We start from the raw sequence: 253,994 nt of genomic DNA, 5'->3' as shown, positions 1-253,994 counted from the left end.
ACTAAGGTATTGTACTTCATGAAATATTGCTATATAACAGCGTATACAGCTTCGCATACGTTACGTATTATTCTTCTTAATGCTTGTTTCAACATTACAGTCAACAGTTCAGAATCTTTATGGCATTGCAATGTCGATGTCAACCGCTCATGTGGTGAAAGTGTTCTTCTCAAACATGTGGCCCATCGCATTATGTGAGGAAAAATGGTTACTTGTGAAGTAAATTAGTACATATTATAAAACTACCGTCGCTTGAGGAGCAACTGTCTTGACAACTCAGACTGTTATTTCTGTCTGACACTTTATTAGTAATTATTTTGCAAGATATCTTGTGCGCACAGGCCGGAGAAGAACTTCTTCTCTTACGTATTATTTGTACATAAGAGCCGGCAGGGCCGGCCGAGCGATTCTAGGCGCTACAGTCTGGAGCCAGCGACCGCTACGGTCGCAGGTTCGAATCCTGCCTCGGGCATGGATGCGTGTGATGTCCTTAGGTTAGTTAGGTTTAAGTAGTTCTAAGTTCTGGGGAACTGATGACCTCAGAAGTTAAGTCCCATAGTGCTCAGAGCCATTTGAACCATTTTTTACATATCAATTTTGAAAGTTTTGACGCAGTCATCCAGCCATAGCTGGCGAACGACAAAGACTTGGTAGTAAATTTGGGTCTTGAACTGAAACGTTCCTAGGTCGATAGATCAGCGGGATAACAGAAGATCGAAACAATGCGGCGAGGACGAACGAGATTTGATGAGAGTTAATGCGTGCACAGACATTTGAATATAATCTTGTAGAGATGCTTTAAGTGTTCCAGGACTTGGGTTCGCATCTCTCTTCTGAAGAGCAGAATTAGAGAAAAGAGAAGTTGTCACATTCATCAGGAAATGGCATACATTCAAGGATATATTAGATAATAAATTTTGCTTAGAGCAGCCTTTTTAGATATTTGTTTATCGGCCTTTCAGCATGTTTACCATACATTTGGCTCCATCAGTTGAAGTTATACGTGTGCATGTATTTTTTAGTTAGATACAAACAGCTTTTAACACATTTATAAACTGATGATTCTCATTATATAATTAACAATATAGTGTACCTCATTACATATCAATGCAATCATCCAGATGATTCCAAAAGGTACATAGGCAGTAGTTACAGAACAATTACTATATTCTTGGGAAAGGTAGAAGATGAAGATAATTGGCGGAGTAGCTGCGAAAATTTTAAAAGCTGTGCTAATAGTAACAATTACCCCAACAGCAACAATCATAACAACAATAACCATGGCAATAATGCTAATCACCAGCATGATAATAATAACTCACACCACTACAACAATAACAGTTATAGTGCAAACAATGATAGAAATAGCACAGGCCAGTATTAGACCGAGTAACGTACTCACAGTAACAATATTTGAAGATGAAATGGCAGTCGACAAGGAGGTCGCAGAGTATAAGACCTGACGGTGTACTAGAGTTAGTGTCTATGGGTCTATATGGCCCCCTGTCAAAGACCTCAGGTAATTTCGCCTACATATTAGTAGTGCTGGAAGCCTTTTCGAAGTTCATTAAGTTATATCCGATAAGAAACGTAACAGCTAAAGTGGTTTGTAACAAACATGCAAATGATTACTTTGTGCATATCGGCAAACTAAAATCAATTTTGTCTGATAACGGGACATAGTTTACTTCCAAATTAGGGAATGAAGGTATGAAAAACAATAGGGTTGAAGTGATGCATACACACATATCGACCTATTGTCCCACAGGAAATCCGGAGGAACGATACATGTATGATCTGGGGCGAATTTGTTAAACGTATTGTCACCAGATGATAGGGCATGGGGCAAATACATAAACGATTTTGAAAAGATTATGAAACTACAGGATTCATTCTGAAGGAAATCCTGTTAGACCACAAGTCTAAGAGTTTGGTGGAAAAGATAACTGATTTCCCTCTACGAGTTAGTATTAACATTGAGGTGAAGAAAGAACGTTTACACGAGCTTATGAAAAAGAAAGCCGAGGCGCTAATACGGCGTTATGACGCGTAAACGCGGTTTGCTAAATTTGCAATTGGCGACCTCGTTCTCGTTAAAGTGAATGAGATATCAAGTGCGATATATAATGAGATTTTAAAATATAAATTCATTTACAATGGACCATTCAAGATTGTCAGTATATCTCACACTAATGCTTAGTGTTTAGCTTTTCCTAATTCTGGCAAGCTGTTAAGTGTATGTAACATTTCCGACTTGAAGTTGTCTCAATTAAGAACTAATTAATCTGAGAAAAATTTCCAGTAGAAAACTTAATTATTATTGTTATTTTAAAAATTTATTCCAAATTTATTTCTTGGACCAGACGGTCGTCAACGAATTTGGAGAAATCAGTGAACAAAGTGAGCACCATACCCTCTTAAGTTATGGAAGGAAATTGGTATTTCAAATTCAATGTATTGTGAGCTGCGCCACTGAACTTCCCCATAAGATGGTAGTGGTCCCTACGTGGTGTTTCCGCTTTTCTATCTAATGTCAGCCCACAAATATTACAGTCAACCGCATTATTGTACATATCTTCATTCTCCTCTGATTTGGGCATGGGATTTTGTCGCTGTGAAGCTTATCAACCTCCCATGAAACTTTTTCGAGCTCAGTGAGCAGTCAGATTTCAGGATTATTCCCGACATAAGATTTTTAGCGGTTAAGACTTGAATGATAGGACGATAAAATTTGGTACACCGCTGCATATGGTATGTGTTTTTCTGTAAAGGTAGTATGTAAGGCTGTAGGGTCACCTTCACAGTGGGTAACAGCAGCGAGGAGGCATTCAAAGTCAGCTTACACCATAAAAGGGCATCACTCCCCATGATAAGCATTTTTACACTTTATTAGTTCGTTTTCCAAAATGACATATACCAGGTCCTTGGAAGCACAATCTATTAGAAGCCTTGCCAATAACTTGTCTAAGGAAAAATTATTCAGGCACATGAAGCAGATTGCTTTGTATGACAATATATTGATAGTTGATCCAAATATAATGATTATTGTGTTTCTCCTTATCTTCCTCATGGGAGAATAAGAGCATGTTTACACGCATCTTATGCTCACCAACAAATTTTGAGAAATGGAGGGGGAAACCGACTATATGCTCGTTCAACCCATCTGATTTACGTTTCTCCAGGCGATAAACATGAACCAATACAAGCCTGATCGAATTTATTTTAGACATTGATGCATGCCTTCTTATTAGCTATATCTTTAGGTATCTCTGTATACCTTGTCCCTCCATTTACCAGATCATAGACATGTGTATGGATGTCCAGGTGTAGCATTCAGCTAACTTCCATCTCGGAAAATTAGGCCAGTGGCTGCTCTCAAGAAGGATTCACGACACCACTCAGTGATTGGTATGCTCCATGTTCTCACACCATTGTACCCCCAAAGACAATGAAGACTTGTCTCTGCAATGCGAGAGGCAACTTTTGGGGGAGAGGGTTGCAGGTGTTCAATGCACAGCATCATATCGGATTTAATGTTGTGGTACCACAGATCACTAACAACCTTCTGGAGCTCCACTTCTATAACAGGAAGGCATGCTCTTAGAAACTGAACAACACCCTCCTGCCGGATTCTCGGTTCTACTGAACGAGATTCGCTCCTCAAAAGTGTCTGCAATCACCGAATAGTCTAACTGCAGTATGGGATCACTGATCTGACGTTCTTCGCTAAAAGGATGGGAGAGGGAACTATTGGTAGCCACAGAATCATCGTTATTACTAATGCTACTACAACTAGATGATGAAGCTGCTTGCAGAGAGATGTTGAGATGTATGTGCCATACCTCATGAGACCGGCAAGGAGAAGAAGGTGGAGGAGGAGGCGCAGGAGATGTTGCGGTATCAGCCGAGTGCGACCAGCTTGGCTGCTGCTGCTGTCCTAACTCGCTTGCTGGAGAGAGGGTGGCCCATGGATGCCAGAGTGAAGCTGGTGTGGGAGGTGGTGGGGGCGGCGGCCACGGCCCACGGCAGCGGCCGCAGCGGTGGCTTCTCGCGTGCTGACATGTGATGCCCTTGCCAGTGAGGCAAAGCAGGTTTGCCACTCCCAGCACGCGAGCCATGACGTATAGTATGGACAGTGGTGCTGTAGAGAAAGAATAACAAATACAATCAGTGCAATGTTCCAGACATCGCCAGTTGCTACAAAGAAAGAAAAAAGCACTGCTTACTTGTAAGCAGAGTTAGTATGTAGTACCTGCTTCACTCTGACTCCTTGGCATCTCTCTCAGGTCATCCGACATCTCGTCATGTCAATGAAGGTTTCTCTCAATCTCCTCCACCCATGGTGCCATTTCGTTCTCACCTGAATTGGGAATAGCTATCTGCCCATATCACTGATATAATCTAAAACCACATATTGAATTTTTAATAATAAAAATGTAGACACAGGCGAAAAAGTACGAGAAAAAAATATTTTTCTGTTTTAGAATATGCACTTACAGGAGAACTGCGGTGGCTCCTGCTTATCCCCAACACATGACCCTCCCTGTTCCACTTCTTCTACCTGGGAATCTTCTGCAACAACAAGGAATATACACCATACTACATACATGATGAAATTATTGTCAACAGAGGGAAGTCCACTGGACCTGACGGGATACCAATTCGATTCTACACAGAGTAAGCGAAAGAACTTGCCCCCCTTCTAACAGCCATGTACCGCAAGTCTCTAGAGGAACAGAAGGTTCCAAATGATTGGAAAAGAGCACAGGTAGTCCAAGTCTTCAAGAAGGGTCGTCGAGCAGATGCGCAAAACTATAGACCTATATCTCTGACGTCGATCTGTTGTAGAATTTTAGAACATGTGTTTTGCTCGAGTATCATGTCGTTTTTGGAGACTCAGAATCTACTATGTAGGAATCAACATGGATTCCGGAAACAGCGATCGTGTGAAACCCAACTCGCTTTATTTGTTCATGAGACCCAGAAAATATTAGATACAGGCTCCCAGGTAGATGCTATTTTTCTTGACTTCCGGAAGGCGTTCGATACAGTTCCGCACTGTTGCCTGATAAACAAAGTAAGAGCCTACGGAATATCAGACCAGCTGTGTGGCTGGATTGAAGAGTGTTTAGCAAACAGAACACAGCATGTTGTTATCAACGGAGAGACGTCTACAGACATTAAAGTAACCTCTGGCGTGCCACAGGGGAGTGTTATGGGACCATTGCTTTTCACAATATATATAAATGACCTAGTAGATAGTGTCGGAAGTTCCATGCGGCTTTTCGCGGATGATGCTGTAGTATACAGAGAAGTTGCAGCATTAGAAAATTGTAGCGAAATGCAGGAAGATCTGCAGCAGATAGGCACTTGGTGCAGGGAGTGGCAACTGACCCTTAACATAGACAAATGTAATGTATTGCGAATACATAGAAAGAAGGATCCTTTATTGTATGATTATATGATAGCGGAACAAACACTGGTAGCAGTTACTTCTGTAAAGTATCTGGGAGTATGCGTGCGGAACGATTTGAAGTGGAATGATCATATAAAATTAATTGTTGGTAAGGCGGGTACCAGGTTGAGATTCATTGGGAGAGTCCTTAGAAAATGTAGTCCATCAACAAAGGAGGTGGCTTACAAAACACTCGTTCGACCTATACTTGAGTATTGCTCATCAGTGTGGGATCCGTACCAGATCGGGTTGACGGAGGAGATAGAGAAGATCCAAAGAAGAGCGGCGCGTTTCGTCACAGGGTTATTTGGTAACCGTGATAGCGTTACGGAGATGTTTAACAAACTCAAGTGGCGGACTCTGCAAGAGAGGCGCTCTGCATCGCGGTGTAGCTTGCTCGCCAGGTTTCGAGAGGGTGCGTTTCTGGATGAGGTATCGAATATATTGCTTCCCCCTACTTATACCTCCCGAGGAGATCACGAATGTAAAATTAGAGAGATTAGAGCGCGCACAGAGGCTTTCAGACAGTCGTTCTTCCCGCGAACCATACGCGACTGGAACAGGAAAGGGAGGTAATGACAGTGGCACGTAAAGTGCCCTCCGCCAAACACCGTTGGGTGGCTTGCGGAGTATAAATGTAGATGTAGATGTAGATACTACGCACACACGTTGGCCATATACTGAAACAGTAAGACGACATGTGTTTAATACTACGAAATTCTTAGTGCAAAATGTACAGTTATTGATTTTGATTTTCGAAATCATGTACAACAGCAACATCTCACTGGCTAACCTCTAAATAACACCAGAATATTATGTAAATGAAGGAAAATATGTGTACTACTTATGATGCTGTTGCTGCTGCTGCTGCCGATGCATCACAACATTCATTTCATCCACAATTTGGCGGATGTATGCCGAAACAGTAAGACTAGATGTATTTAATACTACAAGATTCTTTGTGGAAGAAAAAGTTATAGTTCCTGATTTGAATATTAATTTAGCAGGTAATGCCCATTGCCTCGGGCGCTTGCCACCAATGGCATTACAGTTGCTACTTGATGCTGCACTCACACAAGCGTGAGACACTGGTAAGCAATAGCAGGACGAGGCTGGGGTGGAGGAGAAGGATTTATATAGACTCAACCTCTGACCATTAATTTGGCAGGAATCAATCAGACTGCAGTATTCAGGGATACCTAGGTCGACAGGTTTGAACAGGTTGGTTCATGCATGTACAAATAGGATGTAACCACTTGAGAGAGAATGGAGGTGTTTATGCAACCACTTGAGAGAGAGCAGAGGTAGTTTTCTAGGTGACATATATCAAAAGGACACCGACTTCTGCTCTGGGGTCGCTAGACTGTGCAGCTAATGATGCTCAAGGTGCTCCTTGGGTTAGTGACTAATGAATTACTGTTCAGTATGTGTTCTCAAATGTCTCTGCATACAAGACCCTCAATATAAAGCGATGATGTGATCATAGTCAGTAGTTCCCACCGATATCGCTTGGGGACACAGGGCTCGCTAGGTAATTGTCTACGGGCCTGGGCACGTGGCTTCCGGACACTGTGAGATTCCAGCAAAGTGCAGTAAGGGAGTTATTTTTTTGTAGCACCATGCATTTACTCAGACCTGTTAGTGGATGTGTGTTTTGTAGAGTCTATTTGCAGCATACATGTTAGGCTGGTTCTTTTTGCGGTATATTATTCCCACCATCAATCTGTAGCACTGCAGTCAGAACAGGACATCATGTGTGATGTTTGTAGTAGCGGAAACTGAGTGCTTCCTACAATCTCTTACCTGTTGGCTAATGGTTCCTGTCACCTGATGGTTTGATCAATGATTACCAGTTCTGGTCAGTGCACCTCTCTCCCAAATGTGTGCATGATAATACTGTGAATGGCTGATGGTGTGGTGGCCGACAGTGGTCACAGGACCTGAGTGGGCATAGTGTGGCCTCTTGGATACCAGCATGTGATGCAGCCCAGGGGAGAAGTGACGTGCGGGCACGCAATGTACCAGTTGGCAGGTATGCCCTGTGCTCAATACAAAGACATCCTCGAAAGACTGTTAATGGAGATATCAGTGTGGTGAGTTATGTTGACATTGTCTTTATGACAGTATTCCTTGCATGATCAGAAAAAAGTGAGTTATTTGATTATTTCTTTTCGATGCATTTTACAAGACCTCCACCTTCCCAAACAACACAGAATGATTTGAATTTCCTGTCGTGAGTTTATTCCTCTCCAGCGCAGACTGAGTCATTTCTCGCCAATTTCTAGAGGGGGAAGGGTGGCTGTGGGATTTACCAGAGGGTGAGGGGCTAATTAATTTATCGATTTAATTAATTAGTCAGTTAATTTTATATCAAAGGTGTGCTTGTATCAGCAAGGGGATTTCCCAGGAGAGTGGGGGAGGGAGACGAGGAGGAGGGGTGGGGAGTTTCTTGTAAGGACCGATTATCCAGAGGGGGTCATAAATCAACCCCCAGGGGGTCATAAACCACTTAGCAGAACAATAGGTTAAGGAGATGGGGAGGGGTCATAGAAAAATCAAGCTTTCCCCTGATTATATGCAACCTGCACTATCAAAAAGCACCAGAACATAATTTGCCTCCCTACTCCTGCTATAAAATTCGCCATTACATCGACTCCCTAATGCCCTTCAGGCTATCCATCACATATATAAAGCAGAAAAGTACCTTCAATTGATCCACAACACACTTTTCTGGTTACAGAGGCTGGACAAAGAGATGTCATTCTGTTGGGTGCCAGGACATGTGTACATTCAGGATAATGAAAAGGGGATGAAGCAGCTAAAAATAACTTCTTGGAAAATAAATAATCTCTGAAGTTGCTGCCTCCATACATGCTTTTACATTGCTGCTGCAGTATAGCACCATGCGTCTATGGGAGAAGGAGTCGTTATGAATGCGGAACAACGAGCTGCAGTGGGTGAAACCAACGACACAGCAGTAGCATTCCTTCTTCTGACCACAGTAATGAGATACAGTGCTCTTTATGCAGGTAGGGCGCTGTCATGTGACACATGGATCCCTCCTCCAGCACAAGAATCCTTCAATAAGCAGTGCCTGTGGTGATCAGGTAATTGTACACAGATTGTGTTTTGTACCAAGCTGTGAAGGCCGCAGCCAACTTACCAACTGACCTGCCCTCTATTTTAGGAGATGGCAAATCGCATTTGGTCCATGTTTTAAGACCCTATGTGATGTCCAGCCTGATTAGTACTTAAATAGAAGATTTTAATAGGTTTCCAGGTCGATTGCTTCTTCTATTACTTTACTACTGATCAACCAGGCATAGTTCTGTATTACATTATTTTAGATTTTGTGTAGTTACAGTTTGTGTATTTAAATCTGTGCTTGCCAGTGAAATTAACTGTAACCCAGAAGAGTTCCTATTCATTAACAATTATAGACACAGTCATAGGAGCATTATATTGTAAACAATGGCGACTTCATGGGGCGGAGCTTCACCACAGAGTGCCCTCCAGGAGTAAAAGGAATGAAAGGGGAGTTATTTGCAAACAATTACATTGTTTCTATTATAAATATTTACAGTTGTATTGAAACGCTGTGTCCTGCATGCTGCTAGCGGTTGTGTCTCGTGTGAGTGGGCACACAGGCCATTGTTCACTGTGCATGCACTCGTGCCTCCCAAACTGGTTCATGATAGCCACATGTCATCCCTTAGCTGCACTATCAGCCCTTCATACCATGATCCTGCGGCTATCTTGCACACTGGTCCTTCTTGGTGAGCCCTCACTATAACGTTACTTATACCCCAAGTGTCCCAATCAGGTTAAATCTGTCAGACCATCCATGCTGACTGTACCAGAGAATTTTAGGCTGACTATGAAATTAATTTGATTGCCTACAGATCACCATTGTATCTGAGAATTTTAGCAGACACGCACAGCGAGGGGCGGCCACATGCATTATATTCTCCTAATGGCCCTGTCAAGTTAAGTCTGTGAGCCCAATCAAAGTGATTGCAGCTGAGAACTTTAAGCACACGCTCGTGACAGGAGGCAGCAACATTCCTTACTCAACAGCAACAGCAACTCAACAGCAACATTCCTTACTTAACTGCCAAGTTAAGTCTGTAAGACTGTCCTCACTGACTGCAGACATGTCAGAATTAATTGATGACCAAACTCCTATTTGTACAATTGCTGATGTTGAATGCATGTTTGCACTGAACCTCCATCTTCCACACCACCCTTGGTGACTATATAACACTGCGATTCGCAAGCGGATCCCCATCACTGCTCACTGGACTTTCAAGGTGAAGCATTCTTGTAGTTGTGAAATCTCTGGAGAGGATAAAATTGTAGCAGTCGTAGACACACTCATCTCCTCATCTCAATGCTGCTGCTGACATTTCAAGTAAGTAGCGAAAATTCTGTGTGTGCTTTGAGCATGTCTGTGTGTATATATATATATATATATATATATATATGTGTGTGTGTGTGTGTGTGTGTGTGTGTGTGTGTGTGTGTGTGTGGGTGGGTGGGTGTGTGGGAGTGTGGGTGTGTGGTTTTGTATAGGCAGCTAACTCTAAATATAGATAAATGTAAATTAATGCAGATGAATAGGAAAAAGAATCCCGTAATGTTTGAATACTCCATTAGTAGTGTAGCGCTTGACACAGTCACTTTGATTAAATATTTGGGCGTAACATTGCAGAGCGATATGAAGTGGAACAAGCATGTAATGGCAGTTGTGGGGAAGGCGGATAGTCGTCTTTGGTTCATTGGTAGAATTTTGGGAAGATGTGGTTCATCTGTAAAGGAGACTTGTTACTGATGGGTTTTATCATAACACGAGTGTTACGGAAATGCTTCAGGAACTCGGGTGGGAGTCTCTAGAGGAAAGGAGGCGTTCTTTTCGTGAATCGCTACTGAGGAACTTTAGAGAACCAGCATTTGAGGCTGACTGCAGTACAATTTTACTGCCGCCAACTTATATTTCGCGGAAAGACCGCAAAGATAAGATAGGGCTCGTACAGAGGCATATAGGCGGTCATTTTTCCCTCGTTCTGTTTGGGAGTGGAGCAGGGAGAGAAGATGTTAGTTGTGGTACGAGGTACCCTCCGCCACGCACCGTATGGTGGATTACGGAGTATGTATGTAGATGTGGGTGTAGGCATGATCTAACGATTTATGTAACACATGACTATGACGTATACATACAACTATCCCCACTTATGGACGATGTTACTCTGCCCTTCTTAGTCGGGCAGATGGTGCCTCCAGAGGCATATAATGCATACGTGAAATTTGTTTGCTTCTCAGGAATGTTGTCTGGGATGGGCAATGAACCAGCTCACAGGGTTTGTGGTCTGATGTTTAGCGTATCAGTCACCTTGTTTTAGCATGTGACCTATTGCCTAGTAGGCACAGAGTCCACCATGGACCATGATAACTTGTTCCATGCATTATGGCATTGATTCATATAAGGCGAATGGCGTCATGTGGTATAGCCACCCATGCTGCATTCACCTTGTTCCAAAGTTAATTTGTGATGGTTGGTATTGGGTCACAGCATTGCACCTGCCGCTTCACCATATCCCACACATTTTCGATTGGTGACAAATCTGCTGATATGGTGGGTCAGGGCAAAAGGCTGACATCCTGTGACATCAAGAAGGCATGTGCTCATGCATCATTAAGTTGTCATCTATTGTCTTGCTGAAAAATGGCACCTGGGCTGTTGTGCAGAAAGGGTATGGCTAAGGATCGCAGGATGTCATTCATGTAGTTTATACTGGTCATGGTGTCCTTGACATGCATCAAGTGTGATTTGTGGTTGTACCCAATAGCACTCCACACCATAAGGACTTGAGTTGGCACTGTACACCTTGTGTGAATGCAGTCACTGTGATGCCACTCCCGCTATCTGCAGCGAACCAAAATGTTGCCATCATTTTCAAACAAATAGAACAAGGTTTCGTCCAAAAGCACTATCTGATGTCGTTCCTGTCCCCAGTGACATCGTTCCATACACCATTGCCATCTTGCATGTTTCTGCACAGGTAGGTGGAGAAGTGCGTAACGTGCATGTAACCTATGCTGTAATAAAAGAGGATAGCATGTTACACATGATATTGTACAATGTGTTCCACTGTTCCACTGATGTGCCAGAAATGAGGAGGATGCAGACCTGTCCTGAAATGCCTTTTGGATGAGGTGTCGATCTTCTCAGGGGATGGTCTTGGTGGTGCGACCTGACCCATCTCCCTTTGTTCTCCGGCCTTCCGGTTAACCATTCTGCACATACCCATTGCACTGCAAAAACACTTCATTCTACTCGAGCAGCAATTTCCTGCGTGGATGCACCACATTATCTCACACCAATAATGTTATCTCTTTCAAACTCACTGATTTGATGGTACGATTAGTGCATAAATCTGCAAGGCATCCTGCAGGTCTGTTCAAGTCACACTGATCCATTAGCTTCGGTTTATAGCGACAACAAGAGCCAAAGGCACATTTTACTGGTAGGCCGTGTGGCACAGCGATATCGATGTTGAACATGAATCAGCAGGCCAACATACACTCTTGGAAATTGAAATAAGAACACCGTGAATTCATTGTCCCAGGAAGGGGAAACTTTATTGACACATTCCTGGAGTCAGATACATCACATGATCACACTGACAGAACCACAGGCACATAGACACAGGCAACAGAGCATGCACAATGTCGGCACTAGTACAGTGTATATCCACCTTTCGCAGCAATGCAGGCTGCTATTCTCCCATGGAGACGATCGTAGAGATGCTGGATGTAGTCCTGTGGAACGGCTTGCCATGCCATTTCCACCTGGCGCCTCAGTTGGACCAGCGTTCGTGCTGGACGTGCAGACCGCGTGAGACGACGCTTCATCCAGTCCCAAACATGCTCAATGGGGGACAGATCCGGAGATCTTGCTGGCCAGGGTAGTTGACTTACACCTTCTAGAGCACGTTGGGTGGCACGGGATACATGCGGACGTGTATTGTCCTGTTGGAACAGCAAGTTCCCTTGCTGGTCTAGGAATGGTAGAACGATGGGTTCGATGACGGTTTGGATGTACTGTGCGCTATTCAGTGTCCCCTCGACGATCACCAGTGGTGTACGGCCAGTGTAGGAGATCGCACCCCACACCATGATGCCGGGTGTTGGCCCTGTGTGCCTCGGTCGTATGCAGTCCTGATTGTGGCGCTCACCTGCACGGCGCCAAAGACGCATACGACCATCATTGGCACCAAGGCAGAAGCGACCCTCATCGCTGAAGACGACACGTTTCCATTCGTCCCTCCATTCACGCCTGTCGCGACACCACTGGAGGCGGGCTGCACGATGTTGGGGCGTGAGCGGAAGACGGCCTAACGGTGTGCGGGACCGTAGCCCACCATCATGGAGACGGTTGCGAACGGTCCTCGCCGATACCCCAGGAGCAACAGTGTCCCTAATTTTCTGGGAAGTGACGGTGCGGTCCCCTACGGCACTGCGTAGGATCCTACGGTCTTGGCGTGCATCCGTGCGTCGCTGCTGTCCGGTCCCAGGTCGACGGGCACGTGCCCCTTCCGCCGACCACTGGCGACAACATCGATGTACTGTGGAGACCTCACGCCCCACGTGTTGAGCAATTCGGCGGTACGTCCACCCGGCCTCCCGCATGCCCACTATACGCCCTCGCTCAAAGTCCGTCAACTGCACATACGGTTCACGTCCACGCTGTCGCGGAATGCTACCAGTGTTAAAGACTGCGATTGAGCTCCGTATGCCACGGCAAACTGGCTGACACTGACGGCGGCGGTGCACAAATGCTGCGCAGCTAGCGCCATTCGACGGCCAACACCGCGGATCCTGGTGTGTCCGCTGTGCTTGTGTGTGATCATTACTTGTACAGCCCTCTCGCAGTGTCCGGAGCAAGTATGGTGGGTCTGACACACCGGTGTCAATGTGTTCTTTTTTCCATTTCCAGGAGTGTAGTTCAAACGCTAATCACTTCTGCAGAATACACTAGTGTACAGGTCCTGTGAATATGAGCGTCTAGTCATTCAAGGTGTTCGGTTTTTCCTGAACATAAAAGAGAGAGAGAGAATAAGTTCGTAGTGTTTTTGCTTTGCGTTTTAGTATTTCGATTGCTATGGGTTTATTTCCCCCCATGAACCATGGACCTTGCCGTTGGTGGGGAGGTTTGCGTGCCTCAGCGATACAGATAGCTGTGCCGTAGGTGCAACCACAACAGAGGGGTATCTGTTGAGAGACCAGACAAACGTGTGGTTCCTGAAGCAGGGCAGCAGCCTTTTCAGTAGTTGCAGGGGCAACAGTCTGGGTGATTGACTGATCTGGCCTTGTAACACTAACCAAAACGGCCTTGCTGTTGTGGTACTGCAAACGGTTGAAAGCAAGGGGAAACTACAGCCATAATTTTTCCCAAGGGCATGCAACTTTACTGTATGGTTAAATGATGATGGCGTCCTCTTGGGTAAAATATTCCGGAGGTAAAATAGTCCCCCATTCGGATCTCTAGGCAGGGACTACTCAAGAGGACGTCGTTATCAGGAGAAAGAAAACGCGTTCTACGTATCGGAGTGTGGAATGTTAGATCCCTTAACTGGGCAGGTAGGTTAGAAAATTTAAAAATGGAAATGGATAGGTTAAAGTTAGATATAGTTGGAATTAGTGAAGTTCGGTGGCAGGAGGAACAAGACTTTTGGTCAGGCGAATATAGGGTTACAAATACAAAATCAAATAGGTGTAATGCAGGAGTCGGTTTAATAATGAATAAAAAAATGGGAGTGCGGGTAAGCTACTACAAACAGCATGTTGTTGTTGTTGTTGTTGTGGTCTTCAGTCCTGAGACTGGTTTGATGCAGCTCTCCATGCTACTCTATCCTGTGCAAGCTTCTTCATCTCCCAGTACCTACTGCAACCTACATCCTTCTGAATCTGCTTAGTGTATTCATCTCTTGGTCTCCCCCTACGATTTTTACCCTCCACGCTGCCCTCCAGTACTAAATTGGTGATCCCTTGATGCCTCAGAACATGTCCTACCAACCGATCCCTTCTTCTGGTCAAGTTGTGCCACAAACTTCTCTTCTCCCCAATCCTATTCAATACTTCCTCATTAGTTATATGATCTACCCATCTAATCTTCAGCATTCTTCTGTAGCACCACATTTCGAAAGCTTCTATTCTCTTCTTGTCCAAACTATTTACCGTCCATGTTTCACTTCCATACATGGCTACACTCCATACAAATACTTTCAGAAACGACTTCCTGACACTTAAATCTATACTCGATGTTAACAAATTTTTCTTCTTCAGAAACGCTTTCCTTGCCATTGCCAGTCTACTTTTTATATCCTCTCTACTTCGACCATCATCAGTTATTTTGCTCCCCAAATAGCAAAACTCCTTTACTACTTTAAGTGTCTCATTTCCTAATCTAATACCCTCAACATCACCCGACTTAATTCGACTACATTCCATTATTCTCGTTTTGTTTTTGTTGATGTTCATCTTATATCCTCCCTTCAAGACACCATCCATTCCGTTCAACTGCTCTTCCAAGTCCTTTGCTGTCTCTGACACAATTACAATGTCATCGGCGAACCTCAAAGTTTTTATTTCTTCCCCATGGATTTTAATACCTACCCCGAATTTTTCTTTTGTTTCCTTTACTGCTTGCTCAATATACAGATTGAATAACATCGGGGAGAGGCTACAACTCTGTCTCACTCCCTTCCCAACCACTGCTTCCCTTTCATGTCCCTCGACTCTTATAACTGCCATCTGGTTTCTGTACAAATTGTAAATAGCCTTTTGCTCTCTGTATTTTACCCCTGCCACCTTCCGACTTTGAAAGAGAGTATTCCAGTCAAAATTGTCAAAAGCTTTCTCTAAGTCCACAAATGCTAGAAATGTAGGTTTGCCTTTCCTTAATCTATTTTCTAAGATAAGTCGTAGGGTCAGTATTGCCTCACGTGTTCCAACATTTCTGCGGAATCCGAACTGATCTTCGCCGAGGTCGGCTTCTACCAATTTTTCCATTCGTCTGTAAAGAATTCGTGTTAGTATTTTGCAGCTGTGACTTATTAAACTGATAGTTCGGTAATTTTCATATCTGTCAACACCTGCTTTCTTTGGGATTGGAATTATTATATTCTTCTTGAAGTCTGAGAGTATTTCGCCTGTCTTGTACATCTTGTTCACCAGATGGTAGAGTTTTGTTAGGACTGGCTCTCCCAAGGCCGTCAGTAGTTCCAATGGAATGTTGTCTACTCCGGGGCCCTTGTTTCGACTCAGGGCTTTCAGTGCTCTGTCAAACTCTTCACGCAGTATCGTATCTCCCATTTCATCTTCATCTACATCCTCTGCCATTTCCATAATATTGTCCTCAAGTGCATCGCCCTTGTATAGACCCTCTATATACTCCTTCCACCTTTCTGCTTTCCCTTCTTTGCTTAGAACTGGGTTTCCATCTGAGCTCTTGATGTTCATATAAGTGGTTCTCTTATCTCCAAAAGTCTCTTTAATTTTCCTGTAGGCAGTATCTACCTTACCCCTAGTGAGATACGCCTCTACGTCCTTACATTTGTCCTCTAGCCATCCCTGCTTAGCCATTTTGCACTTCCTGTCGATCTCATTTTTGAGACGTTTGTATTCCTTTTTGCCTGCTTCATTTACTGCATTTTATATTTTCTCCTTTCATCAATTAAATTCAATATTTCTTCTGTTACCCAAGTATTTCTAGTAGCCCTCGTCTTTTTACCTTCTTGATCCTCTGCTGCCTTCACTACTTCATCCCTCAAAGCTACCCATTCTTCTTCTACTGTATTTCTTTCCCCCATTCCTGTCAATTGTTCCCTTATGCTCTCCCTGAAACTCTGTAGAACCTCTGGTTCTTTCAGTTTATCCAGGTCCCATCTCCTTAAGTTCCCACCTTTTTGCAGTTTCTTCAGTTTTAATCTACAGGTCCTAACCAACAGATTGTGGTCAGAGTCCACATCTGCCCCTGGAAAAGTCTTACAATTTAAAACCTGGTTCCTAAATCTCTGTCTTACCATTATATAATCTATCTGATACCTTTTAGTGTCTCCAGAGTTCTTCGATGTATACAACCTTCTATCATGATTCTTAAACCAAGTGTAGCTATGATTAAGTTGTGCTCTGTGCAAAATTCTACCAGGCAGCTTCCTCTTTTATTTCTTAGCCCCAATCCATAATCACCTACTACGTTTCCTTCTCTCCCTTTTCCTACACTCGAATTCCAGTCACCAATGACTATTAAATTTTCGTCACCCTTCACTGTCTGAATAATTTCTTTTATTTCATCATACATTTCTTCAATTTCTTCGTCATCTGCAGAGCTAGTTGGCATATAAACTTGTACTATTGTAGTAGGTGTGGGCTTCGTATCTATCTTGGCTACAATAATGCGTTCACTATGCTGTTTGTAGTAGCTTACCCGCATTCCTATTTTCCTATTCATTATTAAACCTACTCCTGCATTACCCCTATTTGACTTTGTGTTTATAACCCTGTAGTCACCTGACCAGAAGTCTTGTTCCTCCTGCCACCAAACTTCACTAATTCCCACTATATCTAACTTTAACCTATCCATTTCCCTTTTTAAATTTTCTAATCTACCTGTCCCATTAAGGGATCTGACATTCCACACTCCGATCCGTAGAACGCCAGTTTTCTTTCTCCTGATAATGACATCCTCTTGAGTAGTCCCCGCCCGGAGATCCGAATGGGGGACTATTTTACCTCCGGAATATTTTACCCAAGAGGACGCCATCATCATTTAATCATACAGTAAAGCTGCATGCCCTCGGGAAAAATTACGGCCGTAGTTTCCCCTTGCTTTCAGCTGTTCGCAGTACCAGCACAGCAAGGCCGTTTTGGTTATTGTTACAAGGCCAGATCAGTCAATCATCCAGACTGTTGCCCTTGCAACTACTGAAAAGGCTGCTGCCCCTCTTCAGGAACCACACGTTTGTCTGGCCTCTCAACAGATACCCCTCCGTTGTGGTTGTACCTACGGTACGGCTATCTGTATCGCTGAGGCACGCAAGCCTCCCCACCAACGGCAAGGTCCATGGTTCAAACAGCATAGTGAACGCATTATTGTGGCGAAGATAGACACAAAGCCCACGCCTACTACAGTTGTACAAGTTTATATGCCAACTAGCTCTGCAGATGACGAAGAAATTGAAGAAATGTATGATGAGATAAAAGAAATTATTCAGGTAGTGAAGGGAGACGAAAATTTAATAGTCATGGGTGACTGGAATTCGACAGTAGAAAAAGGGAGAGAAGTAAACATAGTAGGTGAATATAGATTGGGGCTAAGAAATGAAAGAGGAAGCCGGAGGAATTTTGCACAGAGCACAACTTAATCATTGCTAACACTTGGTTCATGAATCATAAAAGAAGGTTGTATACATAGAAGAATCCTGGAGATACTAGGATGTATCAGATAGATATATAATGGTAAGACAGAGGTTTAGGAACGAGGTTTTAAACTGTAGGACATTTCCAGGGGCAGATGTGGACTCTGACCACAATCTATTGGTTATGAACTGTAGATTAAAACTGAAGAAATTGCAAAAAGGTGGGAATTTAAGGAGATGGGACCTGGATAAACTGACTAAACCAGAGGTTGTACAGAGTTTGAGGGAGAGCATAAGGAAACAATTGACAGGAATGGGGGAAAGAAATACAGTAGAAGAAGAATGGGTAACTTTGAGGGATGAAGTAGTGAAGGCAGCAGAGGATCAAGTAGGTAAAAAGACGAGGGCTACTAGAAATACTTGGGTAACAGAAGAAATATTGAATTTAATTGATGAAAGGAGAAAATATAAAAATACAGTCAATGAAGCAGGCAAAAAGGAGTACAAACGTCTCAAAAATGAGATCAACAGGAAGTGCAAAATGGCTAAGCAGTGATGGCTAGAGGTCAAATGTAAGGATGTAGAGGCTTATCTCACCAGGGGTAAGATAGATACTGCCTACAGGAAAATTAAAGAGACCTTTGGAGATAAGAGAACCACTTGTATGAATATCAAGAGCTCAAATGGAAACCCAGTTCTAAGCAAAGAAGGGAAAGCAGAAAGATGGAAGGAGTATATAGAGGGTCTATACAAGGTCGATGTACTTGAGGAGAATATTATAGAAATGGAAGAGGATGTAGATGAAGATGAAATGGGAGATGTGATACTGCGTGAAGAGTTTGACAGAGCACTGAAAGACCTGAGTCGAAGCAAGGCCTCGGGAGTAGACAACATTCCATTAGAACTACGGACAGCCTTGGGAGAGCCAGTCCTGACAAAACTCTACCATCTGGTGAGCAAGATATATGAGACAGGCGAAATTCCCTCAGACTTCAAGAAGAATATAATAATCCCAATCCCTAAGAAAGCAGGTGTTGACAGATGCGAAAATTACCGAACTATCAGTTTAATAAGTCACGGGTGCAAAATACTAATGCGAATTCTTTATAGACGAATGGGGAAGATCGGTTCGGATTCCGTAGAAATATTGGAACACGTGAGGCAATACTGACCCTACGACTAATCTTAGAAGCTAGATTAAGAAAAGGCAAACATACTTTTCTAACATTTGCATACTTAGAGAAAGCTTTTGACAATGTTGACTGGAATACTCTCTTTCAAATTCTGAAGGTGGCAAGGGTAAAATACAGGGAGCGAAAGGCTATTTACAATTTGTACAGAAACCAGATGGCAGTTATAAGAGTCGAGGGACATGAAAGGGAAGCAGTGGTTGCGAAGGGAGTGAGACAGCGTTGTAGCCTCTCCCCGATGTTATTCAACCTGTATATTGAGCAAGCAGTGAAGGAAACAAAAGAAAAATTCGGAGTAGGTACTAAAATCCATGGAGAAGAAATAAAAACTTTGAGGTTCGCCGATGACATTGTAATTCTGTCAGAGACAGCAAAGGACTTGGAAGAGCAGTTGAACGGAATGGATAGTGTCTTGAAAGGGGGATATAAGATTAACATCAACAAAAGCAAAACGAGGATAATGGAATGTATTCGAATTAAGTCGGGTGATGCTGAGGGAATTAGATTAGGAAATGAGACACTTTAAGTAGTAAAGAAGTTTGGGAGGGAGGGATGACTCATGCCGAAGCGTGCAGAGAAACACAGGGAAGTGTGCCATTGGCTTTATTACATCGAAGGTATACAGCAGGCCTTGCACTAAACTAGGTGATGGAGCCATGCACTATGCGTGGGTCAGCGCCAACGTCGGAATCCGCAGCGTCGGCGTCCTGATGTCCGTCCTTGTGGCTGTAGAGATTCTACTCATGCAACAGCTAGGTGCCACGGTGTGCGTTAGCTGTGCCCGTGGCCCGGAAAACAGCTGACTTCTACTTCAAGCACAACCAGTGGACCCCATGTAGAGCGCCAAACGGAAGCCGACAACGGCCGTCGTTGTAGTGAGCTTTAGCAGCTCCAGTCGTCCATCCATCAGCTCGTTTAGTGCCCGCAGACTGCTCTGCACCAGGGAGGCCGCGAGTTCGCACCCAGGCCCCACCCCAGCAGATAGCAGCTTGTAGTCTGCTAAACGATGCCACCCAGAGAGCAGAGGCTAGCAGCCCTCTCGCTCCTCACACTAGTGTAGCTCCAAGGTGCGACGTGCCCTGCCTCAGCAATGACATGTCTATGCAGCAGAGGTTGGAGCTAGCTTCATCAGGCTGGTTGGCTGCTGATATCCATCACCAAAACTCGTCGTGGTTGGCCTGCAACTTAAGCAACAAAGACATAACTGCTTGATTTGACCTTCAGGTTCCCTTATTCATACATTTTCCCCTACACCTCTGATGTAATTCCCCTGGAGGGTACAAGTGAAGTGCTCTTTGCTAATCACGTTTCCTCAGTCCACCTCAGCCCCTACACTAGGCACTGTTGTAACTACAACGTATCGATTCTTCACAGCACATCAGTGACCTGTGCTACCCTGATTATTGCACGTTTGTATATAGTGCCCATTGGTCTGTGCCTTCTAGTCTTCAAGCAGTGTCTTAAACCTGTACCACAGAATCGTTTGCAAAATTTCAGCATCACCCACGCCTGCCATCCAATGTGCCAATCGGTCTTACTACTGCCTCCCAGACATAGCTGCGCGAGATTTACAATAATTTCCCAAATCCATACCTGTACTTATTTGTGGTGCCTCAATATATATATATATATATATATATATATATATATATATATATATATATATATATATAGTGACGAGCAACAGGATGATGTTCGTGATAACGACTAGCATTACTGACACATCCACCTCACACTCACCCCTCTCAAAGATTCAGTCCATTCAGCCATTCAGATCGGTGGCGCTCCACTGCTGCTTTAGTGACTGAGGGCAGGCAATCCCACCAGTACCCATCAGGTTCCCCATGGCTGCAAGCAGGCGCTAGAACAGCAGTGGAGTGCCATTCAACAGAATGGATGTCGAAGTCTCTGTGCAGACACATTTTTAAAGCGTTCAACAGAGATATAGTGTTGCCAATCTGGGGGCTCTTAGAGGGAGCTTTTGCCATTTTATTCACGCATATGTCGATGTTGCATCCCCCCATGATCACGCCACAGGAGGGTGTGAAACAGGGGAGCTGAAAAAGCATAAACAGTTTTTGCTGCTTCAAATCATTTTCAGATTTCTTCAAATGCTTTTAAAATGCCCTAGTGTCTCCACCCACTATATCAGAACAAAAAGTGTGGGTCACATTATGCCAATTGGAGGTGCAGCCTCACAATGTCACAATGTCCCTAGAGGAGAGTTGAAATTCCTGGGATGGGGGACGGGGGGGGGGCAGCAGTGTCGAACATTCTCAAGGACGTAATCTTGTTCCTTAATGGCATTGTAAAATGTCATTTTCGGCAGAGAGATATGTGGGAGTCAATGCCCCAACAGTGGTTTCACTGAAGCTCTTTATGCCACCCATGTGGTCTTTTGGTGTCAATTCTGAGCGGCAGTATGTCCTAAATGTTGTCCTCCGCCACCCATAAGAAAACCACATGATTTTAACGCTGGGCATCGCTTATGTGACCTCCATCGCAGAGGCGTTAACGGAAGGGGTGAAATGTAGGTAAGAGGGCGTGTGACGATTTTTCCATCGTGTGACACATCTACGGTGGCGTCAGGCAACATTGTAGCGAAGTGTTGGTGCTAATGTCGCATCATTAACCCATGTTACACCTCATACGAACTTTGGAGCGTTGGCATCCTTGTAGGTAAAGATTGGGTAGACAGTGACTCTTGCTCTCTGTCAGAGACCAGCAAAGGAATGCCGCGGTGTGTCACTCTGCGAAGTTTGACTACATGACTAAGAAAGTTCAGCAGATGAAGGATTCACGTGCTGTGTTTAACCTAACTGACAAGAAGTTTGATGACGACGAGCCCCTTCTTATGAGCACAATTAAAGAGTCCTGTGTGTCGTTCATCGCCTCAGTGCTCAGATGGCAGCCACTGCACACGCTGGACACTTGTTACGATTACTACACACATAAAAAAGTTTTGAACCATCTCCGTTCCGAGCGTTCCGGAATCTGTACTGAAAATTGGAATAGAGATCAACATAAACATTATTTCCGCCCGTTTTACTGCTCATGAAAGCCACACATTGCATGTTGTACCACCATACAGCGAGAACTTCAGAGGTGGTGGTCCAGACTGATGTACACACTGGTATCTCTAATACCCAGTAGCACGTCTTCTTGCATTGATGCATGCCTGTATTCGTGGTGACATACTATCCAAAAGTTCATCAAGGCACTGTTAGTCCAGATTGCCCCACTCCTCAACGGCGATTCGGCGTAGATCCCTCAGAGTGGTTGGTGGGTTACGTCTTCCATAAACAGCCCTTTTCAATCTATCCCACGCATGTTCGATAGGGTTCATGTCTGGAGAAGATGCTGGCCATCCTAGTCGAGCGATGTTGTTATCCTGAAGGAAGTCATTCACAAGATGTCCACGATGGGGGCGCATGGCATTCACTCGCCGTTACGGCGCCTTCCATGACCTCCAGCGGCGTACGTCGGCCCCACATAATGCCACCTCAAAACAGCAGGTAACCTCCACCTTGCTGCACTCGCTGGCCTGGGTGTCTAAGGCTTTCAGCCTGACCAGGTTGCCTCCAAACACGTCTCCGACGATTGTCTGGTTGAAGGCATATGCGACGCTCATCAGTGAAGAAAACGTGATGCTAATTCTGAGCGGTCCATTGCGCATGTTGTTGGGCCCATCTGTATGATGTCGTGGTTGCAAAGATGGACTTTGCCATGGACGTCAGGAGAGAAGTTTCGCGTCATGCAGCCTATTGCGCACAGTTTGATTCGTAAGACCACGTGCTGTGGCTGCACGAAAAGCATTATTCAACATGGCGGCGTTGCTGTCAAGGTTCCTCCGAGCCATAAACCGTAGGTAGCGGTCACCCACTGCAGTAGTAGCCCGTGGGCGGCCTGAGAGAGGCATGACATCGACAATTCCTGTCTCTCTGTATCATGTCCGAACAACATTGCTTTGGTTCACTCTGAGACACATGGACACTTCCCTTGTTGAGATCCCTTCCTGGCACAAAGTAAAAATGCGGACGCGATCGAACCGCGGTATTTCTGTCTGTCTAGGCATGGTTGAACTACAGACAACACGAGCCGTGTACCTCCTTCCTGGTGGAATGACTGGAATTAATCGGCTGTTGCACCCCCTCCATCTAATAGGCGCTGCTCATGCATAGTTGTTTACAGCCTTGGGTGGGTTTAGTGATATCTCCGAACAGTCAAAGGGACTGTGTCTGTGATACAATATCCACAGTCAACGTCTATCTTCAGGAGTTCTGGGAACTGGGGTCATACAAAACTTTTTTTGATGTGTGTATTATGCTGGTGACAAACACACATAAGTATATCGACTTCTGGATCCAATGTTTTCCTAGATAACATTTACGAGGGGCATCGTCTATTGCTTGACATAGGCTCACAGTAACATATTTTAATCGGCCAAATGACAGACAGTTCATCTTGATCCTAACACAGACTGGACTTTCATCATTGATGACGGGTTTTCCAACTGAAGAAGGCTGAGAACTTTGCCTAGTCACGCCAACTGATACTCTGTGGCATTCTGTAATAGCTCTCTATACCACATGACACAGCGCTATATACACCAGAAGATGCAACTTAAAATTTGCAAAAGCGATTGTGTGATTCTCAAACCGACTTCAATAACCACAGCTATTACAGAATATTGTACTTTTCATTCTGTTTTAAAAGTTTTAACACTTGTGTGTAAACACCTGTGTTATACCGTAAGAGAGGCCAATCAATTATGTATAATTACTTTAGCTGTGGGTACCCTAGTTTTAAAATTATCTGTAAGCATTCCAGGTACAGGGAAGAAGCAAAGGTTTATTTAGAAGAATTTCCACAAAAATGTTAGCCACAATGAAACAAAAGATAGGATGTATGTTCAATAAGTGAAACAAAATGGATGCTAGTCCTTCAGTAGTGGAATAAAATAACTGATGGGTCATACATCATGGAGCCACTTAGACTTCCAGAATCAGAAAGTAATTAAATAAGTTCCGTGATACTTGAAAGGTCACACACTCTTTAGTGAACACAATCTTGAAGCCTTCAGAGCTTTACATTAAAAACAGTGAATTTTTTGTAGTCAGATGCTCTTTAACTGACAGAGGCTTCAAGTCCCAATAATTTTAGATTAAAAAGGGAAAATTAGTATCTCAATGCAGGTTTAAAATCAAGATCCAAATCCAAGCTTTAGTCAAGAAGAATATACACTTCACAATTCTTATGGTGCAGTTCGCTGAAGAATTATTGAGAGCCAACGGTAATGATGTATAAAGTCGGACTAAGATAGATATCTCCATCAAGTCAGCTAGAAGAACAACAGTATGAAGCATTACTTGAAAAAGTCATGTCTTTTTAAACATAAAAAAATTCAAAGTGATTTTCTTTCATTAATGTGCGCTCTTTTCAAAAGGAAATGTTTCTCGTAGTATTTGAAAAATACACTCCTGGAAATTGAAATAAGAACACCGTGAATTCATTGTCCCAGGAAGGGGAAACTTTATTGACACATTCCTGGGGTCAGATACATCACATGATCACACTGACAGAACCACAGGCACATAGACACAGGCAACAGAGCACGCACAATGTCGGCACTAGTACAGTGTATATCCACCTTTCGCAGCAATGCAGGCTGCTATTCTCCCATGGAGACGATCGTAGAGATGCTGGATGTAGTCCTGTGGAACGGCTTGCCATGCCATTTCCACCTGGCGCCTCAGTTGGACCAGCGTTCGTGCTGGACGTGCAGACCGCGTGAGACGACGCTTCATCCAGTCCCAAACATGCTCAATGGGGGACAGATCCGGAGATCTTGCTGGCCAGGGTAGTTGACTTACACCTTCTAGAGCACGTTGGGTGGCACGGGATACATGCGGACGTGCATTGTCCTGTTGGAACAGCAAGTTCCCTTGCCGGTCTAGGAATGGTAGAACGATGGGTTCGATGACGGTTTGGATGTACCGTGCACTATTCAGTGTCCCCTCGACGATCACCAGTGGTGTATGGCCAGTGTAGGAGATCGCTCCCCACGCCATGATGCCGGGTGTTGGCCCTGTGTGCCTCGGTCGTATGCAGTCCTGAATGTGGCGCTCACCTGCACGGCGCCAAACACGCATACGACCATCATTGGCACCAAGGCAGAAGCGACTCTCATCGCTGAAGACGACACGTCTCCATTCGTCCCTCCATTCACGCCTGTCGCGACACCACTGGAGGCGGGCTGCACGATGTTGGGGCGTAAGCGGAAGACGGCCTAACGGTGTGCGGGACCGTAGCCCAGCTTCATGGAGACGGTTGCGAATGGTCCTCGCCGATACCCCAGGAGCAACAGTGTCCCTAATTTGCTGGGAAGTGGCGGTGCGGTCCCCTACGGCACTGCGTAGGATCCTACGGTCTTGGCGTGCATCCGTGCGTCGCTGCGGTCCGGTCCCAGGTCGACGGGCACGTGCACCTTCCGCCGACCACTGGCGACAACATCGATGTACTGTGGAGACCTCACGCCCCACGTGTTGAGCAATTCGGCGGTACGTCCACCCGGCCTCCCGCATGCCCACTATACGCCCTCGCTCAAAGTCCGTCAACTGCACATACGGTTCACGTCCACGCTGTCGCGGCATGCTACCAGTGTTAAAGACTGCGATGGAGCTCCGTATGCCACGGCAAACTGGCTGACACTGACGGCGGCGGTGCACAAATGCTGCGCAGCTAGCGCCATTCGACGGCCAACACCGCGGTTCCTGGTGTGTCCGCTGTGCCGTGTGTGTGATCATTGCTTGTACAGCCCTCTCGCAGTGTCCGGAGCAAGTATGGTGGGTCTGACACACCGGTGTCAATGTGTTCTTTTTTCCATTTCCAGGAGTGTATATGAAAACATGTATGAACTGTGAATTCAGATCCACTGTGTCTGAGAAATCAGCCTGTGGCCGAAAGAAATTTACGGAATTGTATGTTCAAGTATATATATCAAAATGAAAGCGAGGAGCGAGGCTCCTCTCAGCAAATTGTACTCTTTCTCTTGTCTCCATCGAACTGAGCAGACGCATTTTATGTAAGTCTCCCTCTGCCGTATATGTCGAAAATGGGTTATATTTATGTTTCATTCAGAAGGAAATGTACTCCCCACAATTATTAACTGGTACATGATTATGATTTTTGTAATATTTGTTTCAGGTAAGAGACCTGGAACTGAGAGCTCAGCAGATCATGGTAAAGAGACGTAATGCGACCGAATCCGAGTTCAGCGACTGATTTCATTTTGCTATGTGCAAATTGCGTCCCTGAGATTGTTTGTGGACCATTTAACAGTGACTTACGATCATTTTGAGCAAGCAAAAATTACATATGATCTACCCGTTGTCTCCGATCTGTTAATCTGCTGCTCTTGTTTCTGTCAGATACAGGCCCCACAGAAGGACTGGTGGTATTAAATCACCATGGCTCGTAAATGGTAAAAAATTCAGGAGCAATTTTATTTTGAGATCATTGCATTCTTTTTAGATGCATATGAGATACATTAGGAAGAATGCCCGCCACAATCAACATCGACCGTTGTTCCATTACTCAATGAAAAAGAAACAATATTCATTTGCTACCTTGATTTTTACAAATTCTGTCACTTTTTTAAATATTGGGGCAAAATAACGCAACAAGTTCAATCATGCCAAGGCTCAATGAGCATGTCGTATATCACTTAAGAGTCCCAGCTGAGGAGGCAGAACGGATAAGTGCTGGTCTGTTTTTGGCATGTGACACGACGGATGCATGAAGAGGTGTAGTTTGCCAACGACCTCTACCATCGCCGTGTACACTGCCTGGTGACTTTGTCGGAGTGCTGTTGACGCCATCTGCTGATCTGGCCATGAAGTTTCAGGGTTGCGAATTTCCATGTTGTCTGCACTGTAGGAGCTCTAGTTGCTACAACATGCACTCCAAATAAGTTTTGTGTATTGCTGTCGGCGTCTGATGTCTAGAACATCATGCAGAGGACATCACTTTGAATTTACTCATCAGAGGCCTCAACTATGCGGTTCAAGTTTTGGCAGTGCAGTGGAGCAAGCTACTAACACACTTCCATTGGGAGATGATATCAGCTGGGAGAAAAAATGGTTCAAATGGCTCTGAACACTATGGGACTTAACTTCTAAGGTCATCAATCCCCTAGAACTTAGAACGACTTAAACCTAACTAACCTAAGGACATCACACACATCCATGCTCGAGGCAGGATTTGAACCTGCGACCGTAGCGGTCGCGCGGTTCCAGACTGTAGCACCTAGAACCGCCCGGCCACCTCAGCCGGCTCAGCTGGGAGACTTGCAGGGTGGTCAACAAGACGAGACCACCCAAAACGAAGATTTTCAGTTACGAGAGAGCAACACTCAAGATGCTCCAGGAAGACAACAGTATCATGGTTTTGCCACAGACAAAGGAAACTGCTCATCTTTATGCAGCTGACTGGTTATGACGAGAGAGTTTGTCAACTTTTGATGAACCCAGCATAAACACTTTTGGAATGTGGGCTTATGGACAAAGTGGACAAGAAGACCAGAGCGCTCTTGAGGACAAGAGGCGTGTCTGACAAGAACATCAAACGATTCCAATTTAGAGCTCCAGATCCACCCAGACTGTACAGAATGCCAAAAGTACACAAAGAAGGTGTGTCACTATGCCCAGTTATCAGCGATATTGGTGGATCAGTGTATACAGCAGCTAAATATTTGAAGAAACTAATGTGTCCATACATTGGAAAGTGTATTCATCACATCTACAACTCGGAGGACTTCTTGCAATGTCTCAAGTAACTGCATACCATGGAATCTGAAATACTGATCAGATTTACTTAATGTGGTCTCCATGTTTACCAAGGTACCATGAAAGACTCACTGAAACTGATTTCCGAGATATTTGACGATGTCTTTCTGTAGTTGTTCTGGCATAGACTGACTTCAACATATTTTCTGAATGGCGACATTATTACGAGCAGTCAACAGGAGTGACTGTAGGCAACTGCCTGTCTCCAGTACTTGCCAGTATTTTCATGGGGAAATCTGATGAAGAAGCATTAGAGACAGCTAGATACATACCCAAATGGCATGTGGATGATACATTTGTGATCTGGTCTCATGGTTGGGAGAGACTCAATGAGTTTCTGTGACATTTCAGCTCACGCCACCCATATGTCAAGTTCACCATGAAACTGGAGAAGCATATCAGCTGCCATTTCTAGATGTACCTGTCAAAAGGAGAGCAGATGGTTTGTGTAATACAAACATATGTACAGTGATTTATACATGTAAGCTACCAGCTCCCATTACCAATCGCAGAAGAATGAAGTTCTTATGAGCACAGGGCATTCACATTGTTAGACCAAGATAGTTGGAAACCAGAAATAGAGCATCTACGATCTGTCTTCTGCAAAAATGGATACACTGTCAAATAGATTCAGTAGACCTTCCAACCAGCCACTCTGCAATACAGTGGAGAAGAAGAGCACGACGTAGGCAAGGTTACTGCTAACCTATCCTATGTGGTATACATTTCTGCCAAGATCAGTAGGATTCTCAAGAAACATAACATCAAATGTGTGTTCTGTCCACCTACCAAAATAGGGGGACTACTGGGAACTATGAAAGATGACCTTGGTCTACACAAACCAGGAATTTACAACAAAGCATGCCAATGTGGCATTTTATACATTGGCCAAACGACTATAACAGTGAAACTATCATGCAAACTAAAACTGTTTGCTGGACTGAGACTCGAATTTGGAACCTTTGCCTTTCATGGGCAAGTGCACGACCAACTGCTATCTAAGCACGACTCACGACCCATCCTCACAGCTTTACTTTCGCCAGTACCTCATCTCCTTCCTTCAAATTTCACAGAAGCTCTTGCGCAAACTTGCAACCTGTGGAGACGGGTTGTGAATCATGCTTGGGTAGTTCAGTCAGTAGAGGTCGAATCTCCCAGTTTTGATATGCCAGGAAGTTTTATATCAGCGCACATTCTGCTGCAGAATGAAAATTTAATTCTGCAACTAGAATAGCAGACATCAGATGCCATGAACATCAGAGGTACACTCAAATGAGACAGGAAATTAGCCACTGCCAAGCACTGTCTTGAACTTAACCATGAAACGAACTATGAAGAAATTAGGGTTCTGGCACAGATCTCAAGCTACTGGGATAGTATTATAAGATAGTCAATGGAAATAAAGGTGGTGGGAAACCTCATGAGTCATGATAATCAGTACCAACTAAGGAAAGGCTGAGATCCTGCACTGGAGTTCCTAAAAAAGCAACAATGGCAGCAGCAGAGCTCATGAAAAAGAAGAACTAAGATAGTGGACATGGGGAACTAACCCAGACAGAGAACCTGAAGTATCGTATGAGAACAGAACCCCAGATCGCTGTCAGCCGCGTGTGATGTGACTGAAACCGGAGCGCCAGGTGCATCAACCGGAAGGTATAACATCTCAGGAAGCTTCTACTGGGAACAGGACATTGATGGAATGGTTAGAACAAACCAAGGGTGCGCACTGGACCGAAAACGAAACGCCAGCTCGTAGCCAGGCGCGCCAGACCGAAGACGCAATGTCTGAGGACGCTTATGTGGGAACAGACTGCTGGCAGAATAGCTAGAACCAACTGTGGAGGAGGTTGGAAATAGGTATAAATACTGCATCCATTTCACCGGACTAGCAGTCTCAATGATTCATGTTGTCGAAATATATTGTTTGGAAGACACTTATATCTGACAGAACACCCGACACATCAAGATGTCAAAATAGTAGATGTTATTCCCTTTTTTAAAAGCATATTCCACCCAGCAAATACCAGGTCTTCCCGCAACATCTGAATATTTGCAGTCTCGCATTGTTTAGATTTCCACATCGTCTTAGGTGTCGTATCCCGCATAAACACTTCATGAAATCTTGGTATACGGAATTTTTTGGCGAATTTAAGGCTGTCGGTATCTGTAAGCGGTCTGTTAGGTAGTACAGGTAGGAGCTCTTTCGTTAACGACGGCTTTTATCATCCCATTGTGTCTTTTCACTTCATCAACCCGTTCTTGAGGGTTTTCACTGTTTAACGAGGGGTGCTGCTCCTCTACCTAATGATCCAATAGCCAAATGTCCTGCCAGCACAGGAATTAGGAATAGAATAATTCTGCGTGATGTCTTAGCTAATGGTAAATCCTGAGGTGCTTTAATCAGTCTTCATCTTATTTTTTCTGCTTCAGAGCACTTTTAGATACTGACACTGATGATCTGATTCAATTTTGTAATCATCTTTGAGTGTTCTTCTTCTTAAGGCGGTGATAAGTGGTCATCATAACTTATCTGAAATTTTGTGTTATCACACAATTTAAGTTTGGCATGCATTGCTTTATCAACTGCAAATGTTGCAATACATTGTACTTGACCAATGTATATCTTATGACATGCTTTACGAGAAACAACTCTGGTCTATTCTTTATTTGTAATACTTCACTGTAAAAATTTCAGCTGTTTTTGGTAGATATGATTTCTCAAATTGGTTTTTTAAATTTTGAAATGCATACTAAATCACCTACATTAAACTTCTGTTTGTGTGGATCCACCATTTTAATATGATTGTAAACTTATTTAGTAGTTCATTATTGTAAACACCAACTGATTTCATGTTTATGGTTTACTGTCTAATCATATTTGGAAGAACATTCATCCATTTCTATGATCTATTAAGATTAAAACTCTTCCATATTCGAGTTTTTATCAGTCTGTTCAAACAGTTCACAATACTTCGTTTGATAGGAGTGAATGTCGAACAGTGGTGTAATCCATAATGCTCGAGTATTGTCTTCTAATATCTGTTATAAAACTTGACATTCTGAATCATTCAAGACTTTCAGTAATAGGTATAAACGTATTTGATGTTAGATATTATTAGATTTAATGTTAGGTATTGTAATTTCTATCAAATAGCATTCTGTATCCCAACAACTTTGCATTTTGTCGACATGATGTTGTGTACTGAACTGACACTGAGAGATTAGATGAAATTAGATGAGATTAGTACTTGTTCCATAGACCATGAATATGACACTTTGTAATGATGTGGAATGTGTCAGGTTAATAAAAGGTGTCTGTACAAGATATTACATTACACAAAATATTACATGACACTTAATATTTTTAATTTTTTTGTGGGGGTTGGGGAAATTACCCACTTACTATATCCAAAAATTCATCTAATGAGTAGAAGGAGTTGCCATTAAGAAATTTTTTTAATTTCCTTTTAAATGCTATATGGCTATCTGTCAGACTTTTGATGCTATTAGGTAAGTGACCAAAGACTTTTGTGGCAGCATAATTTACCCCCTTCTGAGGCAAAGTTAGATTTAACCTTGAGTAGTGAAGATCATCCTTTGTCCTAGTGTTGTAGCCATGTACACTGCTATTACTTTTGAATTTGTTTGTATTGTTAATAACAAATTTCATAAGTGAATATATATATATATATTGTGAGGCTACAGTGAATATCTCTAGTTCTTTAAATAAGTGTCTGCAGGATGATCTTGGATGAGCTACAGCAATTATTCTAATTACACGCTTTTTTGCAATGAACACTCTTTTACTCAAAGATGAGTTACCCCAGAATATGATGCCATACGAAAGCAGAGAATGAAAATAGGCGTGGTAAGCTAATTTACTGAGATGTATATAGCCAAAATTTACAATGACCCTCATAGCATAAGTAGCAGATCTTCAGTGTGTTTTTTCCATTTCAGCCCCTCATCAATGCATACACCTAGAAATTTTGAATATTCTACCTTAGCTACCGATTCCTGATCGAAGAATATATTTATTAATGGTGTCATTCCATTTACTGTGTAGAACTGTATGTACTGTGTTTTGTCGAAGTTTAATGAGAGGCCATTTGCGGAGAACCACTTAATGATTTTCTGAAAAACATCTTTTACAATTTCACCAGTTAATTCTTGTCTGTTGGGTGTAATAGCTATACTTGTATCATCAGCAAAAAGTGCCAGCTTTGCATCTTCGTGAATATAGAATGGCATATCATTAATATATATTAAGAACAGCAGAGGACCCAAGACCAAACCTTGTGGCACCCCATTCTTGATTGTTCCCCAGTTTGAGAAATCACCAGTTTTTTGCATATTATGTGAACTGCTTATTTCAACTTTCTTCTCTCTTCCAGTTAGGTATGATTTAAACCATTTGAGCGCTGTCCAATTCATACCACACTACTTGAGCTTATCTACAAGTATTCCATGATTTACACAATCAAAAGCCTTTGAGAGATCAAAAAAAATCCCAATGGGTGACTTCCAGTTACTCAGAGCATGTAATATTTCATTAGTGAAAGTACGAGGGTTGTTTTTTAAGTAAGGGCCGTTTTTATTTTTTAAAAAAGATACAAATACTTTTGTAAAAAAAACTTTTTTTTCTGATCCTACACACTTTTACCTATTTTTCTACATAGTTGCCTTGTTTATTTAAGCACTTGTCATACCGTACAACTAAGTTTTTAATTCCCTCTTCAAAGAATTCGGCCACCTGCTCCGACAGCCAACAGTTCACGGACGCTTTCACTTCATCGTCGTCATTGAAATGCTACCTGCCAAGATGGTGTTTCAGGTACCGGAAAAGGTGAAAATCGCTAGGAGCAAGGTCGGGGCTGTATGGTGCATGGTCCAAAACTTCCCAGCCAAAAGAATCAATCAAATTCCAAGTCTTTTGAGAGGTGTGAGGCCTAGCGTTATCGTGCAGGAGCAAAACTCCTTTTGTCAGCATGCCGCGCCTTTTGTTTTGAATTGCTCTGTAGAGCTTCTTTAGAGTTGCACAGTAGGCATCTGAGTTGATTGTCGTTCCTCGTAGCATAAAGTCCACTAGCAAAACACTGCGCCGGTCCCAGAACACAGTTGCTATAATCTTGCGCTTTGACTGCGTCTGTTTGACTTTGACCTTCACGGGTGAGGTTGTGTGTCGCCATTCCATCATTGTCGCTTGCTTTCGGGAGTGATATGTGATACCCATGTTTCATCTCCAGTGACAATTTGACTCAACATGTCATCCCCTTCTTCCTCGTAACGAATCAAAAAGTCCAATGAAGTGGCAAATCTCTTCCCTTTGTGGTCCTCTGTGAGGAGTCTGGGTACCCACCGAGAACACAGTTTCTTAAAGTTTAGGTTTTCAGACACAATTTTGTACAAAACCGATCTTAAAACTTGTGGAAATTCCAAAGAAAGAGTGGAAATTGTGATTCTTCTGTCCTCACGAATCTTTGTTTCGACTGCAGCCACCAAATCATCAGTGATCACAGAGGTCCGGACTGAGCGTTCTTCGTCATGGACGTTTTGACGGCCATTTTTAAACTCTCTAACCCACTGGCACACTTTACCTTCACTCATTGCATTCAAGCCATAAACTTCTGTTAACTGACGATGAATTTCTCCAGCTGGTAGGCTTCTCGCGGTCAAAAACTTATCACTGACCGTATCTCACACGCGGCGGGCGATTCAATAATCGTAAACATTGTAAAGTAGCACAGCGATGCGTACACGTCAGCTACAGGGCTGCAACTTGCATCAGTGTGAACGGGAAGGATGCCGGCAAGTGGCGCGGTGCCTTGTTGCGGCGTCCCTGCGAACTACGGGACTATACGCGCGAACGGCCCTTACTTAAAAAGCAACCCTCGTATATATAGCATTTTCCGTTGAAAAACCTTTCTGGAAACCAAACTGACATTTTGTCAAAACTATTTTTGCAAAGATGTGAAGCTACTCTACAATAGATTACTTTTTCAAGATTTTTGGATAAGGCAGTCAGAAGAGAGATTGGGCGGTAGTTGTTGACATCAGATGTATCCCCTTTTTTATGCAATAGTTTAACAATGGCATACTTCAGTATATCTGGGAAAATACCCAGCTTCAGAGAGCTATTACATATGTGGCTAAGAATCCCATTTATCTCTTGGGAACAAGCTTTTATTATTCTGCTGGAAATGCCATCAATTCCGTGTGAGCTTTTATTCTTGAGAGAGTTTATTATCTTCCTAATTTCACAAGGAGAGATGGGTGGAATTTCAATTGTATCAAATTGTGTGAGTAAGGCCTCTTCCATTAACTGCCTTGCTTCTTTTAATGAACATTTAGAGCTTATTTTCTCTACAACGGTATATGACTTACATATTTTTTTGTATTTGTTGTGTGGGAGAGTTTTTTCGGTTTCATCATACATTATAGTTAACAAATTGATGAACTATAAAATGGCTGTAGTGTGGATTCTGCTCGAGCATTTACATTCCTGCTGATTTTCTCAGTGCTTTCCTCCTGAGCATTTAAATGTCTGACATTTTTGTTGATTTTTGCCTCCTCAAGAATTTATATCCTGGTCCTTTACTGATGCTTTATTCACAGCATTTACGTCTTTCATACTTTTGGGTATATCTTCTGCGTGGAGTATTTTCAATTTTATTTGAGTGACACAATCCTCACGTCTAGCATATTGCCTTCTATGTGCGATCGAATCTTACATTTAACAGTAGGTCAGTCTTCTTTAAGGTCTGTTAATATAATGATCAGCTTGCTCAGAATTAGTGTTATCCATTGCAATAAAGATTTCAATTTTTGTAGTAGTGCAAAACTATTCTGGACATGTGGTATGTTTTGAAAGGTTACAGGAGATTATAAGTTTATGCCATGACAGCAATCATTCTAACTAGTAAGCCTTCCACTCGACTACCTGGCCCATACATCTGCTAAACTGATTTTGCCCTTTCACTGTGTTTGTTGTTGTTAGCCTACATTTGAGGTTCTCACATTTATCAAAATCAATATAAGCTTGAGTGCTGAAATAATATTAATGAAATGATGATCATATCATTATTTTATCGTTGTTGATGGATGATTAATATATCAACATGGGACTGATCTTCTATAAGAGTTATGACACATGTTTATGGATTATTATAGTAGGACAAACAATACTTGTTAGCTTGATGACAAATAAAATACGAACTGTTGGCAACACAAATACACTCCTGGAAATGGAAAAAAGAACACATTGACACCGGTGTGTCAGACCCACCATACTTGCTCCGGACACTGCGAGAGGGCTGTACAAGCAATGATCACACACACGGCACAGCGGACACACCAGGAACCGCGGTGTTGGCCGTCGAATGGCGCTAGCTGCGCAGCATTTGTGCACCGCCGCCGTCAGTGTCAGCCAGTTTGCCGTGGCGTACGGAGCTCCATCGCAGTCTTTAACACTGGTAGCATGCCGCGACAGCGTGAACGTGAACCGTATGTGCAGTTGACGGACTTTGAGTGAGGGCGTATAGTGGGCATGCGGGAGGCCGGGTGGACGTACCGCCGAATTGCTCAACACGTGGGGCGTGAGGTCTCCACAGTACATCGATGTTGTCGCCAGTGGTCGGCGGAAGGTGCACGTGCCCGTCGACCTGGGACCGGACCGCAGCGACGCACGGATGCACGCCAAGACCGTAGGATCCTACGCAGTGCCGTAGGGGACCGCACCGCCACTTCCCAGCAAATTAGGGACACTGTTGCTCCTGGGGTATCGGCGAGGACCATTCGCAACCGTCTCCATGAAGCTGGACTACGGTCCCGCACACCGTTAGGCCGTATTCCGCTCACGCCCCAACATCGTGCAGCCCGCCTCCAGTGGTGTCGCGACAGGCGTGAATGGAGGGACGAATGGAGACGTGTCGTCTTCAGCGATGAGAGTCGCTTCTGCCTTGGTGCCAATGATGGTCGTATGCGTGTTTGGCGCCGTGCAGGTGAGCGCCACAATCAGGACTGCATACGACCGAGGCACACAGGGCCAACACCCGGCATCATGGTGTGGGGAGCGATCTCCTACACTGGCCGTACACCACTGGTGATCGTCGAGGGGACACTGAATAGTGCACGGTACATCCAAACCGTCATCGAACCCATCGTTCTACCATTCCTAGACCGGCAAGGGAACTTGCTGTTCCAACAGGACAATGCACGTCCGCATGTATCCCGTGCCACCCAACGTGCTCTAGAAGGTGTAAGTCAACTACCCTGGCCAGCAAGATCTCCGGATCTGTCCCCCATTGAGCATGTTTGGGACTGGATGAAGCGTCGTCTCACGCGGTCTGCACGTCCAGCACGAACGCTGGTCCAACTGAGGCGCCAGGTGGAAATGGCATGGCAAGCCGTTCCACAGGACTACATCCAGCATCTCTACGATCGTCTCCATGGGAGAATAGCAGCCTGCATTGCTGCGAAAGGTGGATATACACTGTACTAGTGCCGACATTGTGCATGCTCTGTTGCCTGTGTCTATGTGCCTGTGGTTCTGTCAGTGTGATCATGTGATGTATCTGACCCCAGGAATGTGTCAATAAAGTTTCCCCTTCCTGGGACAATGAATTCACGGTGTTCTTATTTCAATTTCCAGGAGTGTAGATGCAACAAATAGTTAACACCCCAGTGGGCGGCGACTGGTTGGCAAAGACTAAGTTTGTCTGTCTCAAAACATGCATAAGGCAATCTGAAATTATCCAAGACTGTATATACTTTGATGGATTTATCCTACACAGAAGTCATACTAAGTTGGTGCAGCCGAGAACAAGGGTGAGACTGCGACTCTATTTGCCCTACAAGTCTGCAGCAATACTATACTCTTTCCGCGATGGGTAACGCTGTCTTATAGCGGGTGCGAAATATGCAAAGCCACGGGTGCCGTTCTGGTACATAAATCGCAATTACTCTCTAATGAAGCCCTGAAATTTTCCATTCGCTGGTCAAACGCTGAACCAATTTAACTCACTTATGCGGCAGTGTGCACAAGGAGATCAAACATCAAGGTGGCAGACCTGTCACGAATAAGCTTGCTCTTGGCGCATCAAGTTGTCCGAGATGACTGAGGTCTAAACTGTCGTAACAGATAAGTCCTCACCACAGGCTCTCCAGTCAAGACCAGTGCTAGTGAGAAGTCACGCTCTGGAAAAGTGTCCCAAATGCAACCCACTCATAACAAACATCAAGTCCAGAATCCTGTCTAGACTGGACTCTGAATCACACACTTTCCACACTGGAGTCTGAATCGGAAGACGAAGTTTCTCCTCTCCTCACTTTCTTTCAAACCTCAGTAATCTCCACAAACGCACTCCCGCAACCACCCCCACAAGGATTTCATGCCAGTCACAAACTCTGCTAGCTTCATGCCTACTCTCTACCTCATCTGTTCGACCTATCAGCCAGTCCTAATCGAAGTTATCAATATTCTTCTCTTTTCAGTAGAAGCAGTCAGACCCTGGCTCGCAAATTTCTGCACCGAGAAGAAAAGACATTGTGCTCCTGACGTGTGTGTTTTGAGCTTCCATATAGCTCTAAAGTGAACAACACACTTATCACGGAGATCATTATCTGGACAGCCTGAACATTACAACCATTACAACCTGCCTTCGTAAACTAAGAGAAGTGTTTTTGATCATTTTAGAGCCGCCAATTACTTTTCAATCCTTCTAAAATTGTTTTGAAGGCCTTTGGCTTACCAAAAACTCTGCAGGCAGGGTGATGACATCCCCCGACAGCTCCTTCACCAGCCTCCAGTCCACGGTGAATATGGAAACTGGCGAATTTTTATAGTCGCCATCCGTTTTCACAAAAGGCGTTTATGACATTGTCGAAACACGATGGCTGCGCGATCTAGATTTCTTTCACGTCGCTTCCCTTGCTAGAGGTGCCTAACATGTAGGTCCACGCAGGCAGTGTTTTCGCGTCTTCGGCCAAATGCATTATCTGTACACGGGTGCGAGAAATTCTTGGGGCCAGCATTCTATCCCCAGTAAGTGCTTCAGTATGCTCCTTTCCATAATAGCTGCACGTAGTATCCAAGGCCCAAACGTCCACTGCAACATTTATTGATAAATGACCAAACTGCCTGCTTGTTCACAACTCCAGAGTAACACTATTCGAAGGAGAACCCCTGTAAAGGTCCCATATGCATTAACAACATACATGTTCCCATCAGTGCCTGCTCATCTGATAACTTCCTGTCGTCTCATAAAAACGATTTCTTGGGTGCAAAATCAACATTAAAGTGTAGTCTTGAATATGGAAATAGTGAGAGTGATATGCCCTCTCTCACCGCCCCCCCCCCCCCCCCCCACCATGGTTGATTTCCGTATGTGTAGTGTCTCGCTTCAAAACATCATAGTGTGATATGGAACAGGGGAAATTATCAAATAGTATTGAGATATCGCAATGATGACATGAGTATTGGGGGTGACTTTGACAACCAAGACTGTGCACAAAGAAGCTAACTAGACCTCATTCACGTCAGGGCTCACTCGCTCACACAAAGCTGTGTGTTTGTAAGACATGCAGATGAACATTACTTTGTGTAGTATGATTCATGTGGACTCAAGGGTAGTTGCTACACCACAGCCATCAGATAGACAAATACTAAGCGCCTAAAAAGATTTTGCTGCAGTATTTTTTTACTCGCTTATACAATTTCTGAGGTTAGAGACCACTAATGTCCCTAATCATATTACATTTCCGTGGATTCTACACCATTCTCTGCCCCAGTGATTTTACCCCTGCTCAACCATATAACAGGTTTCAGTCATTCCTAATGCACAAACGGACAATAGCTATAACTTAAGAAACACACTCATCCTCAAAATCTAAACAAGTAACATGTGTCATCCGATGTCTGATTTCCTAGGGGAGTGTAATATTTTTTCTTCTACCTACAAGACATTTGAAATTCATTTTCTTCAGCTCAAGTTAACACAAATGTTTGACAAATTATCTACACTTGATCAGTTGTATAAAAAATTTTTAAAGCAATTTCACAAGAAAATATACAGAATTACATGAAAATCTGTATCATGAAACATTCTATCACTCCCTCCACACGGGTCTCCGAGGAGAAAATTTACATTTACAGAGTCACACAGATATACCATGGCACTAAACACACATGGTCTCTGGACTAATGAGTTCGTTTGCGTGGCCATCCTCCACAGCAACCACAGAAATATTTGTTTTGTAAATAAAAAATGCCTTCTTTTGCTGCACTGTATTTTATCTCTCCGAGATGCGTTTCATCTTTTTTCACTTTCAGGCATCATCAGTGGGATTGTTCTTCTCGTTTTTAGTTGGTTTCTACGTTTCCTCTCATCTGCTGGAGGTCGCACTACAGCTCTATTTACGAAACATGAGCATATTTTCATGTTCCGAACTTTTTTTTCCCGCCATTTTCATCTTGTTTGCGCTTATTATTGCTGTGCACTATCAGTCTTTTGTCACTAATTATATGTGTTTAATCTAAAACTGCGTAAATACTTTCAGTTCACTATGTGTCTCATCCTATCTCTGCACTGTCTGAAGCTCTGAGAGCCACACGGTGCACCCGCACAGCCTAAGGTGCTTTGTCACAGTTCGCGCAACATGCTCTTTCCACACAACACTTAGTATTAACTTACTTTCTTTACCCAACGCTCGTCAACCTCCGTCAGAGGTTCGAGTCCTCCCTTGGGCATGGGTGTGTGTGTTGTCGTGAGCGTAAGTTAGTTTAAGCTGGATTAAGTGGTGTGTAAGCCTAGGGACCAATGACCTCAACAGTTCGGTCCCTTAGGAACTTACCACAAATTTTTAGTTTAAGCACTGAGATGCAGCTAGTTTGCGCCAGTGCTTAATGTAGGAGCAACAATGGATGGCTCTGGTTCACCATCTGGACCGTGGCATCATCAGTAAGGCAGCTGGGCTGTTGGCATCATGTCGACCTGGCAGCAATTCGTAGTCTGGAACGCTGTCAGGTGTGACAGACATTACATCTGATGACAGGGAATGAGACACCAGTGTGGTTACATGTCATCCATCATCTCCAACTCTGCTAGTGGCGTCTCTGCCCCTGTCTCATCTGTCGATCCAGTAGCTGAAAGAGTGCACCCTTCCCTTGGGTTAGGTGGTAGAAAGTGATGCATTTGTTTTGCAACTTCTAGTGAGGATTTCCTCTCTTCCACTGTGCCAGTGGGTAACTTGTGATGTCTCCAATGTCGCTGGTGCTCATCTGCATTACAATCTATGACTTCAGGAGCAACTCATCCAGATCGTGGCACCTGATTCTGCACGCCATCCGTAGAGGGAGTATGTCGTCCAGGGAATCTCTCTGAGCCTTGTGGCAGTGGCTTACCTGCTGGTGCTTTGAGGACATGGCATGACGTCAGGGATAAGCCTCCAGTCTGGTGGTTCCATTCACAACCGCTCAGTGGGTGGTTGCTGTCAGCCGACATTTAGCCGGCGCCAGGCCCATCTGCCAGGCTGCCAAGCATGTGATGTGGCGTGAACAGCAGACCAACCTTGTCCAGCGGGCCGCCTCTGTTCACAACTACCCAGGGTAGGCTGGTTTATGACAGCCATGGCGCATGATGCAGCTCCCCCTCTGCTTTCACTTTCGCTGGGCTGCGAAGGTGGCAGGTATACCCTCTGATGTCCCAGTATTCACTCAGCGCTGGCGACTGTCCCTCCATTCAGCAGGTCTATAGGCCATCCACTGCAGGTGTCCTTCAAGCTGCCTCATGGTCTTTGTCGCTGACCGCGGGGTTTGCGTCATGATGCCCTACAAGATGCATCGATAGTTCGTTTAACAGCTCCCAAAATCTGCACGGTCATTGTAGTATATTTCAGTGCCAATGTATCACAACCACCTACATACATAGTTTCTTATGAATAAAACAAAAACCCAGAAATAAGCTCTTTGAATAAATACATTATGAGCACATATATAGTTACATGAGTGATCGTAGTAAGAACGAAATAAGAAATATGAGTTATCGTGTTGACTAAACACGAGAGTGTTAACATTTATACTTGTTTTAAATACACTACTGGCCATTAAAATTGCTACACCAAGAAGAAATGCAGATGATAAACAGGTATTCATTGGACAAATATATTATACTAGAACTGATATGTGATTATATTTTCACGTAATTTGGATGCATAGATCCTGAGAAATCAATACTCAGAACAACACCTCTGGCCGTAATAACGGCCTTGATACGCCTGGGCATCGAGTAAAAACAGGGCTTTGATGGCGTGTACAGGTACAGTTGCCCATGTAGCTTCAACACGATACCACAGTTCATCAAGAGTAGTGACTGGCGAATTGCGACGAGCCAGTTGCTCAGCCACCATTGACCAGACGTTTTAAATTGGTGAGAGATCTGGAGAATGTGCTGGCCAGGGCAGCAGTCGAACATTTTCTGTATCAGAAAGGCCCGTACAGGACCTGCAACGTGCGGTCGTGCATTATCCTGCTGAAATGTAGGGTTTCGCAGGGATCGAATGAAGGGTAGAGCCACGGGTTGTAACACATCTGAAATGTAACGTCCACTGTTCAAAGTGCCGTCAATGCGAACAAGAGGTGACCGAGACGTGTAACCAGTGGCACCCCATACCATCACGCCGGGTGATACGCCAGTATGGCGATGACAAATACACTCTTCCAATGTGCGTTCACCGCGATGTCGCCAAACACGGATGCGCCCATCATGATGCTGTAAACATAACCTGGATTCATAAAAAAAAATGACGTTTTGCCATTCGTGCACCCAGGTTCGTCGTTGAGTACACCATCGCAGGCGCTCCTGTCTGTGATGCAGCGTCAGGGGTAACCGCAGCCATGGTCTCCGAGCTGATAGTCCATGCTGGTGCAAACGTCGTCGAACTGTTCGTGCAGATGGTTGTTGTCTTGCAAACGTCCCCATCTGTTGACCCAGGGATCGAGACGTGGCTGCACGACCCGTTACAGCCACGCGGATAGGATGCCTGTCATCTTGGCTGTTAGTGATACGAGGCCGTTGGGATCCAGCACGGCCTTCGTATTACCATCCTGAACCCACCGATTCCATATTCTGCTAACAGTCATTGGATCTCGGACAACGCGAGCAGCAACGTCGCGATACGATAAACTGCAATCGCGATAGGCTACAATCCGACCTTTATCAAAGTCGGTAACGTGATGGTACGCATTTCTCCTCCTTACACGAGGCGTCGCAACAACGTTTCACCAGGCAACGCCGGTCAACTGCTGTTTGTGTATGAGAAATCAGTTAGAAACTTTCCTCATGTCAGCACGTTGTAGGTGTCGCCACCGGCGCCAGCCTTGCGTGAATGCTCCGAAAAGCTTATCATTTGCATATCACAGCATCTTCTTCCTGTCGGTTAAATTTCGCGTCTGTAGTACGTCATCTTCGTGGTGTAGCAATTTTAATGACCAGTAGTGTATATGATGTGAAGTGTCTCTGGCCCGTATGTGACAGCTGTGTTAGTACTATTTCCGATCATACATATCCCTATGATAAGCCAGCACTGCATCATCTCTTCACCCAACATGCTCTTTCCATAAACATGTAGTATTAACTTACTTTGTTTACCCAATGCCTGTCTACCTTGCGTCTAACTTCTCACTGTCCTTAGATTATGACTGTACTATGTATACTCCTCCTGTTCTTGATACTTCCAGAGGCGTTGTCACCCAATACCAAAGTGGTCTGAAACCACGCTGTCATCTGTCCACATAGATGCTCTGTCTTACGACACCTGCTCCTGTATTTGCACATCTTAAACTTACAAATGTTATTAGTACCCGCTTGCTTGTTGCTTTACATGTTACAGAAACGTCTCCCATTTCCTCCTGTTGGATCACCACTGTAACACAATATAAAAAGGTAAATTAGTTCTCTGTTGTAGGTCGGTTCTCATCCTCACCAATGGTTTCCTTATTACTGCTGCCCTCCTTTTACTGAACCTGAGATATGCCGCACCTCCGCGACTCGAACGGTACATGTCCATGACTCATAGCGTATTTCGCTTACGGCGCTTTGATGGCCCTCGCAAAATACCAAGACCTCGAGAAAGGCTTCATTGCATGACTGCCGACGGCCAAGAATCCCAACAGACTTAGTGTCTCCACGCATCTAATGTGTCGGCAGCTAATACCACTCATAGCATACCCGAAAATCGGGACAAACATGCGCAGTGGCATGGCCGCGATCTCGTCATTGCTAAACAGCGAAAAGGAACGTACACTCGCCTCTTGAGTAGTGCATAAGATATCGTGGAAAAGGGACAGAAATACTCTCACAAGCCATACTAATATTATGGAAGATACTACTACGAGAACTGTACAGCTGAATTAGATGTTCATAATGCCGCCGTTTCTTGACTAACATTCTTATACTCCTTGGAGCGCGAAATGGACAACGACAGTGCGGGCAAAGGCATTATGACCATTTGTCACATAGATAAATGAAGGTTGGACCCTGAGCTCAGTTCAACCAGCGTACAGCCATTATCACGCCATAAAAAGGTGTCTGTTAACACGAGGAGTTTCACTTATGACGAAATTCTATTTGATCCTGGCTTTGACTTTCAAGCAGGCAGTGAACGTTCATCAAAGAACCGCAAACCTGTAAAGTTTGGAAGGTAGGAGAAGAGGTACTGGCAGAAGTAAAGCTCTGAGGACAAGGTGTGTGTCGGGCTTGGGTAGCTCAGTTGGTAGAGCACTAGCCCGCGAATGGTAAAGGTCTCGAGTTCGAGTCTCGGTCCGTCACACAGTTTAAATCTGCCAGAAAGTTTCTGAAATATTGTTAATTAAATGGTGGCCCTGTATTTATTATAGTCAACTGTTGATGGGTGATTAATATGTCCACAAAGGATTGATCTTTTATAAAAGTTATGGCGCACGTATATTGATTAATATAACAGGACAAACAATACATGTTAGCGTGATGACAAATAAAACATGAACTGTTGGCAACACAAATAGAAGGAAAAATAGTTAACACTTGCATAGTGTTGCGACTGGTTGTCAAAGACAAAGGTTTGTCTGACTGAGCATTTAACTCTGACTCGAAACATACATTACACGATCTGAAATTATCTAACTCTTAAAAGACTTTGGTGGATTTATTCTACACCGAAGTCCTATTACGTTAGTGCAGCTGAGAACAAGTGACGAGACTTTGATTCTGTTTGCCCTGCAAGCCGGAGTAGCAATACTCTACGCCTTTTTTGATTGTAGCGCTATCTCAGATGATGGTCGTGGTTCAAGAGTCTGCAGAGCAGTAATGTGCGGCGCCCGTAATTCGCTATCGTGGGCACGAAATATGCAAAGTCGAGGTTGGCGATCTGTTGGACGGATCGCAATTACTCTCTATTGAAGCCCTGAAATCTCAGCAGATTCCAGCGTGTGGCACTCCCACTCGTTGATTATACCGTGACCAATTTGACTCACTTATACGGCAAAGCACGCAAGGAGATCAAATGTCGATGCGGCAAACATGTCACGAATAAGACTTCCCTCGGCACAGTAAGTTGTCCAAGATGACTGATGTCTAAACTGTCGTAACAGCTAAGTCCTCACCACAGGCTCTCAAGTGCGAAGTCACGCACTGGACAAGTGTCCCAAGTGCAACAAAAGTCAAGTCCAGAATTCTATCTAGACTGGAGTCTGAATCAGAAGGCCTCTGCAGACTGGAGTCCGAATCGGAAGATCTAGTTTCCATCGAAACTAGGTAAACTATACAAATACACTCCTACAACGGCCCCCACAAGGTTTCATGCCATCACAAGACTCTACCAGCTCCATGCCTCCCCTATACCTCATCTGTTCACCCATCAGCCACTTCTAATCGAATTTAACAATATTCTTCTCTTTTCAGGACAAGCGGCCAATCCCTGACTAGCAAATTTCTGCACAGAGAAGAAAAAACATTGTGCTCCTGACATGTTTTTTTCCCATGGCGACTTTAATCAGTGTGTTTTGAGTTTCCATGTAGCTCTAAAGTGAACAAGACATTTATAACAGAGATCATTGTCGAGACAGCCTGAACATTACAATGTGTCTGACTAGGAATCTCGGCTAAACTAAGAGAAGTGCTTTTGTGTCCAAACATAAACATTATGTTTCTTCTAACATTGTTTTAAAAGCCTGTGGCTTACCAAAAACTCTGCAGGCAGTGGGATGACACACCCTGACGGCTCCCTCAATAGCGTTCAGTCCATGGTGGGCATGGAAATTCGCGGATTTTTATGGCCGCCATCCTCGTTCACAAAGGGCATTTATGACGCTGTCGAAACACATTGACTGGGCCACCTAGATTTCTCTTGCGCCCCTGCCCCTGCTGTGGCTAAAGATGCCTAATATATAGGCCTAGGTAGGGAGTTTTTCTCCGTCTTCGGGCGAATGCAGTGTCCGTACACCGCTATGAGAAATTCTTGGGACCAGTATTCTGTTCTCGGTAAGTGCTTCAATATGTTCCTTTCCCTAATAGCTGCACGTGGCATCAAAGCCTCAAATGTCCACTGCAACATTTACTGTTAAATGACCAGGCTTGTTCTCAACTCCAGGAAAATACTATTCGTAGGACAGTCACTATAAAGTTCCCACATTTATTAAAAATGTACATGCTCCTACAGTGCTTGCACATACTGATAACAGCTTGGAAAGCTTGTAAGAATGCTGCAGGGGACGCTGTGCTAAGAATTAATTGTTGAGAGAAAATTCAAAATGTTGCTCTGTTTCTTAGCTAATTAGCGCTGAAATTAGCCTAACAGGCTGTAGTGCATGCAAACTGAAGTGACTCACTAGAGATCGTGTCACCAAATTTGTTCTTTATTTGGTTTCCGAAAGTCAGACAAGGGAGCAATACGAGAATTGGACATGGGATGGCAGTAATTATCAAACCAGACCAAAGGCTAAGCAGACTCGTGCGCTACGGTCGTAGGTTCAGATACTGCCTCGGGCATGGATGTGTGTGATGTCCTTAGGTTAGTTACGTTTAAATAGTTCTAAGTTCTAGGGTACTGATGTCCTCAGAAGTTAAGTCCCATAGTGTTCAGAGCCATTTGAACCATTTGGCTGTACTGAAGGGGGGACTGTTGCTGCTGTATGTTGAAAGTTTTTGTGTAACTGTTGTTAATGAATAACATTTGCAGCAGTATCTTTCACTTGAAAACTTCGAAAATTTCCGCGTAAATTCTAGAACCACTCGGCCTTCTACCGTCTCGAACACATGATATTCTAAATATAAGTGTGAGAGAGCCTATCTACTGCGAGTCGCCTGTCTGTGTATGCAGGTCCGAAATGTGTACTAAGAAGACCGTAGACAAAACGGTCGAACGGCACCGACAAGTGTTTGCCGGTCGCGCAATGGAAGCCATAGTGAAAGAACAACGAGTGTATATGTGTTCTGTGCTGTTTTATAACTCTGACTATTGTAGTGGAAAAAAAGAGCAGTTCAAATACTGTTTATGATTGTTCGTTTTTGTTAGCATAGTAATTTACAGGCGGTTTCTGATTGGACAATTCATTAATACATTAAACAAGCTTTATGAATTACACACATAAAGAGCTCAATACACGGAATAAAACAAATCACAGCGTCCATAGATATTCACGCACCAGGGAGACATAGATTCTGAAATACCACACACTCACTAGAATTATGCCTGCAAAAAAGACATACACACACAACAAAAAACTACTTTCACGGTCCAAAAACTTGCAGCAGCAGATCATGGCGCGCCTTCGTCGGTGATTTTATCATATCCGCCTGCATTTTGAAGGTATGTGCTCCACAGTAATTTGAGCTGACTCTATTTTTTCCCTTATGAAGTAGTGTCTTGTATCTATATGTTTGGTTTGACTCTTATAGCCGCTAGTCTTAGACAGGTCAATTCCTACCTTGTTGTCAAATAATAGTTTGGCTCTGAGCACTATGGGACTTAACTTCTGAGGTTGGTTCAAATGTCTCTGAGCACTATGAATCTTAACATCTGAGGTCATCAGTCCCCTATAACTGAAAACTATTTAAACCTAACTAACCTAAGGACAACACACACATCCATGCCCGAGGCAGGATTCGAGCCTGCGACCGTAGCGGACGCGCGGTTCCAGACTGTAGCGTCTAGAACCGCTTGGCCACCCCGGCCGGCACATAATAGTTCGATAGGGTCTTTTTTGGAGCTTGGTTATATTTCATTGCGTAGCCTTTGAAGCCATAGAGCCTCCTGACATGCTAAGGTCAGAGCCATATATTCTTCCTCAGTTGTAGATAAGGCCGCTGTTGGCTTTTTCTTACTCTGCCAAGATATCACTGCTCCTTGGGATTTAAAGAGATATCCAGTTGTTGACTTCCTGTTTTCAGAATCTCCGGCCCAGTCTGCATCACAGTAACCTACTATGTGGCAGTCCTCTGATTTAGAAAACAAAAGTTTCATATCCTTAGTACCTTTTAGACATTTGAAAATTCTTTTGACTGCTTGGCAGTGCGGTGTACCTGGATTATTACAAAAACGGCTAACAATTCTTACCGGAAAGGCTAGGTCCGGCCTTGTTCCTAATTGAATATACATTAAACTACCTATTGCTTCACTGTAGGGTATGTTTTTCATAGCTTCTTGCTCTTGTTCTGTTTTCGGACACATATCATGAGTTAGCATCTGATTACTGTCCAGTGGTGTACATATTGGGTTGCACTCTTTCATATTAAATCTGTTGAAAATTTGTTCAACACAGTGTGTCTTATCCATCCACAAATATCCTTCTTTGCGGTTCCTAGTAATTCGGATGCCTAAACAGTTTGTAACTTCACCAAGATCTTTCGACTTAAATTTTTCTCTAAGTTTGTTTTTAAAAGCATCTCTGTCTTGTGAATTGTTACTAAAAATGAGCATATCACGCACATAAACAGCAACTATTAAAATGTTTGAACCTTGATTTTTATAATAGACACAAGAATCAGCTGTTGACCTTTGGAAGTTGAGATTCAATAGTGTACCGTCTAATTTCAAGTTCCAGCAGCGACCACCTTGCTTCAATCCATATACTGCATTCTTCAGTCTTTTTTCACTAGTACCTTTCACTGTCTTTGTAACTGGATCTACTTCTGGAACTTTCACATAAATCTCTTCATGTAAGTCACCTTGTAAGAAAGCTGTGACAACATCTAAGTGTTCAATGTCAAGATCATATTTAGCAGCCATACCAAATAAATACCTTAATGAGTTATATCTTATGACTGGTGCATACGTTTCATCATAGTCCAGGCCTTGCTTCTGAGCACAACCTTTTATTACTAGCCGTGCTTTATAGCGTACAATGAGACCTTACATATCTTTTTTTTTGTTTTAAATACCCATTTTTGCTGTTAATGGTTTTTTCTGAAGGTGGCCGTCATCGGTAGCTGAGTGGTCAGCGCGACAGAATGTCAATCCTAAGAGCCCGCGTTCGATTCCCAGCTGGGTCGGAGGTTTTCTCCGCTCAGGGACTGGGTGTTGTGTTGTCCTAATCATCATCATTTCATTCCCATCGACGCGCAAGTAGCCGAAGTGGCGTCAAATCGAAAGACTTGCACTGGCGAACGGTCTATCCGACGGGAGGCCCTAGTCACACGACATTTTCATTTTTATCTGAAGATACAGGGTGGCGCACGAAATGTGTTACCAATTGTTTCTTTCACAATTTACGACGCACATTAGATATCCCGCTGGTATCTCTACAGCAGTACCAGCAGAGCTTTGAAAAACAAATGAGTTACGAAATGACGTGGAATTCACGATACTGCCACTAGGAGACTAGTAAGCAGCAATTGGCTGACAATGGAAGACTGACGACACAGCAACGATCGGCAGTTGTGTTACTTTTTCATGAAACGAAAAGCCTTGTTGTGACTCAGAGGCGTTTTCGACAAGAGTTTAACACACGATGGGTCCCTTGCAAGAAGACCATCCACAGGCTGCTACGGTCGCAGGTTCGAATCCTGCCTCGGGCATGGATGTGTGTGATGTCCTTATGTTAGTTAGGTTTAAGTAGTTCTAGGGGACTGATGACCTCAGATGTTAAGTCCCATAGTGCTCAAAGCCATTTGAACCATTTTGAACCATCCACAGGTTGTACGATACATTTGTACAGGAAGGAACAGTATTGGAAGCGAAGCAACCTCGGTCTAAGCCTGTTTGTTCGCCGGAGAATATTGAAGCGGTACAAGTTGCTGTACAGAGAAGTCCCGGGAAATCGTGTAGAAAGGCAGCAGTGCAACTGGGAACATCCAGACGCTCCGTTCAACGCATTCTTAAAAGTGACCTCCATATGTACCCATATAAGATGACCTGGGCACAGAAGCTCACTGAAAAACACAAGCAGCAGAGACTACTGTTTGCTCATTGGTCGGAGGATATGGAAGAAACTCTCAACAACGTTTGGTTTTCAGACGAGGCGCATTTTCATTTAGATGGTGTGGTTAACAAACAAAATGTACGCTTTTGGGCCACTGAAAACCCACAAGTGCTTCATGAACGACAACATTATGCTCCGAGGATTACAGCGTGGGCAGAAATTCCCAGTTACGGCCTTATTGGACCCATTTTCTTTGAAGAAACTGTGAATAGCGAGCCTTATTTGAGCATGCTTCGCAATAGCGTCATTCCACAGCTTCTTGGTACTGCCTTGCCATTCAACACGCAGTGGTTCATGCAAGATGGAGCAAGGCCACATAACCGAGCGAGGTGGCGCAGTGGCTAGCACACTGGACACACAATCGGGAGGACGACGGTTCAATCCCGCGTCCGGCCATCCTGATTTAGGTTTTCTGTGATTTCCCTAAATCGCTCCAGGCAAATGCCGGGATGGTTCCTTTGAAAGGATACGGCCGACTTCCTTCCCTGTCCTTCCCTAATCCGATGAGACCGATGACCTCGCTGTCTGGTCTCCTCCCCCAAACAACCCAACCCAACCCCCAAGGCCACATACTGCAAACACTGTGTTGGAGTTTTTACACGAGCATTTCGACATGCGGATTATTTCACTCAGGTTTCCAGGTCGCTTCAATGACGGACAAAATTGGCCCCCCAATAGCCCAGACCTCAATCCATGTGACTTTTTTTCTTTGGGGATACCTAAAGGAAAAAATTTTCCCGAAACGTCCACGTGATTTAATGGAACTCAGAAGACTTATTCTTCAAGCTTGCAGTGAGATTACGGAAGACATGTGCCGTAGGGTAATCACTAACTTCAGTGTTCGTTTGAAGGAAGTTAGGAAACGGAATAGTGGACATATTATGCATGTGCTGAGTTAGAACAAATCTCCATGGACGGCTCTTCATTGTAGTATATGTTCCTTTCAGATTGCATTGACAATAAAGTTTATATTCAAAAACAAAATGGTAACACATTTCGTGGGCCACCCTGTAAATCAGCCGACTCCTACGTGTGGTTCTCTTTGTGAGATTGTAACTCGTATTGCCTTCAGCCAGTTTTCAGCGTTGTCTGACATCATCGCTTCTTCTACTGTCAAAGTATCGGAGTCAGTTGACTGTTTAGACTGATCAGTTACAAACTCATGCAGTTTTTTTGGCTCTGGAATTCTCGATTACCTTCGTATTTGCTGCGGTTGCTCATTATCATTAACTGTATCGCCTGGACTTGTTTCGTCATTGCTGCTAGTATTCATTGAACTACTAATTGATGTTACACTCTCAAGTTCAGGTTCAATTTCTTCTAATTCAGTTGTAGTTCCTTCATCTTGCTTCTTCTCTGTCAGTGGGAGAAACAGTCGACTTGGTTCCTTTGACTCAGTTTCCTCTTTACACTGTTTCGAAGTATCTTCATTAAAAATCACATCTCTCGTGTTTGTGATTCTCTGACAGTTAAGTTCCAAAAGTCTGTACGCTTTTGAATCTTCGCAGTATCCTACCAAAATACACTCAACACTTTTTTTGTCCATTTTCGTCTGTTGGTTCTTAGAGTGTGAGCACCTGCCTTACTTCCAAATATTCTAAGATGCTTAAGATTCGCCATCTTGTTTGTCCAAGCTTCTTCTGGGGTCTTGTTCTTTAGCACATTACTCGGGGACCTGTTAATTAAGTAAATTGCAGTGGAGACTGCTTCTGCCCAGAATTTTTTTGACAAATTTGCTTCAAAGAGCAGGCATCTTGCTTTTTCTACTATTGTACGGTTGTAACGGTCAGCCACTCCGTTTTGTTCTGGTGTATATGGCGCTGTAGTCTGATGTCGGATTCCTCCCTCTCTGAAAAAAAATTTGTCAGATTATCATTCACATATTCTGGGGCATTATCGGTGCGTAGAGTGCAGATCCTTTTTCCAGTTTGCCTTTCTACTAGATTTTTGCAGTCTCGTATCAGTTGTGCTATTTAGTGTTTATTTCTGAGGAAATATACAAATACTTTCCTGGAATGGTCATTCAATTAGAGTAAGGAAGTATTTAGCTCCTCCAGTTGATCTAGTTTCCATCGGCCCACACAAATCTGAGTGAACTAGCTCCAGAATTTCTGTGGCTCTTGAGATAGATCGTGGAAAAGGAAGTCTCGTTTGTTTTTCCTCTAAGCAAATTGCGCAGGGAGCATTTATTGTTCCCTTATATGATATTCCACTAGCCAGTCCATTACAAAGTGCATCCTTAACTTCAGAATGTAGATGACCTAGTCTATTATGCCACAAGTCTGCACTATTTGCCTGCTATATGGATTTTGCTTCAAAATTTCGATCATATGGTTGGTCTAGTCGGTACAATCCGTTTGCTAATGACGCACTAGCACCCATATTTTTGCATGCGTTGTAAAAACGACAACCTTGTTTGTCAAATAAAACCGAATGACCTTTTTCTACTATTTTACTAACAGACAGTAGATTTGTGCTTAGCTGAGGCACACACAGAATATCCTCTACTTTGATTCTAGCTTTCTTGTTGCCAGTGACAACATCTACAAATGAAGATCCTATACCTTTTACGGGTAAGTTTTCATTACTTGCTATTAAAACTTGCGAGCCTGTCAATGCCTAAACACTACTTTCATTACAAGGATATTTAGACATATGCGCTGATGCACCTGGGTCTACGTACCATTCTGCCCGCGTATCTTTACCTACAGCTGATGTTGTGAGAAACGTCTGTTAGCTAGCTGTCTTGGTCGAAATTTTTTCGTCGTTTTTCTTCTTGTTGCGACAGTTTTTAGCCAGATGCTCGTACTTGTTGCAGTTATAGCACCTGGGACCCATTTTTGAATATTACATCGCTCTTTTCTTGTTGACTCGCAGAGCAGCATCGCTAGTCGATTGTTTATTACAGGCTTCATTCGTTTATTTCTTGCAGTAATTTATTTTTATGGATTCTCCTGTGATCGGCACGTTTGAATTTTCTAAGCTCTTAACCATAGGCTTATATACGTCTGGTAATCCTGCAAGCAGAATACACCCAATCCATTCTTCTTTGACTTCAAAATTCAATCCATTTAATTTTTGTGACGTGGAAATTACCTTTGACACATATTCATCTACTAACGAACAATTCTCCAATCTGGTTGACAGTAATGTTTTTAATAACCCTATCCTTCTGAAGAGACCAGAATCTTCGTAGACTTGCTTTAGCTTGTCCCACGCTTCCTTTGCTCTAGATGTATCTTGCAAGTGAATATACATCGACGGATGGACGGAAAGTATAATTTTGGCTCTTGCTGTACAAACTTTAGTTGCATCCTGTACTTCGCCACTGACGCATCCCCACAATTGTTCGTGTTCTAAATATGTTCGCATAGCGAACGCCAGGTACTGTAGTTTTCTCTTCCCATCAGTTTTTCGATCGTAGGCAATGAATTGGTATTCTTTACTGGTTCCATGATTTTTGCGATTACGTCGTTCCAAATTATCGCGCGCTGCTGTTAATTTTCCCGAGCCGGTGATCTCGTAATTTTTTTAGAATGTTACGCCGATTTATAATCCTGAGACCATAATTTGTTAGCAGAGTAATTTACGGGCGTTTTCTGATTGGAACGATTTATTAATACATTAAACAAGCTACATGAATTACACACATAAAGAGCTCAATACACGGAATAAAACAACACATAGCGTCCGTAGTTGCCCATAACAACACAAAAGATGTTCACATACCAGGGAGACATAGATTCTAAAATCCTACAGTTTTGGTCATGGAGAGGATAAGATGTCTGTTCAGACTCAGACTCAGAATGAGAATGGATTTGGTTTTTAAGGCAACCTTTCCTTATGTGTGAAAGAACTCTGTTTTTAACCTTTGGACGCGCGAGTACTTGATAGTACGTGAGGGCAGGCTTTCTCGGCGAATTTCATATATGAAGTCATCAGGGGTTGTCAACCGAGTAGCGTCGTCGTCTTGTAGCAACGTTTCGGTGGAATGCGAAGATCGCCTGAAGATGATGGAGACGCATTTCATCGAAACGTTGCTACGAGACAACGACGCTACTCGGCTGACAACCCGTGAAGACTTCATTTATTACTTGATAGTGTTTGTTTATGTGGAGAATGAGTTTTGTAAAAGTTTGATGTTTAAATAAACGTCGTGAAGTTAAGCAAAAGAAACTGCGTACGTCTGCTTATTTTTATAAGTAGAAAGAGCCTTGAGGAATTCCTGTTCCCAGCAGATGTACTTCGGAGAAGAAGAGAAAAACAGGTTGCAGCAGCAAGCTAACAAGCAAGGAAAGTCGGCTGACCATCTCAAGTAAGTCTATCATTAGAGAAGTGGGATTTTGCATACATACTTCGCCAGTTGAAGTCGTCCAAAGCGTTAGAACGTGGCGACCTGTGTGAAAGGACAGAAGAAAACAGGAATTTTGAGACGAAAACGGGATAAGAAGATATTAGGTGTTGCCATAGCAACCGAGCATAACAAGACAAAGAACCAGTTCACGGAATTGGAATTTTTTGCCTAAAAATTCAAATGGTGAAAAGTTGTTGTTGTTGTTGTGGTCTTCAGTCCTGATACTGGTTTGACGCAGCTCTCCATGATTCTCTATCCTGTGCAACCTTCTTCATCTCCCAGTACCTACTGCAACCTACATCCTTCTGTATCTGCTTAGTGTATTCATCTCTTGGTCTCCCTCTACGATTTTTACCCTCCACGCTACCCTTCAATACTAAATTGGTGATCCCTCGATGTCTCAGAACATGTCCTACCAACTGATCCCTTCTTCTAGTCAAGTTGTGGCACAAACCCCTCTTCTCCCCAATTCTATTCAATACCTCCTCATTAGTTATGTGATCCACCCATCTAATCTTCAGCATTCTTCTGTAGCACCACATTACAAAAGCTTCTATTCTCTTTTTGTCTAAACTATTTAACATCCACGTTTCACTTACATACATGGCTACACTCCATACAAATACTTTCAGAAACGACTTCATGACATTTAAATCTATACTCTATGTTAACAAATTTTTCTTCTTCAGAAACGCTTTCCTTGCCATTGCCAGTCTACATTTTATATCCTCTCTACTTCGACCATCATCAGTTATTTTGCTTCCCAAATAGCAAAACTCCTTTACTACTTTAAGTATCTCATTTCCTAATATAATTCCCTCAGCATCACCCGACTTAATTCGACTACATTCCATTAGCCTCGTTTTTCTTTTGTCCATTCCGTTCAACTGCTCTTCCAAGTCCTTTGCTGTCGCTGACAGAATTACAATGTCACCGGCGAACCCCAAAGTTTTTATTTCTTCTCCCTGGATTTTAATACCTACTCCGAACTTTTCTTTTGTTTCCTTTCTTGCTTGCTCAATATACAGATTGAATAACATCGGGGATAGGCTACAACCCTGTCTCACTCCCTTCCCAACCACTGCTTCCCTTTTATACTCCTCGACTCTTATAACTGCCATCTGCTTTCTGTACAAATTGTAAATAGCCTTTCGCTCCCTGTACTTTACCCCCGACACCTTCAGAATTTGAAAGAGAGTATTAAATTAGTAAATGCATAAAAGGGAAGACGTAAGAAAGTAATAACGTTAAAAGAACGGAGAGAAGATCTCGACTAAGAAGAAATACGTCGAGAACAATTCGACTGGGCAGATCTGGTGTAGGGAGTATACAGCTCTCACACATCGTGGGTAAGCAGACGCAAAAAACTAGCATCTGATGCCGCCGGCAGCAGTTGCTGTCCACCGGTGCTGACCTGCTTCCACATCTGCTCTCCAACGCCTACGTAGAAACCAACAACCGACACCACCGGCATCAGTTGCTATTCACCGGTGCTGGTTACACATCCACTCGTCGATCCAGCCTAAACTCCATGCCGGGTGAGCGTAAAACAGAACTTTATTGTTTTAGTACAGACTAGTAAGAACTGTTAAGTGAACAATATTACTGTGGTTATTATACTCAGAGTTGAATTTTTTAAATTGATTACTAGGTCTAAAGCTAATAAGAATATGGATAACTTAGAACAAATGGAAAAAAAATTCAAGAACCAGCTATGGCCGTCAAAGTTAGTAAAGATACGCCAGACTGGCCTGAATTAGTATATTTGATTAAAGCCCAGAGGGTAGATTCAGTGGCTTAGAGAAAGGATCTAAATGAAGCTTCTAATGCTCAGAATGAAACTCTAAAGAAAGAAGAACTGGGCTCAGTAAATTCTCAATTAAATTTGCCAAATGCCAAAGTAGAATCGCAAAGCAAAGAATTTGGTAGTTTATGCTAAAACATGGGGGCTTTAAAGTCTGAATTTGACGATTTAAACAATTTGAAATTGGAATTAAAGAATGAAGTAACTAATTCTTTAAACCTCCGTGTAAATCAACTGTTCACTGACTTTAGTCAGAAACAGAATGATCAAATCCAGGATTTGACAAAGAAATTAGAATTTGACATAGAGGAAAAAGGTAATATGATCGAATCTGAAATTAATGACAACTTAGGATCATTTAAAAATGTATGTAATGTTAAATTTGATGCTGTAAAGAAAGAGTTGCTTTCAGAATGAGATTTTCACTTTGCAGCGGAGTGTGCGCTAATATGAAACTTCCTGGCAGATTAAAACTGTTTGCTTGACCGAGACTCGAACTCGGGACCTTTGCCTTTTGTGGGCATCTCTTTTTTTTTTATATATATATAGTGCCGGCGCCATCTGAGCTACCCAAGCACGACTCATGCACCGTCCTCACAGCTTTACTTCTGCCAGTACCTCGTCTCCTACCTTCCAAACTTCACAGAATCTCTTCTGCGAATCTTGCAGGGGGATGTTTCCAGAATGAGATTTTCACGACGCAGTTTCATATAGCGCACACTCCGCTGCAGAGTGAAAATCGCATTCTGGAAACATCCCTCAGACTGTGGCTAAGCCATGTCTCCGCAATATCCGTTCTTCCAGGAGTGCTAGTTCTGCAAGGTTCGCAGAAGAGCTTCTGTGAAGTTTGGAAGGTAAAAGACGAGGTACTGGCAAAAGTAAAGCTGTGAGGACGGGGTGTGAGTCGTGCTTGGGTTGCTCAGATGGTAGAGCACTTGCATGCGAAAGGCAAATGTCCAGAGTTCGAGCCTCGCTCCAGCACACAGTTTTAATCTGCCGGGTAATTTCAAGGGTTTCTTACTTTAAAATATTGCATCGATAAGCAAGATAAGTTGATGCCAATAATCCAATCGCAAATTACAGGCGTTAATACACGAGTAGATAATGTAGAAAAAAACTTCAAAGAAAAACTAGCGAACTCAGGCATTATAAATGTAAGTAGTTTGGAGGAACAGGTGGAGGAAATGATAGATCGAAAAGTTGCCGCGAGAGTACCCTCCGGGAACGTATCGCCTACTGTTTCTTCCGAACTTTCAGATACGCGAAAGGTTATAGATGACTTGTGGAAAGAATTCAAACTTATCCAGGACAAAGTGGAAAAATGGACAACTTCATCGGATGTTGTATTAACTAGTGAAGTAGTTACTGATTGGCAATGGGGAGCGAATTCAGGGTTATCGAGACAATTCCCTAAGTTTAAGCCGGACGGGGATGTACATCCAACTCATTTTTTGAAAAGATTCGATCAAGCTTTGCCAAAGAACAGGGAAGATTCTAAGAAAATTGAATTTGGTGTGGGGTACCTTTTATGGGAAGCCTCAGAATGAGATACTGTAAATATTGAGAGCTTTTCTTCTTGGGAAGACTTCCAGAAGAAATTTAAAGAGAAAGGGAAGTTAATAAGAGATTTGTGGGACCCGAAATATTACAATAATACGTGGGGTATTATGAGAAAATATTTCGACTGGCATTTAACACGGGCGAAGTATTTAGATAAAACGATGGAGGAAGAGGGATTGGCTAGAATTTTAATGAGACGTTTACCCATCTATGCAAGGTTCAAAAAATGGCTCTGAGTACAATGAGACTTAACTTCTGAGGTCATCAGTCCCCTATAATCCCCTATAACATAGAACTACTTAAACCTAACTAACCTAAGGACATCATACACACCCATGACCGAGGCAGGATTCGAACCTGCGACCGTAGCGGCCCGCGGTTCCAGACTGAAGCGCATAGAACCGCTCGTTCACCCCGGCCGGCCGTCAATGCAAGGAAAGACATCTTGTGTAGTGGCTGGAAAACAGTTGAAGAATTGTTATCTTTCGTTGACGCTCTACATGCAATAAATAAAGACCGTAATGAAACTCTACATCAAGGGGAAAATCTGAACTACAAAAGGAATAGTGGTAATAATTTCAAAAAGCATGAAGTCAACCTAGCTAGCCTACACCAGTGCAATAGAAAATTGTAATGACATCTGTCAAAAGAAACATCCACCTTCGAATTTAGGTCCAGTATTTTTGCAGGAATTTGTACCGAGTAATAGTGCAACACAAAGTGGTAACGTAGTATCTCGATTCGGTAACCAATCTGTGATTACTGATAATGAGGAAAACGTGATGCGATCTGGATCCAGGGCCGGGGCTCAGAACGTGGAGATGCACTAGGAGACCTAGTTCATAATAAGTATGTTAATTTCACACACAGAATACCTACTAAAGAATGGTTACTGCTGGAAGACCAAAACCTAGTCATCAACAATCCACAACCTATAATAGCAGGGACCGTGGAGACTTCCGAAGTTAACATTTTTAGAGACTCGGGGAGTCACTCATATCTAGCGCATTCTTTAAGCGATCGCGCGGGGTGCTCAGAACACCCCACTCATCCTTATCGATGGATAGGAGTATAACGTCATGTTGTTTAGTACCTTTCTAGGACGTAATATGAAAGCTTTGAGCAGCAATAGAATCTGCAATGGAAGCGCAAGTTCCAAGAAAACACGTAACAATGCGCCTTGGGGTGTTGTTGGCACCCCGTGGGATTTTTTATGTTGCAGTGCTGCGAGAAAGCGCGCAGTTGTGTTCCGTAGCATCTGCTTGTATTTTGTCGCCCTGTGCAATTAAAACAGCTATGGATCGTTAGGAAATACGTAGAACAAGAAAGAGTGCGGAAGCTTCTGGAAGAGATCTTAACCGAAACGTTTGAAAGAGGAGAAGAGGGAGAGGAGGAAACAGACAGTTGTGAAGTTCTCTCTCATCACAGTAACACGGAAACGGAGAATGAAGACAATCTGGAACTGGAACCGCAAATAAGTGCAGCGGATAATGTAAGCAAGTATGATGTTTTTATTGGAAAGGATAAGGTTGCAAAATGGATGAAAAGTTGTCCTAGTCGCAACGTAAGAACTAGAAGTGTAGACCTAATTATTCATCTCCCTGGTGTGAAAGCTGTCGCAAAATCTGCGAAAACTGCTGTAGACTGTTTTTCGGTATTTATAAAAGACATAATAATTATAACGATTACATCGTGCACAAATATTTACATGCAACACATTCCATCAAATTTCACAAGAGAACGTGATGCCAAACCTACAAATGAGGAAGAAATGAAATCTGTTCTGGGTCTGTTGATATTGGCTGGGCATTACAGGGCGGACACCAAAATCTGGAAGTCTTATGGGACACATATGCTTTTTGATGTGACTGACAATTCGCAATTTTTCACAAACACAACTTTTATTGATGTAAGTTCACAAGGTTGATGACTGAACATAGAAACGAAAGGTAACAATAACGATGCCAGTAAAAGTCTCCTAATTTAGGTAAACAAAAGTTCTCTTCTAATTTGCCACAAAGGTTCGTGGTAACACACACACACACACACACACACACACACAATAGTGACAGTCCAATTCAGAGAAGAAGACGTAATCTTCCACGGTCGCAGTACACGAGGTCGGCATCCGGCGTGAACTGAACTTCGGGGCTGCTTCTAGCCCCTAAATAGCTGTCTCCAGCCAATCAGGTTTTGGCTTAGTGATACTTCCTGCAGGCCGTGGCGCGAGCTCCCCCTGCAGGAAGTAGTGCTCGGAATGTCTGTTTCCATTATCTTGTATGTAAGTAGCCGATGTTTACCATAGTGCTTTTGGTACGCCTTGGGCATAGACAATCTCGTCCTCAGTTGTGTAATATGGGTTGCCGGGCCTCAGGGGCTACCTTGGCTCTGGTATAACAGTTTTGGAATTGCAATATTTCATGCAACAATGAGTTTACGGCGCTTTCGTTTCTTGTCGCATTGTTTGAGATTTGATGATATTCGAGACAGACAACAGTGTAGGGAGCTTGATCACCCTGCTGCATTCAGAGAAGCTTTGAATTATTCATGTCCAACTAAGTCTGAATATATGACAGTGGATGAACAACTGGTTGCATTTAGAGGCAAATGCAGTTTCCGACAGTATATACCAAGCAAATCTGTGAAATATGGTTTGAAAATTTTCACCTTATTTGACGCAAGAACATGATATACTTTGGGGATGAAAATCTATAGTATGAAACAGCCAGACGGTCCGTTTGCACTGTCAAACTCGCCTAACGAGACAATAAATAGACTTGTACGGCCTATCGAAGGTACAGGATGCAATGTGACACTAGACAACTGGTTTTGTACCATACCACTGACTGAAGAGCTTCTGAAAAAGAAACTTACAGTAGTAGGAAATCTTAGAAAGAATAAGAGAGAGTTCCTTTCAGACTTTGTTTGCACGAGAGGTCGTGAACTTAGAAGCAGCCTTTTTGGATTCAGAACTGATATCATCATAGTTTCATATGTGTCAAAGAAGGGCAAGAACGTTATTCTCCTTTCATCTTTGCATCATGACGGTCCCATTGACACTAATACTGCGGAGGAAAAGAAACCAGAAATTATAACAAAGTACAATAAGACCAAAACAGGTGTGGGCACAATAGCTGAAATGTGCGCTAATTATTCAACCTCAAGAAAAACTAGACGCTGGCCACTTGCCCTATCTGTCCAAATGATTGACATTGCTTGCATTAACGTCTTCATCATATGAGGAAATAATAACAATGAGAGGGTTTCCCAAAGAATGTTTTTACATGAAGGTCATTAGTAAATCCCATAGTGTGCAAGAGAGCAGCCACTCACTGCCTGCCTAAATAAGTCAGACAGAAAGCCGCTAAAATGGCGGCAATTGAAGACAGCAACAATGCACCACCTTGTGAACAAAGAATACTTAAGCCCAGGCGCTGCACAGTCTGTCCTCGGAGTGAAGATATAGAAGTTAAATCGCACTGTGCTCGATGTTTGAAAGTTATGTGTGTAAAGCACATGAGAAATGTGTGTGAAAAGTGTCATGATAACGCACCCGTTGCACCCATTGGTAGTGACTGATTTCATAAAATGGTTGTATGAGTTGACTGAACAAATGTTTAATTATATGTATAATGTCTTATACCTGTAATATAGTATGAACAACAACAGCAATAAATAATTAAACAAAATATTGTAAGAAAATGGGAATTATTGCATATGTTTCAAATAACACAATTTAATACTAAAGTAATATTAAATAAAACGATAATGTACCAGGAGATAAAATCCTAAATACCAATTTGTGGAAGAAACATATTCATATCAGTGATATGCTCAACAACAATGTCTTATAGCCACTTTTATTTGGGGTGTTAGCAGCACACCGCGCGACTATTAACGTTACGAAAACTCTCTCGACCGCATAAGGGTTGACTCACTACAGATTAAAAGACACATACCGCTGTTACCAGTAACTGGAGTTTACATAGTTGATATAATAGAAACGAAATGTAAAGTTGTGAAACACGGAACTCAAGTGTACGGTAGCATTGGCAATATTTTATTTCGCCAAACACTGTTAATCGTAGAGAATATAAATAGAGATGTTTCATTTTGTTTAGATTGGTTATTAAAATTTAAACTCATGTTTAACGTTGAGGAAAATCTTCTATGCATCAGAAAAGGGGACAGTTGTTACTGGATACCGTTTGTCACAAACAGGTACGTTTGTAAACAAACAACTGAATGTCAGTGTCTGCGATTAACAGCTACTACACAATTGTCATCAGAGATCGATAGTGTAGGTCACGTATCACATCGAGCTGACATGCAAGACAAAGTAAACGAGTCTATTGACCAGTAAACAAAAACAAAATTTATATAAATTTCTAATAGAATATGAAGTAGTATTTTCCGATCGTCCAGGTAATATCAGCGACTACATATGTAAGTTTAAAATCAAAGATGACACTCCATTCTTCTGCAAGCCGTATCCAGTACCATTCAGTTTGAAAGAAGCAGTTATGGAGGAAATCAACATAATGATTGATAACAATATAATATAACGTAGCTCCAGCGTCATGAGTAGCCCTTTGCTCGTGGTGAAGAAAGCTAGATGGGGTACTATTAATGTTAGACCCGTGAACATTGAATGAGCATATAGAGACAGAAAGAGACAAACCCATTAACACTAACGAATTGTTATCCAAATTTGAGAAAACAAGGTTTTTTTTAGCACGATGGACCTGACTATTGGATATTGGCAAATTAGGTTACATTCAGAATCAAAGAAGTATACAGCATTTTTGTTTGATGGTACATCATACCATTTGAATGTACTGCCATTCGGACTTAATATTTCTGTATCCATATTTATACGTGTGCTGGATAAAGCATTAGGGAGAGATTTATTGAAGGATTTAATAATATATGTAGATGACATCTTAATAATATCACCTTCTTGGAAAGAACGTTGTATGACATTCCGTAAGACCCTGATAAAATTTAAAGAGGAAGGTATTACAGTGAAACCATCTAAATCATATTTTGCACGCCAAGAGCTTAAGTTTTTAGGGCATATGGTAGGGATGCAGGGAATTAGGCCGGACCCTGAACGCATCGAAGCTATTAATGTCCACATCCTAGAAATGTAAGGCAGGTGAAGGGATTTCTAGGAATGGCCAGATACTATCGATGGTACATACAAGGGCAAGTACTGAAAGACCCGAAAATTTTACGTTTATTAAGGGAGTACAGTGGATTTGGGATAAAGAGGTGAATGAAGCGTTTGAAAACGTCAAAAGAGCACTTGTTGAATCGCCCATATTACATCATCCGGTTACAGGTGAACCTTTTAAAAGTTCAACAGATGCATCCGATTATGGTATTGCCGCAAAACTTTTCCAATGAGAGTGGGATTTAAATCATGTAGAACACCGAACCATAGCTTTTGCTAGCCGTAGTCTGAATAAAGATGAGTTAAATTACACAGCTACTGAAAAAGAACTGTTAGCAATTATATGGAGTATCCAAAAATTTCAAAGACTAATATGGGGTTCAGAAATCCACAGTTATACAGACCATCAAGATTTATCTTTTCTAATGAGTAGTCGTTTATTACATAGTAGGTTAATGTGCTGGATGCTTTTCCTACAGGAATATGATATTAGGATACAATACGTAAAATATTATGAGAATATTGTACCAGATGCTTTGTCTAGGTTACCCATAGGCATGGAAGAATTAAAACATATGAAAGGACCTGGCGTTATATTTGCAATTAATTTTATGTCATTAGAACATCCGAACATCAGAATACAATCGATAGTTCAAAGAGTAACGGAAAATAACCATCATGATCCCTATTTTACAGAAATGTTTTCTATGTCTATCCGAAATTCCTTACCTCATAATCAAGTGGGAAAATGGAAAATTATATTTACTAAGATGGTATCTGTTCTTTCGGACATGTCCGAGATAACAGATACCATCGGTGACCAAGCAGTTCGTTAGAATGATATTACAATAAAATGAACACCTTCAGCTGCTTACAGGCGTTGACATATGTCAACGGGGACAGATGAAAATGTGTGCCCCGACCGGGATTCGAACCTGGGATCTCCTGCTTACATGGCAGACGCTCTATACATCGTTTTTTTCGCTATCTGATTTTGTTCGGTTTTGTTCGTTGCATCTGCTCGGGGCGGATTAACTCAGTTTTTTTATTACAGAGGGCAACTAACCCTCTGACCGAACACGCTGAGCTACCGTGCCGGCGATACATCTGAGCCACCGGGGACACAGAGGACAGCGCGACTGCAGGGATTTATCTCGGGCACGCCTCCCGCGTAACCCACATTCTCAACGTACTGTCCCGCACTACATTCGTAGTGCCCCCGCCCATTATACTCATTACTCGCGGCGCGTTGCCGATTCCCGTAAGAGTTCGGGCACTGTTTGTGCATTCGCACAGAAGAAGAAGATGGTCAAGTGGCCGGTGAGCCTTAACTATATATATTTACTAAAATGGTATCTGTTCTTTCGGACACGTACGAAATATATATACATTCCTGGAAATTGAAATAAGAACACCGTGAATTCATTGTCCCAGGAAGGGGAAACTTTATTGACACATTCCTGTGGTCAGATACATCACATGATCACACTGACAGAACCATAGGCACATAGACACAGGCAACAGAGCATGCACAATGTCGGCACTAGTACAGTGTATATCCACCTTTCGCAGCAATGCAGGCTGCTATTCTCCCATGGAGACGATCGTAGAGATGCTGGATGTAGTCCTGTGGAACGGCTTGCCATGCCATTTCCACCTGGCGCCTCAGTTGGACCAGCGTTCGTGCTGGACGTGCAGACCGCGTGAGACGACGCTTCATCCAGTCCCAAACATGCTCAATGGGGGACAGATCCGGAGATCTTGCTGGCCAGGGTAGTTGACTTATACCTTCTAGAGCACGTTGGGTGGCACGGGATACATGCGGACGTGCATTGTCCTGTTGGAACAGCAAGTTCCCTTGCCGGTCTAGGAATGGTAGAACGATGGGTTCGATGACGGTTTGGATGTGCCGTGCACTATTCAGTGTCCCCTCGACGATCACCAGTGGTGTACGGCCAGTGTAGGAGATCGCTCCCCACACCATGATGCCGGGTGTTGGCCCTGTGTGCCTCGGTCGTATGCAGTCCTGATTGTGGCGCTCACCTGCACGGCGCCAAACACGCATACGACCATCATTGGCACCAAGGCAGAAGCGACTCTCATCGCTGAAGACGACACGTCTCCATTCGTCCCTCCATTCACGCCTGTCGCGACACCACTGGAGGCGGGCTGCACGATGTTGGAGCGTGAGCGGAAGACGGCCTAACGGTGTGCGGGACCGTAGCCCAGCTTCATGGAGACGGTTGCGAATGGTCCTCGCCGATACCCCAGGAGCAACAGTGTCCCTAATTTGCTGGGAAGTGGCGGTGCGGTCCCCTACGGCACTGCGTAGGATCCTACGGTCTTGGCGTGCATCCGTGCGTCGCTGCGATCCGGTCCCAGGTCGACGGGCACGTGCACCTTCCGCCGACCACTGGCGACAACATCGATGTACTGTGGAGACCTTACGCCCCACGTGTTGAGCAATTCGGCGGTACGTCCACCCGGCCTCCCGCATGCCCACTATACGCCCTCGCTCAAAGTCCGTCAACTGCACATACGGTTCACGTCCACGCTGTCGCGGCATGCTACCAGTGTTAAAGACTGCGATGGAGCTCCGTATGCCACGGCAAACTGGCTGACACTGACGGCGACGGTGCACAAATGCTGCGCAGCTAGCGCCATTCGACGGCCAACACCGCGGTTCCTGGTGTGTCCGCTGTGCCGTGCGTGTGATCATTGCTTGTTTTTTCATCTGTCCCCGTTGACGTATGTCAACGCCTGTAAGCAGCTAAGGGTTGTTCATTTCATTGGAAAATTATATGTCATAATTTGTTTTGGAAAGATAGCATGACATCGCAATGTTGGCGCTTATGCATTCCTATGGTAATGGAAGATGCACTTGCGTGGTATGTTCATATAGGATATGGACACTTTCGAATAAAAAAAATGTATAGCTCATATGAATAAGTTTTATTATTTTAAGAAGCTAGGGCATAAAGTAGCATCTTTAATTAGAACCTGTGAAATCTGTGAGAAGGTGAAAGAGAATAATACTCATGTTAAGTACAAAATGTATCCGATTATTCCTGAGTCGTTATACGATCTCACAGCAGCAGATTTTTTTGGACCAATTCCAAAAGAAAAGGGATGAATGTCATACATTTTGGTTATCATAGAGTGTTGGTCAAAATATGTTAAACTATACCCAATCAAAACAGCAAATACGCAAACAGTTATACACTGTTTACAATAATACTTTCTGGAGGTAAGTAAACCAAAACGGTTTCTCACTTATGATGGACCACAGTCCACGAGTAACGAATCTAGAGAGTTTCTAGTTTGGGAAGGTAATTGTCAAGTATTAACATCCAACTACAACCCGTCCTCGGATCTATGCGAAAGATTTATGTAAGAAATTGGGAAATTATGCCGTACTTACTTCCATGAAAAACATACTTTATGGGCAATGAAAATTAAAGACTTTCAACTTATTCTAAACGAATTACCACATTTGTCGATAGGGTTATCACCTTTAGAAGTAATAGTCAAACCTTTTGTGGGAGAACCCTTCATTAAATGTTTTAGTTGGCCTGAACAACCAAGTGTCAATTACGAATTGAACCAGAAAATCGTTTCTAAGAATTTAGTTGAGGAGGCCAAAAAAGGGTGAGTAAGCATAATGAGTAAGCTTAGAACCTCAGTAAAACGTCGATGACCTAGTTCTTATAAAGCAACATCTTCATAGCTCTGTCATGAAGAAAGAAACATAGAAGTTTTTCCAAAAATATGAAGGACCATACCGAGTACAAAAGGTAATCCATCCCAAGACATTATTTTTAGTGGATCCTACAACTGGATCAGAAAATGGAAATTACAGTGTGAAAGACGTAAAGTTGTATTTCCCCCAGGGACGTTAACATTCTTAGACAATGGGAGGAGTGACAACCGTTGAGTCCCGACTTGTTTTCGGTGTTTCTTCAGTAATAATTTTCCTGCACCGAATTCTCCCAAATTCTTTAACTATTCTATCATCCCACACTTAGAGGTACTGGAAAAACCATACCAGCGAGAATTTGTATTACGTCATCCAAAACTGCTCCTGGTAAGAGATTTTCTTGTTCCAGTCAGTTAGATGTACCGACTTTGTTCAGCTGCAGCATGAGGCAGAAATTTGTGTACATGTTGTCTCCGATCTCAGTCATTTGGCACAGACTTGCGACAGGGTACATTGTGTGCCCGGTCAGTTTGTATCTCCCTCGGTCATAGGAATACTATTCTCAGACTGAGTGTAATATGGTCAAACCAGCTTTTGTATTTTTTGCTCTACACAAGGTTTCCGTCCTTGCTGAGCTGGCCTTAGGACAAGTGCGTTATTCTTTGACAGATGCACCACCATAGTCGGGCCAGAGTTCACATTTATATTTCCTAACGCATATTTGTCTTAATGAATGGAAGTGTATATTACGTTAGCAGAACATACACTCCTGGAAATGGAAAAAAGAACACATTGACACTGGTGTGTCAGACCCACCATACTTGCTCCGGACACTGCGAGAGGGCTGTACAAGCAATGATCACACGCACGGCACAGCGGACACACCAGGAAGCTGCGCAGCATTTGTGCACCGCCGCCGTCAGTGTCAGCCAGTTTGCCGTGGCATACGGAGCTCCATCGCAGTCTTTAACACTGGTAGCATGCCGCGACAGCGTGGACGTGAACCGTATGTGCAGTTGACGGACTTTGAGCGAGGGCGTATAGTGGGCATGCGGGAGGCCGGGTGGACGTACCGCCGAATTGCTCAACACGTGGGGCGTGAGGTCTCCACAGTACATCGATGTTGTCGCCAGTGGTCGGCGGAAGGTGCACGTGCCCGCCGACCTGGGACCGGACCGCAGCGACGCACGGATGCACGCCAAGACCGTAGGATCCTACGCAGTGCCGTAGGGGACCGCACCGCCACTTCCCAGCAAATTAGGGACACTGTTGCTCCTGGGGTATCGGCGAGGACCATTCGCAACCGTCTCCATGAAGCTGGGCTACGGTCCCGCACACCGTTAGGCCGTCTTCTGCTCACGCCCCAACATCGTGCAGCCCGTCTCCAGTGCTCCAGTGGTGTCGCGACAGGCGTGAATGGAGGGACGAATGGAGACGTGTCGTCTTCAGCGATGAGAGTCGCTTCTGCCTTGGTGCCAATGATGGTCGTATGCGTGTTTGGCGCCGTGCAGGTGAGCGCCACAATCAGGACTGCATACGACCGAGGCACACAGGGCCAACACCCGGCATCATGGTGTGGGGAGCGATCTTCTACACTGGCCGTACACCACTGGTGATCGTCGAGGGGACACTGAATAGTGCACGGTACATCCAAACCGTCATCGAACCCATCGTTCTACCATTCCTAGACCGGCAAGGGAACTTGCTGTTCCAACAGGACAATGCACGTCCGCATGTATCCCGTGCCACCCAACGTGCTCTAGAAGGTGTAAGTCAACTACCCTGGCCAGCAAGATCTCCGGATCTGTCCCCCATTGAGCATGTTTGGGACTGGATGAAGCGTCGTCTCACGCGGTCTGCACGTCCAGCACGAACGCTGGTCCAACTGAGGCGCCAGGTGGAAATGGCATGGCAAGCCGTTCCACAGGACTACATCCAGCATCTCTACGATCGTCTCCATGGGAGAATAGCAGCCTGCATTGCTGCGAAAGGTGGATATACACTGTACTAGTGCCGACATTGTGCATGCTCTGTTGCCTGTGTCTATGTGCCTGTGGTTCTGTCAGTGTGATCATGTGATGTATCTGACCCCAGGAATGTGTCAATAAAGTTTCCCCTTCCTGGGACAATGAATTCACGGTGTTCTTATTTCAATTTCCAGGCGTGTATAATACTGGGTGACTAATTAAATAATGATGATACGATAGCACATAATTTTCTACTTTGTACAAAATATTATATACCTTTTATGAGCTGTGATGTTGATGGGAGGGTTTGTATCAGTTTGAAAGGGGTGGGTATTGTGGATAACAGCATGGTATACGAGTACACATAAATCATGACTAACACAAAACATACACCACACCCTTCAAACAACCCTCGCGAACATGTGTGACTGATTCTTCATCACTTGCTATTTCCATACGGTTGCTAAGATTTCCTTCGGGGACCTCAAGGGTGAAGTTGGGTATGTCCGTTCTGTAGGAGACGATTTAGCACCAAACCTCCTCTGCCTTTTCACTCAAGTACCTGCGAGGTAGGGATCCTGGGGAAGGTGTGTGGGAAGGGTTTCCTGTCTTTGGGGTTATCTTCTTTCTCTTCTTCGATCCTAGCAACCATTTCTATTTATTTCCTTTCTTACTTCTCATTTGGGGACCTATCTATCTTTTCCCTCTTTCCATATCCACATACTTCTATCGCAGAAGTCCTTCCTATTTTCTGTGGTTTCTAATAACCTACATCTTATCTTCTGATAAGAATGCTGAAGAATCAGATTACATGAACCCACGTCTGCATACATACAAAACGAGTGAGATACACAAACAATGAGGTAACAGATTAGAAAGAAGTGAGAACCGCCAAGTGTTGTAGGGGGAAAGATATGTGTACATCAGGAAATATGTAAACATCGTTTTTTTTATTACGACGGTTCTACATCGCTTATTTATATAAAACTATCATATATATCAACTATGAGCTATAATGATTGTATATCAAGCGTACATAAGGAGGTTTGAGTAATGAAAGAGAACATAAACCAAAGAAGTGTAAGATAGTGGGACACGTATAGCCTAAGTAAACATGTTATCTACTGAACAGTATATAGACATGGAACCTGTTAAGAGTACAGAAGTTGACAATTAGAGGAGGACTCCAGGGATTAGATGAAGTATTAAGAAGCAAATGCGAGGTGTAGAATACTTTTCCATTTTTACCAGAAAATATTTAATAATGGTATACATAGGAATGTATACTGGGGGTAATGAACCATGAGGCCTACTCAGAAAGAATAACGGAGGAGTACCTGGCATTTGCTAAATATATAGGGCAGGAGATAGGACGATCTGGGCCCGAAAAATAGGGATGTTTTATAAAGGGGTCTACCTACCAGAATGGAAAGAGGAAGTGCACTCATATGGTCTATCCACAAGTACATTGTAGATACTAATCCTAGCAGGAGGGGACAGTATCGTGACAGACATCACACATTTTATATAAGTTTGAATTCTACGCACAACGAGCATTATTATGTGATATGTAAGTTTACAAGTGTCAAAAGGAACACATTCATGATACCCAGAGTTCCTTCAAACTACATAAAATATTATAAATAATACATACTTAGGAAAGGGAGTATTAAAGATGATAACAAAAAACAGACTTCTCATGTGTCACAAACACCTGTAACTTACGACTGAAAAAAAGTCTCACGTTTCCAAAATTCTAGTCAGGCTTACTGGATCACTAATGAGTACTCAAGTTTAGTTATTAAAGAATCGCTCAGCTAAAGAGTGTGCTAAGAAAAAAGAAAAAGGATTGTTGGTGTTGAAAGAGTATATGGAAACCTATGAAAGAAAGTATAATGTTAAAATGTAAATTGTTATTAGGTATGTTTTTTAATTTACAAGATGATTATGTATAAAATATCGCGTGTTCGATCTGAAGAGGGGACGGGGGGTATGTCGTGCTTCGAGAATTTCCTCGTAAATTCTAGAATCACTTGGCCTTCTACAGTCTCGAACACACGATATTTTAAGTATAAGAGTGAGAGAGCCTATCTACTGCGAGTCGCCTGTCTGTGTGTGCAATTCCGAAGTGTGTAATAAGAAGACCATAGACATGGCGGTCGAACGGCATCGACAAGTGTTTGCCGGTCGCCCCTTGGTTGCCGTAGTGAAAGAACAAGGAGTGTTCATGTATTCTGTGTTGTTTTATAACTTTGACTATTGTAGTGGAAAAAAAGAACAGTTGAAATATTGTTAATCATTGTTCGTTTTGGACATGGGGAGGATAAGACGCGTGTTCAGATTCAGAATGAGAATGGACTTGGGTTTTAAGCCAACCTTTCCTTATGTGTAAATGAACTCTGTTTATAACCTTTCGACACGAGAAGAGACTTACCTGATAGTGTTTGTTTTTGCGGAGAAACGTTTGATGTTCAAATATACATCGTGAAGTTAAGCAAAAGAAACTGCGTACGTCTGCTTATTTTTATAAGTAGAAAGAGTCTTGAGGAATTCCTGTTCCTAGCAGATATACTTCGGAGAAGAAGAGAAAAGGAGGTTGCAGCAGCAAGCTAACCAGCAAGGAAAGTCGGCTGACCATCACAAGTCAGTCTACCATTGAAGAAGGTGGATTTTGCACACATACTTCGCCAGTTGAAGTCGTCCAAAGCGTTAGAGTACAACCACAGTGTAACATAACAGTCGCGACACTAACTGCTGTAAAAGTTGTTACCGTTTGACAGATGGAGCGACACTAGCGCTCCAAGCGGCGAGTAAGGTGAACTTCAGACGCATCGTAAGCATAATGTTCGTTTTGCATCCATTTCCTACGTAACTTTCGAAATATTTGAGTTATTTTCTTGCCTCCACGGGTTTGTGTAGTATCAGAAGGCATATATGTTTCTAAAAATGATTCTAAAATAAGCGAAAGTATGGACAAAAACCATGAATCGAGTGGCAAGCTACAACACATTCGTGAAGAAACACTTGTGACGTTGGATAGAATTGCAGCTTACCACGTTGATATCAAACGAATATAAACACACAGATTCACATGTAAGAAGCACAGACATGCACCTCTACATTCAAAAGCGATCGACAGCACACTTATCGTTCTGTAGGCCTACTGTGTTTATCATTGTCACCTGGTGCCTCAAGTATGACCATCATCTTTATATTATTCTAAGTGAGACAAGCAATTGGCAAATAGTGGGAGAAATATGTTGAAAACATTATAATGAGCTAATTACATTACATTTCCCGCAAAACCAAATATTTGAATAATTTTCAAACAATCTGTCAGTGAACAAGGTGCTAACAAAATAATGTCTTCACATGAAGGAAGCAAGGGAAATTAAGTGACTAACATCAGAAGTGAATGAAATACATACCTACAGTCTTCAACATTCGTTTGTCCTTGTTCACTTGATCCTTATGATACAATTTCTGACCCTGTCTGTAGGCACTTTCCTTGTCCCGTAATAGTTTTGCTCAAAGTCTAGCGATCTGCACATTCTGACACTTCACACTCTTTTGTTAGACATGAATAACTGCACTTAATCTAACCACTTCATCGTCAAAGCAGGTCTGTATTGACGATTCACACGAATCTGGCACCGATACATGGAGAGTTGAACTGGCTGCTTCTGTGTTATACGACTGTCTTACAGCTTTAGATGGGTTGTCGAATCTTTGTGGCAGTTTCCTCTTCATTGTCAGTTGAGGCAGCTTATTTGCGATATCAAAAAGTGTGGGGTACTGCATTCCGCACGAGTTTATTATTGTCTGCGTTCATGATCTGGCTTTGTTCAAAATGTAGCGAACAAAACCTGATATTATTATACAGGTAAACTCGGTCTTTTTTCATAAGGTCTTCTCGTCTGCAATTAACTTGCTATTTTCTGCTCCCAAAACGAAACGTTAATAATTAATATACACGTATCTCTCAGGAACCTTAGGAAACCTAAAAAAAAATTGTACTACAAACGCTTCCACTTGTAAAAACCATTGTAGAAATCAAAATAAACTACCACTATTCGCTTTCATGATCGTGCCGAACTCACAGATTTACTTAATGGCCTCTTGGGGCGCTGCCGACGCGGAAGGCAACAAAATCGAGATGAAGTGTCGCGACTGTTATGTTAGACTGTGGTACAACTATGTCATCTCTGCTTAAGAATTATCATATCTCTGCTTTGGGTATAAAAGAAAAATGCTCTGAGGTATACAGCCATTGCTGGCCGGTGTGGCCGAGGAGCTCTAGGCGCTTCAGTCAGGAACCGCGAGGCCGTTACGGTCGCAGGTTCGAATCCTGCCTCGGGCATGGATGTGTGTGATTTCCTTAGGTGAGTTAGGTTTAAGTAGTTCTAAGTTCTAGGGGACTGACGACCTCAGATGTTGAGTCCCATAGTGCTCAAAGCCATTATACAGCCATTTCAAAACTATCACTTGTGCTGCCACCTCAGACACTGCTGAAAATGAATAATGTTACAAGACATGAGGCCAAATCTGGTAAAAGCAGAATGACGGTATTATTTGTTAATTTATCTGATGACAACGATTGTAGACCATAGGCTCTGAGCTTTGAAGAGCCCTTCATGGCTCTGAACTGCTCCATTCAGCCACTGCTGAAGGCTAACAATGGGTGCAAAACGTTGGTGTTACTACGAAATCTACTCATACACATTCTGGAACAAATTATTCCTGAACATTTCACAGTGCTGCAATTGGAAGCCTTTGCGTCTGATGATTGTACTGAGAAATAGAGTGTTAATTCATATCACTTATTCGATTTGCTTAAAACTAAAAATCTTTTTTGATATTTACAAAAAAAGAAGAAACTTACAGAAGAGCATCGTAATATGAATGCAGTTGACTATAATTTGTTTCCTAAACGACTGATATTTCACACAGCTTCCATATGTTACTTTGAGTGTTTCAGACTGCTGTGCTTATTTATAAGTATGAACATTGTTATAACCGGAGACTGGAACTTTGGCAAAATGCCAAAAAAACCTTTTCCTATCCCTTTGATTATTATTTACTCCTCTGTTATTAAAAATGACAATGACTGTCAGCTTAAAAAGAGGTACCCAAGGTAAGGCTTTTAATTATTGCTTGTATTTAATCAGCTTCTTATCACATTGCACCTCCTTCAAAAATAATAACGAATACCAGGAGTAAAACGTGGTTTAATTATTGTTCTAAGCTGCTGTTTCTTTCCGTTTTCATTGCAAAAGTGTCTTGCAAGATGGTTAGTAACTTCCTGAAAGCAGTGTTTTCTTTACACAGCAAATTCTAAATGTACCTTAATACTTTTGGATCTTACTTTTTTCCAGTGATAGTAAATTCCTCTGTGTAAAAAACGTGAGCAGTCGGTGAAAAGAAATATTTCATTTCTCAAATTATTGGTACAACCAAATACAAAAATGCGCTTTCCAAGGCTACAGGGAAAAGGATTTCTTTGCTTCTAATGGCAATTATAAAATAGTGTCAAAAATCGCAGTTTGCATTCGACTTAAGTAAGGCTTTTATTGAAAACAGAATCCCTTCATGGAAAATATAGAAAACTACATCAAGACAATTTTTGGAGAAGTATACAGACGAGTCTGTGCCCAGTGAGTAAGGTTTGCAAAAATGTTACTTAAGTGACTGTTATGATGAAGTAATGAACATCATTAAAGGTGAAGTAAGAAATTTAAAAAATCTAGATTTCAATCGACAACTTACGATGGTCTGAAGAAATTCGACTTGACAACATATTACTTTTAATCTGACACTGCACCACCAATGAAAATGGTTGGGACAAATTAAAAAATTCTACATTCAAACCTGCTTCACATGAACTGCATAGCACAAGGTTTTTCACAGGTGTCAGGAGAGCGCAAGAGATAAATAGCTTAGTTCTGGATGTTGACAAACTGATTTCTTGTGTTAAGGAAATCTTTGCGAAAGCCCTATCAAGGATTCAAACATTTTTGTAAACAGTGCACCAGATATAGGCACCTCTGCCCCTTCAGCTTATCACAATAAGATGGGGGAAATGAATTTCAGAGACAATTTACTGCGTTTCAGATTTCTGATGTATAACCAAAGTGGAGGATGAAGCATCTTCAGTTGTAACAACAAAGTAAATTCTCAGAGTTTTGGAAGCGAGAAATGATTTAACTTTTCCTGTAGTCAAATTCAGTTTCCTGATACAAGTGATCAGTCATATTCAAGAAACATGGCAGCCTTTGACAAAATCACTTAAAATTTTGGATGATACAGTGCCAGGCCGTGAAAGTGTGCCCAGGAAACGTGGTTCATTAGTTAGCGAAAAGCCAAAATACTGTTTTAGAAAAATACTGATTTTGATAAACTTAGAAGCATTTTAAAATTCTATGTGGTGACAAATCTGTCATCGTAGAAATGGCTTCTATAATAGTTCACTGTATTAAATTTGCTCCTGTTACCACTGGAGATAATGGAAGCTCATTTTCTCAGATGAAAAAAGTGTCATCTGACAAGAGATTTAATATGATTCCAAAAAATTTAGAAAGGATTTGGTTGTCATATGCAATCAATAAAGCAATAAAGCCTTGTCATGTATAGGGTTTCAAGAAACATTTCCATTTTTCTGTCAAGCACAGTTAGCATTTCATTTATACCCTTAAAGCTACTTTACAAATATAATGCAATTAAATACCTAGGAATGACAATTATGAACAACTTAAATTGGAAATAACACACATAAAATATTGTGGGGAAGGCGAACCAAAGACTGTGTTTCGTTTGCAGAACACTTAGAAGATGCAACAGATCTACTAAAGAGATTGTGTACACCACACTTTTCTGTCATCTTTTGGAATACTGCTGTGCAGTGTGGGATCCTTACAAGATAGGATTAATGGAGTAGCTGGCCGAAGTGGCCGTGCAGTTCTAGGCGCTGCAGTCTTGAACCGCGAGACCGCTACGGTCGAAGGTTTGAATCCTGCCTCGGGCATGGATGTGTGTGGTGTCCTTAGGTTAGTTAGGTTTAACTAGTTCTACGTTCTAGGGGACCAATGACCTCAGAAGTTGAGTCCCATAGTGCTCAGAGCCATTTGAACCATTTGATTAATGGAGTACATCACGAAAGTTCAAAGAAGGGCAGCTTGTTTTGTATTATTGACAGGTATGGGAGAGAGTGTCACAGACATGGTGCAGGACTTGGGGTGAACGTGATTAAAACGAAGGCGTCTCTATTTGCGAGGGCTTGTTCTCACGAAATTTCAATCACCAACTTTCTCAACTGAATTCGAAAACTTTTTTTGGCGCCGACCTACGATTATCATAATAAAATAAGGGAAATCAGAACTCGCACAGAGAGATACCTGTGTTCGTTTTCTCCATTCCCTGTTCGAGAGTGGAATAATAGAGAATTATTGTGAAGGTGGTTCGATGAACCTCCCCGCCAGACACTTAAGTGTGATTTGCAGAGTAGCCATGTAGATGTAGATATTGATGTGAACGCTCTGTTAACATAAATATACTGATTGCATGAGTGTGCAGTCTAGTAAATAACTAAGCATAATGTAAGGTTGTTCTGTACTGCCTTTCATTGTCTATTTGAGCTACCTATAATGCAGTTTTGCCTACCTATTTTAATGTCTAATTTCTCGTCTGTGATTATAAGCATTACGATTTGAATGCCCAATGACAAATTGATGGACCTCCTCCTACTTGTGAGGATTGTAAAAAGGAACAATAAAATATATTTTTTTCCATTTCTGCAAAAATTTCCTTACAAAACGCAGAATCATTATAGCTTAGCTAGTATTCTATTTTCGTGTAATTAACTTACTGACTAAGTTGCAATGACTGCATGTCTTCATAAACTTTTACTCCATTACACTGCAATACGTATTTCGAAGAGTAGGTAATAACTGACGTAATGTAAGGAAGTAAAATATATTACAGTTTTGTAAGAAATATTTGTTGTGTCGGCAGATTAGCCAACACAACGTACACTAATTTATAGAGGAGGCCGAAATGCACGCGTCAACTCACGCAGGCTTGCTTCAGGTCTGAAACAGGATACGTAATGAATGCTATAAAGAAAAGTACGTAGCTGCTGGAATACTTAACTTTAATCCATCATTTGTATACAGCATTCTTGATGATACAAGTGAGACTCTCTCTAGAAATGGTTAATGGCGCCTTGCTAGGTCGTAGCCATGGACTTAGCTGAAGGCTATTCTAACTATCTCTCGGCAAATGAGAGAAAGGCTTCGTCAGTGTAGTCGCTAGCAAAGTCGTCCGTACAACTGGGGACGAGTCCTAGTACGTCTCTCTAGACCTGCCGTGTGGTGGCGCTCGGTCTGCAATTACTGACAGTGGCGACACGCGGGTCCGACATGTACTAATGGAGCGCGGCCGATTTAAAGCTACCACCTAGTAAGTGTGGTGTCTGGCGGTGACACCACAATATTATTTTATTATATATACATACCTTTTTGATACAGTTATTAGTAAATTGCTGAACGATAGTCACAGCAATATTTTTCCAACAGCTGTATCTTGTAAGCTTTAAACTGGCCTGTATTACTTTCAGGTATGTTAGAGGAACATCTGTAAATTCAACTTGTATTGAATTTCTGATTATAGAAGTAAATTTCGCATATCTGGGTTTAACGGACATAGTTACATCTGTATCTACATCTGTTCTCTGCAAACCACCATGAAGTGCCTTACAGAAGATATGTCCCACTGTACCAGTCATTAGTGTTTCTTCTTGTTCCATTCACGTTGGAGCTCTTTAAGAATGATTGTCTGAATGCATTTGTGGCTGCAGTAATTATTCTAATCTTATCCTAATGATCCCCATGTGGGCGATACATATAGGGTTGTAGAGTATTTCTAGAGTAATCATTTAAGGCTGGTTCTTGAAACATTTTTAATAAAATTTCTCAGAATAGTTTATTTCTGTCATCAAGAGTCTTCCAGTTCAGTTCTTCAGTATCTCTGTGACACTCTCCCACAGATTAAATAAACCTGTGGCCAGTTGTGTTGCCCTTCTCAGTATACATTCAGTATCCCCTGTTAGTCCTATCTGGTATGGGCCTAACACACTTGACCAGTTGCGTGAGTGACTTGTAAGCAGTCTCCTTTGTAGACTGATTGCGCTTCCCCAGTATTCTACCAATAAACTGAATTCTATCACCTGCTTTACCCATGACTAAACCTATGAGATCATTTCACCCTACAAATTGTTCCACTCAGGTATTTGTAAGAGTTGGCTGATTCCAATTGGCTGACTCACTGATATTATAGTCATAGGATACTACGTTTTTTCGTTTTGTGAAATGCAAAATTTTACATTTCTGAACATTTAGAACAAGCTGCCAGTCTATGCACCTCATTGAAATCTTATCTAACTCTGACTGAATATTCATGCAGCTTCTTTCAGATAATACTTCATTACAGAGAACTGCATCATCTTCAAACTGCCTGATTTTACTATTGATATTGTCTGCAAGGTCATCAAGATACAACATCAACAGCAAGAGTCCATAAACACGTCCCTAGGGCACAGCCAAAGTTACTTCTTTATCTGACAATGACCATTCAAAATAATGTGCTGTGTCCTCCCTGACAAAAAGTCCTCAATACAGTTACAAATTTGACTTGATACCGCATATGATCGTACTTTTGACAGTGAGCATAGGTACAGCACTGAATCAAATGCTTTCTGGAAATCAAGAAATACTGCACCTACCTGGTCGCCATGATCGAAAGCTTTCAGTATGTCATGGGAGACGAAATCATGGTTTGCACTGAGACGGTCACTCTGTCCAAGATACCTCATTGCATTTAAGCTCAAAATATGTTCTAAGATTCTGCAACAAATTGATGTCAAGGATATTGGACGGTAGCTTTCTGGATCACTTCTACTATCCTTCTTGTAGACGGGTGTGATGTGTGCCAATTTCGAAGAACTGGCTCGGTTTTTTGTTCGTGGGATCTGCAATAGATTGTTGTTAGATGAGTGGCTAGCTCAGCCGCATACTCAGAATCTGATAGGTATTCAGTCAGGGCCTGGAGCATTGTTCAGTTGTAAGGATTTCAGCTATTTCTCAACACCACTGACACTAATACTTATTTCATTCATCTTTCAAGTGGTTCACAGATTAAATTGGGGCAATCCTCTTGGGCTTTCCTTTATAAAGGAACATTTGAAAACGGAGTTAAGTATATCATCTTTTGCTTTGCAACCCTCAGTTTCAGTTCTTGCCTCATTCACTAGGGACTGGACACTAACTTTGGTGACACTAACAGCTTTTACATAAGGCTAGAGTTTCTTTGGGTTCTGTGAATGATCACTTGACAGAATTCTTGAAGGCATCATGCATTGCTCTCTCGACAGCCAAACGCGTTTCATTCAGGATTTCTCTATGGATATTGTGTTCGTTTTACACATATTTATCAGTAAGCTCTGTTTCCTTAGAAGTTTTTGTACAGTGACTGTATACCATGGAGGTTCTCTCCCATTATGAACTGTTCTACAGGGTACATATCTATCCAGTACGTGGACAACGATTCCTTTAAACTTGAGCCAGAATTCCTCAACATGCTCCTGCCCTGTGGTGAAAGTTTTAAGTTCCTCATTGAGATATTACACTATTGATTTGTTATCTAGTTTACTGAACAAATATATCTTCCTGCTTTTTTTAGTTGTCCTTTGTACTTTGACAATTATTGTTGCCACAAATATGTCATGGCCACTGATACCAGTTTCGATGTGGACAACATCAAAGACGTCAAGTCTGTTTGCTGCTATGAGAGCCGATATATTTCCATCAGGAGGGGGGTTCCTAACAATCTGTTCCAGTAGTTTTCAGAGGAGGCTTTTGTAAAGTTTCACAGGATGGCTTATCATATCCACCACTGACAAAACTGTAATTTTCCCAGTTGACTGTTGGGTGATTTAAGCCTCCACAGATGATTATAGTATGTTTGGAGAACTTACATACAAGTGAACTGAAGTCTTCTGTAAAGTTTTTGGTTACATTAGGAGATAAGTCTGGTGGAAGGTAAAGGGACTCAATTATCATTGTATGCCCACCCCTGGTACTGAGTTTTGCCAAAGCAATCTCACATGCAGTTTTAATTTCTATCTCTGTGGATTTGAGTTTCTTGTCTACGACAACAAAGGCACCACCTCTGTTTTGCATTTGCCTATTTTTTTATATACACTTAAACTTTCCGCAAAAATCTCACTACTATCAATTTCATGTTCCAACCAGCTTCGTGTACCTTGTATTATGTGATCCTCGCTGCTTTTCATGAGTCCTTCAAACTCTGGCACTCAGCTGTGAATGCTTTGGTAGTTTACCATTAGGATTTTGATACTCTCATCTTTGGGAGGCATTTCTTTGGATCTTATACTGATACTTCTGGGTTTCCTACAGATATGATTGTCTAGATTGACTGGAGGGTCGCCTAATCTAAAAAAATCCATGTGGGCACCCCACACACCGTCACCTACCTGAGTAGCAGCCTGTGATGTGTAGCACACATGTGACCTACGTAGTGGAATCCTACAGTTCTCAAACGTATGTCGCAATTCAGAGAAGTCGCAGCCTACCTCATCACAGAACCTTTGAAGTCTCTGTTTCAGTCCTTCCACTTGACTGAGAACCAAAGGAGCATGATCAGTTCTGGGTACAATGCTGAAAATATGGAGCTTCATTGAAACTCTATGTACAAGGCAGGTCTTGGGTCTTGTCAACCTTCTTGGCCAGTCACTGGAATGACTCACGAATGATCTTGGAGATCAGATGACAGGCATCATTTGTTCCAACATGTGGCACAATCTACGGCTTGTTGCACCCTGTTCCCTCAATGGCTGCCTCAATAGCAACTTCAGCATGTTGAATGAGGCCTCCACGAAACACACTGAGTGCACCTGTGTCCTTCCCTGTCCTTTGCTTCCATTGACCTAAGGGGGACCATCATTCGCCATATGTTTGAACTGTCGACGAGTAATAGACCCCAGCGCTTTTGCGTTCACCTCCTCCTAACATTGGATAAAACAGGTTTCTCCAAAACATACACGCACTTCTGCACTTGTCCAACAATTCAGTCTATGAACTTAAGTTGTATCACATACCCAGAAAAACTGTCACGCAGCAATTTGACATATGGTCACCATTATCTCAGTTTGTCTGTGGAAATCCATACGGCATTGTGCAAATGGCATACATTCATAACAGTTGCATGTTTGAAATATATTTGACATGCGAAGTCTAGAGATGATAACTTTGGGATGGTGTCACCTTGTGCATTGACGACTGATGCAGCGATGGTCCCGATGTCAACACTTTGAAATGATTCACTGTTGTCGTTTGTCAGCTGATTGTCAATATGCCTCAGATTATTGTAAAGCTATTACCACCCCTCATCAGCTAATTCTACCTTCGCAATTCATTCAACTTCAAAATCATTAATACATTTTGGCCCACTAGTGGTTATGTGGCATGTAATGGTGAAGTGCTTTATTCTGAAATGAATTAGGTAGATAGGTCAAGTGCCATCTCTTATATACATTCAACTCCTCCCATATAGTTCTACTCCTACTACAAATAAAAAGAAGCAGTTACATAGGGATGGACGGAGTGGATCTGATTACCCAGCAAGTTTTGAAAGTCTTCTAGGGTTACAGGTAATACTGTTGGGAATCATGGAGGCTGTGCCAGTATCCTGAGGTCCACCATCTTGGATTGATAACCAGGGGTAGGTGAGCTAATTCCTCCATCTTGGATTACCCAGACATCTGTAAATCATGCAAGCTGTCCTTGTATCCCCATTACTAGGACAGTTGCCCATAATGCATTTCTAAATTTTCCCCCATTTTACAAGTAGAGCAATTGGCCTGTGGTGTCAGGAGTGGTCGTCGAGGGTTAGGGGGTGATATAGACCTTGACCTTGGTAGAGGGAGGAAGAGCTGGCAATAATGCAGACACATCTGGGAAGCAAATTCCCCCTACTACCCTGTGGCTAAATTTCAAAGTACCATCACTGTGTTCTGATTATCATGGTTAATAAATTTGCCAATGTCATAATAGTGGTCATTAGCAGCAGTTTTTGGTTTCTTGAAACGTATGAGGAACGACCTTGTTTATGGAATCCCAAAACGAATGCTGTAAATCATAAGTTTAAGAGACCAAAGTGAGCTTGAAATTGTGCGTAAGTTGCATGAAAACGACTCTGGTTGCTGCTGTGTTCACTAAACAACTTTGGCGTCCAACATGACGGTAGTAGAAGCGAGCCCCTTACGACAGAATGTAATTGTTGTATAAAGGTTGTGTTCTTGTGTGCAGCAACAATTTTGTCACAGCTCAAAGTAGAACTACAACAGAAATAATGCTAACAGCACAATGAGTGACAATCGACCATCAGTTATTAAAATCAAATATATACAAATATTGAGTTTTAATGTGATGATGATGTGACGGTGTGGCAATGGTAATTAGAATTGGGTTTCCATCTGAGCTCTTGATATTCACACAAGTGGTTCTCTTTTCTCCAAAGGTCTCTGTAATTTTCCTGTAGGCAGTATCTATCTTACCCCTAGTGATATATGCCTCTACATCCTTACATTTGTCCTCTAGCCATCCCTGCTTATCCATTTTGCACTCGCAGTTGATCTCATTTATGAGACGTTTGTATTCCTTTTTCCCTGCTTCGTTTACTGCATTTTTATATTTTCTCCTTTCATCAATTAAATTGAATATATCTTCTGTTACCCAAGGATTCCTACTAACCCTCGTCTTTTTAGCTACTTGATTCTCTGCTGCCTTCACTATATCATCTCTCAAAACTACCCATTCTTCTTCTACTGTATTTCTGTCCCCCATTCTTGTCAATTGCTCCCTTATCCTCTCCCTGAAACTCTCTACAACCTCTGGTTCTGTCACTTTATCCAGGTCCCATCTCCTAAATTCCCGCCTTTTTGCAGTTTCTTCAGTTTTAATCTACAGTTCATAACCAATAGATTGTGTTCAGAGTCCACATCTGCCCCTGGAAATGTCTTACAGTTTAAAACCTGGTTCCTAACCGTTATATAATCTATATGAAACCTTCAGTATCTCCATGCCTCTTCTATGTTTATAACCTTCTTTCATGATTCTTGAAGCAAATGTTAGCTATGATTAAGTTATGCTCTGTGCAAAATTCTACTAGGCGGTTTCCTCTTGCATTCCTTACCCCCATTGCATATTCATCTACTACGTTTCCTTCCCTTCCTTTTCCTACTATCGAATTCCAGTCACCTATGAATATTAAATTTTCGTCTCCCTGCACTATCTGAATAATTTCTTTTATCTCATCATACATTTCACCAATCTCTTCAGGATCTGCGGAGCTAGTTGGCATATAAACTTGTACTACTGTACTAGGCATGGGCTTTGTATCTATCTTGGCCACAATAATGCGTTCATTGTGCTGTTTGTAGTAGCTTACCTGCATCCCTATTTTTTTATTCATTATTAAACCTACTCCTGCATTACCCATATTGGGTTTTGTATTTATAACCCTGTATTCACCTGACCAAAAGTCTTGTTCCTCCTGCCACCGAACTTCACTAATTCCCACTATATCTAACTTTAACCTCTCCATTTCCCTTTTTAAATTTTCTAACCTACCTGCCCAAATAAGGGATCTGACATTCCACGCTCCCATCCGGAGAACGCCAGTTTTCTTTCTCCTGATAACGATGTCGTCCTGAGTAGTCCCCACCTAGAGATCCAAATGGGGGGGGGCTATTTTAACTCCAGAATATTTTACCCAAGAGGACGACATCATCATTTAACCATACAGTAAAGTTGTATGCTCTCGGGAAAAATTACGGCTATAGTTTCCCCTTGCTTTCAGCCATTTGCAATACCACCACAGCAGTTCTGTTTTGGTTAGTGTTACAAGGCCAGATCAGTCAATCATCCAGACTGTTGCCCCTGTAACTACTGAAAAGGCTGCTGCCCCTCTTCAGCAAACAACTAATTGTGATAGCGAAACTTCGCATCAACGTGCTTACTTAAAATTTCTCTTGACATACTAAATCATTCTCTACACTGATAAGAATGCTGGAAGTCTCAGCAAAATTTTTTAAGCAGATATTCGTAATTTTTTACAGCCACTGCAGCATCGGAGATCACTGGAAAACGAAGATGAGTATTTTCTAGTAACTGTTACACCCAGAAGCGAGCATTCTTACTTCTGCTGTCAGATGTTGCTATTAAAAAATAAATTAAAATGTATCAGCTTTCCAAAAATATAGCTATTTTTACACAGACTGGTCAATATACAGGTTGTAAGCGGTGTAAGCGCAGATGTTTTTATTGGAGGTTTGGGACAGTGTATTGGACAAAATTACATCAGTATTACTACATCTGTGGACTAAGAATTAGGGCTATTACAAGTTGCATACGTTTAGGTTGTGTAGTACCTACACAAACATGTAGCAAGAGGAAGCCATTAATGCTTATTTTCCCCTGGGCAGCAATCAGATGCTGAACTGTGAATTTATGGTTGCAGAAGTTAGTCTACAACGACAGTCATATTCCACTTAGTAACGACTGTATAGAAAACATCAGGTCGTACAGTTTGTGACATGTTTGTGAGAAAATTGTTCGATGCAGAGAAAAAACAACCAAAACACTAATGTGTGTACATTTTAAGGTATTACATATAATAGTACTTACACCTATTACACCCTTTATGAATTTGGGTTTATGAAACGAAGCGAAATGAATATTTTATGTTCCACCTTTTTGCATATTTTTGCGAGAGTACTACATTTTGCATCATTTCCCTTTGGTTCCACAGTTAAGCACCTTTCCTTCCATATTTCTGCGTTTTTAATACATTAAACAGAACTTGTTTCTCTTCTTGAAAGGATTTTAAGATTTTGTTTAAACAAAAGTCAACAATGGTCAATAAGTATTAAAATATAAGTTATGGAAAACATCAGGAATTATTCACACACCCATTGGCGATGTCCAACCTCAGCAACAATAATTAACATCAGTAACAATAGTAACCTGTTGGTGTGAAATCAAATACAGTGTAAACAATGATGCTGCAACAATTGAAACATAAATTCAGTTAGTGCTGGCTTGACTTAATATGGTTCCTATCTATCGATAGTGTACTGTTTTGCTGGCTGTGTTAGGGTCTTACCAAAATGGTAGGAGAAGACGTGTGCACTTTCAGAAGAATTCAACACTCACTTTACTGAAGCTGATGGCATCATTCTGCGATGTGCCATCTGGCAAGTAAATACTGCAATCAATCACAATCATCAAAGCATCAGAATAACCCAGCACATTCAGAACAATAAGCATTTAAAGGACATAAAAACTTCGCAAGTCGAAACCTACTCTGATACTTGTATTTGCTTCAGGATCCAGAAAACAGTAGTCATTGAGTGAGTTTAGTGTGGATCTTGCTATAGCATTCATCCAGTCAGGAATTTCAATCCACAAGGTAAACGTTCCTGCATTAAAATCATTTTTGGAGAAATACACACAAAGGTCAGTACCGGATGAGAGCACTCTGAGAAAAAAATAGAGGCAGCCAATTTATGAGAACAGTTTGGAGAAAACAAGAGAGATGGTAGGCAAACACAAAGTGGGATTCATTTTACATGAAACTTCTAATGAGCTTCAAAGATATATTTTGAATGTGTTAGTTCCTCCATTATTTGGTGAGCGGGTGAATAGGTAAAACACATGCTTTTTAAAAATGTACCAACTCGAGAAGACAAATGACTATACAATAAGGTATTCATTCATCGATTCATGTATGAAACTGTAGTCAGAGGGCTCACAATAGAAAAAATTCGGGTTTTTGATGATTGATCAAGCATGCTATATACTTCTGACATTCCAACAATTGAAGGACATGTACCCTAACCTCAAAAATGTGACACATGTTGCACATAGTCTACTTTGTGTTTGCAAAAGTATCAAGGAGAATATAAGGTGTACACTTTTCTTGTATGTGTCTTAGACTCAATGGACACATCAGCCATCAAGCAGGCCCAACAATTAGTCAACAAAAACGTCCTAGAGTTGGTCTTTTTTACAGTGTACATCTGCTAGTACTATACTGATGTGATTCAGAGTATGGAAGAGGAAAATGTGGAGAAGGTGGAACAGTCGAAGAAGCTGATGAGTGTTAGTGAGTTACATCCTTAATGACTTTGCTGATGACAAATTCGAATTGAATTTGAAGAACAATCCAGATGTATAAACCTTTGCAACTTTGGCCGAACTACCATCATGGAGATTAATAAGATACACTTCACTGGTTTCTGTACATGTCCAGTGGCGTTTGTACATAAGGAACTATTGAACTCAAAGTGCAACCAATTAAGTGTCAAAAACATTGGAATGGTATGTGTAATAGAACCAACTAAATGGGACAATGAAAGTCAGTGTAGCTAGTTTAAACCAAAATTAAGCAATTTCATCAGCATCTTTTTGTATGTGTTTTCAGAATCTTTTCCCCTCTTATCTGACCATAATTTGCACCTGAAAATCTTTTCGCTGATTATTAAGTTTCCCAACTATAAGATTAGCTGTTATTTGTATGTTCAATTGATTTTACACTATTATTTCAGACTTTTTAGGGTTTATTTTCAGTTTGTGATTATACAACACATCAAAAAAAATTTTTAGCATTAAGTTCGAATCCTTCCGAGAATCTGTTAAGACTACTATATCATGAGCAAATCGCATATAATTTATTTGTTTCCCATTAATTTTGATCCCTCTAATTTTGCTTTTCTTTGTTGCTATTTCACTTTCTATGAATGAATTAAATAAAAAGAAAGAGGACAGCATTGTGCACCTAATCAAATCCTAACTTCTTTCTTAGTACTATTAGTATATATTTTGTACTTTGGTTTTTGTATAGACTGAAAATAAGTCTTTTATCTTTGCAATATGTTACGATGTCATTTGGTTTTCCAAAGAGTGTCTTTCACTGCAATTTGTCAAAAGAATGCTCTAGGTGAATTAACGCAGCAGACGTTCTCCTGTTCATTTTTCTAATATAATTTGTAGTGCCATTATGGCTTTCCTGGTTCCTTTTCCTTTCCTAAATGCAGATTCTTCTTGCTGTAAAAGTTGGTTAATTTCACGGTTTAGTCTTTCCTTAACAACATTGAGTACAATTTTTGAAGCATGGCTTTGTAATTTCAGGTTCTATAATTTCAATAACAATTGGCGTTTCCTTTCTTAGGTATGGTAATGGTTTTACTTTGTATTAAGTCCATTGGTACTGTTCCATCCTCAGAGAAGACACACATAAATTTGTACAGTTGTTCTTTCACCATATCTCCAGAATTCTTTAATGATTCAGCAGGGATGTTATGTCTTCCAGTCGGTTTATTTTTGTCTAATTTGTTTGAAGCATAGTTGAATTATGACCTCATAATTTGGGGTCCCATGAATACATTTTCCACTTTTTTCTTTGTGATTAGATAATCTGAATTCCCTCTGACTTCTCCATCAATCAGTTCTTCAATATATGTGTTCACAGCGAGAGTTTATTATCTCCAAAATGGTTTGCTCAGAGAAAGAGACACATAGGTTGATTTATTGGTACTAATAGATCGTTTACATGTGAGTGTGGATCTATTAGCAATGTGTGGGGTCAAAATAGGAAAGACGACTCAAAGCATCATACTGGTGTACTGTGTGCAGCCCTATCAGATCGTTTACTGATGGTACTTGGCTTGACATTGGATGGTCGTAAAGAAATGCAGAAAGACTGTCACAAAATTTTCACTTGGTCTTAATGGGTTTCCAACTGCAACTAAAGTGACACTACAGCAAGTGGTGTGAAAGCTGACATGGCACTGACAGGGTGGATTGCTGTTTCCACACATCCTGTCAAAATTCTGGTGCCACTGTTTCCAAACTGGTGTCAACTGAAATTATTCAGGCAGACATTGGTATTGTCATTCATATTATGATGTAACAGAAACAAAACTCCAGTAAGAAGAAGAGAATGCAAAATGTTGGATTTCGAGATCGATTTTGTGCACAAAGTACATAGTCACATCAAGCATACTTACAGCAGAGCCTACTTGTAGTGATACACGTGAATGGAGATCCATTCATGAACCACTTTTGTATAACGTAAGCAAATCATGAGTACTCTGAAATACAGGGTTATTCTAAATGATGGACCCATTTTCAAAAATTCGTATATATTCAAGTACAAATCCAAAATGAACAAGCTTTATACTAATGAAAAGAAAAAATTTCAGAGTTTTTGGCGTGTGGGCGGTGATAGGTTAAGAAGCGGCTTGTAGAGTTTGCACGGCAATAGTCCCATCATTCCATTTCACTGTCAGTTGTGAGTGAGATGGCGACTGTGGAGCACAAGGTTTCCTACGTGCTTGAGTTCGTGAAAAGTTAGTCGCAAGTTGCAGTGCAGTGGGCATTTCATACCAAATTCGGTATTCGCAAGAGTATTAGCCATTGGTTTAAGCAATTTAAAGAGCTTAGGGTTTTGTGCAAAGGAAAAAGCACAGGCCAACCGCGTGTGTCAGAGGATGATGATGCCCAACTGATTCACGAAAGTTATGTGTGCAGTCCCAGTAAGTCTACCAATAGAGCCAGTCGAGAGAACTTGGAATACTCCAACCAGCTGTACGGAAAGTCCTGAGACGGCGTTTTCAGTACGAGCTCAACCGATTAGAACTTGTGCAGGCTCTCAACTTCAATGAGAAAGAGAAGCGTCTCGTATTTTATGGATATGTGCCAGCAAAGATGGAGGATGACACATTTCTACAGCATGTAATTTTTAGTGACGAACTGACGTTCCACTTTAGTGGAAAAATCAACAGATACAATGTTCACATATGGGGTTTGAAAAATCCACATTCACCGTTGCAAAACGAAAGAGACTCACCAAAAATCAATGTGTTCTATGCCAAATACTGTTCAAAGGTTAATGGACTATTTTTCTCTGTGGAAAGAACTGTAATGGGAATCACGTATCTGGACATGTTGGAAGAATGACTGCTCCCTGAAGTTATGGAAGATTTCCAGGACTTCATTTTCCAACTGGATGGAGCTCCACCCCATTTTCACCGTGATGCATCATGCTTTTTGAACGATTCCCTTCCTCAGCGCTGGATACGTTGCAGGGGACTTGAGGACCTGGCTCTGCACTTCTGGCCACCTAGATCTCCTGACTGCACATCCTGCAACTATTTCTTATGGGGTTATGTCAAGGAAGCTGTTTACATCCCAACTCTGCTAACCACACTAAACGATCTGCAGAATCGGATCACTGCTGCCACGCACTCAGAAATAGCAGATATGGGATGAGTTTGGCTACTGGGCGGTATTTGCTGTGTAGCCAACAGTGGCCCCATGGGACATTTATAACATTTACCAGATTTCTAATTATTAATTATTATTAAAAACTAATCAATTATAAAGATTTACAATTTTTTAAATTCATTAAATTGATACAAAACATTATGAAAAATCTTTGAAACTGCCTCTTTTCGTTGGTATAAAGCTTGTTCATTTTGGATTGGTACTGAATAAATATAAAGTTTTGAAAGTGGGTCCATCATTTAGAATAATGCTGTATAGTGGATGTTCAAAGAAGAATTGCAATGAGTTAATATGTACTCAGAAATCAGAATAATTTATTTACACACAGCCATTTTATTATAGAAACGAGAAAGACATTGATCAAGTAATTTTTTGTAGAATTTTATAGTGTGGTTGTGGAGGGGATATGAGAAAATAAAATAAATTACAAGTAATATATATGTGGGTGTCGATAATGGCTAGAAAAAGCATCCAGGACTGAAAGGAAATTTAATGAAAATATACTAAAAACTATTAAATTTAATATGATGCAGAAAGAAGAACTAAATTAACTGGATACGTAAGTCAACATAAGTTTCATAAAAAACATCTTGGAAGCATAATTTCTGGGGAAAAAAAATCAAGAGACAGTCCCAGAACACGCATATCACAAAATGTTATCACTGTATGTACTGCAGCTACTACAATCAAATGGTGCAGATGGCAAAGGACATACAAAAATCATCAACATGGCATTGCCTTTAGTATCTGCTAATGATGTTTCCCAGTGGTGATCATAGTTTTCTTCTATCTTGCTTTTAATTACAGCTGATTGTATTGTTTGTTCTTCCTTATCTTGAGCCAAATGATATCACCAACTTAGTTATTTAAAACATAGAACAATATGTGGATTCATTAACAATGTGGCACATAATAATCAAGTTATATTAACATGTAATTATTCTACATACTTAATTTCTATATGGCTTATCCTTTGCTCTGAGATCGTCACCTACTGCCTATTTGCTGTTGCCCAGTTATTGTAATATTCCAAGTACTGTTCTCTTCTACAATTGTTTAATATTTATAAGACAAATTAGCTATGGAACATCACACTTGCTGTCACATTATGTCAAAACATTAGAGAATGCATTTCAAAGGGGGGCATTCAGATGCACCTTCAGTGGTCCGTCAAGTCATGCTGAGGTCTCGGGAAGAAAGTTTTGACGGTGTCGTCGTGGAAGTTAACTTATTGTCTACGAACTCACACATGTTGTAGTAGTGGATTTTGTTCTTTTTCCTCTTTTTGTTATTATGCTTCATTTTCGCAGCAAATTGCCAATGTTCCATCATGACTTCTATATTTTCCCATTTACTGTTCTTCTAAAAGCGATGTCGTATATATCTGAGAGTGAAAAATTATTTAGCTTTTACAACAGGAGCCATAGGTTGATCAAGCAGTTTAAATGGAAAGGTCAACATTCTAGAAGGATAAAAATATAGCTGTGTATGATGTTATTAGTTGTGTGAGAATGTAATATCATTGATAAGATAAACAGGCACTATTTTTTCAAACAACTTCCGGGAATTCAGGCAGGTAACACTTTCAGAGACCGCCGATATTTCGGCGGGAGAACACCCCACCATTTTCAAGGCAAACTGCAACGGACAGGCTGAGTGCATGCAAATTGAAAACCTCGGTTCTCTGACTGAAGCAGGATAGATAACACACACACTGAACACTAGTGCCACCAAAGATGACCAAGTCTGAGCTGTCGATAGTGAGACTATGAATTCGCAGGTGAGGTAGTATTGACTGTCCCTCTCTTTTTTGACAAGGGAGAGAGCGGATTCCAAACAGAGTTTAAACAGAAACCTCCATCCCTGTTATTGAGGTTGCTCGCTAATGTAATCTCAACTGCCTCCCTAATAACACTGTCCCAATAGCTGGACGTGCATTCCAATATCTCGGTGTTATTATATAACATGGGGTGACCAGTATCCAACCAATGTTCGGCAATAGCAGATATATTTGGCTGCTGTTATCGTGTGCCGTTTATGCTCAGTACATCGGTCCTCCACGGTGCTGATAGTTTGACCAATATATGCTTTGCCGCAGCTACAAGGAATACGATATAAACCCGCCTTATGCAGTCCAAGATCATCCTTAACGGAACTCAAAAGTGCTCTAATTTTAGATGGACGTCGGAAAACACATTTCACGTCGTATTTCCGTAAAATACGACCGATCTTGCCGGACGTGTTTCCTACATAAGGCAAAAAGGCAGTAGACTTAGGTGTTGACTGAGAATTATCAATCACCCGATGTACAGTTGGTCAATAGCGCAACGCACGTTCAATCTGTCTATCACTATAACAATTTTGACGAAATGTAACTTCAATATGGGACAGCTCAGCTGGCAAAGTCTCAGCATCAGAAACGACATGTGCCCTGTGTACCAAGGTACGAAGTACCCCTTCGCGCTGAGCCAGATGGTGACAACTATAGCCTGTAAGTACAGGTCGGTGTGAGTACGTTTCCTGTAGATTGCATGTCCCAATGATCCATCATCCTTACTCCTAACCAACACTTCAAAAAAGGGAAGGCAACCATCCCCTTCCACCTCCACCGTAAAACGAATGTTCGGATGGATCAAGTTCAGATGTTCTTGAAAGACATTCAAATTCTTCCTACCATGAGGCCAAACAACGAGGGTATCGTCAGTGTATCTAAAGAAACAGGCGGGTTTCAAACGCGCCGCCTCCAATGCACGTTCCTCGAAGTCTTCCATAAACAAATTTGCGATCACAGGAGACAACGCACTACCCATCGGAACTCCATCTGTCTGGTCGTAATACTAGTCATTAAATAAAAAGTAAGTGGATGTCAACACATGCCGAAAGAGACCAGTTAATTCAGCACCAAACCTGGCCTCAATTAACCGCAACGAATCAGACAGAGGAACACGAGTGAAGAGAGAGACCACATCGAAACTCACTAAAATATCAGAGTCATTCAACCTCAGTCCCTCCAAACGACGTAAAAAATCAGCTGAGTTCCTGTTATGGTGTTCACACCGACCTACTTGTAGACTCAACAGAGAAGCAAGATGCTCGGCTACACAAAATGTCGGAGCGCCGATGTTACTCACTATAGGACGGAAAGGAACCCCTTCGTTGTGAACCTTCGGAAGGCCATATAACCTAGGGGGAACAGCACTATAGGTGTTAAGACTCTTGATAGTGTGCTGCGACAAGAAGGCCATATAACCTAGGGGGAACAGCACTATAGGTGTTAAGACTCTTGATAGTGTGCTGCGACAAGCCACTTTTCTTCAGGAGGCTGTTGGTCTTTCTCTAAACACTTTTTGTGGGATCAGCATCGATTCTGCGATACGTCAGAATCGATATCAGCGGTCGCTGAAAGTGTTACCTGGCTGAATTCCCGGAAGTTATTTGAAAGTTGTATACGCCAGGAGAAACTTAGGTCTCGCAGGCACTATTTTTTTCTCTTAGAAATATTGCTTGATATGTTTTTGTGGATGCGTGTTGCTAACAAATAAATGCCACTGTTCGCTTCTCAGTAATTTACCTCTCAAAACTGATCAAGAACATACGTGTGCCCATTAATTAACGTTATCATTCTTAGTTTAGTTCCGAATCTATACTCCAACTTTTTGTGTCACGGATGGTCACTGTTTGGTACTGGGCTAACCAAGGTGACATGACGGGACATGATGTGATGGACAGCTATACCATGCAAACTGCCACAGACAGTGACTATCAGATCAACTCCTCCAACCAATGCCATGTCAGTAGTTGGAAATCCAAGTGTTAGTGACAGGCAAAATAAAATAATAGGCACTGGTGATGACCAAGGAATGCTGTATGGGGAAAAGAGAGCATGGTTTCATTTAGGAAAGGTGAAAAGTGGAACGACAGCAGAAAACGTAATTAACTTTTTGAAGAAAATCCTACCAGGTCATAGCAACTTCCACGTAGAAAAATTGGAATCTAAGGGTGTAAATAGTAGTTTTAAGATTGGTGTAGACTTTCATCTAAAAGACAAGCTAATGGACACTGCTGTATGGCCCAAAAATGTTGTAATTAAGCGTTTTTTGTTCTGGAGACCAACCATTATGCCAATAAAATAGATTATGAAGTTAAAAACAAGGATCAAGGATCACTGTACAAGAGTGTTGCTAGTACTGAAAACAATATGCCTATAATCATTGCAAGTGTAAATGTGCAATGCATAAGAACCAAAATGGATCTCCTATCATTTTTTATAGAAGAAATTAAACCAGATGTTTTATGTATTTGTGAACACTGGCTAGCTGAAGCAGAAGGTGATTTCTATAAATCTGTTGAATACTTAGACATGGACAGTGCTTGGTTTCGAAGAACTGCAACCCACGGTGGGGTCTCTGTGTATGCCAACAGAGATCATAGCATCAAGGAAATTGATTTAAGCAGCTTTTGTGTGGATTTTGATCTTGAATGAGCTGCACTGTTATTAACAAATATTCATTTCGTTGTTGTTGCTGTGTACCATTCACCAGATGGTAACTTTGAGAATTTTATTGAACATATGGAGAACTGTTTGTGTTACCTAACATGCGTAAAGTCAAAAATCGCACTGTGTGGAGATTTTAACATACATATAGGTGATGGAGATGCCAGAGAGATGGTCTTTATGAGATTAATGACCAGTTATGGGTTGTTTATTGCAAATAAGCTGCCAAAAAGGGGTGGTGCATGCTTGGACACCATAATCAGCAACCTCAACATCTGGGATATTAAGCTTAGTGTAGTTGAACCCATGATAGCAGATCACAGTGCACTAGTAATGGAAACCAGTATGAGGAGCAACTCAAACTGCACATGCAAAAGAAGATTTGTTAAAGAAGAGAGACTAAATGATCTCAAAGCAGCTCTGTCTTGTGTAAACTGGCAGCAGAAAATTGCAGAGTTAGTAGGCAGTGATTCTTTCTTATGTCTGTTCCAAACCTTAAAAGCAATATTTGATGACATGTTTCCGGTAAGAACAGTGAAGAATCCTGTGGACAAATCACAAGGCAGGCAGAAATTTATCAATGTGAAACAATGGTACACCCCCGAGCTCAATAAATTGAAGTGTATTGTAACAATGTGCAAGGACCGAATGAAATCAGCTTTAGACATTCCAGCTAAAGAATTACATCACTGCAGCTATCTAAAAGCCAAAAAAGCTTATAGGAAGGCAGTAGAGGAAGCAAAAAAGAAATATAATGATACATACATTAAAGAGGCTCAAAATCCTTGGAAAGCTGCCTGGAATCTTGTAAATGAGAACAGAAAGAAGACAACCTCCTGCTTAAATTCATGTAGCCCTGATGACTTCAATGAATATTTTGTCAGAATAGTGAAAAGACAGTGAGTGAAATGCCACACTCTGACCTAGATCCGACTGCAAACATAAGAAATGCAGACAGTTGCAGTACTCAAAACTGGATGGAAGTACACTCTGAAGACATGATAAAAATTGTGAACTCAAACAAACACTCAGAAAGTGTAGACCTCTATGGCATGTCCTGGATACTGCTAAAAAAAATTATTGCAGAATTAGCTCAGCCACTAGCCATAGCAATAAACAAATGTCCATCTTCTGGTGTCTTCCCAGACTTCCTTAAACTGGCACGCACATTACCAATATATAAGAAGGGGGATCCATGCGAGGTGTCCAGCTTCAGACCAATCTCAGTGGTACCAGTACTAGCCAAAGTTACTGAGTCTGTGATGCACTGCCAGATACTAAATTACTTTGAGGAAAACAACTTATTCCAAAACACACAGCACGGATTCAGCAAAGAGAGATCAACAGTGACAGCCACACTGGACTTATTAAAAACGATTCGACAGAGTTTTGAAGAGAGAGAGAGAGTGTGGCACTGACACTCTGTGACCTCAGCAAAGGCTTTGACTGCATCTCACACACAATACTAATAGCCAAGTTAAGATGCTATGGTGTTGGAGGTGTTGTTCTATCAACACTCCAATCTTATTTGGAAAACCGAAAGCAGGTGGTATCAGTGCATGGAGCAACTTCTCTTGAGCAAAAACTGGAACATGTAGTGCCCCAAGGATCAGTCTTAAGACCTCTCCTATTCCTCATATGTGTCAATGATATGTGATATGAGCTGTAATAGTCAAATGTTGCAATTTGCAGATGACACTACCCTTATTGCCAAAGGACATACAGCTGCAGAAGCTCTTGGTGCATCAAATTTTATGTTTGAAGAAATAAAAGAATGGTTCATAATAAACAAAATGAATATCAATGAAGAAAAAACCCAATATTTGATATGCAGTCTAACCAACATTGAAGACCAAGAAAACATGGAGACTGTCAGACTACTGGGCTTCAAAATTGACAGCAAACTCTCCATGAATGTTCATACTGCATATGTATGCACCAAACTTTCTCGTGTGATATACCTCCTGAGGAAGCTGAAGAGGGTAATAACTGACCAGTTTCTCACAATAGTCTACCATGTACTCTACCACAGCCACATTAGCTATGGACTGTTGTTATGGGGACACTCCTCAGGCAGCAAAGATGTGTTGCTATTACAAAAAAAAAAAAAAACCATCAGGATCATATCCTCTAGCAAAAGACTGGACCACTGTAATCCTATTTTCACCAGGCTAGGCATAATGACTGTTTTTAGCCAGTATGTGTTTTTCTGCCTCATTTATATAAAAGAAAATCAAAGGAATTTTAGCATAAGACAAGAAATACATAATCATGACACTTGCTGTAAGAGGAACATTGAAGTGCCAAGGTGTCGCCTATCAAGTACACAAGACAGCTTTCCAACAGTCGCCCTAAAAATGTACAATCAACTGCCTCTAGAAGTGAAATCCCTGCCACCTGAATTATTTCGGAAAAAAATTGCTCAGGAATTGAAACAACATCCACTATATTCCTTGGAAGAGTTTTTCAACAGTGGTTCTAGTGAACGGACAAAATAATAAATATTGTTATGTTTTTATATAATTTTGCCTAAATTTAATCTTCTTTTTATGTTCTCAGTTAACTGCACATTTAATTTTGTGTTTTACTTAAAGTACATATTTTGTCGATATGAAACTTTATGTGTGTGATCTACATGGTCTTGTAAACATTTTGCTTTATGGTATTTTCATTTGCTGCTGTGAAGTTTTACTTTCCTGTTTAGTTATAGTTCATTTTCTCTATGTTCTATGTGTTTTTGTGCACTGCATAAATATTTTCTTTTATTTGTAATATAAATTTTGTATATAGTGTTGTATAAATGTTAATTGATAAACATTGTATTTGTAACGCAGTCTGTCCAGCCATGGCTGGTAAACGACGAAGATATAGTAATAAAGTAATAAAATGTGAATATGTGCTGATGTGACAATGCCGTGACGTGACTGCTAGTGTGAATTTGTCTTAACTATGCTGCAAAATTCCTGTCAATGGTTGGCCAAAAGTAAATATAAGAACTTCTCCAAGGAAACTTCATCATCTATTTCGAATTACAGTAGTGACTGCTTGCAGTATCAGGTCAGTAACGCTGTATAAAATGCAATGACGATCTATAAAATAAAATAATGTGTAGCGAAACATCGACAAACGCTCCATAGATGGCAAGACTTTCTTTACATTATCTGTTGGAGCGTTTTTTTGTGATCATATGATTTGTATCAACTCATCAAAAGTGTTTATACTCATTCGATAACAATAATAAAATTACTTTGCAAGTTTTCTTGCAATTTTCGTCTAAAGAGTAGCATCACAGAAACCACTAAACGTTGCTGTAAAGTGTATTTATTGCTAGATAATCACTTCCAATCAAGCTACCATCTTCAAGTTACAAACGAAGGTTACATTAGGTCAAAGAAAGCTTCCTTGTCGCGAAGTACATAATTATTATCAATTGCAAGAATTGCCATTTGCTCCTGCATCCATTACTCTATACATATTTTATGAGTCATTAATACACAAACTGATAGTTTACTGTTTGACCAAAATCAAGGGGACTCTATAGACTGACCCAGTTCGATTTTTTAATACCTGTGTCGAGACATCAGTTTACTAAAACAAGGCAACATTACCTAACAAAAAAAGGGAAAATTTGTCTCAAAAAATGACAATTTACGAGCTCTTTTAAGCATAAAACATTTCATACAAAGAAATCATTTACTGTGGCTGAATAAATAGCACTGAAATGTTGTGTTGGAAGAGACTAAGGTTCGAATCTTAGCAGAATTTTTTCACTTCTATTTAAATTCTACATTTTTTCTCAAGTGGAAATTATAATAAACAAATACCGAATCATAATTTTCTAATTAGTTATGGATCACACAATATAAATTAAATTTTGATACAGGCTTACTCCAGAATGAATTTTCACTCTGCAGCAGAATACATGTTGAAATGAAACTTTCTGAAATGAAACTTTCTCACAGATTAAAACCAGATTAATCTGAAAGGAAGTTTCAACAATAATACTGGTGCCTTTCGTATGCTCGTTGTTTCGTGGAAAAATGGAAGTAGTGGGCATTAGCAGTAAACAGAGAAGATACAGAATACCTAGGAAAAATTACATTTCAAGTTGGCCAGCAGGTCTTTCAGTAGATACAGTGCAGCATTTCGAATTTTTACATACCAGGGTCTGCTAGATGACTTCTATAAGGGATGCTTGTCACAATGTATGTTTGCTTTTTCGGTTTACTCACAGTGACTCTCAGAGTTTTACATGACTATGTTACTGTGTTCCTGTAAACACCTTTCATTACTACCAAATGTGCAAATGTACAGATTTTTTGATGAACTACATTTCTTTAAAATATCGTGCACATGACAACAAGACTTTATTGTCCTTGCTGGAAATGTCAATTTCCAGTCTCTGTCTTATTATGACCCAGAACACCATGCTTCGCTTCTGTTTCGCTATTTCTGTAGACTATTGGCAATGATAAATTATGAGAACATATTATTTATTTCGCTGTAGCACTGTTCACTATAAATAAGCGTCCACTGGTAGATATTTTGCTGAACAAATTGCATTGAGAATACTTTAGACTAAAAAAATTGTAGTCTTATAACAGTACACATGCTGACTTACTTTCTAAACTAAGACATTAATGTCTACAGTGAGGTTTTATGTTATGAGATAATGTGAGTTTCAAGAGTAACTTCTTGCATTTGATGTAGAAAACAAATCTTACAACATCTAGATTTGTAGTCAACATTCTTGTTCTGCTTTGAACAAGGTTCAAAGCAGATATGTGCATAAATATCTTTTTCATTCTCTGGGTTGAACATCATATACTATTAGTGGAAATACAGCTAGGGAGATATATTATTGGTCCAGTAATTGTACAGTAGTTCAAAATACGTTTACCACGGTATTTTCCACAATTTAATCTTATTTTCGCCTCATTGCCGGAAGTATAACAACAGAGTTTGCACTCAGCTATTGTCCATTCATACATCACGCGATAGTTAAGCAGAAAGATGGCTGCCGTGCAGTAGCGGTGTTGATCACTCTCTAAAGACGACTATAGAGCCTATAGACAGTATATAGGCTCTCTGAAGAAAATTGGCTATGACATCTAGTGGGAACACTAGGTATACGTGGCGTGAAGTCATGAGCTGCAACACCAGGAAGTTCAGACATTAATGCTGAGCGAAATGTTCATGTTTGGTATGACTATTGATAATAATTATGTATTTGACATGAAGGTAACTTCCTTTAAAATGGATTAATATACATCTGTGGCTTGAGGATAGTCTTTTGATGGAAAGTAGTTGTCTGTGAATAAATTACATGTAACAGTAACTTTTGGTGATTTCTGTAGTGTAGATCAGTAAATACATTGAAGATATCGAGACCAGTTTAGTGGAAAATATCTTTTGTCATTTTTTGGCTTAAAATGAGATGCCCCAACAAACATTTTGTGTTAGTTTGGTTAATTGTACCTCTCGCTTGTGAAGATCTTCATTATCTGGCGAGCCTCAAATGAGAAATAAAGGTGAAGTTTTGTGCAACCAGTTGTGCAATGCACAACAGGAAATCACAAATTTTCCTCCTTCATCTACTGGTAATGGTACATGTCGGCTTTTCAAACATATGACATGTTGCAACCAGTATACCAAAGGCATTCTCTGCAATCCTCCAAAGCCTTATTAGCTGATAAATGAAAATCTTTTGTCCATAACTTAACATTTCATTTCTGAGTCTAGTCCATTGATACCTTTTTAGAGGAGGGGCATCATCCCCCACAGCCACTGATGCCTTAAGTATACATAATGTGTCCTCCTGTAAAGCTGTTTTCAGATGAGAACAGGAGAATACACTCCCATCAGATTCTCGTCCTACTACCTCAAGCCTATGTATGGGAAACTGTAGCTGCTGTCAACCAATGCCAGCAAGATGATGCTGAAAGATCCTTTACATCTGAAAAAGTGGTACTTGATTCTCTTGGGCACTGGATCAGTACATACTTGCCATCAATTGCTCCAATGTACCCTGCAACTTTCCATCTAGTCTCAAATCCCTTCTCTACTTTCTTCCATTCGCTCTCAGTACAAGCTGTCAATAAAAATATAAGTTGTGTGAAGTTTCATATCGCTGTAGATGTATATTACAGTATTGCACCAGTAAATATGTCTTAGTAGTCGATTATTTATAAACTTGCAGACAGTAAAAATTGTATTTGTGAAAGGATTGATGATGAAAAATTTATATAGTGACTTTTTATGAGGTTGATGTTATCTGAGTCATGAACAGTAAAGGGCATTGCTACAGACTTCATCAGCAAGTAACATTCACGCTGTATCAGTTGCATCTATATAGTTTAAATAAAATAAATGCTTTCATAAACGTTTGTGACTCTTGTATGTACACACAAAAAACTGGTCACAGCAGTTAATAAAAATTCCACTGATGTACATAATTTGTTGTCACTGAACTCAAAAAAATGTACATACAATTCTGTGCATCTCATGTTTTAATACAAGTTCCTAGAAACTGCGATAGCAAAAAATCTAAAGCATGTCAAGTGCAGCATAAAATTATCTTTATTCGTCTTATTTACAAACTTGCAAGGAGTCAAAAATTGTGCTTATAGGAGGAATGAGATTATGAAAATCTACATAGTAACTGCAAAAGGAGTAAATATATTGTGATTTATGATCAAGTCAAGTGTATAAAAAATGTCATTATAGGTAGACACATATGAGGCCTATTGATCAAATAACAGCTCAGTTTTAGTTTCATGCAAGATCGGTTCCTTCCATAAACAATGAAACCTGGTGATCTGGAGTTCATAAAGGCATCTGAAACACTGTGACTATATTTAGATAATTGATGCATATTTACAGGATAAATCCTGTTACAGCTCTGGCCAGTGAATCTGCGAAATGTTGAACAGAATGTTTCTGGGGGCTCAACATAAAATTATTTCTGCTATACTAAGGAAATGTAAGTCAAAATACTGATTGTAATTCAGTAAACGTAATGACTGAATAACTGCACAAATGGTTATATTGAAGGATGGGATTCAATTCGTGCTGTGCCACACCCCCATTAAATTACAAATAATATTGAGATATCTGACAACTGCAGTCACTGTAATGTGTGTACTGTATTATAAAGAGCATAATTTCTAATCTACATTTCTAAATCTACAAGACACTGAAGGTACATTAGAAAGCAAGGTTTTTATTTCAACAGTTCTGATTTGTTTCTGTTTTCAGAGTTAGGTGATGTTCTGATAGGTTTTACTGGCACAGTACTTAATTTCATAACCAAACACTGAACTACTGTACAAAAAGGCGTTACTCAATAATAGTGCCAATATGAACACTGTTATGTATATATACGATTTTAATGAGGGTTAAGAGTCCTAAGTAAGCCATAGATAATAGGTGACCAACATTTGAAAGCATAACCGATTGTTCCCAACAGTGATCTCTATACTATGTATATTACAGAAATCACTGGTTCAGAAACAAATGAATGTACCATAGAGAACAGAAAAAGCAGACTACATTATGTATATGTATACTTTTAACATAATCTTATAATGTAGCGAAAAACAGAAATGTAGCACAGAGAACAGAGATCGTACATTACATGAACCCTGAATCTTAAATAAAGAAAGAAAAAAGAATGCACGATTTACCAGAGTCTGAAAATAAATGAAAGTAACAGGACAGACGTGAGACTCGGGGAGGTTCAAGTGGGTACGATCTAAAAACAGAACTGGAGACATAACGAAGAAAGAAAATACTAACAAAAATAGCAGGAAGACATATTACATTACACGAAGAATACGGCAGACTGATCACTGATATCATGTTCTTCAACTGAGGAAGAGGATAGCAATGTTATCCATGAACGAAAAAGCAACCAACCAAACACTGGTATTACCAGTGGTGAAAAGGACAACATGCTGAATTCAGTGCCCTCTTCTTCAGATGAACTATAAAGGTCAACTGAAGAAGAAGATACTAGTATTGCCAACAGTGAAAGAAACAACATACCTAACATTAGAATCAAGTATGTTGTCCTCAACGGCGAGAGTTCAGCAGGGACAAGGGTACTGTCAGGAGTAGCCAAGGGAAGTATGATAGGATTACTGTTGTTCTCTATATACATAAATGATTTGGCGGATGGAGTGGGCAGCATTCCACAGTTGCTTGCCGACGATGCTGTGGTGTAGGGTATGGCTTGGAAGTTGATGGCTTCGACAAAGTTTCTGGTTAGTGTGATGAATCATAGCTAGATCTAAATGTGGGAAAATGTAAGATAATGTGGATGAGTAGGAAAACCTGTAATATTCAGATAGAACATTATTAGTGTTATGTTTGACTCAGTCACGTCATTTAAGTATTTGGGCATAACATTGCAAAGCTATATGATATGGAATGAGCAGGTGAGGACTGCGATAGGGAAGAGTAATGATCGACTTCGGTTTATTGGGAGAATTTTAGGAAGATGTGGTTCATCTGCAAAGGAGACTGCACATAGGACACTGGTGTGACTTACTGCTTGTGTGTTTGGAATTCATACTAGGTAAGATTGAAGGAGGATATTGAAACAGTTCAGAGTTGGACTGCTAAAGTTGTTACAGATAGGTATGAACAACAAATGTTATGGAGATGATTTGGGTAATCAAATAGGAATCCCTGAAGGAAAGGTGATGTTCTTTTCGAAGAACACTATTGAGAAAATTTAGAGCACCAGCATTTGAAAGCTGACTGCCAAATGAGTCTACTGCCACCAATATAAACTGCAGGTGGCGACCAAGAAGATAACATACGAGAAATTAGGGCTCATATGGAGACACATAAACAGTCGTTTTTTCATCGCTCTATTTGTGAGTGATCTGTGTAGGTCAACTGAAGAACATGTCGAAGAAAACAACATACTGTTTTAAGGTTAGTATTCTGTTCTTCTGCAGACCTATAAATTACCTATTGTGAAGAAAACTACAACTCTTACCTTGCTAAGCAGTACTTCAGTTGACTCAGATATTACCTGTTGCAGAAAAAATGAGACCTCTAACATTGGTATCCTTTATTTCAGTTGACATATATATTACCTAATGTGTGGAAAACGACACTTCTAACACTCGTATCTTGTTGTCTATTTCATCTACATAGGTCATCTGAAAAATAGGATACTTGCATTCCCCATGACGAAAGGAACGACGAAACTGGCATTGGTATGGTATTCTTTACACGTGGGGAATACATTGGTAAATTAAAACGTGTACACAAATTCTTTGAAACGGCGACCAATAGGGGTCAACTAAAGAATGGGATACAACACATCAGCTTTGACTAATGATGTCCTATTTTAGTCATAGATATTAGTTTGTTTACTTTCGAGCTGTAGATAATAAATCGGTTATCTTCTGTAGTAAGGTGCCATAATCGTTGATGCAGATATTACCTGTTTCAGAAAAAATGAGGCCTCTAAAATTGGTATCCTCTGTTTCAGTTGACATGCATGTTACCTAATGTGTGGAAAACGACACTTCTAACACTGGTATCTTGTGCTCTATTTCATCTATAAAGGCCAACTGAAAAATAGGATACTTGTATTACCCATGACGAAAGGAACGACGAAACTGGCATTGGTATGGTATTCTTTACACGTGGGGAATACATTGGTAAATTAAAACGTGTACACAAATTCTTTGAAACGGCGACCAATAGGGGTCAACTAAAGAATGGGATACAACACATCAGCTTTGACTAATGATGTCCTATTTTAGTCATAGATATTAGTTTGTTTACTTTCGAGCTGTAGATAATAAATCGGTTATCTTCTGTAGTAAGGTGCCATAATCGTTGATGCAGATATTACCTGTTTCAGAAAAAATGAGGCCTCTAAAATTGGTATCCTCTGTTTCAGTTGACATGCATGTTACCTAATGTGTGGAAAACGACACTTCTAACACTGGTATCTTGTGCTCTATTTCATCTATAAAGGCCAACTGAAAAATAGGATACTTGTATTACCCATGACGAAAGGAACGACGAAACTGGCATTGGTATGGTATTCTTTACACATGGGGAATACATTGGTAAATTAAAACGTGTACACAAATTCTTTGAAATGACAACCAACAGGGGTCAACTGAAGAATGGCATACAACACATCAGCTTTGACCAATGATGTCCTATTTTAGTCATAGATATTAGTTTGTTTATTTTCGAGCTGTAGATAATAAATCGGTTATCGTCTGTAGCAAAGTGTCATATTCGTAAATAAAAAAAATATATGAATGTGTTATTAAGAGATAGATATTGAATACACTTTTGTCACTAGTGGTAATTTTAAATCGTTTGTGTACACATTTTGAATTATACCTTTATCTTATAGTGAGTCATTCGAATTGCTGTTTCCTCTGCAGTTGATTCATATCATGTAGTATGTAGGTCAACTGAAGAATAGCATACTAGTACTAGCGAATCCAAGCAAAGAGACATACATAACAGTTGTACTATGAAGTTCAGCAGAAGCGCAAGATACAAGTTTTACTTTTGTCGCTTTTTTCCCCTTTGCTACTACTAGAACCCTATTCCTCAGTTGAGATTTACAGATCAGCTGAAGAACAGAATACAAATTTTATGTTTGTCATATTTTTTGCCTTCGCTACTACTAGCATCCTATTCTTCAGTTGAGTTGTTTGGGTCAGCTGAAGTACAGGATACAAATTTTACGTTTGTCTCTTTTTTCGCCTTCGCTAGTACTAGTATCCTACTCTTCAATTCACCTATAAAAGTCATATGAACTACAGGATGCATGTTTTACGTTTGTCTCTTTTTTCGCCTTCGCTAGTGCTAGTATCCTACTCTTCAATTCACCTATAAAAGTCATCTGAACTACAGGATGCATGTTTTACGTTTGTCGCTATTTTAGCTTTCGCTAGTACTAGTATCCAATTCTTCAGGTGATCAGCTGAAGTACAGGGTAGAAATCTTACGTTTGTTGCCTTTTTTCGTCTTCGCTAGTACTAGTATCCCATTCTTCAGTTAACCTATATAGGTTAAAAACCGGCATACATAAAATTTGTGTCCTGTACTTCACTTAAACTGTGTAGGTCACCTGAAATACAGGATACAACCTATATATTTCAACAGAGATATTCCATGCCAATCTTACATATGTCGCTTGTTTTTGCTTTCGCTAGCACTAGTATCCTATTCTTCAGTTGACCTCGACGAAAAAGGTCTGTTGGCACACAGTCAACATAGATTAAGAAAACATCGTTCTTGTGAAACACAACTAACTCTTTATTCGCATAAAATGTTGAGTGCTATTGACAAGGGATTTCAGATCGATTCCGTATTTCTGGATTTCCGGAAGGCTTTTGACCTTGTACTGCACAAGCGCCTTGTAGTGAAATTGCGTGCTTACGGAATATTGTCTCAGTTATGTGACTGGATTTGTGATTTCCTGTCAAAGAAGTCACAGTTCGTAGTAATAGACGGAAAGTCATCGAGTAAGACAGAAGTGATTTCTGGCCTTCCCCAAAGTAGTGTTATAGGCCCTTTGCTGTTCTTTATCTGCATAAACGATTTGGGGTACAATCTGAGCAGCTGTCTTAGGTTGTTTGCCGATGACGCTGTCGCTTATCGACTAATAAAGTCATCAGGAGATCAAAACAAATTGCAAAACGATTTAGGAAAGATATCTGAATGGTGCAAAAATTGGCAGTTGACCCTAAATAACGAAAAGTGTGAGGTCATCCACATGAGTGCTGAAAGGAATTCATTAAACTTCGGTTACATGATAAATCAGTCAAATCTAAAGACCCTAAATTCAATTAAATAGCTAGGAATTACAATCACAAACAACTTAAATTGGAAGGCAAACATAGAAAATGTTGTGAGGAAGGCTAACCAAAGGCTGCATTTTTTTAGCAGGACGCTTGGAAAGTGTAACAGATCTCTTAAGGAGACTGACTACACTATGCTTGTCTGTCCTCTTTTAGAATACAGGTGCATGGTATGGGATCCTTACCAGATAGGACTGACAGAATACATTAAAAATTTCAAAGAAGGGCCAGCACGTTTTGTATTATCACGAAATATGGGGGAGAGTGTCACTGAAATGATACAGGATTTGGGCTGGACATTATATAAAGAAAAGCCTTTTTTTGTTGCGACAGAATCTTCTCACGAAATTCCAGTCACCAACTTTCTCCTCTGAATGCGAAAATATTTTGTTGACACCGAGCTACATAGGAAGAAACGAGCACCACGATGAAATAAGGAAATCAGAGCTCATACAGAAAGATATAGGTGTTTGTTCTTTCCGTGTGCTATACGAGATTGGAATAATAGAGAATTGTAAAGGTGGTTCGATTAACCCTTTGCCAGGCACATAAATGTGATTTGCAGAGTATCCATGTAGATGCAGATCTAGATGTAGACCCTAATAGATCAACAGAAAGATAGGACTTTCTACTGTGAAAACAGTGGTAGTGTAACGTTACATTTGAAACATGAATAATGTGGTATATATTCATGACTTGTTTTCTCTCTACTATATTCCTTTGTTTGTCAAGTTTTATCTATATATTTCATGGAGGTACATTGAAATGAATGATGTAGGTTGACGTAGTTAGCGTGTTGAAAATACTTGCTTATATTCTGTTTATCAATACACTTGGAATTATAGCAGTTTCAGGACATGATTTATGTATCATTTGCACAATAAATTGTAATGAGGTGGAAGAAGTCATTTTACATTAACAACAATTTCATACGAATTGCATAGTTACTGCTACATGAGCCAAAAGAGGACATTATAAGTAATGTTGAATCGTTATTGGCTGCTGTAAAAAATTTCCATACTCAACTGTTCACTGCAAATATTTCGAATTTTCATTTCTTACTCTGCTGCTAAGTGGTTATAAAATTTTGTAAATAACTAGTCGTGTCCCAACAGCTGTTACGAGATTGATCCTTACGCATACATGACACCTGGTAACTTCTGTAACCTAACCTTCCAGATCGAAAAAAAGTATTTTAAGAATCAGTGGCGTTGGAATGGTGTAACCACATAATTACTTGCCATTTTTGTATTAATAACAACTTTTTTTATTATTTCATTGGTATCTGCTAAAAAAAAAAAGTGATGAATCGTAGTTCCACTATACTACGAACTGACGATTAGACCTGATCCTGACTTTGAACTGTGTATTTTCGTCAGTCAAATATGTTCCGACTTCACTGTGATATGATCTAGGATTAACGTTTATACAACGCAGATTTCCAGGTTAAGCTTGATCTAAAGTCATTTTCTGTCTTAATCTAAGGTTAAATGCTTTATAAAATCGGCCCTTATAGTATTTCACAATGCTGGAACATGTTTTAAAAAAGTTATACGTTTTTATACACGTTAAATTTTGTTATTGGTCACTCATTGAATGATGCACCATAGGCAAGATTTCAGAGTGAGAACATGTGTAAATTACAGTGGGACTAATACACTGACAATCTAATGAAACAAGAACAATATTCTGCATGCCTCTCTGCAGCTCTGTTTCTTTGGCATTCCAATAATCGTTCACTCTGTTGACATGCACAAAATGCAATAGCAGGCCTTGCTTCTTGTCTCATTGCATACGTTTATGCCCTAGGTAATTTTTTCCCGAGCGTGAATATTAGAAAGTTGTGCGTACGAGTTGAGAGCTGAAAATGTAACAAACAAGAGGCAGTACCAGCGATCAAACAAGAATTGGTTTCAGAGTTCCAGCTTCATTTGTTAACGATACATTGCAGTGGGACTAATACACTGACAATCTAATAAAACAAGAACAATATTCTGCATGCCTCTCTGCAGCTCTGTTTCTTTGGCATTCTAATAATAGCTTCATTTGTTAACGATACATATACAGTAAAAGTGGAACTGAGTAGATTACAGATGCATGCTATTCACTTCGATTCCTCCTCTTATTGATTATTCGAAATATATTAACAAAAAACAAATTATACTAATTGGGCCAAATGTGTCATGTTACTAGAGTAAACACGCATTCAAGAACAGAAAACATTCGAAAGTGTTTTCTGACACTATGTTTATTACATGAGCACTGTAATTTACAGTATTTAAAACAGTTGTTGCATGTACGAGACAGAAATAATGAACAAGAAGCAACTGTCAACAGTAGTCTGCTGATGTATTGTGGTTTTGGGGCAGGCCCCACCCACTCTGGCATCAAAACAGAGTATAGCATAAGTCTATATCACCATATCCCTCCTTTTTTACCGCCATGCTTTTTTATCTTCCATGCTCAGAAGTAAACAAATTATCATCTATGACTTGAATGTGACGTCATTTTTAAAACCAACGAGTTGTAATCCAGAATTCAGTTGATTTCAAAATTAGTTAAAAAATGAATTTATTTTTACTGTTGAAAACTGCGTGAGTGACAATATTATATCACTGTCTTTCACTATTGAAAACTGCAAGAGGGACAAATGTTATATCACTCTCCTTCAAATGAGACATAAGGGTATCATAAATAGCATCCAGCGCCTCACATAAGAACACTGATACAGTATGAAATTTTTAACATTGTTATTGGTTGAAGTCCAGCAACTGTGCGTTAGTTTTGGAGGGTAGCCAACAATTCACAAATATGACGTCATTTTGGCGTCACACGAATTTGTGGAAGATCGCAGAAACTGCTATCAGCTATCTTTAACATTCGATGATGGGTGCTGGGGAAACACCATATTGCACCCTGTAATTTCGTATCATAACTTCCATGTTACGAAAGTACGCTGTTTCAAGGTAATGGCATATTGAAGATTTATAAAAGCACATCAAATTTGCTATGGGTTGTTACACACAAACGTCACATAATGACATATCGGCTGTTAACGCGATGTTAGCATCAGTATAAATGGTGGAACACCATTGCTGAATTATGGTGTAGTGATTATAAGGGTTGGTTACAAACTGCATGGTACCGATGAAGGTGAGTCGCATTCTGCTATATTCGACTTTTTTTCTTGCTTTCATGTTAAATTTTGGAGCTTCGTTATTAAGCTGACAGAAGTATGTTCCTTCTATAATATTCCATGTTCCTTACTGAGTGCACTCTCTCTCTCTCTCTCTCTCTCTACCTCTCTCTTTTTCTCTCTCTTGGGTGTCAGTTGCCATCGTTAATAATGTGAAAATTAAGTATGAAACACGGAAAAGCGAATAAATACACACGTGTTGATGATCTAATAAAGGTAACTACCATCCAGAATAAAAAGGTAACTTAGTCTCAGCCATTTATAAAGTGCATAAAAGAAAGTCTATGAGTTATTCATTCTATGACACTTCTTTTCCAAACAGATGTCTTCAATTAAAATACATCTTTAACCATCAATATTACGCTTTTCGTAATTACAACATTTTTTTCCCATAGGGACGCGTTTTCGAAAGATGCTTAATGTGGTGGCGTTTTCGAACGGCATTTATTCAAGGGAGATAAGATAAATGAGGTGACGTGTTGCCCATGCTTTCTAAACACAGATCAACCTTTGCAAGTAGTTTTCAGAGTTCCTAAAAATAAGCATCTATTGTTAACCTTTTTTTTAATAAATCAAAATCAGTGAGTACTCTTATTTTGAGGTTGATGAATATTACACTACGTTTACATGCACATTAGTGTTTCCACACGTCAAAGCTGAAAACGCTACTTACGTGACTTTCAAGTTGGCGACAAGTGAAATTATTCATGAGGGAGTTTAGGAGTTTTCAGCCAAAGACCTTATAGTGAAGTTGGTGAACATTAATCGAACACACAAATTTGGATAGGGAAATGGGCAAAAAAAAAAAAGGTTAAAATGTGTGTGAAATCTTATGGGACTTAACTGCTAAGATCATGAGTCCCTAAGCTTACACACAACTTAACCTAAATTATTCTAAGGACAAACACACACACCCATGCCCGAGGTAGGACTCAAACCTCCGCTGGGACCAGGTGCACAAACCATGACTGCAGCACTTTAGACTGCTTGGCCAGGGAAATGGGCATCTTGTAGGACTCACTTGGGAACATCCAATACAGCAATAAGGGACTTACCTCCTGAGAATGAGGTTTCTTTCGAAAATCGTTTTCGAATGAGAAAAATCAATTTCGGAATCGTTTGAACAGTACTTCAGGCTCTGCAAGATGCTGCATGAGCTCATATTAAATTAGAAGTAATATTGAAATATCTGGCAGCTGCAGTCACTACAAAGTACTTATTGTATTGTGAAGAGCATTATTTGTAAATTTTTATGTTATCTGCAATACACTGAAGGTATGTTGGAAAGGAAATTTTGTTTCACCAGTTCTGCTGTTTTTATTTTCAGAGTTAGTCGATGTTCTGATAAGTCACGAGTGCTGTAAATATACATTTGTTTTACTGGTAGGTTCCTTAGTTTTGTAACCAAACATTGTACTATTGTACAGAACAGTTATTACTCATAATACGAACACTGTTATACCTATATAGGATTTTAATGAGAGTCAAGAGAAGTTTGAAATCTCTAAGCCCTAAATAAACTTCCATTTCACAGTTGTATTTAGTCTCAAAGACAAAAGGGCAGAATTATTATCGTTATACTAAAAGAAAACAAATATCTTTACAGTAATGACTGCTCTGCAGTAATTCGAACCTCAGCGAGTTCATGCTCTCACTTTCAATACTTTATAATCTATGTCGTCACCTCAAGTGATGGTGTGTTAATCTAGCACAAATAATTGATTATGAGGAGACGGCTGAATGCTAGAATGATATCCCTAAGCATTGTTTCCAAACATTTTGACACTTTAGAAAGTATTTATATACTTAGTTGATATACGAGGGTTGGAACTTAATTAGTGGCAACTATTTATTTACAACCGATACAAAAGAGTTACATGTTTACACCTGTTACTGTCCTCCGAAGTAGTCACCAGTGTTGTGTAGAACCCGTTGCCAGCAATGTGGAAGACGTAGTATATGGTTAGGAGAGACTGTTCTGCTGATGGTGCGAATGGAGCGGTCTACTGCCTGTCGAATCTCACCCAATGAGGCATTTATGAAAGTTATTTGGAGTACAAATAAACACATTTACTTCACTTCCTTATACCCTAAACCTACTTAACTTTTCACACACCCCTCTCCTTCCATATTTTTCTTTTTATACGTAAGCTTTACATCGTCCACAGTGCAACAAATTTGAATACAGCTTATTGTTGCAGCTGTTTCTCAGCTTACAACCGCTTCTTATAGTTTTTGTAGTCAGCATGCCTTGTGGTATGAAGAATTCCGTATTGTCCATACTTCCAACAATCACTGAAGTAGTAGCCATGTACCTAATGTATTTCATCATTCTATAGTTTAAATGCACCAAAAGCAAGCGAAACGATAAGTAAACAATGGCCTCACCATAACTTTTATCAAAGATCATTGCTTAAAGCTTCCCTACTACATTCTCAAAAATTTGATCAAAGGGCTTTGACACCATGGAAGTAAATGTCCATGTTTGACACAGACATACAGACATCCGTGGGCTTCTATAAGTATTTATCGTTGCCCTTGAACACTACACTGCTGCTGTCATACAGGCATGTACTTAAGTTATGTCCATACAATGCCTCTTTCATCGTGCACAATCGCAAATGTGCGGGAATAAAAGGGCATGTACAAAAATTTGGGGAAAGAACGCATTTACACATTGGCGTTCTCATATACACAAGTTTCCTCGTTGTGTAAGCAATCTCCTTCTTTGCTTGGGAACTTGTGTTGTGTTTACTGTGATGAAAGGGTGGCTGAAAAAGAAAACGCAAAAGTGACTGCATGCAAAGAAGTATATAAACAACAGGGGTACAAGAAATACAAAGCGATAACTGTGTTTTGTCTGTAAATTTCAGAAGGTCACAACATATTTCTAGATTTTCTGCTTGGGAAACTGCAGCAATAAAGCTAGCAATAAAATTTTGTTAGCTAGTAATTGGCCACTTATATACTCGTTCGAGTTATTATTCCTCATTTCAGAAGAAAGCATTTCAATACTATCAAATTTGCAACTTGCAATTTGGAATAACTGTAATTTATTATTTGATTACTTAAGAGAAGAACAACTTCTTAGCCAAGATCGCTATAAAAACTTTATTGTAGATAAAAAGTTTTGCTAAAGCTAAGTTACCATCTTCAGTTCTACACAAAGGTTATAGCGAACGTCTTGTGACAGCTACACAGAAAATATTTTCTCTGAATTTCCAGGTATGTAAAACATGAAATGAGTGATGCATTCACAGGTCAAAGTTAATATCACTACATACACCAGAATTTGCCAAATCGTTGTTCCCATAACATAGCATCTCATGCGTATCAGGATGCCAAATGACTCAACATGTGTAAACTAATATTATATTTTATACCTATTTTCACTGTAGGAAATTATTAAGCTTGTAATTATTAGCACATTTTGTTCCTATACAATATTACAATTTGTGTCTATTACCCCCTTTAATTACTATTCTCATGCACAATTACGACTCCTACCATATCTATACTCCTTCCATATCCATACAGTTCCATTCTATACTGGATCACTAGTACACGAACAAATAAATAAAAATAAAAGCTATTATTCCTAAAATTGAAGAATACTTTAGGGAGGTTCTTAGTCGGTTTTTGAAGGTTAATTTACTTTTAGTGCATCATGTGTATTTAATTATGAAATTTGATATGTAGATGAGCGTCATTGGATTCTACAAATTTGGGAATTTCGTAGATGCCAGAATCCACTACAACACAGATTGCGTTTCCCATTTTAGTATTTTTTATCATCTCCGTGCTTCATTTCTATTTTTAGTAGTTTGTGAAGAGCTACTCATGGCCCACCACTTCTTTTGTTCAGATGTCAGGCTCCTTAGCTGTTGTTGTTGTGCTTTAAAGTCGCTATAGCATGAATATATGTCCTCAGTTTTCATATACAGTTTTCATGGTTGTTCGTCTCAGTTTTACAACTTAAAAATTACAGTATCTCATTGTTTACAGAAATCTATTCAGAGACTTTTTATCTAATATGTGGCGCTCAGGGCAACACATATCGAATTTTTATTCAAATAGTCTTCAGAATTGGCATTACACGCAACTTTTTTCTTTTTCTCTAATCATGTAAATATGTACTTCCTTTAGAGTCAGCAGACACTATTGCACATAAGTTGCTTTGCAGCATAACCTCAACACATGGACACATATGGATCCTAGCTGCCCCTCATATGTTAAAAAAGAATGGGTAGCAATGCACGTTACACACTGCCTCCAATTCTGAGAAATTACACATGCGCAAACGTGCATTTGTAGTTGTGCTATTGGAAATTTATTTCATATGCAAAGTTGAAAAATTTATGTTCATAAGCAAAATTGAACACAAAAAGGGCATTATATGGATGCACCATTAGGCTTGTATTTATCGTAGGCCATGTATGACGTCAAAATGACGTCATGTTTCCATGAAGTCTTGTGAACTCTATGTTACACTGTTTTTGGGGACACAGTAGATGTACTGGAGAGATGACATGGAATCAAGGCTTGCCGAATCTCAGAGTATTACTTGCAATTTCACGTAAGTTGAGACTGCATCCCTCATATGTGTCTCTGACCATTGAATACTGCTTAATACATGACTCAACATGATCTTGAAATTTGTTTCTGAGATTCGAAAACGGTTTATGAACGTTCGAATGTTAATTCTTTCATGAGAGTATTTATAGCCCCCGTTTCATTCCTGTGCAATATCTATTTTCGTATACATTTGTGTTTATTTTCTTTGTAGTTAGCTCGTCACTCAGTTCTGTAGCCACAGACCTGCCCAGAGACTGACAATGCCACATTGCAAACTGTGTAACTACAATATGTAGAATTTGCAGCATTATGTGTGATTGATTCATTGGCCCATCTGTAAACATTTTCCATGCAATTTTGTCATCTCTTTGTACTCATTGTATTCCTGTATTACACATCACACAGTTTGAACATGTTGCAGGAATGTATATGGTTTATACTAGGCACATGTATTAATCATTAAATATAAATATGTCACACTGAGTTGAAAAGGAGTAGTAGTATGTGTGACCAAGGACATAGGAAAGGTTTTGTCAAAGGCGGGGGGGGGGGGGGCGATTTGTTAAAGAGGACCTTAAAAAGACTAATATTTTTTATTTACTGTGAAAATTTCCATAAAGAACAATAAACCATTTCATTCAACGATGATTCGGAGTCTTCACCAAGCAGAGACATGATTTCGTTACTTAATTGTGCTGTATTTTGGTAAACCACTAAGATGCACTAATGTTCCAGTCTCCCTTCACCCTTAAAGGTCATTTTACAATGTTCTTCTTTCAGTCTGGATTTTAGCTAAGGAAGTGATCAGGAACAAACGAACGTTAATTTTTCGGGATACTTTGATTATTACCTGGAGGACTTTTGGAGTAGAGAGATGTCTGTTCAACAGAGAACCCAGAACAATTTTTGGTGACGAAAATTCAAAGGATCTGAAATAATTCAACCTTGCACTCTTTCAAATTTCCTTGCTTAAATGTGTATCTGTTACTTATTGCAGTGCAGAAAGATCATTTTCTTCGTTAAAGAACGTCCTTGCAGACAAAAGCAAGAGCCTAAATGAAAAGAATCTGGATTATTCGTTTATCTTATGGCTTTCAGTACCGAGAGTTCCAAAGAGACGTTTGGCTCACCTTCGATACAACTCTTTTCATTTAAGCAGAAAGGCTGCATCTTTAAGGGAACTTGAATCTGTCAGCAAAGAAAGGAGTTAGCTGTGGACTATAATAAGAGACCACTCCCGGAAATTGCTTAAATCGAAAATAGGGAACCACTAAAATCATTTTCAAAGTTGCTGAAGAATGGATTCGAACCACCTCTACTCTTAAAACCAGGGATTGCTACCTCATCACCTCAGTGCACAGAGCAGGATCTAGAAAACCTGGTTGTTGTACATTGTTTTAAAATAAAATGCATCACTACAAAAGATTGAGTTCTGAAATAGTGCTTTTCCTTTACTTGTGCTTGTGTGGTGCATTAATGCATGTACATTTTAAGTTTTAAATCAGCACTCAATTGCTGGCTTCAGTTACTATGGTTTTACAGGAGTGTAAACTGATTTTGGACGAAATGGGGGGAAGGGAGAGGGAATTCAGGGCACAGTCAGCTCAGACGAATTCAAGCAGTTCACTGAAAAAAATCTTCTTGAATCGAATGAACTATAAAATGTGCTGTCATCATATACCTCTTCCATTCTTCACAAACTCCTCTCCATCATTCCGTAACAGAAATGGTTTTGATAAATGAGTACCGACTGGGTGATCAGATTGAGGGTATTTTGCCATTGAGCTACTACTGATAGAATGTTTAGCAAATTTTTTTAAAGAAATGCAACCATCGACGTTTGGGTGATATTTTTGTTGATTAATGAAATTTTTGGGCGACACAGGCAAATCAAAGTGTTATTTTTTATGGACTGAATTTACTTTAATGTTATTTTTAGTGCTAGACTGATCAACCAGAACATTATGACCACCGACCAGCTATCGATATAAACCCGTCCAGGCGATAGCAGCGTCACCTGGCGAGGAATAACTGCTAGTCTAACACACGCACATTGCATAAAGTATCAGTGAGCATGCTGTCCATGCCTAGAATGGGGAAGCTGCACAATTTATCTGAGTTTGACTGAGGGCAGACTGTGATGGCCAGAGGCTTGGCATGAGCATTTCGGAAACTGTACAACTTGTTGGGTGTTCAAGAAGTGCTGTGGTGAGTCTCTTTGGCACATGGGGAAATCATATTCAGATGTTGTGGGGTTGGGTGGTCATCCCTCATCCCTCATTACAGATGTCAGACGTCGTAGGCTAGGCAGATTGCCAAAACAGGACAGGTGGTGAACAGTCGCTGGATTAACATCAGACTTTAATGCTGGATAGAGTAAAAGTGTGTCTGAACACACAATGCACTGAACACTCCTTGTGATGGGCCTCCACAGCTGACAACAAATGCATGTGACTATGTTACCACCGTGACATCAGCAGTTACGACTGAAATGGGCACGTGACAATCGCCCCTGGACGTTGGCACAGTGGCAGAGCATTGTGTGGTCTGATGTGTTCTGCATTGTGCTGATGGGAGAATATGAATCCGCCATCTTCCAGGGGAACAACTCCTTAACACCTGTATGGTGGGACAGGGACAAGCTGCTGGCGGCTTCATTATGGACTGAGGAACATTCATGTGGGCATGCATGGGTCCAGTGGAGCTGTGCAAGGCGCCATGACAACCAAGGAGTATAGTACACTGATTGCAGACCACATACACCCCTTCATGACCAACATATTTCCTAATGGTAGTGGCATTTTTCAGCAAAATAATGCACTATGTCACAAGGCCAGGAGTGTCATGGAGTGGCTCAAGGAACACAGCAGCGGGTTCCAATTGATCTGCTGGCTTCCCAACTCGCCAGACCTGAACCCGATCAAACACATCTGGGATGTGATTGAAATGCTGTCAGAGCTCATCGCCCCTCTCCCCAGAATTTAAGGAAATTAGGTAACTTGTGTGTGCAGATATGGTGCCTACTCCCTCCAGTGACCTACCAAAGCCGTTTTGCTTCTATGCCATGATGTATCACAACTGTTACCTGTGCCAAAGATCGACATACTGGCTCTTAGGAAGGTGATCATAATGTTCTGGTTGATCATTGTATACACTGTTGCACTGCCGTATGAAATACTGAAATATTACAACTTCGAAGTACTGCCAGTCCCCAAATAACGACGCCCATGCTAACAAGCAGCTATAGATCAGTAATTAGGCCATCATAGTAGTGCATGTATACTTTTATAGTACCATAACGGAATAAGAATCAGTTTTCCTCTACTTTCTTGTCACAAACTTATCCATAACTAGAAGCTTTAACATAACAACACGCAACACAAAAACAATAAAAGGCAGCACTTGCATTAAATTTAACTGCAAGTGAGACCGGAACTGCTTATCAAAACAACAACTCAGCCTAGGAAAGGCGAAAAACGTACAGTAGTTGGTCTTGATTGAAACAGGATTGGGGAAATAGCCGATAGTGCTACGGAAACCTAGATACAGTCAACCCTTGAGATATCAGATCTCTATGAAAACCAAAATTCATTCGATATATCGATGTTCCGCTATAACCAGATTTCCGCAAAAAAATAGTTTAGAACACACGATTTTTTTATTACTGTGCTGTGATTTTTTTATGTGTGTATGTGATGTAGACCTATGTTTAGTTTTGGTATTATAAAAAAGCAATCAAGATAGATTGTTATGCATATTGCTTTATTTCTTCTGAAATAGTAATCAATTTATAAGTTTAAAATGAAGTACTTTCAGCATAAAAATTAAATTCGGTAAAAGAATACGCCATATGAACATAAAAATTTCCAGAAATCATTGGCTTTAAAAGTAATCTGTCATTTTTGGTTGGTTTAAACTTATGATCAACTTTGAGTCAATTTCATTATCTATGATTATGATGGCTGAGAACACATTATCGTTTACCTCCTCGAAATTCTCCTTGTACGCTCGGATTGTCTCAAGAGCCGCTCTGGCATGCCTGGCTGTCACTGATGGCGGTTCTTCAACCTTACCTTCCTCCACTTCCCCTTCCTCCTCGGCACTGTTGCCACCTTTCTGGTTTGCTGTCTTGACAGAGTCAACAATCTCGGCTTCTGTTAGTGATCCTGCTACTGTGACATCGTTGTCCACATACATGAAATCTTTAAAACGAACGTGTTGTTCAAGAGAATCGCCACTTTCGTTCATTCGGATTCGTGGGTACTAAGGGAGGGTGGGAGGGGGGGGGAAATCTCCTGTAAGTAATATATAAAATAAACAAAATTTCCATAAACCAGTGCCGAATCAAACTAAGATCTTACATGCTTAAATATTAAATCCACCAGATGCTCGTTTTTCTTTGTTGTAGAAGATCTACATGTTTGGAAACAACTGACGATCGTTTGCTGTTTCATGTTTCTCTATACTTTAGCCATAATTCTCATAGCATCTAAAATGTTGATAGTTGTAAGGCTGTCATAGTCAATATTGCGAATGTCATATGGACTGCTTCATACCTGTAGTTTTGTTTGACATCTTGATTATTCAGTGATCAAAGGGTGGCAATTTTGGACATAGAATTACGTGGTAAAAAATGTACTGTCACGGCTTTTAATGGAGAGATAATATTGTGTGCACTGCAATTGTTCACAAACCTGTCACGGATTTTAAGGGAAGAATAGCATTGTGCCAAAAGCAACACAAGTTTTCAATTTTTGAGCGTCATTTTCTTTGTTCGCAGTGCTCTCCATAGGGAACGACTCACACCCAGAAAAACGTAGCTGTTTCTTAGGTTTTTCAGTGATAAGTGGCTTGAGTTTTTCTGTGCCTGTCATATTTGCTTCCGTGACATTTTTCTACTCGGAAAGTCAATGTTTTGTCTAGAAGACAAATGTAAAAAGGCCTGGTTCGTCCTTGTTAAAAGCATCATCCAGGTTGTAAACTTGAAGGTTCCTCTGTAATTCTAACTTCCCCTCGACACAAAAAATGTTGTTATCAACACTGGTATTTTCCCCACTCATGGTTCGAAAAATAATAGTCACAGCCACTGTTCAAAAAACAGTACCATTTCTTGTCCTGAAATTTTCTAACCACCTTTACTCATATGAAACGTATCGTAACCCAAAGCTGCTGCAAAACAATCTGCATTCTCTTTCAAAAAGTTAGCTGATGTTCACATTATCGTTCGTCTGTTGTCAGAACCACTGTACTAAACAAAGTCTGGAAACTGACCCTCTCATTGTCGTTTCCGATCTGTTCTAACCACTACAGCTATGTCTCACTATTTTTCCTACCTGATTTCACTTCGTAAGTTAATTTTTGCTTCGCAGTGATTGTTAGAGATTTCTTCTTAGAGTGCATGGCTGACTTTTACAGCTCACACAGCCCAAAATCGCACCTGCACAAAGGGTGTGGGAATTGCTATGCGGTGCAGATCTCACTGATGCATCGACACAGGGAGCGAAAGGACTGGAATTCTCCTATTTGCGCCCGAGAGAGAGAGAGAGAGAGAGAGAGAGAAGTGATTTCGATGTGAAGAGTTTTTGTCCACTGAACTTCGATATACAGAGGGGTACAAAAAATTGTATCCTGTGTTTAAAAGTCCATAACTGGCAAAGTAGTTGTCTCATTTTTGCTGAAAGTGTAGCTTAAAGTCCAACTTAAAGACATCACTGTAGGTGTTCAAAATGGTCACCATTAACACCCACACCCAAACGATGCTGCTGAACTGCAGCACGAGCTACTGACTGCAACGTGTTCAGTTGGATATTTGAACATGAATGTACGATGGATTCTCGCAGTTCATCCAATGTGCGTGGCTTTTGTCAATAAACGAGGTCCTTTAGTGTTCCCACTGGTAAAAGTCCAGAGGAGTTAGGTCTGGAGAACGTCGTGGATACTCCACAGTACCTCTATGGCCTGGTAGATTTTCGTCGAGATACGTCCTAACACAATTTTGGTAGTGGGCTGGGGCACCATCTTGTTGACAGTAAACTCTTCCATCTCCATACAAGTCTCGGACGGCAGGTAAAATGGATGTCTGAAGCTTCTGAAGGTACACCTCACAGGTAACTTTGCCGTCAAAGAAGAATGGCCCAATCAAGCCCCGGTAAGACAACCCACACCACACATTTACTCCTGGCAAATTCACGGCTTTGTCTACATGGACGTTCGGATTTTCGACGGCCCAGTAGATGCAATTGTGGCGATTTACTGTACCATTGAGTTTGAACTGTGCCTCACCAGACCACACAATCATCTCTGCAAACTCTTCATCATTGCGCAACATGTTAGTAAACCACTTGCAGTACTCCATTCTACGATCTGGGTCGTCCTCGTTCATTGCGTGTAGCAATCGTGGGATGTAGCACTTCCACTTTGCTGTCTTCAAGATTCGCCGAACACTTGAGCGATTCACTCCAGTTTCACGGGCACATTGTCTCACAGACTTCTGTGGTGAGCGAGTGAATTGTTGTAATACACGAGGGGAGTTATCTGGACTTGTTACTTTTACAGGTCGTCCAGATCGTTGTTTGTGTACATCTTCAACACAGCCTTTCGCTTCAAATTTGTCTCGAATGCGACGAATCGTTAAATGTGTCGGTGGCTCTGTTTGATACTCATTTCGCCATTGCGGTTGAACCTCATTAATGTTTTCGTACTTAAAATATCACTCCAAAACTGACATCCTTTCATCGAATATAAGCCTTGCGCCAGTCATCTGACAAAACAAAACAACGCAATACAACGCTTGTGTGACGATTGCTGGAACTACAAACTATTACACTACGAAAGGTGAGACAACTCCGTCGGTTAGTTTGTCAGTTGTAGACTTTAAACAGTGGATACATTTTTTTGGAACCCTCTGTATAGAAGTAAAATCTGTGCTTCTCGAGCTTTTCAGAAACTTCGATATAACGGCGGGTTTTCTTCGAAAAATCAGGGTTTTGTGCTTCCAAGGGTAGGGCATGAAGAAAAAATTTGACATAGACATATCTTCGATATATTGAGGATTGACACATCGAGGTTTGACTGTTGTTTAAATGAACCGTCGGCCTTGTTGACCGTCGACAGCGCATGTCCACTTTTCATTGTATGATTGAATATCAACGTATCTTTCAGTTTCACGAAATGGCGACCAGGTCATGTGTAATTTCATTTGGATGATATGTGGGTCTGCACCCCTTCCACTTCATTTGGCTACTTCCAGAATAAAAATGCTGAGAAAACATTTTAACAAATATAAGTGAGGTACGCTTGACAGTGTTAAACATTAGGCATAAATGTACTGTAAAAATAGTGGTCAAATTACACTGCAATTTTACAAGATTATATTTTTATTAAATATTTTAAATTCTTGTGTCGTATAGAAGCCGTTTTGTCCAGCCACATTTCCATAATGTTTCTGGAGAGATTCAGAGATACACGGCGTGCTATAGTTGGTAACATATTAAATAATTTTGTCCTTATGTATGTGAATGGCAGCTCACGGTGTCACTGCAGAATACCAAGAGTTGCGGCGACTCTTGTTGCGTATGTGACCCTGGCTTTAGTTTCGTGATAGATAACTGGAATATGTCGTGGGCATATAGTCTTTAACTTTGTATCAGTGTTAGTTTGACGTTAGATGATTGGAACGTCTCATAGACGTTGAGGAAGGATTTGGTGCTGTTTATTACGTGCGTAGGAGCATATCTTAATTCTGTGGTGTTGCAAGCAATTGTTGCACCATTACAACTGTTTGCTGATATTTGACGGGTTGATAAATAATGTAGTGAAATATACAGCACAAAATGAACGAAAAACTTTTTAGAGATTTTTTTAAAAAAATGAAACAAAAGTGAAAGAACGTAAAATAATGAGGAAAATCCTAGGACCAAGAACTAAAGATGGTGTGAATTATTCACAACCCAATGCAGAAATATATAAAAATATCTCCAAAATTAGAAAGAATGGACTCAAACAGGTTATCGCACAATATACATACATTTTTAAAGAACAAAACTACAAGACCGAACTGGTACAAACAGACGGAAAAAGACCTGAGAGAATTAGGGTCTCCAAATCTACAAGACAGAAATGAAATCAGAAAAATCACAAACACACGGGGTTTTGAGGAAGAAGAGAGAAAAAGTAACCGACTACGTGGTCTACACAATGAAAGCTAGCCCATTCCTTGATTATGAATGAATACTGGATGAAAAGGAAGGCCAACAAATGTTGATTACGCATAGTCCTAAGTGATACATCCGCGAAGAAGAAGAAACAAAAGCAATCGAACGATATCGATTGTCAGTATTAACACTACTTGTACTTGAGTGCTTTGACAAGTAATAATGTTTTCGTTGGTCTGTTGACATATAGCTGAAAGTGTTGAGGGGAGTGTACTTTGAAAAGAAGGTTTACGTTTCATGTAACTGATGGAGCGGTCCAGTTGAATGTATCATGGCTGCTACATAACAGTAGAAATGAATCGAGCCCTTATCCAAGCACTTGGTTTGGATTATTGAATTTTAGTAGTGTACAGTTAGTTGCCAGCAGAAATTCGTTTTTATCGTTATGTTTACCACGGCCCCTCGAAATATATGTGGTAGATACCACTATAGCCGACTTAGCAGTTTGATTCGTGGATGTAAGAAGGACAATTCCTTTTTAGGATGTTGTAATGTAGTTGGATTCCAAAATCACGTTCATCATTCGAGTATTCAGACGTTTACTGCACAAAAACATTTGTCTTTATTGCATACACGTTCTCATCGATGCATTAGAATTTTGAGTAGCCTTAATACTTACAGGTGTTTTCACAAGACATCTGTCGACAATGAAAAACCGAATAAACCGTTCCCAAAGGTTCTATACATACAGAATCCATTCTCTTGGTTAATGAATAAATTAGATTTTGGTATTTTGAAAAATACCTGGGATCCACAGTTCAATGAATCGGAATTTAAACGTGGAGCAAAACAGGTAGGCACTCTTCAGTGAAATGTAATTTTAGTAGTAACAACGTCTTATAATTGAAGTGTCCGCTGCTGAAATCTGTACATGTTACAAAAGGCGGTGTCAACTATATCCCAACTGATTTGTCAAGATTTGAGGGATGGACTGGCTGGTCTTCTAACAAGGAAAGCAACAACCAAACTAATCCACGACATTGAAACATCATGGAGCGATGAGCAAAGGCGTCTTATTGGGATAGAACCAGAAGATATTCAGGTTGCTGTTCCACGGAGAGTTAACTTTCAGACCATAGTGGGTGAGAGGAAATTACGTTGACTTTATATATTTGTTTAAAATAAGAACTTAATCCCAAAAATAATAGTGTATTTGCCTTTAACTAAAGTGAAGTAATTTCTGTTGTTGTTGTGGTCTTCAGTCCTGTGACTGGTTTGATGCAGCTCTCCATACTAATCTATCCTGTGCAAGATCCTTCATCTTCCAGTACCTACTGCAACCTACATCCTTCTGAATCTGCTTAGTGTATTCATCTCTTGGTCTCCCTCTACGATTTTTACCCTCCACACTGCCCTCCAATGGTAAATTTGTGATCCCTTGATTCCTCAGGACATGTCCTACCAACTGATCCCTTCTTCTAGTCCATTTGTGCCACAAACTTCTCTTCTCCCCAGTCCTATTCAATACCTCCTCATTAGTTATGTGATCTACCTACCTAATCTTCAACATTCTTCTGTAGCACCATATTTCGAAAGCTTCTATTCTCTTCTTGTCCAAACTATTTATTGTCCATGTTTCACTTTCATACATGGCTACACTCCATACAAATACTTTCTGAAACGACTTCCTGACACTTAAATCTATACTTGATGTTAACAAATTTCTCTTCTTCAGAAACGCTTTCCTTGCCATTGCCAGTCTAAATTTTATATCCTCTCTACTTCGACCATCATCAGTTATTTTGCTCCCCAAATAGCACAACTCCTTTACTACTTTAAGTGTCTCATTTCCTAATCTAATTCCCTCAGCATCACACGATTTAATTCGACTACATTCCATTATCCTCATTTTGCTTTTGTTGATGTTCATCTTATACCCTCCTTTCAAGACACTGTCCATTCCGTTCAACTGCTCTTCTAAGTCCTTTGCTGTCTCTGACAGAATTACAATGTCATCGGCGAACCTCAACGCTTTTACTTCTTCTCCATGGACTTTAATACCTACTCTGAATTTTTCTTTTGTTTCCTTTACTGCTTGCTCAATATACAGATTGAATAACATCGGGAAGAGGCTGCAACACTGTCTCACTCCCTTCCCAACCACTGCTTCCCTTTCATGCTCCTCGACTCTTATAACTGCCATCTGGTTTCTGTACAAATTGTAAATAGCCTTTCGCTCCCTGTATTTTACCCTTGCCACCTTCAGAATTTGAAAGAGAGTATTCCAGTCAACATTGTCAAAAGCTTTCTCTAAGTCTACAAATGCTAGAAACGTAGGTTTGCCTTTCCTTACTCTTTCTTCTAAGATAAGTCGTAAGGTCAGTATTGCCTCACGTGTTCCAACATTTCTATGGAATCCAAACTGATCTTCCCCGAGGTCGGCTTCTACCAGTTTTTCCATTTGTCTGTAAATAATTCGCGTTAGTGTTTTGCAGCTGGGACTTATTAAACTGATAGTTCGGTAATTTTCAGCACCTGCTTTCTTTGGGATTGGAATTATTATATTCTTCTTGAAGTCTGAGGGTATTTCGCCTGTCTCGTACATCTTGCTCACCAGATGGTAGAGTTTCGTCAGGACTGGCTCTCCCAAGGCCATCAATAGTTCTAATGGAATGTTGTCTACTCCCATGGCCTTGTCTCGACTCAGATCTTTCAGTGCTCTGTCAAACTCTTCATGCAGTATCATATCTCCCATTTCATCTTCATCTACATCCTCTTCCATTTCCATAATATTGTCCTCAAGTACATCGCCCTTGTATAGACCCTCTATATACTCCTTCCACCTTTCTGCTTTCCCCTCTTTGCTTAGAACTGGTTTTCCATCTGAGCTCTTGATATTCATACAAGTGGCTCTCTTTCCTCCAAAGGTCTCTTTAATTTTCCTGTAGGCTGTATCTATCTTACCCCTAGTGAGATAAGCCTCTATTTCCTTACATTTTTTCTCTAGCCATGCTTGCCTAGCCATTTTGCACTTCCTGTCGATCTCATTTTTGAGACGTTTGTATTCCTTTTTGCCTGCTTCACTTACTGCATTTTTATATTTTCTCCTTTCGTCAATTAAATTCAATATTTCTTCTGCCACCCAAAGATTTCTACTAGCCCTTGTCTTTTTACCTACTTGATCGTATGCTGCCTTCACTACTTCATCCCTCAAAGCTACCCATTCTTCTTCTACTGTATTTCTTTCCCCCATTCTTGTCAATTGGTCCCTTATGCTCTCCCTGAAACTCTGTACAACCTCTGGTTTAGTCAGTTTATCCAGGTCCCATCTCCTTAAATTCCCACCTTTTTGCAGTTTCTTCAGTTTTAATCTACTGTTCATAACCAACAGATTGTGGTCAGAGCCCACATCTGCCCCTGGAAATGTCCTACAATTTAAAACCTGGTTCCTAAATCTCTGTCTTACCATTATATAATCTATCTGATACCTTTTAGTAATTTCTATTAGTCTGATAACTAGGCTGACAAATGACAATGTGTAAATATATTACAGTAGTAGTGGAATGTCCACATGTTTATATCAATACTAACAGGAGATGAAAATACCTGCCTTTTTGCTTTCCTTTTTTTGAGTCCAGCATTCATAATTGTTGCACTCTTGGTCAGCGGTCTGATTTGATGCAGCTCGCCATGCTATCTACGCTGTGCAAGATGCGTCTCCACTTAACTAATTCAACCTAATGCCACTTGAACCTTCTTACTGGAGCCCAGTTCAAATTTTACCCCCTGCATTATAAAACTTGCTGTTCTTCAGTGTCTCAGGATGTGTCCCAGCAATTCATTGATATACCGTAAAGTTCTTTTCTCATATATTTGATTCAGTAGGTCTACATTTTCATTTGTTATTTGATATAGGCCTATCCTAATCTCAGCATTCTTCTGTGACTCCAGATTTTGAAAGTTTCTGGATAAGGATAAATATTCTGTAAGAGTCATTGGTTTGGACCAGTGACTTAGTAAACATGTGATAAATGCCTAAAGCAAATGGCGATTATAAAGTGATATTGTTGACAATTTTTTCTAATGGAGGATGTCAAATCGAACACCTTTCAGCCGTCTAATTTCCGAACTGTTATTGTATTTGGCTGCCAGTTTTGGTGATTTATTATGCTATCTTCAGGCACCCGGACTGACATGTAGGAAGATTCCAACCTTGGTTCCAGTCAAAATAGGGGCCAGCATTCTAATACTGGTATTTGTAAATTTCTGCTTGATACAGTGATCACTTCAGCCATCATTAGCTTCAAATGGGTTAAGCCACAGACCAGTCTGGCACCACAGTCAGGTTTTTCTAGTTACAAATTCAATGGCTTCACCAGCCAACAATCAAGCTGCTACATTCCAACCTAACCTAGAGTTCATGTGAAGCTACAGTTCCCCCTGTCACCACAATCAGATGTTTTTGCTTCACATTTGTTGGCTTCAGTAACTAACAACAGAACTATGAGTATATGAAGCAAAAGGTGATGTCACAGTAGTCATTGATCAAATCTAAAGACTTGTATCAAATATTCATCGTGACCCAGGCTTCTCCTTGTCTATACAGTCTATTGTTCATGTGTCACATATGTTCATGGCTACACTCGAGACCTCGCTCTTAAAATTTGCATTATTTGTTACTGTTGCAAGTCTGCATTTAGACACACTACTTTCACCATTGTCAATTACGTCACTCCAAAAATGACTTTACTATCTCATTCCCTAATTTAATTCGACTATGTCCCTAGTTTTGTTTTACTTCTGTTGACTTTCATCTTAGAACCTCTGTCAAAGACATTGCCCATGCCATTCAGCTGATTTCCGCAAATTAGGTGTATCTAACAGAATTAAATTGTCCTCAGCAAACTTTAAGCTTCTTATTCTCACATATGTAAATTTATTTTCGAGATTTCCCTTTAGTGCTTGCTCAATGTACAGGTTGAATAACATAGGGGATAGGCTGTAGTTTGATTTCATTATCTTCTCTATTATTGTCTCCCCTTCACATCCTTCTGCTAACATACTCTGCAGCTTGGTTTCTGTGCAAGCTATAGATAACTTTTGACTCCATATCTTTTATCCCTGCTGCTTTCAGATTTTCAACGAATGTTTCCTAGTTGAGTTCTACATATTCTTTGTTGTTTACTCCGTAGAAGTGAGCCCATCTTTAGCACATTCAAATCCACCAATCCTGTAGATATACTTACAGTGTGATTGTTGGTTGTTTAAGGTCGCAGTTCTGCAGATCCATTTTAAGTCTGAAGTGATCTTAATAAATAACAAACAATTTTTGAGTAACATTTGTTATTGTTAAAGTCAATATTGTGAACATGTTATTTACTAAAATTGAAAAATCAGAATCACTGGCTTAACTAACCCAACATTTCCTGAAACTGCACACACAACTGTCACTTTGCAGCAGAGGCTGCTGCTTTAATTTTGTGACATCATTTCTATGTCATCAAATAAGCCCTAAACTGAGTCATAAGACACGTCATGAATCTGACATAAGTTTATAGTTTTAAGTTATGCTGATGGCCAATTATGTGGGTAATTTCAGTGCTTCCAAATGTAGTAGTGCCTTACAAACTGCCACTTCTGTTTGCAAATGTGTGTTTTATAATATTAGTCTTAGCCTCCTTCCCCTCCGCCTCGATGTGTCCATCTTGTCCACCCCCCACCCCCACCCCCACCCTTTCTCACTTCGAGCATTTATTATTGTTAGTGCAAATAAAATCTTGATTGACAACTGAAGTCATTTAAAATGAATGGGTTAATTGGTTAGTATCATTGGTATATAAAGTATGACAACTGCTGGATCTGTGAGGATAGTAGCTTCAATGACAGTACTTTGTATAGTTTTAATCTGCAAACACACAGGATTACAAAGTTTCATGTGATTCATATTCCGTAGTAGTATTCTAAACATAAGCCGATAAGCCATAAATACAGCTTTCATGTAGGCCTAGTCTATTAAACAAGACAAAATAGCACATTTTCATGTGTACAAGTTTTGCGTAAAATTTTACATAAGGAAAAAGAATATAAATGAGAGTAACAATTTCTGTAATGATTTAAATTACCTGCTATCAAAGTTAAAACTGACTGAAAGAGAGAATGAATACACACTTTTTCACAGTGCGGCACTTTCTTTTGTGCAACCGGTTTTAGTAGAAAACCTGTACCTTGTTGCTTAAAAAACTGAATACAACATTTCTCTATTATGTATTATGTGTATATTTATGCATTATATATATTTAAAAAAATATGGAGCCTGTGACTGTCAAATGTTTATTAGGGTATTGTGTAAAAATTTGAAATAAATTGGTTGACTCTTAGAGATTTTTGCAAACAATGTTTTCTCTGTATATAAAACTAGCCTTTTCCCTACCGCTTCTCCTGATATGTGTTAGGCACATATGTTGCACACATCTCCTCCTCTTCTCTCCCCTATTGTATTTCTGGCCATCTGTCCACCTCATCCTACCCCCTCTATCTGTCCACTACCGATTGTCCTCCTCCTCCTCCTTTACCCCTCCCTCTGTCCATTTCTCCTCTACCTTCTTTCTGCACATTTCCTCTTCCCTCTGTGTCTGTGCATCCTCTCCTCCCCCCTCTCCATCTCCTGCAGAACCCATATATATTCTCATCGTCACCCTCCCTCTGTCAAAATCCTCCTCCTCTTTCCCAGTCTGTCTATCCCCTCCTCTATCCATCTCAATATTGCCACCACTATACCCATCCACACGCGCCATGCAGGTCAGAATGTAGGCCTATATAAGGGACTTGAAAACACTCTTTTGCCCCTGGCAAAAGAGGTCGATAATGCAAGCTGATATTACTCCAACACATTGTGCAGGGCACCCTTCACATTGAGGGCTGGCAAACTGTTTCTTGCCCCCGACATTTTGTCTTACCTGCAAGTTGATAAGATTGGCTGATACTGTTCCCACACAACACTCATTCTGTGGAGGGCAAACTATATGCTAAGGGCTGGGGAAAAAAAAAACAAACACATTTTTGCTCATATATATCTGCTCGGAAAGTTATGAACTCCACAGTGCTGATTCTTGTGAAGTATACTGTTCTTGTGCCAAATTTGGTTGACATCAATCCAGTGGTTTGGGAGGAGATCCCAGACATACGTACAGTCAGCCTCCCTCCTCTCCCCCCCCTCCCCAACCACCACCGCCACTTTGCTTGCATTCAAGTATATTACATATAATGCACACATCTTGTGGCCTGTCTCCTGTCCCTCTCCCAGCCCATCTCCTTGCCTCCAGATATGTCCATCTCCTTTTCCTTCCCCTGCCCATCACCTCTCTCTGCCATCTCCTTCTCCCCATACTCTCTTTCTTTACATCCTCTCCTACCTCTCTCTCTCCCTCCCTATCTACCCCATTCTGCTCCCCCCCCCCCCCCCCTCTCCTCTATCTTATCCTCTGTCCATCTCGACCTTTCTCCAGGCTTGTGTACTTTCACAAGAGATAGCTAAAACAGGGTGGTATTACTGCAGTGCATTTCTCATGCCGCATGGGCTATATGCTAAGGGCTTGGAAACCCTTTTCCTCACATGACGTGTGGGCTGCCTTGCAAAGCAGGCCAATACTACTCCAGCGCAACGTGGGCTGGGAAACTGTTTCTTGCCCCTGATGTGTAGATTGCCCAGCTAAGCAGGTTCATAAGATTCCCATGCAGCATACCTGTGGTGCAATTCAGTCAATGCAGCAGGAGCTTAAACATCATGTTTGTGTCCCCATAAATATTAGAGCTAGAGCATTATAAGCCCCTGTATGTTGGTCCTCTCAGGATAAGCAGTTTGTGTGTCGGATTTGGCCAACTTGGGTCCAGTGGCCTGTGAGTAGTTCTTATACATACATAAAAATTAACCGTATTTGTAGTGTAATATTAAAAAGACTTCATTTCCATGCATTTCTGAGAACACCATTGAAATTATGAAAGTCTTACAAAGATCCCAGGCAATTTCTGTATGCTGAGTGGAACTGCGCCAAGTGCCTACAATGCAGTTTTGTAAATGTGTCTATGGCAGTGCCTCTTCATAGCTCTATAGACAGCTATTGTTTTTGCCTACAGCTGTTTGTGCTTCACAGCTGAAAGCTATCAAAAGCAATGCTAGGTGTCAGTGATTTCCTCAAGTTGACTCAACTCTAGGAGTGTCTTGGTAGTAAAGAATAAATTCATTAAAACTTAATGAATGATGCAGCATTTTTTATGCATCTCCATGTTTATCATGTAATATCCCATGAAGTATGTATCATACAGTGATATATTTGTGTAGGTACATTCAGTGGCGTATGTGAATATTGTCTGTGAAAGTGTCGTGCACAATGTGGCAGTTGTTCTTGCATCTCAGTGTTTGACATTATATCTCCTAAATTATGATAGGCAACTGGTTCTTAACCCCACAGCAATTGTTGCCTGGCAATAAGGGATATGTGTATCAAGTTTGTCCAGTGGTTAATTTTTATATGTATGGACATAGATATATAGCCTTTTCTCCGCAGCTTTGACTGCGTATGTTCAACAAATATATCATTCTCATCTCATCCCCACACTCTGTTGCATATCTTCTTGCAACCTCTTTCATCTCCTCTCTTTATTTGTCCATCTTCTTTGCCCCCCCCCCCCCCTCCCTGTGTCCGATCACATATTCATCCCCCATCCTCTGTCCATACACTTCTCCTCCTCTTCCTTTCCCACCTGCCCATTATGCATGTACTCCTCATCTCCCCTCACTCTCTGCCCGTCTGTCCTCTCCCCACTCCCCCACCCCACTAATTGCCCATCTCATCCTCCTCCCTCTCTGTCCACCTCTTCTTCCCTCTGTCCATCTACTCATCTTCCATATTTCTCTGGCCATCTCATCCTCTCCATCTCCCATTCTCTTTGTCCACTTCTGCGCCCTGCCCCCTTTCTTCATTCATCGTGTCTTGCTCCCCACTCCCTAGTCATCTCCTCCTGCCCCCCCTCTGTACACCACCTCACCTCATCCTATCCAGCTCCTCTTTCCCCTTGCCCTATCCACCAGTTTCTCCCCTCTCTGTCCCTTAATCCCCCCTCACCCTATGAATCTCCCCTGTTGTCCTATACATCCCAACCTGCCCTCCCTCTATCCATCTCAACCAACCTCCTCTGCATGTGTGCCGCTACAAAACAGATTGATCAAGCAAGCTGATACTACTCCATCCCAACAGGCTTGTAGGGCAGCCTACACAAATGGAACTGGAAAATTGTTTCTTGCCACTGACATGTAGGCTGCCTTGCATAACACATCCATAAGGCAGAGCAATACTATTCCCACACCACACACGTTGTGCAGGGCAGCCTGTATGGCAGGAGCTGGACATTTTGACAGTATCTCCACGTGTATTGAAGCTAGTAGGTTTCTTACCTCGCAGTGTTGCTACTCTTGAAGTTTTCAGTTTGTGTACCAAATTTGGCTGAAATTGATGATGTTTGGGAGGAGATCCTGGACAGGCATCATTACACTGTTTGATTTAAATATGTCTGCTTGTGTCTGTATATGTGTGGATGGATATGTGTGTGTGTGCAAGTGTATACCCGTCCCTTTTTCCCCCTAAGGTAAGTCTTTCCGCTCTCGGGACTGGAATGACTCCTTACCCTCTCCCTTAAAACCCACATTCTTTCGTCCTTCCCTCTTTCCTGATGAGGCAACAGTTTGTTGCGAAAGCTTGAATTTTGTGTGTATGTTTGTGTGTCTGTCGACCTGCCAGCACTTTCATTTGGTAAGTCACATCATCTTTGTTTTTAGGTATATTAAAAAATATTTATATAATAGAGGGAAACATTCCACGTGGGAAAAATATTTAAAAAGAAAGATGATGAGACTTACCCAACAAAAGCGCTGGCAGGTCGATAGACACACAAATAAACACAAACATACACACAAAACTCTAGCTTTCGCAACCAACGGTTGCCTCGTCAGGAAAGAGGGAAGGAGAAGGAAAGACAAAAGGATTGGGTTTTAAGGGAGAGGGTAAGGAGTCATTCCAATCCCGGGAGCGGAAAGACTTACCTTAGGGGGAAAAAAGGACAGGTTTACACTGGCACACACACACATATCAATCCACACATACACAGACACAAGCAGACATTTGTAAAGGCAAAGAGTTTGGGCAGAGATGTCAGTCGGGACGGAAGTACAGAGGCAAAGATGATGTTGAAAGACAGGTGAGGTATGAGCGGCGGCAGATTGAAATTAGCGGAGATTGAGGCCTGGCGGATAGCGAGAAGAGAGGATATGCTGAAGGGCAAGTTCCCATCTCCGGAGTTCTGACAGGTTGGTGTTAGTGGGAAGTATCCAGATAACCCGGACGGTGTAACACTGTGCCAAGATGTGCTGGCCGTGCACCAAGGCATGTTTAGCCACAGGGTGATCCTCATTACCAACAAACACTGTCTGCCTGTGTCCATTCATGCGAATGGACAGTTTGTTGCTGGTCATTCCCACATAGAACGCTTCACAGTGTAGGCAGGTCAGTTGGTAAATCACGTGGGTGCTTTCACACGTGGCTCTGCCTTTGATCGTGTACACCTTCCGGGTTACAGGACTGGAATAGGTGGTGGTGGGAGGGTGCATGGGACAGGTTTTACACCGGGGGCGGTTACAGGGGTAGGAGCCAGAGGGTAGGGAAGGTGGTTTGGGGATTTCATAGGGATGAACTAAGAGGTTACGAAGGTTAGGTGGACGGCGGAAAGACACTCTTGGTGGAGTGGGGAGGATTTCATGAAGGATGGATCTCATTTCAGGGCAGGATTTGAGGAAGTCGTATCCCTGCTGGAGAGCCACATTCAGAATCTGATCCAGTCCCGGAAAGTATCCTGTCACTAGTGGGGCACTTTTGGGGTTCTTCTGTGGAAGGTTCCGGGTTTGAGGAGATGAGGAAGTGGCTCTGGTTATTTGCTTCTGTACCAGGTCGGGAGGGTAGTTACGGGATGCAAAAGCTGTTTTCAGGTTGTTGGTGTAATGGTTCAAGGATTCCGGACTGGAGCAGATTCGTTTGCCACGAAGACCTAGGCTGTAGGGAAGGGACCGTTTGATGTGGAATGGGTGGCAGCTGTCATAATGGAGGTACTGTTGCTTGTTGGTGGGTTTGATGTGGACGGACGTGTGAAGCTGGCCATTGGACAGGTGGAGGTCAACGTCAAGGAAAGTGGCATGGGATTTAGAGTAGGACCAGGTGAATCTGATGGAACCAAAGGAGTTGAGGTTGGAGAGGAAATTCTGGAGTTCTTCTTCACTGTGAGTCCAGACCATGAAAATGTCATCAATAAATCTGTACCAAACTTTGGGTTGGCAGGCCTGGGTAACCAAGAAGGCTTCCTCTAAGCGACCCATGAATAGGTTGGGTCCCACCACCACCTATTCCAGTCCTGTAACCCGGAAGGTGTACACGATCAAAGGCAGAGCCACGTGTGAAAGCACCCACGTGATTTACCAACTGACCTGCCTACACTGTGAAGCGTTCTATGTGGGAATGACCAGCAACAAACTGTCCATTCGCATGAATGGACACAGGCAGACAGTGTTTGTTGGTAATGAGGATCACCCTGTGGCTAGACATGCCTTGGTGCACGCCCAGCACATCTTGGCACAGTGTTACACCGTCCGGGTTATCTGGATACTTCCCACTAACACCAACCTGTCAGAACTCCGGAGATGGGAACTTGCCCTTCAGCATATCCTCTCTTCTCGCTATCCGCCAGGCCTCAATCTCCGCTAATTTCAATCTGCCGCCGCTCATACCTCACCTGTCTTTCAACATCATCTTTGCCTCTGTACTTCCGTCCCGACTGACATCTCTGCCCAAACTCTTTGCCTTTACAAATGTCTGCTTGTGTCTGTGTATGTGTGGATTGATATGTGTGTGTGTGCCAGTGTAAACCTGTCCTTTTTTCCCCCTAAGGTAAGTCTTTCCGCTCCCGGGATTGGAATGACTCCTTACCCTCTCCCTTAAAACCCAATCCTTTTGTCTTTCCTTCTCCTTCCCTCTTTCCTGACGAGGCAACCGTTGGTTGCGAAAGCTAGAGTTTTGTGTGTATGTTTGTGTTTATTTGTGTGTCTATCGACCTGCCAGCGCTTTTGTTGGGTAAGTCTCATCATCTTTCTTTTTAAAAAATATTTAGTTTGTCTCTATCCAAACATTTATTACAGTATCATGTATTGAAGTAAATTGGTCAAGAACTTTATCAGATTCTACTAACAATAGTAAACAGCATCTTATCTTTATGTAGTAATGTATATTGATGGAACTGGGTTGAAAATGGGGAGGGATGTGGAAGAGTTAAAAACAAGTAAACTAAAAGAACTAGACAAATGCCAAAATAAAAATCAAACATAATGTTGTTGTGATGTGCGTAAAATGGTTCCATTTGATCAGAGGATTGTGAAACAAATTCTATTTTGTGTAGGTAAAGTATATAGAGAGTTATCAATGCTTGTCAGTTAGCAGTAATTAAAACATCTTTTAAGTAAAAATAAGTCATTTTGATCTCTTGCTGCAGCAGAAATATCTCAGCCTTTTCTAAAATAATTGTCAGAATTAAGATCAGCAGTGCACTCATATGAAGCTTTGCAGGATTAGTTCATGGAAGCCATTCCGCCAAAAATTATTACCTCACTGTGAATAAGTTCTTAGTTCCTATAAATGTTAGGAAAGCTGGGGGTCAGTTCTAAAGGAGAAACCAAATGTCAAAACGTGAACCACATGAAGAAGCTGATAAAGCAAATACAAGTAAAATAACTATATGAAAAGGATGTATAATTTTAAGTAGCTTTATGTAGTGCTTACGTTACAACAGAACCAATATTATTATGTAAAAATTTAGTTAATGAATGACTTTTTGGCCATGTATTAGGTTTTAAAAAATCAACATTGTCCAAAAATATCCATCATGATATGTTTCAGAACAGAAGTTTTGTGACGTGGACATGATTTTTGTCGCCCTGAAGACAGCTGAACACAAAAGTTCAAGTGCCTTGATCTTCATTGAAATACTAGCAAGGTAAGATGACTCACCAACCTCAAATGAATAAAAATTAATTAATAAAATGCTACATATATACATGTTACAGAACTAATAATATAACAGGAGTTACAGCAACCCATGTTTAAAAAACCAACTTTCTACACAATTGATTGATGCCACACACAAACAAAGGCAGACAGAAATACTTGTTTTTGGTATCACAGGTCCCTTCATCCAGCAAAGAGAGGACAGAATTGGATGAAGTAAGTCAGCCCTGTAGCCAAGGAAAACAAAACTATGACAGTGAGAGGAAAATTGTATAATGAGGTGAAGTTAACAGATCACGGGTAAAGTGGGACAGAAGGTTAGATAGCTACAGAAAAAATAAGAAATCGGTAAATATTGGAGAAGAAAAAACCAAAAAGTATGGGGTGAATTATAAGAGGGGCAAAAAGTTCCTGAAGATTATGGGGAAGAAGATGACAGAAGCAGATGAATCTAATAGAAATCACATACTCTACAAGTAAGGAAATAATTAAATTGATGGGTGCCAAAACACATTATGGATCAAATGCCAAAAAACAAATTTCTGATAACTACTGCAGATCTTGAGGACAAGATTGATGAGATACAGACTGTACTCCATGACAAGGAACTGAGTACTTCCTGTATTATGTATCTGTTTTCAATTTGTCATTATGGACGAATTAGTGATCCTCCTGCAAACAATGAGTTAGGCCATTCCAGTGCTACTTCCAAAGTACACAAGTGCTTGGAATGGTTGTCAGCTTCCTTTCAGCGAAGTGCTGTGAGTATAGACTAATTGTCAGGTAGCCCTATTACACACACGCTAACCACTTGACGGCTCCTGCCTGTAGGTGTGAAGCCAGGGCAGTACGTTTGCATACGTCACAACATGGCTAGCTGGCTGCCTGCCTGTGCCCCAACTGTTTGTCCATAGCCTTGTGACTGCCCTTGCCAGTGTCCAACACGTAATTACAAACAAAGGAATGAGTTAGGTAAGATCATATCATCTGACCAGCAGAGGCAAAGAAAAGTTACTCAAGGAAATTGGTGAGACTGGCCCTATTTTTGGGCACATTTAAATCACAACCTGGATTGAGAATTTGGGTGATTCATTCCAGCCCAGAGCTGTGTTGCAAAACATACACATCTTTCTTAGTTTTGAATACAATTGGTTTTAAGGAGCAGGACTTGAGGGAGGCTGGGATGTGGTAGAGTCGGCATGTGGCGTGGGCAGTCTTATAAACAACTGGTAAATTTAGGAGGAGGGGGGTATTGGTGAGCGACTGTGTTCTTACACAGTACACCAGCACAGCATTGTATAACAAGTATACTAATTCGGTACTGAATAGCAGTGCTAACAACTATGGTGTACTAATGCAGAAATGAGAGTACAATCTTTTTCATTATTCCACTTTTAAAAATGTATTTTGGCTTTAAATGTTCACTCTATTCACTTCCATGCTTTCCAGTCCATTGTCAGCTGTATCCCTAAGTTGTTCCCCTGCAACTATGTAAATCACATTGGATCAAGTGTGGCATATCACACTATTTAATCGTATCTAAAAACAAAGATTCTGTAACTTACCAAACGAAAGCATTGGTATGTTGACAAAAACACAAATTTCATTCTTTTTCATTATTCCGTTCGTCTTTCCCTCTCTCCTGATGAAGCAACCTTGGACTGAAATTTGTGTGTTTTTTATTGTCTCCTATCAACATACCAACACTTTTGTTTGGTAAGTTACAGAATCTTTGTTTTTAGATATATTTTTCCCACGTGGAATGTTTCCCTCTATTATATTCACGCTATTTAATCAACTACATTTGAACACAGTTTCTGGTATAGCCTCTGCCATTGGTTCTATGGATTAGCACCAGTTATCATCCCTACCACTTTCATATCCATTACATGTAATTAGGATATTCCATTACCAGTAGGGCAAGCAACCCATTTCACAAGCAATCACAAAACACTGTTACTATTTTTAGAATCATAATCATGTAAGAACCAGTTATAGCTGTCTGGTATCGATGGATACCTGGAAAAATCTCATCTGTTACTGATAGGGAGTTGGTGTAACTGTTTTATGGCTTTCATGAGTGACTGTTGGGTAGAATAAGGCAGAACAAAAGCTGTATTCCTACAAGTCGTGAATCACACACACAGCCAACTACTTGCCTGAGAACATCATGTGCTATGCAATTCCTTTTGAAACAAATACATCATCATCATCAGCATCTTGTTTGTCTAAAAGCACTCCCAAAGTGTTCTGAAAATTGTCACAGGGAATTTGCTGCTACTTAAAGTTCAGGTTAAATAGTTTATTTCCACAGCTCTGTATGTAAAAGTGGCACCAAGAAAAGTCTGTAAGAGGGTTGATGTATGTTAGGGAGAATGGCCCACTTGGACAAATGAAGTGTTTACATGTGATATTCCACAGATAGGGCACAGCTATAGACCTATTGTGCTCTCTGCTTATGTTTCTTGTTAAACTGGTGGGCAGTAGTATGGCATACACAACTGCTGAATATGTCAACATGCTTTTGATCTTTCTTACATCTGATAACAGCACTGGAATTGCTGTTAGTGAATATGCTGCCAAGTATCTAGAGCAACATTATCAAGATTTCCAGCTTTGCAAGACAAGTTCTCCCCCCTTCACTGAATAGAGATTATCTACAGACTAGCAGTACTCCAGAGCTACCGTATTTACTCGAATCTAAGCCGCACTTTTTTTCCGGTTTTCGTAATCCAAAAAACCGCCTGCAGCTTAGAATCGAGTGCAAAGCAAGCAGAAGTTATGAAAAATGTCGGTACATGCCACCACAACTAACTTCTGCCGCCGAATATATGTAGCGCATGCTTTGTAGGCACAAGGATAAATACTGGCGCCAAAATCTCAGCGTCAGTAAATAAATAAAAAAAAAAAGTGGAAGACGAGCTTTTTTTTTCTCCGCCGCGAGTTTCGACCACTGCATTTTCATACATTATCCAACGAAGTAAATACAAATTCCGTATTGTTCATCTTCGAATGTAGCACAATTTCAGTGTACTACGAAAATCTGACTGGCAAGACTGTTTGGGATGTTTGTCAATATGGCCAACTCTACGTTCTGAATTTTTTCCTATCTGTGAGAACAGATGGTTGCTAATAGGAAACTGATGAAATTTGAATCATATACAGTATTCTCTTCACCATAAGAATTATACGAATATAAACATTTTGCCATGTATTCTTTCGTGTTTGCTGCTATCTCATTTAAATCCTGTCTGCCTAATAAACTACGAAACTAGAGTGAGACAACAGCAAACGCGGAAGAATATACGTATCGTGTCATGTTTATATTCGTATTATTCTTATGCCTAATAGTGATACAGTCAGAAATGAAGCACGGCAAGTGACTAGATTTTTAAATCTAAAATGACTCTAATTTCTGTGCAGAATTTGATGTAATAAAGAAGTGACCGCAAAGATTTTCAAACGGAGAAAAATTTTCGCCTAACTTTCGTTCAGAACATGTTCTATCATACGCAGTCTATTATTTGATTCTTGTTGATCATTATCAAAGAAAGCAGCAGTGTAAGTAACAACAAATTGTGGTCTCTTGCCATTGTTTCGCTAATGAGACGATTCCTTTTTTTTTTTTTTTTTTTTTTTTTTTTTTTTTTTTTTTTTTTTAATTGTACGCGGTGGTAGCGCGCACAAAAGCAAGCCGTGCCGCGAGCCGCGACAGGCCGTAAACACGCACTATCAGAATGCGACAAACAATGCATGACACAATGCAGTAATGCATTTTCAGCTTAGAGTGACGCAAACACCTATAACAAAGAAAACGACATTTATCAGATCAAAGCAAAATAAGCAATCAACTCATATCAGACGAAGCACGTGAAAAAGGAAGGGTACCCGTATAAATACGGACGGAGCGCCTGACGCATAGCAATGGTTACGTGGTAAAGCTTAACTGCTAAGCTTAGACTCGAACCAAACTACTGTAGCTGTATCGTCATTCATTCGACCTAAATTGTGTCTCATATTACAATGGACAAACTTTGTTTCGATTTGGAGGTGCGGCCTAAAACTTTTCTCTCCCCTTGAATTTCGAGTCTCAAATTTCAGGTGCGGCTTAGATTCGGGAATTTTTTTTTCCTTTAATTCGACTCTCATTTTTCAGGTGCGGCTTAAATTCGAGTAAATACGGTAACCAAGAACTGATTCTAGAAGCTATACACCAAGTATGTTAGGAAAGTACTCATGAGGTGGTAGGGAAACTGCATGTTTCACATGTTGCACAATGAAGGGTTACGTCCCTATCATTATTTGTTACAATGCCAACATCCTTTCTGCAGATGCCAGTTGGTGAAAGGTTCCAACAATAATAGGGAGCCAATAATGACTTAATAAAAATTGTAATATAGTCTGATTAAGCAGCATTCACACATGACTATATCTTAATATGCTTAGTGCCTTCCATTGACATGTTAACCCACACATTACTAGTGTCTGTGGATACATCAATGTGTGGGCCAGAATATTGGGGCAGTATTGCAGGTCCGCACCTGTTGCTGGATTGGTTGACTAAGTGAATCTATGATGCATTTATCACAATTTGCCTTAAGATATTCTACTTCTTATTGAGCAGAGGTTGTGCACCAATATGACGGTGCACCTACAAATTTTGGAAGAAATGTGCAACAGTATTTAAGTCGAGGCTTTACCAGGAAATGGATTGGCCATGGAGGTTGTGTGTTCCATCTTCCGCATTTGTCTGGCCTAAATTCCATTTATATCTTCCTGTATGTGGAAGAGCATGTTTATTCTTCTCTGCCAATGAATGTGAAATAGCTGGTACTGTACTTCTATGCTGCTCTTCTAACTTGTTTTAGAGAAGCAAGACCCTGCAGATCACTAATGTTTAGGGATGCAGGGAGGTCGCTTTAAGCATTTGTTCTGAAGGCTGCGTCTTATGTGGAAGACATGTTGTCACTGATGGCGTATTTAAAAGTACTGCAATTGCTGCTGCTATATAACTACATTTAGTATGTTTAACATCTCCTCATTGATAAGTTTTGTAATTATTTCTATCATATAATTATGATAAAAATTACCTTACTGATTATTACTCTCGATGAATATTTATGACATGATTGTTATGTTTAGTGTTTTAAAAGGTCTACAGTACAGTATTAGTGGGTGGATCAAAAATAGAAACCGCGTAGGCCTGTAATCAAACTCAAGTAGTCCAATGCAAAACACTACCCACTGCATTCACTGGAGAGCACAGATGTATTGAACTGAATGAAGATACTTGTCTTATATTTGATAAGAGTGTAGCCCAATTGCCTGCCTTTGGCATTGATTTTCTACCAAAAAATAAGCATGGGGTTAAATTATTGTACTTTTAGTATGCAAGGAACTGCGTTGCGATGTCAGGGTGCAAACATTTTGGTTCACTCTGAATACATGCATATATTAGAAAAATTAGTTTTAATCACATTCACTATTTTGTGTTTGCACTTTGTTTGTAGTAGCTAAGTGAGATTTTTGTTGCTAAAGGAAGGATATTTTGTTTTATAGTGTCATCAGCCTGTACTACACTTGCTTTATAATTTTGAACTTTGTATAATAAGCAGCAGCAGCACAGAAATGTAAACAGAATATCCTCCTTCATGTGGCAAAAAGAAATAAAGCAAATTAGAAATGGCAGAAGAGAGGGAAGGCAACTTTTTCTGAAATACTTAAAACCACACACACATTATCAGACTGCAATCCTCAATCAGTCCAAGGACATTTTTTGGTCACTTACCACTTCTGGGAAAGTAGCCAACTTTAAACTAGTTTCCACCATAACTAACTGCATAAATGAGCCCAGTGAAAGGCAAGCGTATCTCACCTTCAATAGTATCATGCTTAAGCCACTGCTTTGGTGTTCAAACTAGCCTTCAAACTATCGATCTTAAGGTGTGTCTATCTTTACTTTGCAAGTACCACTCTCTGCCCAATCAGTTTGTGTGACGTTGATTCTTTGTTTTTGTAAGTTTTCTTTCAACAATAACACAAAATTATCATCAAAATGGTAAACTGTATATTTATATGCTTTGAATTCTTGATTTCAGATTTCATAGAAATTATACAGAAGGAAGATTACCAGACTGGACCGTCTCACTGTTCCGTGTAACTCGATTTGATATACGCCCAGTTCCTGCAGGGTAATGGCACCACAACTGCAAGATTTTAACTTGTTTTGTGTCTGTCTCAGACAAATTGTTGTAATTCATAGTTTGAAAAATGAGCTAAATATAAAAGTATTACGATGAGTTACCTTTATTTTTGAACTGAGCACACTACCTTCTTGTAGAGGCAGTTTTTATACAGCTAAAAGTAATTTCTGAGAATGTTTTATTCCTTCTGAATTCCTAAAATTATGAAAATAATTACTTATTTGTGCACAATTCAGTACATCGCACAACTGACTTGTTGAGTTAGAAAACATTCATTTATGAGCAATATGATTACCATCAATGGCACACAACTAACACATCACTATTTGTTGACACCAATATGTAAATGTAACACTACTCAGGTAACAGAATCTGTCAAATCACACATGGAAGAGGAGCTTTTATCTTTATAGAAATGTGAAAATATTGGAATGAATGCATATATACTGTAACATTGTGCAACATAACATTCATTTCAATGACTGCTTCACAGCCTATCAACACTAGCTTTTCAGAACTGTGCAGGTAGGAACTCTCCCCGCAATATCATTCAGAAGGACGGTTCAAACCCATGTCCGGCCATACAGATTTAGGTTTCCTGTGACGGCCCTGAATCGCTTCAGGCAAATGCCGGGATGGTTCCTTTGAAAGAGCACGGCCGATTTCCTTCCCTAATCCGAGCTTGCGCTCCGTCTCTAATGACCTCGTTGTCAATGGGATGTTAAACACTAATCTCCTTCTCCCCCCGCAATATATCCCACATTCCTGTAACCCTCTTGGGCTCACTCTTCAGTAGTCATTGTCCTTTACCCATCTATCTACTTCCAATTCCAGCATTACACAGTCCTCTATACTTCTCTCCTTTTCTGCTGCCCGTCCTTCCCAGCCTAACCTCCCAATGGCACCTTGATGCCCTACCCTCTTCCCACCTCATGCCTGTATGCTCCCATAAGCAACACTTTACCATCCCCTACCCACCATGACCCTGCCTCCTCTCTACCCCCGCCAACCAGTTTGTTTCTCCTGTTGCACACTGCAGCTTTCAGTATGGCCTTGGCAACTGGAGATTGTCATCGTGTGTGTGGTGAGAGAGGGTTGCATTTACGTGAGTGTGTGTGTGTGTGTGTGTGTGTGTGTGTGTGTGTGTGTTGTCTAATTCTGATGAAAGCCTGTTTGGTTTAAAGCTTTATTGGACAATCTTTTTGTTGTGCCTGCTATATGGTAGCAAATATCCTTTTCATAGTATGTCAAACACCTTTCAGCTGTCCAATTGTCAACGTTTTACTACATCTTAAGGTTCCTGACCGACGTGTATGAATACTCTACTAATCAAAACAGGAGCTAGCAACACTGGTATTAGTAGATATCTACCTGCTACAGTGACCCAATGATTTAGTAAAATGCTGAAACTTGATGCCCAATAAAATAAGGTTGACAATTGACGGCTGAAATGTGTTCAATTTGACATCCTTATCGAGCAGCCGAGTCCCGCAACAATCTCTAAAAAGATGGTCATAAAAGACTGTCATTATTCCATCCTGGGTTTGCCATTGTTTGATCGTAGCAACTGAGGTATCCAGGCACAACTCATGACAGTGGCTTAGCCAATTCAATGATGCAGTGAGTGGTATGTTCGTTAAGAAAGTGTCTGTAATTACTAAATCGCTTGGTACACAGCATGCTATGAAAAGTGCAACAGGGATGGATGAGAATAGGTCTTAACAAGGAGACCACACAGCAATCAGATGTTTGTTATTTTTTATATTTATGGTATTTGAACTTCAGGAGTAGACTATTAATTTGCCAAAGCTGCTCAATGCAGTTCTTCAAAAATTCTCAAGAAAATCGGCCTTCAAATTTTCTGACTTTCCTTAATTCACAGATGTAGGTTGATGATTCTGATGGGCCACATGGCTCTATGGTAGAAAGTTCGCCTGCCAGTTGGGCGGCCTGGGTTTGATTGGCAAATGTAAACTTTAGAAATAAAGTTGAATCTTTTATCAGTATATCCTCCGTAAAATATATGAAGATGGAAAAAACTGATTTGTTATATTTTTTATTTTAAAACAAATGTTATAAACATCATTAATTATGAATTTATATTTGCAATGAAAATGAAATGTGTGTGTTAAGTAGTGAATTTTTCATAAAAATGACAAATGTGTTAATCAGAATACATTTCATAAATTTTAAATTTAAATGAAGTAGGTCAAGCACTTCAAACTTTTTTGGCAACGGAACCTTTTTGAAATATTTAATATTTTACAGAGCCCTAAAGTAAGCAAGACTTAAGTTTTGTATTAATCCTTCAATTATAATTATTCAATGAAAAACAGACAAAAATTGGTATATTATACAAACTGATTTCCCCTACATAATAAAAAACACACAATAATAGGTATATTATACAAACTGACTTCCACTACATAATAATAAACACACAATAATACAATAAACAAAATACAGTGTATTGATTCCACTGTAAATTGATAAAATTGTTCCCATTTAATGAGAGGCATGAAGCTGTTTCTACTTTTGGCTTCATAGAGGAGAGCTGAAGGCACGTCAAATTCAGCATCCAGTCTATTGCAGGATTTTGTCTTGCATATGCTGAGAATCCAGTTTCACACATTTAAGTTGTTGGGAACATGAGAAGAACAGTCTCAACCTGTGTGGGAAGTTGTAGATTTTTGGCACAGGGTTCATGATAAACATCCACAAGTGATACTGTTTTAAACAGTTAGTCCATGCTTGAATCTGATGCCATTTGTAACAAGGATTCATAGGTTTTGTTTGACATATTTTCTGGATTGTACTAAAGGATTCTGAACCCATGAATTCATTTTCCGTCTTTTTATTCTGCTCTTCAGGAAAATACATCTCTAAATATGATACATATCATGGAGACACTGGACCAATCCTTCAAATGTTTCATCTGGTAATTCTGCTGCCTCACCAAAGAACACATTGTTAAAAAGCTTTCTAGTTATCTCATCCAACGCTATCCAAAAATCTACTTTCTTTTTTTTAACACAGTTGTTAGTATTGAAAACTATTATCTCTTTTCATTGTAAAGATAATTTTAATTCATCAATTTTTCCAAAGATATCTGCCAAAAAAGCTAGTCTGAACAACCAAGTCACATCACTCAAATGGTCTTTTAATTTAAAAGAAATGTCATTCATAAAAGCCTGTATTTAGCTCTGAGTTTAAAGAATCTTGTTAAGGTCTTACCCTGAGGTAACCATGTAAACTTGTTGTTGAACAGTAATGTTGTGTGTCTGCTTCCATAATCTTCAAAACAGTTTGCACTGAAAAGTAACTGATTATCTTTACTTAATTAAGAACCAGTTTTAGATTTGGTGGCATCTTTATTGTGAGTGTTTGTTTATGAAATGGCTGGAATGACACTTTTTCTCAGTGATACTGCTCCTGCTGTTTTATCAGCCTTTGACCAATCTGTACAAATATTGATAATATCGTTCCAATCAAGGTGGTATATTTCAAACCAATTGTTTATCATGTAAAAATTTATTTTGCAGTAGTGTCAGTTGGCAGTGGTGCACACATAAGCAAAAGCAAATCATCTTCAAATGAATGTTTACATGGTTATCATAACATTATCAGCAAGATGGCCAGTCCAGTGTCATCAGTCCATCATTTGCAAGATGAATTTCTGTGAAAGCAATAAGCTAGTTCCTGTTTGATATAGCCTGCAAGAGCACTAATTCAACATGAAACAGTGTTGTTTGAAAGCGGACTGTAGAAAGATACTTTATAGATTTTTCATTGAGCATACATTGTGTTATGTCTGCTACACATTGTTTTATTATATTACCAGTGATAATGTATGCTTTGTCTTTTTTTTTTTAATAGCTGTTCTTTCGTATGTATAAAAAAAAATTGTTCATTCTGGTCTTTGTAATCAGGGTGTATACTTTCTAAATGTCAGTGCATCTTAGTAGGTACCATGGCAATATTTGGAAGTAGCTTGCTGTATAACATGCAGGGAAATGAGAATACTATGGGAAGCAAACTACCCACCATATAGCAGAGACTTAAGAGTCGCAGATAAGCCTATCTGTGACTCGGCATCTCCGTTATATGCTGAATTGCAGTCTATCCTTTCCATAATATTATCATTATTCCATCCTAGATTTTCCAGTGCATATGGTTGAGGCATTTGTCATATTTTCTTTTTATCACCTTTACTGATCATTAGATACCTTACTGCTTGAAACCATGGAGCCTGAAGTTGTTACAGCATCATCTTGAACGTTAGTCTAGATAGGAAATCTTTGAGGTTAATGCTGCATCTTCCGGATGAACCACCTTTGAACTTTCGATGCAAGATTTTGTTGCAGCATCTTTAAGCCAAAACTCTATCCCGTCTTTTAAAATCAAGAGTGTAAATTTACAATATGTCAGATGTAGAATATCATCTCCACAAAATATTAAATTTTACAACTATAGTCAACAACAAGCACAAATCAGATACGCAGCAGTCAGTGTGTAGTGCATGGTTTCGCCGTGCCAAATTTGAGTACACATTGCAATCGCAAAATCATGTAGAAACTATACTCTGTGCTACTTGGCATGGATTTATATAGCCCCAGGTGGTAAAGTATAGACAGCCAAATGCGAAAACTGCAAACCTCTTATCATAGCGTCACTGTGCATTCATTATTCTGCTTGTTGTCTGATTGTCAACTATTATGCATTGAAAGAAGAAGAGAAAAAAATTCTAAAACCAACATTGATACAATCTTTATAAGAGCTGTTTTTCGTCAGTGCATGATGAGGCTTGATGGGCTGTGTTCTTTAGGTTGGTATTATTTTGGCAGAGACCTCACGAAGCCTCCTGGGCTGCACATAGGACATAGTGGCTCATCGAAAAATTGTTATATCTGTAGTGAGTTAAACATGGTTGGAATACCTCAAAGTTTATTTTCTCGAGAATTTTTGAGTTACATCAGACTGCTTGGGATGAATAATATTTTAATTCTGAACCACATAAACTATAAGAACAAGAAAATTACAAAAAATCCAGTTGCCTTTTGGTTTCTTTAGTAAGACAGATCTCAAGACCCCTGATTTGGTAATTTTAATTATTTTGCTGAAAAGCAGTTTGTAAGGCCTCATGAGATCAAGCTCTGCCAATAAAAATAAGATATAGAACTTAATGAAACCTGCAGCATGGCACAGCTGATCTGAAGCCAACCCACAACAACAAAATTTACTACTTGATTGCTACTGCATCTACGGACTTAATGAGATTTGACTGGAAGGTCCAAGAGGACACTGGCAATATCTCAAAAGGACTCACCAACTGTTTGGACATAGATTTCTCCACTTAATAAGTCCAGAAATGGTCTCCTCCATACTTCAGTTTGAATCAAAGCATGAGAAGTGGTAGTGGCAACTCCAAAAACGACCTAAAAAACAGAATTAGCTAAAAGGTTATCTGGATAAAACTAGACCATATATGTGTATCATACCTCTGCCCCAATTGAATGCTTCAATATTGTAGGTCTTCAGGCTTTTGTGTGAAGGCATTGTCATGTTGGATAATCATGTTTTCTGCAGGTAATCCACACAGTCTCCATCAGGTGCTCTGAGACTGAATCCATTGTGGAATGGGTCCAGTATTTATGCCTCTGTGGGGCTAAACACTCATCAATGATCTGCGCCGCACCAGGCACTCCATCCGATGTACTACTAGCACTAGCTGTAGCTGTTCCGACTGCTGTGCATTTCCTTTTTGGCTGTTGTCAGTTAATAATTTTGTCATCTCTCATTCTGTTCTACCTCCCAAGTTGTACTGCGAGTTCAATCTTCTGACTTCAATCATTTAAGCTTTCCCATGGACTACGCTGTTCTATTACTGCAGCAGGTCATGTCAAATGCTCCGTCTGAGGCCTGCACCCGCTAGGAGCAGCTATCAGAGTATTTTCTGGCCATGAATGCCCAGTACCACTTGTGGGCGGAACAGATCATCAGAAGACAACAGCCAAAAAGTGTACAGCAGTCGGAACAGCTACAGCTGTAAAATACTATGGTTGCTGCTATGAGCAGCACAGACCTCTGAGCACGTGGAGCTTTGCGGACAGATCAGAGCACCTATCCCTACATAGGCATAAATAATGGTCCTGCTCCACATTGGATTCAGCCTCAGGATGCACCTTATGAAGATTGTGAGTTACGCTATTGAAATATCATGCAAGTACAGCATGGACTACTGGAGAGGGAAGTGTTATTGCTCATTTCTGGGCTAGGAACTATGTTTGGGTCACAAGAAGATTCTGACCCTTTATGTGTTGCAATTGGTAACGTTCACTACACTGACAAATTATAAAATCAGCTACATAAGGAATATAATAATAGTTTATTTGAATTTACTGCCATGGACACTGACAAAGGAACAACATAGCTTATACTACTTGTGACACTTTTGTGATCTTGTAACTTTGTGGCTGATGCATCAAACTGTAACAATAGTAAACAGCTACATGTAAATCTTGTTTATATTTTTGAAGAAGAATATAAGCAAAAGTAAATAGGGATCTGGCTTTATTTCCAACAATTAGTGTGCTGCTCTTCAGAAGCACTAATGTGTCACATTGTATGTTCTTGTCGCCAGAGTTCTTGAGTGTGAATGACAAGATTTGTTGCATCATCATTCACGTCTGATACTGAAAAGTGCCAAGGAAAATGGTTTCAAACTCCTTTAAATGCTCATATAAAAGTTTTGGTGTTAAAAATACGACAGCAGGGCAGGTTATAGAAATTGGGACATATTTAACTAGCAAGAAATGAAACTGTTAGTACTCAGGAATCACTTGGATTGATGATGCGGTGTGTACGATTTTGTCTGAGTACTTCAATTAGCAATTTCACATTAGGACATAAGCTGGTGATATTCACACTTAAATTGATTTTTTAAAAACATAACAAGTAGATTTTTCAAGTTCATTTTTACTAATAATCATAAAAGGAAATACAAAGGTGACTGTTGAATTTGCCTGAAATTGTCTTTGGTAAAATCAGTATCTTTTTACAATAGTACAATGTTTTACTGTTTCTTCCTCTTGGAAACACTTTCTGGAGATAATGAATGGCTTCTCTTTCTGCGAGACTTTTCACTATGATGTCCCTTTATTTTCCTTTCATTATTTGGGCTGCTGCTCGCTGATTTTTCAGAACACTGCTGGAAAAAAATGTAGGGATAATCACAGATCCATAATTACAATATATATTAAAGTGTAATATGATGACAGCCAGTCAAAACTACTTGCAGAATAAATTACTATTTAATAGGATTGTGGAGTATAATATGAGGAACATTTTATGCATCAAAATCATCTTGTTCAGTATTTTGTATGAAAGACTTTCCCTCATTAGTCAGTTCATATTTATTAATATTGTTTCTATGAACATTCTGCAAAGTCTTCAGTTTTTTCTTGATCAAGCAGAGGAATTGCTTGGTTAAGATGCGCAGGTATATTGGCAAGGAGTTGAGGGTCAAATACCCATCCACCCATCCTGATTCTATAGTTCTCCTACATAACCAAAGGTAAACACTCCATGATGTCAATTTCAATTGGTGTTAGAGGTTAAGACCAACAAACAGATTTCATGGAGTCTTAAGTGTTTAGTTTAACAGAGTCCAGTTGTCTTATGAGGTGACAGGTACAGGCACAATGGAATATAATAATACATATAAAAATTAGAGCTCACAAAAATATAAAATTTAGGAACAAGGAGTTCAACAATGGTGCTTCGCTGTTATTACTTTAACATACAAAGGCTGATTATTATTATGCATCCACACTTTGCCCAATGGCTCATGACTAAGGACTATAGAACAAAACAAAAGTGCGCAGATAGTACTCTACAGTTGTTCAGTCAGGGCATTGTGACTCGTATTTGTAAACTCGTGGATCTTCTACTGATTTTCCTGGAAATGGCGTAACAAGTACTTCACCACTAATATCCAGAGGGCACAATTTGAGCAAATCCACCCACCCAAATTGAAATAAGAGAGGGGATATAGACATTCTTTCCAACCTCTGTAAAGATCTGCACAACAAATCAATGTGTATTGTGACCTGTTACAACCCTGGGTAATCTGACAGGTATTTTTCAGTACCAAATATGTAAGCTCTTTTAATTACTGTTGAAAAGTATCAAACAATAGATAGATTTACTGTTCTACTATACCTCACTGTCAGATGTATCACTTGCATATTTTCGTTTCTTTTTAGACTTTTTCGATTTCTTGTGGTGACTTTTACTTTTCTTGTGCTGCAAAAAAAATATAAAATAAGTTAAAAATCATATTAAAAATGTAACATACTAGTGCAACAGTAAGAAAATTGTATCACTGACCAACAACAATGGGCTACAGAAAAGCAGCATTGTAGCTGCCCACATTTGTAACACTTCACTGTGAAGTGCAGTGCTGTATAGGCATGGAAAAAGTTATTCTGATGATTTGATTAATATCTGAACGAGCATGAGCAAATTGTATAGCAATATGTAGTTGCAAGTCTGCATCAGGAATGGTTACATAGGGCAGAATTTCAGTATATAACATATTTAGTGGTATCTGGAAGTGCATGGTGTGTTGTGCTTTCTGTGAACAGTTATTGGGTGCTGAATGACAAATGAAAATATTCAGTACCATTCATAATTCTAAATATCAATGTTCTCATATTGGAATATTCATATTCAAGTTGTTAAGGAGGAATCAATGATGTGATGAAAGAGGTTGTATTACTATATCACAGAAGAATTGTCACACTAGTTAACAAAAAAATACAAACTATTATTGAATAAAAGTTTCATTAAGCAGCTAGGCTCTAAAAATACAAGTACTGTAAACACAGAGTAAAGCACCTGCTTGGCACCATTCCATGCCAATTTATTCATTGGCCATTTAGAGAAATCCTTCCCAATCACCCAGAATCCAAAACCTCTGGGTTGAGTGTGAGGACACTGTATCCACATTCCTCCAGAACCCCAACACCTTCTCTCTCATCTGGTCCTCCCCAACCCAAAAGCCACCTTCTTTGATGTTGACCTCCACCTCAAAGATAGCTACATCAGTATCTCTGTCCATATCAAACCTACTGACCACCAAGCATTAGGACATTGCCACCGATCCCATATCATGAAGTTCCTTCCATACAACCTAGCCACTCATAGCCATAGCATCTGTAATGAGTAGCAGTCCCTCTCCATATGTATCAAGGATCTCACTGAGGCCTTCACAGACCAAAATTACCCTCCCAAACTTGTACAGAAACTGATCTCCTGTCCTTTATCTCACCAATCACCCACCACCTCCCAAAGCCCCATGGTCCGACCTCAAATCCTCATAACACAGGACCACTCAGGACTGGAGCAGCTGGATCACATTCTCTGCTACCTCTCTTCATGCCCTGAAATGAGGAAATCTTACCCCATTATCATTCCTACACTTCCCACAGTGGTGTTCCACCACCCACTGAGCATACACAATATCCTTACTCATCCCCATTCCAAACCCCTTGCCTCATTGCTCATATTCCTGTAGCAGACCTAGATGTGTCCACAGCTCGTGGCCTAGTGGCTAATGTTGCTACCTCTGGATCACGGGGTCCCAGGTTCGATTCCCGGCTGGGTTCAGGATTTTCTCTGCCTGGGGACTGGGTGTTTGTGTTGTCCTCATCCTTCCATCATCATACTGGACTGTGTGTACAGGAACTGATGACCACCCCACAAACCAAACATCATCATTGGACCTAGATGCAAGACCTGTCTCATACATCCTCCCACCACCACCACCAATTCCAGTCCAATCACAAGCATCACCTATCTCATCGAAACCAGGGCTACTTCTGAAAGCTATCATGGGATCTACAAGTTAAGCTGCAACCACTATGCTGCATTCTACATCGACATGACAACCAACAAGCTGTGTGTCCATATAAATAGCCACTGAAAAACTGTGGCCAAAGGCAATAGAACTAACCACTTGCTGAGCACGCTGTGCAACACAACATTCTGCACTTCAGTGACTGTTTTACAGCCTGCACCATATGGATCCTTCCAACTAACACCAGCTTTTCTGAATTGTGCAGGTGGGAAATCTCCCTGCAGTATATCCTACATTCTTGTAACCCTGCTGGCCTCGACCTTTGTTACTGTCCTTCACCCACATGTCCTCGAACCCGCTCCCATTCCAGGGCTTAACAGCCCTCTCTCTATTTCACCAAAACATCCACAGTCTTTTTATTTCTCTCCTTTTCCACTCCCCTCCCCACCTGTTCCCCATGTAACCTCCCAATTGTACCTAGTTGCCCTACCATATCCCCACCACATCCCTGTATGTTCCTAAAAGCAGCACTTTCACTGTCCCCCACCATTATTGTGCTATCCCTCCCTCTCCATACCTCTGCCACCCAGATTGCTTCTCCCACCACACATAGCTGCTTGCTGTCCAGTTTCGGTAGCCAGAGACAGTGGTTGTGTGTGTGTGTGTGTGTGTGTGTGTGTGTGTGTGTGTGTGTGTGTGTACTTTATAAGAAGGCCGTTTGGCTGAAAGCTTACTTGCTTAGCAGTCTTTGTTGTGCCTGTCTACAACTCAACATCTCCACTATAAGGTGAGTAGCACTCTATCCTTTTCATATTATTGTCAGATACTATTTGAATCACAGAAGGAAGCAAGACTGCATTTTCAAGATAGCAGAAATTGGTATAATGCAGTATATACATGGTTATGGAGGTAATATGTGTCAACAAAAAAGAAAGTTACATAGTATGATATTTTCTATATGCTCATAACAACATACAGAGCATAAAGTTTACAATGAAAAAAGAAATAAGAATACAAGTGATGAACTAGGAACTAAGAAAGCTTGTAATGTGTGAACTTAGAAAACAAGAAATAGGAGTGGGGTACCACAGAGTTTTGTTAAAAGTGCATATGAAAGAGAAATTTTTTCTACTTTTGTGCTTTAATCCCCATGTCTCTTGGGGTCATCCCTTCTAGCCTCATTATGCCATTCTGAACGTATTTGCGTCATTTCAAGGTTCAGACCCATGGTTTCCACAGTGTAGTGGGTCCTCATCCATGAATTCAATGTTTATCCAGTGCTTCTTCTCACTTATTTTATGTAAAGTATTGTCCTTGTCGTATTGTTAGGTTTACAGCACATGACATTCCTGTACTAGTGTAGGGGATTTTCTTGAAGTTTTTCCACTATGTTTGTTTCCTTAAATGAGTCTGTCTTTTAGGATCATTTCTCCAGGCCAGCTGAGCATCCTTGCCTCTGTAACCTGGAGGTTCTGTTCATCTGATTAGCACCATGGCACACCACACTGAAAATACATAAAATGTATTCGCAGTTGTGAATATCGACAACCATCAGCTGTATGATGGAGTGATGAAAATTAAAATTTGTGTGAACCGGTAGTCAAATCCGGATATCATGCTTATTGTGAGCAGGAAATCCGAGTTAGAGCCCTGTTCCAGCACAAATTTTCATTCTCGTCATTCCATTATAGAGTTGATGTTTATCCAGATTTGAGGTTCTGGGCAAAAAAGTCCTCCTGTAGAAATAGAAACCATAACACACAAGCTCATCTCATACACATTCGGCCACTGATATTGGTTACTGTGGCCAGACTGCATACTGCGACTGCATCTGACAAGAGTAGCAAGGGGGGTTGTGTTGTGAGGGCAAGGAGGAGGGATGGGGGGAGAGACAGTGCTGTAAGGGTGGATGATGATGATGTGCTGTCTGTGAGATTGTCATGGATGTGGGGGAGATAGGACAGGGCTTTTACGTACAGAGTCAACTTCTTGTGCTGAGAGAGGGGGAAAGAAAAGGGAGTGGATTAAAGCAGAGAAAGGAAAAAGGCTGTAGGTGCATTGGCAGATATGACTTTGTAGTGTTGGAGTGGGAGAAGGGAAGGGGATACGAAGGTGGAGGACAGCGAGTTACTACAGTAACCAGAATATGTCAGGACTAGAAGGCACTGGCCAAGCAGCCTAGGCCATCAAACAGTGAGTTCCAGAAAACCACTAAGGACAACAAGACAAGATGACAGAATGACAAGGCCAGGTGTAAACCAATCGAGAACATCAATACAGCAATACGTGAAGCCAAGCAACGCTGCAAACAAGGAGTGAAAGTAAGTGCAGCCAAACATGACTGAGGTCTGGATCCCAGTGCTGCTGACTTTATAGTATGACTGCAGATTCCAATAACCTGAAATGTGTGGCATGGCCTGCGGCTATTACTGATACAGTGACAGCATTGCTTGCAAATATTAGGAGCAATGAAACTTCCTGGCAGATTAAAACTGTGTGCCGGACCGAGACTCGAACTCAGGACCTTTGCCTTTCGTGGTCAAGTGCTCTGCCATCTGAGCTACCCAAGCACGACTCACGCCCCATCCTCACAGCTTCACTTCTGCCAGTACCTCATCTCCTACCTTCCAAACTTTACGGAAGCTGTAAAGCATTCTGGAAACATCCCCCTGGCTGTTGCCAAGCCATGTCTTCGCAATATCCTTTCTTTCAGGAGTGTTAGTTCTGCAAGGTTCGCAGGAGAGCTTCTGTAAAGTTTGGAAGGTAGGAGACGAGGTACTGGCAGAAGTGAAGCTGTGAGGATGGGGCATGAGTCGTGCTTGGGTAGCTCAGATGGTAGAGCACTTGCCCGCGAAAGGCAAAGGTCTCGAGTCTCAGTGCAGCACACAGTTTTAATCTGCTAGGAAGTTTCATATCAGTGCAAACTTCGCTGCAGAGTGATAATCTCATTCTGGATTAGGAGCATTGCACGACACCTGTCATCTGGGCCCATGTGTTCTAGGAGGCTGTCAAACGCATCAGGCCAGAGTATCAGACCCGTGAAGGTTGAGGCCTTGGGGGTTATGGGAATGAAGGATCTGTTGTAGGGAGAGTTCTCACCTGGCACAGGCAAAATTACCTAGAAAAACCTCAATTCCACTCCATTTTAGTTATATCTCACTAACAAGAAGAGAAAATAATTAAGCACTTGGTGTGTTGGCCTTTACAGAATTATTCTCCATGACGCAGCATATGCCATGTTGCTCGTATAGTGGGTGTATGACTGCTATAACAATTACAAACAGCAATCAACAGTGCTTTCTTTCACACTCCGGTCCACCATAGCACTCAGAACCTGCTTGGTGTACCTCCAGCTTTCTCACCATATCAAAGTTATAATTATGTACAAAAACAACAATTCGAACCCAAACCTTTCATCCAACTTCCTCTCAGCTCTTGACACACATGTTCCATTGAAAGGCCTAATCTTCGTTTCCATAGCTAAATTTTACATCACTGTCCTAGTTGAAGATATCTTCACAGTCACTTGGACACTTAACTGGAACCACTACCTGACCACTATGCACTGATCCACAAACATCAGAGTGAGAATTAAAGCATGCCGGAACATTTCCAATTCCAAAATAATGCTCCTCCTGTCCTCTTAACACTATAATCTCCAGGCATGTCAGGAGATCTACATTTCCAACACTGTCCTGCAAACTTTCCTACAAACTTCTTTGAAACCTCAAATCCTATTCCAGCTAAATCCTGTGCCATCTGTGATCTGAAGTCAGACCACTACAATTACCATCCCAGCAGACAAAAGTTCCACTACAGTGTCACGTGATCATAGGCAATATGAGGCAAAGGGTCTGTGTCAACACACAAATGCAAAAAACTTTTCTTCATGACCCCATTCATTCCATCAATACTAAGTGCAGGAAATCTTTAAAACCCTAGGCCCCTCCAAAGATCACATAATGGCCTCCACAACTTAAAATATACACCCCCTGCCCCATATCTGTGCATCTCTACATCACACCTCTTTTGCTGCTGGGTTCAATATCAGAAGAACATCCATCAAGCATGGCATACACATAATAGCCAACCAAGATAAAACCTTAGACCACGAGACCTTCCAGTCAAATACGATGATGCAACAAAATGCTGATACATTTGTACCGTCCAAGATCGCTGCTGGACTTTGGAGACTGGTGGTGGTATTTCATACAGGAGATAGATCAGTTGGTTTCTGGGCAAATAATGGTAAATTCACCATAACCAAGTAGTTGGGGCACCTGTATGCCAACAGTGATGCTGTTGAGAGGGGGGAAAAAACTTGAGAGACTCAATTGGCCGAACAAAGTGAAAAGGGTGTTGTTTTCTTTAAAGACCTCAATGAAAAATATATGCTTGTAGATGGTGAATTGTAATTGCTAATTCTGATGCATCAAGTTTCCTCATAGAACCTTAGTTAAACTGATTATAACATACGATAATATAAATGTAACTTTTATTTTGAACTATAAACTGTGTTATGCATGTGTTTAGGAATCTTAGAGGATAGTAGCTGCAGGGGAGACCATTTTACATACAGTACAATTACGAGAGCCATTATATACTGCCATGACTGTGGTGCATGCATTATGGTGGAGTGGTTAGCATCGTTGGCTAATGTGATGCGGGTCACCAGTTCAAAACCGACTGTCAACAATTATTTGTTATTTGGTATTTACCATAACTGGGATATTCAATGTTTGTGAAAAAACATCAACACACTATAATATGCAATGTTTATATAAATAGCTGCACTCTCCATCCAGGTTACTTGTAAGTGTTGTACTTCACTGAGGACCCTGACTTCTGATTTGGAATTGACTGTGGTTTCGACGTGACAATATGAAAGAGCACTGGCATTTTCATTGAAATTAAACAAGCATTATTGTATAAATAAAAGCTTTTTCTACACTACAACTTGTAGGTGTTATTAATCGTTGAAGAGATTTCATAGTGTGTTACCTTTTTAATTTTCTTTGCTTTCTTACTATGCTTTGTTTTCTGTGCCTCTTCAGCTAGCTGAGCAAGTACACCGGGCACATCATCATCGTCATCGTCTGGCAAAAGCTCATAGGTTTTCCCATCTGGACTCTATAAAATTAAATGCATATTTAAAGAATTTACTATATAAATATTAAGAGAAATTATGCGCTTGTTTGTAGCAGCAGAATGCCAAGAAATTGCTGGAGCAGTCTATGAATATTTCTTACCTTGAAGCAATCTTTTGCTAAATGTCCGTAAGTACCACATTTTGTACACGTTGTCTTTAACACTGCTTCAAGTTCAATAACTTTTCTCCTTGAAGATGGGTCGAAGGACTTTCTTTTGAGTTCGTCTTGGCTGGTAGTAGAATAAGTTTAAACTTTTATAAAATGCAACAGCCATGAAAATATGTTTCTATTCTAAACACACACACATACACACATTACATTTTTCTGGTATTGCAGCCTCATTAGAATGAATACTTGAAATCTTGAAATGTGAAGAATACTAAGAAATGTGAATAGATAGATGGGGGAGAGGGAGCGCTGGGGTGGGTGGGGGGGAGTAATACAGTTTAAAACCAAGAGAATTATAGGAGCAAAGAATATTTGCGTGGGACAGCTCTGCTTGCACAGTTAAGGGACATCGTCAATATTTGTGGGGCGAGCTGGAAGAAGAGGGGATGATCCGAGTCACACAGGTTGTGAAACAGATATTGTAGTTGAAAATGTGCTAAACAGCTTAATCTGCAGCTGATTGTTCAAGTTTATGGTCATATCAGTGGACAGCTGCTTAAGAATCCAGCCACTTACTGTTAATACATGATATGGCAGTTTTTACAAGTAACTTGTCTCTGATAGGTTAACATTAGCGACTAAACTGAAATATAAAACACTAACCATTACTATCTATTGTGCATATTGTTATTGTTGTTGTTATTGTTATTGTTATTGTTATTATTATTATTATTATTATTATTATTCAAATGAAAACATGCTGGTGTGGAACATATACAGTCAGAAACTAATAAAGTACAGGACAATGTAGGGTGTCAGCAGGAAAAATCAGTAAGCCAAACTCAAATTCAGACTGCTGCATAAGAGGCTGTATACTTTAAGAAATACGTTCACAAAAGTGAAATTTTTGTACGTGATTTTCCTCTGTAGTAATTGAGAGGAAAAAATAAAACTGGTATCTGTACCACCAGTCACAAATGCATTAGCATTCAAAGAGAACAATTGGAGAGAGACTACAACAGATGATTAAGGTACGAAGTATGGCAAAAACTGCTTACCACATGGAAATATAAAGAATCATGTACTAGGGATTTATCGATGAGGGGATACAGAACAAAAAAGGTCTAATGAACTTGCCCGGAATGCATGGTTTCCATACTAGAGACCATTTATTCAATCATACATTGTTACAGAGACTGCGGTATAATACACATTGTTCCAAGCAGCCACTGTTATAGTATGTACTGAAAATGGCTTCCATGTTCCTCAATGCATGCGTGTACACACTGTAGCATGTTCTGTCTCACACATTCACATTGGCCATGCTGCATCCAAACAGTGTCAAAGGCAGCATGAATATGCTGCTCCAGTGTCTCCACATCTGGAACGGGCTGTGCATACACGATACTTTTGAAATGACCCAATAACCAGAAATTGCAGGGGTTGATATCTGGTGAATGAGCAGGCCATGCAACTGGACCCCCTCGCTGATCCATTGACCAGGGAAGACACATTACAGATGTGTCCGAACATTAACGGCGAAATGGACTGGAGCACTACCATGTAGCAGCCACACAGCCCTTCGAATCACCAATGGCACTTTTTCCAGCGTTGGAGGCAAAAACATCCACAAGAAATGCCGACAGTTTCCGGCCTGTTAGGCAATGTGGGAGGAAGACTGGTCCCAAAATACAATCACCAATTATCCTGGCCCACACATTCTGGCTGGAACAATGCTGATGATTCGCTGTCACCATACCATGGGGGTTCTGGATACTATACCACAAATGACTGTTATGAAAGATGAAGATACCACTCAACATAAAGGTCGCCTCATCTGTGAATATACCACTCCACATAAAGGTCGCCTCATCTGTGAATATGATTGGATGACACAAATCCCAGAATCATGGTTGCCTGGTGAAGAAACCAGGGACAAAACTGTTCCCAATATGGAAAGTTTGTTGCTAGTGAGCTCTGTGCATGTTGTAAGTGATAAGGATTGCAACAATTTTCATGGAGAATATTCCACTTCATTATCTGGCTTACCCTGTACCTACACACGCTGGCAGATGACATTCACTGGGCATTCTTCATACCCACACCCTTCCATTGGATCGCTACATCGTTTACCGTGATTCATCACTCCACACAATGTTTTTCCACTGTTCAATCATCCAATGTTTATGCTCCTTACATCAAGCGAGGCATCGTTTGGTATTTACCGACGTGATGTGTGGCTTATGAGCAGCCGATCGACCATGAAATCCAAGTTTTCTCACCTCCCATCTAAGTGTCATAGTACTTGCAGTGGATCCTGATGCAATTTGGAATTCCTGTGTGATGGTCTGCATATATGTCTGCCTATTACAGATTATGACCCTCTTCAACTGTCGGCGGTTTCTGTCAGTCAACAGACAAGGTCGGCCTGTACACTTTTGTGCTGTATGTGTCCCTTCATGTTTCCATTTTACTATCACATCAGAAACAGTGGACCTAGGGATGTTTGGGCATGTGGAAATCTCGCATACAGACGTATGACCCAAGTGACACCCAATCACCTGACCACGTTCGAAGTCCGTGAGTTCTGCTGAGTGCCCCATCCTGCTCTCTCATGATGTCTAATGAGCAGTGAGGTCACTGAAATGGAGTAGGTGGCAGCACAATGTACCTAATATGAAAAACACATGTTTTGACCACAAAGTGTAGCTGTATTTCTGCACTCATGAAACAAATATCTACAATTACACACAGAGGTATTACTGTCTTCAGACCATAAAAATTCAAAATGCTGCAATAATCTATTGATCTGTGATTTATTATTAACATTATGCTATACCCATACTTACTGAATCTGAACTCCATTTGGGTCTAAATCCTTTCCAGTACCCTGATCCACCACTTTCATTGACAAGGAAATTTTCTTTTCATCCTATATGAGCAAAATAGATATAAATTAGAAGCAACAATTAAATTACAGCTATCCATTTGGGTGTCCCTTATTTTCCAATTTCAATATTTTTGAGCACTGTCCCTCCAACATTCTTTGAATGACTCTAAAACAAGTCTGTAGAAAATTTTATTGCAATCAGAGGATTGTAACCCATGCCAACTCTAGCACGAACTCCCATGAGGAACATGACCTTTCGCACTGTTCACAGATATTGCACTGAAGTCACCTCAGCTTATTGGTCAATGGTTTATTTGTTACCAATCATATCACACATATTTTCCAGTCACTATCTAGGATGTCACATCAATTACGCAATGCCAAGGAATGTGTATTTTTTGATAGGAGATGTAAAAGACCAAATAACTGGACATAATTACCATCAAGCACACAAGTGCTGGAAGTTTTATTTTATAACATATGGGATGTACAATTAACAATTACTGAGAATTCTAATCTTGTGGTTTGCAAGTGCATTATATTTTGGTAGAAAGCAAGATTTCCCACAAGCACGCACGCACGTGCCCGCGCGCGCCCACACACACACACACACACACACACACACACACACACACACAAAATCAGGTTGGAGGAGAATAGGATGTTCTTATTTCAACACAGGGAGCCAGGGTGCAAAGGCTATTGTCCAGGAATGGATCGAAAGACCACGGCAGAAAAAACTGGAAGACAAGAAAAGGCAGAAGAAACAAAAAACTACATTTTCAGCCTTTTATCTTCTTCTTTATCATCATCATCTGAAAAATCAAATAATGGAGATGCTGAGCAGGGGAAAAAAACAGAGAGAGAGAGAGAGAGAGAGAGAGAGAGAGAGAGAGAGAGATACTTGCCACATTGAGGTACTTCATTTGAATCTGAATGAGGCGAAAGGATCAGAAGAGTGAGGGCTCGGGAAACAAGATATAATGACAGAAAAGAAAAGGAATGTAGAGGTACAGAAAGGCAACCCAGGAGCAAACCAGTGCAGAGACATGGTAAAGAGGAACTGCTGAGAAAACATAGTAGAGGAGGATACACAAACCTATTCATTTACAAAAGTAAAAGGCTGGTAGACACAGAGTGCTGTGGTTACTGATAATAACTTGATACCAGTGCCTATGAGTTTAATTTTTACACCACAGCACAGAAGATGATCACTATGTGATTGAAAATCAATTTCGCTATCAATAAACCATCAATATTACAGCCAACGCTGACCTTCCTTTTAACTTACAGTATTGTTACCTTTGGGGACAGTGAACAGTTCACTGTGTTACAGAAGTACAGAATGGTTCTGGTTAAAATGCTATTTGGAATGCATTAATATATTGGGGTATTGAAGATAGTGTACAAGTTCTCTGCAGTGACACAGCTACCTCAAATACTGGCTGTGTTAATGGTGCATGCACAAAATGGACAGAGTGTTCATGTATTTCCAATTCCATCATCACATACATGAACTTGTATTTGAATATGAAGTACATGGTGCAATAAGCAGCCATGACATATCAGTTAACACATTTGAGAGAAAACGGGAAAGTCATCATCAGTCATTTTCACACTGACAAAAAGATTGTCAATTTTTTTTAATGAATAAGAAATTAAGGTGATGTTAGACTTTTAAGAAAGTGAATTAGAGAAACTAACAGTAACAGCTGATTGGGAACTCATGGAGGTCTGTGTAGTATTTTTGGGAGGAGACTTTGGAGGGAAAAGAAACCAACAACAACAAAAAACTGAAAATGTATGCTCCTGGAGCAACGCATCAAACAAGATATGTGGCAAGACCAATTTATTATTTAAAATGTTTCTGCTATGGTCACAACTTGACCTCTCCACTGAAAATAAAAATGGACTCAGATGCCTCTCTTTTCATTGTAAATGTTTATGTCAATCCATGGCGTTAGTGCAGTGGAGGTGTAAAAGCTCCTCATCTGGATCTCTTAAAATATCTTATATCATATGAAAAGATAATATTCCAGAATTTTAAAAGCAGCTGTAAGGAAATTTAGTCATCATTTGTTGTATTTATCAGAACACTTTTCTTTCTTATTGCTCTTTGATGATGAAGTAAACGGACAAACAAAAACTGAAATGGTAGCAAATTTGGACAGAGATAATATAGAAATGGAAGTGAGATATATTTCTTTTTGTGGAGAATGGATGGACCATTATGTGGTAAGTTTAATATTATTCTGATTGCCATATATTTAATTCTTTAATTTACATCTTCCATTTCACTCTCATCTCGTTTTCAGAGAACACATTAGCAGACTTCATGTCGCACAACAGCTGTGGCCTGTTCTCTTGCCTGAAGATTATGGACACTAGTTCTATTCAAGAATTCTCTTCAACATGGATGAGCAGCACTTCATATTCAGATGCTAAGAGGATAGTTTACGATTTAAAAGCTACTAATGTCTAAGGTGTATTAAATTAATGCAAGATTTTCACAGACTATTAACTGTAGACAAGAAGCAAAAGGAATATGTATTGTGTAATGTTCAAGAACATTGAAGACTGTATCCTGATTGCAGGGAAGAAACTCTGGAAAGAAAATATTCTCAGGAATACTAAACACATCTAGCCCCAAGAGTATTAAACACTCCCTAAAAAGCAAAAATATATTTTTGATCTTAGACAGTCATCTATAACTTTGACACTGACTAAAAGCTATAAAACTGAAAATTCCCAATATTAAAATTTTTTGCTCTAGTCAGCATGGGTCAACGTCATTGTATTGAGACAACATTTTTTTCCAGAGTATATCTAATGAAGTAAAAAACATTTAATGAATGAGCATAAAATTTTTAGAGGAAAAAGAAAGAAAAAATGGAGAGCAAAATAAGGGACACCCTATTGTCCTCACAATGAGAATTTCTTTAGTTATCAAGTAGCACTTTTGTTTATGTTCCAAATGGATTAAAATGTTGTTGAGATGTACTAAAGGAATTTACTTTCAATATAGGTTACTATATTACTGCTCACTGACTGATGTAATAAATTATGGGGCATTCGAGACAACATATATTCCCTCTTACAACTAGTAAACAAATTCTGAAGGAAAGAGAGAAATATAAACACTTTGTACAAGTGTTCTTATTCAAATTATTTCATTAGCATTTTGTTTACATATGTACAGCTGATGTCACTGAACTTGCATTCATAATGAACTTGTAACGTTCTCAGAAGTAGGCATGCACTCAAAGTTGAATAAACATAACACATTTCACAAGCATTAATCTATTTTAGCAATCCAGTTTTTTTTTGTAATTATTTATTTTGACCATGAGTGGAAACTGCGAGATTCATTGTGAGGGTGACTGTAGTATGGAGAACATGGGGGAAATTACAAATGCCCTATCTTAAAGCTGCAAGATATGAGCAGGAATAGCTTGATCAAAGAGCATGAAAGGTTATTTGTTGCCATTCAGTCACAGATGGAAGGAGCAAGGAAGGAGTTACTGAGAATGAAGTCTAGCAATGGGTGGCTGAGAAATGGCGCCTTGTACTATGTCCGGATGGGGGTTAGGGGAAGATGAGGGGAAACAATCTGACAGTTTTGTTGTAAGTACCACAAAGAGGTTCCAGCTGCCAGGCTTGACTGAAGAAAAGTATCAAGCAGAAGTACGAAATGTGCAGGAGACTTAAATGTTGAGGGAAACTAAACACATCACTAATGGTAGAAAGAAAAAGTACTGCTGCTAAGTTGCAGTCATTCCAGAGGTGACTGTTACAGGTATACTTACAGACTTGTCCAAGGTTTTTGAGACTGCTGGCCATAAAATAATACCAAACTAGAAACATAGATAAAGAAGAACAGTTAATGAATGGTTCCAGTGATACCTGGAAAATAAGCCACAAAAGGTAGAGATAGCCACCCTTCAGGTGATGATAAACATTTAGTGAAGCATTTTTCAAACCTAAAATATACTAACCTAGGTGTTCCTCAGGAGAGTATATTAAGACCGGTTTTATTCTTAAAAACAAAGCCTTTACAGACAATATAAGGAATGGAGAAAAAATCTCTTTGCATTCTGGTAAAATAATGGCATATGCCCCTCTTTTATGCTTACTGTTGCTGCACTTGACCTGTCTTGAGTTGTACTTGGTTTTTATTTGCCTGCTAAATATGATTTTGTTGTTATTATGTTTAAAATGACCTGTTGTGAACACCAGTAAAATTTTGTGAGGTTGGAAAACTATTTTGTATTTATAGGAAAACTATTTTGTATTTATAGACTATGTTGTGGATTTTTAACAGTGTCTACCTATGTTTTCTCATGCTCATTGGTCAAATGTGCCTGTTACTGCTGGGACTCAAGACATACTTTTCACTGCACATTTACATTTTGTGTATGCTGTTGGTAGTGGTTTATTTCACTGTTTTGTTATTGAATGTTCAAATCTGTTCCAATGTCTTTTCATTTTGTGTGTGTGTGTGTGTGTGTGTGTGTGTGTGTGTGTGTGTGTGTGTGTGTGAGTGTTTGATAGTTACTTAAGAGTGCTGAATGATATTCTGTTGCAGAGCACTGTTTAATAATAATGAAAATAATCAATTATTGTCAATATAATATACATGGATAGATAAAAAAAATCTACTCACCAAGTGGTGACAGAGGAACACACACACACACACACACACACACACACACAAAAGGGTTTAACTTTTACAAGCTTTCGGGGCAGTGACTCCTCCTTCTGGCAGAAGAGTTGAAGGGGAAGGAAGAGGGGTGAAGGAAAATGACTGGAGAGGTTTAGGGAAAGGGGTGGTTGTTGTTGTTGTGGTCTTCAACCCTGAGACTGGTTTGATGCAGCTCTCCATGCTACCCTGTCCTGTGCTAGCTTCTTCATCTCCCAGTACTTACTGCAACCTACATCTTTCTGAATCTGCTTAGTGTATTCATCTCTTGGTCTCCCTCTATGATTTTTACCCTCCACGCTGCCCTCCAATGCTAAATTTGTGATCCCTTGATGCCTCAGAACCAACCAGTCCCTTCTTCCTGTCAAGTTGTGCCACAAACTCCTCTTCTCCCCAATTCTATTCAATACCTCCTCTTTAGTTATGTGATCTACCCCTCTAATCTTCAGCATTCTTCTGTAGCACCACATTTTGAAAGCTTCTATTCTCTTCTTGTCCAAACTATTTATCGTCCATGTTTCACTTCCATACATGGCTACACTCCATACAAATACTTTCAGAAATGACTTCCTGACACTTAAATCTATACTCGATGTTAACAAAGGGGTACAGTTCAGAAAAGTCATCCAGAAACCAGGTCAGGGAAGGCTTACCATACCTGGGGTCTGAGTGACTTTTCTGAACTTTGCTTTTCCTAAACTTCTCCAGTCGTTTTCCTTCACCCCTCTTCCTTCCCCTTCAACTCTTCTGCCAGAAGGAACCACTGGCTCCAAAAACTTGTAAAACTTAAACCTTTTTGTGTGTGTGTTCCCCTGCAGCCACTTGGTGAGTAGATTTTTTACCTATCCATTTACTGTTTAATCATTGTAAGATGACACCTGGATTAATGAAATAAATAAATAAATCACTGATGAGTTTTTTGTCCTGTGTATAGCTTTTTGTATGTGGTGATTTTCTTCTGTTGTTAATAAGCGATACAGATGATTACTGAGTTTTACGATCTGGAGGTCTGTTTCTATGACACTAGGGTGGTGGTTCCCTTCAACAATGTGAAGTGAGGTCAGAGTGCGATCTGCAAATGTGAAATCAGTGCTGTTGCTTCGCAATGCTCTTAAATGCTCTAAATACCTTTTTCTGAAATTTTTACATTTCTGTCCTACGTAGTGAATAACAATCTTTGCTGGTTAACTCTTGTGTACCTTCCTTCCTAAATTTATCTATGACAGTTTTGAATTTTTTTTCTATAACGTACTGTTCTATACATGATTATTGAACAAGAGTCCATTCATTTACCATAGAAAAACAAATTAAGAACTCAATACAGCAATTTATATCAAGGATTAAGATTTGATAATAATTTGCCCAAGGAGATAAGAGAGACAACTAAAATACATTTATTTCAAAAAGCATTCAAAATGTACCTCTGAAATATTGTATACTACAAAATAAAAAATTGGTTAGAAAACCCAGAGTTGGCGGAAAAAAAAATTAAAAAAAAAAAAATAATAAGAAGTAAAAAATCCTCTGTTACATGACAATGACATTCACAATATAACACTTTTCATAGGAAAAGCATTCGCACCAGATCTGTAAAGCACAATACTAATGCCTCACCATTTACTAGATCTCAGCATCTGACACAGGTTTTTAGAGAGGCAGAAGGGAAGATGTAGTAATATAACAGAGGCATCACTGCAATGTTGTGGCCCCGAACTCATCTGCAGGTGTGTGATGTATGCAATGATTTCATTTTGACAGACATATAGTCATTAGTGAATAACAAGATTTTCCTTTATTTAAGGCAAACCTATGATGTTTATCGATAGTATGAAAGCAAAAGAAATGGCTGCCATCCTAGAGACGACTTTGCACTTAAACTAGAACAACATTATTAATTTCCTAGCAGCATTCTCCAAATTTGACACTTCTCTAAAAATGAAATTAATGCTGTATTTGCTTAGGTATTCTATGGCCATCATGTAAGATGCACACTACTGTGAACTTGCAGTAAGGCTATCAATCACTGAATAGTACTTCTTGCAAGGAACGAAAAATCAGAATAACAACATTTTGAACTATAAAATTCCTGGTGAAAATGAGAATACTCATAAATCTTAATAACCAGTAAGGAGATGGGAAAGTGTCAGACATTGTCTGCTGGTAGGTATCACTCTAGCATTTGCCTGGAATGGTTTGGGTAACACACTGAGACACGATGAAAAAACAAATACCTGACATGCAGGTACAAAAATAAGGCTGCATTTTTTTTGGGAACAACTTGAGCAATTCATGACAGACACATTTTACTTTCACTCTGTCAAAAACATATTCACATAGAAGAGAAAGTTATATACTGCACTGAACAGGTCATTCATTTTCTCATAACTATGGGCTTTTTACTTCAACAAACAAAACAATATTGATCTAGGAATTGAACAGAAAGATACTCAGCTGAGAACTTGTAATGCCCACAAATGTCATTATTGAAAGAACTCCAGCATCTGTAACCCAAGATATCAATAACAGGGATAATTTGTAGATGAAACAGACTTTCAAAAAATCATATGTTGATTACTACATCAATATCTTAAATCTTTGTCTGCCAGTTTGATACCTCAAATCAACTCACACTTCATATGGTTTGCAGTGTCAAGATAGGTCCATGTCTCTAAATGATGGTAGTGATCAAATGATAACAATAATAATAGCAAATCCATCTGTTTTATAAGCAGAGTTTTCCATGAGAAATATCTCAAGTCTGCCACACCTCACACTTCAGCGATGTTGTGGTTTTGAAGTCACAGCAACACAATACATCTGAGTCAAGGCATTTCTACCCTAATATTACATGTAGCATACTGTCAGCCAGAAGTAGCAAACTAGTCAACAATTGACACACTGCCCTTCAGACTAAATAGTTTTTGGGTTTAGCCTTGCCTACAGCCCAATGAGCATAACTTATAAAAAGTGGTTCAGCGGCCAGACAGAAAGTCAGTACAATTTACAAAAATCATATGCAGAAGTATTTACAGATCCCATGATCATGGTGAAGCAACCCAGGTCTTGGTTATACAAGATCCCCTTACTCTTATCTACTGTACATGGCCCACAGCTTCTGTGTCTAATGCCACTATGTGTTTGTTTATACTGTTGCACTTTAATAATGTTATTGAAACAAATTAATAAATACATAAAAATAAAATAATGTTCTTTATTTTAAATAAGTGAGTGACTCCATGTTACTATTAAGACTTGAGCATATATTGTTGCTCAAATATATATAATCGGAAATAATTAGAGATAATTCTGATCCCTCACCGTTACACCGATAACTTTGCACCAAACTCTTTCTCCACGCTGTAACACATCATTTGCGTCATCTACTGCACTTTTGGAAATTTGGCTACGATGTATTAGCCCATTGTCACGACGCCCTGGTATAGTAACAAAAGCTCCATAGTTATGAACTGAGCGCACCTGCAAAGAGAAAACAGTGTATTATTAGTTATTTAATGTGTCCCACAATCAAGAAATTGTTTCATCTTTCTGAACAAACTATGAGGGAAACTCTACATTCTAAGAACTTTCTACCTCATGCACAATTAACTGGAACTGAAGTTGTTTCAGTGTGAGCAAACAAAGACTCATGTTAAAAGTTTCACTTCCAATGTATTAAGCATGACCTATTGATTCATTTTTACGAGGGACCAAACTTCGGTAGGGTATAATTTACATACGTCTTTATACCAATTTTGCATAAGATACTCTCTTGTGCATATAAAACTTACCATATTTGTACAATGGAATAATTAAAAATATCACTTAATCACCATCAGGCATTTGTCACCTACAGCAAGATACGTGCCTCCTTTAATTACACCTATTATGATCTTCAGCCCCCCCCCCAATGAACCATGGACATTGCCGCTGGTGGGGAGGCTTGCATGTCTCAGTGATACAGATGGCCGTACCGTAGGTGCAACCACAACGGAGGGGTATCTGTTGAGAGGCCAGACAAACGTGTGGTTCCTGAAGAGGGGCAAGCAGCCTTTTCAGTAGTTGCAGGGGCAACAGTCTGGATGATTGATCTGGCCTTGTAACACTAAACCGAAATGGCCTTGCTGTGCTGGTACTGCAAGCGGCTGCAAGCAAGGGGAAACTACAGCTGTAATTTTTCCTGAAGGCATGCAGCTTTACTGCATGGTTAAATGATGATGGTGTCCTCTTGGGAAAAATATTCCCGAGGTAAAATAGTCCCCCATTTGGATCTCCGGGCGGGGACTATTCAGGAGGACGCCGTTATCAGGAGAAAGAAAACTGGCATTCTATGGATCGGAGCATGGAATGTCAGATCCCTTAATCGGGCAGGTAGGTTAGAAAATTAAAAAAAGGGAAACGGATAGGTTGAAGTTAGATATAGTGGGAATTAGTGAAGTTCGGTGGCAGGAGGAACAAGACTTTTGGTCAGGTGAATACAGGGTTATAAATACAAAATCAAATAGGGGTAATGCAGGAGTAGGTTTAATAATGAATAAAAAAATAGGAGTGCAGGTAAGCTACTACAAACAGCATAGTGAACGCATTATGGTGGCCAAGATAAGACACGAAGCCCATGCCTACTACAGTAGTACGGCAGAGCACTTGCCCGCGAAAGGCAAAGGTCCCGAGTTCGAGTCTCGGTCCGGCACACAGTTTTAATCTGCCAGGAAGTTACGGTAGTACAAGTTTATATGCCAACTAGCTCTGCAGATGATGAAGAAATTGATGAAATGTATGATGAGATAAAAGAAATTATTCAGGTAGTGAAGGGAGATGAAAATTTAATAGTCATGGGTGACTGGAATTCGAGAGTAGGAAAAGGAAGAGAAGGAAACGTAGTAAGTGAATATGGATTGGGGGGAAGAAATGAAAGAGGAAGCCGCCTGGTAGAATTTTGCACAAAGCATAACTTAGTCATAGCTAACACTTGGTTCAAGAATCATAAAAGGAGGTTGTATACATGGAAGAATCCTGGAGATACTAAAAGGTTTCAGATAGATTATATAATGGTAAGAGCGAGATACAGGAATTAGATTTTAAATTGTAAGACATTTCCAGGGGCAGATGTGGACTCTGACCACAATCTCTTGGTTATGAACTGTAGATTAAAACTGAAGAAACTGCAAAAAGGTGGGAATTTAAGGAGATGGGACCTGGATAAACTGACTAAACCAGAGGTTATGCAGAGTTTCAGGGAGAGCATAAGGGAGCAATTGACAGGAACGGGGAAAGAAATACAGTAGAAGAAGAATGGGTAGCTTTGAGGGATGAAGTAGTGAAGGCAGCAGAGGATCAAGTAGGTAAAAAGACAAGGGTTAGGAGAACTCCTTGGGTAACAGAAGAAATATTGCATTTAATTGATGAAAGGAGAAAATATAAAAATGCAGTAAATGAAGCAGGGAAAAAGGAATACAAACTTCTCAAAAATGAGATCGACAGGAAGTGCAAACTGGCTAAGCAGGGATGGCTAGAGGACAAATGTAAGGATGTAGAGGCTTATCTCACTAGGGGTAAGATAGATACTGCCTATAGGAAAATTAAAGAGACCTTTGGAGATAAGAGAACCACTTGTACGAACACCAAGAGTTCAGATGGAAACCCAGTTCTAAGCAAAGAAGGGAAAGCAGAAAGGTGGAAGGAGTAAATAGAGGGTCTATACAAGGGGGATGTACCTGAGGACAATATTATGGAAATGGAAGAGGATGTAGATGAAGATTGAAATGGGAGATATGATACTGCGTGAAGAGTTTGACAGAGCACTGAAAGATCTGAGTCGAAACAAGGCCATGGGAGTAGACAACATTCCATTAGAACTATTGATGGCCTTGGGAGAGCCAGTCCTGACGAAACTCTACCATCTGGTGAGCAAGATGTACGAGACAGGCGAAATACCCTCAGACTTCAAGAAGAATATAATAATTCCAATTCCAAAGAAAGCAGGTGCTGACATGTGAAAATTACCGAACTATCCGTTTAATAAGCCACAGTTGCAAAATACTAACACGAATTCTTTACAGACAAATGGAAAAACTAGTAGAAGCCGACCTTGGGGAAGATCAGTTTGGATTCCATAGAAATATTGGAACACGCGAGGCAATACTGACCCTACGACGCTAGCAAACAGTGAAGGAAACAAAAGAAAAATTTGGAGTTGGTATTAAAATCCATGGAGAAGTAATAAAAACTTTGAGGTTTGCCGATGACATTGTAATTCTGTCAGAGACAGCAAAGGACTTGGAAGAGCAGTTGAACGGAATGGATGGTGTTTTGAAAGGAGGAGGATAATGGAATGTAGTCGAATTAAATCATGTGATGCTGAGGGAATTAGATTAGGAAATGAGACACTTAAAGTAGTAAAGCAGTTTTGCTATTTGGGGAGCAAAATAACTGATGATGGTCGAAGTAGAGAGGATATAAAATGTAGACTGGCAATGGCAAGGAAAGCGTTTCTGAAGAAGAGAAATTTGTTAACATCGAATATAGATTTAAATGTCAGGAAGTCATTTCTGAAAGTATTTGTATGGAGTGTGGCCATGTGTGGAAGTGAAACATGGACGATAAATAGTTTGGACAAGAAGAAAATAGAAGCTTTCGAAATGTGGTGCTACAGAAGAATGTTGAAGATTAGATGAGTAGATCACATAACTAATGAGAAGGTATTGAATAGGATTGGGGAGAAGAGAAGTTTGTGGCACAACTTGTCTAGAAGAAGGGATCGGTTCGTAGGACATGATAATAATAATAATAATAATAATAATAATAATAATAATAATAATAAAGATTTTATTGTCTTTAGGCCATTACAGCAACTGACAACGTCAAATGAAGTTACAATTTATAATACAGTGTGATAAGGTATTGACTACTGAAATATTTTAGCTTATATTACAATAAATGTACAGTGGGTCATCTGTTGGATTACTGCATTTTACAGTTGAAGAATTCATTGACATCATAGAACGGGTGGGCAATAAACCATTCATGCAGTCTTTCTTTGAATGTTTGTTTAGGAAGATCCTGTATAGCATGTGGCAGCTTATTAAATAGTTTGTGCCCTGTGACTTCATAGCTATTTATTGATTTTGATTGTCTGTGGTAAGGCGTGTATATGTGTTTGATGCTTCTTGTGTTGTAACAATGTACATTTTCTCTACGTTTCACATCTTGTAGGTTCTTCTTCGTAAAGATTAAGACATTGTATATATATAGAGGTTTATTACTGTCATAATTTTTTGTTTAGTAAATAAGGGTTTGCAGTGAGCCTTATGTGAAGAATTTGTAATTATCCTAATGGCTTTCTTCTGCAATAATAGGATGTCATGTATATGACTACAGTTAACCCACAAGATAATGCCATAGGATATTATACTTTGGAAAAATGCAAAATAAGATGATCTGATGTATGTTTCAGGTACACAATTTCTGAGTTGTCTTAATAAATAAATTACTCTAGATAGCTTACTAATAATATAGTCTACATGTTGGCCCCAGGATAACTTTTCGTCTAAATAAACTCCCAGGAATTTAACAGAACTAGGGTCATCAGATAGTGGCTTGTCTCTTAGAGTGAAGATTATCTGCTGAGTTTTATTTTCATTTAGCAGGAAACCATTTGCTCTGAACCAATATGCTGCATGAGTGAGTGTATTTTCAGCACAGGTTTTAAGATCATTAAGATTGTTACTGCTATGAAGAAAAGTCGTATCATCTGCATACAATACAGTGGTGGATCTAATAAACGAGGGGAGGTCATTGATCATTATCAGAAACAGAAAGGGCCCCAGTACAGATCCCTGAGGCACACCTACTTTAACATTTTCTAAGTTTGACATTTCCTTACCAACACAAACTACCTGTTTACGGTTGTTGAGATAAGCTTTTAATAGTCTGAGACTGTTTCCTTTGATGCCATAGAATTCTAGTTTCTCTAGTAGTAGTGTGTGCTCAACACAGTCGAAGGCCTTGCTTAGGTCACAGAATGAGACCTCAGCAAAGCGTTTGTTCTCAAAAACTTGGAGGATGTAACTGACTACCGTGTTGATTGCATCAGTAGTCGGCAGATTCTTCCTAAACCCGTATTGCATAGCATTAATTATTCCTAGATTCTCAAAGTGAGATGATAATTGTTGGTACATGATGCATTCTATTACCTTGGAGAATGCGGGTACTATTGAAATAGGCCTGTAACTAGATGGAGAGTCTTTATCTCCCTTTTTGTATACTGGAACGATCCTAGACAGTTTTAACTCATCAGGAAAATATCCCTCAAGTAAGCACTTGTTTATGCAATGGGTTAAAGGGTACAGAATGCAATCACACACTTTTTTTAGCAGGTTGCATGATATGCCATATATATATCTAAGCTATTAGATGATTTAAGTTGTTTTATGGCCCCTTGTACATATCTACGCGATATTTCGGAGAAGGTTAGCATGCTTGTATTTAGTGACTGTCTACCCCAATTTTGGGAGAGTAACTCTGATGGACTAATGTCTGGTTTGATAATTGCGTCTCCTATTTCTTTCACTGAATTAATAAAAAACTCATTGAATGTTTGTGGTGGGATATTAATTTTTTTTTTTTTTAGTATCTGTGGCAGCACTGTTAATTACTTTCCAAGCAGTTTTGCATTTATTGGTGGAATTACATATGCTGTTGGCATTGTAGGTTTTTTTGGCTTGCAGGATGGCTTTTTTGTATTCATTCCTGCATTCCACATAGGCTGATTTGGCACAGTCAGACTTCATACTATTGTATATGTTGTATAGTAATAAAACTTGTTTCTTTAGATCTGTCAGCTGTTTAGTGTACCATATATTTTGTCTGTTTTGAGATCTGGATTTGTGGTTGCTGTCCATTATTTTGATTTTCTTTATGGGAATACTATGGTTAAATAGGGTCAAGAATGCATTAAAAAATCTATAAAATATTATTTTGGCTGGCAGGTCATTACTTGATGTGTAATGTCCATCGACACTACAATGGCCAAACCAGTCTCTGTCAGCAAGGGAATTACGAAATGTGTTAATTTTATCCTCAATTACGGGTCTGGTAATCACAACTGTTGGGACACGTCTGTTTGCATTGCTCCTATTGAGGGGAATTTTACTTGCATAATTTAGAGATACGGAGTCATGGTCAGAGAATGGGAACACTACAACTTCGCATGTGTTTTCAGTGGTCTTGAAGTTTACAAAGATGTTATTTAAACATGCTTTGTTTCTTGTGGGCCTGTTATTAACATGATGTAAGTTGTATTGTCTTAGTAAGTTTTCCAGATCTGCAACACTACCCTTACATTTAGTAACATCAAAATCAGCATTCAAATCACCTCCTATTGCAATATCATAGTGTAGCCATTTAATATTACTTAATTCACTCAATAGCATGTCCATTTTTTTCTAAAAATATGTTAATGCTTCCCTTTGGTGATCTGTACATGGATACTACTATTAGCTTATGACTATTAATGATTATAGCCATAACTTCAAAGTGCTGTTCATCACACAAGGAATTTAGGTCTAGTTTGGTTATTGTACAATTGAGTGACTGGTTGGAATAAATTGCCACACCACCTCTAATGTGCTCTTTCCTACAGTAGCTATTTACTATACTAAAATTGTCAAATTTGGCAACTGCAAGTTCATTCTCATTAGCCCAATGTTCACTCAGACAAAAAATATCAAACTGGTTATCAAGACCAAACTCATTCATGATCTTTCAGTCCTTGAACGTTAAGGTAACATATTTTAAGATCCACGCTCTTATTGCTTACACACTGAACACTATGGTGATTGGTTTTCAAACCTTTTTCAGGGCTTATCTTTTGGATTTCTGCCTCTTGTTGCCTTTTACTAAAAAATTGTTAACTTGGAGTGGTAGCACATCTACTGTTGTATGCCTACTCTTCCGTCCTTGTGATGATATTGTAGATGGGGCTGCTACTACAGGAATCGATGGAACTGCTGTTATGGTGTGTGGAGGCACTGTTGTGGCATCTGGTGACTAAGGAGATAAGGTGGTTGCTTCATCTTCTGCTGCTGTTGAATCTTGCTGATGAAGTGTGATAGGTACTGCTGCTGCTGCTGCTGCTGCTGTAGGCATTGTTGTGGCAACTGGTGACAGTGGAGATTTGGATGTTGCTTCATCTTTTGCTGCTGCTGAATCCTGTAGATGAAGTGTGGTAGGTACTGCTGCTGCAGCGTTTGTTGTGTGTGTAGGTACAATTGCTGGTTCCACCTCTACTGCTGCAATAGAAGTAACCATTTCTTCAGGCTCTGCTTGTATCAAGCAAGGAACTGGAAGAGCAGCAATTACTTCTTGGTTGTCAGATGCTTTCAGAATCATGCTGATGTTTTGGCACAGAATCTTCTTGCCTCTGTTATTAAGGTGTATGCCATGTCTTGTGTAACATTCTCTTTGCAAGGAGTCCATACTTATAAAACATGCATTTTGGTAGGTCCTGCAAATCTTTGAGTATTGCCTGTTTGCTTTTATGATTTCCACATTCACACATGACCATTCCGAAAGGTCATGCCTATGTGGAATTCCGACTACAAAAACTGATTTCTCTTCTGTTGAATTTAGTATTGCCTTAAGGTTTCGTGTTGCACTGTGGAGGTCGTTTTTATATACATTATTGGCTCCAGCTATGGCGACAATATGTTGATCGTTTTCAGTTTCTATGTTTCTAATGAGTTCTTGGATGGGTGCACCTGGTTTGACAATACTAGTTGCTTGTATACAATGTCTGTAACATAGTGTTCTGAGGCATCAAGGGATCACCAATTTAGTATTGGAGGGCAGCGTGGAAGGTAAAAATCGTAGAGGGAGACACAGTTACCAAAAACTACTTTAAACAACATCAAATTTTACCACTTTGTCAGCAGAGGATCCCAACTCTCCTTTTGTTAAGCCATAGTCCATTCCCCCAAACCCCCTGACTGACTTCTGGAATTGCCCCTGGCTGCATAACAACTTAAAATAGAGTAAACATTTAGACTAATAAAGCAATTCAGTTCAATTTACTTGTAACGGCCCATTTTGATCACACAAATATTACAATTCACAATCATCAGTTTCAGCTACTGCAATCTTCAGATCAGTTACAAGTAGAAAACAGTAATGTAACCAAGTTCACTTAGCTGAAGCAAAATCTATAACAGGCTTAGTGATACATAAGAAAAATAAAAGATATTTACATGATTTACAGCCATGCATACCAGTCATACATCCCATAAAATATTCTGATGTAGGTATAAACATCAAAATCCATATATGTAGGTACATAGTAAGTGCTGGTGATGGCCTGGATGTGTCCAGCTGAGGGCACTATAGCAATGGTAGACGAGTAACCAGTATGCATAGTCATTAATTAAAATTACTTCATATGGCAAAATGAGCATCTGACTGTAAAACATGAACTGCCATACAATATGTGGAATCAGATCAATACTGAAACTCCACATAAAAAATATATGAGGGTTGTTTTTTAAGTAAGGGCCGTTTGCGCGTATAGTCCCGTAGTTCGCGCGGACGCCGCAACAAGCCACCTCGCCACTTGCTGCATCCTTCTCATTCACACTGATGCAAGTTGCAGCTCTGTAGCTGACGTGTATGCATCGCTGTGCTACTTTATAATGTTTACGATTATTGAATCGCCCGCCGCGTGTGAGATACGGTCAGTGATACGTTTTTTGACCGCGAGAAGCCTATCAGCTGCAGAAATTCATCGTCAGTTAACAGAAGTTTATGGCTTGAATTCAATGAGTGAAAGTAAAGTGCGTCAATGGGTTAGAGAGTTTAAAAATGGCCGTCAAAACGTCCATGATGAAGAACCCTCAGGCCGGCCCTCTGTGATCACTGATGATTTGGTGGCTGCAGTCGAAACAAAGATTTGTGAGGACAGAAGATTCACAATTTCCACTCTTTCTTTGGAATTTCTACAAGTTTCAAGATCGGTTTTGTACAAAATTGTGTCTGAAAACCTAAACTTTAAGAAACTGTGTTCTCGGTGGGTACCCAGACTCCTCACAGAGGACCACAAAGGGAAGAGATTTGCCACTTCATTGGACTTTTTGATTCGTTACGAGGAAGAAGGGGATGACATGTTGAGTCAAATTGTCACTGGAGATGAAACATGGGTATCCCATATCACTCCCGAAAGCAAGTGACAATCGATGGAATGGCGACACACAACCTCATCCGTCAAGGTCAAAGCCAAACAGACGCTGTCAAAGCGCAAGATTATGGCAACTTTGTTCTGGGACCGGTGCGGTGTTTTGCTAGTGGACTTTATGCCACGAGGAACAACAATCAACTCAGATGCCTACTGTGCAACTCTAAAGAAGCTCCGCAGAGCAATTCAAAACAAAAGGCGCGGCATGCTGACAAAAGGAGTTTTGCTCCTGCACGATAACGCTAGGCCTCACACCTCTCAAAAGACTCGGGATTTGATTGATTCTTTTGGCTGGGAAGTTTTGGACCATGCACCATACAGCCCCAACCTTGCTCCTAGCGATTTTCACCTTTTCCGGTACCTGAAACACCATCTTGGTGGGCAGCGCTTCAATGACGACGATGAAGTGAAAGCGGCCGTGAACTCTTGACTGTCGAAGCAGGCGGCCGAATTCTTTGAAGAGGGAATTAAAAACTTAGTTGTACGGTATGACAAGTGCTTAAATAAACTAGGCAACTATGTAGAAAAATAGGTAAAAGTGTGTGGGATCAGGAAAAAAAGTTTTTTTACAAAAGTATTTATATCTTTTTTTAAAAATAAAAACGACCCTTACTTAAAAAAACAACCCTCGTAATACACAATAATGGGAATCTCCCAGCCTGGCAAAGTAAACAAGACACAACTACGTAAATGTCAGAATAAAAAGTTTAAAAGTAACATCAGACTTATAAATTGAAACCTTTCAGTATGACAAAACAATGAAACATAGCTGCAACGGTAGGGCAATTAACAAAACAGTGGCTATTAATCAAAATCTCGAAAGTCGATGACACATTTGGAGTGTAATCTAAGTGGTGCCACCTTGTGGCTACTCTGTGTGAAGTTCTTGTTTTCCTGTGGTGGAGCTTGCGGAAGAAGGTCCACTCTCCTCGCTGCTGGTGTTTGATGCACACAACTGCCTGTCAAACTGCTGCAATGCTTGATGCTGCTCAGACTAGTAGTTTTTTGAATACATCAAAATAAGCATCCAAGTTAAACTCATTCTGTTCATTCAGCAGTAATCCCGGTTGCAGTTTTGTGTGTACATAAATTTCCATTTGTTTGAGTAGATTCAGTAACTGTCCTTTTGATGCCTTATGCAACACTTCCATATCATCCTCTATGTTGCTGCCACATGTTTTTCTTTATCCAAATGTTTACCGAAAGTGTTCTTATTTTGGCTATATGTATGCTCTCAAAACAAGTCATGAAATTATTTCTCATCTGACCATTATAAAATTTGCCACAGTCTTGAAAATTGATCTAGTACATTCCAGATTCAAAGTATTTGTCGCCATTGTCACCAACCTTGTCGTGTAGCCTAGAACCAATTGTACCTTTCGTTTGAAATCCCATTTTTACTTTCATTTTTTAGTTTGTTATAAAGGTTCATTACATACCTGTTTGCTCTGGCTACTTGTTTATCATATTTAACTTTTCCATTTCATCTTAGGGTTGAGTGGTAGTTTTACAATCCTGTTGATCATGGCTTTGAAGTATGCCTATTTATGCCTCGTAGACATATAGGTTTTTACATTTATAATCATGTCAGTAGCCTTTGTCTTCCTAAATATGATAATCTTATGCCTTCCATCTCTTTTAGTTAATCTACGATCCAAAAAACATATACTTCCTTCTTCTTCCAGTTCCACTGTGAATGTAACTTTTTCATGCATCCCACCATTCTTTCTGCTACCTCACATATTTCTTTTTTAGTCACCTTTACAAAGTAGTATGAATTTGTCTACATAACGTCTGTAACAGTTTTTTTTTTATCGTCAGGACTTTCTTCAAAAAACTTATTTTCTAGCTCATTTATGAAGATCTCAACTTAAGTATCTGATGAATTGTTGCCCATTGTGAGTCCAACCTTTTGACTTTTCTCTATTACAGACTTTATGTCTTCAATTGATAAATTCAGTTCACAATGTTTTCTTCTTAGAACTATCTCTCACTGTGTTGACCCAAAGGCAAGGATGTTGCTTTATTTTGGATATTTTCATTCCCAGTTATTTTATGGAATTATCTAGTGGGGAAAGCACTTAAAGTAAATAAACTGTTTATTCAGCAGAAGCAAGCAGTAAGAATATTGTGTAAAGTAAATAAGCATATATCTAGGAGAGACATTTTTTAAGAATCTTGTAATTCCTACTCCCATTTTCCAGTACATAGTTTTTGTTGCTGGCTATTTTTTTAAAAAAAATCAAGTGAACTGCAATTTGCACAACCACAATACAAGGTACAGAGTTATCCACTTTGGTGCAAAGGTACTCAAATTCCCATCCCACATAAAGCAATAAATTGAGAATATCTAGTAATTCAAAATAAAATTAAAAACATACTCCAACTCCATTAACCATCACTCCTACTATTGCAAGATTATCTATATTTACGAATGGAAAACTTCTGCTATGTACATGCCAAGTAGCAATGTTCATTGTGAAGTTACATGAGAAGTAGAAATTTACCATAAACACATCTCTTTTGACACAGATGTAGGAAATTATTTCCTTTCATAAATGTCAATCCGATTAAACAGTGGAAAATCCAGGATGGAATAATGACAGTATTAGGGAAAGGATAAATTTCTACTCACTGCAGCAGAGATTTTGAGTTGAAAATAGGCACAACAAAAAGACTGTGAAACATGAGCTTTCGACCAACAACTCCTACTTCTGAATTAGACAAAACACACAAACACAACTCACACACACATGACCACTGCCTCTGTCTGCTGAGGCCATATTGAGAGCAGCAGTGCTTGATGGGAGAAGCAATGTGGGTTATAAGGTTAAGGATGAGGCTGGGGAATGGAGGGGGGGATAAAAGATAGGGGTGGCCGACAGTAAATTGCTGCTTCTGGGAACATAAAGGGACGAGGTGGAGAGAAAGTAGAGCAGTTATGTGCAGTTGGAAGATTAGACTGAAGGCAAGGGAGGGTGGGGGGAGCAAAAGGCGAGAAATAAAGAGATTGGGGTTGTGTTTGTGGAATAGACGGCCATGTAGTGCTGGAGTTGGAACATGGAAGGGGATATGTGGGTGAGGGACAATGAGTAATGAAATTTGAGGCCAGGAGGGTTACGGGAACATAGGACACATTGCAGAGAGAGTTCCCACTTGTGCAATTCAGAAAAGATGGTGTTGGTAGGAATGATCCAGATGGCACAGGCTGTGAAGCAGTCATTAAAATGAAGAACGTCACATTGGGCAGCGGGCTTCAGCAACTGGGTGGTCCAGCTGTTTCTTGGTTACAGTTTATCAGTGGCCCTCATGCAGATAGACAGCTTGTTAGTTATCATGCACACATAGAATGCATCTTAGTTTGTTGATCACATGATTGCTTTCACAGGTAGTCCTGCCTATGATGGGACAGATGATGTTTGTGATCAGACTGGGGTCAGTGGTTCCGGGAGGATGTAGGGGACAGGCCTTGCACCTAGGTCTATTATAGGGATGTGAGCCACAAGGCAAGAAATTGAGAGCAGGGATTGTGTAGGAATGGATGAGGACATAGTGTAGGTTCGGTGGGCAGTGGAAAACCAATGTGGGCGGGGTAGGAAGGATAATGGGTAGGAAATTCCTCATCTCAGGGCATGCTGACAGATAGTCGAACCCCTGGTGGAGACTGTCATGGGTGGTACTGAGTCACAACGGGAATGTTCCTCTGTGGCAAGACAGTGGGTCTTTGGGAGGTGAGGGATGACTGGAGAATAAGGCTTGGGAGATCTGTTTCTATACATGCTTGGGATGGTAATTACAGTCTGCTCGGTGAGCCCTTGGTATATTACGAGGGAGGCTACTCATCACTACAGATTAGATGGCGACAGATGGCTAGGCTGCGTGGAAGAGACTTCTTGATATGTGATGGGTGGGAACTGCCGAAGTAGAGGTATTGCTGGTGGCTGACAGATTTCATAAGGATGAAGGTTCTGACATAGCTACCTTTGAGGTGGGGTTCAACATCATGGAAGGTGGCTTGTTGGCTTGAAGAGGACCAAGTGAAGCAAATGGAGGAGATGTTGAGGCTCTGTAGGAATGTGGATAGGGTGTCCTGACCATCTACCCAGATCATGAAGATGTCAGCAACGAATCTGAACCAGGTGAGGGGTTTAGGATTCTGGGTGGTTGGAAAGGATTTCTCTAGATAGCCCATTAATAAGCTAGCACAGGATGGTGCCATGCATAGGCCCACTGCCGTACCCTAATTTGTTTGTAGGTGATGTCTTCCATAGAAGTAACTATGGGTGAGGACATAGATGGCCATGGTAACCAGGAAGGAGGGTTGTAGGTTTGGAATCCATTGGATGTAGGGAAAGACAGTGTTCAATAACAGCAAGACCATGGGTATTAGGGATGTTAGTGTAAAGGGGGGTAGCATCAGTAGTGATGGGCAGGGCACCATGTGGTAAAGGAACAGTGGATAGTTGGTTGAGGAAATGGTTGATATCTTTTATATAGGTGGGTAATAGGCTGAAAGTGGTGTCCTACGGGAACAGATATTCTCTCAATGAAGGCACAGTAACTGACCACAACAAGGTGTCCTAGGTGGTTGGACTTACAGACTTTAGAAGCATGTACAAGGTAGGAGTGCGGGGAGTGGTAGGTGTTAGGAGGGAGACAGACTCCAGCGAGAGGTTCTGGGATGGGCCTAAGGATTTGAGAAGAGACTGTAGATCCTGGTGGATTTCTGGAATGGGGTCACACTGGCAGGGCTTGTAGGTGATGAATATGACAGTCTTTGCAGTTCAAAACAACAGTGGTGGAGCCTTTGTCAGCAGGAATGATTATCAGTTTGGCATAAGTTTTTAGATTGTGATTTGTGGTTCTTTCTGCATATGTAAGGTTAACTTGCATGTTGAGATATTTGGAGAATGACGGTGAGACAGGTTTGAGTTTAAGAAATTCTGGAAAGTTAACAATGGTTGATTTGGGGGGAAGTGGGAGAGGATCATGGTTGGATGGAGGAGTGAAATGAGTCAGGCAGCGTTCAACATTGGTCTTTGGTTGGTTGGTAGGGTTGGTGGTGAAAAAATATTTCCACTGTAGGGACTGGGAGAAGGAGAAAATGTATTTAACAAGTTCTGTATGACTAAATTTGGGAGTGGGATAAAAGCCGAGGCCTAAGGAAAGGACTGATATCTCTATGGTGTTAAGGCTTTGGAAGAAAGGGTCATGACAGTGTTTCAGGCCTCTTTACGTTTTGTGTTGTGTGTAGTGGTGGGATGAAGTTTTTCAGTGTGGAGTAAATATAGAAGGTCTGTGAGGCAGGGTTTGTCAGCTATGAGGGAATGTGGGTAAAATTTGGAGGTTGCTGTAGAGATGGTGGATAGTGGTACTCCAAGGTGGAAGTAGGAGGTAAACAGTTTGGAGAGCTTTTTTAGGTGGCATTATGCATGCTGCTCTAGTTCCTGGAGGACAAGAGTTTCAATGCGTGAGATGGGATCCAGGAATTTGGAATTGCATAGCAGGAGAATTTTGCAGATGGAGAGGAGGTATTGCAAAAACAATTTAGGCCTGACTGACATGTTTTGCAGGACTATGTTGGTGACTGTTATGGACTGGTGAAATCTGAACAGATGGAGGTCATGAATGAAATTTTCACTCTGCAGCGGAGTGTGTGCAGATATGAAACTTCCTTGCACATTAAAACTGTGTGCCAGACTGAGACTTGAACTCGGGACCTTTGCCTCTGGCGGGCAAGTGCTCTACCAACTGAGCTACCCAAGCATGACTCACGCCCCGTCCTCACAGCTTTAATGCCACCAGTACCTCGTCTCCTATCTTCCAAACTTCGCAGAAGCTCTCTTGCATACCTTGCAGAACTAGCACTCTTGGAAGAAAGGATATTGTGGAGACATGGCTTAGCCACAGCCTAGGGGATGTTTCCAGAGTGAAATTTTCACTCTGCAGCAGAGTGTGTGCTGATATGAAACTTCCTGGAAGATTAAAACTGTTTAATGAATTTGGTAAGAAAGCTTCAGTCTTTGTGCAGCCACGCGAGCAACAGCATTGGACTGCTCACACAGATGATGCCACAATATTATAGGAGGAGAAGGCGTCATCACCGTACAGTAGAGCACTTGCCCGCGAAAGGCAAAGGTCCCGAGTTAGAGTCTCGGTCTGGCACACAGATTTTATCTGCCAGGAAGTTTCAGATGGAGGTCATTGTGGAAGGAGGGGTTCCAGCTGGAGATGGGAAATTTGATGGTGAGGCCATTTGGACAGATTCCATGAGCTAACCAACAATGCAGGAATAGTATGTGGAACTGGGTTCTGGCCAGGGATAAGGGAACTTTTCTGTACTGGTGCAGGTAGAAGGGGGCAAGGAACCATGATGGAGTATAAAAACAAATAAAAATACGCAACAAAGAAATATGTGCGAAAAAATTTGCAAGAAACACCAAAACACATGAAAAAAATGCAAGAAGGGTAGAATGGAAGAGGTGTGGGCAAACAAGATCTAATCTGATGGAGTAGGCCGATAGTGAAAGGTGAAAACCCACTGAAATCGATGAGAAAACACAATGAGATCAAAGAAGACCTCTCACTGTGCCCTGAAATGAGGAATGTCCTACCCAATATCCTTCTTATCCCTCCCATAGTGGTATTCTGCCACTCACCGAACCCACACAACATCCTCATCCATCGCTACGCAACCCTGCCCCCAACCCCTTGCCTGTCTCATGGCTCTTATCCCTGTAATAAACCTAGATGCAAAACCTACCTCATGCATCCTCCCACTACCAACTACTCCAGTCCGGTCACAATCATCATCTATCCCATCAAAGGCAAAGCTACCTGTGAAACCTGTCATGTGATCTACAAGCTAAGCTGCAACAACTGTGTTGCGTTCTATGTAAGCATGCCAACCAACAATCTGTCTTTCCACGTGAATAGCCACCAACAAATTGCAACTAAGAAACAGCTACTGAGCATGCTGTCCAACACAAAGTTTTTCGCAGCCTGTGCCATCTGGATCTTTCCTACCAACAACAGCTTTTTTGCACTGCACAGTTGGAAACTCTTCCTGCAATGTATCCCATGTTCCCATAATCCTTCTGGCCTCAACCTGCATTAGTCATTGTCCTTCCCCCACCTATCAAATGGCTCTGAGCACTATGCGACTTAACTTCTGAGGTCATCAGTCGCCTAGAACTTAGAACTAATTAAACTAACTAACCTAAGGACATCACACACATCCATGCCTGAGGCAGGATTCGAACCTGCGCCCGTAGCGGTCACGCGGTTCCAGACTGAAGCGCCTTTAACCGCACGGCCACACCGGCCGGCTTCCCCCACCTATCCCCTTCACTGTTCCCACTCCAGCATTACATGGGCCTCTATTCCACCAATGCACCCCCGTATTTTACTTCACTTCTTTTCCACTGCCCTGTCTTCTGTCCAACCTCCCAACTAGACCTAGCTGCCCTATCCTCTTCTCCATGCCATCCCTGTATGCTCCCACAAGCAGCACTTTACTGTCTGCCACCCTTACTCTGCTACTGCTATCCCTACCCTTCCCACCCAAGCCTCCTCCTTACCCCCACCACTCAGCCTGATTCTCCCATCATGTGCAGCTGCTCGCAGCCTGGCCTCAGTAGCCCGAGACAGTGCTCATGCGTGTGAGTTGTATTTGCATGAGTGTGTTCGTGTATGTTGTCTAATTCAGAAGAAGTTCTTTTTGGCCGAAAAGTTATGCTTGACAATGATTTTGTTGTTCCTATCTGTGACTCAGCATTTCTGCTATATGTTGAGTACCAGTCTATTCTTTCCATAATATTGTCACCAATCCAAGTAAATATATATTAAGCTACCCAGAGTAGATTTACAGCTGCTATGTAATATGAGTGAGCAAATAGTAGGGTGTCCCCCCCCCAAGCACAGAGGTCCTGGTAACTTACTCCGTTACATTTAGATGGTGTGCCCCAGGAAAGTGTTTTAGAATCAGCAATGTTTATGTTGTATGTTAATCATGTTGCACCAAATACTGTCACAAATTGATGCATGCAGTGTGGTATACTGGTCAGCATCACTGGCTGGTGTGTTGTGGATCGCCAGATCAAATCCGACAACCAGCAATATTGGTTATGTAGTATTTATTATTTCTGAAAGGGTTCCGAAATACCTTATGTTTGTACATTTTGAAAAGCCATCATTCTGGAATATTCTAAGTTCTCTCCATGCAGTATTTCAGTTCTGTTCTGACTTTACTCTGGTGTTTGTAATAAACATGCCTTCAGTACTAAGTGTTGTATTTCACTGATGGGCCTGCTTTCTGGTTTGGACTCGAGTGTGGTTATGACATGGCACTGTTTTGTGGCAACACCGGTTACTTCAAAACATCTAAATCATCGTTGCACCTATTAGGCAATGTAAAGACGCTGCCTATGAGGAAAGGAACCAAAATACAAGCAGTACAGCATTCCCACGGTCTGTTTATCGATAAAACAAATTGAATTCAAGCCAGCAGTAAATCAGCTGCACATCAGGCATCTCTCAGTGTTCTGTGGAGATGGTTATCAGGACTTGACAAAATGGCTGAAACGATTTCATCAAACTGCCAGATACAACAGATGGTGTGACGTAATATGTACTTTTACTTGAAATGCACAGCACAACAATGCTGCAAGACCAATAAAGAGAAACTCAATAGTTGGGGCAAATTCCATGTCGAATTGAAGAAAACATTTGGTGACAATCAGCAACAAGTGTGACTAGTGGGAGAACAATTGAAGAACAGGGCCCAGTTCCAAAAGGAAATGACACAATTCTACATACAGAGTGTTTTGGCCCTATGCCACATAGTGAATCCAAATATGACAGAAACTAAAAAATTCTCACATTTGATGAAAGGAGTTGCAAAAGACATGTAACAAGCTCTTCTGGTATGGGATGTCACAACAACTGAGGAATTCATAAAGTGGTACCAGTGCAGCTGGATATGAAATCAGATGAAAGAAGTGTGACCGACTCCCAAATGTGGTCCCTATGGCAGCTATGGATGACCATCATGACCTCACCTCTCTCATATGTAAGGTAGCAAAAGAACAAATACAGCATTTTCAGGCAACCAGGACTATTGGACGAAGCATGCAAGAGACAGCACCCATGAATGTCGACCATATATGTTGGGGCAATAGAGAATGTTGGAGGGGAGGTGTATCAATGTTTAGAAATAATTTCAGTCACCAGTTAAACACACCTCACACTTACATCATAGGCCTCAAATGGCAATGCAGCATTTGACCAACACAGGTACAACCAACTCTTCCACAAATAATAATATTCTGCAGAAGGATAGACATTTGGAGAACAAAGACAATATGCTGGTATGTTTCCACCGTCAATGCCCTGGACACATTCTACACTAAATCTACATTTACATCTATACTCTGCAAACCCAGTGAGGTGTATGGCGGGGAGGTATGTCCCACTGTACCAGATATTAGGGTTTCTTCCTGTTCCATTCACACATGGAGTGCGGGAAGAATAACTGTTTGAATGCCTTTGTGTATGCAGTAATTAATCTAATCTTATCCTCACAATCCCTATGTGAACAATACATAGAGGGTTGTAGTATATTTCTAGAGGAATCATTTAAAGTTGGTTCATTAAAACTTTGTTAATACACTTTCTCGGAATAGTTTACATCTAGCTTCAAGAGTCTTCCAGTTCAATTCCTTCAGTATCTCTGTGACACTCCCCCATGGATTAAACAAACTTTGGACTATTCCAGTTCAGCTCCTTCAGTATCACTATGACACTCTCCCATGGATTAAACTAACTGTTACCATTTGTCCTGTCCTTCTCTGTATATGTTCAATATCCGCTGTTAGTCCTATGTGCTATGGGTCCCACACACTTGAGCAATATTCTAGAACCAATTGCACCTGTTATCTGTAAGCAATCTCCTTTGTAGACTGATTGCAATAAACCAAAGTCTACCACCTGTTTAACCCACAACTGAACCTGTGTGATCATTCAATTTCATATCCCTACAAAGAGTTACACCCAGATATTTGTATGAGTTCACCGACTGGTACAGTGACTCAATGATATTATAGTCATAGGATACTATGTTTTTTTTTGTTTTGCGAAGCGCAAAATTTTACATTTCTGCAAATTTAGAGAAAGCTGCAATCTCTGCGCCATGTTGAAATATTGTCAAGATCTGACTGTATATTTATGCAGCTTCTTTCAGATAGTACTTCTTCATAGATAACTGCATCATCTGTAAAAAGCCCTATTTTACTATTAATATTGTCTGCAAGGTCATTAATATTCAACATGAACAGCAAGGAGCACAACAAACTTTCCCTCGGGCACACTCGAAGTTACTTCAACATCTGACGATGACTCTCCATCCTGTGTGTTCCCTGTCCTCCCAACCAAAAAGTCCTCAATCCAGTCACGAATTTCACTTGGTACCCCATATGATCATACTTTTGACAATAAGCGTAGGTGCAGTACCAAGTCAAATGCTTTTTCAGAAATTGAGAAATACTGCATCTACCTGATTGTCTTGATCCAAAGCTTTCGGTATGTCATGTGAGAAAAGTGTGAGTTGGGTTTCACATGATTGACGTTTTCAAAATCCAAGCTGGTTGGCTTTGAGAAAGAGACGCAGAGAAAGAAGAAGAGTGTTCAACAACTATTATGCCGAAAGATGTCAACCAACACAATAGTCTTATTCACAGCGTTCAACCTGTAGGACAAAGCCCTTCACAGTACCTGTACGAGTTTGTTCCCCAACATGCCATAGCTGTTTTCTGTCATCCTACAGAGGTAGCAACCATTAACCTAGCTGTTGAATTCAGGAAAACTAAGTGAGGCAACCATTTGTGGAAGTGAGGCTGTAATGACGAGATATCTCATTGATATCATCGTCTATGGCCAAGCTGTCTGAGTGCTAATCAATTTAGGGGCTTCTTTTATCAATTGCCAGCTAAAGAATACATTCCGCGATACGATAATGATTATGCTGAAGGTCGGAAATCATAAATCCGACAGGAACATGTATTGTAAGAGTTACTGTTAATGGCAGAAGACAGCCTTTCGAATTTGTCTTTTTAACAGAATGTAGTCACAATGTTTTTTTTGGATAGGACTTCTTGGAGTTGTCACAAGCAGTCATACACTGGAAGATCAGAGCTCCAGACTGATGAAGCTATTTCAACAAGCACACGTAACAAAGATTGCTCTGGACAACTGTTTTCAGATGAGGACATTGTTCTGTCATCATTAATGAGTTGAGTTCCTGTGGTCACTCTCGATATTCAGTTAAACTTTGAAGCTTTCATCAATTGCAAAACCTCACTTTGGCTCACAAAACAAATCTACAGCCCCAGTGATGACCATAAACATTGCAGGAGTTCAAGGAGAAATATGCATTGCTAACTGTTATGAGCAGGCACAGCTCATCTCGTAAGGTATGTAAACAGGAATGCCAAAACCAGTTGTGGATGGGAAGTGGTTGGACATAGAAAATATGATGAAAGAATTAAGAACCAAAACTGCACTCACTTTCTCCCAATCTCACCCATGACACACAATCTCACAAGCTCAATCCTGAATGAGGGTGTTAAAATGGTTGAATGTGTTCTACAACTGTCTATTAAAACACAAATAAGATAAAAAGAAAAACTAAAATAGTTTTATAGGAATTTGTGGTTGGCTGATCATTTACAAAAAATATAGATGAGCCAGCCACCCTGAAAACACATTAAAAAAGGAGGCCCAAAATTTTATGGAACAAGCTGGACATTTCACAAAAATCTTCAAATAAGTGCGACATTTATGTCATTGTCAGTTAAAAATAGGTGGTTAATTAGTCATGAAATGAGCTGTTGCACTCTTGTCAGTATTCAAAATACAGTCTACTAAAATGTGGAGCATTATGGATGTGCGCCATAAGCACAACACACAGGAAGGTCCTCTTACCACAGCAAGAAGCCAGGAGTCAGGGGACTGTGTCCTACTTGAAGATGAGTGAGAGTGACCTCATCCTGTCTGCATGGCCGGTAGGAAGTATGCCATGGCCGAGTTGCGGACTTTACCAGGCGCAGTTTATTGTCTGCCACTTCCAGCCACTCTTCTTCCCATCGGTGCACGACTCTGTACCTCAACCATGGGGCAATACCATGTTGGAGGATGACAAACTGAATGAACTGAGGATAGTGACTACATCCACCATTTTGTTCCCCTTAATACAAATGTGCCCTTGCATGCACCAGAAACACACCTCTTTCCCTAGCCTTTGTAAGTAGAGGACACATCCTGGATATCCTGGACTACTTTATCTGTTGGGTAAAGGTGTAGTAGAGAGTCAAGGGCACCCAGGAAGCCAGAACAGATAGGGAATTTAGCAGGCATGACACATCTCATCTGCTCCAGTGCCCTCAAGATCATGTATAATTCAGCACTGAAGACAGTGAAGTCTTGAGATAACTGTTTCTGGAGAACACGATCAGGAATAACAACACAGCAGCCAATGAAATTCCCTTGTTTAGACTCACCCCTGAATACAGCTTACTTTAAACTCAGAAAATATCACATTAAAGACATATGCAGGAGTGCAACCTCTCCTGGACTCCATGGAATGTAAAATTACTTTGACCTCTGCAGTGATCAGGGAGACAGCCAGTTATAACCCCGGATTTGGTCTGTACTTGTCCCTCATGAAGTGACTATAGCACATGCTTCACGCAGATCCCACATGGCCTTGTTGCTTGATGATGACTGGAGAGATGGTATTCCATAGCTGGTTGAGCAAAAATGTCTGTCTTGGCTCTCATACGTATTGTATATTACCTATCTTTCCCTATAGCTGACCCCTATTTTTCTCAGAATTTCAAACGTCTTGCACTACTTTACATTGTCGAACACTTTTTCCATGTCGACAAATCCTATGAATATGTCTTGTTTTTTCTTTAGTCCTGCTTCCATTATCAACTGCAATGTCAGCCTTGCATCTTTCACGCTTTTACCTTTCCTAAAGCCAAACATTGTCATCCAATACATCCTCTATACACTTGACCCCTGGGGCAAATAGAGTCTGAGACCCTTAATACATTATCGTATTGAAGTCTCCCATTGGGGAAATGGGCAGGTAAGTTGTTCTAAAAGATCTCTGAGAGCCTCAGAATTTATCGCCCTCTGTAGTGGTAAATAGACAGCAGATGGTAATCCCTTGACCCATATGAACTTCAACAGCAACTACTTGCAAGTCAGTAACCAGAGATAGATCAGAGGATGGTATCTGTTACTGACAACACAGCAATACCTCCCTTGGCCCTTTCTTCAATCAGGCCACTCTTGCAATAGAGGGTATAGCCCCATAGCATGAGGGGGTAAAAAGCTTTAAAATTAGTATTTTTGTAAACACAAGCACAGGGGGTGTACCTGTGCTAGGATTTCAGTTACTCCACATTCATTCCAAACCCACTGATGTATGGGAGTCATATAACGAGTGGATTGTATTTTCACCTTGTCTCTCCACCATGGTGGAAGCCTGCAACAGGTGTAGGCTCAGTCTTGGGGCAGGATGGTTGCCCCAGACAGACTACTTATTCCTCTGGTTTTGAAGCAGAATCATTAGAACTGTGAGGTCGAAGTCCACTGACATAGTCTGATGGTTTAGTGCCTGTATTTGCCTGCCACTGAAGTTTTTCATTTGGATTTTGGCTGGGAGGCTTTGTAACATGCAACAATAGTGACAGTGCTGATCTGTTTATCAGACTCTGCCTCTGAGAGTGCTGGGAGCTCACCACCACTGGCAACTGTGCCTTTTTCTGATGTTCTAATGGAAGTTATGGGCTCCAACATAACAGCATCTTTACAAATGGACTTAAAAATAACAGTAGCAGTGCGAACACTAGCAACTTTCATTTATGTAGAGACATTGGCTTTTGGAATACACTTTCCACGAGTTGAAGCGAAAGAAGTAGTGAATGTGGAAGGCTGCATGAATTTATACATCTTTTTGGCCTCACCACAACCACACAGGATCCACTTGTTTATTTTCAGCTCTCATATTTTACTTTCTTCAAGGTAGATGTTGCAGTCCCTTCTCCAGAAAGGGGGAAGCCCAAACCAATTTTCACACTTCAGAGGAGTTGAACAAATGACTCCTTTGTGAGTGGCTTTCCCACATTCCCTGCAAGTTGTTTCTTCCTTATATGCTAGATTAATGTACCCAAAGAGCTTGCATTTAAAGCAGCGCATTGGATTGGAGATATAAGGCCACATTTTAAGTGAAGGAAACCAGCCTTGACATGCTCTGGAAATTCCGTACTGTTGACAGTGAGGATTAAGGAGTTTGATTTGACCAGCTCACTGTCTACCCTTTTAATTATGTTTTGCACCTTGATGATACCTTCTTGAGTCCACTCAACTTCCAGTACCTCATTGGGAATATGCACCAAATGTCTGTATGATGCAACACCTTTACTGTAGTTCAAGCCCTTATGTAGCCCCTTGTCGATTGCATATCCCCAAGATATTTGGCTTTCTGGAGGCTTGTTGCTTCTTGGGAACTAGAAGTTTTGACCAATACCCCAATTGCAGAATCGTTTGATAGATTTTACTGTCAGCAATTGCCTGTAAACCCTTCTGAATGTAGAACTATAGCCTGTCCAAAATTACTTTAGATGCCAAGGACAGAAGTGGTAGGGAGGGAAGCCCACATGGCAGGCCCCAGTCTCTTTCTGCCAATACCATACTACCTGCAGCTGTCCTTAGCTTGCTGATCTGTGTCATCGTTGCCCCCTGTGACTTCCTGTGTTTCCATTTTTACAGTTGTAGGAGTTATTATTTTATTTGTTGTTACCATAATTTGTTGTTACCATAATTTTTTGTTACCATTATTTGTTGTTACCATAATTTTTTGTTACCATTATTTGTTGTTACCATTATTTGTTGTTACCATTATTTGTTGTTACCATTATTTGTTGTATGGTACTGAACGATGTCACTGGGAAGTAAGTCAAAAATTATAAGTAGAAAAGTTCAATGTCTTTGTCTTGGCCTGGTGATTGCCATAAAAAGGGCAGCCAAGAGAAATGGCTTGTTTCTGTTATTTGTTGTATGGTACTGAACGATGTCACTGGGAAGTAAGTCAAAAATTATAAGTAGAAAAGTTCAATGTCTTTGTCTTGGCCTGGTGATTGCCATAAAAAGGGCAGCCAAGAGAAATGGCTTGCACATTACATGCCTACTTTAAGAATGAACACCTTAACTGCAGCCTACTGCTCTCCGTTGCAATGTGATCAACAGAACTACTGCAGATTTGAATATAAACGAAAACACTGTCCTGAAGATTTGGAAGGAAATGTTTGACAAAGAAAAGGAAACTGAACAACCATCAAAACTTAACAGACCTGGAAAAAATCATATCGGTAAGTGGATTGGCAAAATCTGTTTGCAGAGGATGCGATTTGTCTTCATGTTTATGATTATCATCGCAGGAAGGAACATCTGACGCTCAGGGAGTTATTGGTCATACTTAAAGAATCAAGACTTTTTCAAGGCTGTTGCACATCCCTGTCCACTCTTTTACACAACCTTGTTTATCACTATGGGCATTTACGAGGGTTGTACCAAAAGTAAGGTTCCCATACTTTTTACAAATAGAAGACATTGTTTATTGTTATTAATTTATACAATATTGAAAACTTACACTTTTGCCTATTTTTCAGCATAGTCTCCATTTTTTTCGACACACTTTTGAAGACGGTGCTCCAGCTTTTGTATTCCTAAGTTGAAGAAGTCTCCGGTCAACCCACTGAGGAAGCATGTGACCTCTGATCAGACTTCATCATCGTTCTTGAAGCATTTGCCACCAAGTGTTCCTTTAGCTTGGGGAAGCTGGGGTCTAAGTCCAGGCTGTATGGGGGATGGGGCATAATAGTCCACCCAAATTTCTTCAAAATCTCCTGTGTTGGACGAGCAATGTGGGGTCGAGAATTGAAGTCGTCCTCTCTGGCGATTCTGGATTGCTTGCCAGAGTTTGGTCAATGTTTCACAATATCTATCTGAGTTTATTGTCATCCCAGGTTGCATGAAATCAATGAGGAGTACCCCCTTCCAATCCCAAGACACAGTCGCCATAACCTTTCCTGCCGACTGCGTTTTCTTGAATTTCTTTGGTGGCGGTGAACTGGAGTGACACCACTAACAATTGTTGTTTTGTTTTGGGGGTGTAATGAACACTCACGTTTCATCTCCTGTGACATTAGAGTCCAACAACTTCTCCTTGTTGCCTCCCCCCCCCCCCCCCCTCACATTGTTGAAGAAACTTGCAAGCACTGTCAAGGCGTTGCTTTTTGTGTCCATTACTCAGCATCCGAGGGACCCAGCGAGCACACCTTGTGACAACCCAATGTTTATGTTAAAGTTCTTTCAACTGTGCCATGGGAAGATTCAGGAATGCATTCAACAAGTTCACAGACAATGACCCTCCAATCTTCGAGGAGCACACTGTTGATCTTCTGGACACCGGCGGTCTTCCACTCCGTTCTTCATTGTGAACTTCCATTGGACTCTCAGCAAAAGCCCTGCAACATTTGCGGATGTGCTGACAGACATGTACACTTCACCATAAACCTCAGTCAGTTGCCAATGAATGTGCATGGGCGGTAACTTCTTTGCATGGCAAAACCGGAGTACTGCTCGAACCTTGCACTTGGCGGGAGCGGCGATTAACACTTCCATCTCTGACTGCTGCCAAGCCAACATTGAGCAACGTAGCGGATTGCAGACGGGCAGGCTCGAGAGTGGAGGAACTACTGCGCACGGCACTGTTGTCGGATTTAGCCAATCACCTTCACTCGAGGCTGTAGCTCACTGGGAACCTTACTTTTGGTACAACCCTTGTATATGGTTGTAAACTGTGATGGAGAGGGAGCACATAGCTGCATGGGCATGCTGATTTTTAAGGGACACCCAACGTACGAATATCGACCAAGTAGCATGACTTGATGAAATGTGGGTAATTTTGGTCACCACACTGTCAAGCAGGATTGGACAGATGACAGCTAAAGGAACAATGACAATGCCCTCTGGTGGTGGTGGTGGTGGTGGTGGTGGTGGTGGTGGTGGAGGGGGGGCACTTATTCTTCTTCATGCAGGAGGTACCTCACAAGGTTTTCTCCCAAACTGTCTCCTGCTTTTTAAATAAAAGAAAATTGGAGATTATCAATAAGAAATGAAACATGTTACATTTACAAAGTGGTTGAAAAATTCACAATTACCAAATGTTGGAAAACCATCAACAGTTGTTCTAGATAATGCTCCTTACCATTCACTTGCTGACAAGGCACCTACCATGGCAAACCAAAAGGAAGCAATGATTGACTGGCTTCAGTGTCATAATGTCAATGTCAGTGCTTGGTGGAAAAAATATCTCTCCATAAGCCGCATTTCCCCCTATACAAAATCAACAAATTGGCAGAAAAACATGGGCATACAGTCATTAGGCTACCACACTACCACTGCCAATTCAACCCAATAAAATTACAGAATTAATATGGGCCAAATTTAAAAGTTATGCTGTCAGGAATAATAATAAATTTACCTTCTCTGCAGTCAAAGCACTCACAAGAGAACTTGTCAGGAACATCCTGTTGAAGACAGGAAGAGTGCCATCAGACATATGCAGACCATCATGGAAAGAGCATGACAATGAAGCTCTTTTGGAAAATTCAATGGAAAAGATGATAATTTCATTAAATGATGACAATGACAGAACCCATCACAGTAACAGTAGTGACATTGGTGAAGTTTTTCCAATATTCCCATACAAATGGAAAACAGATGGATTCAGCTATATGTTTGGCGGGTGCTGTTTACATCTTTAAGTACCTACATAACAAAATTGTATCACTCTAAGCTTTGAAATTTTATAACACAAAATAAATATTACTGTTTATGATATAACTGCTGTAATACAGAGGTCCTGTTATTTTTATTGCTGTTGTTCTTTCTAAACAATAGAAATTGGTATATTTAAGATATGGTTTCCCACCATGATAAACACGGTTAATCTTATTTTTTGTTGTGTTAGAATTAAACTTAAACAGGTGGATCAGAAAAATTAATAACAGTTTCATTACAAATCTATAGACATCTTGGAACAAATAAGCCCTCGGTAACAAATATTAAGTCAAAATTATAGACATCTGTTTCTCACGTTGAAACTGTATGGGGGCCTGATTAGTAATTGACATGTGAGTGGATCATTGTCTTTTAACTCAGATTTTATCACATTAGGGATCTCTGACAGAGTTATGGTTTTGAAAATATGAAGTATTCTTAAGATTTCATTCACATAATGTATCCATTTAACTTTAATAACAAAAAAAGCTCCCGCATGTAGAAAATTCAGTAAAGTCTTTAAAAAAATGCACTTTTTTTAAAGTGTCATTGTATCGTCTTAATAATTTGTTGCCACAAATTAAACTAAAATCAAACTGTAGTGTAACTATTCCAGAACACATGGATGCAATTTCCATATTTATAAAGTAAATAGTTTGCCTGTTTGCACGAGCTGAATGAAATGTAAGATTGTGTGTGCGTTCCATGCAGGTCGTGGCAACCTTGTTCTACACCTCCATATGCTCCTCCTGAAGTGTCAATCCTACAGCAATCTATAGCAGACTATAGGTACAGCAATCTATAGCAGACTATAGGCGAAACTTTGCAAAGCTGCTGCTTTTCCTCTGAACTATTGAAAACACTTTCTGACCAGCAGCATGCATTCTGCTACTGTGAATGGAAGTACTCTGAGTAACTCCTGAGTCAGGAGGACTGCTACACAAGCCCTTTTCCAAAGTTAGATGATAATACCCATCAGTGGTACACCCATCAGGGAGTTCATCAGTTTAATAAGTATAAGGGTTTCATCTCGGTCCCAAGAGGAGCAAAATAAAAGTCCACCCTCGCCTGGGTAAGCCTTATACAACTGAGGTACAGCAGGTTCCTCAGAGGTTGCCAGTTGTGCATCTCATCACAGTTTGAGATTGAGGATATTTTTGCAGAGGTTTTTATCATCCTTGTGATCCAGGCAAATAAGCCAAGCACCTCATTTCCTGGGACACTGCATGCCCAGAGCTTACAGTTACAGAGGACTGGTTGTCCATTGCCGCATATTGATGACACCCTAGACTGTTCGAAAGCAACAAAAATTTCTCCACTCTGGATAAGCATCAGGCTGCTGGCAAATCAAAGTTGACAAGGCTGACTGGGAAAAGATTGCCTTCACAGCTGCTCGCAGCCTCTATGAATTTAAGGTCACACCATTTGAACTGCATAAGGCTCCAGCCACCTTTGAACATATGATTGACATCCAGCATCAACATCTTAAGTGAATGACATGTAATTGCTATTTGAGAGACACTATCATTTTCTTGAAGACATTTTAAGTACATCTAGGCTGTCTGACAATTGTGTTGACGTGTGTTCAGACTGCAGGCATCAAAGGAATAAAAATCCTTGGGCGTGTAGTGGATGGCAATAAGAGTCTGTCCCAATCCAGAGAAAATAAAGGGCAGTAACTGATTTTCCAACTTCTCGGCATATTCGTGGTGTGAGAAACGTTCTTTGAATTGGTTGTACAACAGGTGATACAAAAGGATTTCTGCACCAAGGCACATCCCTTACTAGAACTACTGCAGGGAAATGCCAAATATTCATGGATCAAAGTGCAGGAAAGATCTTTCCTTGCCCTTATGCAGGCACTAATATCTTATCAAGTCATAGCATCATTGCCAATGCTAGCAGTGTTGGAATACGGTCAGTTCTAGTACAAATTCAGGGAGGCGTTGAAAAGGTAACAGCTTAGGCTTCCATAGTACTCTTCAAGTCTGAGATGACTCACTCTACAACCATTAAAGAGAGCCTTGCAGTTGGTTTGGCAATAAATAAGTTCCAGACATAGTTATTTGGTAAATCATTCATTATAAAATTATTGAAAAAATGTTTAGATCACAATGGTTACTTTATTTAAAATGACCGGTCTCAGCCTAGTATTAGACCATCTTCAGAACAGCACCATCTGCTAAAGTTGAAAATGTCCGGAACAGTCAGTAACCACCAGTCACTGAAACTGTACATTAACATGGCTTACAAGATGGCTGTTCCTCCGAAAATGTTACCCCAAAAAATTGCAAAGGTCCTTGTAGAAGACACCATTTTGGAGCATGGGTGATCTGTGATCATGGAAAATGTTTCCACTTGAGACTAGTATTGGAGGTAACTTCATGTTGTAACATCACCCAAAGGATGACAGCTGCCTTACCATTTACAGACAAATATCCCCCAGATGCTTAAACAAGTCATTGGCAGGTATGCTCTCCACACATGCTGATGTCAAATGGATGCTACTCAGAATGACTATGTGGAATCTCTCATCACAAGGACCAAAGAAGCAAGGCAGCTGGCTTGCATATAGAACTTGGATGCCCTGAAGAAAGACCTAGAGCAACTTCAAGCAGCGGCTTGATTTGGTATGGACTTTTCTGTCCGTGCAGTCAGTGGGACTATCAGAAAAGTTACTAAAGTACTACTTTGGGCCATATATGCTCTTTTACTTTTAGTAATGATTACGACCCTTCGCCAAGAAGACAAGGTGAAGAGATTTTATCCATGTCCTCCATATTACAGTCCTGTTACAGTCCAGGTAAATCTGTAATGCTGATTCAGAAGCAGCAGGTTTCTTCACAGAGGCACTATTAATGAATATATGTATCATAGCAATAACAAACACGACTTATGGCACACAGATTGCTACTTAGTGTAGAGAATACACATCAAGTTGCAGATGCGCACAATTAAAAGACACTCACATACAGCTTTTGGCTACAGCCTCTATCAGTAAAACACACACACACACACACACACACACACACACACACACACACACACAAAAGTAAGCAAGCACACCTCACACATCTATGGCCGGCAACCCCGGCATCTTGGGACGGAATCATGCTGGAGTTGTCCAAAACCTGTATGTGAGTGACCTTTAATTATGCCTGTCTGCAATTTTTGACGTGTCTTCTTTATGGTAAGTAGCAATCGGTCTTTTCCTACATTGTTGATATTCCTACCTGGAATTTCCATTGTAGATTTATGGAACATAGTACTTTATAGAGTACTATGAAGAATACATTGTGTGTAGCTCTAAACACACTGAACGGACAACAGTGATACAATTACAGAAAAGGCCGGGCATTCATTTGCAGTCACTTTAAATAATACTGTTTCTTTAGTGGCTCGGCAGAGTGTGCCAGAGGGTGGACCCAGGTGGCCTCTATAAGAAGGCATGAGAACTGTATGGATGTGCCACCTTGGAATGTACATCATTCCTCCCTTCCAAGGGTGGGAAATAGCATACATGAAAACACCATGCACAGAAAAATATGCATGGTACAGAAAAAATGCATGGTACTGAAAAAAAGCAATGGTACCCATGTAAAAAAAAAAGCACTGATTTCAAGGCACTGAGATTACGTGCCTCGGAAAATACCAATGACTGTGCTGACATCCATTTCATCGCACGATGAATGTGGCTGCTGTAGAATGTGGCAGGCAGGCAATGGTGAGTAGGGGTGGAAGTGATGAGGGAGCTGTTTGGTGCACCATTCCCCCTCTCGTCAGAGGCCGCAGGGCATGACTGGGGACAGCATCTCCATAGCAATGTCCTCGTAGAGGTCAGTGGTTGGTGCCAGATGTGTCAGTGGGAGTGTCATAGGCAATGGCCACACAGGACCCAGCCGTGGATATGATGGCGGCTGCGGCAGCAGGTGCAGCGGGAGCTGCACAAGCGACGGCAGTTGAGGAGTGTGGGTGGTGGCAGAAATCTCAGACAATGATTTGCCAGGCAGTGACCCCTGCTGCAACACGACAGGACCATCTGCGACACACGGACAGGCATTGGCGGGAGGGGGGCACTCCAGAAAAGATCCCACTGTGCGTGGCTGTAGATGGTCGAAGTGATGAGAGTCCACACATCAAGAAAGCAGACAATGCTCAGGCACCAGCCTCAGTGACACAACGATGCAAGAGCCCATTTCAGCCAGCAGCTGAAACCACGAATCCAGACAGGCGTATCTGGCCGTCATAGAGCTGGTGACAGTGGTGGATGCAATATTGGATGCAGCAGATGAAGGAGGGTCCATGGTTGGCGTCCGCGTAGCAGCTGCACTGGGCTCTTATCCCCCACTGGAGCAAAATGGTGCAAACTCAAAAAATGGTCTACAGCAGCATCAGGGGACCTACTGGGTATGTACTTCCCCATATGAGATTTAAATGTCCGAACCACGCGTTCGGCCTCACCATTAGCATGAGGATGAAACAGGGAACTTTGAGATGTGGAATACCATTAACCTGACAAACAGAAGTAAATTCTCAAGAAACAAACTGGGGGCCTTTAGTGGTAACCATGCTATACCGAAGTCCCTCAGTTGCAAAACTCTTAAAGCGGAAATAGTGGCCACCACGTATGTGGACGGACAATGCACCATGTAGGGAACATGGCATTGTCATCCACTACAATGAGCCAGTAGTGATTTAGGAAGGGTCCAGCAAAATCGGCACATAGACACTCCCACGGGCACTGTGGCATCGGCCTGGGGCAAAAAGCAACCCGCATTGCCACCTGTTGCTGAACACAGTGTGCACAAGCAGCGATAAGTCGCGTAATGTCTCCATCTACGCATGGTGGATACACATGTCAGTGAGCCAAAGCTTTGGTGCAAGAGGTCCCCCAATGACCAACATGCAGAAGCCGCAGAACAGGAAGCAGGAATCGCAAGCTGGGGAGCAGCATCCCCTATAGGTAACAAAGGAATGCCGTCAAATGGCCCAGGGGTTTTTCCTGCCACTGGAACTGCACAAAAGAGAGGAAGTGACTATGTACAGGATCCATGGTGACAGTCGATGCTATCGTGACATTAATGACAGGAAAACGGTTGATCGCGTTTGGTTCTCAGTTTCAATCTGCCCTGTGTCAGACCACTTCCAAACCAGATTAGCATCTCTTGTCACTTACAGATGTCTGGCAGCATGCTTTTGGCATGGTGTTGATTCACAAATATGTGGACGGGTCTGAACGACACATTGTTCATGCTTCTAAGACTTTAACTCTACTCAGCAGCCATATTCTCAGATTGTAAAACAGGCTTTAGTGGTTGTGTTCGCCCTCAAGAAATTTCATTTATTCTTGTAAGGTTCTTAGTTCCATTTAATTATGGATCACAAGCCTTTGGTTGCTCTTTTTAACCCTTCACCTTCTGTGTCCGACAAGGCAGTGCATCATTTACAGTATGGGCTCTCTTCCTCACTATTAGATCAATTAGCAGCCGAAGGCACAACATGCCAGTGCCAATGTCTTGTCTCACCTTCCAGTCGCTCGGACTCAATGTTTGAGCATCATGAGTTGCTCTGTTTCTATTTAGATACTGAGAACCAAACGCGATCAACGGTTTTCCTGTCATTAATGCCACAATAGCATCGACTGTCACCATGGATCCTGTACATAGACTTCATCAGTATGGTGGAAACATCCACTTGCAGTGTATACAAAATGGCAATAATGTTACTACAAACACATATAAAAAAGAAAAGATACAAGAATGTTTCACTCCAACAATAAAATGAAACTAATGAGACAACCGTGGTAAACAGGAAGTTCAGGGTGAGAACGAAGCTAAACATATGAAAATACAAAACACCACGCATCCCAAAACAAATATTTTAAAAAAGAATTCTCAACTTACAACATAATGCTACAGCCACAAAGCCAACAGGAATTGTACGCTTCACTCTACCTACAAAGCTCAAATGAAGCCTACAATACCAAAAAATCAATATCTGCAATTCTGAAAAGCAGAATCAAACATTTCCCTTGACTTATACAGCTCAAATGAAACCCTCAGTACCAAGAAACCCACACCTACAGCTCCGAAAAGTGAAATTGGACATTTCCCTTGACCTATATAGGCCTAGCTCAAATGCAGCACTCAATATCTACTGGCACACCATAAAAATAAAATAAAATGAATGAATGAATAAATAAATAAAAACACAAACTTCACACACCTATTCAACTCACAAAACCCAAAAACCCCATACTCACCAGATCAATTAAAACAGAACTGAAATAACGTGCGTGCGCCCACACACACACACACACACACACACACACACACACACACACAATGGCAAACACGAAACTAATCACACCTAACAAAAATGACAAACATTCAGGAGAGAAAAACCCACAACTCACTGAAAACAATGAAAACACTTCCAATTACACGTTACAGACTCAAATAAACCCAAGTTACCACAGCAACAACCAAGACTCAAATGAACACACTACCACACAATAAACTGAACACATCAACATCCATCACTGGAGAGCACCATCAATTTAAACAACATGACATCTACTAATACAACCAACTCAAAAACACCACACCATTACATCACGGGTAAAAGCAGACATGTGGAATCAGACGCTTCCAATGACCTCCTAACAAAGGTTGAAAAAGGCAAGATTCAGAATTATTATGGAGTGGTAGCCTAATTAGGAATAACTGAAACAATGTTGAAGCAATGAGAAGAGATACAGTCCTGGAATGTTTCAACAGTGTATCTGTATGGTAATGGACATTAGTTTCTTGTATGTAAAACAAATTCACTTTTCCTCAAAAATACTTTTTTTTTAAATTTCCGAGGCACTTTTCTCAAAAAAAGACTGATAATGGCATCAGACTTTCAGTACCTCTTGTTAATAAAAGAATGATTAATTAAAATGGGGCCTATAGTGAGAACAAGAACAAAAAAAAATGGTTCAAGTGGCTCTGGACACAATGGAACTTAACATCTGTGGTTATCAGTCAGTCCCCTAGAACTTAGAATTACTTAAACCTAACGAACCTGAGGACATCACACACATCCATGCCCGAGGCAGGATTCGAACCTGCGATCGCAGCGGAGAACAAGAACAAATTTACAAGTTATTTATAAGAAATATAACTTATTGTCTTTTACAACAAAAAAACATTACTCATAACGAAAAATTACAGTAACAAATATTTATCTGATTTGCAGATGATGTTTCTTCAGAAATTGTACCTGAAGTTTGCTCATGTTAATATTGATTTCCTACGGAACGTTCCTTCGTAACTGTGTCACCTAAAGTGAGGAATCAAGCAGATCTCTACATGCCACTCCGGTGTAGGGAATGTGAAGACAGAATTAAACTAATGACAGAACCATTTAAGCAATCATTCGCGTCAATCTAAACCTAACATTACCAGATGTTACATTCACTTGGTAACATAACAAAGAGTCATGAGACACCATTAATGCACATACTGTAGCGAAATTGACACACTATTTCTACTGCATCTATATAATTTTTTGAAATGCAAACTGTGGTCACAGACTGACTGGTCCGGTAGTCCAAGGTTTAGCTCAGGTTGAGAAGTGACTGAGTGAGTGAGTGACTGAGAGCTGACCAAGGCATTAATCTGACAATGTGGATTTCGACGAAAGAGTCTCTATGGATTTTTGTCTTGGTTACGTCTTGAAAAATCAGATGAACATAAAAATAAACATTATCTTCCTACTCATATTTTATTGCGAAAACTTATTGCATATCCAGTACGAGTTTACACTGAAAAAAAAAAGTATATACGTACCTCACCCAAGAATATGGTATTCAAAAGCTCATCCACATTTTCATCACTTTTCATCATGTTTGACTTGGTACTTTTTATTTTTACAATATTAGCCTTTCATTCCGTACGATCTTTAGTATTAGCCTCATTTCTCTAACATTATTTACTGACAAAATTAATAATTTTATATTTAAGTTCCAAGAAATCCCATAAACTCTTAAGTACCATTTGTTAATATCGGTTCTTCTCCCATTTTAAACATAAACAACATTCGACACTGTTACTATTTCACGTTTCGCGGCAGTACGTACTACAGCTGTTCTTTCAAATGACTACGTTTGTCTAGTATCATCTTTGCTGTACGACAGTTGTTTGACTTTGTTACTCTGTTATCTTTGCGAAAGTTCAGTGTTTTTATGTTCTCAGAGCGGTTTGTTTACATTTCTTCGAAGTCCATACTGTGTTATGATTACTAAAGTATGGCAGCTATAAGAAAACTGCTGTCTGTGCATCATATTCTCCGAAACGGCGACCTACTAGCAGTAACCCAGCGTAAGTTCTTCAGCAGGCCACTTCTGTCTTGATTGTGCCGATTTTCAGTTTTCTTGCCGTAGGGTTGAATAAGTAATAAAAAAAGAGATGTCACCTGTCAACAATAAAACATAAGAGAGAAACATAAGATAAAACCTCCGGTGCAGGACATTGGCAGTAAAGACACTTTTTGTGACTTTACCGTAATACATGATACGCCTTCTTTCAAGCAAGAAATATAAGAGTTTGACGCTTTGTCGATGTCATTAAATACGAACCACGTATTGAGATTGGGTGAGGCTGAGAGTAAAAATAAGCTGTGGCCTTTTCAAAGGAACAGTTGATGCATTCGGCAGAAGGGACGTTGGAGAAGTATGGGAAGTATAGATCTGAAGAGCTCCATGCGCGAATGTGAATACCGGCCCCAGAACTGGAACACAGATACCTTTAATCGCGCAGCCACGCTCTTTATATTTTTTCGACTGTGATATATGCCCATGTATTTTCCTGTAGATCATGTTTTATTTTTCCGTTCCAGCTGTGAAGAGGAGGTGAACCGTTTTAATATAGTGCCTCTGATTTATTTATTTTTGTTCCTTCATCCAATGATCATATCACAGTTAGGCCTATATAGTATTTGTCGAGGTAAAAAAGTGTCTATCTTTGGGCAAAAAATTAGACAAATCATACATAACATGCTTTAATAGAATAGGACAGAGAGCTTATGGGGATAACACAGATGGTCAGCCGTTGCCTGTCCAGAGGACCATCTCAGCATTTGCCTAAGCAAGCTAGGAAAACTGAAAAACCCACTGATACTTTTCCTACAGTATTTCGTGGTCCACAATTTCATATTCCTTTCCAAATTCTTTCATAAGTAGCTACAACTTGTGTGGTATTTTGTAAATCTTAGATGGTAATCTAGGTAATCAGAGGGCTGTTGTTTTTGTCGAAAAATTTTGATAATCTGCAATACATTATTTTTTTGTGATACTCCCAGAGCCTGATAATGAGAGTATCTGTAGTTTTCTAGATTTGATTTGACACGTGTCTTATGAAGTTTTGCCATTTTGTAGATGGTCAGGGAGTGTGCTTGTCAGAAAATGTGAATTTACTCTATCTCATAGAGGTACTGAAATGTATGTAGTGCACTGCTTTGTAGGATAATCTGTAAAGTCAGTGCTAGAAGGCATTTTCTTAATTTTTTTTTTGTATTTCAATGTTGTTTCATTTGGAATTATCAGTATGTAGAATAAAGAGATGCAAAGTGTACTTTGCATGTCCCATGTGATGTTAGTTCCCCTCTGCTCCAAAATCTTGTTTATGGTGACTTACAAATCAGTAGTCTAGCCCCAACCATAGGCTATGTTAGAAGACTACAACTTTGTTTACTGTTGGGGAGCCCAGTGAATCTGAAATTGAATTAATGGCTTTGGAAACTTATTAATCTGTAGCTTAGCATGATGTCATTTTCATGTACAGTATTTAATGTGCTTCACATATTTAATACACTTTTTGTTATAAAAATTAAAACTCTTGCATCAATTCAGAAAAAAATCTATTAGACAAAAAACATATCACCAAAGATTATTTTGGTGCATAATGTATTTTACAGCAGACAGTCTGTTGTACATGATCCACTGTAGCTCAAGAGGAATTTTTATGCATGTAATTGCAATACCATTACAGAAGCATCTGTTTCCACCTTTCTGCTTTGACCAATGATATCATCAATATGATGGAAACTGCTATTTCAAGTGTACACAAAATGATAATGACATCACTACATACAAATGCCAACAAATGTGGACAAAAATAAAAATGAGACAATAACATTGCACTCCAAAAATAAAATGAAACTAACTCTATAACCATGGAAAATTGGGAGTGTACAGCAACAACAACACTGCACCATCCCAAAACAAATACTATACAAAAAAATGGAAATTACAACTTCCTGCTACACCAACAAAACTACAGGAATTCTACATTTTCCTTGAGATTTGAGATATGCAGTAAAAAAAGGAATTGGACATTTAACTTTACCTCTATCACTCAACTGCATATGGATACCAAAAAAACCAGCTCCTACAACTCCGAAAAGTGGAACCAAAACCTCAACAACTCAAAAATTCAAATACCTATACACTACAGCAATTAAAACACAGCTGACCAATTATAAATATGCAACACAAAACGTCACAACTACTATAGAAGAAAACCAAAACAAAAATTCCTTACCAACAAAAGCTTCTTGCAATACCACCTAGGTTGTGCTCCCCTCATCCCAACACACACACACACACACACACACACACACACACACACACTCAAAATATGTCCCATGTCCCTGGTCCGAGACACTGGATCTCTTGTCAACCTCATGTTGTTGCCACAAACGTGACAAAATATTCAGCAATAAGACCGAGCATCTGCAGAAACTATATGGCAGACATCATGTTATCATCTATGTTAGAACATAATGATACACTTGTGAGCTTCACTGTCATATCCATAACTAATAAAAAGCAGTAAAAAAAATTAGGCTTGTTTCTGCACAACTATGCCAAACTAATCAGACCTAATAAAAACATCAAACACATAAACAAAGAAAACCTTGAAACTTCCTGGCAGATTAAAACTGTGTGCCCAACCGAGACTCGAACTCGGGACCTTTGCCTTTCGTGGGCAAGTGCTCTACCACCTGAGCTACCGAAGCACGACTCACGCCCGGTACTCACAGCTTTACTTCTGCCAGTATCTCGTCTCCTACCTTCCAAACTTTACAGAAGCTCTCCTGCGAAGAGCTTCTGCAGGAGAGCTTCTGTAAAGTTTGGAAGGTAGGAGACGAGATACTGGCAGAAGTAAAGCTGTGAGTACCGGGCGTGAGTCGTGCTTCGGTAGCTCAGATGGCAGAGCACTTGCCCACGAAAGGCAAAGGTCCCGAGTTCGAGTCTCGGTTGGGCACACAGTTTTAATCTGCCAGGAAGTTTCATATCAGCGCACACTCCGCTGCAGAGTGAAAATCTCATTCTGGAAAGAAAACCTTAATAACTCACTGAAAACACTTCCACAACCAAAGTTACCACACCTATTACATAAACTCAAAACCAGATTAGCACTATGACAACCAAAACTCAACTGAACCCAGTACCACACGGTAAACTCTGTACGTCCAAATCCATCACTAGAGGGCCTGATAAAATACAGCAACATGACATCTACAAACACAACAAATTTAAAAACTCTGCGCCATAGTGACATCACATACACCACCACCATCATGTCACAGGTCAAAGCAGAAGTGGAATCAGACACTTCAATTGACCCGGAAAAATGACATTCACTACTCCATATTAAAACTTTCTTTAGCACAAAAAGGGGCGCAATGATGCAACAAAAAATTTTTATTACTGACCCAGTGAAATAAAATTTCTGGCAGACAGAAAGGTAAGACCTGAAAACAAACTGAAAAAGTTTTTCCTTGACAACTCGTCATATTCAGTAGAAGAATTTCTGTTGTTGTAGTGTGTAAAAAGTGGTGAATAGGAATTACTAACTTACATCTGTATACATTAAGAAAAAATGTTCAGCGTGTGGCCACATTTACAAATTAATTTGTAATGTAAAATGACTGTTTCGACATTATTAGATTTATTGTGCAAAGTAATCCATGGGACATGAACCTAAGTAGCTATAAATGTGTATTGTACATGACCTATAAAAATGTCAGGTGGCACTACTACGTAATCATTATTATTATTATTATTATTATGTACCTGCGTACATAGCTGCTCATGGCACCCTGTTTGGGTTTCTTCTCATTTTGGTCTCGTACGGATATGTATGTTGTAACCATAGACAAGACCAATGACATAGTTACCACTTCTTTATTTGTTTAGGTCAAGTTCTGGACTCTAGTTGTTATAAGTATAATGTCACGTGTGGATCAACTCTTAATTATCCTTTTAAGGTATTTTGAATAAAGCACAGTTGCTGCTTGGGTGCATGTTACACCTTTGGTGGTACAGAGCTTTACCACATACACTTAATCCAAATAACCTTCCTTAAAAATTCCTATAAATGCAACCATGCTGCTTATCTCAAAAAGTGTAGAAGTTCCCTTAGTACAAAAGTTTTAATAACCAGATCACTACTGCTCCTAAGAAGAGTATACAAAACATACAAAGCTATATTTACATACTAACCTACTTAAGTCAGTGTAGGCAACAAAATATCCCTTGTTATTAGGTTAGTTTCCTCGTCAGACACTTGTGAGATGCATTAGAGCTTTTGGAGGTAAGTAATGCGTTTATTGTTTATGTGACTGCTACCAAACTAAAGGGTTTAAGTGTTTTGAACAGTTAACAACCTTTTGTTGTTGGTCATTCTATTTTTAATTACTTATTGTTCCATGCATGAAGACTAGCATACGACACCTGAATGCTTGTATCTTTGTTATTCAGTTATTGACTTAGCATACAGACTAAATCATCAAAGTTGGTGTGTTCATTTACTTTGCTACTTTGGAGGATACCTCGAAACCAACAGTATCCGGCTTCTGTAGTTACTGTCAAAATGCTCATCTTTCTTGAGAAAAATGCTCCCAGACAACCATTTAACTTTCTGCAGCAATGATGTCCCTATATGCACAATTTTTCTGTTATTCCCATTTAGGCATAGGTCATCCTTTTTCTGTAGGTCCGCTATCCTATTCACCACACCACACACATATGTAAATTAGGGTACAGTGTCCTGTTTAATACTACCTACAACTCTACCTTCTTCTTCTCCTCTAAATATTCTGAAGTAATATACTCCTGTTGTATTCTGAATCCGTACGTGGTTTCTGAGCTTCCTTGTGTGAAGTATTCATTGTACCCCTCTGTACATAATCGCTTCTTACCAACCTATGTGCCGTTGTAACTCTGTATGCACTCATGTACAAGGTGTTCTAAAAATACACAGCAATATTTCAGAGAAAGGTTCAGCACATGTAGGAGACATGGAAGTCGGTTACCTAGTTCGTGAGAAACACCAGTTTATTTTCACAATGATGCACCCAGTTTACTACCGCACGAGATGTGTTCAAAATGCCCACCGTCTGCGAGTATGCAGTCTTCATGTCATCACAGTAAGGTACAAACATGAGCACTATCAAAGACTGTGCTACCACATTAGTAACTTGAGGAGGAAACAAGGCCAAAATTTACCCCCAAGCAGTAGCAGAAGTAAAGTTAGAGAATAAGGTGCATTCTTCAGTTTCTGCATGTTGAATATAAAATTCTATGGATTACCTAGACAGCAAATAATATATGGAGATGGAGGAAGAGGTTGACACGCCAAGAATTAGGGTTTTAATGGAGAAAAGAGACTCATTTGTAATGTAGAATGACAGTGGTTTCAAACAGCTGTTTGCGTTAGATAAGGAATCTTTTGAGTTACAGTTTGGTATGCTGGAGCTGTTACTGCAGCATAGTAATGACAGGAATTGTTCTGTTTCCAAGGCTGAAACTTCTTTGTGCACTGTGGATCATTCCCACTGGTACTTATCAAATTCGTAGCATGGGATCTGATTAACACTCATTGTACTACTGCTGAAAGATCTTTTAACAGTGTGATAAACCATTGAATTGCCTTAAAGCCACTTTGTGTCCATGCCATAGAACCAAAATAATATATCAAGGAACAAAAGGGAATTCTATGGAATTGTGAGATTCCCCATAGTCATAGGGGCCATAGATTGTGTACTTATATCCTTACTTCATCCTTCTGGAACACAACCAGAAATACACTGAAGAGCCAAAGAAACTGTTAAACCTGCGTAATATCCTATAGGGCCGCTGCAAGCATGCAGAAGTGCTGCAACACAACGCGGCTTGGACTCGACTAATGTCTTCAGTAGTACTGGAGGGAATTGACACCGTGGATCCTACAGGGCTGTCCATAAATCTGTAAGTGTATGAGGGGGTGGAGATCTCTTCTGAACGGCATGTTGCAGGGCATCCCAGATATGTTCAATAATGTTCATGTCTGGGGAGTTTGCTGACCAGCAGAAGTGTTTAAAGTCGGAAGAGTGTTCCCAAAACCATTCTGCGGCAATTCTAGACATGTGGGGTGCCGCATTGTCCTGCTGGGATTGTCCAAGTTCGTCGGATTGCACAATCAACGTGAATAGATGCAAGTGATCAGGCAGGATGCATACATACGTGTCACCTGTCAGAGTTGTATCTAGACATATCAGGAGTCCCATATCACTCCAACTGCAGACCCCCCACACCATTACAGAGCCTCCACAAGCTTGAACAGTCCCCTGCTGACATGCAGGGTCCATGGATTCATGAGGTTGTTTCCATCTGTTCGATACAATTTGATATGAGACTTGTCCAACCAGTCAACATGTTTCCAGTGATCGGTAGTCCAATGTCGATGTTGCCGGACCCAGGCAAGTTGTAAAGCTTTGTGTCATGCAGTCATCAAGGGTACATGAGTGGGCATTTGGCTGCAAAAGCCTGTATCGATGATGTTTCATTGAATGTTTCACACGCTGACACTTTTTGATTGCCCAGCATTGAAATCTGCAGCTATTTGTGGAAGAGTTGGACTTTTTTGTCACATTGAACGATTTTCTTCAGTTGTTGTTGGTCCCGTTCTTGCACGGTCTTTTTCCGGCTGCAGCAGTGTTGTAGATTTGATGTTTTATCAGATTCCTGATATTCACAGTAACTTGTGAAATTGTTGTAGGCCTATGGGAAAATCTCCACTTCATCACTGCCTCAGAGATGCTGTGTTTCATCACTCATGCACTCATTATAACACCACATTCAGACTTACTTAAATCTTAATAACCTGCCAATTTAGCAGCAGTAACCAATCTAAGAACTGCGCCAGACACTTGTTGTCTTATGTAGGCGTTATTGACCGCAGCACCATATTCTGCCTGTTTACATGTCTCTATTTGAATATGCATGCCTATACCAGATTCTTTGGTACTTCAATGCATATAGATATTGCAAGATTTTCTTTTCTATCAATAAATAAATCATCTGTGATGCCAGTATAAAGATTTTGAACATGGTGAACCGTTGATTGGGTTCCACACATGATGCATGCCTTTGGGACAATACTAGAGCTGCCACAGAATTTGAAAATTGAGAATATAATGGGTTACTTGTTGGAGATAGTGGAAATTCTCTCTCCAACCATCTTATGACTCCTGTGTTTTGACTCCTACACAGGAGCCGTAACACGCTACAACAGACTCCATGTTGCTACCAGATGTGTAATAGTGTGTACATTCAGTGTGTGGAAGAACTGTTTCCAACTTCTCACTGTAACAGTGTGACATTAATGATTTGTTATGTGTCCCAGTCTAGTCAGTGTTCATTTGTTCACCAGAGAGTTCGTCACCAAATTTGAATTTTATTTGCATTTTATCTTTGTGTGTGTGTGTGTGTGTGTGTGTGTGTGTGAAGATCTGTTGTTTTAGCTAAAAATGCACATAATTTTATAATCATTTAACAAAATGTTCACATTGCAGAATAAATACAAACAAAAACCCACTGATGATGGCACAGTGGTGCCAAAACATGTTTGGGTACTGAGAAAAACAATGTTTTGCGTAACTGGCTGACCTCACATCCCAAAATTTTAACTGCAAACATGGCCAGTACAAGGAGCTGAAAATCAAAAAAATGGACATCCTCTTTCCTTTTTATAAATTTGAGATCGTGCTTGAGATTTAGTAGTAGTTAGGGACTTTTTCTTATTTCAGCAAATATTTAATTGTCTGGTATGTTTTTTAATGTTTCTTAACACTTAAATTGTCCTTGCTTCCTTCCATGTTCCTGTTATCTCATGTATCACGTTGTAAAAATATTTTATCAGTTGCTGCTTAAATTAACATGTGTCACTCACCAATAATGGACAGTGGTGACTGTAGATAGGGAAGGTAAGGACTGAACAATAGATTTATCCATTACTAGCACGTTCCTTTTTCATGATACACAAATATTATCATTAATACAATATTATTCAGCTTTTTTGAATTTTAATAATCCTTTCTAACATTAATTACGACACAGTATTACTTTCAACAGGTGTTGCAATAATGTCTGCCAACTATCAATAGTTTGCAAGAAGAAATGAAAACCAGGAGCCTGTGGTGTGCAGAAATGGCTTACCACTATAGTAAAAAGGTGTTACTATTTTAGTTACAACTAAAGAAGTAAATAAAAATTGAGCTCTCCAACAGTTATTTAGGGTATATTGCTACAGAAATAATTTACTAAAGTAGTCCAGACTAAAGAAGTAAGAGTTACTACAAGAATAAGTTATACTAGTTTCGTGCTCACCACCCTAAGTTAGGGGAGTATGGGGGCCAAGCAGTTGGTCCACCTCTAACCATGCAGCAATTAGCATACTGATGAATCAAGTGTTGGTGAATAAGAACACTAAAATGGACAGAGGCCCCATTGTGCACGAAGTGCATCTGTTAGCGGAGTTGTAGTGAAAGATCTTCCAATACAGGAGGCAGCCCTCTGCATGAGAACCATCTGTACCTCTGCCCATTCGGATGTTATGGAAATATAGAGGGTCCTGTCAAGTGGACCTCGATAATTCCTGCCCAGATGTTGATGGTGAACCTTTGTTGATGGGTAATTTCTACAGTTGCATGTGGATTGACATATGCCTGTCCACTCATGCCGATTATGGAAAGTTTGGGTGCCATCGCAAGTGAATGTTGTCTCACCCATCCCTAACATCATTGCTGTAAAAGCAAGCTTCATGCCACATTGTTGGATAAACCATTGACAAAACACGTCTTACAGGAAAATCTGGAGGAACTAATTTGTGAATCCGCTATAGGTGGATTTTGCTCACACAGGCATCAGGCATCACAGTGTTGTAAGGGACCTGCAGCCGATGACTCAAGTGCCAATTGCTGATGTGTGGCCTATGTTTTGCAGCATCAACAATAATGCCCTCATTTGTTACTGTCCTCTTGTTCCAAGTAAAGGTGTGAAACTACCAAGCTTTTTGTACCAGTCGTATACAATCCTTCACTCCCTGTATTTTACCTCTGCTGCCTTCAGAATTTCGAAGGCTGTATTGCAGTTGACATTGTCAAATGTTTTCTCCAAATCTACAAAAGCTATGAACATAGTGTTGCCGTTTCTTAATCTATCTTCTAAGATAAGTCACAGGGTCTCATATCTCTTATCTTCATCTATGTCTTCTTCCCTTTTTATAATGCTATTGTAAAGTTCACTTCGCTTGTATGGTCCCTCTGTATACACGTCCCACCTTTCCTTCTTGTCACCTGAGAAAAAACTGGTATAGTTCCGCATTTTTTTACAGTGGTAAGGGGCAGTATCATGAAGAACGTAATGAAAAATCCTGACCTGTGGGATGTGAGTGTGGGGGTGGAGCCATGTGAAGGTCACTTTTTTATGTTTTCTTGAATTTCTCAAAAATATGGCATCTAGTGAAAATGTTTACCAGTACAGAGTTAATTTACATTAAATTTCCTGCAAAAAGGTTCAATACTCTTTTTCTTGAGGAGTGATGGTTTCCACGTTGCAGGGGATGGAAAAATTGCACATTATTAAAAATATTTTTAATGGTGTAAATTTAAGATGCATTGTAAAATAATATGGGTTAAGAACAAATATTAAATGGCTGTAACACATCTAAGTGCAATAGAATAATGGCTCGCAGTAATTTCCCTGAGAACGCATTTCTCTATTACACAACAAAATAAAACTGTTGTCCACAGTATTAGCTAGACTGAGCTCAGTTGTCAGTTGGAATATGTATTTGACATCTACTTTCACATTGTTTTAATATCTAGATGAGACAATTTGGCTAACATCATTTTCCTTCTGCCTAAAACTGAAGAATTACTTGCTAGTTGAGCTATACATACCTGTACACAGTATAAAAGATTGTTACTCAGCAGTTTGCAGAAATAATAAAACAGTGATATTATGCTATGCACTTGTGCAAAGCTGCAACATTATTGATTCCAAAACTCACACAGAAAGTTCAAAATATTACATAGATAGATTTCATGCGTGCACGCTAAACAGGATATTCATTCTTGTTTTTATTACACATTGCTTTCACTTTTCGGGTTTTTAAAAATAAGTGGATATTGTTAAATAAAAGGAAATGCAAACATTTAGAAGTAAGCATGTGAATTTTGTTAATTATTTTCGTCTTTGAAGCAAGAAACAACAAAGGAGTAAAAAATCCTTTAATTTTATTGTCTCATTTGATAGAGTGTATCTTTTAGAACAAGAATAAAAAAGTGTTACTTGATTATCCTTTTCACTTTCAATGATAGTGCTCTTATCGTGGTTCTCCATATTTGATTTTAAAAAAAATTGACTACTGCAATTAAAGATTCTTTTTTTGTGCCCATTTGAAGTCTCATGCTGTTTTAACTTGCACATTTCTGACTCTTTACATAATAGATCACACAAAAATAAAATTTTATCAGTATTCATTGGTAAACAAGGAAGAAATAAATTATTTTATATGTTTGAACACCCTGTATTTCCTTTGCATGACATCCAATATCTGTTAAATTCCAAAAAACTTTAAGAGGTTGTAAAATCTAAATGGGTTGAGGTAGAGCGGAAATATTTTGCTTCCTTAATTAGATTCGTAAAACAAACAAATCAAAATACGAGACAATGAGTGTCAAATCTTTTTGCGTTGATTTGATATGGAATGACCCTTATGCTTAATCTTACAACAATATTAGACAAGTAATGTAAATTAACTCTGACAATACTATACATGTAATCTAAACTGACACCAAAAGTTAACACAGAACTCAAATCTACCCAATCATTATGAAACTCTGACAAAATCCCATCACACATGTATGTTCCACTAGTTCAGTTGTAATTTTGCCATAATAAAAAAAAAAAAAACCTAGATAATTTTCCCCAGATAGACTTAATAACTACCATTTCTGGGGAAAAAGGTGTGTTAATAGCCAACTGCACACCAGGTTGGACCATTAACAGTGGGAGGACCAGCAGTAGCAAACTACTTGGAAGACCACTATTGGTCATTTTGACCGGTGACCTCTCTCTCTCTCTCTCTCTCTCTCTCTCTCTCTCTTTCTTTCTCTCTTCTCTAGTGTTATTTGTTAAGTTAATTCAGTGCTGTGTCTTTAAATGTCACTTGTATATTATGCTTGCGCTACCAATGTGATAAGCTTAAATTTTTCTGTAGAAACTACATTAAACTAAAGAAAGAAGGATCAATATAAAGAATACATTGTAAATACAGTATTAATTGAAACTAAACTTCCAAATGCAAATAAAATAATGTTTTTATCTCTATGACTTGTTCTCAATCAAAGCTCCAAACAGGCCATAAACATATATGTATTAGGAAATATAAAGAAAATTGAGAATAAATCACTGTGGCAGTTATGTGAAAATAACATTTTTTTCCTGTTACAAGTTTTCAGTTAAAGCCACCATCTTTGTCAAAATGCTGTGCATAGACATACTGAGCACTTCCAACTCATGGACCACATACAAATTTCTTGCACTGCACACAGATTTTTTTAAAATTTTGTTTAAACTTTTGCATCCTCTATGTGGCAGGTCTTCTGTACTGGTTCCTTACATATTTCAGTGGTCACAGTGAATGTATGAGTAGGGCCGGCCGCGGTGGTCTAGCGGTTCTAGGCGCTCAGTCCGGAACCGCGCGACTGCTACGGTCGCAGGTTCGAATCCTGCCTCGGGCATGGATATGTGTGATGTCCTTAGGTTAGTTAGGTTTAAGTAGTTCTAAGTTCTAGGGGACTAATAACCACAGATGTTCAGTCCCATAGCGCTCAGAGCCATTTGAACCATTTGTATGAGTAGGCTTTTTCCTTGATTGTACATATGAAGAGAAGAGTTCTTCTGCTAATTTAAAAAGAGACAGTTGCCTGCTAACGTTTCATTGGCACCCATTTTGCTTTCACTCTGTCAGAATAAGCTCTTTTCCACTCATACCAAGTTGTTCAGGTATTCCTGGGTTTATCTGTCAGGCCAACTGTGCAGTCGTGACATTTTTGCCTTTTTTTTCTGTCTGCTCAGAACCACCTGTAAAGTGGTTGAGCAGCAGGTAGTAGCAACACTAGACAGTCAAATTGTACCACATGATGTCTACTGGATTATATGAGGAGCATCCAATAAGTAAGTTACCCCTATTAAAAAAAAAAAAAAAACATTACACACAATTTATCATGTTGAACAAATTTTGTTGACATTATGCAGTGGCTCTGTTACTTTTCTACATAATCACCATGTTTTCCCAAGCATTTTTGGTAATGTGACAAAAAGTTTTTCCAAGCCAGTGTTGCACCAGGTCAGGTCCTGTGCTCGTGAACAGCTTTTCTCTGTTGTTGTGACTTCATCATCGGTGTTGGAGTGCTTGCCTCCAAGATGACCCATGAGCTGGGGGGGACATGAGAAAATCATTTGGCAAAATCTGGTGAATATGGAAGATGCAGGAAAACTACCCAGTTAAATTTTCCAAACTCCAACTGGGTTATGTGAGCTGTATGAAGTCAAGCTTTGTTATGAAGGAAGAGAACTTTGCAACACATAAGTCCAGGTCATTTTATTTTGACAGCAGCTCGCAGATTCCTCAAAACATCACTGTACTTATTTTCATTCATTATGGTGCTACGAGGCAAGTACTAAATGATCAAAACCCACTAACAGTCCCAAAAGATAGTTGCCATAACTTTTCCTGCTAAATTTGTGATCTCTGTCTTTTTGGGGGCACTTTCCCCAGGTTTTTTCCACATCACACTGTGATATTTTCTCACAGAAGTCAGTGATGGACACAGGTCTCATCCTCAGTCACAAGCCATTTGAAGAGCAGATCTCCCTGTCCCTAATGCATTTCCTGACACACACATTCTGGCCGAATCCACCTGTTGCTGCTGATGGACATCACTTAGCAAACATTGCACCTGTCATGCACAGACTTTGTGGTTGTGAAGATGGTCTGTCAGGATCTTTGTGATGTGTGAGTGTTTAATTGCAGCCCCAGGAGGCAGCCACATTTGGACGTTATCAGCAGCAATGCGACAGTCTTCCTCGAGAACATTGAAAATTGCAGTAATGGCACCAATGCATGTTGCCATAATCTGCCATCTTACTCCCTGTGCACTGTTCATAAAGCACATCTTTGTGCCCTTCCACAAACTGTAGACAGTAACAGTGAACCATTTGAATGTTTGTACAGCCTTCACCATACACAGAGGCTAACTCGTGATGGGTGTTGACAGTGACAGTAGGTAGTTGTTTCACTGTGAAAAATTGAATAACAGAGCACAGGTCACAAGTGGACATAATTGTAGTGGTAACTGGCATCATACGGCAAGATAATGTGGCTTGCATTTAAGCTGGTGTGAGCATTGTCAACATGTACCAGTCAAATTTGCCAGCCCTCTTGAGTCACAGGCACAGTTTATTTTGTGGAGAAATAAAATAGGGCAACTTACTGGGCAACCCTCATATTTCATGACTTGAGGGTGGCATTAGTAAGTAGTGTCAAAGCTTTTTTGCAACATGGTGATAGTTTCTATGTAGTTCTCCTATCTGTAGAATATTCATTTTGTCCATTAAATGAGTCAGAATTATGGCTAAACAGAACACAAATCAGCACAAATTATATTTAAAAAACCACACATTTTTAGAGAAGGAACTGAGTGTTTCTATTTTCCTGATCAGTGGGTTTGGGAAAGAACTGTATATTTCCCAACACTCAGTATTTGTATATGAATAATGTTTCCTTTTTTGTCTATATTGTTGAATTGAAGCAAAGCAATGAACAAACTGAAGATTCGTTTAAATAACACAATGCTGTGAAATGCATTGTTACATTTTAAAGGGTATGTTCCGCAGCTTTGTTGAAGGTATGTTGTTCTTCCTTTGCAGTTACTCCTTTTTTGTGCTAAATAGTTTTGAAAAGTAAGCAAGAAAAGCTGAAGTTAATGTTCTAGTCAACAAATTTTCTAGGTGCAGTGCATTTCACAAACCAAATGAATGCCTACATATATGATTTTTTTTTCTTTTCCTTTTTCCACTAGAGAGATCAGTGAAGCGTTGGGTGGCACCTACCTTGCGGGAATTGAAAAAGAGGAAAGACAGACTTGGTCCAGAACCAATACAAAAGCGATCCTCCTTTTTGGAATGGTAAGTTTTCAGTTTTATGCACACTAAACACCCCCCCCCCCCACTCCCCCCACCCAACACACACACACGTGTGGGAGAGGGGGCAAGAAATAAAGTAGCTGTGCTTATATGTGCAAAAAAAATGGGGCTTCACTCAATGAGTAGGCCTACAGATACATATTTATTTATTTGCTGTCCATATAGCTGCCAGTTTTGAGGCAGTGTCGTGGCTTTAGTTATATTGAGATACTAAGTTGTACTAATTATACTTCTCTTACTAGTAACAGATAACTGTATGTATTAGTATGAAAAGTGAAGACCATAAATTGTCAGTTTTCTGTTACAAATACAAGCTTATGGTTATATGAACTGTCAGTTTTATAGTGAGACATTACAGTTTGAAATATTCTGTTGACTAACAGCATTTCGGTATTAATAAGAGCTTCAGTTTATTCTTTAAAGTATTTACATTAGCCATCTTAAAATGAAATGTTAGTCTGTTGTAAAAGATTGTCCCTATTATATGGTTTCATAATCAGAATTTACACCAAAGGTACAAACACCAAGAAAAACAATTGCAGCTCAAAATTGGCAATATACTAAATAAGGGATGGTTTTAAGATATTGTTATTTATTTTTTATTCATGTCAGATGCATGGAAGTAAATCTTTAATTAAGAAAATAGATACATTTCATGTATCACAACAAGCATTTCTTTTCAGCCAATTCTGGACTTCATCCTTTCAATTGGTCTGTGTTTATGCTTTTGCATATGTTATGTATTTGTCATTCTTCCAGCTAAAAATCGTTTTTCAGTGTCCCTATTACTTCATACATAAGTGACTACTTTCTTCTTGCACTATATTTTAACTGTTTACAATACCTGTTTTTAGAGGCCTTTTATTGTATCTGTATGTAAAGCAAAAACAACCTACCACTGCTGCTGTCTTACTGTTACTCTATTATTTTTACTATATGGTAGTATGTTCATACAAAATCCTTTCTGTTGTCAAACAAAACTGTTTTATCTGTACCCTATTCATTACTCTTAGAATGTCTTTTACCCCTCCGAAGCAGCAAGAAAGTTATTTGATACACCTTTTTATGCATATACTTACTGTATTGTTAAAATACTCTAAACATTCTACAGAACGTGCTCTTTGTGACATGAAGGCTGGGTGTCTGAGGGTGTACAACCATAGGTTCAGTACATTATCTTTATCATGAACTTGTTTCCTCTTACAGTGAATCAGTAGAGAGAAATACATGAATTCAAATAGGACAGTAGTGTAGGGTCGTGCAGGGCTAGCTAATCTATCAGGAAGGTTTCAGAGAAGTTTGAAGTGACCTGTCTGCAGTTGGAGAAGGTGAAGTGAAGACATCAGGAAACAGATAGCCAAGAGAAGTAGTAGTAGTAGCAGTAGTAGTAGTGGTGGTGGTTGTTGTTCAATTTATTTATCCGCAGGCCTATTTTACAAAGATTTGATATGTCTCAGTATTACAATTTAAGAACAAGAAAAATAAAGTAATTCAAATAAAGAGACATTTACAGACTTCGTAGGTTTAGAATGACAGAGATGGGGCATGGCCTTAAAGTAGAACCATCCAGGCACGCCTGCAATAATTCAGAGAAATCACCAAAAACTTAAATCAGGATGGCCAGATGAAAACTGGAACCTCCACTCTCCCAAATATAAGACTACTCTGTTTAAAACAATGCTGTCTCATTCGGTTTACCTCTAGTGTACAGTACTGTTTTATAAATAAGTTATTAAATAATGATAAAAGGTTACTGCTCCTTTGTTCATTTATTTCTCATTCCAAGTAAGTGTACACACTATACACACATTGTTTCATAACATTACATACACCATCAGCTGATGTCAGGACCATTTTGTGCACAGCAACTTCCCATTTTCAAACCTGAAAAACTGGTCAGCATCCCTCTACAGTGTCCCTCAAGGAAGCTCACAAATTTTTTGCGAGTATGTGCTTGGCTCTCACAGGGCCCCAGCCTTTGCAGCATTCTTCCCTTTCCCGCTTTCCCTTTCCATCGGATGGTGTTCTTGGTGCCGAACCTGCTTGGACCTGGTTTATTATTGGGCCTTGAGTTACTACGTCCAGCGTATTCTACACTTTTTCATTAAGTACACACATGGTCCCCATTGTTGGGTTTGACCGTCACCAATTTTCAGAATTCTCCAAAATTCCAAAAAAGTGTGGATTGTGCAGGGAAGGTCGCCCAGTGCAGTGTGTGCTCCACCTTAGTGCCTTTCCATCTGTGTATCCTTCCCTAATAAAGTAATACACCCAAAACCCTACAGAGTAGCCATCCGGTTGTGGAGGGCGTTGTCAAGTACGTGCATGATGGTAGCCACCTGACCACTCAGGGATCACGCTGTTGGTGCCTGCGCTGAAAACTCCCCATGCGTGCCAAGGAGTATGTGCCTGTCGTGACTGGGGCACGGGGACTCCGAGCAATGGATTACTGGCCAGGTAGCCATTGCTGAGGCTGGACAGCACCCATGGGGAGAATCCCCATTCAGAGTGGGTGGCACCATGATAGATCAGCTGCAAAAAAAAGCAGATGAAGTTATCTCCCATTGGTGTCCATATGGATCCAGCAGTCTGTGTGCAGACAGATACGACCCTAAAATGTTCCCTTCCCTGGCTATGCCATGGGAGGAACATAGAACTAAGTGGCAAGCAGAGCAGTACTCGCCACAATACTTGGTTTGTACAAGGACTGATGGTGATTCCTTCTTGGACACAAAGCCCTTGTTCTTTGTGGAGAACTTAGAACACAAGTTTGGGGAAGTGGCAGTCATCTCTAAAAGGGAAGTGGGTCAGTTCTGATCTAAAAGGCATCGCCTGCCCAGTCGCAGGCAATGCACGCTTGTAACAAGCTGGGTGACATACCGGTGACCGTCACTCCCGATAACTGTTTAAATTTAATTCAGGACATCGTTTTCCACAGAGACTTGCTCTTAGAATCAGATGATCAGTTACGTGCCAACTTCGAATGATGGGTTGTACACTCAGTCCATTGTGTACACAGGGGGCTGAAGGACAGTAGGGTCACTGTCCCTCACATCCCATCCGCAGACAAAGCACCTTCCTCTGGCTTTTCTCCCCAGGCCGGACGACAACTGGACATCAGCCAGTGGCTGGAAGGAGCTGCAGGCTGCAAGTTGTGCAGGGCTTTGTGATCATCATCTTTACCTGAAACTGATTGAGAGGAGCTCTTGCAATCATTGCAATCCTCTAAGAAGAGAAAAGACCAGATAAGGTCCTTCAAGAAGAAGGACATTCTGGTGGCCCCCACACCACCAGATCCTACCCGTTCCAGTCCTGTGACCTAGGCAGAGATTCAGTTGGCCCCTGAGGTGCCTATTAACATCACACAATGGAACCCAGAACATTTGAATATTGGTGCCGTAACCTCTCAACTAGTGACAGAAGGTGACCCTAAAACATAACCTCCCCCCTTGGCCCCTTCATGTCCTCATAGTACATCAACAACACTATTCTCCAGTGGAATTATATTGGTTTTTTCCACTACCCTGGGTGAGCTATGACATCTTTTAAGCACATCACCTGCCTTCTGCATTGACCTTCAGGAGACTTGGTTTCCCGCAATGCAGACCCCAGCCCTTTGTGGGTACTGGAGATGCTATAAGAACCATGCTACCTATGACAGGGTGTAGGGCAGAGTTTGCATACATGTTCTAGACACACTATGTAGTGAACTCGTGCTTCCTAATACACCTTTGGAGGCTGTGGCTGTTTGGGTAAGGGCATTTGAGGATATTACCATCTGTAATGTTTACCTCCCTCCCAACTGTGAAATGTTTCAGAACATACTGTTTGCATTGGTTTTTCAGCACCTTTCCTAATCTTGGGTGATTTTAATATCCATAACCCGTTGTGGGATGGACCCATGGTCACTGGCCATGGTAAAAACCTCAAAAATTTACTGGCACGAATTGATCTTTGACTTTTGAGTACTGGTATCCCCATACTCTTCATTGTGACACAAGACCATAGACCTTTCCATTTGCAACCCTTGTCTTCTCCCATCCATTCACTGGAGGGTCCACAATGACCTGTGGTAGTGACCACTTTTTGATCTTCCTATCCATCCCTCAGTGGCACTCCTGTGGATGCCTATCCAGGTGGGCTCTCAACAGTGCTGACTGGGGTGCTTTCACATCTGGTGTCAATCTTGGCTCCCTGCCGCATGGAGATATCAAGGAGGCAGTCCAGAATACAACTATAGCCGTTCTTTTGGCAGCGGGTTTAGGGATACCCTGTTCCTTGGGCCTGCCCTGATGGAAGACAGTATCTTGGTGGTTCTTGGACATTGCAGAGGCCACTCAAAACAGAAGGCGAGCTCTTGAATGTTGTAAGTGGCACTCATCGATGGAGCAACTCCTTGCCCTTAAGTGACTTCGTGCCCGGTCTGCCACTTAATGAAGAGACAGAAGCAAGAATGCTGGGAATGGTATGCTTCAACCATCAGACCATGTGCCCCTCCTGCGCAGGTTTGTGCTAATATCAGACCTAAGGCATTGTCTACACTGACCCAAATGCCATCACTGAACATTTTGTTCTGCACTGATCTCAGTTGTCAACGTCTGAGAATTATCAACCTGCCTTTTGTGTCCTAAAACAACAGTTGGTGTGAAAGCAATTATCTTTTACTAAAAGACACCTAGAGCCACATTCAGTGAGTGGGAATTCATCAGTGTCCTCACCCACTGCCATGATATAGCCCCAGGGCCAGACCGCATCCACAACCAAATGATCAAGCACCTACCAGTGGATTGTCAGCATCATATCCTTGGCATCTTTAACCACATTTGGAGTGAGGGTAAGTTCCCATCACAATGGCAAGAAAGCAGCATTTCACCAGTTTTGAAACAAGGGATGCACCTTCTTGAGATGGATGTTATTGCCAAATAATTCTCACCAGTGTTCTCTGTAAGTTGCTTGAACGCGTTGTGAGCCGGTGGCGGTGTTGGTGCCTTGAGTCTCAGGGTCTTCTGGCTCTATCCCAGTGTGGTTTTCACCAAGACCATTCTGCTACTTATGATCTGGTTTACCTGGAGTCTGCCCTCCGAACAGCGTCTGCCATCTGAACAGCTTTTGCCCGATGGCAACATCTTACAGCTATCTTTTTCAACCTGGGGAAGGCATATGACATCACATCCTTAATATCTTATGTGAGTGGAGTCTCTGGGTCTGCACCCGATTTTTATCCAGAACTTCCTGTCACACTGTACTGTGCTCTGGGTTTGAGTTAGTGTTTCCCACAGTACACTCTATATCCAAGAGAATGGGATCCTGGCAGGGCTCTGTTCTGAGTGTCCTTTTTCTAGTAGCCATCAATGATCTAGCAGCAGCTTTGGGGTCCTTGGTATCACCCTCCTTGTATGTTGACAACTTCTGCCTCTACTATTCCTACTTTAGTGTGGGTGTTACTGAATGTTAACTACAAGGCATCATACGAAAGGCACAGACATGGGCCCCACTCATGGCTTTTCATTTTCCACCACCAAGATTCGCATTTCTGTCGATGTCATACCGTTCTTTCACAACCAGAACTTTACCTTGACAACCAACTACTCAGTGTGGCAGAGACATCACTTTTTAGGACTGGTCTTCTATCCTCTGTTGACTTGGATTCCCTGTATTTACCAGCTTAAGTGAAATTGTTGGCTGGACCTTGATACGCTGCAATGCCTGAGTAACATTAGCTGGGGTGCAGAGCGCACTACCCTTCTACAGCTTTATGAAGCCCTGGTACAATCCCGCCTCGATTATGGGAGTTTGGCATACGGTTCGGCATCACCCTCAGTGTTGTGGATACTGGATCCGATACATCACTGTGAGGTTCGACTTGCAACAGGAGCCTTTCAAACTAGTCTGAGCAGCTTACTCATGGAGGCTAGGGTCCCTCCGTTGCAGATCAGGTGCCAACAACAGCTTGTCAGTTATGCTACCCATGTTTGCAGCTCCCGTAAGCATCCGAACCGCCGTCTCCTCTTTCCAAACTAGATAATCCAGTTCCTGCAATGGTGGCCCTGGTCAGTGATTACAATCTGTATCAGGTCTATCCTCTTTGAACTTCAGTTGTTTCCTCTTCCCCCTCTATGGTGCATCCCTCAGCCACAGCTTCGTCTTGACCTCTCACAAGGTCCAAAAGACTCAGTTCATTCCAAAGCCCTCCACCACAAATTTTTCTCCGTCATTGGCGTATCCCACAGATCAGAAGCCATCATCTAAAGGCTCGATGGTTGCTAGTTGTGTAGACTTTGCTTACACTCATGCCGGACATACTGAACTGCTCTCCTTGCCATATGGCAGTAGTGTTTTTGCTGCGGAGTTGATTTCTGTCTCTCAGGCTCCTGAGCATGTCCGTTCCTGCACTGGTGGGTCCTTTTTCATCTGCAGCATCTCTCTGCAAGCTCTCAACCAGTGCTACTCTCGCCATCCCTTGGACACATCTACCCAGGATTCCCTGTATGCCCTTGAACAGTGTGGATGCTCAGTGCTCTTCATCCAGACCCCAGGCCATGTCATGACTGTGAGGAATGAACTTGCTGATCCTGGCCAAACTGGCTACCAGTAAACTGACTCTTGAGATCAGTATTCCATAAACAGACCTCCGATTGGTATTATGCCATCAAGTTTTATGTGCCTGGAATATGGAATGGCTCACACTGACTTCACCAAACGAATTAAGTGATAAAGGAGACTACAAATCTGTGGAGGTACTCCATGCAGGCCTCTCACAAGGACTCTACCATCCTTTACCTGCACTGCATTGGCAATACTTGACTGTCTCATGGTCATCTCCTCCATAGTGAGGACTCATTCCATAGCCGATGTGGCGCCTGTTTGATGGTGGTCCACATTTTGCTGGACCATCCCAACCTACCCAGCCTGTGGCACACTCTTAATCTTCCTGACTCGCTACCCCTGGTGTGAAGAGACATTGCCCCAGCAGCTGACTTAGTTTTACGTTTTATTCATGAAGCAGGCTTTTACCACTCTCTTTAATGGAGGGCCACTTAACCTTATCAGCCTGTTGAGGAATTGTGAGGGATTGACAGAACACTCAGTTGCTTCCTCTGCCCAGACTGGGCTGCAGCTGTCTGTGCTTGGTGGCCCTACCTCCTCTTCTGCTCCCCCCCCCCCCCCCCCCCCCCACCAACCTCACCCCTGTGTGGTCTGTTAGACTTGTTCGTCTTCCAAGGAAATCTCGAGAAGTAGAGTTCCTCTGGTAAGTGGCAGGGACAGGAGGATGTATGTCCCCTCATTGCACTTGCATTCAGGAGCTTCTGGTTGATATCTAGGTGGAGCATCTTGCTTGCCTTTCTTCTTCTGTGTCCCTTTTTTCTTTTTGTCCCTTAACTCAGCTTTACTGACATCTGTAGACCTTGGGGTTTTCTTTCCCTGGGTTTTGCGCAGTAGGCTTTCTCTGATCTACAGTCATGTAGACCTATGTGTTCGAGGAGAAAGGGACTGATGACACACTAGTTTGGTCCCTTTAAGCATCCAACCAGTCTGTCTATAACAAGTCAGATGTTGACTCAGAAAAGAGGATAAGGTGTTAGTATATACATTGTAGAGATTTTGGAGTAAGTTTTTCCAGAAAAGGAAAAACTACACTCCTGGAAATGGAAAAAAGAACACATTGACACCGGTGTGTCAGACCCACCATACTTGCTCCGGACACTGCGAGAGGGCTGTACAAGCAATGATCACACGCACGGCACAGCGGACACACCAGGAACCGCGGTGTTGGCCGTCGAATGGCGCTAGCTGCGCAGCATTTGTGCACCGCCGCCGTCAGTGTCAGCCAGTTTGCCGTGGCATACGGAGCTCCATCGCAGTCTTTAACACTGGTAGCATGCCGCGACAGCGTGGACGTGAACCGTATGTGCAGTTGACGGACTTTGAGCGAGGGCGTATAGTGGGCATGCGGGAGGCCGGGTGAACATACCGCCGAATTGCTCAACACGTGGGGCGTGAGGTCTCCACAGTACATCGATGATGTCGCCAGTGGTCGGCGGAAGGTGCACGTGCCCGTCGACCTGGGACCGGACCGCAGCGACGCACGGATGCACGCCAAGACCGTAGGATCCTACGCAGTGCCGTAGGGGACCGCACCGCCACTTCCGAGCAAATTAGGGACACTGTTGCTCCTGGGGTATCGGCGAGGACCATTCGCAACCGTCTCCATGAAGCTGGGCTACGGTCCCGCACACCGTTAGGCCGTCTTCCGCTCACGCTCCAACATCGTGCAGCCCACCTCCAGTGGTGTCGCGACAGGCGTGAATGGAGGGACGAATGGAGACGTGAGAGTTGCTTCTGCCTTGGTGCCAATGATGGTCGTATGCGTGTTTGGCGCCGTGCAGGTGAGCGCCACAATCAGGACTGCATACGACCGAGGCACACAGGGCCAACACCCGGCATCATGGTGTGGGGAGCGATCTCCTACACTGGCCGTACACCACTGGTGATCGTCGAGGGGACACTGAATAGTGCACGGTACATCCAAACCGTCATCGAACCCATCGTTCTACCATTCCTAGACCGGCAAGGGAACTTGATGTTCCAACAGGACAATGCACGTCCGCATGTATCCCGTGCCACCCAACGTGCTCTAGAAGGTGTAAGTCAACTACCCTGGCCAGCAAGATCTCCGGATCTGTCCCCCATTGAGCATGTTTGGGACTGGATGAAGCGTCGTCTCACGAGGTCTGCACGTCCAGCACGAACGCTGGTCCAACTGAGGCGCCAGGTGGAAATGGCATGGCAAGCCGTTCCACAGGACTACATCCAGCATCTCTACGATCGTCTCCATGGGAGAATAGCAGCCTGCATTGCTGCAAAAGGTGGATATACACTGTACTAGTGCCGACATTGTGCATGCTCTGTTGCCTGTGTCTATGTGCCTGTGGTTCTGTCAGTGTGATCATGTGATGTATCTGACCCCAGGAATGTGTCAATAAAGTTTCCCCTTCCTGGGACAATGAATTCACGGTGTTCTTATTTCAATTTCCAGGAGTGTATAATGTAAAAATGTTATGTGGGATGTTATATGCGTTATTATCATTATTATTATTTGTCTTACATTTTGTACCAAATCAGTGTTTTGTGTTATGTACCTAATCCTTCAGTGTATAGAATGTTTGAGTTAACAGTACTTTTTAACTGCTTTTTTAAAATAAATTTGTTTTAGCAATTTCTTTACTCTCCTTTGGTAATTTATTGCACAGTTTTATTCTTTGGTAGAAAATGTTGTTTTGAGCTTCATGTTTATTCTGTTTTGGTGTTCTCCCAACGAGAGACTAGTTTGTTAATACGTTCACTTTGTTGACAGAGCCACAATGTCACCTCTGCTTGCACTGCTTCATCACTGTCAGGGAGATGTTCTAGAAGGTGTTATTTAAGTTTTGGAAACATGAAAATCAGATGGGGCAAAGCCGGGACTGTATAGAGGATGTTCAATGGCAGTAAACCCAAAGTGTTGGATTGTTGCAAATGCAGTACTCATGCGTGGTCTGACATTGTCATCCTGAAGGAGAGGTTGCTCCATGTGTAGATGAACTCTTCGAATTCGTGCTTTCAGAAACGCTGTTACGGACACTGCTTCTCATGCAGCGTCACAGTTATGTTACATGCCAACATGTTACACACAACAACTAGGAGTCCTCCAACAACAGGGGTTTGCAGCTTGCATCAGTGAAGTGGGAAAGTTAACCGAGTAAAATGCATGATATGTAATATATCAGTTGGTATTGAGAACGGAATAAAAACTTTGGAGGCAGTACTTTTAAGCATGCCCTCGTAGATCTCATTCCATGATCATTGTGTTGTGATTACCACTGTTATTTTTGATGTGTGTAACTTTTTGGTAAATATATTCACAATGATGCAGCTAAAATCCACAGTGTTTTGAACTGATCTTTACAATGAGGTCGACTACTAGTTTTGATTATTATTCTCATGACCGTTTTTCTGTGGTTTAAAAATTGTGTTAATTTTTTTTGCATTTGATCCCCAGAGAAGAATGCCTTAGCCATAAATAAAGAATTGAATGTACATATGAATTGTATGTAACTAAAAGATGCTGACTGTTACACACTTATGACAGGACACTAATGGCATAACATGTTGATGACATTCTGTTTGCAAGTATCAATTGTGTATTCACACCACTTCAATTGAAAATCAGTATTCATTCCTAGAAATTTTGCATTTCATACACTGTCCACAGAGATGCATCTATATTTATCAGTGTCATTTTGCTTCTTCAAACCGAAATTCATTGCATTTGTTTCTTTATTTTCACAGCATTTTATTGCTTATTGACTAATTGTAAACTTGTGAGTTTCATTTGTTTTCTCTGCAAGAAATTCTCTTGTTTTCTCAGTGGCTGTAATATTGCTGTCATCGGAACACTGTTGGAAAGTCATTGATGTATATTGTAACAGCATTGGTCCTAAAATTCTGCCCATAGGAACTCTTACATAGATGCATTTTGGCTCTGATAAGTGTTTTATTGAAGGTTTAGAGTTATTTAAGATATGTGTCATCTCTGCTTGCACCTTATGTGGGTAGGTATGATCAGAACCAGTCATAAGCTACCCCTCTTGTTCCTAGTGCTTCTAGCTTATTTAGTAGAATCTTAGCAACCAAACTGTGATTCACTTAAAAGATTGTATTTATCCATGTAACTCATTAATCTCTCTTTCATAATTGATTCTACTATTTTTGAAAATGGAGACAGCAGGGAAATAGGTCAGTAGTTTTCTCTATCTGATGCATTACCTTTCTTTATCTGATGTACAACCCCTACTTGTTTGAATATTCTAGAAGTTTCCCTGACATGAACGATTTGTTTATTGTGTTTGTTAAGAAAGCTTGTATACTCTATGCATTGTTTCAGTACACACATTGTAGTTTTTGTTCACTTTTAAAGACTTCATGCTCTCTGGTTGGTAGCAGCATCATTTATAGTACTTAGTGCATAATTGTTTATAGGTGTCATATTTGTTTTTGGGAATTTTTGTTGTAATTTCTCTGTAATAGTCAAAAAATGCTCATTCTCATAGTTTGCTAGGTAATGTGGATCATTTATCCTCCTCTAACAGTATGTTGTTATGCCTTTGTTTGTCTCTCTCCCTGTTTCCTTTTTTATGATATCCCAGATTGCTTTGCTTTTATTCCCTGCACTGTTTATTATTTTTCATTAAATGACTTTTTGCAGCAGTCAACATCTATATTTTTGTACCTATGATAGAAATTTAAGAACCCTGTCGCATTATGATTCTTTCATGGAACTGAAATACTTAAGGGTTTGGGAGGACATAACAAGAGCTGTTATAGTTTTGTTTTTGTGGTATATTGATACTGATGTGCATATTTTTGGAAATGCTTTTTCAAAGTTCAGTTTAAATAATGTCGAGTATTTAGAGAATTTCACATTTATGTTCGTTTCTCTATACACTTCATCCTAGACTAAGTTTAATAATTCTTTTGAAAATCTTGTACTTTGATTTCTGATAAATCTCATTTGTAAACTTGCAATTTAGGGAATTTTTCCATACCCAATTTTAACATTATTGTTTGGCAGAAATGGTCTGATAATCAAGATCTCTGATACCTACAGCACACTTTTTCCTGTCCACATACACGGCCACATAGGCAATTACGGATGCAATCATTGTAGTAACCCTTGTTGCACTATTGACCAACAGCGACATTCCAAAACTCTTGAGGGATATTTATGAGTGTGCTACTAGATTCATTTATGATACTTGTGTTTGTGTGTCCACGCGGAATTATGTTGACTTTTGTACATAAGATTTTATCTTTCTGTTATTTTATTGAAAAAAAGAGTCCACTCTACCACTCTGAGATCAAAGCACACACAAAATGATCAATTTCTTAATGTTATCAAGCTCTATTAATTCAGTAGCTGATCTTTCAAAGTATTTTTCATCTTACTGTACGACTGTACTAACGTTGTGCCTTGGTTTGAATTGTGTTTCTTTCCTGAAATTAATTGGTAGGACCAGTAAAACTCTATAGCAAATTGTAAAACCAGCACTCAAACATATTTGCAAATATTAAAAGACTTACACTGCAGCTCAGGAATAATAGTCTCTGACATTTCCCATTTGAACAGCTGCATGGGCCACAGACTGTGTGTGTGTTCATTTACCTCATCCCTAACAAAATCACAGTGCTTAATTATCTCAGAATATAACTTGCCTTTAAAATTTAGTACAGTGTATTTTAATTCTACTATTTGTTGATTTATCTGAACCTTTTACTGATGTGAATCAGCAGTATGTTCCTCTAACGTATAGGAGGTTGATCTATATTTTCATTTGTTGTTTTTAAATAGTCATTGTTCTATCTTTGCCATCAGATCAGTAATTGTTTGTTCCGTCAACTCATAAAATTTCTTCTATTTTTCTTGGCAGTATTGCCATGTTGTTTGTTGTTGTTGTTGTTGTTGTGGTCTTGTCCAGATATTGGTTTGATGCAGCTCTCCATGCTACTCTATCCTGTGCAAGCTTCTTCATTTCCAAGTAACTTCTGTGCCCTACATTCTTCTGAATCTGCTTAGTGTAATCATCCTTGGTCTCCCTCTACGATTTTTACCCTCCACGCTGCCCTCCAATACTAAATTGGTGATCCCTTGATGCCTCAGAACATGTCCTACCAACCAATCCCTTTTTCTAGACAAGTTGTGCCACAAATTCCTCTTCTCCCCAATTCTATACAGTACCTCCTCATTAGTTATGTTATCTACCCATCTAATCTTCAGCATTCTTCTGTAGCACCACATTTCAAAAGCTTCTATTCTCTTCTTGTCTAAACTGTTTATTGTCCACATTTCACATCCGTACATGCCTACACTCCATACAAATACTTTGAGAAAGGACTTCATGACACTTAAATCTATACTCAATGTTAACAGATTTCTCTTCTTCAGAAACACTTTCCTTGCCATTGCCAATCTACCTTTTATATCCTTCCTACTTCACCCATCATCAGCTATTTTGCTCCCCAAATAGCAAAACTCATTTCTACTTTAAGTGTCTCATTTCCTAATCTAATTCCCTCGGCATCACTCTACTTAATTTGACTTCATTCCATTATCCTCATTTTGCTTTTGTTGATGTCCATCTTATATCCTCCTTTCAAGACCCTGTCCATTCCGTTCAGCTGCTCTTCCAAGTCCTTTGCTGTCTCTGACAGAATTACAATGTCATCGGTGAACCTCAAAGTTTTTACAATTTTGGTAAACATTTTTGGAAAGCAGTGATCAATTAATTGTTATATTTTGACTAAAGTTCAGTCTTGATCACTCATGTATGTTTTAATGTTATTGGTAACCGGTTTCGGTTCTTTCTACAGAACCATCATCAGACCTGTGGATAAATTTTAAGAAATACTAGATACCAATCTTTAAATAAAATGAAAGTGTCTAATGATGTCAAAATTTAACAAGATAAGATAAAATTAATTATACCCATGGCTCCCTTAGGATGGTAGGCGGAGCTCTCCTCGCTGCTACGCAGTCAACTGATGGTTTGAGTGCTAAGCACGAGCTTAAATATGCAGAGGCTCCGCCTGAAGTAGTGTGACAGGAAGTAGGCGGAGCCTCTGCATATTTAAGCTTGTGCTTAGCACTCAAACCATCAGTTGACTGCGTAGCAGCGAGGAGAGCTCCGCCTACCATCCTAAGGGAGCCATGGGTATAATTAATTTTATCTTATCTTGTTAAATTTTGACATCATTAGACACTTTCATTTTATTTAAAGATTGGTATCTAGTATTTTTTTAAATTTATCCACAGGTCTGATGATGGTTCTGTAGAAAGAACCGAAACCGGTTACCTATAACATTAAAACATACATGAGTGATCAAGACTGAACTTTAGTCAAAATATACTCAAAGTTTTTATTTCTTCTCCATGGATTTTAATACCTACTCAAAATTTTTCTTTTGTTTCCTTTACTGCTTGCTCAATATACAGATTGAATAACATCGGGGATAGGCTACAACCCTGTCTCACTCCCTTCCCAACCACTGCTTCCCTTTCATGTCCCTCGACTCTCATAACTGCCATCTGGTTTCTGTACAAATTGTAAATAGCCTTTCACTCCCTGTATTTTACCCCTGCCACCTTCAGAATTTGAAAGAGAGTATTCCAGTCAACATTGTCAAAAGCTTTTTCTAAGTCTACAAATGCAAGGAACAGAGGTTTGCCTTTCCTTAATCTTTCTTTTAAGATAAGTCGTAAGGTCAGTGTTGCCTCACATGTTCCAATATTTCTACAGAATTCAAACTGATCTTCCCCGAGGTCGGCTTCTACCAGTTTTTCCATTCGTCTGTAAAGAATTAGTATTAGTATTTTGCAGCTGTGACTTATTAAACTGATAGTTTGGTAATTTTCACACCTGTGAACTCATGTTTTCTTTGGGATTGGAATTATTATATTCTTCGTGAAGTCTGGGGGTATTTTGCCTGTCTCATACATCTTGCTCACCAGAAGGTAGAGTTTTGTCAGGGCTGGCTCTCCCAAGGCTATCAGTAGTTCTATTGGAATGTTGTCTACTCCCGGGGCTTTGTTTCAACTTAGATCTTCCAGTGCTTTGTCAGATTCTTCACGCAGTACCATATCTCCCATTTCATCTTCACCTACGTCCTCTTCCATTTCCATAATATTGCACTCAAGAACATCACCTTGTATAGACCCTCTATGTACTCCTCCTGCCTTCCCTTCTTTGCTTAGAACTGGTTTTCCATCTGGCCATACAATTTAATGAAAAATATGTGAACGACACTTCATTAATTCACGACAGTTACCAGTATTTGCTTAGGAAATTGCTACTAACACACAACGTCACATAAAACAGAGAAATTAAAAATATTTTGGTGTTCATGCATTTTAGCCACATTTCCTGTGCAACATGCCACATCATAGACTGCACTGACTGCCATAACTGTGAGTGAAGCTGTGAAATGGTTGCACAGTTGTCTCTTGAGCTGGAAATAACCGCGTAGTTGCTGGTCACCATCCGCTAAAGCAATAGGTCATCTTTCGTCATTGTATAAAAACCTTTTTTTTGGTGTAAAGTTGTGATCTTTAATTGCTAGGTATCAGCACCATATTTCTTCATAACTGTCTAATGCTTGGGTTAACATGCTCATTTTCTTTCTTTGATTTGTTATTTGTTGGGTTGCTAGAGGCAGTACGACTTTCTTAGACACTGCTTCGTGGGAAAACAGGATTTTCTTCTTATATCCTTTCTTCCAGTACCCTTTTTTTATCAGTTCGGTTCATTATTCTTATTTTCCCCCCTGCGGGTCTGGGGGTTAAAACAGGCCTGAGGTATTCCTGCCTGTTGTAACAGGTGACTAAAAGGAGTCTCACACGTTTCGGCCTTTATGTGATGGTCCCCTGTAGGGTTTGACCTTCATTTTTCAAAATCTGGGGAAAGGGCACCTTACATGGTGCATAGTGTCCATCATGCGTTGAGACCTTTCACATTCTTCATCGACGTGGATCTGCACTTTCGCTCATTCTCCAGCTGTTGGGCGAGGTCACCCTCCTGGGTGCGTTTTCCTCCATCCTCTGTGTTGTATCACTTTCTGCACTCTTGATGATAACGGACTTCTTAGCTTGTTTGTGCCTGATATCCAGCATGGTAGCCAGTCCGTTGTGGTGGGCCCACCATGTACCCTGTTGATTGTAGCCTCTGACCACACAGGGATTGCTCTGCTGATGCCTGCACCACTAACTCACCACATATGCCAAGGAGTAGATGCCTGTCACCCTGGGGCATCAGGACTCCCAGCAATGGCCATCCTGCCAGGTGGCCTTTCTGTGGCTGCGGAGCACCCGTGGGGAGGGCCCCTGGTTGGATTGAGTGCCATCAGAGCGGATGACATGCCATGGAGTGTAGCATATCATCTTTTGCTGGTGGTCGAACACCAGTAGTCTCTAAGTGGTCAAGGTCTAACTTCAATGCTAAGAAATACGAGCAGGTCACTACAACAACCGTTTCTGCGGCGGAAAACACGATCTCTCGTTCTTTAGGGTGCCCCCGGTGAAAGACAGTCCCTTGGTGGTCACCAGAAGTCGCTGAGGCAATTAAAGATTGTCAGCGAGCTCTACAGCGACATAAGCGGCACCCTTCCCTAGAGCATGTAGTGGCCTTTAAACAGCTCTGTGCCCACATTTGCCAACTTATAAAGCTACGGAAACAGGAGTGTTGGGAAAGGTATGTGTTGACCATTGGGTGCTGTACATCACCTTCCCAAGTCTGGACAAGATCAGACGTCTTTTTGGGGTACCAGACCCCAACAGGTGTCCCTGGCACTAACATCAATAGCATGTTATCTATCGACGCAAACGCGATTGCTGAGAACTTTGCTGTGCACTGAGCTTGAGCCTCTGCGTCAGAGAACTACCCCCCATACTTTTGCACCCTCAAATGGCAGATGGAAAGGAAAGACCTCTCATTCACTACACGCCACATTGAACCCCATAATGGCCCATTTACAGAGTGGGAGTTCCTCAGCGCCCTTGCACATTGCTCTGACCCAGGTCCTGGGCCAGATCGGATCCATGGTCAGATGATTAAACATCCCTTGTCTGACTACAAGCGACATCTCCTCGTCATCTTCAACTGGATCTAGTGTGACGGCGTCTTTCCGTCGCAATGGCGGGAGAGCACCATCACTCTGGTGCTCCGATTGACTTGGCTACCTCGCCTTCATCAGCTTAAGAAGTGCTGACAGCATTTCAGTGCCCTCCGCTGCCTGAGCAACACCAATTGCGGTACAGATCCCTCTACACTGCTGCAGCTCTGCAGAGCCCTTGTTCAATCCTGCCTTGACTATGGGAGTGTAGTTAACATTTTGTCGGCGCCCGCAGCGTTGCGTTTACTCGACCCAGTGCACCACTGTGGCATTCGCCTAGCGACAGGAGCTTTTAGAACGAGTCTGGTGACCTGTGTCCTGGTGGAGGCTGGAGTCCCTCCATTGAAGGTTATGCGTGCACAACTTCTCGCCAGTTACGTTGCACACGTTCGCAGTTCTCCTGCGCATCCGAATTACTGTGTCCTTTTCCCATCCACGGCAGTTCATCTCCCGCATCGGTGGGCCAGGTCAGGGCTTATGATTCTGGTTCGCGTCCACTCCCTTCTGTCTGAACTGGAGTTCTTCCTGTTACCACCTCTTCTCGAGGTCCATTCACGTGTACCTCCATGGTGTACACATAGGCTGCAGATTCTTCTGGACGTTTTTCATGGCTCTAAGGACTCCATTAACCCCGCAGCTCTCCGTTATCACTTCCCCTCGATTCTCGACATGTACCAGGGCCATCAAGTGGTTTACAGTGACGGCTTGATGGCTGATGGTCATGTAGGCTTTGCATATGTTCATGGAAGACGTATTGAACAGCACTCCTTGCCAGATGGCTGCAGTGTTTTCAGTGCAGAGCTGACGGCCATATCTCGTGCTCTTGAGAACATCCTCTCATGTCCTGGTGAGTCATTTCTCCTGTGTACTGACTCCTTGAGCAGCCTACAAGCTATCAACCAGTGCTACCCTTGCCATCCTTTGGTAGCGTCCATTCAGGAGTCCACCTATGCTCTGGAACGGTCCCATCATTTAGTGGTGTTTGTCTGGATCACAGGACACGTCGGAATCCCAGGCAACCAACTTGCAGACAGGCTGGCCCAACAGGCTAAGCAGAGATGGCTTCCGAAGATGGGCTTCGCTGAAACTGACCTGTGTTGTGTCGTATGCTGCAGGGTTTTTCGACTTTGGGAGACGAAATGGCATAACAGTATGCACAAAAGACTGCATGTCTTTAAGGAGACTATGAATGTTTGAAAGTCTTCCATGTGATCCTCTCGCAGGGAATCAGCAGTCCTCTGCCGGCTCCGCATTGGCCATATATGGCTAATGCGTGGTTACATCCTCCGTCGTGAGGACCCACCTCGGTATAGCTGTGGCTCACAAATGATGGTCGTCCACCTCTTGCTGGACTGCTTTTAGCCGCTTTGCAGCAGACTTTTAACTTTCCCAGCACCCTACCTTCAGTGTTGGGTGACAATGCCTCAACAGCAGCTTCAGTTTTACGTTTTATTTGTGAGAGTGGGTTTTATCATTTGTTCTAAGTTTTAGTGCATGTCCTTTGTCCCACTGTGTCCTCCACCCTAGTGCTTTTAGTGTGGAGGCTTTAATATGTTGCAGAGTGGCTGGCTTCTCCTTTTTATTCTGATGGTCAACCAGCCATGGTAATCTGCTATCTTGTTTTGATCTCTTCTACATGTTTCTTGCGTATCTCTGTGGTTTTCTTGTCTGATTTTGTCCATTTTAGTGTTTGTCACCCTTCTGTTATTCTTGTGGCTTTCTCCTTTCTTCCAGCTGTGTTTTGTATGTCTCGATTATTTTACTCCAACCTTTGTGGAATTATTTTAATTGGAACAAGGGACAATGACCTAGCAGTATGGTCGCTCACCCCCCCCCTCCCCCCCCCCATTTGAACCAACCAATTCTTACTTTCTGTCATTCTTTGTAGTATACAGATAATAATCTTTCGTGAAGTTTAAGTTTTTGCTTTACTTACAGGTAAAACCAGTTATTACCCGCCCACTTCCAGTACTGGGGTGCCACAAATGCTGTGTGTCACCTTTCAAATGTAATTTGGATTTTCTTTACCGTTACTTGTGACTGTTGTGCCTTTATGTGCTCATTTGAGTTTTGCTCCGCCTGTACTTACAGTGCAGTTAAACACTGCAACACTACATTTATACTTTACTACCAAATAGCGTGTAAAATCTGAACTGAAATCTTTTTTGTTTGATGTATTGAATTAGAAATAATGTCAAAGATCATTTTAAATATGCGTCATAAACTAAAGTCTATTGTTCATATATGTCGTGCTTTGGAACTGCACATCTTTAAGGTAGGGTGGCAACCCATTTAACTTTTATTCACACTTCCAAGCAGCTATTTCTTCTCATGGAGTCGCGGTGATTGCTGTCCCAAGTTGGAGACGGTGTTGTCCTTCAGTGTAGCTCATCGCATGAAAATAAAAATATCAGTCTGACACAATATTTGTACCTTTACATTTGACATCTTATTTTATACTTTTAGTTGTGAGTATAATTTGTCAGTAAGAAGAAGCAGAGAAAAGGTAGGGATATATGTCGCTCCTCTAGAGTGGTATATATTGCCATACATTTAATTAATTGTTCATAGTTGTTTGGCCAAAAACAATATTGTAATGATGTGATTTTTTTTCTGTTCCCACTATCAAAGAAAACTTGTAAGTTTTACAAGCATAGATGAGATTAAAAACACACCATGAGGGGGCTGAAGGCTATCACAAAGGTTGAATTCCAGACATGTTACGGGGATTGGAAAAAGTGCTGGCATAAATGGGAACTCTTTTGAAGAGGACAACACTGATTCAGATGAACAGATAAAATTGTTTCAAGATTCCCATTACTTATTGAACACATCTCATTTGTAAAAATATAACTTATACATACAAAAAATTTGGGGGAGATATCATAACCCCATCATTATTTCAGCTGCACCCGCTAGCAGTGTGATCATTGGTCTGTAGAGAAGGAGGTTCTGTGAAGCTGTGAGCCACAGTACATGACATGGCAGACGAATGAATATGCATGAATGTGGTGGATGTGTGGTGAATGTCATTTACCTTAATGTGTTGTGACAGCAGTGAAATTTGGTGAAGAGGGGTGTGATGGCATGTGGTGTTTCTCCTGGTTTGAGTTCAGATGATTAGTTGTGGTTGATGGCAAAAAGAAAAGTTATTTATGGACACACTTCACACATTAACATATTTGCCACACTGTAATTATGGTTCCAGATATTATTTATTTCTGTATCATTGTGGTAATGCTCCTGTCCTTGGAGCTGATTAAATTGTGGCATGAAGGGGAAAAATGTCAGATTCACTAAGTAGGCCACTTCAAAGTCTTGACCCGAAACCATTCAAACACCTTCGGAGTGAATGGGACCATTGGTTGTGTGCTGTATCAACTCGTCCATAAACTATTCACTGTCCTTCAAACAATAATGGAAGCACATTTCATCTTTGGTGTGTAGGATTTATACAAAAGTGTTCTCTGATGATAAATCCATCCCAGATACCCTTCCAAAGAGTAAGCATGGTAGTAACAAATTTCAGTTCTATAAGTTACATGGCTGGCATTTTAGGAACAAGCAGAAATTGTTTTTAGAAGACTCTTGACCAAAAAACATTTTTATTTTCTTCTTCACACACATCACATGTCCCACAGTCAAGTGTACTAAGTAAATGATGTTTTCCCATTCCACTATATCATTAATTTGTGTGGTTTGTGAACCGACAGTGATACGTGCTGAGGAAACTTCCATGCAGAGATGTTTAGTTGTTGTTGAGTACACTATATTCTTGAAGCTTGATATAGAAAACCATCAGTGCAACTGTTCACTGATATTAATTTTACTATTAAAATATTTCACATGGAGTACTCTGGCAATAGAGTATTGTCTGCTCGAAATTCTTATTTTGTGTGTGTGATGCATACATGTATGCCTCAGGAGTTATTTGTGGATGATGGATCCAACACATTATACATTAGATGTGAGGGAGGTATGTTATTTCTTACTCAGTATTTTATTGACTTTTATTTACCAGAAAGTTTGAAAATCTTGTATTGTTTGGTGGGCACACTCTGTTTCCATGCATCTCCTGCTAAAGAATTGTAGTATTTCATTTTCACCCATCTGTCATAGTTGTTTGAAATATCCAAAACAATATATGATACTGTTTGTTTTCCTTATTTCTCCATAAATTCATAGATATTACTAGAATAGTTTAACTATCCATCACAGTCATATATTTTTCTAACAAGATGACTGGTCTCATTCCATCTTTAGATCATAAAATACAGGCTTTGGTTCAGTCCCAACACTGTGGAAGCCTTGTTGTTGCACAAATATTATCCTGTAATGTGCAGACTTTTAATTTTATTTGCCAGAATTTTACAATGTTCAAAGCAATAATAAAATTACAGGAACTATCATGCTGAAATCTTTGCATTTGGCAAGCGGCTGAAAGAAGATTTTGACAGGACGTTACTGCAGCAAGCTTTTACAACACGCTCTTACATTGTTCAAGAGGAAATGAAGCAGGAGCAGCTAGGTATTGAAGATCCCAAGCTAGCACTTACTGACAACCAAGAATTGGCAAAAGAAGGCATGAAGTTCATGAAAAACTACATAGAGATTTATGTGAGAGAATCTTTGCCTAAATTACCAGAAGAAGGTGTTGTGTAAGTGTATTAAAGCAATAGTCAGAGATTTCATTTTACTATTAATTCTGTGTATGCTCTTTTGAAATGTGTGTGATGTCATTACAGAGCCATTTGCAAGTTCCTGATGGCAGATAGCATGTTGGCTTCTATCTCAAAGCTTATTGGAACGGAAGATCTTATTCTTTCTGCTGTGAGTACATCATCAATAATTTCTTTATATCTGCTCTTATTATTACAATATTTGTTACTTACTTGTAAATTAAATAGTAATTTTGAAATATTTTCATTCTGTTATAGTGGCAAAATATGAGTTGTATAGGGGATGTGAAAATACAAAGCACAGAAAATAGTTCTGCAGCAACATGCTTTCTTACTTTTTGAGATGAGTTTAGAGGGTACCTGCCACATACTGATTGCTGGATGTACAGCATTTTTCTAGCAGGGAAACTGTCACATAAATGTTATGCAGTCTCCCCTAAACAGCCTCTTGAACATCATCATCTTTGAAATTCCGCCCACCTAATTATGCTGTCATTACATGCTGTATTCGGCCCCAGCATTGATTTTTTAATTTCCTTTTTACCACCACTACAGAGATTTTTTTAATTTCCTTTTTACCACCACTACAGGTTTTTCAAAGCCAGTAGTTCATGCCAGTGTGCTTCTCACCATGCAGTTATGCAGATCTAGTTGGATTCCTGCAGTTCAGTTTTTTTTTTTTTTTTTTTAAGTAAAAACTAAATGAGATGTTCATATGACACTGTTGGTAATTTTTCTTTTTCTCTTATTTCACGTACATATTTAGACTATGTGGTTCACAGTTTTTCTTACTGGTGGTACCATTATCTTAATATCTGTTTTTCCCATCATCATCATCATCATTTTCTTCTTCTTCTTCTTCTTCTTCTTCTTCTTAACGGTTTCCAACATCAATGGTGCCAACATTTTCTTCTGTCCTCCCACAACTTCTCTTGAGCCTAGTTTTCTTCTGCACTTGTGCACTGCATCTTTATTTTTTCTCTTTGGTTTGTAATTTATTGTGCCCTGTAGATTTCTTTCATTTGGCATTCTTCATTTGCTGCTTTAATATTTGATTCAGTTTTTTGAGCATTAATCTTTAAAATCCACCACGAACTAGGACTTCGCTGAGGTGAGGTGGCCTGCATGCCTCAAGGATACATATAGTTGTACTGCAGGTGAAACCACAAGAGAGGTTTATAAGTGGGAAGGTCGGACTAACCATTGGTTTCTGAAGAGGAGTGGCAGGCTTTTCAGTAATTACAGGACAACAGTCTGGATAAATGACTAATCTGACCTTGTAACAAAAGCCAATATGGCCTTGCTGTGCTGGTACTGAAAACAGCTGAAAGCAGTGAGAAACCACAAACATTATTTTTCTCAAGGGCATGCAGCTCTACTGCGTGATTAAATGGTTATGGCTTCCTCTTGGATAAAGTATTCTTGAGATAAAATAGTCCCCCCCCCCCCCCCCCCCCCTCCCGGCCATCTCCGAACAGGGACTACCCTGGAAAAACAAAATGCATTCTGCGGGTTGGAGTGAAGAATATGATATCCATTAATTGAGTAGGGAGGTTAGAGAATTTAAAAACTGAAATGGGTAGGTTGATGCTGAATGTAGTAGGACTTAGGGGGCTGGTGATAGAAAGAACAGGGCTATTCTTCAGTTTAGTACGGGGTTATAAATACAAAGTCAAAGAGAGATCATGCTGGAGTAGGTCTAACAATGAATAAGAAAGAGGAATATGGATAAGTTACTATGAACACTGGTGTAAATGCATAATCATAGCCAACGTAAACACAAAGCCATACTCACAACAATGGTACAAGTTTATATGCCAGCTGGCTCCGCAGTTGAAGATATTGTAAGAATGTATGACGAGGTAAAACGAACTGTTAAGATAATTAATGGAAATGAAAACTTATTTTTTTTTGGAGGACCGGAATACGACAGTCAGAACTGAAGGAAAAATAATCGGAGAACACGGACCGGGGGGGGGGGGGGGATGAAAGATGAAGCTACCTGGTACAGTTCTGCACAGAACACAATTTAATCATCACTATTCCGTGGGTTGATAGTCATGCGAGGAGATTATATACGTAGAACAGACCTGGAAACAAGAAGATCCCAAATACTCATAGATTATTAATGCTGAGGCAGAGGTTTAGAAACCATATTTTAAAATGCAAAGTGTTTCCAGTGGCAGATGTGAACTTTGACCGTAAAATGTGGTTCAGAACTGCAGATTAAAACTGAAGAAAGAGAGTAAATTGAAGAGATGGGACGGGAAAAGCTGAAAGAATGAGTGGTTGTTTAGAATTTGAAACAGAGTATTAGGCAACAATTGACTGAAACAAGAGTAAGAAAAACAACAGAAGATGAAGGAGTAGCCTTGAGAGAAAAGGCAGCAGAGGTTATGCATGCATGCATGTCCAAAGGCACTTTGCATCGTAATCAGAATAGCACAGGCACTGCAATATCATATGTCTCTGTTGATACCAGACAAGTGACTTTCAAGTATAACATCTAACCTGTATGGGAATATACGAGGTGCGACAATAAAGTAATGAGACTGATTTTCCTTGCAAGATGTGGCAACCCTCCAGGCTTGCATAGGCACAATTTCTTTGACCTTGGTCTATAAGCTGCTTCTAGTCCAAGCGGCACATCAATGCAACTGCTCAGTCATGAGTTGTGCTGTAATAAGTTAACACGTGTTTGTGTCTCTCATCAAGGAAATGGAAACGCATAATATAGCCCAACGGTACGCCACTTCTCTTTGTGTTAAATTGGGTGAAAACGCGATGACAACTTACGGTAAGCTTCAGAAGGCTTTTGGAGAGGAGATTATATCAAGAGCTCAAGTTTTTTGTTGGCATAAAATGTTTAGTGAAGGCAGAACAAATGTTGAAGATGGAGACCGCAGTGGATGACCATCAACCTCACGGACAGATGTCAGCTTGGCCAGGGTGCATGAACTCGTACGATCTGATCGAAGATTACCCGTCAAAATGATTGCAGAAGAACTGAAGGTCAATTGAGAAACGGTTCGTCTAATCATAACTGAAAATCTTGGGAAAGGCTGTGTTCAATTGTGGCAAGAGCATGAGCATGAGGGATGTTGGTGTATAGGAAAGAGACATCAACAGTGACTTTATCCTAACTTACAGCTACTTCTCCTTTGAAGGGAAGGTATACAAACAAATCCATGGCACAGCCATGGGCACCCACATGGCCCAATACTGTGCCTGTTGGCAGTCCTTGCACACTCTGCCAGACAAAGCTCCTCCCTCCCTTGACCCATACACTAATATTCCTTCCCTCCCATCCCTCTAGACTGCTGCTTCCATTCCATGTGACAGTTACCTTCTGGGCTGAGCTGCTGGAGATGGCAGAGAGCCTTTTCATTGTGGTGGGGGAAAGTTACCCCCTATGTCATTCTGAAGAGAAAGACTATGGCCAAAGAAAAGTTTCCTAAGGACATAGTGATTCACTGTTAAGAAACAGGATGATTGACAATGCAACCTATCGTTGACTGGCCGTCTATTGTTTGGAATCCTGGGGCACTCAATGTTAAGAGAGCCATGCTTGTTTTGGGTGGTTTTAAGGGACATACTGCTGAATTAAAAGATAAACTTTCTGCACAGAAGATAGGCCTTGTCATAATACCTGGTGAAATGAGTTCAAAAGCTAGATGTAGCCATAAACAAGCTGTTCAAGGACAACTTGCGAAAAATGTATGGTGATTGGTTCTCGGAAGAAGACCATGTCCTTAGACCGTCTGGTAATATTAAAAAGCCATCAATTGCCATTCTGTCTTCTGTTTGAGTGGATTCTTGCTTCATGGTCTTCCATATCATCAGAGACTACCATCAAGGGCTCAAGAAATGCTGCACGTCAAATGCTCTGTCTGGCAGCTAGGATGATGTGCTATGGGAAAAGAATGAAGAGTACGATGGGAGTGAGAGTGAGTGTGATGAAGTGAATACTGGTACTGATGGTGATGAGAATGAATAAAACAACATGTGGTACTGGTATCTTAGATGCCAATGTGCTGTACCATATGTTACAAGAAATGTTTACAGTACGTACCTACATCTTACATATAAGTACAAGTAAATTTTTTGTAATTTTTCTCATCTCGGTTTGTGCGTGGCTTATTTTCACACTTTTTTTTTAATTTCCTCCTAAAACTTTACAGGTAGGGCTTAAATGTGGTGGCGGCTTGTTATCGGACCAATACGCTCATCTTCTCCCTGTTACAGTTCCCAATTCAGTGTTTGTAGGGACACTTTCAGCTTGGTGTGCTAGGAAGCCATTCCGCAATGCTGCTGAATCATAATTTATAAGAACAGAGACTCAGCAATACAATTAAATGCTGAACAAAGCATAATAAATTAGCTGTGGCTATTCCTTCTTTTCCCATAACATAAAATAGCAATGTCTGAGTGTGATTATATCTGTTGGATACCAGTTAAGTTTCTCCATCAACCTTCTTTCTGTAATCTACATATAATCCTTCATTCTAGAATGAGATTTTTGCTCTGCAGCAGAGTGTGCGCTGATATGAAACTTTCTGGAAGATTAAAACTGTCTGCTGGATCGAGACTCGAACTCAGGACCTTTGCTTTTCGCGGGAAAGTGCTCTACCATCTGAGCTACCTAAGCATGACTAATGACCTGTCCTCACAGCTTCTATTCCAGTCCACGGGAGAGCTGTGAAGTTTGGAAGGTAGGAGACGAGGTACTGGCAGAATTGATGGTGTGAGGAAGGGCCGTGAGTTGTGCTTGGGTAGCTCGGATGGTAAAGCACTTGCCCGTGAAAGGCCAAGATCCCGAGTTTGAGTCTTGGTCTGGCACACAATTTTAATCTGCCAGGAAGTCCCAAGCCTTCATTCTGCTGCCAATTTTCCTATCGATTGCTGTTTGTAATCATGCTCTACCACTAATTGATTCAGTACAAATAATCCTAAGATCTCCACTCAAAAAATCATCCTCTTCTGGCCATTGCATCATATTGATTTATAACATATCTGTGCGCATCCTTTCGATTTCCACCTATAGATTTTCTAGTTCCCCACACTGCCTTCACATTTTAACATTCCACATTTCCACCCTAATTGCTATTCTTTTTTTGTCTGATAGCTCCCTCAGAGAAGTCCCGTGTAGTAATCTGAATGAAATGCTATGTTACCTCTAATATATTTATCCAGGAGGAAGATTTTGAGCTTCAAACTGCAAGAACTAGGTGAAGATAATTTGGTAGTTACCCAATGTCTTCCATATGACAGTACTGCAGTTCTTAAAGTCATCCTGACCATTCCGGCAGGTAGCAAAACAATTTGTTATTTCTTGGATTTGCTGCCAGATCCTAAAATGAACATGAGTCAGTATTTCGGAACTCCATCTGTACATCAACATCAAGAGAAACACTCCTTGTGCTGAGCCCTGCTGAAACCCTTATCATTTGTAGACCCCTTCTGTACATGGAGCATGGGCCACACACTACATGTTCTGCCTCCAAGACTGCCCATAGTGTCACACTCAAAGACTATCCTCAAATACTTGGACCAGCCACACCAAAGAATGTTGGGTTTTGATGTGGGATAGCACAAGGTTCTACATCCTGCTGAGAGGAGAACCCTTGTCTCTATTAATAGAGTTGTCTGCCACCCTAATTTCAGTTGCTTCCTTACAAACACTGTACCGGAAACTGGATGTACTGGCAACTGTGAGGGTTCATCATATTTCTTCCCATGTCTCTTGTAGAAACAAATTTTTCACTACCATTGAGTTTTCAGGCTGTTGTGTTTTGTGATGGTGAAGTTAAACACTTATGTCCCGAACTGTGCAGATCGATCAGCTGATGTAAGCTTTCCCATATTGACACAAAATTTTGTATATTCTAGGCTTTCTAAGTCCCAAATCATTGTAACAGAGTCAAGTAGTGCTCTAATCTTGGCAGATGGATGCAGCATAGTCTCCTTAACATTCACCCACTCTTAAAAGGTATGCCCCAGTGTAAGGAATAAAGGCCACAGATCTGTGCTCCTCTTCATGCACCTCCAGGGATGGTGCAAACACCATTGCCCAATGAATCTGCTTTTTGGAGTATCTGTTTCCCTTAAACACAGAAACCAACATTGCAAGTTCTTGTGTCAGAAATAGCATATAATCTGTGTACAAGACTTCTAAGGGCCATGTCCCAGAGTACCACCATGTCTTTTGTAAACAGTTATGTCCAAAAATGGAAGTTACCTATTACTTTCAACCTCAATCATAAATTTAAAACTGATGAAGACAGTTGAAGTGGTCCAAAAATCACATCCATGGAACGAGATTAAAAAGGTGTCACCATTGTATCTTTAGAAGCATGTTTGTAGCAAAGCCAAAGTTCTCTGTATCCCTTTCCTTAAAAAGTCCGGACCATCCTCTGAAGTGCACAAAGAGGAGCATAGATCTGTGGCCTTTATTCCATACACCAGAGGCATATCCTTTAAGACAAGAAGAACTTTAAGAATAAACATGATATTAAGAGTGTGTTCCATCTACTTTCAAAGATAAGGTTACTACTCAGGTCTGTCAACAATGATTTGGAACGTATAAAGGCTGGGATACACGAAATTCTGTATCAATGTGGGAAGACTCACTTCAGCTGGTTGGTTCACACAATTCAAGACAAGTGCAAGGCTACAACAGCCCAAAAAATCAGTGGTAGCAGGAAATTGTTTACATGAGGGACATGGAATGAAATATGATGAGATGCTGATAGTTTCCAGGAAACTGAAATTAGTTTGCCAGACAACTGATTAGTGAGAAAAGGGTTTTTGTCGTAGCAGGATGTTGAACATTGTACTACCCACATCAAAACACAATTTTCTCTGGTGTAACTGGCCAGAGAGTTTGGGGATAGTCTTCAACATGGTACATCATTGGCATCAGTATTCTACTATGGGTAGTGCCACAAGCCCTGTCTTGGAGGCAGCACCTGCAGTGGGCGGCACAGCGTGGTATGCGGCCTAATATAGGATGATGATTCAAGTTTTGGCATCAGTTTTCAGTGGGACTCGGCAGCAGTATCTCTCCTGAAGACAGACAGGTCACTGAAATATTGAGTCCTGTTGATTTCATTGGTCTTCATTTGGACTCAGCAGCTTCATGTTTTTTAAAGATAGACAGATCATTGAAATATTGAGTCATGTTGATTCCATAATCAGCAGCAAACCCCAGGAGACTGTCAAGTGATTATGCTGGGAGATCTATATAGTCACAGCATTACAGTTACCATGTAATGTCCACCAACTGTGACTACTGGATGAATTGCTGCCTTCCACCAGCATGAAGCTTCTCTGCCAGTCCTAACAGAGAGAGAGAGCTGCTGTTTCCTCTCCAAAAAGTACTGAATTCCTTGGTTCAATTCACCACATAACCTGTGATAAACTTCACTGTAACTCTAGCAAGAGGTCATTACAAGCTACACTTGCAGTCAATCAGGCAAGTTGGACCAAATGCTTTTTGTGTTATAGTCCATTGTTTGCCATTGTGACAGGCAGAGCCCGGCTGCTCAAGAGAGTTGTCAAGTTAGCAAAATTTGTGTCGTAGTGCAGCCAACATTTTCCCTGTTCTGGTGATACTTTGTGTACACTCCTGTTCAGTAGAAGAATGAGGGCATCTGATGGTGAATTGTAGCTACATATCCTTGATACTGAGATGACAGAGTCTGTTAATTGCAACTGCCTCTCCCTAAGGTTTCTCTTTTGATATATTTCTTCCTACACCAGTGAGAGAGCCCAGTAGTGTTTGTCATTTATCGCTTTATGGTATATCTGTATGTTACATTTTAACTGAATGAGCAGGTCTAAAAGAACTCTGCATTCTCTCAGAAAACAGTGGCACGAGTTTAAAATTTACATGAGTGGAAAATGGAAGTTAAGTAAGTTAATAGTACATAATTTTGATGTATAATACTGAGAACTAATACATGTATTTAGGAATATTTTGTTTTTAAAGGTAATATTTTTTTCGAAATGGTAACAAGTTATATTTTGAATTTTTTTCTGATTTGCCCAAAGGAATTTCCTGTGGAAGAATCAACATTAGTCCAAGTGTTCTGTGCTGTTGTTGGAGCACTTTTGAAGAGCTCAGGCTGTGAGAAGACGGGCTTGTTTGTACGTGATTTTGTGGTGGCTCAACTTGCTGGCCGAGATGTGAGTGACATATGGTCTCCAGAACAGCCGCTTCTAACCCTAGAAAACATTCTCAAACAACAAGGAAGAGCTGCACCAGAGCCACGACTCATTGGAGTGGCCGGTCCAAATACCATACTGGCTGCATACAGAGTTGCTGTTTATAGTGACCGTCAATTCCTTGGTGCTGGTTAGTGCACTTATTTCTTTTGATACAGTATTATATTAGCCATAAGCAACAATTGATGCAAAATAAAAATACACTCAAGTGAACTGTAAACTTATGAGAGAGAGTTGCTAGCCAGTGCATACTTTCAGTAGGACAAGTGAATCTCTCTCTCTCATCCTGAAGTCTGAATGATGTGCCTTTCCCTTTTTAACCTTCCACAATCAGACCCGATCTCCTCCCCGAGGAAAGTACTACACCGATAGACAAAAAAAGTGAAGCACCCAGAAGACATTGTGAGATGTCATTGTAACTTCATACACGCACAAACCATCAGCGGTCATGTACACAGTTAGAACTGCAATTTTCTCTTAACAGGTAGTACAGCCATCGGAGTACATTAGTGTTGTGGTTGTCAAATGATTTTGCCCAACAGCCAGTACTGACATTGTGGGGTGACACTTCTGGATGCATATGTACCAATGTTAAAGTTAATTGGTAAGCTATATAAATTAACATGTTGTGGGCCACCAATAGATTAGCTGTAGTATGGGCACGATATGTTGGCTGACAGCTCCCATATTCTGATTGTTAAAAGTTGGCCACATTTGGAGCACTTGGTGTTGACTATTCTCTGTTTCGGATTGTTGCCACCCTCAGTGATCCCAAATGAAGTGTTGTCGTGTTGTCTGTGCGAGCAGACAATTAATTGATTAATAAAGTAATTGTTCTTATGTTTAAATGCTTTATGCGATATGAAACACGATCACAAAAGTTTTCAATATGTATTTAATGTAATTTTTCTTTTACTCATCGTGTTGTACTACAAGAGTCGTAATTTAATTCCATAGTCCTTGCTGCAAATATGTACCAAATTTGAAGATGACTACCTCTATAATGTGCATGCAAGAATCCATGTTGCTTCTGTTTGTAATTTATACCATAGCAGTTGATCAGTAGTTATTCTGAAGGAAACACTTTCTGTGTGGTCAAAGGAGTTTGTGCGGTTCAAAGAAGTGGAAGGCTGGCTGCAAAAGGATGGCTAGTGTTCTTTAAACAAAGGAAGACAAAGCTGTCTAAGCAAGGAGAAGATAAAGCTGTCTAAGGTGTAGGACCCAAAAATAAAATCATGGTGGATAAGGAAAATTTGTTGGATTGTAACAACTGGTGTGGTATTATGTTGCTGCCAGTGCCCATTAAGGTCCTCACCAGAACTATCTTAAATAGGATTAAAGATTCACTTGAAAATTGAATGTGTAGAAAACAGGCCAGTATCAGGCAAAGCACAGTTGTGTTGATCTCATTAATATTCTTTAGGGTCATCTTAGAGCAAAGTAAAGAATTCCAAGCAATGATGTACGTGGCATTCACTGATTTCAAAAAAGGCCTTCAATTCAGTGAAGCATCAAGTGCAGTGGCAGGTATTGCGGATTTGTGATGTGGCACAGAAAATTTTATAAATATCATCAGAAAACTGCATAACAGCTACAGAAGTTGTATACTCACAAGGGAAATATCACAGACCCAACAGTGGTAACACAAGAATCTGGCAGGGATCTGTTTTGTAACCATCACTTTTTCTACTTTCCCTACATTTAATGAGAAGAGTCACCACAGGCAGGAGAATAGGAATGAAATGGGGAATCCATGAATGCTGATTGATGTGATAGATAAATTAAACACTTTAAAAAAGAAGCAGAAATTGCTAGTCTCAAAATAAATATAGGTAAAAAAACGAAATTAGAGTAAATTCTAAGTAAATGGAGTAACCTCTGTAGAGGTGCAGCAAGTGAAGAAGGTAAACTCATTTTTGTACTTTGGTGGTGTTGCTGGGAGTGGTTGGGCTGGAGAGGATGTGAAGAACCTCATAAAGAAGGCAAATGCTGCCTTCATTGTATCCAGTATGGAAAAAAAAATTGTATTTTTAATACAAATGTCAAGGCTGTCTTATATGTTCATGAAAGTCGGAAACTAGACAACAAGATAACATCACAGTTATAGAGCTTCATAATTAGGTGTTCTGTAGCATTATGGATATCTGCTGGCCAGAACAAATAAGTAAGGAGGAGCTCTGTGCAGGAAAACGAACCAGATGTGTGTAGAAGATCAGACAGGGCAATCTAGAAGGAGGCACTGAAACAGAATCTCCAGGGAACAAGGAACAGAGGCAGGCCCGGAGCTACATGGAAAATGATGGCGGAAGGGCAAGCAAGGAGAATTGACAAGAAATGGTTGGAACTGAGGGAAATGGCCCAAGACAGAGATGGATTGCGAGATCTTTTGATGCCCTATGCCCCCCAGTGGGCCAAGGTAATTAAGTCAAGTCATGTAAGTCAGCTAATTGGTAAGATGCATGCACACCCATGAGTTGTCAGTATTGAATGACACCAATAAACCACCTCCCCTCTCACATCCTCTAATACTGCAGTGATGTCGCTACTTATGCCTGTGCCCTGAGGTATAGCTCATGACTGAATTCATGAGTATCAATTAAAATTAAGCACATCTTAAAATCTCTCTCTCTCTCTCTCTGTAAATAGTTTTGTTTGTTGCTGAGCAAGAAAAAATATACTATTAAGAAGATCTTCATGTTTTTGGATTGGGCTGTTAGTGGCTAGCTACGTATTGTTAAAAAGTACAGATGAGAACTCGGGTCCCCACAATTACTTGATTCGGGCCGCAGTTTAATGGCCACTGCATTAGTGTGTTTGTGTTCCATGTTTTTACCAAGCCTGGTATTGTATCCAAGGGGTGTGAACAGCATCAGCTGTTAAGGGATCACTGTGATACCACATAGTCATGTGAGACAGCATTATCAACATCTGACAGAATTTGACCATCTGATCAAATCGTGCAATATCGACATTTGTAGTGCATTCAGATGTGACAGTGGTTTGATGTTGCACTGCATGGAAATGTGAGGACAGGCATATTCATTGTCAAGGTACTGTTTGATAGCGGACCATTACAAGGGAGGATCACCAACTTGGGCACTAGCCTTGTTATACCTCCTTCACTTCTGCACCTACCATCCAAGAACAAGTAAAGGACTCCCTGCAACAATCTGTGTCATCTTTTGCCATTGGTTGCCTTACCCAAAGTCCTCAGGTCATCTTGGAAGGCAGCTTGTAGCTTGGTGGACTAATGCATGCTGCTCAGCAATCTGGGCCAGGCATGTGGCTCTGTGACAGTTTCAGTGCTGCCCAACTGTAGAAAACCGTGGAGTTGTGAAAGCCTGATGCATAATCAAGGAAAGCAAGAAAATATCATCACACACATTCCTAGACTCTTTCAACCACTCCACATATTCTACAAAACTGTGGGAAGCCATCAGGTGGACTTCTGGTAAATGCAGTCATTTACCAATAGGAAGCAGCAGTCTCTCTAAATGATGCCCAGAGACATCACCAGACAACATCAGCACCAGCCAAGATTCAGCATTCCACCACTGTCTTGCGACTGTGAAGAGGGATGAGCTGCACTTCAGATCCACCAAGTCTGAATCCTAAAGGTGCAGATGGAGATGTAGGAGCTGGATTTGGCACTGTCTTAGTCTCTTCATACTGTGCATGGTCACAACCAAATATGACACAGCTGGCTGCAAATTTGAAAAAGGTGTCAAAGGAAATTCTTTTATAATGTTTTAATTCAGTATGGCAGAGTGGCCAATTTCCCAACTGGTGGAGGGAGACAATTTTGATACCTCACGTCAACCAGGAAAAGACCTAACATGTCTCAGTAGTTATCAGTGTGTTGCCTTAATGAGCTGGAGCAAATGGTAAATTATCATCTAATCAGGCAGCTTCTTAGCTGTTCTGAATGTGATTCAGGAGATATCAATTCACTGTCGACAACCTGACCCTGCTAGAGATGCTATCCAGCATTATTTCCTATGTAGACACAACATAGACAATGTGTTTTCTTGTGGCACATGAGGGCAGACCTAGTCTCCCATGGGACCTGCCTCCTGTTTTAACTGATAATGAGACAATTGAGGTTTGTGATTTAAGGTTTTATTTGATGTTTGTTTCATAAATATTTGTTTGATATTTGTTTTATAAATATTGTGTGTGAGTTTTTAATGTGTTCCATAGTGACTTCGTCACTCATTATTTTGAAGTAGCTTTTTAATTGTGTCTCTGCTTGTATTTTATCTTTGTTGAGATAGTCTTGTGCCCCCTGATGTGAATGTTGTATTTTAAATACTCATTTATTGTTACAGGTGGGTTTTGAAATTTATTGTTATTTCTTAAAAGATTTTCACCACACTTGTCTCTGTTTATTTCATGACTCACTGTTCAGTGCCTTAAAACAATAGTCATCACTGTTCAGTGCTTTAAAACAATAATCATCACACTGTAAGCTTAGAGAATGGCTAGGTCCAGGACTATTTCACACTTCTAAAAATTAACTGTGATCACAACTGTCTGTACTCAATTGTTGTAAGTTGCAGCAGTAAGCAAATACTGGAAGTTATTTATGCATGTAGCTTAGGACTTGTGCATGACTTCCTAGTTGATGCCATGTAGGTATCAGGAGCACCTGTGTTCATTTGTACATTGTAGCTGTGCAATAACTGTAGGTGCCCTGGAATGAACATGAACATAGTGTCATAGATCACCAGTTTAGTGCTCTACTGTAGATGGGATGTAGAATGTACAATAAAACCATCATTGTCTGAACAAGTGCACACTTTACCATAACAAAGCTGGTACAACAGAGCTATGTCTGCTCTACACACATAGTCTCTGTACATGGACAAGGGAATGTTATAAGTTTGTGTTGTCTGAATGCAGTTCTTCGTAATTCCTTTAGAATAACATATATTTAATCTTTTTTTAAAATTTGGTCCACTTGCACTTTCCAAAACATAGTCACTGTTTTTATGATGCTGTTCAGCAAAATTACAGGTATCTTTAAACTCTTTGTTAATGCAACACTTGTTCAGCAATAAACTACAACTCTTTCAGGAATTTCTATATTCCCTTCCGTTGAATGGATTTTCCTATCTCTTTCTGCAATATTTTCCATTTTAAAACAATGACAAAAAAGACTAAACTTCTACTTGAATTGAACAGCTCACAAGAAGACATTTCGATCATACATGCGAGGCTACAGAAGATGCCACACAGTACACACATTAACTCTTGGTATGGTGGTTGACAGGAGAAGCTGTGTTGATTGAAATCAGTTTACCTCAGTTTCTGGTGACAGCTTTGTTGGTGCAGGTAATGTAGTCAACCTCAGCTAGCAGATGACACTGTGTCCAATGCGTATACAAACAACAAACAAAACTATACTATTAATTAAAAGTTGAATGTTGATGTTCTCCGCACATGATCATAATCACACAGCAAATACAACACTAAAACAATATGGCTACAATTATAACAGAATACTACTTTTTGTATAGCACACATCAATGAAACCTAAGGTTGGTAGAGATAAGAAAGAAGTGAATGTTCATTTGGAGTCATACTTCTGATTTCTGCAGAAACAATTGCTTCTGTCAGCTACCAAGTAGAGTTTGGCAGAAGCAAGAGATAAAGCTTAATGCCATGAATTGTGTGGACTTTTACTGGTTCAGATCTAACGAGCACAATGCTCAGGACTCAAGAAAGTTAACTGCATAATGCTTGAAGAAGGCCAATTCCAAGTCAACATCATTTTATGTCAGTTGCATTAGTTTTCTCCATAAATGTTGTTTCATAAAGCATAAATTGCAGGAAAATTATAAATATGTTAATGCTGAAAAGGGTACAAATTTACATTGAGAACACAGGAAATTTGACAGAAGTGAAAAAAAGGTTGTAAACAGTGGGAATACATTAATTCTAGAAATGTAAAAGCAGTGTTATAATACTGTAAGTGGATACACTGTCAAAATTATATTTCAAGAAAATGACAGAATTTTATGTTGCAGAGCATTTTCTTAAGATATTCAGAATAGAAAATGTGAAGATATTTTCTCCGAAAAGCAAGAAGCATTATTCCCTTGGAAGTTTAAAAAAAAGATGAAAATTACGCTTTTGGAGCAAATGACTCCTTCATCCAACAGGAGAGAAGAAATCAGTGATGGAAATAGGACTCGTCATAGATTAGGTGAGAAAATGACACAAGGTGAGGTTCATACAATATGAATGGCCGAGAGGAAAATGAACAATAAAATACAGAGGTGATTTAAAAACTTATGAAGACGGAAGGAGAGGGAATAGTTGACTATTCAGCAACTCAGAGAGAAGAGAGAAAGATACTAGGAATGGAATTGCAGATAAGACAAGGACAGGTAGCAGTATAAAAACGTCAAAACAAAAGAAATTAATGTTGAAAGAAAGGTTAAAAGAATAAAATTACAACAAGGGAAAGAGAGAAGCAAAAACTTACTATGAAGCAATGGTTACATTGCACATGTAGGAAGGAATTGAGGGTGGGACAGATTGGTAAGTATGAAGATATGCAAAGAGTTCTGTCTAACAAAACAAAATAAAATGTTTAAGAGATAATTATCCAAATAGCAGAACTTATCAATTACTTTTATGTCTCATTTGCTAGTTTAATTCCCGCAGCATCACCTGGTTTAATTTGATTGAATTCCGTTATCCTTGTTTTGCTTTTTTTAACATTCATCTTACATCCTCCAGTCAAAACACTGTTGTTCTGTAAACTATTAACATGTTGCGGGCATCCATTTCTCAGTTACTCTTACAAGGGAACCATCAAGACCTGTTAACCATGGATATTGATGAGTCTTGGTTATGCTGTGAGAGGGTCTTGTCCTGAGTATTGGCTAGCAGCTATTCAGGCAATGGCCTCTAGTTCCCAAGAAAAATGATGTTAAAATTTTATGCATACCTCCTATACCCGTAACATTAGACCTATTTCGAGCAAGTGTGTGCAGTGCACCGGCTAAGGTTCACGGCTACCACACTGGCAGCAGATGTTCAAATCCTGTTTGCAAAAGTTTTTTTTCCAATTTCAGTGTACAGAACATCCCTAACTTTGACCTCAATTATTTAATTAATACCGATCAAACTGGTTGCCAGACCCATCAACGCACGGTTAGATACTTAGTGGGATATGGAGCAAAAACCACCCCTGTGCAAGAAAAAAGATCTGAACAGGATTAGTCATTCCTTCACAGTACAGTATACTATAACTGCATCAGGAAAGATATTCCCCTAACTTTTTTTAAATGTAAGCAAGAACTGTCCCGGAAATTTGGTCTGATTGTTAAAAAAAGAGTTGACTCGTAAATTTAAAAAATGTAATTGTAACTTGCACAAAATCAGGTGAGTTCATGAAAACACTGTTCAGCGGGTTTTTAAAATCTGTTGTTTTTCTGTATGTGATACATGAAAATACTTTTTATATTATTGATTCCTGCGGAGGGCGGACTGATTTGTCACTTTATGATCAAATCTTAGTAGAAGAAAAAGATGCATCCACTTGCACCATAATAATTACCCCACTCAAATGTACTCCACTTTGCCAGCTTTGCAATGTTAATTTTTACAGGCTGGTTAAATCTTAAAAAAAAATCACAATGTTCCGTGTTTGCTGAAGACCAATAGAAAAATCACGTAAAAAGAAGATTCCATAAAAATACATTCTTTAATTATGCATCAGTTTAGTGCACCTACTTTCACAGGAATGATGAAACATGCCCGATTCAAATCAAAGTTGATCAATGATAGAACAATCTCTTTGAATTGTGTCTGTGGCATCACTTCTAGAAAATACATATGCCTGCAAGGCAGCAGCTTTCATTAAATGTGAATGGTAGTCATGTGACAAATACCATCCAGAAGTTTGCTCTAGCACAGCAAGGGATAGTAAGTCGAAATTGGTCTACTGTTATGGGTATGGAAGGTACACACAAAACTTCAACATCAGTTTTCTCAAAAACTAAAGTTTATTGCTTGAAAAGCTGCTATCCAGGTAGTCAGGACAGGCCCTTTTACAACATAACTAAGACTCTTCAAAATCTGTGATTAACAGGTCTGATGGTCCACTCGTCAGCCATATGGGAGACAAATGTTGATTTAGTGCCATAATAATGGTATTTTGTTGGAGTTTTCCATTTGTTATATTGGTGTAATTAAATGTATGTTAGCACAGGTAACTTCCTGATGTCAGTTTCATTTCATTACAGGATTTGGAGAATCAGTAGATACAGCAGTTGAGGAGGCTGCACTGGATGCACTGAAACGATTATTCTCTGTCACAGAAAACATGAAGCCATTCTCGTACAAAATAAATCCTGATGTAGAAATGTACAAAGCAAACTCTAATGCCAGTCTGAAAGACTGGGGTGTGAAACATCCACAAAATATAGTAAACTGTTAACTTTGTATTGCTCATCCAAAAATTTAGAACTGTATGTGTATAAAGTTTTATTAAAATTTTTGATCACAAATAAAATTGCTACTCTATTTCTTCAGATTAGATTAACATTTGACATGTGATAGCTGTCATCCAGCAGATTCCTTAAACCCTATATACATCTACATTATTTGCATAACTGTAATTATTAGAAGTGGAATTTTCATCTGAAGTTTACACAAGCACATGACACCTTTCATTCTCATGTCATAAAAGGTGGCATCCTTCAGTTTCCTTTATTCATATGGTCCAATATTTGATTATAAAATCAAGTGAGGTGGTGTAGTGATTAAAGCAATTGATTCACATTCAGGAGGAATAGGATACATGATTTAGGCTTTTGTGGCTGCCCTAAATTCCTAAGTCAAATGATTGGGTGTTTCTTTTGAGTGCAGAACTGATTTACTTCCTCTTCCTTTATACAATGCAAGTTTGGGCTCCATCTCTAATGAACTCTATGTCAGCAAGACATCATTTCTTAATTTTAATATTATGAAAAGGATAGATTGGAACTCACCATATAAAGGAGATATTTAAGTCACTAACAGGCACAATGAAAAACTCATGAC

The 253,994-nt window shown here is 40.6% G+C and overlaps 3 protein-coding genes across 4 annotated transcripts; 2 read left to right on the top strand and 1 right to left on the bottom strand.

Annotated features, from left to right (window-relative positions):
* The first annotated feature begins 120,826 nt into the window (after window positions 1–120,826).
* Window positions 120,827–140,009, top strand: LOC126100316 (m-AAA protease-interacting protein 1, mitochondrial-like). The gene is made up of 4 exons (XM_049910926.1): window positions 120,827–121,466; window positions 121,557–121,755; window positions 133,603–133,699; window positions 139,809–140,009. The coding sequence occupies exons 1-4, from the start codon at window positions 121,059–121,061 to the stop codon at window positions 139,903–139,905; spliced, it is 801 nt and encodes a 266-aa protein (XP_049766883.1). The 5' UTR covers window positions 120,827–121,058; the 3' UTR covers window positions 139,906–140,009.
* Window positions 140,010–146,312: 6,303 nt separating this feature from the next.
* Window positions 146,313–200,885, bottom strand: LOC126100194 (zinc finger CCHC domain-containing protein 17-like). Of its 2 annotated transcripts, none has more exons than XM_049910753.1 (7): window positions 200,582–200,885; window positions 165,938–166,096; window positions 157,880–157,962; window positions 155,022–155,151; window positions 154,774–154,902; window positions 148,134–148,217; window positions 146,313–147,117 (listed from the first exon to the last, which is right to left on the bottom strand). In XM_049910753.1, exons 1-7 carry the CDS (start codon window positions 200,636–200,638, stop codon window positions 146,986–146,988), a joined length of 774 nt encoding a protein of 257 aa, XP_049766710.1. In that variant the 5' UTR covers window positions 200,639–200,885; the 3' UTR covers window positions 146,313–146,985. The 2 variants fall into 2 exon arrangements, with proteins under 2 accessions (XP_049766710.1, XP_049766709.1); XM_049910752.1 differs by having other exon boundaries at window positions 146,315–147,120.
* Window positions 200,886–200,946: 61 nt separating this feature from the next.
* Window positions 200,947–253,464, top strand: LOC126100193 (39S ribosomal protein L44, mitochondrial). Its single transcript, XM_049910751.1, has 6 exons — window positions 200,947–201,112; window positions 215,208–215,313; window positions 236,433–236,690; window positions 236,778–236,862; window positions 244,764–245,067; window positions 253,196–253,464. Exons 1-6 carry the CDS (start codon window positions 201,040–201,042, stop codon window positions 253,387–253,389), a joined length of 1,020 nt encoding a protein of 339 aa, XP_049766708.1. The 5' UTR covers window positions 200,947–201,039; the 3' UTR covers window positions 253,390–253,464.
* The last annotated feature ends 530 nt before the right edge of the window (window positions 253,465–253,994 follow it).

Source organism: Schistocerca cancellata, chromosome 9 (assembly GCF_023864275.1).
Source record: "Schistocerca cancellata isolate TAMUIC-IGC-003103 chromosome 9, iqSchCanc2.1, whole genome shotgun sequence".
Lineage (NCBI taxonomy): Eukaryota > Metazoa > Arthropoda > Insecta > Orthoptera > Acrididae > Schistocerca > Schistocerca cancellata.
The sequence above is the reverse complement of the archived record's forward strand: the minus strand, read 5'-3'. Positions and strand labels throughout refer to the sequence as shown.

What these genes read in the sequence shown, in the direction of transcription:
- LOC126100316 (XM_049910926.1), top strand. Translation starts at nt 121,059, where the DNA reads ATGTTTACCACGGCCCCTCGAAATATATGTGGTAGATACCACTATAGC. An exon ending in TAACTTTCAGACCATAGTGG is followed by an intron (nt 121,756 to 133,602) that starts GTGAGAGGAAAT and finishes GATATGTTTCAG; the next exon opens with AACAGAAGTTTTGTGACGTG. An exon ending in TTCATTGAAATACTAGCAAG is followed by an intron (nt 133,700 to 139,808) that starts GTAAGATGACTC and finishes TCTTGATTTCAG; the next exon opens with ATTTCATAGAAATTATACAG.
- LOC126100194 (XM_049910752.1), bottom strand. Translation starts at nt 200,638, where the DNA reads ATGATGAAAAGTGATGAAAATGTGGATGAGCTTTTGAATACCATATTC. An exon ending in GCAAAGTTATCGGTGTAACG is followed by an intron (nt 157,963 to 165,937) that starts GTGAGGGATCAG and finishes TTGCTCATATAG; the next exon opens with GATGAAAAGAAAATTTCCTT. An exon ending in CCAAATGGAGTTCAGATTCA is followed by an intron (nt 155,152 to 157,879) that starts GTAAGTATGGGT and finishes TTCTACTACCAG; the next exon opens with CCAAGACGAACTCAAAAGAA.
- LOC126100193 (XM_049910751.1), top strand. Translation starts at nt 201,040, where the DNA reads ATGGCAGCTATAAGAAAACTGCTGTCTGTGCATCATATTCTCCGAAAC. An exon ending in AAGATCTTATTCTTTCTGCT is followed by an intron (nt 236,863 to 244,763) that starts GTGAGTACATCA and finishes ATTTGCCCAAAG; the next exon opens with GAATTTCCTGTGGAAGAATC. An exon ending in CCGTCAATTCCTTGGTGCTG is followed by an intron (nt 245,068 to 253,195) that starts GTTAGTGCACTT and finishes ATTTCATTACAG; the next exon opens with GATTTGGAGAATCAGTAGAT.